The 233,559-nt window shown below is 38.6% G+C and overlaps 4 protein-coding genes across 8 annotated transcripts; 2 read left to right on the top strand and 2 right to left on the bottom strand.

Annotated features, from left to right (window-relative positions):
* The first annotated feature begins 19,854 nt into the window (after positions 1-19,854).
* ADORA2B (adenosine A2b receptor) lies at positions 19,855-41,653 on the top strand. The gene is made up of 2 exons (XM_084239079.1): positions 19,855-20,293; positions 40,947-41,653. The coding sequence occupies exons 1-2, from the start codon at positions 19,911-19,913 to the stop codon at positions 41,602-41,604; spliced, it is 1,041 nt and encodes a 346-aa protein (XP_084095205.1). The 5' UTR covers positions 19,855-19,910; the 3' UTR covers positions 41,605-41,653.
* Positions 41,654-43,391: 1,738 nt separating this feature from the next.
* ZSWIM7 (zinc finger SWIM-type containing 7) lies at positions 43,392-57,361 on the bottom strand (the record flags this gene model as incomplete). Its single annotated transcript, XM_084238394.1, has 5 exons — positions 43,392-43,508; positions 44,678-44,782; positions 49,557-49,659; positions 53,857-53,878; positions 57,271-57,361. The coding sequence occupies 5 exons, from the start codon at positions 57,359-57,361 to the stop codon at positions 43,392-43,394; spliced, it is 438 nt and encodes a 145-aa protein (XP_084094520.1).
* Positions 57,362-57,614: 253 nt separating this feature from the next.
* On the top strand, positions 57,615-79,633 carry TTC19 (tetratricopeptide repeat domain 19; the record flags this gene model as incomplete). The annotated part of the gene is made up of 10 exons (XM_084236661.1): positions 57,615-57,798; positions 57,884-58,011; positions 59,820-59,930; positions 60,385-60,423; positions 61,164-61,220; positions 61,552-61,613; positions 64,225-64,319; positions 77,255-77,409; positions 78,813-78,975; positions 79,503-79,633. 10 exons carry the CDS (start codon positions 57,615-57,617, stop codon positions 79,631-79,633), a joined length of 1,125 nt encoding a protein of 374 aa, XP_084092787.1.
* A 4,044-nt stretch (positions 79,634-83,677) lies between these two features.
* NCOR1 (nuclear receptor corepressor 1) lies at positions 83,678-212,447 on the bottom strand (the record flags this gene model as incomplete). Of its 5 annotated transcripts, none has more annotated exons than XM_084238642.1 (45): positions 83,678-83,865; positions 84,796-84,972; positions 86,914-87,135; positions 87,604-87,657; positions 92,257-92,399; positions 95,520-95,660; positions 97,925-98,148; positions 98,298-98,455; positions 98,897-99,025; positions 102,149-102,285; positions 102,514-102,679; positions 105,365-105,508; positions 105,779-105,928; positions 106,408-106,617; positions 109,106-109,333; positions 112,655-113,015; positions 113,349-113,605; positions 114,031-114,114; positions 115,383-115,523; positions 117,533-117,701; positions 120,197-120,297; positions 120,687-120,788; positions 120,889-121,009; positions 125,496-125,656; positions 130,949-131,144; positions 135,039-135,168; positions 137,960-138,512; positions 145,310-145,436; positions 151,023-151,162; positions 152,657-152,719; positions 155,431-155,648; positions 159,426-159,550; positions 166,015-166,116; positions 168,624-168,678; positions 169,184-169,362; positions 172,033-172,123; positions 173,071-173,243; positions 175,634-175,700; positions 178,109-178,161; positions 178,718-178,774; positions 184,011-184,124; positions 192,403-192,585; positions 198,517-198,709; positions 201,728-201,864; positions 212,340-212,447. In XM_084238642.1, the coding sequence occupies 45 exons, from the start codon at positions 212,445-212,447 to the stop codon at positions 83,678-83,680; spliced, it is 7,032 nt and encodes a 2,343-aa protein (XP_084094768.1). The 5 variants fall into 5 exon arrangements, with proteins under 5 accessions (XP_084094768.1, XP_084094766.1, XP_084094767.1 ...); XM_084238640.1 differs by having other exon boundaries at positions 101,792-102,285; positions 106,408-106,614; XM_084238641.1 differs by having other exon boundaries at positions 101,792-102,285; positions 137,960-138,464.
* Between the last annotated feature and the right edge of the window lie 21,112 nt (positions 212,448-233,559).

Genomic DNA, 233,559 nt, shown 5'->3' with positions numbered 1-233,559 from the left:
ACTGCTGAGGGGAGCAGCGGGCGAGACAGGAGAGGTCTGCCACGCCATGTGGGTATCCCCCTGGCCATACTGAAATCAAACCCGCACTGCAGAGGCTGCGGACAACTTCACAGCGCTACACTCAAAATGCTGCGCCACCGGGGAGACCTGGAACCTCTAGTTCTTATCCCTAACTTGCCTTTCCTACAGCATTGTAATCAATCTGCAGTGGCTATTGTAACAAATGGCTGAAAACATAGTGGCTGCAAACAATATAGGTGTATGATCTTTCAGTTCTGAAGTTCAGAAGCCCAAGATGAGTCTCACTGGACTAAAATTGAGGTGTCAGTAGGGCAGTGTTCCTTTCTGGAGGCGCTCTGGGAGCATTTCCTTGCTTTTTTCATATTCTTAAGGTCACCCACGTTCCTTCGCTCATGACCCCATCCTCTGTCTTCAAAGTCAAAGCCAGAAATGTTGGGTCTCTCTGACCTTCTGCAGTCACATTCCCTCTGGCTCTCTGATTTAAGAACCCAAGTAATTAGATTAGGCCATTTTCCTCTATCTCACTCTTAATCCCACCATTCCTCTCGCCATGTAAGGTCACATATTCACACAAATCTTCAGCTTGGACATCTTTGGGGACCATTATTCTACCCACACAGTCATCTTTTCTATGGCCTCCCATTAGTAATTGGTGGAATCTTTTTTTTTTAATTTCCTAGTTAAAATTACCAACTAAAGAGTCACATTGGGCTGTCATTGGACCTCCTCACCAGCTTCTTTGGACACTTTTTTTCATGTCAAATACTTTTGTGGGTCACTAGCTAGTCAGTGGTTAGCTGTGACCATGACTGGTCAGTGGGGGTGGGTGTCATATGGATCTGTGTACCAGGGCCATCCCCTTCAAGAACACGCCAGCCCTCTTGCAGACAAGATCTGGCTCTCTCCAAAGGCTATGACTGGGGAGGCCGCATGCTGGCATCTTTCCTGGGATGGGAATCAGGCTTCCACACATTTATGGGTGACAGAGCTTGTGCTCCAGTTGCTGGAAACCCAGCATCAGTGAGGGGCTGAGAAAGTCCCACATCCAAAGAGCTTGGGACACTATTAAATCAGGAATACACTAGGTCATTTACATAGAAGGAAACTGTGCCACAGAAAGGTGAGGCAATTTGCCCAAGATAACTGGATAAGCTTGGAGAAGACAAATCAAGAATGGACCCAAGCAGTGTGGCCCCAAAGCCTATACTTGTAGCCATCGCTCGGTACTCTGCTCTCTGCCACCTGTCTCAGGAAAAGCACACTGGGTAATGCAATTTAACACACTTGCTGTGATTTTTTATTTGAAAAAAAACTAAATCCTGCTAATTAAGATTAGAAATAAGTTCTGCATCTAGACTGACCTCAAATGCATCTTAGCCAAAAGGGCATTTTTGCATATATTTCTTTATCTAATCACAGACTGAACAAGTTACAACATTTATGTTCAGAGCATCTATATTCAAAGGCAAGTCGAAAACCTTCCCAGAACCAACCTCCAACCCCCTAAGTTTCCATCCCATTGGTCAAAATGGTGTCACATCACCCCCATCCAACCAATCACTGACAAAAAAGAAGGAGATGCTCTTCCTTCCCTGACTTGCCCTGGGGTATGGGAGGGGCCTATCTTCCCTGGCAAAGGTCATCCCATTCCTAAGCAAAACTGGGGTTCTGTTAGCCTGGAATATTGAGGGGCATTGATTGGGCAACCAGTGACATTTGCCACAAAGTGCCAAAATCACTGTACCAAGAATCCTACTTGGTGAGGAAAGTGATACCTTTTCATTGCACTTCAGGCATCTCCAGATCCCCAAGGAATGAATTCTTCAGAGTTCTGAGGAGCTTGCTGCATGGAAAAGGTAAGTGCAAGTAATGGGAGCATCAACCATGTGTGACGCCCCCCATCCCCATGCCAGGTGCTGGCCTAAGCCTGTACAGGAATGTCTTCCCTTCTCACCTATGCCCAGATTATGGGTTCACTTTCAGGGGACACAGAGGGGCCAAGCTACATGCTTCCCCTAGGCTGTACCTGGCTGGGCTGCAGTGTTGATACCAGATCCATCTGAGGCCTGTTGACATACTCACCCCCAGGCTCCTTGAGCTCAGCTTGCTGGCCAAGCCCTGCTAACCTCACAGATGGTGAAAGTGAGTGGTATTCAACGCCAGCTGGGAGTGGCTCTTCCAACCAAGGAACTTGAGCTGGGTGACAGCTGGAGCGGCCTGCCTTGGGCTACAGCTCTGTGCTAAGGCCTGATGGCAGCTTGCCCAGTTGGCTCCAAACTAAATCCCCCAACTCCAACTCTATTATCCAACAGAACACATAGTCAGCTGTTACAGGCAGGCGGTTGGAAAATGCTAGAGCTTTGCTTTATGTTCATTCTTCTGTAAAATGATTGTGAAGAAATATAACAAGGCCCTAATTCTGTAAGTGTAGATAATTAGCGTAGTATTAGAATTAACTAAGGAATTTGCTAAAATTGGACTTCACTAGAAGCTGGTGCCAACTCGGGTATGCCTTTATTTGGGAATTACTTTGCTCATTTTCACAGGAATTGGAAAGAAAGTGGCACTTGGATGTGGGTGGGCTCTAGCTGCCTTCCAGCATCCATCTCTGAGCTCATATACTGGATTCTTTCCAGGTCTTCTTGGTTGCTTGTCCCTGAGTCCAGGAAAAGAATAGGGAAGATCTGCTTGATCAGATGTGGAGTGAGCACTGTCATGGCCTCATTGGCCCCTCCAGTGCCCCACCTCACAGGAGGCCTCCATATGTCACAGCCAATGGTTAGTCCTCAGTTCTAATCCAGCTCTACTCTCACCACACTGCGCCCCACCCAGCACCTCCCCTCCCTCAAGGAGCTCCTCCTGGGCTGCTCCTCCTTATTCTCCTTTGTGGGCCACTTAAATTCTGCCTCTTTAGGCCCTTAAATAGTCAGATTGAACCTTTCCTCAGGTGGGGACCCCATCCTAATCTCCTAGTGCATATACTATTCTGCTTTTGGGACCTGAAGCCTAGGGCATATCAGGGCTGCCAGTTTTCAAATAAATTCCTTCTGCCAGAACCTTGATAAAGGCTTGGGGCACCCTAGTCTGTTAATAGGATCATCAAATACAATATAAGACACCAAATTAAGTTTGCCTCTCAGATAAGTAATGAATAAGTTTTTATAGTCCTGGGTGTCAAACTACCCTGGTCAGCCTACTTTCTCATTTGCTCCTTCAGGCAGTCTGCTGACAGTCATGGGCAGGCAGTTGGCAGCATACCTGGCTGGGGGCACCTGTTCCCAGGTCATGCTGAGACCTCAAGGAAGGCCAGGCTGCTTATAGGAGCCTCTCTTAATCAACTTTTGAACCCTAAGTGAGCCAAACCGTGCAGGCCAGATGGTGCCCATGTCTGCCACTGGCATCCATTCTGGATTCCTTCTTGGTCTTGAGTGCAAAGATGATTTTCTTCTCTGTTCCCTGGGTGGCTAATGCAGGTGCTAGGCTAGGCCTGATGTAGCTGTGAAGCCATGAAGCATGGCTCTCCCATCAGATGGCTGTGGCAGGTCTCTGGAGGTGTATTGTTTTAAAAGCACTGCATGGAGCCAGTTTTCACCCAAACTGTCTAACCAAAACCTTCGAAGATGCACCTCCAATCCCATATGGTCAGTCATCTCCACCTGTCAGACTCCAGCTTACGTTAGGGTCACCTTTAATAAGACTGCCTTCAAGAAGCATTGCCTCATCCCCAATTAAATTGTGTTCCTCCACACCCCCTCCCAATACCCTCCAAACCCTTTTCCTCCAGGACCTTGTCAGATAGAGAACTATCCAACCATGGGGGTTAATGCCTATTCCCATCGCCCATAACATAAAACCTGCCCCACAGCAGAGACCTATCTCCTGGGTCCACTGCTTTGACCTGAAACCCCCTTTTCAGCATGAACTAGGAGCCCACTGGCTGGCATTTTGGAGGGGTAGTAAGTACAGCTATGGAGGTGGGGGGATGGGAAGGGAAGGGACTACCTTGTGGGACAGTGGGAGGGGGCCTCAGGAGGAGGCTGGCTGGCATCTGGATGTAGGTATATTAAGGAAAAGACCCACTCTCTCCAGACACATTTTGTAAACTTCTTTCTCTCTGGAGGAATTGGTGACTTTATCTGGACAAGAGCTAGTGTACTAGAGTGCCAGGAATATTTTCAATTAGTATGAGCTTGAAATCTTTTAGACCAGAGTTTTTAACATTTTCCTGGGACCATTCCACCCAGCAGCCCCTCGGGGGCCTCAGAACACAGTTTGCAGTTGTGCACTACACGTCTTTTTTGAGGTCTTTTATTTTGAAGGTCTAAAATTTGTATTTGAAGTCTTAGAAAATGTTAAGAATTCTACATTCCATTCATGACATATCCATGATAGTTCTATATAAAAATGAGGACTCCTCCCCAAAAAATTCTTTGAATAAAATTGACATGCCAGGAAGGCTCATCATTCATAGTAAGGGGATGGCTCCTGGTCTTGAGAACACACAGGTAGGGGATGTGAATCAGCTGGAGAAGCACCTCATAGGGCCAAAAAGGTGAATCATAATGTGTGACAGTGGGCACAGGGGCATAGAAAATCAGATGTGGTGCAGTAACTCACCTCCTCAGAGCACCTTTCAGCCTGTCTTTGAAAAGGTTCTGTCTCTGGAATTGTTTATACACAGCAGTATGGGAAATCAGTGCTGGATTCCCAGAACATTTGCTGGTCTTGATCCTCCCAGGTTGAGTCAGCTGGAACCCATGGAATCCACATGAATTTCATTGTCCAAGTTCCTATGCCTAGGTTTCTCCCTTGCTTCAGACAGTCTGCAGACAATGGAAACCTGTTTGCCAGCAAAGAGCAGACAAATGGATCCTGGAGGGGGTTGGCTAATCTATATCAGGCCTGGCTCCCAAAGTCTTCTGGTCCTGTTTACAGTTTAAAGCAACAGGCAACTTTCCCTCAACTTGCAGTCTCTAAGCTTGTCCTGTAACAGCAGAGATGAGGATGGGGTCTGCTGTCAGAAAATGGCTTTGAAAGATGTTACTCTTCTTCCTACTTCTCTTCCTCCTCCTCATCATCTCCTTTGAAACTGAAAATCTCCTACCACAAAACTAGAAGCTGTGACACTCATTTCCTATAATTGGGCAAATGTTATTGTTAAAGTGACAGTTGTTATGAATATACATGCTCAGTACAGAAAATACCAAAAAGTACAAAAAATGATTTAAAATCTCTAGGTATCATGCCAAACATGAATTACCAAAATTAATATCCTTTTCTGTATTTAATTGGTGCACTCATATATCATGCAGGATAAGGTTAAGCTGCAAGGAACAAAAATCTGAAAAATACTGTCTTAGGTCAGAAACTTACTAATATTTCACCAAAAAGGAGCCCGGAGGTAGGAAGACTAGTCTGTCGGAGTCACAAAATCCTCAGGGACCCAGAAACTCTGACTTCTCTGAAGGTATCTATCAGTGACATTTGTCCTCATGATCTAGCATGGCTTAGAGGTCCGGACATCACAAATATATTTCAGGTGACAAGACAGAGAAAGGTGAACATGATCCCTGTCCCTTTTAAGTCTTTCTAGAGGATCCAACTAACATCTCTGAGGAGTGAACTTGGTCCATGGCAGCACCTAACTATAAAGGAAGCTGGGGAATATCATCTTTTAAGTGAACAGCCATGATATTGGCTAAAATTTGGAGTTCTATTACTAAAATGAAGGGGAGGAGTCAATATTATGTAGGTACCCGGAAGTCTCTGTGACAATTTATATATTTTCCTACTTTAACTTTTGATTCTTTGACTTGATTCCCAAAATTGTTTTCACTTGGCTTAGATATTTAAAAAATTAATGATAAGTTACACAGTGAAAAGTCCCCCATCTCCTAAGTCTCCCTTCCCTTTCCCACACCCCTGCTACATCATCACTTTAGTGTTTCAGAGAGTCTTATGTATATACAAGCAAATTTGAATGTTATTATATCTTCCAGCACTTTTTAACCCAAAAGGTGGCATGCTATGTATATTCTCTGCATCTTTGTTTTGCTTGGTTTTTGTTATATTTTCTGTTGGCAGTGTATCTTGGAGAAGTTTTCTCATCCTTCCATAGGAAGTATTTTCACTTTTTTTCTGCTGCCTGGGATACCAGGCAGCAGAATACCAGATGTTCTGCTGGTATTTAAGGGGGTGGCATAATTAATCTAGTCCCGTATGGGGGTGACCAAATGATCTGTCATCTGGACTGACTGAGAGTGAAAGTGGTGTCTACTATTAATCACACCGGCGCAAAGGTATAAACTGTTGCAAGTGAACTGGGACTTAGGGTCACCCCTGGATGATGACCATCAGGGTTGTCTCCTGTCTTTTGCACTTACAACAATGCCATTATTTCTTAAGTGAGTTTTTTATTGAGGTAACATTAGTTTATAACATTATGTAATTTTTCCAGTGTACATAATTATAATTTGACATCTTTTATTACATCACGATCCCCACCAATGCATCCATTGACTCACTCTCTGTAACCAACAATCCGTTTTCTGTATCTAAGAGTTTGCTTTTGTTTTTGTTCAACACACAAGTGAAATCATACAGTATTTGTCTTTCTCCATCTGACTTACTTAACATAAAATACCCTTAAGATTCATCCATGTTGTCAGAATGGCAAGATTTCTTTTTTTTTTTATGTCTGAATATTGTTCTATTGTATGTGTGTATATACATCTTCTGTATCTATTCATCTGCTGTTTCCAAACCTTGGCTGTTATAAATAATGCTGGACAATGCTGTAATTATAAATGTTCACCTGCACTGACAGGTTCTTCTGCCTAAGTTTCGAATGTCTAATTGCTGGATCAAAGAGTTATGCATTGGCGCTTTGGATAGAATCTACCAAATTGCTTCTGTGAGAATTGGACTCACTTGTTCTCTCATCGGTAATATGTGTGGTGTCTTTTTCCCCACAGCTTGACCAACAGAGAGTGTTATCAGACTTTTGGGTTTTTTCCAATCTGATAGGTGAGAAGTGGTATCTGAATTTGGTTTTAGTTTGCCTTTTGTTATGAATGAGGCCAAAAAGCATTAAAATCCTAATTGTGTTGCTTTTTCTGTGAATTGCTTGTTCATATCCTTTGTGCAGATTTCTTATTGACTGTTTAGAAATATCACTTGGAGTTTTTTTATATATTAGAAAGAAGATGTCTTTGATTTGAGAAGCAAATTGTTTCCCCAGCTGGTGGTTTGTCTTTCATGGTGGTTGGTTTTTGCCTTGCAAAGGTTTATTTTATTTCTTTTTTTTTAATATTTTATTTTATGCCTTTGGATTTTGGATCAAAGCTAGAGAGCCCTTCCCTATCCTAAGGTTATGACAGAGTGCTTCAATATTTTATTTTTTCTTTTAGAACTTTCTGTGTTGTGTTTTAAATCCTTGGTACTTAGGAGATTTATTGTGGAGTACAAGAGGGATATGACTTTATATGCATATAATATGCATTTTTTTCCATAGCAATACAACCTTATAGTTAAAATGTCAAATCACATTTATGCAGCCTCCTGTTCCAGCCCTGCCCCACAACTTTGTTTGCTCTTTTCCAGTCTTTCCAAAGTTTATTTTGATATTTCCCCCATGTTTATAAATAGTAATTTTTGGATTTTAACTGTACTCTATGGTCCTGTTTAATGAATAAGTCTTACCTTCACCCCCAGATCCTTAGAACCCATGTGCCAGTGAAGTCTCAGTACTGACATGACTGTTCCCTGGCAGCTGGTGGAAGGATAATACCATGTTCTATTTCTCTCCTTTGAAAAAATGTTTAAGCTTTTCGTTTTTCAATAGGTAACCTGAGTTAGTAATTGTAACATCCCACCCTCTTTAAAAAGTAGAAAAGGTGCAGATTTTGAGTGAAGCATGGAAGGGAGGAACTCCTTATTTTTTTTCCCAAAGCATTTTTTTCCCTAACTACTTACATAATCTTATCATTTGAAACAGCTGGTCACATCTGACTCTGAATAAGTGATTTGTTTTCTTTACTCCAGTTCTTTGAGTCTAGCATATCTGAGCAACCCTAAGACTCATCTACAAGTTTTCTATGTGGCTCTTCTGGGTCAGGTACTGGGGATACAGTAGTGAAGATGACAACTTGGAAGCTCACTCTATGGTCGGAGGGGCAAATGAGAAACAGAAGAATACATAAGGTGACAGGTATGATAAACACTAAGAAGAAAAAACAGACCTGGGTTTGAAAACAGTGTGCTGGGGAGGGCAGGTGCTATTCTAGGAAGGATGGTCAGAGAAAGCCTCTGTTACATTAGTGGCTTACACTTTCATCCCCAGGTCCCTTGAACCCAATACCTGAAAGAAAAGGTAGGAAAGGGAGCCATATGAAAACAGAAGGGCGCGCTAAACGACGTAGGGCAGCAGCATGTGCAAAGGCCTGTGAGGTAAGTACGGGAAAAGCTTCAGGCTTTTCCGCCCTCCCACTGCGCATGCGCACTTGACCGAACGCCGAGGCGTGCGTGGAACGCGTGGCGTGGCGCAGCGTGGCGTGGCGTGGCGCGGCGTGGCCTGGCGTGGCGTGGCGCGGCGCGGTACCAAGGATGGAGGAGTGGAGTGGAGCGGATGGAGGAGCGCGGCGGAGAGTGGCAGAGCGCGTCGGAGTACCGCGACTGCGAAACTGAGAGCATGAAACACGACCAGGGCTGCTAGAACCGGTAATGACCCTACCAGGTGTGGGTTGGTGTGCTGCAGGCCCTAGAGTAGGAATATGATACTTGTGTTGGGATGGGGGATCAATAGGAAACCAGTTCCTGGGATCCTCTGACACTAGGCAGTGGGAAGAGCAGAGAACTCAGCTGGAGCCAGAAAACCCGCTGGGTGGTGGAGGGCCAGGCAGGGCTGTGACGTCTGCAGGAGAAGCCAGTGTTTCAGAAAGAGGAAGTGATTGACTGACGAAAGCCCCTGAGAGACTAAGATGATTACTGAGACTTGACAAGATTTGGCAAGATATGAGGTCTGCTGACTTGACTTGGGGTGGGGCCCAAGACTGTGGAGGAGCTCACAGAGAAGGTGAGAGAAGGAAGTGGAGGCCATGGAAAACCTTGCTTTGAAGGAGCCTGCTGCAAGAGAAATAGACAAATAAATGGAGAGATGGTTAGAAGGGATGTGGGATGAGGGAGGGTTTCATTTTCTTCTTTTTTTGAAGTTGATCACAGTCTATTTTTTTTAAAGATTTATTTATTCGTGCATACAAGAACTGGGGTACAGGCCAGATGTGCGTGAGGGTGAGCAGATTCACCAGAGACAGTGCAGGCAACAGAGCAGACACACTGACTGAAATACACTGCTGAGGAGAGCAGTGAACGAGACAGGAGAGGTCTGCTGCGCCATGTGGATATCTCCTCAGCCAGGATCAAACCGCCGCTGCGGAGGCTGCGAACAGCTTCACGGCACTGTGCTCAACCACCTGCGCCACCAGGGAGGCCCTTCATTTTCTTTTTAAAGAATAGAAAGACAGGCACTTTTGCCTGTTTGTGAGGGATGAGCCCTTTGAGGCATAGGAGGTGTGGGTGCAGAGAGACAGGGAGAAATGGCTGGAACAGATTCCTGAAGGGAGAGGCCCCTAAGGTGGGCAAGGCCATGCACGGAGGGGCAGAGTGAGTTATTTCACACCGTGCTCAGAGGCTGATGTAGGATGGTAGGAGCCCTAGCAATGGCTGTATGCTGATCCCGGTGGACATATGGTGTCTTTATTTTCACAGCTGTGCAAGCACCTGGGCTGGATGGGGGCTGACAGACAGGTATCACAGAGCAAATTGGCTTTAAAGAGAGGCAGTGGTGGGAGAAGGGAAGCCTAAACAGAATTTCTGGAGATGATACAGTCGCTCCAAGTGGCTCTAAAGCAGGCTGATCAGGGTTGTTCAGGCCAGCCAGAGTGAAAGAATATGGCTGGGAAACAGAGGCAAGAGGGAAGACATTGTTGGAGCTACCAGTGGCGCACTGGGTGAGGGAATGACAGTGGGGGAATGTATGTTAGACCCTGGGCAACGTGGTCTCGAGGATAAGCAGGTGACTGCAGTGCAAAAGGGCAGCCAGTGGTGTTGGCTCAAGCTTGCTTTAAAATGCTTTCTTATTATGGAAGGAAAGGAGAGAAAATGTTGCAGAAGAATGAGGAGGGGAGATCTGAGTCCTCTGGGACATAGGGTATGGGAGAGAAAAATCACACACACACCCCTCAGTGGAAAGAACTACAGTGGAAGTGGGGTGGAGATGGGGTGGGGAGTGTTCTCATTCAGGCTGAGAGGATAACAGGACTTCTAGAGATGAGGTAAAGATTTGAGGCATTTTCTGTGACATTATGAGTGGCCTAGTAAAAATCTGGGGATCAGAAGGGAAGCACATTTGGGTCAGATTAAGGAATATATTGAGCCATATGGGGATCATAACTGTGTGACATATGGGGCAGGATGGAGGGTCCTGCATGAACCTTTAGTGTCAGGAGCACTTTCCTGAGGTGTCCATCAGGTGAGCCCAGGAGCTCTGGGATGCCCCAAGAGGAGCTGGGGCTGTAACGTGTCATCAAGGAAAATGCTTCCTGAAACGCTGTTCTCTGCTGGCTCGTGGGGTGCTGGCCTGGTTATGGGGCCTTTTTGTGTGGAGGTGGCCAAAGAGCATTGTGCTCATATCTCGCCGTCCTGCCTTAAAGGTCACCGCCCCCTCCCACAACTCCAGAAACTGTACACAGAGGGTGGAAGCCACCAGCAACCCACACAAGGTGTATTATTCATCCTCACAAAGGAGGAAGTCCTGTCACAGGCTCCAACATGGATGAACCTGGGGACACATTGTTACATGAATGAAGCCAGTCATCAGAGGACAAACACTGTGTGACTCCATTTTGAGTTTTCTGGAGTAGCTGAATCCACGGGGATGGAGGTAGAAGGGTGGTTGTCAGGGGCCAGGGGAGGGAAACAGGCAGCTTGTATAAATGGGGACAGAGCTGCAGTTTGGAAGGATGGAAACCTTCTGGGGGGATGGTGGTGCTGGTTGTACATCAATGTGAACGTGCCTAGTGCCACTGACTGTACACTGAAAAATGGGTAAAGTGATTTTTTAAAGTCAACTTGGGGGAACTGAGGCTAGCCTATGGCCTACCTGTCACATAGGGGCCAGACTTGTCTCCTGACCCCAGCATTCCGCCAGGGGCTATGACCAGCAAGGAGGAATCAGGGTGGGTGGTGACTGAAGGTGAGCAGCACCCCCTGGGGTGGCCCTGCTGGCTGGTGCCCTTCAGCTAGAACTTTTGCTTACTCATTTGCCACTCTCAGCTCTCACATAGACATTTGAATGCCAAAGGTGGTGATTTGCATGGGGTGGAGCAGGGCACAGGGCTCTCAGCTCAGCTCCCTGCTCAGCAATGAGCCAAAATGCTCACACACAGCAGGCGTTATGGTTATTTCCCTGACCTCAATCTCAAATGCCAGAACTCAAAACTATCATTAAAATGGTCAGATTTTTTTTCATCTAGAGAAAATGGTGTCTGCTAACCTCCATAATATTCACCTAAGTGTGTTTTCAGCATTTTCTGGGGGCTTGGCAAGGAAGTCTGAGCTCCCAGAGAAGGATAGGACCAAGAAAATTCTGAACAAGACTGATGAGAGTAGGACCCTGCCTGATATCAAAATTCTCCAGAAAGATGCAGTGCTCTTTGAAAGCTTAGTGCCAGCAACAAAAGAGAGAAAAAAAATAGATTCATGAATCAGAATGGAGCCCAGAAATGGTACTTAGAATGGGGGCTTGGGATCTGAGCAAGGAGACATCCCCCCTACTGGGAGATAACAGAGGGGTCACTATGTGGGTGTAGGTGGCTGGGTATAGGGGTGGGGACTCTTGTCTCTGGTGTAGGGGGAGAAAAGGCAGATTTTATTCTGTGAGATACAAAACCTAGAAGCCATAATGAAAGAAATAGAATGATACCCTTAACCACATAAAATGAAAAGCTTCTATATGACAAAAGACAGCATAAACAAAATGAAAAGATTAAAGATTGGGCCTCTCCAGTGGTGCAGTGCGTTGAGCGCAGTGCTGTGAGGCTGTCCGCAGCCTCTGTAGTGCGGGTTCGATTCCCGGCCCGGCCAAGGAGATGCCCACATGGCGTAGCAGACCTCTCCTGTCTCACCTGCTACTCCCTTAAGCAGTGTCTTCGGTCTGTTTGCCTGTTCTGTTCCCCTCTCTGTCTCTGGTGAATTATCTCACCCTCTTGCGCCTCTGGCCTGTACCCCAGTTCTTGTATAAATAAAATAAATCTTAAAAAAAATAGATAAAAGATTAAAAATAGAGCGGGAGGGGAAACAGGCTGGGAGAAAAACATACTGGGAAAAAATATTTTCAATATGTAGCAAGCAATATACAATATTCACTCCTTATTAGCTGACATACAAAGAGCTCCTAAAAGTGAATAAGACAAATCTGTAGTCAAAATGTGTGCACACACTGAGGAAATGCAAATGGCCAAAAGACACGTGAAAAAATGTTCAACATCCCTGATAATCAGGGAAATGCAAATCAAAACCACACTGAGATACCACCTTACACCAGTAAGAATGGCACATATCAAAAAAACAAGCAACAACAAATGTTGGCGAGGATGCGGTGAAAAAGGAACTCTCCTACATTGCTGGTGGGAGTGCAAACTGGTCCAACCACTATGGAAGGCTGTCTGGAGGTTCTTCAATCTACTAAAAATGGAGCTACTATACGATCTGGCAATTCCACTACTAAGAATCTACCCAAAAGACACAAAAACAGTGTTTCAAAAGAGCACCTGTACACCTATGTTTACTGCAGCACTATTTACAACAGGTAAAACCTGGAAACAGCCCAAATGCCCAAAAATAGATGACTGGATCAAGAAGATGTGGTATATATACACAATGGAATATTATTTAGCAATCAAAAAAGATAAACTCATGCCATTTGCAGCAACGTGGAGCGAGCTAGAAGGAATTATGCTCAGTGAAATAAGCCAGAAGGAAAAAGAAAAATATTGGATGGTTTCACTTATAACAGGAATAGTGGGGAACCAAATAGGACATCAGTGTAAAGAAATAATAATTACTGTACAAACCACAACAAAGCAAAAACAGAAATTGTAAACCAGAGACATTCTGCAGGGGAGGAGGAGGGAGAGGGGTAAGAGGGAGGGAGGGAGGAGCACAGGGGACTGAGGTGAAGGTGCACAGGTGCCTTGGGGAAGGAAATTCTATGGGGACTCAATCTGAGGGGGTGGGGGGAGGCAAATATTGTCTAAAATAATTTAAAAAAGTGATAAATGTTAAAAAAATTAAAAAAAACAATGTGTGCACAGGGAACTCTTGGCAGGGATGGGGGTGGGGGATGCAAGGTATTAGCAAAAATTAAGAGATATTGCTTCACTGGAAAGCAAGGCAATGCAAAGAAAAGCTATTTATCTGGTTGGAAGAAATAATATGATAATGATAAGGGTTTTGACAAAATTATGCAGAAATGGGTGTCCTCACACCCATTTCTGGTGTTGAAGGCTAAGTGAGCAATATCTTCCCATAGAGTGGTTTGTTTGGCAGTGTTACTAAGTTAAATGATAACACATAAAACTGCTAAACACAGAAACCTTTTGACAGAGTTCCCACTTCTGGAAACTTACCCATCAAAGGACTCACAAGAGCTACAGCAAAAATTACAGGAGTAGAATAGAATTCCGTGGATAGAAGGGTGTTACAGGGCAACCGCAATGTGAAATGGGTTGCCTGACTGTAGGTCCACATCCCCACACTTAAAAGGAACTTAGAATGAGACTCAGCTGCAGGCACACAAAAGGGTTAATAAATGGTTTATTTTCAAAAAAGGGAAATGAAGAAAGGAATAACTCAGGGGGCAAAGAGATAAATTGGTGAATGTGTCCTACCAGTTCCGCTGAGCTAGGACCCAATAGCATGCTGAAAACCAGCGAAAAACCCAAAATCCTCCCAAGGCCCACATGTCTGGTACTAGGCCTGGCTGCTTAACTCCACCCTCAGTTCCCAGCAATCCTCCCTCCAGTGGTGATGACATGGGATTTGTAGTCTTTGATGTCTTGGACCTCTTTGGTCTGGGCTGGAGGTGGGGGTCTATAAAACCTGTGTTTGTGAAGTTCATTCAGGACATCCTTTCACCCCAACAGTGGGGGAAAAAAACTGTCGTGTGTCCAAATATATGGAATACTGGGCATCCACAAGAAAGACTATTTACAAGATAGAGTTGTTAAAATTTTTCTAGACATTGGAAACAGAACAAGTCTACTTTGTTTTATTTAAATCTATGTATATCTAAATGTATACTCTCCCGTCACTAACTCAGGCTTGGGTACCTTTTTCACATTCCAACAGATTGTCATCCCTGCATCTGTGATTCCAAAATGTGTGGCATTATGTTTGTGTAAGCACAGAAAAATATCTGGGATAATACTCATAACTTTGAAGGGAGGGTAGATTGAGGAGGCTAGGGAGAGGCACTTTTACTATGGTAAACATTTCTGAGTTCAGTTCTATACTGTGAGTACGTGCCATTTTTGCTCTATTTCATCCTAAGTTCCCAGAAGGTTAGTTTTCACTCCCCCCCCCAACAACCTTTATTCTTTTTTTTTTAAAGACTTATTTTTATTTATTCATTTATTTATTTATACAAGCAGTGGGTACAGTCAGAAGCGCAGGAGGGTGAGAGAATTCACCAGAGCCAGAGCGGGGAGTAGAGCAGGCAGAAGGACCGAAGTACACTGCTGAGGGGAGCAGCGGGCGGCAGGAGAGGTCTGCGCGCCATGTGGGACCCTCCTCCAGTGGCCGGGGAGCAGCCGGGGATCGAACCGGCGCTGCAGAGGCTGCGGGAAGCTTCGTAACCCAGCGCTCAACCGCTGCGCCACCGGGGAGGCCCCCAACAACCTTTATTCTTAAGGGGATCACTGTTTTTGATTTTTTTTCATTTTCCCTGGAATCCAAACCAAGGGAACAAAGGTCAGAGGTGAGATGATGGCCCCCGTCCAGCAGGGAGCTCTGTCCTGGGGAGTAGATTATGGGGTTCCAACCATCCTTCTCTCCCCCATGAGGTTCCCAATGAATGGATAGGTCAAGAACTAAGGTTTCCTTGACCTACATATTTGTGTAGCTGTGAATTCTGTAAGATGCTTTGCTGCGAGTTCCAGAAAGCATCACAGCAGTAACTTCAGACTTAAAGGTATTTATAGTGTTATCAAACAAGAAGTCCAGAGAAAATTGTTTTTGTGGTTGATTAGGAAGAGTCAAAGATATGATTAGGGACATAAGATCTTTCCACTTTTGTTCCCCATCCCTCCAAAGTGTTGGTGTTCACTCTAGATTTGTCATCTCGTGGTTGCATGATGGCTGCCATAGTTCTAGATAACATTTCTTCATACAGCAGTGTTCAATGTAGAAAGAAAAGGAGATGCCAAGCTGAGTGCATAATTCCCCTTATATCTTACTCGCCAAAGTTGGTCATATGCCTACCCCTTAGGCTGGCAAAAGGGAATGTGATTGGCATGGAGGCATGATGATTTATCCTCTGGGATGTGCATGTTACTGCCATCCTGGGGTACTGTTTGCAACCCAGAAAGGGGGATTACTGTTGGGGAGCCAAAGAGTACATTGCCACAAACTCCTAAGTCTTGGCACCGAGCACATGGCCTGAGGTAATGTCCCATATTTCTCATGGGAACAGTGCAATGAGTTATAAATGTAGAGTGACTAACTCATATATGTGATGAAGACCTCATTAAGGGAGTCTAAAATGTTTCCTGATAATTTCTTCAGTCTCCTCAAATGATGTGTTTTTGCCAACCATACTGGTGAAAAATGGCATTTTGCACCTGAGGTCTCTGAAATCAGCTCATTTCAAAGAAAGGAATTGCAGATGTCTCCAGAGATAGGCCACCAGGACCTGAGCTTGCAGCTTAAGCATTTGGTGGAAAATAGAACAAGCTTCCCAGAAAAGAAACTGAAGGTGCCAAAGGTTCACAGGTGGCAGGAGAGAAAAGCCATCAGCCTGCATGGTACCTGGAAGCAAAACTTCAGCATCATTCCCACGCCTTCCTTGAAAGAAAGGCATCTGGGTTGTGGGGGAATGTACTGGGCTGAACCATGAGCAAGAGCAGCAGAATTCTGCATAATCTTGGGGCCACACAGACAGGAAAAGAGGAGAGAAATCAGTCCAGATTCAATTTCCACGTTACCTGGCTGGGCACTTTTCCTCTGGAGCCTAGCATTTCAACCTCTTTCCTTCACTAAGGGCTCACCCAAAGGACAACCCTTTACCCCAATCCAGACATCCTACCCAGAACACTTTCATGTGTGATGTACCAATATCATTAAAGGCCATCAGCACTGGAAGTAGCATGTATAAGAAAGACTTTCCAGTGCCTTTTCCTTCACTGAGGATCCAATGTCAAATATGGTATGGACATAGCCAAGAGGAGCAGCCGGAATGCACACAGACCTGGTTGAAGACCCAGCGGTGCCACCCATCAGTTGTGTGTGGTGGCTCTTAAATAAACCCATAGGTCTTTCAGCCTTTGCAGAAAAGCTCACTGTGTTTTTTGGGGAGCACTTTCAATGCTCCAGCAGATAGCTTAAAATTCTGCTTCAACTTTATTTCTTGATTATACAGAGCCCCCCCAAACAGCCCAGAGTAAGAGATGATGCACTTTGCAGGGCTTTCCTGAGCATATGCACATGCATATTACTTTTTATACTTACAGGAATATGTCAGAGTTTTTCAATTTTCCTTATGGACATCTTACTTTCTGATTTTTCTTTTTACATCTTTGGCCAGTGTCTTGGTAGCCTCCACTGGTATTGCCACCTCAGTCATCTGCACTTAACTTTTCCCTTCCCTCCTTACAAATACATTGCATCTCCGCACTGCTATTTCCTCAACAATGTTTTATCATAATAATCCTATAATGAAAGATGGAAGAGCAGAAAAAACAGCCTGGGTCTGTTAGATACACTTAGTGCACTTAGATTCACTTAGGTGCACTTAGGAGCATCTAAGTGATGCACCTAACCTGGAATCATCCAGATGCCACCTGGCTTCTGCTGTGGCACCTAGGCAAGATGGGGCAAGTGTGGGGAGATGGGAGGATGGCCTGGGCAGCCTGGAAAAGGTCTACAGAAGGTAATCGGTTAACAGAATGTAGCCTTCCATTTTCACCAATTACAGACCTACTCTGGTTTCTAGGACTCTAGACTGAATTTATCCAAATGTTCCTATCATTCCAATAATTTTGTATTGTTATCCTGTCTCATGCATAAGAAACTGTGGCTTAGGAGGATTAAATAACTCATCCGAGGGCATTCTCAGAGTTGGCAATGAACCTGGTTCTCTCTTGTTGAGGCCTGAACTCTCTTCACTGCACCCCAGTGACTTTTAAAACAACCCCCATGACTTTGTTCAGACTTGCTCTTGAGGACCCTTCCTCCTTGGGTGACTTGGGCAACTTTTCCTGAAGGATGTTGGACTCAGGAAAGTAGAAATGGGGATTCCAGGCATAGAAAATGTTGGCGCTGAGTCCACATCCAGGAGGCTGCGGGGTATGCAGGAAGCACTCACAGCAACCAGCTGGCCTCCCTCCTGCTGCCTCCTCTGCTGCTGCCAACTCTCCCTCACTGCTGCCAGATAATTCTATCCTTCCCTGCTCAAAGACTTCCAAGTCTCCAGTGCTCCGAGCCTCCATCAGAATGATCCAACAGTCCATCCAGACAGTGGGAGGCTTCCCTGGTTAAGCCAGTCTTCCTTCTCTACCCTCCTGGGCATAGTTGTCCCCAGCAAACCCCTTGCCCACACCTCTGCCCAGCATGACTCCCCTTCCCAGCTACCTCCCCATTGCCAAGTTTGTCCTACTCTGCAAAAGCCACCTCCCCAGGAATACTCCCTTAACTCACTCCAGTGAACCCCAAGGAAGTGCTCTTGGATAGTTCCTTGATCTAAGTTTCTGGTTTATTCATCTATGTGGTAACAATAGCTTGTGACAAGTGCAATGGAAACATGGGTGGTAGAGAAAGTGACATCAGAACTCAGATAGCCAGTGAATAGAATTTGTGGGCTCTCTGATAATTTTAACATCATTTTTGCATTATAGAAGTAACCAAACTTCAAGGAAAAACATATAGAGAAAAATCCCCTATTTATAACATCACCCAGCCAGGACATCTACTGGAAATGCTTTTGGAGAAACTGTTGCCCTTGTTATATGGTACATCTTGGTCATGTCTTCATTGATTGTTGTTAATTGGCTGGAGGCTGAGGGCTTTACATTGCAGCTATAATTGGATAGTTTTTAAAATATATTCAGAGGTGCAACCATCACCACGTGTAAAATATTTTCATCATCCCTAAAAGAAATCCTCTGCCCATTAGCTGTCACCTCCATGTTTTTTGCTTGATATTATTTTACAAGCATCTGTTCCTGGTGTCTGGCAATGTTAATTACTTTATCTGATGACTGCTAGCAAAGGATGTTGGTAGGGAAATGTTGCATGTCAGGTGTGTTCTAGAATGAGGGTGCTGCCGATGATTGTAAAAGCTTGATGGAATTGGAAGTGAGGGAGGAGTAAAGGAGAGAGGTGGGAGGGAGCTGTCTGTGAGGAGGGACTGGCCTAGGACATAGCTTTGGGGGTGAAGAGAAGCAAAGCCCTGAAGCAGAATCAGTGGCAATTTAGATGTGGGGTGGATAAAGGAGGAGGAGCACACTTCTTGGGGATGGAGGGGTGAGTAGTAATGTCAGTAACTTAGGGGAGGGCACAGGTTTGGGGGAGAGTTGAAACAGTTTGATTTTGAACTTGCGGAATTGGGGGCCCCAGATATTCCTGGTGGAGTCCAGCAGTGGCTGGGGGTGCTCAGGTCTGGTTTTCAAGAGGATCTTGGGGCTGGAGGGGAAAGGTTTAGGAGTTAAGGGTGTAAAGGTCACATGTGAGGCCTTGAGCCTGAGCCATTTCAGAGTGACCATGAAACATAAACATGGCCTGAGGAACACTGGCATTTTAGGGGGTTAGGGAGGAAGTGAGGGCCAAGGTGAATGTAGAGAAGGCAGAATTGGATCCACCTGGACATTGGTCGCGGGTGGAAGAGCAGGTGAGGGTGAGGTGGCTGGCGCCCAGGGCAGGGGTGGGGTGGTGCAGAGCTGCAGCATCCCGGAAAGATTCTAGCCTGGGGTGGGGGGGGGCACCGGATAGGTCAGGTGGGAATGTGTGGCTGGAAACAGCCTTCGAGCTCGGTTCCTTCCCTCCCACTCTTGGCGCCAAGGCGTCCAGTTTGCTTGGGGAGCCCTGCGTGCCCAATGGAGTACCCAGGGTTCGGGAGGGGGAGTTCCCAAAGGTTTCAGGTGCTCAAGTCTCCTCGCCCGGTGGTGGAGTGGGCGGTGGAGCGGCGGAATGGGGTAGGGAGTGCCGTTGAGGTGGGCTCCGTGAGACCAACGGGTGCCCAAGGCAAAGCCGAAATCCAGTCCCAGGAGCTGCTGGGAGAAAAGTGCGACCACTCGGGACACACCCACGGAGTTGGAGCATGAGGGAAAGTTGGGGAACTAGTCCTCGTCAGACGCCATCAGCCCGAGAACCTTTCGTGGTGCGACGCCAGCGCCCCGCCAGGCACCTACCAGACCGCCGCGGCTGGGGGCGGGGGCGGGCACCGCCCGGGCTGGAGAGAAGGGGCGGTGCTCCGAGGGAGCTCCGAGAGCGGCGGGCGCGCGGGCCCATGGGCGCGGCGGCCTCCCCGTGGTCCCGCCCCCGTGAGCCCGAGCAGGAGCGCACGAGTCTGGCGGGTCAGACGGGCGGCTGGCGGACCGCGCGGTCGGGGCGCTCCGGCCATGCCCGGCGGGGCCCACGCGGCTGCCCGGTGCCCCGCCAACCCGGCCGTGGTGCTGACACCGGGGGACTGGGTGTACGTGGCGCTGGAGCTGGCCATCGCCGCGCTGTCGGTGGCGGGCAACGTGCTGGTGTGCGCCGCGGTGGGCACGTCGAGCACGCTGCAGACGCCCACCAACTACTTCCTGGTGTCCCTGGCGGCGGCCGACGTGGCGGTGGGGTTGTTCGCCATCCCGTTTGCCATCATCATCAGCCTGGGCATCAACATTGAATTCTACGGTTGCCTCTTCCTTGCCTGCTTCGTGCTGGTGCTCACGCAGAGCTCCATCTTCAGCCTTTTGGCCGTGGCGGTCGACAGGTACCTGGCCATCTGCGTCCCGCTCAGGTGAGGCGCGCGGCTTCCCTCCACCCCGGGTCCTCGCCACAGACCTGTAAAGGACCTCCTGCAGGGGGAGGTCCCCGCCCTAGGGACCCCCGACGGGTCAGGCTGCTGAGGCGCAGGGCGCTTTGAGTTAGGTGCCCAGCTTGGGGGGCTCCGGCCATCCCCAGAGACTCTCTCAGTGCCGCCGGGCGGGACCCCGGTGGCATCTACACCCCAGGGCGTGCGGATGAGAGCTTGTCTCTACCGACTTCTCTACCGAGGGACAGTTTTAGGGGGTTCTGAGAGTGCGGTCCTCGGGGGCTGGGCAAAGCATCCTGGAAAATCCCAGGAAAGCACCATCCCAAGGGCGGGTGGAGGACGGACGGGGTGCAGGAAGTTTGGTGATCCTCGCTCCCCCTCTGCAGGAGAACTGCTTCCTCCTACCGGGCTCACCCGGGGCGTACCCAGAGAGTAGTTGAGGATCTGCAGCGGCCAAACTGGGTCCTGTGAATGCTGGGTGTCCGGGAGACGGAGAGGTTCCAGGGCGACTTTGGACGCTGGGACTAAACGCTGTGCGAATGGACACTACTCAGGATCCAACTGGGGCGCACGTCCCCTGGGGGCGCGGGGGACCTTTGGGGAACGCTACTGACATTTATTCCTGTCTGCTTTATGGTGACTCACATCACCCCTATATGCTTTTTATTAAAAGTGTTAATGTACTTCCTGCAGCTTTAGAACTTCATTCCTTTTGTGTAACCTTGTTTATCCTCCACTGTCCTGTCCCAGCAGGCTGGGAAGTGCCACCAAGAATTCAGAAAACTGGAGAAATTATTTGCCTTCTCATTCTCCCACATTAGGAAATGATGGGTTCAGGGGTTGGAGCCACCCACGGGAGTGTAACTTCAATTTTGGTGAGTTAAAAGTTGAGAGCTTGAGAGTAGGACGATCAAGGAGCTTTGGGGCTTATTGAAAGTATTTACTCTATCTTTGTGCATAGGCCTTTTGGCATTTCTGACTTGGGTGGGCTTGGGATCTCTTTGGGGTTGGAGTTGAGACAGGGAAACTGAGTTACAGGAGTAGGAGGGAAGGAAAGGAATTCTTTGATAGAGTGTCCATTCTGTGAGGCAGTTTATATTAAACTTAGATCATTTGATCCTTGCAGTAATTCCAGAGAGTGGGTACTGTTTCCTGTATCTTACAGATGAAGGGATGGTGCCTCAGGGAGATTAGAGTCTTGTTTAGGATGGTGCATCAGGACCGAGTGTCAAAGTGGGGACTTGAACTTAGAGGTGGCAGCACATTCCCACTGTGCCATCATGCCATCTGGAGGACTGGGTATGATATCAGTGTTTGTGAGGCAGGCAGAAAGTGTATTCTCATTTCTGGAAGTATATCGTGCCTGTAGTCAACTGGTGGTTGTAGGTGTTTGTGGGACTGCGAGAATGCCTCCAGAGCCTTTTTAGCAGGCAGACATGTTGAGCCTGGTCCCTGTGGGTTGTGTCCTGGGTTCCAAAAGGAACAGGAACCTCCTGCTTGGCCAGGCTGTGAGTCTGATCTGCATGTCTGGGCCTTTCCACGTGCTGCTGCCCTTGGCTTCTGACCAGGAGGCCTCATGCATCCCATTTGGTGGTACAAAGCTCAAGGATTTCCAAGATTTGGGGCGATGTTTTTCTTCTTATGTGGCCGTTCCTGATTCTTGGTCCTCATATTGGTTACTTGATGGTCTTTGGGACTTTGCAGGACAGTCATAACCCCTCGGCCTGAGTTGCACATGGAAGGCTTGTTCCTGGCAGAGATCAGAGAGACCCCAGCTTAGTGGGAGTTACTGGGAAAAGCCCCAGTGCTCTATGAGCAGGAAGTTCCATGAAAGTTTAAATCTGTTAGTTCTTGTCCTGGTTTGTGCTGGGTGGGTCTTGACAAAAAAATAGGTGTGAGGGGCCTCCCCGGTGGCGCAGCGGTTGAGCTCTGGGTTGTGAAGCTGCCCGCAGCCTCTGCAGCGCCGGTTCGATCCCCGGCTGCTCCCCGGCCACCGGAGGAGGGTCCCACATGGCGTGCAGACCTCTCCTGCCGCCCGCTGCTCCCCTCAGCAGTGTACTTCGGTCCTTCTGCCTGTTCTGTTCCCTGCTCTGGCTCTGGTGAATTCTCTCACCCTCCGGTGCGTCTGACTGTACCCAGTGCTTGTATAAATAAATAAATCTTTAAAAAAAAAAAGTTCTAAAAAATAAAAAAATAAAAAAAAAATAGGTGTGAGTACCTTAAGGGGAAAGATATGTAAATCATAGGCTCCTAATTTCTCCTTTGCTTTTGCTAAAGGGAGGAGAAAAAGATGTAGGTGTTTGAGAGGGAAGAGCATATAGCAGTGTGACCTGTCCTGGACACCAGCCTCCACCTTTGTGGGCTGGAAAGGTGACCCTGGTTGTCCTGATGCCTGGAGGAGGTGGGGGGCTTCTTCTCTCACTGTGTCAGCACTTCCTGCTTCTGGAGAATATGGCCACCTCTGAGCTGGCTAAAATGCAGATCACAGGGCCAACTAGGCCCTCCTGAAAAAGACTCTCTGGGGTGGAGTGTGTGTGGAATTCTAGTATCAGTATCTTCTAGTATCTGGAACTTCTGACTCAACCGAAGTTTGAGAATTCTGCTACAGTCAGGGGATCCTGAGGCTTCCCCTCACTTTATTGATACCGGCTGGAGACCATTATTGGAATCATGCAACTCCAGGTGGGAGTAAAGTTGTAAGTGCCCTGTTTGGGAGGAGGAGTCTCTCCGGTAAAGGCAAGCAGCAGTAACAAACGAAGGTGAGACCCGGGGAGTGAGGGCCAAAGCTTAGGCATGCCTCTTACCCTGGGCAAAACAGATCTTGGATTTGCCCTTGGTTCCACCCAATTCACAGGTGCATCGGGCTTGGACATGTGTTCCCCAAGGCTCGGAGTGCTAGGCAAGTGTGGTCACTGGTGAGTCGCTTGCTCCAGGCTGCAGAGACCGCTGCCCTCACCAGCCACCCAATCAAAGCATTTATTAACATGAGGAAAGATTACAGTGTAGGAGGAAAGAGGAGCCTCGAGGTGATGCTAGGCACGAAAATGACAACTTTGCCCAGACTTGAAAAGGAGGAGTGTCTGTTGACATCAGGCACTGGCCTTGGCCCCTCTGAGTGAGTGTTAGCCACAAACAGAAGAAAGCCTGCTTCTTCTAAGAAGCATAGCTGGGTGTGGGGCTCCAGGGCTGTCAGAGGAGGGGATGTGCAGAGGTGGGGGTGTGCATGCCAGGGTGTGCAGTGGGCGTGTCTGCCAACTGCTGCTCCTTGGGTCTCACTTCACTCTCGGGCTGTTTCTGCAGGGACACTTCCTCCTCCCAATCTAATCCTGTTCCCCTGCGTGCCACACCCCCAGCTCAGCTCCCTGTAGCTGTGACAAACCCAGGTCTCCTATAGGACTCAGTTTCCCTGATGCTGTGGTTTTGCATCTCCCGGGAAAACACTCTTTCAGCTCCACTGGAAAAACAGCTGGTGTTTGGCCTGTGGGTTGGTTGAGATGGCAGAATAGAAGGGTAGGATTTGTCTGAATGGTCATGGATTCTGACCCTGTCACCTGCCCAGCCTCTTTTGCCACATGTGACAAAGTGCCTTACATGTCAAATCTGTGAGGTAGATATCGAAGACTTCTTAGCAAGACTTTGTGCCTTGGGTGAAAATTGACCTCCATGTAGTTCCTTTAGCTGATTGGACACTAAAATGGGAATTGGCAGGGGATTCTGAATGTTTTTTCATAAACTTTTTTTTTCTTAATTGGGCTATAGTTCTCATGCCATAAAATTCACATTTACTGTTGTTTTGAAACATAGTAGGGAAAGGTGGTTTTCCATCTTGTCCCTACCCATCCAGCTCTTCTAAGGGCTTCTGTCCTTGGGTTTGCCCCTCTTCCGCGTTAGTGTTCTCTTTCATTCCAGATCATTCCACTGTAGTGGGTTGTGGGGGCTTCCCCAAAAGATAGGTCCATGTTCTAATCCTTGGAACCTATGAAAATTACCTTATATGGTAAAAGAATGAGTATTCCCTTATATGGATCTTTAGAGGAGGAGCTTATCTTGGGTTATCTGGTGGCCCCTAAATTCAATCACATACTTATAAATTGACATGCAGAGAGAAAGAAGGAAGCCGTGTGAGGGCGGAGGCAGAGACTGGAGTCAGGATTGCTGGGGTAGCCACCAGGAGCTGGAAGGAGCATGGAACAGTTTTTCCCCTAGTGCCTCTGGAGGGATAGTGGCCCTTCCTGCTGACACCAGGTTTCAGGTTTTTGGCCTCTAGAACTGTGAGAGGTAAATATTTTGAGCTATCAAGTTTGTGGTACTTTGGTATAACAGCCCCAGGAAACCAACTGCTTTTATATGAATATGCTTAGATTAACTCCCCCTTGACTGCATACCCTCACTGCTGACTGGTCCATTCTTTTGTTTCCCTCCACAGTAAACTTCAATAAGTGATCCAGTGTCATGGCCTCCACTCCCCTCATTACCATGGGGCCACTGAATCACTCCTGTCAGGTCACCCCTATGATACCCCTCTTTTGGTCATATCTAATGTTTACTTCTTAGACCTCATCACAGTCATCCTCAACAGCCCTTGACCAGCCTCCTGCTGGCCACCACGGAGACCCCATCTCATCTACTCCTACTCCCCTAAAAACCATTCTTCACCCAGCTGCCAGACAGAATGATTTGAAACCAAAGTCAGATCTTATCATTGCCGTGCTTAAAGCATTCACTGGCCATGGAGTTTAATCTGAATATCCCTTCCACTCCCACTTAAAGGCCCTGCGTTACCTGTCCAAAGCACCTCTCTTTACCTCACCACAAACCAGTCTTTGACTGCCTTTCCTCACTTCTCCCCCTCTGAAGATGCTTCTTTCAGCGACTGTATTTATTTATCAGTCAATCTATCTTAAATTATGTCTTTACTTGGTTATGGTCTTTTTCTGCCTGGAGCATGAACTCTATGAAGGAAGGGCTTGTCTTACATTCTTCGGATGGGGTAGGGACCTACATTTTGGATTAAGTCATGAATGACCAGGGGAAGAATATGCACTACAGTGTATGAACAGTGTGGGGCGACTGTGCAAAAAAAGACACGGGGAGGGCGAGTCCAAGATGGCAGATCCGAGTAATGGGCAGTGTGCTCTCTGGTGAAATGTCAGGAAAAAGATGGTCTGATAAGTTTTAATGAAGAATAGAGGGGGAAGCCATCTCTGAAAGAATCCTTGACAGGCCTGAGGGAACAGGGCACAGAAGTGCTCAGAGGGGCTGTGGGCCAGGGCTGGCCAAGGACAGGGCTGTGTACACTGGGGTGCGGCCACAGGTCCTGCTTCATGCCTCTCAGAACTAGAGAAAAAGTCAGTTGGGTCTCAGGAAGTGGGACTGGGGTGTTACTCTGTTGTCATTTACCCTTCATTGTTAGCAGACACTCCTTTCTTTAAAACCAGCAACAGGTGCTGCCTTGGCTCTTGTCTGATTCAATGTCAATAAGCATTGATAGGAACCTTCCACCCTGCTGATGTCTTTTCCTGGACTGCTTAGGTCTCTGCTAGGCACACAGGTGCCCACATAGAGGCAGCAGTCTGGTCTGACCAGTGAGACCCTCAGGAACTCTTTCAGAACCAGATCAGAATCGGGTTGATCCAATCTGGAGGGTCCCTTTAGTGGGTGTAGAGTCCAGCTGGCTGGATGCCCACCCAGGAGCACCTGGGAGCCTCAAAGCAGAGAGGAGATGGACGTGAGTCCCTGAGCCCTCAGGGTTGTAGATGGGAGCACAGGGCTGAAGGTTTGGGAAGGAGGGCCTGCTGGGAGTTGACCCAGAGGGCAATAGCTCCAAGTGGCCAGAAGCTCCTCTGCAGACCAGGCCATAGCCTGCACTGCTCTGTGTGCCTGGAGGGGTGGCAAACCTGCCCCAGCAGCACTGGCAGGGAGAGTGCCTCACTTTGTGCCTCAGCAGTATTGCCACAGAATTCTGAAAAGCAGGGACGGGGTGCCTTTGATCATCTAGAGAATGAGTGCATGTAAAGGGACAAAAATGAACATGACAGATGATCTGCGCTCCCTCTCTGTGGCCTCATGGTATTGGCAAGACCATTACTCTGTGGACCCAATCTCTGTATCTCACACTCTTTTTTTTTTTTTTTCCCCTAAAGATTTATTTATTTATTTATACAAGCACTGGGTACAGTCAGAAGCACAGGAGGGTGAGAGAATTCACCAGAGCCAGAGCGGGGAGCAGAGCAGGCAGAAGGACCAAAGCACACTGCTGAGGGGAGCAGCGGGCGGCAGCAGAGGTCTGTGCGCCGTGTGGGACCCTCTCCTGCGGCCAGGGATTGAACCGGTGCTGCAGAGACTGCGGGCAGCTTTGCAACCCAGCGCTCAACCGCTGCGCCACCAGGGAGGTCCTATATCTCACACTCTTGATATGGTAGCTTGTGATCACAGCGTGGGTGTAAGATGCTGGCGGAGATGGGCGGCCTGGACCTGTGAGTTTTTGCTATTGTGAGCAGAAGCTGTTCTTCAGAAGCCTTTTCTCTGTGCTAGACGTACCTCATTTCTTTTGATCTTTACACCCTTATGGTTACCTTCCTCACTTCGCAGATGAGGAAGCCAAGCTCAGAGGTATGATCAACCCAGGGTCACATAGAAACTGAGGCAGAATAAGTCTGTCTTCCCAGGAACCCTTACCTAGCATGTGAACAGCTTAAGAGAAAGTCTCCATGCCCTGAGGCCACTCCAGAACACCCCCTTACTTACTGGAAAGTGGTCCTTTCCAGTGCTGAATGAAGGAGGTTCCCAGCAAATAAGGGCTGATTTGAGCCCTTTAGGTTTACATGCGACCAAGACAACTGCAGCTGAATAGTATCATGGACTTGTGAAGAAAAAGAAAGCTACTTCCTGACAAATGCTCATGAAATGTTACTGTCACCAGCTTCTCAGGCCTGGAGAGGATCCCTTCCTGCCTCTTTCCTCAGATGGGGGAACTGAGGCTCCTCCTTTCTAATGCTTCAGATTCCTACTGACCTTCAGGAACTGGCCTTCAGACTTGATGAGTCTCCCCTTAAGACATTAACAGGATGTGCTGTACATCTCTGAGGCCTACAGGCTGGAGACACCACTGTTGGTCTCAGGAACAAAAGGCAAATAGCAAATGTAGGGCCTCCCCTGGTGGTGCAGTGGTTGAGCACTGGGCTGCGAAGCTGCCCGCAGCCTCTGCAACGCCGGTTCGATCCCCGGCTACCGGCGAGGGTCCCACATGGTGCGCAGACCTCTCCTGCCGCCCACTACTCCCCTCAGCAGTGTATTTCATTGGTCTGCCTGTTCTGTTCCCCGCCCTGGCTCTGGTGAATTCTCTCACCCTCCTGCGCTTCTGACTGTACCCAGTGCTTGTATAAATAAATAAAATAAATCTTTAAAAAAAAATAGCAAATGTACTTTTGAAAGAATTCAAGTTGAGAACTGGCTGGTGCATGGCCTTCTGAACTCAGACTGGCTGCTGAAGGTGAAATGCTTGATTCTTTGTGGGTGATAGTGGGATGAAAGAACATTTTCAGCTGAGGTGGAGCCTGGGGGTGTTGGGAGAGGGGGGAGTTCCCACAGTGACAATCACAGCCCTTAGGGCTTGGAGACTGGCAGATCGAGGAGGCCTGGAGGCTTGAGAGGGAGTTTAGGTTTTGTCCTCAAAGTGCTGATAAGGTCATGAAGGAGGTTTTTCCTCCCAATTCTCTTCTTTTGTGTTAGATCTCAACCTCAGTGCACAGAAGTAAACTTTAAAAAGTCCAGAAAGGCCCAAAAGGGAAAGTAAAGTCTCCCCTGCCTGGGCCCACAGCCCCTCTGTGGGGAGGCAGACCATCTTCATCGCGGGGCATTTCTTCTGAGGATGCTTTGTTGCCCCTCTGGGTCTTGGGCCGCCTTCCTTACACAGAATCCTTTGACTGTACCACATAACAGAAGGGCTCCAAGTGGCTTGCACTAGCCCTGCCCCTGCTTCATTTAGTTTTTGTTACATTTTTCCTGTGGTTCATACTTCTGCTGCTATGGCTAATCCCATTAATTGTAGATCATTTCTGTTAACTGACAAAAAAAAAAAAAATGAGGAAAAGTATGCCGCCACCATCCCTTCCACATCTGTCCTGCTGCTTTCTGTCATATGTGCCATTACTTTTAGCACAGTCCCCACGTCATAGAGGCTTTTCTTTCGAAAGATAATTCATGTCATTGTAAAAAAAAAAATTGAAACTGTGTGCAAGAGAATACTGTGGAAAGTAGGTCACCCGTCTCTCATCTTTGCTTTCACATTCTCCTATCACAGGCAACCACCATTTTTTGTTTCTTCTACACAGATTATGTATTGAACCTATTTATTTTGTATGGTTACTCTTACATTGTCAGGGTTTGTACCACAGATATTCTCTATACTAGTTTCCTGAACTTTGCAGAGGGCTTCTGAACATTCAAAACCCATCAATGGCATTTGTAATGTCTTACTTGTTCATTTCTTGTCCTGCCTAGATCGTACGAGTGTAATTAGAATAGGAAAAGCACTCCTGTCTCTGGACCTGTGCTTCTGATGACCAGGCCACATAGATTCTATTTTTAGGTGCTATTCTTTGCTCAAAAAATCATGCTGTATTTTAGTCTGCTTCATATTGGCATCCTGAATTTCCCATCTGGAAATTAAGAGAAAGTTAGAGGAAGAAACATGCCTTCTCATATTCTCGCAGTGATTCAGCTGCTTACTCATTGTCATTAGCATCCTAAGGTGCCTTGTCAGTGAGCCATGCAGCTGCTGGGTGGCGCTCCTCCTCTGCACGCCTAGGGCCTCTTTGCCATCTCTTGCTTTCCAGGCTGACTTCCCTTTCTGGAATTCTAGGCCTGGTGGTTTGTTACACATTCTTAGGTCACTTTTCCAGACCACCAGAGGTAAGCTCTCTGAGTTCTCGTATGCCCAAGATGCTTTACGGCTTTCACACAATCAGTAGCTTGCCTGCATATAGTACAGAGGTTGAGGGCATTGCTCTCACACCCAGTGTTGTTCAAGAAGTCTTGATGTGTCTGTGATCCTTATTTGTGACTTCTATTTCAAACTCTTAAGTCTTTGTCATTGTTTGCCTTCACTTGATGTTCTGAAATTTCACATGGATGGGTCTAAATATTGACTTGCAACTTTTCTCTTTCATTAAGGGTGGCACTTTATTTTATTTTATTTTTTAAAAGATTTATTTATTTATTTATACAAGCACTGAGTACAGTCAGAAGCGCGGGAGGGTGAGAGAATTCACCAGAGCCAGAGGGGAGAGCAGAGCAGGCAGACTGACAAAGTATACTGCTGAGGGGACCAGCGGGCGTGACAGGAGGGGTCTCCCGTGCCATGTGGGACCCTCGCCGGCTGGCCGGGATCGAACTGACTGGCCGGGATCGAACCGGCACTGCAGAGGCTGCGGACAGCTTCACAGTGTGGCACTCAACCGCCTGCGCCACCAGGGGAGGCCCTTAAGTAAGGCTTTCTGAGGAGTGATAGTTAGGTGGGACCTAGAAGGCCAATAGAATTTTAATCAGCAGTTTGATATGGTCAAGTTTGATTTTCAAATCGTCACTGGTGAACAGCAGGGAGCCGAGGGTGGAGGAGAGAAGAATATATAAGGCAGCCATTGTTTGTTGAGTGAGAAGAAAGAAAGCCTGACTAGGGCAGAGGTCAAGGAGATGGAGGTAGAGTCTAGAGATAGTTGAGACGTGTACAGTCTAAATGTCTGCGCCAGGGAGGTGTCTGAGGTCACCCAGGGGTCTGGCAGTTTAGAGCAGAGGGATGACAGGTAAAGCCACAGAGCCAATGAAAAGAACAGGCTGGGAAAGAGTGCAGGGAACCACAGATGGGCCCTATGAGCACAATCAGTGAACCAGGCCTAGAGACATGACTAGTTAGCACCAGTGGGCATGAGATCTGCAATGCCTGGTCGGCCTATACAACTGCTGAGTATATGGATTGCCGCTCTATACTGAGGGCTATGCTAGTGGCTGAAGGACAGGACCCTAGGGGACAGGCTCAAGAGTACTTGCTGACTCGGTTGGACATTAAAGGGAGAGGGAAGTGTCCAGGGTGACTCCCAGATTTCCAGACAGCTGAGTGGTGCCAAAGCTAGGGATGCATTGGGAAAGTGTTGCATAGTTCCTGTGGATATGTTCAAGGTGTCTACAGGTTGAGCCGTATAGTAAGTGGTTGAGTCAGGAGTTTAGGGAGTTGGGGGCTAGTTGGTCCTTCTACTGTCCTGGACCCTCCTCCTTCCAACACTGTTCATTACTGCAGCCCGCCTGTTGAGCAGCCGCCCCTCTGCAGCAGCCTTCCCTTCACTGAAGTCCCTTTCCTGTCTCTTTCCTTTCCTTTTCTTTCCTTGCCCTTCCCTTTCCTTGTCCCTTTGCTGTCCCTTTCCCTTCCCTGCCCTTTCCTGGTTCCTTTCCTGTCCCTTCCCTGCACCTTCCCTGTCCCTTTCCTTGTCCCTTTCCTGTTCCTTTCCTTTTTTCCTGTCCCTTTCCCATCCCTTTCCCATCTTTCCCCCTTCTTTTTTCCCTTCCATTTAAAAGGACAGGTTTACTAGGAAAAGCAGGAGAAAGAAAGAGAGGCACCTGCGTAGTCACAGGTGGGCAGGAGAGCTGCCTCCACTCTTTGCTCCACTGCTGATTTCAACACCACTGCTATGTGTGTGTGTGTGAGAGAGAGAGAGAGAGAGAAAGGGAGAGAGAGAGATGTAGAGAATCACAAAGCTTTATGGAAGGATATTTACAGAATCAGTTGCACTCTTTTTTTTTTTAAGATTTATTTATTTATGTATACAAGAACTGGGGTATAAACCAGAGGTGCAGAGGTGAGAGGATTCACCAGAGACAGAGTGGGGACCAGAACAGGTGGATCTACTGAAATACACTGCTGAGGGGAGCAGCAGGGTGAGGCCGGAGAAGTCTGCTGCGCCATGTGGGCCAGCCCCCTGGCCGGGGGTCGAACTCTTGCTACAGAGGCTGCCCCAATAGCCTGATAGTGCTGTGTTTTTAACCCCTGCGCCACCAGGGAGACCCCAGGTTCACTCTAACACCCTCTTTCCAGTCACTTCTCTTTGGTCTCATCTCCACATATACCCTGTTAGCTTTTTTTTTTCTAAGATTTATTTATTTATGCATACAAGAGCTGGGGTACAGGCCGGAGGTGCAGGGGGGTGGTGTGAGAGGATTCACCAGAGACAGAGTGGGGAACAGAACAGGCAGATTGACCAAAATACACTGCTGAGGGGAGCAGCGGGTGAGTCAGGAGAGGTCTGCTGCACCATGTGGGTTGCTCCCTGGCCAGCTGGGGGGACTGGAACTCATACTGCAGAGGCTGTGGACAGCTTCATAGGTTGTGTCTTAACCCCTTGAACCACCAGGGAAGCCCTGTGGCTTCTTAATCTGGTCTCTCTGCATTGACTTGTCCTTTTAGCCCATTCTTCACATTGCTGCAATCTTTCTAAAATGAAAGTCCGATCATATTAGGGCAAAATTCTGACTCTGACTCTAGTCCTTTCTCCTTCAGCTTTATCCTGTTCCTCTCATTGTTTCCCATTCTGGCTTCTCAGGAACCCTCTCACTTCCTAGAACTTACTGAGGTCAGGCTTTTGCAAATGCAATCCTCTCTGACTGGAATAGTCTTTAAATGTTGACGCTTGATTTCTTGCCTCAATCAGTTATTACTATATAAAATGGTAATTTTCTTATTCTTTCAATCTTTATTAAGTAGGCATTCTTCAATAAAGGAGAACTTTACCTTTTTCCTGTTCTTGCTTATAAAAAAAAAGCATGGCCTTACGGAATTTTATTTTCATTCAATGAAATAATCCATTTATAATCCATTGTGAATTTTGATGTTCAAATTTAGCAGCCCATTCAAGTTTACTTCTGTTTGAGCATTTCCATCACTGCTATGAGCGCTTCCTCACTCTGGCACAGAAAGGCTTTTCAGACTGACGTTGAACTTTGCGGCTTTGGAATCAGTCATTTCTCCAGGGAGATCTTGTTTCCTTTCAGTGGAAAATAGTATTTAGAAATCAAGGTCTGTGTAGGTGTGCCCATTGCTACTGGAGTGTCATTTCTTGCAGAACCTCAACAATGAACTGAGCCAGATTTGTTTTTTTTCAAATAAGGAGTTGAAATCTGGCCTACCATAGAATGCCATCTAATTAATGAATAGGAATGAGTAATGATGATTTGCTTATTCAAATAAGCAAACAGTAACCATCACCGTAATAACTGGTTCAGGCAAGAATCATCAAGAGATGGTAAAACTCACAGTGAAAGTTTGATGAGGTGCATGATCTATACAAAATATCTACTAGAAGAGGCTTACCAGCTGCAAAGGGAAAAACAGTTACAGTAGGGAAACCTGGTAGACTCCAGTTTATACAGGTGCTCCAGTCAACACCAGCACTGCTGGGGACCACCAGGTGTACCTGCTGATGGTCTCTTCTTTATGGCTGTGTACACCCCAGCCTTGGGAAGACTGTTTTGGAGGCAAGGACAGAGTATCTTTTCTCTTTTGATCTGATGTTAGGCAGTGAATGGCCCTTTAACTCAGGGATCTTCGTGCAAAGGAGATGAGACTCTGAAGCCCAGCAGCCTTGGACTATCTCTGGGTCCTACCCCATGTGTGAAACCAATATGTGAGAATTACGGAAAAAAAAAAAAAAAATCTCTGAAAGGCACTCTGGCCCTGCCCCCATCTTCAGTCTCAATGGGATGAATCACTGTCAGACCACCCCGGACTGCCAGCCAGCTGGTGGGCAGTGCTCACAACTCTCTTTCTCCTGCCTCCTACGTTCTTCCTGCACTGCTCTGGGTGACCGTGAAGAACAGGTGGCTCTCTACAGGTGGACAGGGCTTAGCTCAAGCCCCAGCCAGGTACATCACTGGGATTCAGACATGTCTGAACTTGGAGTACACGAAAACCTGTCAGAAGCCAGAGCAGCTGAGAACCCTGGCTCCCTCACAAGGCTCAGCCTGTAGATTTGCCCTGGTGACCATGCACCGCTATCTAGTGGGTAGGCAGGCGCTGACCTTTCCTCAGATTAGCCTGCAGGCTAGAGCTAGAGCACCTTAAGCTGTGGAGACCCGGCAGATTGCTCTCAGTACATTTACCACAAATGGTGAGCCTTTCCACTCACAGACCTGAATTTCATATAAATAGAATCAAACAGTATCTACTATTTTTTTGAATGTACGAATGGTTTTATTTGTTCCTTAAATGTTTGAAAGAATTCAGTTCTAAAGTCATTTGGGTCTTAAGTTTTCTTTGTGGGAAGCTTTTTAGTTATGAATTCTATTTAATGGATACTGTGCTACTCAAAGCTATTTCCTCCTCAGTCCATGAAAAGTTTTTTTTTTTATTATTGAAAATAGTTTTTATTATTTTACTCTCTCTCTCTCTCTATATATATATATGTATTGTGAAATATATATATTTCACACCGCACCCACCACTAAAGTTCTGGTACCATTTACCACTGTCATATTTTTCAAAGCCCTGTTAGTTTGGTTCCATGAGAAATCTGAAAAATGGGAAGCAACTACTCAGCATAAATATTTAAGTATTTCCCTCAGGCAGGTCTTGTGATCTATGAGTTGGAGTTGTAGAAATGTTTATATACCCCATTTCTTGCTTTTTTTAGAGCTACCAAGTGAGTGTTAAACATATATATATATGATTAAGAAGTCAGAGTTCTGTTCTCTTTTTATAAATTCAGGCTTTTATTCAGCATTTGCTGTGCCAAGGTTTTAGGTATTTTGTATACAACAGTGAACTAGATAGTCTCTGCCATTGAGGCATTCATGATTCAGTGGGAGACAGAAAATGTACCTATATGGGAGGGGTTCCTGTGGAAATCATGGGTGAAACCCAGTAGTGTGCGTCAGTGTAAACTGGTTACTCCCGGTGTCAATTTCTGTAATGTGAACACTTAGTGCGTGTGAGAGAGGTGAGGGAGGGCATTGCTCTGGTTTATCTAGGATTTTGCCTAGGCAAAGGGAGCTGAAATAGTGAAGCAACAGCATTATAGTCTTCACCAGGAAAGGCAAAAACCTTCCGTTTGAATGCAGTGCAGTAGAAGCCCAGCTGGACTCCCAGGAACAAGGGAAGTAGACCCTGTCTGTTCCTCGGCCTCCTTCTTCAGAAAGCCAAGCCATATCAGCCTCTTGGTCTTGGTTGTGGCAGCCCGCACTGCTTACCATGCCCAGCTTAATAATAGCTCTTGGCTCAGACCTCCTCTTTCATCTGCATTGTCTCAGCACCTAACAGCCTTGCTCTAGTTAAAGTTTTGCCAGGATTTCCGTTAGACTTTTTGTCTTGCCTTTTTAATATTCACCTAGCAGCCTCTAGCACTGCTGAATTGCCTGCCTGTGGGTCCCAGTTATATTTGTTAGTTGCAAAACTGGGTTTTCAGTGGTCTGTCCTAGTCCCCTTTTCACAGAAGTGCTGTTATATGTGTGAACATGGGAAGTTCCAGCAATGTATGTATTGCTTTATTGAATGTACACTTTTTTTATTTTTTACTTTACAGTGGTGCAAAAGCAAATACATTCTGTAGAAACCTTACTTCAAATTTTGAATTTTGGTCTTTTCCGTGGCTAGTGATATGCCGTATGATACACTCTGGATCCTAGGCAGCTCCCAGGAAGACATGTGATCATGAAGGTGAATAACCAATACTTTACCGTGGACTCTGTTACCAGTGTTTTGGACTTACCCCCATCCTAAGTCAAGGAAGATCTATGTTTACAGAGGGATGAAACTTGTAAGCTGGACAGAATAGAAAGAATTAAGTCCCTAAACAAGTAAACAATTTTAAGAAGCAGTGACAGAACTCTATATAAGTTGGCATTTACAAAGTACTTTTGTACACAATCTACCAATGTTAAATGTCTCAGCAGCCACATGGACCTGGATTCTGCAGTCACTGTTATCCCCACTTTTTTGATGGCGAGCTCAAGACTCACTCTAGCCCCTGGACGGATTGGCCAGGCTCAATACCCCTGCCCAGAATAGTTGCCCTTTGGAAATCTACTGAATTAAAAGCATGCTGAGTGCTGAAAACTCTAATTTTCTAAGGCAGCCTGGCCTGAGTCCTGAGCTGAGGGCTGCTGAGCCAGAGGAAGAACAGACTCTGCTCTAGAAATAGGCCGGCACTGTGCTGCAGAACTTGGCCATTCCCTTTTACTACGTTATATAACCCCAGTGTCCAAACTCTGCCTTTTTGTTGATTTCCCTCCATGTGATTTTTTTTTCTATCAGTCTTCTTCGCTAATGAGCCCCTTATGTAGAGAATGGGTGGATCACAACACAGTTCTGTGCACAGCAGTGGGGCCTAGCCTCTTCCCAGAGCATGGACTTTCCCAGAATAGCCCTTTTGTATGGGCCTGCAAAGTCTGGAATTGTTCCTGCTTGCCTTGAATAATAATGCTGCCTGTGTTTCCTTTATTCCTTCCTACATTGCCTGTTACTTCTGCACTTGGAGCATAAGTCCCCCTTCCTTGGCCTTACTGTTGGGCTTAGTGTCCTGGATAGTAAAAAAGTGACTGCCATAGGGGCAGTTGTATGAAAGGACATGGCCTGTGTCTAATACAGCTGGAAGTGGGGATGAGAACCTGGCAGGAGGTCACCAGAACCTTCAGTAGGTCCTAGACACCCCAGGAGTCACCCCTTTCAGCAGCCTGCTCAGTACAGGAACATCTACCTACTTTCTAGAGCATCGCTGACTGCCTCTCACTCTCCCAGGTCCAGGCATGTAGCTCATGGACAGTGACTGTTCTGCCATTACTGGAGCTACAGCTCCAGTGCTAAAAGTGCTTCTGTCTTTTCTCCTAAGGGGTGCAGTTGTGAGCCCAAACTTGTGGTTGTTTTCTCTAACAGAATATAAAGAACACGTGTCTTGCTACCTCTTGAGGACAGCCTACCACGGGGGCAGAAGAGGCCTTTGCCTTCAAGTCTCTGGTTCCCATGTGGCTGGCTGCAGTCCCTGGAACTGCCAAACAACTCTGGCAAGGCTACAGATATCGGGATATCGGGGAGGGGGTGGGGGGGGTGGGGGGGTGGAGGAAAGGCAGCTGACTCTAGGCGACTGTACTGTGATGAGCCATGTTTGGGTGGCCAGGCAGAGTAGGGAGCTGGGATTTGTGAAGTGAATGCTGGAGGTCTGTAGATGCCTAAGCAGGGAATTGACTACTTTTAGGTCTAATTAGATTGGGTTTCAGTCTTGACTGCAATTTAGGGGCAGCAGGCCAATAATTTAACCTCTCTGAGTTTGTTCCCCATCTATAAACTGGAGATGGCAGCTCTAGCCTCCTGAGGCATGGTGTGAGTGAGATGCATATGCTGTGTAGCTTAGGCCTCCTCGAGTGGGTGCTTCTGGGGTGCAGATTCTGTTACTGGTGTGTTCTGTACAGCAGGTGTAAGGATCTGGGGCCTACAGGTATATGTCTTTGAAACTTGGTGTTTGTTGAAGTGGCTCAAAAATTGCTAGAATGGGAAGCTTGTTCTTCAACTGCCTGGTCAAGCCTGCACCTTACCAACAACGAAAGCTGCACCCCCTCAAAACCACAAAGGCTAGTTTGTATTTTTTCTAGCAAGCTCCCTTTTCCCAGAGACAACACAAGTGTCAGCCTTTATCACACTTGTCTGAGTTGATAGCAGCTCACAAAGGGTATTCTGATGCCATCTTCCTACCACCTGCCCTTGCAGCACTGGCCCTGTCCTTTCTCCCGCTCAGCCGGGGAAATTCTCTTCTCATGCACCCTGGATCCCACAGCTTCTCAGCCCCAACCTTAGCCGAGAAGATTCTTAGCTTCTTTTATAATCTTGCCTTTTTTTTTAATGCATCCTCTAATCTTCATTTTCATTGAAATACTAACACCCACCTTCTCTTGATCTTATTTCCTTGCAATCCACTCTTCACTTACTAAATTCTAGGAATCATCCTTGCTAATCTATCTTCTGATAGCCAGTCCATCTTTAAGACCTGTTGGCCTACCTCCAAAGTGTGTAACTTTGTGCACAATTTTTGCGATCACCCTGTCCAAGACAACATTTTCTCTTGAATTAACTATTAAAAGTTTGCTAACTGGGGCCTCCCCCCGGTGGTGCAGCGGTTGAGCGCTGGGTTGCGAAGCTGCCCCCAGCCTCTGCAGCACCGGTTCAATCCCCTGCCACTGGGCGAGGGCCCCACATGGCGCTCAGACCCCTCCTGCAGCGCCTGCTGCTCCCCTCAGCAGTGTACTTCGTCAGTCTGTCTGTTCTGCTCCTGCTCTGGCTCTGGTGAATTCTCTCACCCTCCCGTGCCTCTGACTGTACCCAGTGCTTGTACAAGTAAATAAATAAACAAACAAACAAATAAAAAATAATAAAAGAACTTTGGTAATTAAAAAAAAAAAAGTAAGTTTGCTAACTGATCTCTCTGGCTTTCTTCTTGCTCCCCTAAGAGTCAGTCTCCATAATGTGAGCTGTATAAAACATCCCCCTGCTTAGACGCTTTCAATAGCTTCCCATTGCATTTTGAATACAATCCAAATTCCTTCCCATGGCTTAGGAGCTGGCCCTGGCCTCATCTTAGGTCATCATGTTTACTTTTGCTTCCTCAGAAAAGTAAAATTTTCTCCTGTCTGAAATTCTTAGCATATTCTGTTCTCACTGGCTGGAATGCTTTTCTCTCCGTGTTTCAAATTTTTTAGTCCTTCTTAATCTTTAGCTTTCTGCTTGAGAAGGGCCTTCGCTGACAGACTATAATCTAATGTCTTCCTGTTTTTCTTATCTGCCTGCTATTCATTTTGGTTCACCAAACTCATTCTGATTCATAGTTACATATTTGTGTGTTTACTTATTTCCTGTCTCTTCCATTATCTTATAATCCCTGAGGGATGTGATTATGTTGTCAGTGCCTAGCAGAGTGCATGTTACAAAGGAAGAAATCTTTGAATGAAATAATGAACCAATAAATGGTAAAGAAAAGGGGAGGGGGAGTTTCACAAAGCTGTGACCAGCTGCTGCCCTCATGTAATCAGTTGCTTTATATTATCTAGGATAATTTGGCATAAAAGTATTGATAGTACAGGATCCAATAGCTTTGAGAAGTCAGATGTGGGTAGATTCTGTGTTGTTTTAAACTCTAGTGGGAAGCCCCCCCTCCGTGTGAGCCCACCATGTGCAGAGTACTTTGTGTCTAATATTGTTTTTAAAAAAATCAAGTAAAATAAGCAGCAACATAATGTGGTACAAAGAACACAGGCTAGAAAATCCTGACTTTGCCTTTGGTCTTTGAGTCTTTCATTACTCAAAGACTGTATCTCTGTCTCCTTATATGAAAAATAAGTGAAGTTGGACTAGAAGAGATAAAAGTTCGTTCCAGTTAGTTTGACTCAACTTTGGCTGCAGGTACACAGTGGCTCAAGCAACTATTTAATTATCTCTTGACACCAAACTATGGAGCCATTATATTTCTGGGGTTGCTTTAGTGATTCAGATATAATCAAGGACCTAGGCGCTTTGCTTTTTTTTGTCTTCAAATTTGTCACTCATGGTCAGCAGCTGGCTGCTGCAGCTCTAGGCACCACAGCCTCCCATAAGAATATCAAAAGTAAAAAGGGCTGGGCATAGGAAAGAGCTCTCTCTCCTCAAGGATCTCTTTCCTTTTATCAAGAAGTAAAACCCTTCCTGGAAGTCTGCTAGTAGACTTGCACCACTGGCCAGAAGCACCTCACATATCCTCTCCAGACTATTACCAGCAAGAGGATGGAAACATGGCCTTTGTTTTAGTTTGGCCAGCAATAATTCAGACCCCAGGGCTGGCCTGTCAGGCAGGTTGCCTCCTGGATCTGAAGTCTTGTGACTCGAAGTGCTTGGTGCTTAATCCTGCTTATCCTGCAGGGACTAATTGTATTCTTCATGCCTCTGATGGAGCAATGGACATGAATAACATTTTTTTTACATTCCTGAATGAGCAAAGAAGTAGAAAGAGAATAGATGGATTTATTAGCCAAGAAGTATTCAGTGAGCAACTGAGTCTACCAGGTGATCTGCCGTAAAGGCCCCACAATTTAGTTGTCTCTTGGTGAGAGCTGCCATAAGAGGCAGCAGAAAAGATTAGGTATTACTGTCAATTATGAGGCACAAGATCTCAATTAACTCCCTCAGCAAACTGTCCCAATTCTGTCCCACATCATAGCACCAAGAATTCCTAATAAGTAGAATGTTTTAAAGTTATTTGATAAATCAGGTAACAAATGAAGAAAATAGTCTAATGGCCATATTAAGAATTTAGTACGTGCCATTGGGATATCAGTGCAAAGGATCATGGTCCCAGTCCTTAAGAGGTTGATGTTCTAGTTGACGGAAAGCACATGTAACAGATAAACAAGCTCTATGACAGGTATGGGGCAGAGGATGGGAGTGACCTCTGGCCAAGAGGTAATCAGGGAAGGAGGTGACTCTTGAAACAGGGAAAGGAAAACTGTTTTTTCTGATGTTGCAAGAAGCATGAGCCAGTAGGGAGCCCCTGGGCAGGAATGGCAGGGACAGGGTATGTGAGGCTGAGACCTGGAGCACCCTATGGGCCATGTTGAAAAGTATACACTTTATCCTGCAGGCAAAGGAAACTGGACGTCTTAATGTGTCATATTATTTCCCAGTTTTCCTCCCAGGTGTTACAGAAAGATTTTATGCCATACATTACATTGGATATGTGTTATATGGACCAGTTATTAATGGCAAAGTTTATGGTCTTACTATAAACCATATATGGATGTTTATACAGCAGAATGTCTATAATGCATATTGTGAGTTCTAGTTACTTAAGTTTCAATGATTTAAAAATGACTGAAATTTGTTCGCTGTTACTAAGTTATTTTCCAGCTTTTAATCAACTCTGTTGCTAGGAGGGACAGTAGGAACTTTGCCAGACTCTCGATCTCTGTTTTACAGAGGTATTCTGGGATGATTCTTCCCATACTCAGAGGTAAACTTGGTGGTATTTGTGGGAGACGAGGGTTCTTGCTCAGAGCCACCAGCTCAGAATGCTGACTCCTTCAGGCTCTGATCTCACTTCTTTTTGTTCAAGTGTCACCTTATTAATGAAACCTTCCTTAACTGACCTCTTTAAAGTTAGTCCTTGCTAGTCCTGGTCTCCCTTACTCTGCGTTTTCTTCATTCCACACTGCTCCTCCTAATATATAATCTACTACCCTATGTTTGTTATTACCTGTCTCTCCCTGCTAGAATACAGTTCCCTTAAAGGCAGGGATCTCCGTGTTCTATTCAATCTGGCCTATCTCAACCACCGAGAACAGTGTCTTAGAGAAGAGGAAGCACCCTGTAAGTCTTCTCCACTTGTTCCCATTGGCTATGATTTGTCACTCAACAGAGGTGATTCCTAAGTCAAGAGTGAAGACCTTATTGAGCTTGATAGAGCAAAGCTGTTCATATTTGTTGACATGTTCTTAGTGTTGAAGGTAAAAGTATGGTGCCCTTTGAGGGCAAGCCTTAGACCCTGTTAGGGCCATAGACTATGGAAAACCAGGTGGGGTCTTCAACTTTGGCTGCAGAGGACTGTAATTTGATAATGATAATTGATGATGTTCTTTCGAACAGGTATAAGAGTTTGGTCACTGGGACCCGAGCAAGAAGAGTCATTGCTGTCCTCTGGGTCCTTGCCTTTGGCATTGGATTGACTCCGTTCCTGGGATGGAATGAAAAAGACCAAAACTGCACACAATCTTTGAATGGAACCACGAATGAAATCTGCTGCTGTAAGGGATGTTTCTTTGAGTGTGTGGTCCCCATGAGCTACATGGTATATTTCAATTTCTTTGGGTGTGTCCTACCCCCACTTCTCATAATGCTGGTAATCTACATCAAGATCTTCACTGTGGCCTGCAAGCAGCTACAGCGCACTGAGCTGATGGACCACTCGAGGACCACCCTCCAGCGGGAGATCCATGCAGCCAAGTCCCTGGCCATGATTGTTGGGATTTTTGCTATGTGCTGGCTACCAGTACATGCCATCAACTGTATAACTCATTTTCAACTCGCACATCCTAGTGATAAACCCAAGTGGACAATAAACATGGCTATTCTCCTATCACATGCCAACTCAGTTGTCAATCCCATTGTCTATGCCTACCGGAACCGAGACTTTCGCTATACTTTTCACAAAATCATCTCCAGATATGTTGTCTGTCAGACAGATGTCCTCAAGAATGGGAGTGGGCAGGCGGGCACACAGCCTGCTCTTGATATGGGTCGATGACCGAGGCTCTGGCCTTTTTGAGAAGGCACAAATTTACAACAAACAAAAGGAAAGGACATAACTGGCTGATTCTCATTGTGAAAGACAATTAAACCTCACAAGCTTATGGGCTGCATCTTTTGAGCACTTCTCTGGAATTACCACTTATCTAATTAATATGTACATGTTAACAGTAGGCTCCAAGAGTTGACAAATGTATTTATGGTTCTATCTGGCTGCTCTTACTGTGTGGATGATATTGACGGCTTGAATAGATTGTAAAAGACTTTTTTTTTTTTAAAGAGTCTCATACTTTCATGGCAGCAAATGATTGAAACTATTTTACTGTGAAACACTGTGAACTATTATTATACAAATATTTTTAACTTAGAAGCAATGGAAAAATAAAAGTTGAACATACTAAATATATATGGCTGTTCCTATAAAGGTGACAAGGAAAATTAAAAGTATACTTCTTCAATCAAGAAACTTGTTGTTTTTATACAGAAATGACTCAAAGTTCTTAAGTGAAATATCATCAGATAATGGGAAGAAAAAACTTGAGAAACAAGACCCCTTCTCTAGAAGATTCCTTTTCCCGTTCCTCCTGTTAGAGTTAGGTGGTGAATTTTTCTACTTTTCTCTCAAACTCAAGTTTGGCCAAGTTGCTGGAAACCAAAGTGAAATTTTTACTAAGTAAAATTATGTAACTGTATACACATATAGGTGAAATAAAGTCCAGGTTTCCCAAGTAGTAGAGAAATCTTGATAAATTTTATTTGCCAACCACAGAACACTGCAATATCTGTGGCCTTTTCACACAGCTCTTACTTGCACCTCATATTTCTGGAGCACAGGGTTGGAGACTTCTTGGGCTGTAAAATCACTTGTTTCATATGTGTGCTCATTGCTTCAGTTTCTTCTGCAATATCCCAGCAAGGACGCTGCACGTTTAAGAAAGTCGTACAGAGACAGGGAATTTTATCCTTGTAAGATCTTATTGTGGCTATGGACAGCTTCACCTATTAAGAGGTTCTTGTCTGTGCTGAAATCTATCTCATTTTCATCTATCATTGCTCCTTTGATCTCTCTTGGGGTACAACTGAGAACCCTTTATCTTGCTTCTAACTCCTCCTGATATCTTTTTCCTTTTCTTCTTCAGACTAGAAATCCCTAATAGTAGCCTTAGTTTCCTTCTAGGACATGATTTTTTTGTCTGTCTCTTCATTTGGCTTGTTATAAAGCTCAGAAATACATGTAGAACAAAACCAGTACTTCCCTTGTTCTAGATACTGCTTTTCTAAAAATACAGCATACTTGAACTATTTTGGCGCCAATACCACAGATATCTGAAGCTTACTGAAACCACAAACCCTAAGTCTTTTTATACTTGCTGCTTTTAGTAACATCTGTGTTCTCATCTCTTACTGCTAGAATAATTTTATGGACCCAGGGAAAAGAACTACACTTACTGATCTAAATTTTATCTCAGTTTTATCTATCATTCCAACTTCTTAAAAACTGGTAGTCACTTGAGTACTTAAGAACCTAACTAATTGTGCATACGACACGATTCTAGACTTTGATTGGGTCTAAAATGTTTGATTCTATTAAGGAAAGTGTTTACCCAAGGAGCACAGAGGTTGGTTCAGATTTTTCAGGAGGAGACATATAGGGCTTTAAACCCTACACATCCTGGTTCCAAGATACAGTTCCTTCTCTCTCAAAGACCTGTTTCACCCTTCTCCCATGTGAGCCATTGCTGGTTAAATGCATTTCTTGATGGAACTTGTTTTAAAACATGATGTTCATGCTTCTTGTTTCTTCTCCATCAATAATATGTCAGTCAGTTGCTTGTCAGAGACACTTAGCTGTTGACAGGTCTGCATAACTTGACTAAGATAAACTGCCAAGAGATGCTTGCACTAGAATACAAAACATACAGATTCCTTAGAGACAGGCAGAGCCAGGCTGGCCAAGACCTCTCACTACCATTGCATTTAGTGGGGTGCACAAATTATGAGCCTTTAACTCATTGCCTAAAATCTGAAGATAAAGATAATGAGACAGGTGTATTCTCTCTAGAAATTAGAGGGGACAAACTTTTACTTTGGTGCTTTGGGAAAGTTTTGATCTAGATGATGTTTTTCTAGAGTAAAACAATACAGGCTCTTCCTTTCAGTCCTAAATTATCTTTTGTCCTTACCTCCAGAAACCTCTTAATAGCAATGGCTAACATTCCTTGAGGTACTATATGGCTAACTGCTTCTCACAGATCATCTTATTTAAACCTGACAGCTACCTCATAAGGACAGGTTTATCGGTTTTAACCATGTACTCAAGAGTCTACTGTCTGCTGTAGGGGGTGCGGTGGAGGTGAGGGGAGGAGAGTTGTGACGGAGCCCTCATATATACTGGCCTGGACACATTATGGGAGATAATTTGTGTTGGACCTTATATCACAGAACATACAGATCTAGGTCTGTAAGAGGCCCTCATTTAATTTTGTCATTTTACAGGTGAAATTGAATTATGGCACATCATCTATGAACGTGGTCTTTCATACAAAGGGATGCACAACTTGCTACCCAGTTCTCAAGATGTTTATGAGGTTAACTGTAGAAGATAGGGGTAGAATGGAATGGATGCTCTAACTTCTTTCTTTGGCAAGACTTAAGAAATAGCTACTTACTCTCAAGTGGGTAATGCTTTCTCCTTTGGAGTAGGAGTTGTTTGGGTATATCTTGTTCCTACTGGATGCTCTGGAATCCTGTGACATTGCCAAGGTATCAAAGGGCCTTGTGTCCCTTGTGAAGGTCAAGCATGGCTAAATGCCAGGCTGTCTTATAGAATGGGAAATAACTCATGGCTGGAGTTAGGGATATGCAAAGTTGCCAATATCCAATTTAGTTCATATTTTTATTGGGTAACCTAATTCCCCACACCAACTTTTGGGATTACCTGTTGCCCTCGCCAAAGCTTCATCCATGAATTTTTAAATAAATTCACATTTTGTGCAACTCTAAAACACAGTAAGGGCTAACGATTTCTCTCCTAATTCAACTGCAATGGGAAGAGTCTTCCCTGTTCTCACCAGTAGGCTGTCACTCTTCTGTAGCACTGAGAAGGCAAATGCAGGACATGAACAGTAATGACAAGAAGCCAAACATGTGTATGTTTTACCAGAACTTCCAAGTACCTAGAAAGAAAAGGACAGATGGGATCAGACTGCAAAGGTATGCTGGAAAACCACTTTCTTGCCGTTATCTGATACAGTGAGTTGCCCCGCTAACTGCACTGGGAAGAACTGCAGTGATATTTTAACAAAGGGGGAAACTTGACTTCCCTGTGTGCAGACTTCTCCCTCCTCAATGTTTTGCCCTCAAGGACTTCATACAATGAAACTGAAGAGTTTCATATGATTTAAACCATCAACACAAGCCGTTGTGTTTCTCTGCTAAAGAGATAGAGGGCAAAGCACCACACTTTATTGTGGTATTTCTTAATCTTTGGTATTTCACAACATGTATGTAAATTTCTAAAGCTTCCACCACACACCTAAAGAGAATATGAAAAGTATAGAGTGAGCCATGGGGCAGAAAGATAGGTCTTCAGAAGAAAGTGGGAAAAGGCTTTTGAAAAGCGTTTGAGAGTAGGAGAGTAAAACAAGAATATTGCAAAAGGGATGACTCAGCTATTCAGGATGCAGGTCTCAGAAAGAGGCAAGCCCGGATATGCCTATTCATCTAGCAGGATGGATGGAGGACATAGATAAATGAAAGGTTGGTAAAAAGGCCCAGTCTAAGAACAAACAGCCTGTTGGCAGTCAAGGGACAAAAAGGAGGTATTTAGGGGAAATTATGATGTGTCAGTAGTGTGATTAGACAAACAAGTGCAGAAATCACTTGTTTAAATTTCTTTGCCACCAAGCAGGCAAATACAAAAATGTCGAGGGCTTCATTCCCTGCAGTTAATTTCCAAACTGGAAGAGTAAGATTAATATCCAAGGGAAGTTGAAATATCCCAAGGGTTATTTTATAATAAACTGCCACTTAGGAATTTGCTTCAGGGCTTTCAAATTAGTCTTAGGCTCTAAGATGATAATCTAAATGAAAAGGCCAGAATTTTTTTTTTTTTTTTTAATTCAACACTCCCTGGAGTCTTTCTCTCCCACAAGAATAAAGCAACAGGTAAGGCACTGACTATACAATAGCAAGTTCAAGCATTGTACTTCTGTTTTTTAAACTCAATGTGAATACTGGTGGATTTTTTTTACCAAGTGAGCAAAGTTGCTTGGGGTTTGTTAGATTACCAGGAATGGCCAGTGGCCGGATAAAAAGATACCTACTGTACCCATTAAAATTTTTAGCACCAGTTACAAATTAGATATTTTAAAAAATCCCATCTCAGAGACTTAGTTGTGGCAGACTTGTTCTTCTCTCCTTCCCAGCCCAAAACCTTTCCTGCTACCATGCTCTGCCACATCCCCAGTCAGACCAAGAAGCACTCTAGCTTGATCCCCCTCTGTTGGAGCCAGAGGTAGGAGAGCAGTGCTGTATGTTATGCATCTGGCTCTGTTCAATCCAATGTCAGCTGGGACAGAAAGAATAACCCAGAACCCTGGAATAAAGTGGATCCCAATGAGTAACACAAGTACTGCTCAGTGAATGTAGATTATAGCAAACAGAAGAAATAAGGTCCAGACTTCTACATGAAATATTTCACTATAAAGCTGCTTAAAATGAAGGTCTTCCAGAAGCCATCTGTACAATTCTCTACTTAGAGAGGAAACACTGCCCCTCTAAATGCACGAAATTATGGTGGTGTACTGTGTTGGGGTTTACACTGATTAATAAATATCTGAAAATTGGAAAAAAGTAATCAGAAAATAAAAAAATCACATATTACATATTTCCAGTCTTGAAGCAGTTGACTATTGATTTAAATATTTCACCTATACCAGCTGAAGAATTTCTTGCATTTGGAAAACTTAAACTGAAGGGACAGCATAAAGCAGACTTTGTCCACTTAATCCTGGAAGAAAATCCACCAATATCCAGCAGTGACATGAAGAATCCCTGGGTCTCCAAACTAGTACCAATGAATAAAATTCAGATTTCTTCTTCAGTTATCTTCTGTAATTTTTCTCTCTAGATTTAAATTTAAAAGGAATGAGTCTCTGGAATTCTACATTAACTTGAAGGGTCCACTGGTTTCCTCTCACAGTGGATTTCCAGTCCATGAGACTACTCTGTGGACTATGTTGAATAAATGTCTAATGACTTAGAGATGGGGACAAGTTCTGCATTGCCCGATCCTTTCAAAGGCTGAAAGTTACTAAAAGTAAAATGTTCAACTACCTGAGGCAGTAAATATTGTACAGAGATAGTAGATTCTGAATTTCCTTCTTCCTTATCTAGCAGTGGGCAGCTAATGAACCTAATAATCAGGCAAAAATATGAGTGAGAAATGTTTAGAATTGGAAATTTACCTTAGGGATCTAATTCAGTTCCTTCATCCTTCAATGGAAAAATGACCTCCTCTTAACAGGAATTGCTCCTAGTTCTCCTACTCATAGTCTGGAATGTTTATCCCCAGGAGAGAGCTTTTTAAAAAAGAAACATGCAAGAAAGAGGATACTCAGACCCATGACTACACTTGTATAAACCTCACTTGGAGGAAGTCTGCTTTGGTTTCAATTAGGTTCTGAGGATGATCCGCTTAGATCATCATTCATTCATGAGAAGTTTTATCTTAGGACTGTTCTGAGCCTCCTAGGATCCACCAGAGTGGTTAACTGTACTATCTTTTTGTTCCTCATGTTTGGTGCCCCTCTCTGAAAGAAGATTATATACATGCCTGCCTTGTGAAATACACACTGGCTATGACCTGCTTTAGCCAGTAAAATGTGAGTAGCCAAGTAGAAACAAAAAATGGGCCTGTACCATGTCCTCCTTTCTCTGCTATGAGATCCACAATGTTCTAGAGAGGAGCTGCTTCACCTTCTGGGATCCCTGAGTGAAGATGTTTTGAAACAAGAGTTGTGATTGACTCTTAATAGATACATTGTATAAATGAAAATTTTGTTTCCATAAGCCTTTGAAATTTTGGGTCGCTGTTACCACAGCATAATTCAGCCTCATTTAACTGATATATCCCTTTAAAAAAATATTTAATTTTATTTATGCATATTAGAACTAGAGTGTAGGCCAGAGGTGCTGGGGTGGCACGGGATAGGTGTGTGTGAGAGGATTCACCAGAGACAGAGTGGGGAGCAGAACAGGTGGATCTACTGAAATACACTGCTGAGGGGAGCAGCAGGCTAGACAGGAGAGAGCTGCTGCACCATGTAGGGTAGCTCCCTGGCTGGGGATTGAAATGCTGCAGTGGCTGCCAATAGCTTCATAGTGCTGAGACTTAACCCCTTGGGCCACTAGGGAGACCCATCTTCCCTCTTCTTAAGTGAACCAAAAAAGTTTATAAAAAGCAACTCAGGTAACTTTAGAATAAATTACCATTACACCTGGAGGACAGTAAGAATATTAGACTGACCTATAATAAGACAACTAGCTGAGTATCAAAGCAGTGGCTGACTCAACTTTATCATCTCACATCAACTGCTGTATTAAGCCAAATCCTTATTATATTACTACAATGAAACCATTAAGATTAATTTGAAGGTGCTTATAAGATTTCTGCACCCTCATTTAATTCAAAGTCCAAGCTGTCAGTCACAATTTTAGAGAATTAGCTTTTTTATGATGAAAAAAGTAATATATAAGATATGAATGATGAAAATTAAAAGTCATGGCAATCGAGAGGAACAAAACATCAATAATTAAAATATTTCAAACAAAATCTTTAATATTTTAACGAATAACTAAATCACAGAACTACAGACAGAAGTCAGCTTGCACAGGTAAAGTGTTAGTTATGTTGATAATGGAACCGAGACAGAAAAATCTAAGACATCGGAAAACTCAAATGGTCCCTCTCTTTCAGGGTATTTTAACCACATAAAACTCCAAAATACAAACATTAGAGAATGGAAACACCTCAGGTACAATGATTTAGTAGTTCTGACTATCAATCACCATGAGAAAATACTAATAAGCAGCCTATTTTAAATAAAAAAAATCCAAAAGTTTTAACTGTAGCACTCAGTACTTACTAATACATTTTGCTTAATGAAGATGCTCATGAAGATTCTGTCAGGTCAGTTAAGCTATAATGGGGAAGGGCAATCTAATTCACTAAGCACAGGTTTAATGGGGGTGAGACTGGGAGTTTAGCCTACTATTTATATAGAGGAGGAGTGTGGGATAGCATTTAACAAATCCCAGTTGCCAGATATGACTGTTAATTTACTTTTCTGTATCTTAGTTTCCTGCAAAATACTTTGCTGGGCTTTTGGTGAGAATTATCAAGAACACATGAAAGTATTCGGAGTCTGGTAAGAAGCTGTTACTTTACAAATCTGCCTATTTTAAGCTATAGAGGGCAAAATTATGGTTCAAGGAGAGTATATGCATTCAGTGCAGTTTGACCCTTAGTATTTCCTGACAACAGTTTTGAAAGATCACTTCTGATAGATGAATTGAGCATGTAGAAGAATCTCAAACATGCACTTTGGCTTTTGCTTGTAAGCAAGAGTGAATGAGCATGGGGGAAGATACCAATACATTTATGGGGGCGGGGAGACATGCCTCTATTATCAAACCACAGGAAAGCAAAAATTCATTATGCTCTATTAAGCCTGAGAAAAAAGTCTCTCCACATCATTGCTGGTTCCATAAGTGCTACTAGGTAGAGTCAATAGTCATATATTATTTTAATTACTATTAATGTTACTAAATGGGGTCAAAAACTTTTCAGCAGTTCAGGAAATACTTAAAGCTAAGCACCAGCTTCCATAGATTTATGAAGACATTTTACCTAAGTGGTTTTTGTCAAGATCATCTCTAGATTTCTACCTGGTAAACATTCCTCCCGCTGGGTGAAGAGATTAAGGTGATGGCCTTTCGATCAACTAGGTCCAAGGCTTGGATTGCTGATGAGCCAAAGATAAATTTCAGCCTGGGAAACAGAAAGGCTTCAGATTAGACTTCCTGACTTCAGATTAGACACCTCAATAACTTGATCACCATCTTCAGCATTTTTAAAAAATTCATTTTAATTTGGAAGATAGTAATATAGCAACAACCTCATGTACTCAACTTCCCAAAATAAATATTAACATGTTGTTTACAAATAAAGAAGCCCTCTTATACTTCATAGTGCTGCTTCCTAGTCTCATCTTCCCTTCACCTCAGAGGCAACTACATGCCTTTGTTGGTTTTCTTCCTGTTATTGTTTTTATACTTTACTATACACAGTACAGTATGTGTGGTATATATATAGTACTTACACACTTTTACATACATATATACACACACGTGTCTAAATATATATATATACAGCACCGTTTTGTACATTTTCGACAAATACAAAAGGAATATTGCAGGCTTTTTTTTTTTTTTTTAAATTTTTTCTAGAGGCATGTCTTATTTATTTATTTATTTATTATTTGTTTGTTTGTTTGGTTTATACATGCACTGGGTACAGTCAGAAGCGCGGGAGGGTGAGAGAATTCACCAGAGCCAGAGCGGGGAGCAGAGCAGGCAGAAGGACCGAAGTACACTGCTGAGGGGAGCAGCGGGCGGCAGGAGAGGGCACCATGTGGGACCCTCCTCCGGTGGCCGGGGAGCAGCCGGGGATCGAACCGGCTGCAGAGGCTGCAGGCAGCTTTGCAACCCAGCGCTCAACCGCTGCGCCACCGGGGGGGCCCTATTGCAGGCTTTTTTTAAAACAAAAGCTCTTTTATTTTAATATTTTTTTGCATAAAAGAATTGGGGTGTAGGCCGAAGCTGCAGTGGGTAAGAGGATTCACCAGAGACAGAGTAGGGAGCAGAACAGGCAGATTTACTGAAATACACTGCTATGGGGAGCAGCAGGTGAGATAGGAGAGGTCTGCTGCACCATGTGGGTCAACTCCCTGGCCAGGGATCGAACTCACACTGTAGCAATAATAGCACTGCCACTTAACACACAGACCACCAGGGAAGGCCATATAGGCTTTTTCGGTAACTTGTTTTCCTTCAAAAATGATGCATGTTATGGAGTTGGAAGGGATCATGCTCAGCAAAATAAGCCAGAAAGAAAAAGAAAAATACCGGATGGTCTTACTCATAGAAGGAATCTAGAAAACCTAAATAAGGGACCAGGAAAAAGAATATAAGAAAGAAAAAATCAAAATCAACAAACAACCATAAACCAGAGACACACTTGGGGGGTGGGGCAGGGAAAGGATGAATTGGGGCCAAAATAAGGGGGGTGCAATTGTATGGGGATATAAAAATTTTAAAAAATGATGTATGTTGACATAAATGTATTTTTAAATTTAACATCCATATAATATTCCATTGTATGTATGTATTTCGGTTTATTTCTTAAATACCCTGTTGATGGGCATTCTGATTTTTTCATTTTATACTAGTATAAAAAATACTCAATTATCCCCATACATGTCCCTTAGTGCACAAAAGACATTTCTTCCTGGTTACATATGAAAAGTAGAATTGTATAGAATATGTGTGTTTTTCAGCTTTAAAAGGTGTTGCCAATAGCTTTTGAAACTGGAACTAGCACTCTCATCAGCACGTGGGAGTTCTGTTTTCTCCACATCCTTGCCAACATCATCTTAACCAGACATTTTCATGTTTAACCATCTGATGGTGTTAAATTTGTATTTTTTTTAAAATGAGTAATAGAGATTATTCAGCTGTTAAATGATACATCAGGAAAAAATTGCTATGTGAGAAAATTCTTACGTTGTAATGTTAGAGGAGAAAGGCTGGGCATAAAATTATTTAGAAACCCTCAATGATGCTAAAAGTTTTTCAAGAAAATCTACAATTATCTCAAAATAAAATAATTAAAAGATCATTAGCCAAAATGTAACAGGGATTATCACTAGGTAGTATAATTGTTGATGATTTTTTTCCTTTATTTTCCAAAAAAAATTTTTTTTTTAGTATGGATTATGTTTACAAACTGGAAAATAAAATGGCTAGGTTGAATTAAAAGTAAAAAATTAGGGGCCTCCCTGGTGACACAAGGGGTTAAGCTCCTCACTATTAAGCAATCTGCAGCCTCTGCAGCACGAGTTCAATCCCCAGCCAGGGAGCAACCCACATGGCGCAGCAGACCTCTCCTGCCTTGCCCGTTGCTCCCCTCAGCAGTGTGTTTCAGTCAGTCTGTCTGTTCTGTTCCCCACACTGTCTCTGGTGAATCCTCTCAAACCCCACATCTCTGGCCTGTACCCCAGGTTTTGTATGCATAAATAAATCTTTTAAAAAATTTGTTTTTTAAACCTCCACATGATTTTACACAAAATAAGAGGGCAGAACTCTGTTAAGATTTCATAGTTAAAATGTTCACTTCTTCATTTTTCTTTTTTTTTTTTTAAAGATTTATTTATTTATACAAGCACTGGGTATAGTCAGAAGCATAGGAGGGTGAGAGAATTCACCAGAGCCAGAGTGGAGAGCAGAGCAGGCAGACTGACAAAGTACACTGCTGAGGGGAGAAGCAGGTGGCAGGGGAGGTCTGACACGCCATGTGGGATCCTCGCCCAGTGGCTGGGGATCGAACCGGCGCTGCAGAGGCTGCGGGCAGCTTTGCAACCCAGCGCTCAACCGCTGCGCCACCAGGGGGGTCCCACATTCTAAACAAACTAGTCCCTCCATTTTCTCAACAAACTATTAAGAGAATGAGAAGAGTATTTGAAATTTTTAGATTAGATAAATGAAAACTGTATGGACAAAGAAATAAGTTTTGTTGATAAACTTTTATGAGAAACAGAGCTAATTTTAAAATATGGACCTAATAAGAATCTTTTCAAAGTTACTGTGAACACCTCTTGAATGAAGCATTTTTCTCTGTAGCACTCTTAATGATTACAAATAATTCTACTGTAGAGATGAATTATTTTTACTTTGGATAATCAGGATTTACTAGATGGTTTCCAAGTATTTTATTTTGCTATCGCAAATAATAAAAGGAAAATATGCTTACTGAAAATCTTTATGATCATCCATGACTACTTCCTTGGGATACTTTCTTCTAAGTGGAACTTTTGGGTCAAAGAGCATGTATGTTTTAATGTTCCTATTGCCTGTTGCCAGATTACCTTCCAATTTTTATTCCTACCAGTAGGGTATCCTTTTACCCCATGTTCTTTTCAATATCTGGAACATCATTGCTGCTTTTTTTGGGGTAGCCAGTTTAGAGAAGGAAAATCAGCTCTTTAAGTTGTATTTTTATGCTAACTAGTAACATTTATCTTTTTCCCAAAGTTTTGGTATTTTGCACTGGTTTTATTATATGCCCATTTTCTTTGTTTTGAAAGTTTTTTTGCCTAAAAATGTAAAAAATTTAAGAAATAGATTCTCTAAATTCCAATTTCTTCCTTGCCCCTAAGATAAACAATGATATAAGTAGCTATCTATCTTTATGGACTTTAAATATAAGTATATATATGCAATTTACTGTTACTTATTCCTAGGTAGTTTTCACTGGTTGTTGCTATTGGAAATGTAATTATATCTTTGAACTTTGTGTATAAAGGAAAACTATTCGTAATTTCTGTGTTTTTAAAAAATAACTTTATTCTCTATGTTTTAAAAAAGTAGTTATATCATTTACAAATAACATTCCTTACAGATCTGTATGCTTCTTTTTAATGTGCTAGTAGTATAACAGCTACAACATCTGAAATGATGCTAAACATAAGACAGTACAGGGATGTCTTGTATGATCAAATATGGTGTTGGCTATTCACCTGAGACAGATTTTTAACAATCATGCCATTGTTCCTAGTTTAGTAAGAATATTTTTAAAAATGAAGAGTTGATGTTGAGGACTTGGTTCTTAAAATACATTAATGGTTAAAAATAAAATACAAGGCCTCCCGGTGGCCTAGGGGTTAAGTCTCAGCGCTATGACTGCTACATTCTGAGTTCAATCCCTGGCCAGGGAGCTAACCCATATCTGCATAGCAGACCTCTCCTGTCTCACCCACTGCTCTTAGCAGTGTATTTCAGTAAATTTACCTGTTCTGCTCCCTACTCTGTCTCTGATGACTCCTCTCACTCCCCAGCATGTCTGACCTACACCCCAGTTCTTCTACACAAAATAACTAACTAAATCAAATACAATAGATTTTATACTTACGATAATAGATACTCATCAGGAACTGTAAAATAGGAATGGAGAGAAAATTAATCATGCTAATTAAACCAGGGGTCACAGACATAAAAATCTTAAAATGACTTTAACTTAAAAAGCTTTAGTGTAAGATGGTGAATTGAACCTTTGAGTTTAATTTATTCCTTCCAATACTCTGCTAAACAATAAAAAGATTTTTAAATTTTTTTTAAAGATTTATTTATACAAGAACTGGGGTACAGTCAGAGGCGTGGAAGGGTGAGAGAATTCACCAGAGACAGAGTGGGGAGCAGAAAAGCAGAACAGGCAGGCGGACCAAAGACACTGTTGAGGGGAGCAGCGGGCGAGACAGGAAGAGGTCCACCGCGCCATGTGGGAATCTCTCTGGCCGGCTGGGAATTGAACCCGCACTGCAGAGACTGAGGACAGCTTCATACAGTGGCCCTCAACCCACTGTGCCACTGGGGAGGCCCAAGAGATTTTTTTTTTAAAGCATAAATTTCAAAGAATGAAGAGGGCAGAAACAACAGCTAAGATGTGTTAGAAAATAATGTGCAAGACCTGAGAAAAGCGAACCCCAAGCAGGCAGTGGGGAAAACAAGCAGCAATGTGATATACACTCCGTAATCTACTCTCCAACTCCCAGAGCCCTGTGAGAAACTGGTGGTGCCAGAGAGCTCCAGAAGTGGGGATGTAATGGGGACTAAAATAAGACTCTTTGAAAGTGAGTTTAAGGAGCAGTAGGATGCCTATTCACCTCCCTAGTTTTACATGACTGCTCCTCCCTCACTTTGGCAAAATAGTAGGTTTACTTTCTGGAGAGGTTCAATATCTGAACTGGGGGCAAATAGTAGACAAAGATAAGGATATATCACCTTGAAAACAGGTGAACTCTTTTCCTTAGCATGGCTTCCATAATGCAGGCAATCAGGTTTTCCCTCTCTAGGCTGGAGATTGAAGTTTTCCCTAGGTAATTCCACCAGCCCAAGAATACCATTAAAAAGATTTTCCCAATGGTCTAGTGAGATTATGGTGAAATTTACAGGCCAGAAGCCCTTCTAACAACACAAAGCTTCAGATAAAATTTTAATCTCCCACTCTTAAACATGACCAGACAACAAAAGGAAAGACAGAACAAAAGGAAGGTAATTAGAGAAAAAACTACAGAAAGAAAATTTCAAACACCTATTATTAATATCAGAGAAAATATAAGTCAGTGTAACCATAAACAGGCACAAATGATCATAATGAACCTTCAAGGAGAAAAATTGTAAATTAAAAAGAGCAGAAATGAAAACTTCAATAGAAAATCTGGATGATACAGTTGAAGAAAGTTCTCCAAAAGTAAAGAAAGTAGAAAGGATGGAGAAAAGGATATAGGAGAATACACCTGAGGGGGTGGGGAAAGCAAATATTGTTTAAAAATGAACAATGATGTAAAAAATAAAAAAAATTAAAAAAAAAAGATTATTAAACAAAAAGTGAGGATCATAAAAAAGAATATAGGAGAAAAGGTAAGTCAGTCAGAGGAACTATAAAATATTCAGTGATAAAATATAAGGAATGCCATAAAGAAATGAGAAAACAGGAGCAAACACACCAATCAAATAATTCAAAATTTCCTAGAATAGGACATGAACTAGTAGCTTGAAGACCTATAGTATCCACACAACACAATGAAATGTAAAACAGAAAAACACCTTATCAGAAGATTCAGAATACTTGTTTTATAGAGATCATTCAAATTTCTAGTACAGGTCACATGCCAGAAGCCAGAATGTAGTGCAACAATGCTTTCAGGAGTCTGAAGAAATTTTATTTCCAACATATAATTCAATACCTAGTCAAACTATCAATTAAATGTAAGGGTAGGAAAAACTTTTTCAGACATGTAAAACCTCAAAAAGTACACCTCATGCATTCTTCTTCAGGAAGTAGAGTATGTGCTGTATAAAATTAGGTAGTGAATAGAGAAAAAGAATGTAGAATATACTGAACACAAGGCTCAACATAGATAAAGGGGATTTCCAGGATTATAATAGTGAAAGGAGATCTTGGTGTTCAGTCCCAAGTCAAAAGGCTGTAGGAGAGATTTCTTCAGGAAAATAAAATTGATAAAAACTTTCATCTGAACATCTTGAGCTAGAACACTATAATAAAGAGGTTGAGGTTGAATGAGGAATAAATACACAGGAAGTGAAATTACAAACAAAATCAACATAGTTAAAATTCTACGGAAAGCAAAAAGTTATGCAGAAAAGGAAAGGTAATCATAGCTTCCTACCTGGCTCAAGTATGACTAGTTTTCATATTATCACAAAAGTGTAAACTCAGCATCTTGACCTAAGAAGAATGTATGGCCGTCTAGAACAAAGATTTTGAAATAGAAAACCTTACGGCTGAAAAGAAACACAAATCAATGGCATTGGCCCCTGTGTCTGAGTTCATGAGCATCAGGGGCACCTATTGGTTCTCCTTCAAGATTTTTTGGATTAATCCATTGGAACACAGATCCTACTTCTGGCAACCACTGTCTGAGTCGATTAACAGGTTGGTTTTTTGTCCATCCTTTTAATGATCAAACGTGCTTGAATACCAGGCTGGCCTAATTTTAACATATACACTGAAGTCTGGGTCAGTTTAAACTGAAATGAGAAAGCAAAAACTGGTTTACATTTCTAGGTCCTTTAAAAACAGTAACATGAGATAAACCAATTTAAAGTGCTGTCCTTTTAAAGCAAAAGCCATCCAAGTGACTAAAACAGTGACAATTTTGAAGCCTGTCCTCATATTTATTAAATGGCCATTTTTATTTTCGTTAAATAGTTCTGACTAGTTGATATATTTTTATTTGTAATTATCTTAATACTAGGCTGTGACCCTATCTTGCAATCAGCTCAGGGACTTTGGGAAACCCAGTCGCAGAGCACCCTCTGCTGGTCAGAGAAAAAAAGTTACTTTCACCATATCCGGGCTTATTCGTCACTGCGTATACATTGTTTGTGGCCCTTGCACAGTTGCTGAACACAGAGTAAGAGAGGGTAGTTTTAAAATTAACACAGGTTTTCAGAAAAAGACTAAAGCAAATCTAATAATTCAACAACTGGCCTTTCTTTAAGTCCTGTCCCTTTCACCCTCAGTTCAGGGCCCCTCCTCGGGAGCCCGCTGGCAGCGCTCGGAATGTTTCCCACTGGCCGGCTCGCGCCCTGACCCAACAAATCCACTTTTGCTTTCCTTTCCTTTCTTTTAAGAGTAGCAGGTTTGGAGATGGAAACACGTGGGAAGAGGGCAAAGACAGGCCCCCGCGAAGAGTGCGGGCGCGGGCCCCCAATCCGCGCCCCCAGGCCCAGGCCCCACTCGTCGCCCTTCGGCCGGGGGGCGCAGCACCCCCCGCGCAGCTAAGCCCCCGCCGGCCCGTACTTCGCGCGCTCTCCTGCACCGCCGCCGCCATCTCGCGCAGCAGCGCCTCCACGACCGTCGGCAAGGTGACCGCCGACGAGGCGGCGGCCATGGCTGCACACAGATCGCAGCCTCCTCGGAGCGCAGACCGGGCCCGCGCAGCAGATCGGTGGCGATTTCCCGCCGTCAGTCGGTAGCTGAGCGGCGCTCAGTGACGTAGGCGTGCGCCGTCGCCCCTCCGGGTGGCAACGAAGACGCAAACGCCTACGTCAGGGGGCCGACCAATCCGGCGGGCGCTCGGTGCCGGGGGCGGGACGCCCCGCGATCCCGCGGGGCCTGCAGTGCGCAGAGGACGCCGCCGGAGCATGTACCGGCTCCTGAGCTCGACCGTGGGCCGCGGCCTCCTGCGGGCCGCCGGGCGGCGGTGCCAGACCTGCCCCGCGCGCCTGATGCCGGAGCCGGCAGGAGGCCGGGCGCCCGAGGCGGAGGCGCCACCAGCCCGAGTCCTGCCGCCCGCCCGGCGCCCGGGCCTGCTGCCGCTGCTGGCAGGTGAGGGGCGCGGGCCGGGCGGGGCCGGCCGGGCGGGGCAAGGGGCGCGGGCCGGGCCGGGTGACCACAGAGCCCCTTCCCTCAGCGCTTGCCTGGTTCTCGAGGCCCGCTGCGGCAGAAGAGGAGGAGCGGCAGGGAGCGGGCGGGGCCGCCGCGGAGGACGCGGCGGACGAGACCGAGGCCGAGATCATCCAGCTGCTGAAACGAGCCAAGGTGAGGCTCGTGCGCATAACTCTCCCATTTGTAGAAAATTAGGTGGAGGCTCCGAGGTAAAATTGCCCAGAATTAGATGGGTCATTAGAAGGCGAGGGGGAATTGGGATCCATCCAGACTTGTCAGACTCACGCCTGCAGTAAAACTGCTGCAGTCTCGAGTGCAGGTGAAGGTGGCATCACAGGCATCGCTCTTTATCCAAACAAAATTAGCGGAAATATATTGTAGTTATTTTTATCAGTGAGCCAGTCAAGCTGAAAACACTGGCATAAAAAATTTTGCACTTATGCAGCACCCTGTAAATGTAATTAAGGGTTGATTTCTGGAGTTTGGTTAACGTCTTTCTAAATTCTTCCCTTTCTTTACCTTTCCCCCATATTTTTTTTCCTTTCCTCTCCAGGCTATCTGATCTCTTCCATGGGGCCAACTACTACCTCAATGTCTAAAGTTACATTCCTGTATTTAAGACCAATAAGCTCCACTTTGAGGCCCCACCTACCTCAGACTAACACACCCCAGTTGTTTTTGATCGTAGCTTAATGAACTTGTATGTCCATTATTAGTGTCAGGTGTACAAGGTAATTTGCCCTTTGTATAGAATACAAAGATCACTACAGTGAGTCTGTTTGCTCTCTATTCTTAGCAGTTTTTCAAATTTGCGATGCAATATTGTTGCCTATGAACCCCATGCTACAGTCTCCTGACATGGTTTTGTTTGTTTCTGTGGAAGTTGATTGACATACAACATTTATATTAGTTTCAGGTGTACAACTTCCAGACCTAAATGCTTGGTCTTAAGTGTCTCCTAATTTATACTTTCCTCATCTTTACTACCAGTTTTTTCAGCCTGGAAACCCCATAGTAATTCATAAAACTTATGGTATCATACCCCTGTCTCCCAGTACACTTAATGTCCAGCAAAAAGTCCTTTTGTTGTCTCTTGTGCTATCACTGTAGCCACACTGCCACATCCTATACTACCTAAAAGTCTTGCCTGGCTTATTCCCTTCCTCCTCCCTCACTTTCCCCTCCCTCCCCCCTATTCTCCATGCAGCAGCAAGAGTGATTTTTTTAGAAATATAAATCAGAGCATGTCACAGCCTTCAGAACAAACTTTGAATGACTTCCCACCGCATTTGTGATCAACTTGAACTTGCTACTACAGCCTGTAAGCACCTACATGATAAAAACTAATCTAATGTAACCACTCGTTTAGCAGTATACCTCTTCCCTTCACAGCTGTTTTTTTATGAAGAACCTTCCTCTTTAGTGTTTTGGACCTTTTCTCACTCTGTATCCTGTTTGGGTCATTTTCCTCCACCGTTCCTTAATTGTTGACTCATCCTTTCTACCTCAGTTTCTCTAAAGACTTCTCTGATTTGCATTTAGAGGAGACCCCTTGTTCCTTCCATTGATTTTTCTTCATAGCTCTTATCAGTAGCTGTAATTAAGCTGATTTGTCCTGCAGGGTCACTCCCAGCTTGCAGGAAAAGAGAAAGAGAATAGAGGGCAAGCGGCTTCATTATAAAATGTGACATAAAAATTGCTAATGTTCCTGCTGCCTGCATCTGTTGGCCAAACTTCCTCATATAACCTCACATTCCTGCGAGGGAGGCTTGCCTGCCTCTCTGTTACCACTGTAGACATAGTGCCTGGTGCATAATAGGGTTTCAGTAAATATTTGATGAATGAATGATTTCTTTCTATGTGTTGGCATGTATAGCCATCTCCACTGTCATCTGGCTGAGCATATGCATATGTTTTCTTTACATTTCATTTTCTGTTATTTTCTTGTTTTCTTTTTTCAGTTGAGCATCATGAAAGATGAGCCTGAAGAAGCTGAGCATATTTTGCATGACGCTCTTCGTCTTGCCTATCAGAGTGATAACAAGAAAGCCATCACTTACACTTATGATTTGGTAACTCTTCTAACCAATCTGAGTCACTGATGATGGTGGGTGGCAAAAGAAGGGATATTAGCTTCCCTCATTTATATTTCTGAAGTTCAGAATGTACTAAAGCTCTACTGTTCTGTTTTTTCTAAGTTTACTTTTGGTTTCCATCTTTATTACCCTTGGGAGTCATTTATAAGAGGCCCCAATCTTAAAGCAAAAAGAAACAAATATCATTAGCATTTTTTCTTCAATAATTAGTGGATCTAGATTTGGTTTGTCATCAGCAAAGTACATGAAAGTATATACTCTTACACTGTTGCTGTCCTTAGTTTCTAGGAGATGAGTTAGTGACATACTTTTCTCTCTGAACTATTTTTTTATTTAGAGGGGCAAAAGGAAAGGGAAGTTATGGTCTAAAGATTTTGAAATAAGTAGAAACAGTACCCTAAACTGAGAAACAATTTTTATTTGATTTCAGATGGCCAACTTAGCATTTATACGGGGTCAGCTTGAAAATGTAAGTAAATCATTTTATGTAATATAAGTAAATCTTAAATTTGTGAAGGACAAAAGAAGCCTCAAGGCAACTGTATAGTAAGGGTCATAGGCTAAGCTGCTGTAATGGAGACCCCCAGAAATAGTGATTCAGACAGGAAGGAGGTTTGTTTCTCTTCAAAGCATTAGCCCAGAGATAAACACTTTAGTGGGGAAGGGATACTTCTGCTCCATGAAGTGATCTAGAAGTCCAGGTGCTGTCTAAGACATGGCCTTATCTGCATGTATGAGCTGGCTTATGTCCAGCTTAATGAAAGGAGGAAAAACAGGATGGAGGGCAAGCAGCTTTCTTATAAACTATGACTTAAAAATTGTTCACATTCCCTCCACCTGCAGTCTCTTCACCAGAATTTCATCATGTGACCACATCTAGCTGCAGAGGAAGCTGACCTGTTAAAAATGGAGGAGAGATCTGTAACTAAAAAAGATGGAGAGGAAAGTGAATGTTAGGGAACAGTTTGCAGTCTGCCATAGTGAGTTTGAATTAGAAGGTAATTTCTGAAGTGGGTTTCGACTCACTCAGGGTAATTTTTAAGAGGATGTGGTGTCTTGGCAGTTTAGTAATTTTCCTATCGTAAGGATACTTTTACTTTTGTGTGTGTTGTAGTTTATAAGGAATGATGCATCAGACTAGTACTTAGAATCCAGGATCACTTAGATAGTGGGGCCAAAGTAAAAGAAATTTTTTTCCTTATCTTTTAGGCAGAAAAACTTTTTAAAGCAACAATGAGTTACCTGCTTGGAGGTGGTATGCAACAGGTAAATATTTGCTTAGGATTGGACCCTAACTGAAGCAGACTTTTCAAAATAGTCTTGCTATTTTGAAGAAACCATTTTGTTGATACTATACCCAGTCCCCAATATATGTGTTGTCCAGAAAAGGTAAAATATGTCCCTCTCTACCCCTCACATCAGTCTTTCATTCACGCAAAAGCATGGTGGCTGAGAAATTCCACAGTTGCCAAATTCCTCTAAAAGGATAAATATTTTGGTGTTTAGGCCAAAGTCACTCAAAGTTGATTTGAAATATTCCATGAGGAAATTTTACTTGTTATTGTTATCAGTTTCCTTTTTTTTCTTTTTCTAACAGGAGGACAATGCAATAATTGAAATCTCTCTAAAGTTGGCTAGTATCTATGCTGCTCAGAATAGGTAAGTATAGTTAGAATTTAGGTGTGGCAGCAGTGAGAGATTGGGGATGTGGGAGAAAACTGTGATCCTGGGATGGCAAATAATCTTCTTTGGCATATTAATCAACTGTGTCTCCAAAGAATTTGGTGTCACACTCAAATGTTTTCTGTTCTTCATCTTTGAAATCTTCAGCCTTCTCATGTTTTGCCCCTGCTGTTTCCATTAGCCAGCTGAAAGGGGCACAGAGGTCTCACAACTCTGGTTGCACCATGACAACACTAACCAAGTTTTCCAAGTCATTTGGGAAGGGAAGGTACAGTTAGAACTTTAGCTCTTGTCTGAAGAGGAGATAAACTGTAAAAACTGTTGGGGATAATATTCTTTGAAAAAAACCTCTGATACTTGTATCAGCAAAGCAGGAAGTGAGATATCAAAACAGTGAGAGTTGCTATAGGAGTGTCTCAGTGACTGTTTCAGTGGGCAGTGTTTTTGTTTTTTTGTTTTTTTTTTTTTTAGGATTTTTTTTTTTTTTTTAAGATTTATTTATTTATACAAGCACTGGGTACAGTCAGAAGCGTGGGAGGGTGAGAGAATTCACCAGAGCCAGAGCAGGGAGCAGAGCAGGCAGAAGGACCAAGGTACACTGCTGAGGTGAGCAGCGGGCGGCAGGAGAGCTCTGTGTGCCATGCGGGACCCTCCTCCAGTGGCTGGGGAGCAGCTGGGGGTCGAACCAGCGCTGCAGAGGCTGTGGGCAGCTTCGCAACCCAGCGCTTAACCACTGCACCACCAGGGAGGCCCTGGGCAGTGTTTATTTAAAGCATGTAGAAATGATCGCGTAGCTAGGTTATAGGCCAGGGAAGTATCTAGGATTAGAAAAGAGATCTTTGGATAATTAGGACTGGAAAGCAATGTTAACTTAGAAATATTAGATGAGTCTAAATTCCTATAAATTAGAAAAAGTTTCCCAACTGCACAGGGACTGTTTAGAAAATAATTTACATGTGTATCAAAGGTCAGGAACACTGATGAGTAGGCTTGGTGCCATTCTTTCTGGGTGGAGTTCAAAGAAGAAATGTGTAGGATGTAAACAGAGAACAGCTCTGGAGAGTTGTGTTGGGGTGAATTTAAGGAACGATCTAAGGCTAACTTTTCTAAGGATTTCGGTTGTTGCAGAAGTTGGGTATCAGCATTTTGGAATGACATCATGCTTGGTGCCATGTAAGGAGTGCCCACAGAGTCCAGGGGACCTGGCACTGGTCCCTCTGCCCAAGGCAACAGCTCTTTCATTAGCAGCATCTGTTTAGTCTTCCTGCATTTTGGTTGGTCACTAGGCTAGAGCCTTTGAGGGGCTTTGAATTAAGGTCTTTTGAGGAGTTTGGCTTGTGCTGGGGAGCATTGCAGCTTTGATCAATCTTCTTGGGAAGAGGAGCAAAAAGGGACAGGTGTTGATGGGATATAAACTCCTAGGGTAAGAAGAACCCTTAAGTTAATAAACTCTGGCAAGTAAGTCGTTCATTGTCCTGGAGAGGTGAAAGCTTGTATAGTGATCACTAATAATCAATCTGTAAGTTACTGTGTTCTCCCCTTAAAAGTGTTTCTGTTTTTATTTTGTTTTATAGAGAAGTATAAGACCAGAAGTGATATGACTGGATTGTGAGTCTTACAAAGGCTAATGTGAATTAGCGGGGCGTGTTTATAGACATTTTGCTCTCACTGGAGCATCTTTGGACATTTTAACCCTAATCCATGTTCTGGATGGCAAGGTCCCTCCAGCCAAGGTTTGGGTCTGAGACTAAAAGGGGAGCTTCTGTTCTTTTAACAACAGTAAAACAATGGGGTCATCTTATCTTCCCTGGCAGAGAACAACGAGAAGAGTAGAGATGAGCTTTGTAGTGCCACTTCTGGTTTAAAAGAAGAAAAAAAAAAAAAAAGGCACAAAATAAAACTAGAGTTCACCTGGAAGAGCAAAATTCAAAATGGAGTTTCTGCACGGAGAAGGAATTTCTCATGTTCCCGTGCATCTCTTTATAGAAACCAGCAGTTTCTATAGCTAACTCTGTCCAAAGTCAGTCTGCCTGCTTGGGTGTCCTTTATAGGTGACTATAGAACTGGGCTAAATGCCTTCCAGTGCCATAGCTAGAAGTTCATTTCTATAAAAGAAATGTTCGTCAAAGAGCTACAGCTTAGAAGAAGAATTAAGCTAATAAACGTTTTCAAACACGGTATGAGGTCAGTAGGTAGAATCCTTACTATGGGGTTTAATAAGCCTTTAACCTTGCTTGGTTCATACTGGTAGTAGATTAGATTCGTACCATTATTAGGATGAGATTTTTCATAAATGGAGAAAAAGACTTACTTGAAACTCTGTTAGTGAGAGGGTGGTGAAAACTGATAATTAAGTCAGTTACTGAAACTGCAGCCAGATTCCTGGCTTTTATGTCTAAAATTACATGACTGAAAAAAAATTATTTTTTGAGAAATGACAGATTGACATTCCTTAGAGACCAAACAAAATTCCGTCTTCCTATTTTGCACTTACCTTTTATAATACTCAAACCCAAGCTAGGAAAATGAGGGTAAAGAAGCAGTTTGTAAGAAGGTGAACAACTGATTGCTAATCTTTGCTTTACAGACAAGAATTTGCTCTTGCTGGCTATGAATTCTGCATTTCAACTCTTGAGGGAAAAATTGAAAGAGAAAAGGAATTAGCAGAAGACATTATGTCAGGTAGGGAAACCTGACTCTTTTCTGGAAATTGAATTTTTGCTGCAAGAGAGAGGTTATGTGAATTATGAAGAGAGAGGTTATATGAATTATGAAAGGGAAAGTTACCCATTTTGGAAGTTAAGTGACTTCCTAAGATCTCAGAAAAGGGTTTGGAATAAGATGTTTTGTTTAAACCACCATTTGAAAAGTCCCTTGGTAACATGTTCATAATTTATCTATTAATTTTTAATTTTTTGCTACCTGGAAAATGAAGATCAGAAAAGGAAGGTGTTTTTATCTTTCGGTTTGACTACCAGTCAAAATGCTAATTTCCAAATACACCAAATTACGAAAGACAAAGAGAAGCTCATGTTTTTTGCATCCTCATTATGCTGGGAACAGAATGGGATGGGCAGCAAGCTCTAACTCTTTACCATTGGATTGCTTAATATGGTTTGAGGTTTTTGAAATTTTCAGTTTTAACATTCATTCAGTAACTCACTTCAAGAGCCAAGAGCTAGATAGATGCTTACGATATAGCAGTCAATTCTATTGTCCCTAAATATGCCTTGAAAGAGTTTTCTGTACTCGTCTCCCAATTTCCTCTTGAACATAATTAATTTTCTTATCACTACACTGAAGACTTATCAAGATCACCAGTTCTCAACATTTGTGTTTCCTGATAACATTTTTTGCACCTTTTACCCAGGTGCTGTTGCTTATTGAGAACACTTACTCACATGGCCTCCCAGTGAGGCCAGTGAGGTTGACCCAGACACCTCATTAGTCAACCCCCTTTCCTCATACCCTGGGAAATAACATTTAGTCCCAAACCTTTATTTTTTTTAAATTTATTATTTGTCAGTTGCTTATGTGTCCTCAGCCCCCCTCCACCACAGCTCCCGTGACAATGCCCTAATCCCCTAATCTCATGCTTTCAGTGCACATGTGAACTGCAGACCAATCAGTAAGGCTGTTACCTGACATCTTGACATGAATGTCTACTGTTCATCTTTTACCTAATATGTGCAGAATGAATCTTGTGATTCATATTTTTTCTAAAATATATAGATAAAATGTAGGTATACAAAGGGTTGAATGATTGATACCAAAATATAGAAGGATTATCTCTGATTGGTAGATTTATAGGAATTTGTTTTGTTTTTTCCTGAATATTTTATGACTTATAAGGTTTTCTTTTTAAAATTCCTTTCTAACATTACGTGGTACAAAATGTCAAAGAATATAACAATTTAAAAACAGCATTTCCTTGTTCCACTTTTTAGTTAGGCATTTTCAACTTAATTTCTTCTACTAGTTTTCTCTGTACTTCTAAAATTATTATTGTTGAGTTGTTATTTCCAGAATATGTTGACTTACAGAAAAGTGAAAAGAGCGCAATTTTTGGTTAGTTGTCTTGATTACATAATTACATTTTCTTTTGCATGCATCCTTGGTTTCTTCAGGAGTTTAGCGTTTTGGTTGTTTTAATGTGTGTGAAAAGTTCTTCTTTTAACCACTATGCTTGGCTTTCTTCAATTCCTAAGATTTTGTGGGGGCCATGTGAACAAATTGACCTGCTTGTTTCTCACTGGCAAACATGCCAGTTTGTAGACATTCACTCATTTCATGTGCTTAGTCACTTGCCACTCTTTCCTCTGCTTTTCATCTCCCTTCTACTTCTTGTAACTTTGTCTTTTTCATCCTTTAACTTTGATTTCAGTGGTGTTTGGTAGGTAAAGGAGATAATGCTTGTGTTTAGACCAGAACTGTAATTGTGCGCAGTATTCCAGTCTTCTGTCACTAGGCTTAAGGTGGTAGTATCCAGATGTTTCTTTAGGATAGATTCTTGGCACTGAAATTCCAGGTCAAAGTAGCACATTTTCAGGTTGAATATTGTGAAATTGCCCTTGAAAATAACCCAAACCGGTTGTATTAATTTACATTTTCTGGTTGTGCTAGTCAATTTGCTTTGTGAGTTTGGTCAGATTATTTAATCCCTACATGCTTTTTTTTTTTTAAAGATTTATTTATGCATATAAGAGCTGGGGTGTAGGCCAGAGATGCAGGGGTAGGGGGTGAGAGGATTCACCAGAGACAGAGGGGGGAGCAGAACAGGTGGATCTACTGAAATCCACTACTGAGGGGAGCAGCAGGCAAGACAGGAGAGAGAGGTCTGCTGCGCCATGTGGGTTAGCTCACTGGCTGGGGTGGAACTTATGTTGCAGTGGCTGCTGATAGCTTGATAGCCCTAAGACTTTATCCCCTGCACCACCAGGGAGGCCCTAATCCCTACATGTTTGATTCACTGAGTGGGATTAGGAGAATATTCCTTTATAGGATTATAGGGTTGAATAAATTTGCTTTTTAAAAATTTTTAGTAAATACTGAGTAGGTGTTGGGCAGGTGGTGTTTTAGGATTTGAGTAGAGGTAAGTGAAGCAAAAGTCCCTTCTAGAGTTTAATACTTAGAAAAGTATTTTTCGCCTTTGAAAATGTGTTTGTCTATCTTTCCTCTGAATTATCTTCTTTTATTTCTAAAACTGAGCATTTAACTTATTTTTTACATATATGCAATTTATTTTGGTAGATATTGGTAACTCTTCTTAAAGATAATTTGAGTTAAATGTTAATATGGATCGCAGAGAAGCTTCTTTTGCAAAATTTCTTCCCATTTTTTTTCACTCACCTATCATAATAATATATCTTTTTGTCCATTCCTGAAGTGCTGTGAAGACTGAAATTTTAGATTTGCATTATATTTACAAATTAGTTTGGGGTATCTGTCATCTGAATAAATTACATTCGATTGCAAATTTTAGGAAATTTCAACTAAATGAGATTAAATGGTAGGGCATTTATTATCTCATGTAACTGGCAGTTCAGGAAAATGGAACAGGCTGTTGAGTTAGTTAAGTTGTTCATTGAAATCCTGAATAAGGGCTTCCCCTAGTGGCACAGCGGTTGAGCGCTGGGCTGCGAAGCTGCCCAAAGCCTCAGCAGCGCAGGTTTGATCCCCGGCCACCAGTGAGGGTCCCACATGGTGCGCAGACCTCTCCTGCCACCCGCTGCTCCCTTCAGCAGTGTATTTCGGTCCATCTGCCTGTTCTGCTCCCTGCTCTGGCTCTGGTGAATTCTCTTACCCTCCCGCGCTTCTGATTGTACCCAGTGCTTGTATAAATAAATAAATAATTTTTTTTTAAAAAAAAAAGAAATTTTGAATAAGAGTCTTTCCATCCCTCCTCAATGTCATTATCAGTGTGTTGACTTTCTCTTCCTGCTCCCATTGTTATTGCAAAGTGACTATACTGGTTCCCCAGAATCTCATTCAGAAATGGCAGTGTCCAGAGGAAAAGGAGATGATGTTTTTCTTAGGATCAAGGTAATCTTTCCTAGAGGCCAAGTAAATTTATTCTTACTTTCATTGACTGGAATTGGGTTATATGCCATTTCTAACCCAGTCCTTGCAAGAGAAATGGAATTACAGGGCCTCCCTGGTGCTCTAGGGGGTAAGTCTCAGCATATCACCACTATGGCCTGAGTTTGATCCCGGACCATGTAGGGCACGCAGCAGACTTCTCCAGTCTCGCCTTCTGCTCCCCTTAGCAGTGTATTTCAGTAAATCCACCTGCTCCCACTTTGCTCCCCACTTTTTCTTTGGTAAATCCTCTCACTCCCTCCCGCCACACCTCTGGCTTATACCCCAGTTCTTCTGTGCAAAAGTAAATTAAAAAAGAAGTGAATTACCATGATTGGCTAAAACTCACCAGGATTCATTCCTGACAGAGGATGAATCCCTTTTGAGTCCCTTGGCTTGAATAATTTGAGAAGAGTAGAGATACTGGGGCAAACAGCAGATCTGCTAGGAAAAGAAGGTACTCACTAGTAGCTTAGAAGTTAATTTCAATATTGAGTCTTCCCTTTGAAGAACATGGTATGGGTCTTACAGACTTTTGCTTATAGATTTTTTTTCACATGGGCGTGGCTACTATTCTGTGGTTTATACTGCTGGAAATATTTAATGCTGATGTTTTATTTAGATCTTTGTATTTATTTTATGTGAGGTTCATAGTTTGTTTCCTGTGCTTGTCATGGCAAGATTGTATTATGTGATAAATTGGATGTGTTCTGTGTTTTCTGTTCTGGCACAGGTATAGGTTATTACATGGTTGATCTATTCTTTGAAAGTTGTGGAATCTATAAAACCATATGGGCTAGATCTAGATCACCTTGAGAGCTGATTTTATGGCAACCTTTTTTTTTCTTCCTTAATCATTACACATACACTCAGCTTTCTTCCAATTTACTGATTTAATTTCAGTACCAAGAACAGTGCCAGGCACACCAAATTAATCTGTTGAATAAGTGAATGTACGTAGGTCAAAGGATTTCGGAGATCTTTATTTTCCTGGAAGAAACTGTGTTTTTTATTTTTTTTAAAGATTGATTTATTTATGCATACAGGAGCTGGGGTGCAGGCCAAAGAAGTGGCGGGGGTGGGGGGGAGGGTGTGTGTGCGAGCATTCACCAGAGACAGAGTGGGAAGAGAACAGGCAGACTGACTGAAATACACTGCGGAGGGGAGCACTGGGGAGACAGGAGAGGTCTGCTGCGCCATATGGGTTGCTCCCTGGCTGGCCTGGGATGGAACTCATGCTGCTGAGGCTGTGGATTGCTTCATAGTGCGGTGCTTTAACCCCTTGCACCACCAGGGAGGCCCTGGAAGAAACTTTCTAATGGAATTATATTTTGAAAGTATAATAAACAATACTCTCTTATGTATCTGAAATCATCATGTTCCTTTCCCACATTTTAATTTTATAGATTTCTTCTCTTTATAAATTTGATTCTTTTCATCCTCCTCTCCTTAAGCTGTAAGTTTTGTTCATTTTTACATTTAAAAAAATCAAATCTTTTTGTAAAGTTGAAGTATTTTTGGTAACATAATTGATTAGATTTCATGAGTGATTGAAGTGTGGCACCTAAGTTTACATCCTGGCTCTTCCACTTACTAGCAGTGTGGCTGGAGGCAAGTTACTTTTCCGTTTCCTCACCAGTAAAATAACAGTTGAAACCACCCTCTAGAGTTAATGGAATTAAATGCTCTAGGACCATGGTAGTACGCATTAAGCATTTTGTAAAGAATTTGCTAGAATGAGATATATTTATTAACCTAATTTATTAAGTGGTTTTAACTAGTCTATATTTCGCTTACCACTGACAGTTTATGACGGCCCTCCCTAACTGTTGTATTCAGTTTCTCCTTGATTTGCCAATTTTGTTGATCTTTTCAAAGAGCTAACATTTGCTTTCCTTTTCTGTTTTTTGTATTCTGTATTTCATTTATTTCCACTCTGATCTTTATTATATTTCCTGATAGCTTTGGGTTTTATTTTTCTTTTCTAGTTTAAGTGGAAGATAAGGTTATTGCCTTAAGATCTTTCTTCTTTTCTAATATAGGCATTTACAATTGTATTTCAACTTTTGTAGCTTTAGCTATATTCTATATTTTTTGACTTGTGTTTCATTCATCTCAAATTATTTTTTAATTTTTCTTACGATTTCTTTGCTCTTTTTGATATTTTGGAGTGTGTTGATTAGTTTCCATATATTTGTGAATTTCCCAAACTTCCTTCTGTTGGTGATTTCTAAGTTCTTTCCTTTTTGGTTGGAGAACATGTTTGTAATGAATTCACTTCTTTAAATGAATTGTTTTATAGTCCAGCATGTGGTTTTTATCCTAAGTGTTTTAGGTCTAGTTAGCTTGTAGTGGTATTTAAATCTTCTATATCCTGCTAATTTTGTCTAGTTGTTCTAGACAGAATTTTGGTTTCGACCTTTATCCTTTGTACATATTTCCATGTTTAAAGAATCCTTGATATATATCTTTATTGTTAGCCCTTCATCAGAAAAATGATTCATTTTGCCCTAAGATATGTCACATATCTTAGTATTAAAGATTTTCTACTGTATATTATCCAGACTTTTCCTGAGTTATTTTATTTTCAGTATGGCCTTTGTAGAAGGCTGTTTTTAAGTTTTTTAAATAACCTAATTGAGTATCATTGTCTTGTGATAGAAAATCTTAAAACCTGTTTTAAAAAGTATTAAATAGGGCCTCCCCTGGTGGCGCAGGTGGTTGAACGCCGCACTGTGTGAAGCTGTCCGTGGCCTCTGCTGCCCTGGTTTGATTCTGGCCGGCGGGCAAGAGTCCTACATGGCACAGCAGGCCTCTACTGTCTTGCCTGCTGCTCCCCTCAGCAGTGTATTTCGTCAGTCTGCCTGTTCTGTTCCCCGCTCTGTCTCTGGTGAATCCTCTTACCCTCTTGCACATCTGGCCTATACCCCGGTTCTTGTATAAATAAATCAATCTTTTTTAAAAAAGTTTTAAATAATTTTTTTTTGGTTTAAATTTTGCATTGTTGTTTCCAGTCCTTGGAGATTTTTCTTCATTAATCTCTTTATATTTTAGAAAGAAGACATATGGTTTTCTTAATTTTGTTAGGTATAACTTAAAACATTTCTTTGAAACACATTTGGAAAAAATTATTTGTTTTCAATTTCTTTTGTAAGATAAGATGCATCCAGTTTAGCATTCTTCTGCCTTTCCCTTTCTTCATTTATTCTCTCTGATCTGGAATTTCAGACCTCAGAATTTATTATAGAGGATACTAAAACCATCCCCTCTACTTAGGAGGGGAGTGTGGTGATAGGAGCTTACCAGGAAGGAGGCCATCATTAGCTAAAGCCATTGGAAGTGAAAAAAGAGCAAGAAACCTCAACTACAGCATCTAGTTTTTGTTCCTCTTCAAGAAACCAACCAAGCAGAACTGGTACACTATCTTCTTTATAGATAGCCTGTCTTCTCTTGTCTGATTGCTTTGTAGGAATCAAGTTTTATCAGTTAGGGATTTGTCTCTTGAGTTTTGCCTGATCTGTGGTGAAGTTCGGTAAGATCCAATTCTCTTGAGCTTCTATAGTATATCTTTGCTTCTGTTTGTCCTGCTCTGGCCTTTTATTCAGTTATGACATTTATCTGTGTGTTGCCCCCCCCCCCTTTTTCCTCTGTTCTTTTATATTTATCTATCACTCCTTCCTCAATGGTCTTATTTGGGGAGTTTCTCCAGTATAATAATCCATGTTGCTAACTTACTATTCAGAAGTTAGTATTGTGCTTTTTTTCCTGAGTGGTTTTTTTTTTAATTTCAAGCAGAAGAGTGTAGAGACCCTAACAAATGCCTGAATACCTTTCCCTTGCTTGGTCAAATCTAAGTATTTTACTGTATGTGCTTCAAAACTGTTTTTATAAATTTAAGACTTGTGTACCCCTGCTGTGTAATTATCCTGAATTTAGTTTTGATTTCTGTCATTCATATGTGTATTTATTACACAATAAACGACAAACAGGGATTTTTAAAAACTATATGAATGAGATATTACACAATTGTTTGTAGTTTTTCTTCATATGTTGGGATTTATTCACGTTGATACTTAAAACATCAGTTTTCCTGGCACAAAAGCACTGGTTGCTTGTCAAACCACAGGTCTACTGGGTTGCATCTGTTCAGAAGGGGTGACTTCCTCTCAGCAATCCACTGGGGTGAGACAGAGAGGTGAAGCCTCTTTTCATCCTTACAAGGAACGACACAGGCTAATGGTGTCCCTGATTATCAGTGCAAGTATTCTGTATCTGTCAATGTAGTCCACATTCTGGTCTCTTTCAGTCCCACTGAAATCCCTCATATTGCTAACATACCCCAGAGAGCTTGACTCTCTGATTGTCAGGACTTGCAGTTACTTCCAGTTTTTGCTATTACATGGTGTGATGATAACATAGTTCCCCTGTTGAAGAGGAAAGTTGTATTACTGTGTAAAAAATTACTCACTGAATATTCTTCAATCTATGTCTTTTGTGTACACATACACAATTTATTTCCTATGGTTAATTCAATTGCTTATTGACTGTTTTAACAGTTTACTTTTTTTCAGATTGATTTATTTATGTATACAGGAACTGGGTGTAGGCCAGAAGTATGAGGGTGAGAGGATTCACCAGAGACAGAGTGGGGAGCAGAACAGGTGGATGTACTGAAATACACTGCTGAGGGGAGCAGAGGGTGAGATAGGAGAGGTCTGCTGTGCCATGTGGGTAGCTCCCTGGCAGGGGTGGAATTCATGCTGCAGTGTCTGGTGATAGCTTCATAGTGCTGAGAGTTAAACCCTTGTGCCACCAGGGTGGCCCAACAAGTTATATTTTCACTAGCAATTATTAGTGTTCTTGTTGCTCTGTATCTTTGCTTTAGTTAGACTTAAAGTTTTTGATGATCTGATGGGTTTGAAATGGGAGTTTCCTGTGTTTCAGTGTGTTTTTCTCTGATTACTAGTGACGTCGGACAACTTTTCATGAATTGATTGGCCATTCAGATTTCCTGCTTTGAATATTGTCTGTATACTTTGCTTATATTTTTTGAAGGTTTTTTCCCTTAAGATTTGCCTTGAACATCTTAAATTCTGTAGGTTACATCTTTTTGTGGCTTTGTCTTATCACTTTAGGACATGACAGAAGTCAAAACATAACTATAAGAGAATCTATTTTCTGTTAGTTTGTGTTTTTTGTGCTTTAGTAAAGTTTCTCATTCTTTTAAGGACAGAAAGATACTCTTACATAGATGTTTGGCTTTTTTTTACATTTAGTCTTCAATTTACTAGCATTTGTTTTTAATATGATATGAGTTATCAATGTAATTTTTTTAAAAGATTTATTTATTTACACAAGAACCAGTGTACAGGCCAGATGCTTGGGAGGGTGAGAGGATTCACGAGAGAGGGGAGGCAGAACAGGCAGACTGCCGAAATACACTGCTGAGGGGAGCAGTGGGCGAGACAGGAGAGGTCTGCCACGCATGTGGGACTCTCGCCGGCTGGCCAGGATAGAACCGGCACTACAGAGGCTGTGGATAGCTTCACAGCACCGCGCTCAACCGCCAGCGCCACCAGGGGAGGCCCATCAGTGTAATTTCTTATCCCTCATGGACAGCCAGGTGCTCAGAACTGTTTCATTAATCTATCATTTTCTCACTAATTTGTAATGACCATGCTTAAGTTCTCATAGATGATATATGAAGTGCTGCGTTGAATTTTATAATTAAAATTAATTTCTTTAATTTCATTATATCTTTACCACAGTTTCATACTTGTATGTTTTTAATTGTTCATTCAGCTGTTCAGTAAAGAAATGCTTATTGAATGCCTGTTGTATGCCAGACACAGTACTAGACACTAAGATAACCGCTATAAATAGTTGCTGCCTCATGGAGCTAAATTTCTAGTGGAGAAAAAACATGTAATATATACTGTCTAGTAAATTGTTATGTCCAGAGATGATTAAGTGCGATGTATTTGAGGGAATACTTTGGGGCAGTATGCTATTTTATAGGGCTTAGGGAAGGCCTAATTGATAAGAAACCCATAGAATGGGAGGGAATAAGCCAAGTGACAGTGTCTGAGAGAGGGAAATTATATAAAGATGGACCTGTGACTGCAAGGCTCTGACGTGGAGCATACTTGATGAATTGGGCTGTTGGAAAAGTCATGATGGTTTTTTTGTTTTGTTTTGTTTTGTTAAGCTTGCTTTCTTTCATGCATACAAGAACTGGAGTGTAGGCCAGAGGTGTGGGGCTGAGAGGATTCACCAGAACAGGCAGGTCGACTGAAATACACTGCTGAGGGGAGCAGCATGCGAGACAGGAGAGGTCTGCTGCGCCATGTGGGTAGCTCCATGGCTGACTGGGGATCAAACTGCTGCTACAGTGGCTGGCGATAGTTTTATGGGACTGTGTCTTTGCTCCTTGCCACCAGGGAGGCCCTGTAGTTTTTGTTTTTCAAGCAAAAATGCTTCATGACTTTCCCAACAACGCAGTACATATTGATAAGATTCTTGAAGGCCTCCCTTTTTATTGTCTGCTTATTCTCATTTATGATAAACTTTCATGTTTACTTTTCAGCAGGGTTTTATGTAAAATGAGACTCCAGAATGGTTTTTGTTTCTTCCAGGTACTTAGGCCCAAGCCTAAATGAATGGTGTAAATTTAGTACAGCATGTAGCACCAATCTGTGACTGCAAATTTCCTTGGTAGTCATTTTTCCCATCTAGATGCCAGACTTGGCCACTTATACTTTCTTGTGTCTTGGGGTGTGGGGGGCATGGTTGGAAAGAGCAGGGTAAAGGGTATGTGGAGACATGACATAAATATTCTAATTCATCCTTTTCTCGAGGTTGTATCCTATAACCAGGACAAGCATCCTTGCTTTTAAGTTTCAGATCTAGTTCTCTGTTTCTGCATTAGTTGAAGGCCTCAATTCTGGATTATTATAATATGCTGGACTTTTGCTCTGCTAACGCGCACACTTTTCCACTTTGGGTTTTAGCTTACTCCTAATTTATGACCCTTAAGATGTTCTCTTAGCTCAGCTGTGCATGTAAAGGGATATTTGTTACAAGGCTTGAAGCAGAAAGGTTTTCAGATTATCAACTACATTACTGGACCCAAAAGCCTTCGTTCAGATTCTGCTTTACTCCTTCCACTTCCTGATCTGCTAGAGTTAGTGCCTAGCTAATGAGATACAGCTTAACAGAAGTTTTAGGACCTTCCTGGAACATGGCTGGTAAATATTTGAAGTCTGAAAAGACCTTTGTAGACTTTCCTAGTTATTTGGTGGGGGGCAATGGGGAGTCTAGAAGAGCTCATGGGGTAGATGCCAGTACTCAAAATTCCCTAAATTAGATGCTTTTTCTTATAAATGTGTAAAGTTGTTTCAATACTTAATCAGATTCCTTTTTATTCTACTTTATGCAAGCCTAATTTGATATACTGATAAATATACTGAAATATTATCATATTCTTGGGTTAAATGCTATTTGGTGATACCTTTGGGGCATTTGAAAATTGTATTTATGAGAATTTGGAGTAAAAATTTCTGTAATCTTGTTTGCTACATGGACTGATTTAGATAGCTCATCTTTTTCTCAGATTAGAAATACTTGAAGAATTTATGATTAAAACTTGAAGAGATAAATATGCCCCCTCAGATAAAAACAATCCTTTAGGGGTAAGCTTTGTATAAACATGATTCATTTTTCAGCTTTTATTAGGCTGATTTCTAGCAATTTTTATATTTATTTGAGAACTTTTTAAAACATTATCACTTAGAAAAGGGATTCTTCTTTGGTTATTAAAACTGAAATTTTCTCTTGGCTGTATCCTGAAGGATCTATTTTTTTTTTTAAAGATTTATTTTTATTTGTACAAGAAATGGGGTACAGTCCAGAGACAGAGTAGGCACAGAACAGAGACACGGACCAAAAACACTGCTGAGGGGAGCAGTGGGCGAGACAGGAGAGGTCTGCCGTGCCATGTGGGTATCTTCCTGGCCAGCCGGGAATAGAACCCGTGCTGCAAAGGCTGCAAACAGTTTCACAGCACTGCGTTCAACCCGCTGCGCCACTGGGGAGGCCCTGTATTCTGAAGGGTTTATTTTATTTTTGAAGATTTTTATTTATACAAGAACTAGGGTACAGGCCAGGTGTGCAGGAGGGTGAGAGGACTCACCCAGAAGCAGAGTGGGGAACAGAACAGGCAGACTGACGAAATACACTGCTGAGGGGAGCAGTGGGCGAAACAGGAGAGGTCTGCCACGCCATGTAGAATTCTTGCCGGCTGGCCAGGATCGAACCCACACTGCAGAGGCTGCAGACAGCCTCACAGTGTGGCACTCAACTGCCTGCGCCACCAGGGTGGCCCTGTATCCTGAAGGTTTTATTTATTTTATTTATTTATTTTTTTTATTTTTTAATAGAGGCATGTTTTATTTATTTATTTGTTTGTTTGTTTTGTTTATACATGCACTGGGTACAGTCAGAAGCGCGGGAGGGTGAGAGAATTCACCAGAGGCAGAGCGGGGAGCAGAACAGGCAGAAGGACCAAAGTACACTGCTGAGGGGAGCAGCGGGCTGCAGGAGAGGTCTGCGCGCCATGTGGGACCCTCCGCTGGTGGCCGGGGAGCAGCCGGGTATCGAACCGGCGCCGCTGAGGCCTCGGGCAGCTTGGCAACCCAGCGCTCAACCGCTGCGCCACCGGGGAGGCCCTATCCTGAAGGTTTTAATAAAGAATCTTTTTCTCCCATAGGCCTATTTTTAGAGAAGTGGTTTTTTGTTTTTGTTAAATCCTTTATGGTCAAAGTGCTATGAATTTAAAATTATTTTTAAAATAATGAAAAAACAGCTAGAATTTTACTTTCATTAATCTTTCTTAAAAAGCTTTACTGTCTTCCATTCCAATTAATTTCCATTACTGGTATCAGTGATAATTTTTTACTAGGATTACTTGTCACTTCATTCTTGTGCTTTTGAGTTATAGGTAATGAATGTGTTTTGTAATTATAAAACATAAAAGAGCATTGTTTTAAGGTATAGAAATAGTCATAGTAACACAAATCCCCAAAAATACTTTTTGGCATTTTTAGAACATACAACTTCCTGAATTGGAATAATTACACATGTTCTGTGACATTTTGGGTATATGGTAAACATTTGTCTTTAAATGTTCGCAAATTTTAGTATTTCTGCGGTATTGTAAATCTTCTGTTACAAATTCTTCTTGGACTTTTGTTTGAAGGGGATAAATTAGCATTCATTTTTAACTGTGCCACTCAATAAATTAGGTGGGGGAAAGTTCCAGGATTCTAGCTAGTTTGGTCATGTCATTTAATTGGAAATTAATCCACTTAAATTGTCACCTTTATGTAACCGCTTGAGGTTAGTAATACCTTTTACATGAACCATTCAGTGGATTTTATACTATTTAAATATTTGAGGGGCTTGGTAATGAAAAATGATTAGGGCTTCACTTTCTTTATTGTACTTGTTATATCCCAGCACTGCTTTTATTTTCTTCATAGTGGATGAGAAAGCCAATACCCACCTTCTCCTCGGCATGTGCTTAGATGCCTATGCTCGATACCTTCTGTTTTCCAAGCAGCCATCACAGGCACAAAGGATGTACGAGAAAGCTTTACAGATTTCTGAAGAAATACTAGGAGAAAGACACCCACAGGTAAGGGAGGAAGACATTAAGAAGAATTATAAAACAAAGGTTTAAAAATTTATTTATGGATGAGAAATGCCACACTCCATAGAAAATGATGAATAGCAGATAGTCCTGAATGTGTCCTCTTATCTTGTGCCCCCCAGTCCATCTATTTTCCTACCATTTCGCTTGTACCCCCTAACTATTTGTTTCAAAAGGATTGAGACTGGTTAATTTCCAGTTTGCCAAAACATTTTGCAAAAGTCATAGGTTAAACATTAGAGCAGCCTTTCTTAAAGGCAGGTCTAATGAGGCACCAGCTTTGGGGGACTTTATAGATTCAGTATTTTGGAATACTAAGTCTTTTTGAGGAATAGGTTAACCCTTGAAAGATCCTTGCCTTCCTCACCCATAGGGAAGATGCCAAGGGGGGTTGGAGGAAGAGGCAGGAAGGAGGGACTACATTAAAAAAAGAAAAATTAAAGGGGCCTCCCCGGTGGCGCAGTGGTTGAGCTCTGGGTTGCGAAGCTACCCGCAGCCTTTGCAGTGGCGGTTCGATCCCCGGCTGCTGGGCGAGGGTCCCACATGGTGCGCAGACCTCTCCTGCTGCCCGCTACTCCCCTCAGCAGTGTATTTCGTCAGTCTGCCTGTTCTGCTCTCCGCCCTGGCTCTGGTGAATTCTCTCACCCTCCTGCGCTTCTGACTGTACCCCAGTGCTTGTATAAATAAATAAATCTTTAAAAAAAAAAATAAAAACCAGTGACAGAATTTAAGCATACCTTGCAAAGTTTTCTATGAGACCATTTGTTAAACATTGAATTAATTTCATTTCTTTGTATTTCAAGTTCTGCAAGAGGTAAAAAGTGGATTGTTTTGCTGTATGAATGCTTAGTACCCCCAAACTAGGACACAAAATTTTAATTGGACTGAACAGGACTTGGGTAGATGAGCAAGGCAAATTAATAAGAGTCGTTAAGAAAAAACAATTTGGATTATGAATTATTTACAAGAAAAGAATTTAGAACTTTATAATGATAGAGTCCCCTTACTGGAAAACAGATGACAAATGGAATTCATATCACTAGATAGGGGTTGTCGTTCCAAGATTGCTGAACTTTAAGCAACAAGATCATTATGGTGTCTTTTTGCTGTTATTTTTCACTTGGTGCTTGTAATTTGATAATTAGTTCAGTTAATAAGTAATATCCTGTTCCCTGGTTTCTAGATTGGCATTACTTTGCGGTCTAATGGATGTGCACTGTACAATATGAATGATAAATTCACATAATTTGTTAAAAGGCTGCTGTTCCTTACTTGTCTGTGGAGTAAGATGAAATGATTGACTATATTGAGTTTGTCAAACCTAAAATTAACAGTAAATCTCTGTAGGTGTGTTTAAGAAAATGATTCGTTTTTTCTTTTGTGTGTAGACTATCGTGCTGATGAGTGATCTGGCTACTACCTTGGATGCACAGGGCCGCTTTGATGAGGCCTGTGTTTATGTGCAGAAAGCATCTGATCTGGCAAGACAGATAGAACATCCTGAGCTACACATGCTGCTCAGTAATCTAGCTGCAATTCTAATGCACAGAGGTAGGAAGCAATGGAAACTTGGTGACTTGCTTTAAAGAGAAATGCCATTGGGTTTAACGAGGGCAAGGGGAAGGCTGCTTCTGAACTGAAGACTGGCTGAATGAGAATAGAAAAAAGATATACCATTGTATTAAACTTACTTTAACTTACACAGCCCTGCACTAGCCTGCTGAACCACAAGCTAGAGAAAACTTTGTGATGATAGTACCTTTTTTCTTGTGCTCTACATTTCTAAATGTTTTCACATGAACAGTTTAACTTGCTCTCTCACAGTGCACTCATAAAGCTGGTAAGACACAGAATATCAGATATACTTGGCTAATGGAATGGGGCCCTTGGGTCTGTCAGAAAGCACAGTTAGGAAATCCCATGGTACTCCCTGGGTTGGAGCTCTATACTTTGGGCTGGCCTGTCACGTGGGGATGGAATAAGGCAGCACCGGCTGTATCATCACTAGTGCTTTCTCTTTAGAGCCACTTTGACAACCTACGTTTTTCTTATTCTTCCTTTTCTTTGGGTTATTTTAGAACGATATGCACAAGCAAAGGAGATCTACCAGGAAGCACTGAAGCAAGCAGAGCTGAAAAGAGATGAGGTTTCTATACAGCACATCAGGGAAGAGTTGGCTGAGCTGTCAAGAAAAAGTACTTTAACTTAATTATGTCAAACTGTAAATCCCTTTTTGTTGAGGGGTAGTTCCAGTAATAGCTATTCTAGTGTCAGTGGCACCCAAATCAATGGCTTAAATCTTTTGTCTTTAATGTTCTAGTTTCTTCACCTGAGACATGTGAAGGAAAAATTGTATACACTGCCACTTTTAAAGGAAAGACAACTTCCACTCCCAACTGATTTTGACTTCTAAGGACAAATTTGTCAAGTGATGCTTTTCATTTGTGACACATGATTCCACGCTGTTTGTGCTGATCTAAGATATATAGATCTCTATAGATTAAGATGAGCCAGTTTTCCTCTGGAGTGGGTGTGTGGTAATTCATCCAGGTTTCTACCATGAGATTTGGTCCACTGATTTGCTACCCTTTTTTCTCTTATTTTTTCAATATCTGGAAGACCAGAGCTACCTGTCTCATGACAAAGGGGGATTATGGTGAGTTACTTTTCTTATAATTATTTAATGAAGCCCACTTTGGGATTTAATGCATAAGGAAGAAAAGTGGTATCTTACTTGCCTCCAGCATAAAATTTTAAGTGAAAATTACACACTTGCAAGTACAGCACCCATTTGATTTAAAAGTCACCTGTATGTTATTGTACATATATGGTTATATACAACTGAGATGTAATAACCTCTAGTTGTCTGAGCATTCAACTTCCTTTGCAGTCTAGGGACAGTAACAGTCAACTGAGGAGCTCTTTATAGAATCATGCACCCAGATTCAACTCCAAACCTTCTGACTTAGGGGCAGGGCCCTACAATTATATTTAGTGCTTCTCTAGTAAGTCTGATGTGTACTTGGTTCAGAAGAATTATTGACCTGGATCCTAGTTCTTGCTTTTTGAGTTTGGGTCTCAATAGCCTCATCTGTAAAGTTAGGAACAAATGGGAGGAGTTACTTGGTCAGGTGACTTTAAATGAATACACTGCCTCAAGGAATATAAATACAAGACACATAAGTGGATGTTCTTACCTCAGCAGTCTTACAACTTTTCTAGATACTGTGAAGGAACACTGTTATTGTTGATACACCTTTAGGGACGTTAAGTGGGACTGATATGTACATACTGGAAGAACCCTTTCATAATAAACTAGAGACTATAACAACATTGTATGTATTCCGTAGTGTTTTGAGTTTCTCATAAAAAGAAAGTTTACAGAAAAGTTAATGGAAATAAGTCTGAAGGTCCAGACGCTCAGGGATTGATTAGACTAAAACTATAATTTTATATATTGCAGATGTAAATTACTTTGTCTAAGTTCATCTATTTACCATGAAGCTAATTTCTTTAATGAAGTCTAACTTAAAATGAAGCTATAAATCAAATTTAGTGCAACCCAAACCCATTCTTAATTTACTTTTTAAAAATTGTCAATTACTCACCTTTTGCATTGAGAATGTTTTCACCTTTTCACAATTGCAGGAGCTACTGAAAGTTAGATCTTTCACTCCAGGTTTAGGAATTTTTGATCCTTCACAATAATTCATTTCATGGTCCCAGTGATAGAAAAACTAGTTTTCAGAAAGCAGTCTCTCTTCATGAGGGTGTTCTCATTAAAGTTCATTTGCACTGTCTTTAAATTAAAGCAAGATACAAAGCAGGAGGACTGATCCCCTTTACACATCTGAATTCAAACTGAACTGTTAAAAAGTAAATTTATGAATGATGTCACTAGTTTTAAGTGGATAGTTTTAAAAATATTGATAGAAACTCAGCATACCCAAAGAATCATAAAACTTCCTGTCATAAATATGCACTGGAAATTTGACTGTCAGAGTACTCCTGTGAATAGTTAGGAAGACCTTAATTTAGTTTTTTGTACTAAAAACATCATGCATAACGATGTACCTTCGGAACACTGCAGTCTCAGCCTGCAAAGAGGATTATGCCTTGATTTACAGCCAACTTCAAGTCATCACTGTCAGCGCTGTGACTGCCATTTCAGTCTTGGAAAGGTGGACAGCTACCCCACCCAGATGATTGTTCTCCATAGGTAAGCCATGTGAGAATTCTGTCTTTCCATTCTTCTGAGCTAGGAAATGATAGCGGATTTCATCTCTATTCTGAAACCTCTTCTCCAGGTGACGGTAGATGAAGACACACATACATTGTGATGGGGTGAATGATTTACAGCCGTTCACCTTGGGATCCTTACATGGGAATGCAAAACCAACAAGTTAGGCTCTCATCTGACACTGTCTCAACTGTTATAACTTGACGTAGCTTAAGACCCTCCAAGTTACAGAAAAATACTACCGTTATTGCGCCTGGGTCATTTGACGATGTAAATTATTAACAAACTGAAATACACCAGTACCTGAAAACAGTTTTCTACTGAAATGTTTTTAAGTAGAACATTTAGTTAATACCAACTTTCCAAGTAGTAGGACTCTGACCCCTAAGCCTGATTTAAAGTTTACTTGGAGGGACCATAAGTGCAGAAAAGTGGAGTAGTAACACAACTAAAGGCTTTAACTTTAGACAAGATGATAGTTCACAGTTAATAACTGACAGAGGCAGGCGAAGTATTGAGCCAGTGTCCTCATCCATAAAATAGGGTTAAACGCCAATGCTACAGGGTGATGTGTGAGTCTCAAACACAAATGAAATACTTGTTACAAAGGAATGGATAATCATAGAGCTGCTTTCTTTTGGAGGCTTGAGTACTTTTTTTAAAGTTTTAAGTCTACACAGCAGTCAATTTTATCATTTGAGAAACATTAATTTCTCCCCTTGATAATCATCAGTGGCATTCTCTCCAAATCATTAATTATATATTGTGGAAGGGTGCTTCAAGGCAATGCTAATGTGTGAAAGACCCTAAAAATTCAGCAAGCAACTGTTAAAGATAAACGGATCCTTTTGTACCATAATTATTTTAAATTGTGTTTTAAATTACCTGCTCCTTGAGATTCAGTGAGACAAAAACAGCCCATAAACTTGCTCACACAGAATAATGGCACATAGAAAGGACCACGTGTTCACCATGAGAGTGCAGGATGCAGCACAAAGCAAATCTAAAAGACTAAAAATTCTATACACACATATCCTAACTCAACCAGTAATATAATATATTGCGTTTTTCTTTGAAACCTGTGACACCAAGAGTCTTTAAGTCACAAATAACCTATTGTTGCTGTGGACAGGGTAGTCAGATTTATTTCAAAACAAAAGCTTTGTTGGGCTGCATCAAATGCAGGAGAAAAGGAATACTTGGGCATGGTTCAGTTACCAGTGTGCATAACAGTGAGGTATGCCTCAAATAAGCCTTTAAAACTTTAGAAACGATCTATAACATACCCATGCAGTAATATTTTTTTCAGTGCTACTAATTAAAAAAAAAAGTAAAGCCTGCACTGGAAATTTACAATATGGCAGAATTTGTTTCTCCTACCTTTGACCCTAATATGTTAATTTACAGATAGTGCTCACAGGGTCTATGTTAAAATCTAAACATTTCCACAAGATCTTAAACATCACCAGGAAGCTGAATTGAGAAGAAACAAAATTGCATAAAAGTACAAATGCCCGTGACAGCCAACATTATGTAACTGGGCTGTGTGAGGTTGTTTAGAAGGCAAGGGTTAAAAAGACGAAAAGATCTTTAAAAATTTATCCCCAAAGTTGATGTGCTGATTTGAACATAAGTACACCAGATACTACAGCAAGGGGAAACACTGCAAAAAAAAGTAATCTATTTACAGAAGAGTGATTTAAAGACATTATGGTTTTCTTTACAAACAGATATAAGAACAGGAATTGTCCACTTTTTAAAAACTCTACATTTCTCTATTATTATAATCCACTGAATTGCCTGTGTCAAAGGCAGCTCCCCACCCCCACCCCCATTTGACTCTCCAAATAAATTTCCATCATTTCTTCATCCGTGGTCCAGGCTCTCCTGAAAAGTCTCTGGGCACATGTCATGGAGACAAGTTTTTTGACTTGCAATTAAAAATAAAACCACCAATAACTAGAAATCCCACCCCTGTACCCTGGCACCATCAAGACCCCTGTTCTGTGCAGTTCAATCATCACTGTCCGACAGCGTCTCGTATTGTGCTGAGAGCAATGGGGCAGGCTCTCGCTCCCAAATCCTGTTCTGTTGGTGAGGAGCTGCTGGGTTCACAGAAGAGGGGGCACATGCGATTGGTGTTGGTGGTGTACTGCTGAGCATCCGCATAGTCAGAGGATTATAAGGAAATTGAGTTGAGCCTGATAAAAGAAAAATTAGGTTTACATTGTCATGAGCTTTTTTGCTATTTCACCCAATCCAGCTTTTACAGGATGGAGGAGACAGGATTACTAAAACGGTCATGTGACACTAAGAGCAGAAACAGCATTTCATCAAGTTAATCGCATGAATGATACAATAATTCTTCCCCTAAGAGAATTTGATAAACAATCAAATTTTCAAACTAATATCTATTTTTCATGTGGCATGAGAAGTTTATAAAGTAAAAACCTTAAATTATACTGATAAAATATTCACAGGAAACTATTTCTAAGTGGAAATAGCACATTTCAAATTTTTCACTGATGTGTATATTTAATCCCTAAGGAAAGTACAGCTTTAAGATCCCTAAAATCAACAAATTCATAGCAAACATCCCAGTTTTATTTTAATAGAGAAAAGTCTGTTCCTTTGTAAGACTTACCATTATCATAGTAGGTTTAAGAAGAAAAACAGCTTACAAACAGGCACAAAATGGAAAGGTTAGTAAATATTATTTTTCATCAGTTTGTACAGACATAGTGAGCTACAAAAATATGGTTTTAAAAAATATTTCTTCCCACTTCTTTCTCTGGGAATGGCTAAAGTTCTTGAAGCTCCCATTTACATTGGGGTACAGTTCATGAAAACAGAAACCACAGACTCACTTTGCACATAGCAAATATTGGCTACCAGCATAATACAGAAGCAAGGGGAGGGGATGACATGTTTTTCTATCTCTCTCTCTTGGCAGTCTTAAAGTTTCTGAGGTTATATGCATTCAATTGCTGTTCTGGAAGTGGAACATATAATCGATAACAGTAATGGAAATATAGTTTTCTAAACAAAGTTTCTGGTTTTTAGAAATACTAACTAAGGCGTAGATCAAAAATGAGACTTTATTTTTAACAATAAGACCGTAAGTTCCTTACCTGTTGAAGAGGGCCTATCTTCCCAGGCCCATCCTGGTGTCTGCCTGTGGTAATCCCCTTCAGAATGTACAGAGGAGACTGAAGAGGGCCTTTCAGTTCCTAAGTAGCCTTGCCCAGGGATAGGAGATTTAGATTTCCTGCTATTTGATTTGCTGATCAGCTTTGGTTTGCAAACTCCTGAAAGTGAAAGTTAAAATAAATTACTATTGATATACAGTAATTATGTCCTCAACCCCACCAAAATGTTAATGATTATATATGGTAACTGAAAAGGCAGAATGGTAAACATGAAGAATCCAGATCCTAGTAGCCAATGTAGTTTTTGAAAAATGCTATTTAAAAGAAAACCAGAACTTGTGGCAACCAATACCAAAAAAGGAGTATGTCCTTAAGCCCTAACCTTAAAAATGTGTAACCAAAGAATAAAATTTCTTTTAACATTGGTGTTTTCCCTTGCCTTGGAGCACAGAAACTACTTACAAATTAAAAAGTCTTATTAAATCCTAGCTAATAAGACACCTCCCTGCCATCCTCCAATTTAACAGAGTAGTTAAAGGGAAAAAACTAGCACTACAGGACCCAGCAGAGGCTTGCCAAGACTTGGTGGCCCTTTCTATTTATCCAGTCCGTTTAGTTGGTGAACTCAGCATAAATTCATAGGTGTGGGATGTCCCTGTCTATAAGGTAGCTTTAAAAAGAAGAGATCAGAATCCAGGTCACCAACAAACTTTTTCCCCCCCAACAGAATTATTACACCTCTGCACCAAGATTTCCAGGGGGGGGAAAAGTGGGTAGAAAGCAACATCTAGCCCTTGAACTATCTGGAAAGAGAAGAAATGCAAATCCCTAATGATAAAATAAAGACCAAGGTGGAAATAACTTCATATACTGAAGAAAAACTTAAAAAAATACAAAGTCAGCTTAGATAAGAATAGAAATCAAAAGAATAGAAATCCAGTTAAGAAAGAGATTTTAAAAAAAAAGGCTTACAAGACAAAATACAACAAGGGCCACAATAAACACAATGAAAAGGGAATTCGTAAAAGGAAAAAGTTTTGAGATAGACAGTAAAAGCAACATAAAGAGCAAGATGACTAAAATAATTAGAAGGTAGTAGATACAGAGGACAAAGACTATCAAGCAAAAAAGTAATTGTTGAGAACTGAAACAATGTGGGGACGGGGGCAGAGGGTAGGTTGGTGTAATGGTCTCTACAGGTTTGAGAAAAGCAGGTTTCAAGAACATAACCTGCCAGGCTCGTGTTTCAAATATAAAGACAAGACTTTCTCATTCATGAAAGATCTTAAAATATAATACCCCTTTTAATCCAATGCAGTAAGAAACCTTACCAAAAAAGAAGCGCTGTAATAAGTAGATTATACAACCAGGATAACTGTCATTTCCTAACAGTCATCAACATTATAATCTTAAGATACACACATTTAAAATTAATGCAGTGCTAGGTTAATGTAGAAAGAAGATAATGTTGTGCTTTAGATCAGGAAATGCCATATATATGTTAAAAAAAATACATAAAGACTTTTAATCTCATTCTTAGTCACAGTGAGATAGTTTGCTTGGTGATTACAGAGAAAAACAAACCTAAACTAAAGCTGAAATATTAGTTTACAAAAGATTAAGAAAAAACTATATATACACACATGAAAAACTTGGTGTCACGGTACTTTATATGTTTGCTTTTAAATGGATGTATAAAATGATCTCGTTCTAATAACCCGTTTTTACCTGTGTAATGATGCTTATCAAATAACACTAGCTTTCAGGTGATGTGGTCATAGGGTTTTTGTTTTCTAATTCTTCTATGGCTTACACTGAGCCTGTCATTTTTTAAATAGAATAATAGGTCACTTTCGTTCCAAAGTAGAGTATGAAATTGTACTTGTGTTACAATTACAGTGTATGACTAGAGATAAAGATGATGCAAACAAAAATAAAATGACAGCTGGAAGATGACATTATGGGTAAAACTAAAGTCCTCAGATGTCACTTTCAGCATAAAGGTCTTTTAAGTAAAATCTCTTATTGATGCATTAGAACTTGGGAAACTGGTTTTTTCTTCAGAAAGACAACAGAAGAGCATTAAAATGAAAACTTTACCTGAATGAGGTGATGGGTCCCCTTCCTCTCTCCGTGTCTCACTACTGGTCACAACTGAGGTGTTGGCACCACCAGGCACTACTCCCACAGGTTGGGACATGACAACTCCATGATCCTCAACTTTGTCATCAAAGTTTCCCATGAGAGCCTTCCTGATAATGTCTTCAAGACCAAGATTACTGGCAGGATCGGCAAAAGAATGACCTCTAGAGCTAACTGAGCCTGAAAGAAAACCACAGCATTTCTGCTTATTTCTGTCAGGAAACAGGTGTACAGACTACATACAGGCCTTCAGGCTACTACATACACATAGTACCTCGCAAGTCACCTAAAACATTACCAAGAGCTCACACAGAGGGCACCTTAAGTCTACCACTATCAACTCAAGAACCTTTTTTTTTTTTTTTTAAGTAAATGAATCCATCATCCATTTGTGTTATTCAATAGTTCCTAGTTTTTATACTGCTCTTTTGATAGTTTTGATAGTCGTTCGCATATCTTTTCAACAAGTATTTAATCTCAATTCATTTTTTACTGCTATTATCTCCTCCCTGGCTAAATGATGAACATTTTTCACTTTCACATACTGGAGCAGTTTCCTGGCTAACAGTTAGTACTCAATATATATTTGCTGGAATGACTGCTATTATACCATTTTCTTTTTGGTCAATAATGTATTTTGAATCTTACCTGAGGTAGTGACTGCTGGCAGATTAAAGATCTCAGTTCCTGGCTGGGCAGCTGCTGTATTAAAACAAACATTCACATTAACTGAAATGTGATAATCATGTTCACATCAAAATAGAGAAAGTCTCAAAAAATAATCCTATAGTGAATTTAACCTTTTTATTTTTACTATCTCAACCTTATTTTTCACCACTTGAGGTAAAGATAAAATGAAAGAAACATTTTTTAGAAGAAGGAAAAAAAATTAGGTGAAGTAGGAAAATCAGAACAGGGGTAATATAATATAACCCAGGAGGGAAAGACTGCTTTGCTTGAGAAATACAAACAGGAGAAAGTTGCCCCCAGAATAAGAATTCATGCTCGCTAAAAAAGAAAACCTGTTAAGATGAACCCTGCAAATATCAAAGTTTGAGGCAGCCTGAAATTAGATCCAGGGAATGATACTTGAATGCATAGTATGAAAATGACCATGTACTGCACTACCATGGTTGCATGTAATCTATTTTTTTAAATTTATTTATTTATGCATACAAGAACTGGGGTACAGGCCAGATGTGTGGGGGTGAGAAGATTCACCAGAGACAGAGTGAAGAACAGAACAGGCAGATGGACTGAAACACACTGCTGAGGGGAGCAGCGGGACTAGACAGGAGAGGTCTGCTGTGCCATGTGGATAGCTCCCTGGCAGGCTGGGGGGAGACTCGTGCTGCAGTGGCTGCGGATAGCTTCACAGTGCTGTGCTTAACCCCTTGCACCACCAAGGAGGCCCATAATCTATTCTTATATTACTACATGATAAGACAAAGACTGCTTCATTCTTTTCATTCTTGCTGACTTTTAAGTTGTAACTGGCAATTTGAGTGACAACACCTGGGAAAACCTACGAGCTACCTAGAAAGCACTGTGCCAGAAACAGAAGGAATTTGGAGTATTTTCATTACTTCTTCCAACTTGATGCTAAGAATTTTAAAGAGAAAGAAGAATTTAGGAAGTAAGTGGGTGGGGCTAACCCAACAATGCCCCAGAGAATGTGGAGTTTTGGGTAAAACAGAAGGATGGACTCATCTAGGGATGAGACCTGTCTGTAAAGATGGGAGCACATGTGCCTACAAATGCTCTCCAACAGGGAGACTTTAAACTGGTGGCAAGTTTAAACTTTAAAATCTCTATGAAGAACTATAAAATGATTATGGATTGTGGCCTCCTTAATTACTGATCAGATAACAGTAATGATCAACTAAACCTGAAGTAACACAAAGTATAAAAATACCTTTAATAGTTATCACAAGTTTGTTAAATAGGACTCATTTATTTTACAAACACTTAAGCAGTTATTTGGGTGAACCATAATAAAATCGCATTGATCAAAAATGGTCAGGTGAAGACCGTTTCATACAGTTTAACCAGGACAGTACTAAGGTACTGTACTTAAAATGCACTGCTTCCTTTACCTATGGAGCTTACAGTTCAGTGTGGTACTTTCTGAGAATATCAAATCAGAATCAAATGGGTAGCTTAGTAGAAGTACCAATTTCTAGATTCTTGGGGGCCTATAGTAGATGTATTTAACAAGAACTCCAGGTGACTGTATATTAAAGTTTGAGGACCCCTGGTTTAAAACAGATAGGCAAACTTAAGAGCAAGATAATAAGAAATGAGGAGAAAGGAAGACAAGTATTTGACAACTATTTTGGGGGCAGACTTGACAGGAGGAAGTAGCACCATCAGGAGATAAAAGAGGAAGAGGGATGATTGCCAAGAAAGTGATTAGTGGGGCCACTGTAGAGGTAAACGTGGTGAGGAAGGAGGGATAGATTTCTGTGTAATGTATAGGTGTGGACTATCTCACTTTAGACATTTAAAAGAGCCAACAGGGTATTCAAGAAGGAAGGACATGTGCAAAGATACATACATGGAACTTAGTAGAAAAAGCTGAACTCCAGATATGAATGTGAGAGTTTTTGGCAGTTTAAACTTCCGGACTGCATGAAATGACTCAGATTATTACAGTGCCTGAAATGAAAAGGGCTAGAAAGCGATCTTTGGGGGAAAGCCAACATTTAAGGTCTAGGCAAAGCAAGACTGATTTTCTAAGGAAACAAGAAATGGCCGAAGAAGTGGAGTGACAGACACAGGAAAAATTATCTGAAAGCCCAGAAAGAAAGTATTCCTGGAAGAGGAGAGTGGCTCATGAGTGTCAATGACTGTAGGAAATTCAAATAAAATGCGTTTTAAAGAATGAAGGTTTGTGAATTAATAAAGTCAGTGATGTCCTTGATGGGAACATTGAGTTGAAGCAAAGCTGCCCTGGTTGCCTGATGGCTTTCTCAGTTCCACCTCCCAGTGAGGTCTGAATGGGATCCCAGAGCCCACTAATTCCGTAATATAGTCCCTTAATTGTTCCTTTCTTCAGTAAAGAACCATTCTCATAATAAAAAAACCCCAAATTTTGTTAATACTTGCCTTAAAACATCTTCTGTTAAACAAGTTAGAAACTTGTTTCATACATTATACCCTTTTAGAGAGTCAAGACCATCTATTATACTGAAAGCATCAAACATCATGCTCTGATCAAGAAATTATTGAATTAATGAATGAGAGCTACTGCATAAGAACAATGGAACCCCATTACTTAAGAGAAGAAAACTATAAGGTAGGTAGGCTTCTTAAATTCACATGTGGCATTTCCCTGTCATACAATTTTCCCCCTAAAAAAGTCAAAACAGAGAAGGTGAGTATAAACCATATATAGGGTGAAACCGTTCTTAAAGACTGGCTGCTCTAAAAATTCCATGTCCCTATATGTTCTAACAGATTCATCTCTGGATTCTAAGAGAATATGAAAATGACAGCCTTACACCAATTATTGGTAACATCTGAGGATCTGTAAATAATAAAATCATTGAAGACTGGACAGAAAAATACTACAGCATTTTTAAAAAGAAGAGAGGATTTATAATTGCCCATTTTTGCTTTGGAGAGGGATCGGAGGGAGGGCGGAGCACAAGGGACTGAGGTGATGATGCACGGGTGCATTGGTGTAGGAAACAATATGGGGACTACACCTGAGGGGGTGGGGGAAGCAAATATTGTTTAAAAATAAACAGTGATGTAAAAAATTAACATTAAAAAGAAGAGAGGATGTGTGTAAGCCCAATGGCAATTCTGGTCAGCATTCTAATATTTATCTTTTAGCTGATTTGTTCCCACTTAAAAAGATAATCTAGTAATTCAGAGCTAGGTTAAGTTCACAAACAATAAATGACAGTGGGCTCATCCTTTTTTTTTTTTTTTTTTTTTGCTGCTCAACATTCATTAATCACAGTGTCCCTAATTCAAAGACACATCAATCTGGCAGTTAAATAGCCTACAATTTATTTTCTTTTGACAGGGTCAGGCGACTAATAATACACCATAGATGACAAAAATAAAGCAAACTGTGGTAATCCCAGTTTTCTGCAAGCATCCAACACAGTCTCTCTGTTTCACTGGATATACTTGAGGGAAAGATGCATGAGTAAGACTGGGTGATAATAGGAGTGAATAAGCTGGACATCAGTGCGAGAGGGGTTCCATTAAGCATGCATATCAACCGAAAGGAAAGGCTTGGATGTCAGAGAGCTTATCTTACTGTATATTTACCAGTAATCTGGGTGCTGACACTGAGTACAGAGCTATGAAAAATCAGTATATCATTAGAAGCATGGACTTTGGAGTTAGAGCCACATTACTTAGCTAGCTCTGTAACTTGCAACGATTATTAAACCTCTCTGAATCTCAGTTGCCTCATCTGCAAACGAGAGAATTATGCTATGTGGTGTGTCTGTTGTTAAGATTTATGCATTCATATCTGTGTGTTTAGAATAGTAAGTGCTACATATAACTGCTACCATTAGTAACGATATATTTTTAGATGGTGGATTTATCAGATCTGGACTTGAATGTCTGAACTGATATCCAGAAAAGACATAGGAATAGTAGTTGTAATGGTACAAGCACAGACTGCTTATCCTCCACTTGGAACCAGTAACTACAAAACTACAGAAGGTAAAGATACAGATCAAGAGCAGCACATGAAAAGAGACCTTGGCATGGATAGTCTTATTTAATAAGTGCACTATGATTTGGTGCACTATGCCAGTGTAGGTTGCAAAAATAAATCCTAATAACAATCTTAGACATACAGAATTGACCACTATGCAGAACCTACTGAAAGATTAAATGTTTTTAGTGGAAAGCAACTGGGATGACAGGAGTTCATCCACCATGTGATACACAACTGATGAAACGGGACATAGAGACAATAAACTTGAAACACATGACCTGTCTTTAGATATCTGAAGAGAGCTCATGCAGAGAGGGCCCAAATCAATTAAACTAAAACAAGTAAAACTGGAGTTAATCCAGTGCCACACATCAGAAAAAGTTTTCCTAGACCCAACATTTGTTCAAAGAGAAAATGGACAGCTTCAGCAAGTAGTAGGTTCCCACTCCCTAATTAGGAAATCTTCATGTACTGGCAGATATTTCAGAAGGAACTCAGATATGGTTGGACAGATGCCTAGTGCCACCTTCAAACTCAAGGATTACATGACAGGTAACACTGGAGATAATATTAATGCATGTTTTATTTGGGGTGAAGGTAATCCCACTTACCCATATCAGAGTCACCTCCACCAGAGGAGTTCAACTTACGAAAAATCTCCTGCTTCTTTGATTTAACCATGGGTGATGTGTTTTCAAGCTTGGTGAAGAATGAAGGCAAGTAGCTTATACTCCCCGGTGAGCGGGAATCATTCCTGTTAGGAAACATTTATGTCTGTTATCACCATGTACTCCTGACCCTGTCATTGGTAATAAAGTCGGAGAATATCTGGAAAACTACCACTTCCCTATTTTGATTATCCCTACAGAATGATAAGTGACCATAAGCTGGTTAATGTGTCATTTGAGGACACAAATACTTTATCACTCAAGCTGAATCATAAAATTAGGGTTGGAATGGAGATAATCTAGAGCAGATTCTTAATAAGGAATGAACAAGCAGCAAATGGATGTTAATGGGAAAACTCACAGTTTATCCTGATGCTGGCTGTTAAGAGCACAAGCACTGATAGAATTATGGTTTCCACATAAACTGTACTGGCAGATATTTGACTAGCAGAATTACTCTGAAGTACAGTAAAATTCTAGTAGCTCAAATGCCTACAAGATAGCAAGATTCACACTTATGCAATGAATAACTGGACTTAAAATAGCCATGATGCATAAAATGAAACTGCCCATTTGTCAGAATAACTTCAAGCTTCCTACCACATGAGCCGAGTTTCAAATAAAGGGTTCTTTGTTTTATTGGCAGCTTTCTATACTAACAAATTTTAACAAACACATTTCCCCTATAGCTCAAGACCACTGAGAATCTAGCTAGAGCCAGAGATGATGATGATAAACATATGGAAGACTACTGATAATCTAATAGCTTAATCTGGCCACGTGGATTCATTCATGACTCAACAAATCAGTAAGACCTTGGTGTCCGACCTCAAACTCAAGAACTTAGCAGAAAACATGCATGCGTATAATTAAATTTAACATCGCTCCCTCCCCAAATATGGATTTTCCTCCTCATTTCATTGTAAGGTACCAACATCTCTTTGGTTGCCTATGAATATACACAATAACAACTTAAAACTTAGTTAAGATATGCACTAACAGCTTGTAGTGAGATACATCTTGGTTTAAAACTGGACTATCCTTCTTAGTATCAGTATGACTATGGTCAAATGATGTATCACCTCTCAGAGCATGAAGGAAGGGTGTTCCACATCAAGAAAACAGCTTGAGTATGTACTGAAAGGAATTCAGGGAACAATAATTGATAAGGACAGACAATAAATTGTAAGGGTGAAGTTGCAGAAAGTGAAGATGAGCAGCGTGAATCTAGTCATGAAGGAATGCAAATGCCATGCTACTGACTTGCTACTGATCCTTTATGAGTTTTAGACAAATCACTGGTGGAAATGGATTGGGGACGACTAAACCAAAGGCATCTAATCCAAAGGAGATAAAAATCCAGTGATTCATAGGGTTAGGAACAAAAAGTATGTGAAGTAGTTCAGCACAGGTGTTCGTTACTTCCCTTTCACATGCAGGCAACAATTCCTGGTACATAGCAAATGGATGGGTCCGCACAGATAAAAGTTTTTAACAAATATCTAGAACAAATTAATTTCAAGGATGACGAATATTTTTTTCAATCTATTTAAAGATTACAGTTTTTCAGTTTGGTATTGGAACAAAAACAGATACACAGACCAATGGAACCGGATAGAGAGCCCAGAAATAAAGCTGCACTTATATGAACAACTAATCTTTGACAAAGGAACAAAGAATATGCAATGGAACATGAACAGGTTGTTCAATAAATGGTTACTGGGAAAACTAGACCTCCACATGTGAAAAAATGAAACTAGACCACTACCTCTCACCGTGTACAAAAATCAACTCAAAATGGATAAAAGAACTGGACATAAGACCTGAAACCATAAAATATATAGAAGAAAATATTGGTAAAACATGCCAAGACATACATCTCAGAAACATCCTTAAAGACTCATTACCCAAAGCAGGGATAGTGAAGGCAAAGATAAACACCTGGGATTACATCAAACTGAAAAGCTTCTGTACAGCAAAAGAGACATTAACCAAAACAGACACCCCACTGATTGGGAAAAATCTTTGCACTCCATTCAAGTGATAAGGGACTGATCACAAAGATAAACAAAGAACTCACAGGGCTCAACAAAAACAAAATAAACAATCCAGTCAAGAAATGGGCAGAAGAACTCAAAAGACATTTCTCCAAAGAGGAAATGCAAATGGCCAACAGGCATATGAAAAAATGTTCAACATCCCTTATCATCAGGGAAATGCAAATCAAAACCACACTGAGATACCACCTTACACCAGTAAGAATGGCACATATCAAAAAAACAACAACAAACGTTGGCAAGGATGTGGTGAAAAAGGAACTCTCCTACATTGCTGGTGGGAGTGCAAACTGGCCCAACCATTGTGGAAAGCTGTCTGGAGGTTCCTCAGTCTACTAAAAATGGAGCTACCATATGACCTGGCAATTCCACTGCTAGGGATCTACGCAACGGACACAAAAACATTGATTCAAAAGAGCACCTGTACCCCTATGTTTATTGCAGCACTATTTACAATAGGTAAAACCTGGAAACAACCCAAATGCCCAAAAATAGATGACTGGATCAAGAAGGTGTGGTATATATACACAATGGAATATTATTCAGCAATCAAAAAAGATAAACTCATGCCATTCGCAGCAATGTGGATGGAGCTAGAAGGAATTATGCTCAGTGAAATAAGCCAGAAGGAAAAAGAAAAATATCAATGGTTTCACTTATAGCAGGAATATAGGGGAACCAAATAAGACACCAGTGTAAAAAAATAACAACAGTACAAAACACAACAAAGCAAAAGCAGACAATTATAAACCAGAGACATCCTGCAGGGGAGGAGGAGGGAGAGGGGTGAGAGGGAGGGAGGGAGGAGCACAGGGGACTGTGGGATGGTGCATGGGTGCCTTGGGGAAGGAAATTCTATGGGGACTCAATCTGAGGGGGTGGGGGGAAGCAAATATTGTCTAAAATTTTTTTTAAATGATGTTAAAATAAAAAATAAATTAAAAAAATGCAACAATAAGCAAAAAAAAAAAAAAATCAGGTTTTTTCATTACTATCTACTGGCATTCAGTCCCTAAGAAACTAAACTAAATGATCCTCTTGGATTCCTATTCTGAGATAACCGGAGGAGAAAAGGGACTGAATTAACAAAAACTGACAGGCAGCAAGTGCGCACATGGAACTGTGTGGCAGGAGGGGCTCACGCCTTACCTCTGTTCTGCAGCTTCGGCTCCTCTCTGAGACAGCAGCAGCACGCTGTCCTGTTTCTCATGCACAGCTGGCACCTGTGGTGGGGATATGGGCTCATAGGGCTCCGAGGAGACGTGACTTCTCTCAGGGGATTTTCCAGGCCTAATAGCATACATACAAAATATTAGATTGTGCTCCTAGGGTTCACTTGCAAATTATCCTAAACAGAAATTGGCTAAATCATTATTTCATTCAGGGGAAGGAATCAAAGTTGCAAATTAAGATCAGAAAGAATTGCATCAGGTATTCACAATATACCCAGTTATCAAAAAATATTCTGTCATTGTTTCATCTGTGCCTGCCCAGCAGATCTGGGAGCCTCATCACAGACAGGCAGCAGGGAAGGCTCCTCAAGAGGTCACTGTGTGCTCTAGCATCTGGTCCCACCATCTTACCCTTGGCAGCCCTGCCACATTAAAAGCCTTCAAGGATTTTAATGCTGACTTTGAGTCACGACTCACCACGTTTTTCCCATTAAGTTACAAATAAAGGACTTGAGTACTAAACTGGAACCTGAGGAGTTCAGGCAAGTCAAGATAGGCTTGAGTTGTACCATTTAGGAATGAGCAGTTCTCTGCAATTTAATATTTTTCCTCTAGATACTATCTTGGTAAGGATAATGTGAGATAAACACATTCGACCAAAAATAGTTTTGACTTAGCAACTATACATAACCTTAAATATTTGCTTTCATTACTATTACTATATATGAACATATATGGGGAGGGTGATTAATATATTTCCTTTCCCAGTCAACACCATCCAGTTCTGAGGTGGCCATTTTTCTTTTAGTTCTCTGGTGTTGCCTCTAAAACTCTAATCTTTATTTCTTGACTTATTAAACTTAAAACAGTCTAGCAACTCCCTTCCATGACAGATGAAGAAACATGACTCTTTCTATGCTGTTGCCTACTTAATATTAATCTTTAGTTTGTCTATTTTAACTTTACATATTTCACTTTTAATTAAAAATAAAATAAAATGAGCATATAAACCCTTTTCCTTGCCCCCTTCCCAGTATCTGTTAACCATTTTTATGTGATTTACATTCTGTTCTAGAATTATAGAATAACTACTGTGTTTTGTTCATAGATTGAGATCACTATATTACATGAACACTTTAAGCTATAATGCCATGCCAGGTAATTTAACTAAATCCAATGAAAGACATACAATATTCTTCAATTAATGCACAGATGTAGTAATGTGTAAAGTATAAGTGAAAAAGACTAATGCATTTCCTTTTCATAAATGACAGCAATTACTCAAAATCTGCTAAAAAGTATTTTGTATCAGGAATGGGCCATGCCTCTGCTGTCCAACTTTTGTACTTCTAATTGAATTTTCTTTTTTCTTTTTTGGTTAAAAGAGAATAAACATGTTTTCATCTTATTTCTTTAGAGCATCTAGCTCCTTGAATTGGTTATGTCTGATATTCTTCAGATAATCCAGTTTGGGAGTGGGGCAGATGGGGATAAAAATCAAAACTGGCTATGTGTTGATTACCAAAGCTGGCGTTGGACACACAGAGGCATATGATACTGTTCTCTCTACTCCTGTAAACATCTGAAAAATACACGTCTTTTTTTTTTTTTTTTTTTTTAATGAAGAACATACGGCTTCTTATATTATTACCTTGCATCAGTTCTTTGCAAACTTTGAGGGGTTGGCAGGTAGAGAATCAACTCAACTATAAGCTTCTCTATTTCATGCCCTCAATTACGGTTTCCCCTACTCTACTTCATCCATCCATTGTGTCTTCAGGTGTTTGCCAGAATCTTTGACCAGCCAGTATCCTAGTCTTGCTCTAAGCATTTTAATAAATTTTATGAATGTTTGTGCTGCTTTTCTATATAATTTAATATGTGCTAATGATTAGTCTCCCACCTTGAACCAAAAACCCTGCCTCTATTTTTTAAAATCCACATACAGAACATCAGATAAGAATACAGTCTTTACCACATGCCCTGCCACATAGAAGGGGTTTCTTCTTGTGCTGCCTCTATTAGTCTCACTTTACTATTTAACATCACTTTCCTAAACAGCTAGTGCTGGTGGTTCAATAGAAATCAATGAGAGGGAAAAAACATTTTTATGATTCTGAATAACCACTCAAAATTGTATTTATACCAAATTATACATTTTTTTCTGTCTATGAAAACCCACAAACAGGATGTAGCAATCAACTTTTGAGTACACATTAATGAATGCTCAGAGTAAGAACTTTCCAAGAATAATATACAGAAAAATAGTATGCAGAGAAATGGCAAATAAACTCAAGGTATGAAAATTGAATATCCTATCTTATAAATTCAAATTGTTTTACTATTGGGAAATCTACATATGGTTTGAGAGAAAGACCATACCTTCCCCTAGATTTGTCGACAAGATTTTCTGGAGAGACTCTTGAACCTGGTCTTTGATGGTGGACAGTTTGTGACTGAGATTCTGGGCTATAACGATTTGATGTTTTATTCCTCACAGGTGTAGACACCAAAGCAGATGGTGAATTCTGGAATGTAGAAGTGGGAGGCTGCTGGGGAGGCTGTGAGGATACTTGATTTCTAGCAAAATCTTGTGTGATAATTTGCTGTGAATGAGAAAAATAAGTGGTTAAATCCACTGAGTACTTGCAAAAATGAAGCATGAAAAAAATCTAGATGTCTTTATTGTGATTCTATGAAGTGTGCTTTCTGCATCATTAAAAAAAGAAAAAACTAAGAATAAAGAAAAACTTACACAGATGTGATCAGCAAGTGTGATGAGTCGATGTGTTCTGGGCACTTGCCCCACCCCCTCTGCCTGGGATGATGGAGGCAGCTGCTGTTGTGGAGATGGCGATTCCTGCTGTGGTCGATAGTGATGCAATGGTCCTTCGTACTGTCTGGTGGCATCATCTGAGAGAAGACAGATAAATAAATGTCTCTTTCCAGAGATGTCCCCAACTTTCACTTATTAAAGATTAAATGTAATCTAGGAGAACACACAAAAGGAATGTTAAATATCCCTAAATACAGGATTCATCTATCTTAATTCTGAAGATATTTATTCACTGATAAAAATCAAAGTGCTAATATAGAATAAAATATAATGTTTAAGGTGGCAATATAATTTATATCAACTACTTTTTGTATCATTATAAATAAGAGTAATCAATAATAGCTTAGAAGTAGTTTTTCATTAGTGCAATTGTACATGTTTCTAAATCAGAATCATAGGGTTGTTCTAAAACAAAACTAACAAAACAAGTTAATTATTTAATACAGTCAGGACAGAGAACTGAAAACATGATAAATGCCATTACAAAAACATGCAAACTGGTGGCTAAAATGACGTACTTTCTGCTGGATTTGCTTTAACTTCTGGTTGATAGGCCTGTAGTTTTTCCTGAGGTGGTGGTGCAGGTGAACTAGCAGGGCTTATCACCTCAATTGCATCACCAGTTGTTTCATACCGGTGAGAAGATACTTTAAGAAAAGAAAAGAGTTTTATTTTAAAATTAATCCCATGAAAAATTTCAAAAGGCTAAGATCTTCAAACCTATTTGCATAGTTTCATTTTTTAGTCTCAGAAATATTCAATGGTACCCCGGGTAAATAAAAATAAATTCAATTGGACTGATAGCAAAAGGCCCACAGGCACTTCATCTGTGTTCCTAATCACAATAGGATATAGTTTTCTGAAATTTGGGGGCTCTATGACCTTTTGATAAGACAGAATAGAGAACAGCTTTGTGACATTCTCCTAGGAGCTGGAAAAGAAAATCACCAGGAAAGCCTTCATTAGAAGAAATTTAAGCAAATAAGAGAGTAAATCTCAACAATTCATTATTTCAAAAAATATCAATTCTGGAGTCAGCTTTAAGAAAAACTTTGAGGCTATAGAGATGCTTTGCTACCATGATGATTTTAAATCTGTATGTACATTAAGCAACATTAATACTTTCTCAAATAACAAGTATTGCTGACAAAAATGAAATTATATTTTAGCATCATGCTACATTGTGAAAATAAACAGAAATAGGAAGAAATGGGCAAGGGAAGCAAATTCACTCTATTGGCAGAAAAGAAGGTTGCACAAGGAAATAGTTTCTAGCAGTAGAGGTGCAGGCAGCTTTTGCCAATCCTATGCTGGCCTTGGCACTGAGAATGGGGAAGAGGCAGATGTAACCACCTGCTCAGGAACCTTCTGGCTTTACAATGCCCTTTGCATTTACAGGCTGCACCAAAGAATCTGAGAAAACTGTCAGTGGTCCACAGAGTATATAACACCGCCTAGATTAGAAAGTGTGATCAACTGATAGATCCTGGACACAAGTATAGAAGGTGGGACTGAACTCTTTCACCAACCATTCCTCTGGAACTCAGCTAAACAGCCTTTCCCCCCTACCATCCACCAAGTTAATGGAAATAGCAGTTACTTAGATTCTCATACATTCAGGAGGACAGAAATCTGATAATTGGGATGGAAATAATCTTTTTGGAGGGAACTAAAACCAGAAATTGAAATAAGCCACTATATTCAAAGCAACTTATGCTAATTTGCTACTTTTTTATCCATCGGTACATCTTTTGTGTCATCACTTCGTATACCAGACATCATAAATCTGCCTGTTAAATTCAACATACAGGGCCTCCCCGGTGGCGCAGCGGTTGAGCGCTGGGTTGCGAAGCTGCCCGCAGCCTCTGCAGCACCGGGCTGCTCCCCGGCCACTGGAGGAGGGTCCCACATGGCGCGCAGACCTCTCCTGTCGCCCGCTGCTCCCCTCAGCGGTGTGCTTCGGTCCTTCTGCCTGCTCTGCAACCCGCTCTGGCTCTGGTGAATTCTCTCACCCTCCCATGCTTCTGACTGTACCCAGTGCTTGTATAAATAAATAAAAATAAATCTTAAAACAAGTCTTTAAAAAAAAAAAATTCAACATACAACCAATAGAAAGTCTAATACTAACTTGTGTTCACAATGCTCTTGAAATCAATTCTATGGAAAGGTGAAAACCACACTGAATAACCATCAATATCCAATGGGCTTTTCACACAAGTAATTTACCCGGTAATAAATAACGAACCACATTCAGAAACATGAACACTCAGAAAAGACTAGGCTTGCTATTTTGAGATCTTCTGAAAGTGAATTCCCGGAGCAAGGTTTTAGTTAAGTTTGTGATGCAATCTGTAGTGTTATCTATAGGTTAGGGGATTTTGCTACAGCATTCATTAAGCTACAGGTTGGGTCAGCAGCTGTGCTGGTGACTTCCCTTCAAAGGCATATTCATATAAATATGATCTTTCTCAGCTAGCAATTTTCCTAGTGCATAATACATATTTCATGGATTTTCCTAATCCCAGGCCAAATGGAAGTCCTGACTACACAACAGAAGCTGCCTCCTTTTCTTCAAAAACCCTCACCAATGGGTTAGGTTTTTACTGAAACAAATTATGATTAGGCAAAGGGATGCTCAGGGATAAAAAGAATTGCATGTTGCAGGCTGGCTGGACAAGAAATCACTTTTTCATTATAATTATTCAATTTTATTAATGAAAACAGAGGTGACAACATGTGATTAAATTACTTCAGATATTAGTAGATACTTGTTTAAATACCTATTTGTTCCTTTGGGAATACTACATAGAATTTAGGCAATAATTAAAAATAAATTTAAAGTAACTTCTGGCATTTATACTGTATATAGATTTGTGAATTCCTAGACTTAGGGTGGATGTCACAGTGACTGACTAGACTTGATCAAAATCCAATTCATAAGAAAGGTGTGATGCAAAAACAAATTACGAATAATAGCAGTCTCACTTTTTAAAAATCTGTATTTTTGAAAAAGGACATAAGGGGTTTGGGGGTAACCTTAGGTGGTTATTGAACCACATTCCAAAAAACACTTTGAGAAGTCAGGCCTTAGTAGTACAGAGCTTGATGATATTTCTGTCACCTTTCAAATGCCTGAAAATGTTAATGAGCCTTGTCCTCTATCTGCATTCCAACTTTAACTCTACAAGGGCATAGTTTTCCCAAGGAAAATACATTGATAAACTCTGGTATTTCAATAATCATAAAAATAGTAGAAGAGACATTTTTGTACTATTAACCCACAAATCCTCTTCTATTAACATTTACTATCATGATTAGGATTTTTTTTATACCATATAGTTCTGCTTTACCTAAAGAATAAAGTAATTCTTTACTTGGATATCACATTGCGAAACTCAGATTGAGATACATACAGCTACTAGAAGAGTCTGAACTTTGAGAGCCACGTTCCCTTGCATCCTTGTCCGAGGCAATTTGCCGGGTGATGATCACGTCTATGAAGTTAGCTGCTGTAATGGTAGTCTTCCCTCGGGTCCTTAGCTCTTCCTCATATCTGGATTTTGGAGGAGGCCCTTTATCTTTCCCAGCCTCAGAATAAACTACTGAAGAATGAGGCTGGGGCTTGCCACTTGGAAAGGCTGAAGAAGTGTACAGACACTGAACAGATCTCTTGTCCACCTCCATGGTTTTCTGCTCTAGCTGCTGTTGTTCACTAACTGCTGCTGACCTGCTTCTCAAATTTTCTTCTAACCTGGCAGCTTCATGCTTACTCTCTTTTGTTTTGGAAACATCCATCTGGGGGGCAGAAGCTGCAGCATCCACAAGAGCAGCCAGGGCATCCGCAGCAGTGTTGTAACGGGAGGCTGGCAGGCCTTGACTTATTGAAGGGCCCCCAGCAGGCAACGGCCTGTAAATAAAACCAAATCATAACTCTGTGAAGGGGGGGTTCTTTATTGGGATGGGGTAAGGAGTGGTGGGGAGATGAAAAGGACAAACTGCAAAAAAACAAAACCAAAAAAAGTTGAGCAGGTATAAAATCATTACTAGACTATTACAGTCATGAATTTAAAACTGTATACAGGAGACTGGCTTTTTTTTTTTTTTTTTTTAGACAAAATGTATATAAGACACTTACATGATACGTAGCTGAGCACTTGGATCCAAAGGGGTGATTACACTGGTTCCATTGGTTCCCTGGAAAACACTGGGTCTTTGCTGCAATATGGTCTCCTGAGCTCTTACTGAAGGGGATGGGGAGCGAACATAACCATGACTGCCAGGTCTGCCGGGTTGTTCTGAGCCTGCAAGGGCCAAGGAAAAAAAGGAGCTAAAGACAGCAACATTTAGGGATTAATTTCCCAATAATCCTAAATAGGAAAATGAGATCAGCAACTTGACATCCCACTTTGTGGCCATTTAGTAATATGTTCTAAAAAAGTTTTATAAAAATGCAATAAAACCACTCTGATAATTTAAAACAAAAACATTAGCTATTACTGTCATTTCCATTGTTTGTGCCATGATTCTAGAAACAAAAGTAACACCAATAATGAAGTACTAATATAAGTCAGAAATTTCATCTCAGATTTTTTCCTCAAATTCTGGTGTGCTTATCATTTCCAAATCAAACTTGGTATAATAATGAAAATAATATGCTATGGCAGGGCCTCCCCGGTGGCGCAGCAGTTGAGCTGGGCGAAGCTGCCCACTAGCCTCTGCAGCGCCGGTTCGATCCCCGGCTGCTGGCGAGGGTCCCACATGGGGCGCAGACCTCTCCTGCCACCTGCTGCTCCCCTCAGCAGTGTACTTTGGTCCTTCTGCCTGTTCTGCTCCCCGCTCTGGCTCTGGTGAATTCTCTCACCCTCCCGCGCTTCTGACTGTACCCAGTGCTTGCATAAATAAATAAATAAATATTTAAAAAAATATATGCTATGGCAATGCTAAGATTCAAAGTTGTTTCATTCCATCAGTTGTTCCAGCTCCATTCCTTTACTGCACTCCATAGCTGTTTTTCTCAGCACACTCTTTTGAGATGAAGGCATTCCCACTGTCTTCCACAAAAGCTTAGTTTCATTAACTATACTTCTTCAATATTTGAGATGTTTTTGGTCACTTAATCTTCTTTCTTCTATAACAAAGTCACAACTTGAACTTGACTTGGTCAAAGTTAATTTACTATGATGATCTCAAATTCTCACATTCCCTCTCTAATCATTTTCTTCTCCACAGCCTCTTGTTCTATGTCCTCACTCCTAAGTTGTTCTTTGCCCTAATAAGAGCTAGCAGTTCCATCACATACCCTTATCTCCAAAGCAGGACCACCTAGGGCAGCCTTTCCAGCAATTTTCTCTCTCTTGACCATACATCAGCTTATATGAATTGTTTCTAGAGTGCATATTCCTAGAAGTATAACTATTTAAATTTCTGTATCTCCTAAAAGGCTATCTCGATTTACACTGCCACTGAAGAAACACTGTATTCGCTAACACGCTAACAGAATATTAAATCAATTTTGTGAATGCCCGATGGAGGAAAATGGTATTGTCTTAATTATACATGCTGTTCATAAGTGGGATCACAATCATTTTTAAAATCTGGTTCCCACCAAAGTTGTACATCACTCATACTCAGTTTATCTCCTATGAACATAGGAATATGATGACCTCCTTACAATGTGCCCTTGTGTTGTGCATCTACCTCTCCGACCATGTCTCTAGTTCCTTTTGCCACCATCTGTAACATCTAAGAATTGATCTACTCTCTTCACACACTTGCCCCTTGGAAATCTCATTCAAGCCAGAATTTCATCTCATACAGATGTCTCCCAAGTCACCATTTCAAGTTCTGCCATTTCTCTTAACTGTAAGATTTATATATCTGACAAAATGGACATGGTAAATGGTTTGAATCATTGATGAAAACAATATAAAAAAACAAGTATACCAGGGATGAGGACAGATGTTTCAAAGACATATCAAATTAAGCATATCCAAATAAAAATCATCTCTTTGTCCTTACTATCCCTGCTCTATCTCAGATGATGACCAATTTTGTTTCCATTTCTTCTCCATTCCCCACATCTAGTTATAGTTAAGTCCTTTTGATTTTACCTTAACAATACTCTTTCAAGCAGGACCTTTCTGCCATTCCAGTGTCAACATATCTCAGGTTGTCACTGGCATGCACAGGAAATAGTGACATGGTCTTACTATCCTGCTACCGACCCTGCCCGCTGTCAGGGTACCAACCTACCTCATGCTCCCTGGTACAGATGCCCCTCTGATCATGTTATCTGCCTCCTAAACTAAAAGGCAACACTTTACTTGTAATTCAAAATGCCACACAAACTTCCAAATGTATTTTCCATTTCTCTGGTGCAATAACATGAGTCTTCATATCAGTGAACTTCTGCTTGGGCTTCTTTCAGTTTTAATGATTTCTGCATTAAGCATATTTAGGCCCAACTGCAGCCAACCACAGTAGCCAAATCAAAACACTAACTTCACCATGGAAACCATGTTACTACTTAAGACTGGTTTCTATAGTATTTTTTACCTGTATTTCACTTATGGCATGTAATTAATTTTTGTCTTATAATTCTTATAAAATCATGGTGGCATACCCTAAATATGAAGCACAGTGTTCCATCATACTAGATTACCAAGATACATCTAAAAAATGAATAACGGGCCTCCTCAGTGGCGCAGCAGGTTGAGCGCAGCGCTGTGAAGCTGTCCACAGCCTCTGCAGCGTGGGTTTGATTCCCAGCCGGCCAGGGAGATATCCATCTGGCGTGGCAGACCTCTCCTGTCTTGCCTACTGCTCCCCTCAGCAGTGTATTTCAGTCAATCTGCCTGTTCTGCTCCCCGCTCTGTTTCTGGTGAATCCTCTCACCCTCCGGCACCTCTGACTGTACCCCAGTTCTTGTATAAATAAATAAATCTTTAAACAAAAAAATAAAAAATGAATAAAGCCATGGCACTCACCTGGCCGAAGGTAGAGGTCTGAGGATGCTGCAGCAATGCGTTCCCGCTCCCTCTCCCGCTCCTTCTCCCGTTCCCGTTCCCGCTCCCGCTCCCTTTCACGTTCTCTTTCAGCACTGGCAGCTGCTGCCAGGTGTGTTGAATGTCCTGTAAAAGACAAATATGTATCTGCAACTTAAAGATGAAAATGCTCCAAATTTCAGATGTAGGAAGTTTTTTCATTAAGAGTGTTATATGACAAGTGGAGCATAAAACAAGCTTTTAGGCAGGATCTAGTGACAGATGGCATATAGGAATTATTACTGTTAAATAAAGAACAGCATACCAAATAGAAAAGACTGCCTGTATCAATGGTTATGCTATTAACACTGGAGCACACTGTTCATATCAGAGAGATGTATGACTGCAGACTCTTACCTGGAGACATAGAAGCAGAGTTGTATGGCCTGGGAGGGAAAGCAATCTGTGTACCAGGAATATAAGTGATTCTGTCCATGGGAGGAGTACTTGTTCCCCCTGGATGAGGCACTAAAATTGCTGGAGGCATATTGGTCAGATCAATGATTCCTGCTCAAAAAAACAAATGCAATAAAATAAAGTTAAATTTAAGCACTATTATAAATACACGACTACAAATGGCTTTTTAATCTCTATAACCTAATGATAACTTGTGTAGAGTATAAATAAAAAAAGATAATCATTACTTTGTAAATCTTTCTCTAAATCCTTCTAGGGAAGGATAGGAAATACTAAAGCTCATACTAGCAACCTAAATTATGGACAGATTAAAGAGAGACAGCAATTTGATAAAACACTGATTATAAATATCTGACACACTGATTTGGTGTAGTATTATAGTATTTACCAAGACACCCTTGTCTCAATACATTACAATGCTTGCCCTCAAGGGATAAAGGCTATATAGACAAGGCTATGGCAGCCTTCTCTTTCTTTCTACCATTTATTCAACAAATATTTATTTAGTACCTAAGAAATTTTGGATATACATAATAAATCTATGAAATCTGAACTACAAAGATACATACCTCTTGTTGCTGGATATGGGAGGCCCAGCTGCTGCTCCCGTGGAGAGAGCCCTCTGGCCACATCTGGGCGCAAGTTCACCTGCATTTGCTGAGAGGTAATGTAATCATTTAGGATTGTCTGCCTTGTGTTCTCCATTGCATAAAGCTGATACTGACTTGGGTAACCTGGAGTTGGTGAAAGCTGTCTCTGAAACAGGTAAGCAGCAGCTGCTAATTGAGAGAATGAAAGAAAGGCATTTAGTCTGAGTAAAATTCACTTGCTAAATATCACTGATATAAAGAGTAAGGGAAAACACCATCTGCTAAACTAATGTACACATGCAACTTTTATTTAGTGTGGGGAGGGGTGCTACAGAGATTAGGGTGGATTCATCACAGACCTTGATATATCAGCAATGTGATTATAAACATTCTAATGTCAGACGTAATAGAAAGGGGGAAAAGAAACTAGACAAAATGGTTATTAACATTTCTAACAATAGAACAGCAGCTTTAAAATTGCCAATAGTTTCACTTTCTGTCTTTGCCATGTAACTATTATATATTCACCTGAAATCTCCAAACACTGTGTTTGAAAATAAAATCATTTTTGTAGTAATGATCATTCAACACATCCAAATGGAAAACATGTGAATACATATTGTGACAAATAGTGCCTTTACTTTCCTGGTGGTAAAAATGATTAGTATATAAGCATTTGATGAATGCTCTATAAAGGGAAAGGAGATGAGCAAACTTTTTGTATAAGAGCCAGATGGTAGATATGTTAGGCTTTGCGGATCATACAGCAATTCCAAGTCTGTCATGGTAGGGTGAAGGCAGGCACAGATAGACCCTCAACAAATCGGTGTGGCCTAGATGTAATGAAACTTTACAGAAACAGGCAGCAGCAGAATTTCACTCCCAAGTCAAAAGTTGGCCACTGCAAAAAGCTCATAATACAAGATGCTGGGAAAAGGGAGATATGGTCAAAAATAGGAAATAAAGTTTTTAGCCTCAAAACATGTATAATCCAGCTGAGGCTCAAAAATGACAAGCAAATGAAACTTCTATAAATTAAGAAAGAATGATGGTAAACACTGAAGTATAATTTGATCTGAGTGAACTAAGATATTTATTACATATTCTCCCTAGAAAAACAAATTGACAAGTTTCCTGGAATGTTTTCTTCTCCATCTAGAACTCCCAGCCAAGTGAGTCTGAGAGCCAACTCTGAGTACCTCTGGGTACTTCTAGTTCTGAGAGACAGTCTGATGAACTAGGCACCTCTAAAACTTATTCTTTTTATTTTTTAATTTTTAAAAAATATTTATCTTGTAGAAGAACTGGGGTGTAGGCCAGAGGTGCAGAGGGTGAAGGAATTCACCAGAGAGAGTGGGGAGCAGGCAGAATTACTGAAATACACTGCTAAGGAGAGCAGCAGGCTATACAGGAGAGGTCTGCTGCACCATATGTGGGTTAGGTCTCTGGCCGGGTATCAAACTCAGGCTGTAGTGGTGATAGCGCTGAATCTTAACCCCTTAGGCCACCAGGGACGTACTAAAACTTAATATTCTTAAGTGACAAATAATTTGAAGGCACTAACATAGTTTTTAGATAAAATGTTTTCTATAAGCACCTTGCTAATATGAAATGTAAATAACCCTTAGAAAACAGCTTTCTAATTTGGCATGCTTATAATGAAATGTTTCCCTCAGGACCATGGTGAATACAAGTGTTCTGTATCCCAACTTTAGCTTGAAGGATGTAATAAGCCAGCAGATCAGGATGGAGAAGAGGTATGGAAAGAAAACATGACATTTGAGTGGGTTTAATGTGCAAGAGAAGTAGGGACTAGGATGTGGAAGGACAGGCAGAGCCAGCACAGCAGGTGGTCACAAGAGCCCAGCAGAGACCCCACCAATCTGCTGACAGCTCTGCTCTCTCCCTTTCCAGAGCACACTGCCCTGCGGCCCTGCAGGCGTGCTGCCATGCACCCAGTACAAGCTGCTCTCTGGTAAACCCATGTACTTCTGCAACATCAGGCTCTATTTACCCAGAATCGGTAGTTGTTTCAAAAGTTTCTTCCAGAAGTAACTCTGTAATAGTTACTAATGAAATAGTCTATAAATCAATAAAAGAAGAATGAAGAGTGGTTTCTTTGAAAACTAAGGTAACTGCTTCGGAAGAAAGTTGTTGTATCAGGCTGGACTATACAATTTTAAGAGTAGGAAAAAATCTAAAAGGATTTTAGATTAAATTGCTTCAAGGTATCTTCAAATTCTAGCTTCACTTAAATACCCAAACCTAAAAATGTATTATTTAAATAAAAAAGGACATGGTGAGCTTTAATTTGTGGATCTTGGTCTTAGGTCAGAATACCAGTAAATGAATGTCATTGTTGTAAATTGAAATATTTAAGGTATGTCTGTTTCATTGAAAAATTCTTCACATCAACCCACTTTTTCAATTACTTTAATTAAATGCTATCAGATTAGAGGGCTTTTCATCTATTATTTTCAGTTGGTAAGTAATTTGTTTCTTGATTTAAGTTGGTAACATAGGCGTGTGCAGTTTGTGAAAAATCACTGTACTGTATGCTAATGATATGTGCAATTGTCTACATATTGTATTTTAATGAATAGAAAATAGAAATATAATAAGTTTTTAAAAGTTACACAGGTATATTATTCTTTGCCTAATTAATCACTCTTCTTACCAGGATCCAGAGCCCTGTGAAACGGCATGGCTGGGTCCAAATGTGTGGGAAGATGGCTCCGATAAACCTCTCCTGCAGTGCTTCCCCTGTGATGGGGATCAAAAGGGCTATGGCTTACTACAGGGTCCACCCCAGGTACTGGAGACTTCGCTGGTATACTCTCCCTTTGGGTAGGGGTTAGTGTTGATTTTCTTTCATGATTGGTGGACTTGCTAGAGGAAATGGTAACTGGAAAAAAAGAGCCAACACCACAAATTCTTAAGAAAATTTGCTAAGAATGATAATATACTTATCTCAAATATTCAAATATAGGCTATTCACACATTTTGATCTTCTCTTTCCACTAAACATTTAACATTCAAGCTTACAAGATACGCAAGTCTGAAAAATTAGCAGGAAATTTTTGAGATTTGGCGATTACCACCTATGGATTGTAGAACACAGAATTTACCACCCAATGTTAAAATTAAAAATAAAGTTCAAAACTCCTCCTTAAACCCTAGTATAATTCCCCCCAATGTTGTCAAAAATGGCAAAGTTTCATCTTTTTTTGTAGTTCAATAGTATTCCATTGCATGCCTTATCTTCATTCATTCATCAATGGACACTTAAGTTGTTTCTGTATCTTGGCTACTGTAATAATGCTGCAGTGAACATAAGGGTGCACAAATCTTTACAAATTATTATTTTCATATATTTTTGATAAATAGCAAGAAGTAGCTGGATCTTATGATATTCTTAATTTTTAAGATTTTATTTTTTATTATTTTTAAAAATATATCTTTTTTTAATTGTAACAATGGTTTACAACACTGTATGATTTAAGGTATAGGTTTACAACTCTCCAGATGTTTGTTATCACCCCATGCTTGCCACCAAAGTACCCATAAATCCTCCACCATAGTCCACTGAGCCCCTCCCCCACTATACCCCTCTAGTAGCTTCAATTCTACAGTTAGATTTCTAGATTTTACTTTAGTTTAGTCTGTGTCTTTGTTTTGTTTCTTTATATTCCATGAGTTAAAACCATTTGGTATTTGTCTTTCTCCTGATTTATTTTATTTAGCATAATCCCTACCAGCTCCATTCATGTTGTCACAAATGATAAGCTTTCATCTTCTTTTATAGCTCAGTAAAATTCCCTTGCGTATATACACCAAATCTTCATAATCCACTCATCTATTATTAAGCACAAAGGTTGTTTCTATAACTTGGCTATTGTAAATAGTGCTGCAACAAACATGGGAGTGTATATATCCCTTCAAATTAGTGTTTTATATTCTTCAGATGGACACCGAGGAGTGGAACTGTTGGATTATATGGCAGATCTATTTTTAATATTTTGAGAAATCTCCATAATGTTTTCTTTTTAAAGATTTTTTTTATTTATTTATGCATAAAAGAACTGGGGTCTAGGTCAGAGGTGTGGACGTGGGGGAGTGAGAGGATTCACAGAGACAGAGTGGGGAGCAGAACAGGCAGATCTACTGAAATATACTGCTGAGGGGAGCAGCGGGCAAGACAGGAGAGGTCTGCTGCACCATATGTGGGTTAGCTCCCTGGCCAGGGATTGAACTCATGCCATAGTGGCTGGTGATAGTTTGACACACTGGTGATAGCTAAGGCTTTAACCCCTGCACTACCAGAGAGGCCCTCTATAATGTTTTCCATTGGGGTTGTAACAGTCCACAAGCCCACCAACAATGTACAAGGATTTTTCTAAGTAAAATAAGTCAAATGGAGAAAGACAAATACTTATTTCATTCATATGAGGAATATGAAGAATCAACAAATTTTTACAGATTGGTGATGATCATGATGTAAATACAGATGTTGAATTTTAAAGCTGTACAGCACAAACTTACATAATGTTATAAACCAATGTACCTCACTAAATATTTTAAAATTCTATTTTTTTTTTTATTTTTTATACAAGCACTGGGTACAGTCAGAAGTGCGGGAGGGTGAGAGGATTCACCAGAGCCAGAGCAGGGAACAGAACAGGCAGACCGATGAAGTACACTGCTGAGGGGAGCAGCGGGTGGCAGGAGAGTTCTGAGTGCCATGTGGGACCCTCGCCGGCGGCCAGGGATCAAACCGATGCTGCAGAGGCTTTAGGGCAGCTTCACAGCCCAGCACTCAACCGCTGCGCCACCGGGGAGGCCCTATTTTAAAATCCTATTGTAAATGATTTTGTTTCCTATTTTATTTTAACATCCTCGATGCTTTGGGTCTCACATGTAGCAAATCTTAATTTATTCTCTTTACCTTCATTACCCAGACTTCCTGCTGTCTGTTAGTCATACTTATACCATTTTTCCTTGCTCTGTACTTCAGCAGACTTTCTCATTATGTCACTGACATCAATCTCTTCCCTATGCCAGTCTCTTCTAAATGATGTTATTCAGAGAAGTCAGATTATCATACCAATGTCTATCACATCCAACTATTTATTGGTCTCAACTGTTTTAAACTGTGGTAAATTACAACAGAACATAAAATTTACCAACTGAGTCATTTTAAAGGGTACAGTTCAGTGGTATTTCAGTACATTCACAATGTGGTACAATGGACACCACTATTTCATTAATATTTTGATAATGTCAACTTTGCCATGATAGAAAAATCTGCCTATTAAAACAAGAAATCACACTGGCTTGTAACATCTTTCCAAACCCCAATCTGTTCATACATGGAGTGCCTTTCCCCTGTGCAGAGCACTTTTCTTTTAAAACGAGAGTCCAAAGGCTTTGGATTCATGACCCTATTCATAAGTAGACACTTTCCTTTTTCTCCTTCCTCCTTGCTACTTCTCTTCCACCACCAAAAACACCATTTTACAGCCCCCACAATGTGGAGTCCAGGAACCTGCATATGAGCCCTTAGTAAATATGTATTATAAAATAATTTAAGATTTAAAATTCAAGCCTAAGTAGTCTTGCTTCAGAGTCTAAACTTCCAACCATCACACCACTACTGCTGCTTAAAAAACAAGTCAAAACTGACTTCCAGGAAACATTATAGGATTAGCTGAAAAGCCACTCTAATGGTTATCTGAGGGCCTCCCTGGTGGCACATGGGGTTAAGAGGCAACCTATGAAGCTGTCCGCAGCCTCTGCGGCCTCTGCAGCCTCTGCAGCACGACTTCCATCCCCCAGCAGACCAAGGAGCAGCAGACCTCTCCTGTCTTGCCCGCTATTCCCCTCAGCAGTGCACTTCAGTCAATCTGCCTATTCTGTTTCCTGCTCTGTCTCTCACCCCACACACACACACCTCTAGCCTGTACCCCAGCTCTTATATGCATATAAATAAATCTTTAAAAAAAAATAGTTATTTGAGAGCATTTCTAAACTCCACTATACTCTTTATTTAATTTAAATATTAGGCATTTAACCTATAATTATGCTTGTTTTTAATTTGGTGGCCGCCCACAGACCAAGCATAACCTAAAAATCTTGTGACAAAAAAGCTAACACTTAGACATTTAACACTTGCCAGAAGCAATAGGGCACAGTAAAACTACCAGACAAGGATATGAGAGTATCATACCATCAGAAGCTCTGCTCATCATTGGTGAACCTCTGGACATGGTGTTTGGATAACTCACAGGTGTCCGCCGTGCACCAGTATCATCATAAATCCCTGGGCTCAGCTGTGCTTTGGGAGCTTCATGAAGTGTTGACCTAAGAACGGAGGGGCCAGAGCTTACCACCGATGTATGCCGGGAACGCACTGGCTCGCCTGCTTTGACATCCTCGTATTTTCCCCGTTCAACTACTTTTATGTTCTCTGGTACAATTTCCAATGGAGGCATTCCACGGGGTAGTTTGCTAGGCCCAGTGATTAAGGATTTGACATTGTGTTTGATGGCAGATTGACCTGAGTTGCTGTCAAACTTTATTGGTGTACCCTAAAGGGAAAGAAACAAATATTATATCTAAATATTTTTCCATCTCAAGTCTATGTTTGGCTCATGGCAATTCTAGTTTGCTGTAGTAGTCTTTCCTGCCTGTGTGGATGTCTTAATCACAAGCCTACCAATCCTGATTTACATACCTTCCACCTTCTACACTCCATGCTATGGACACAAGAAACACTAAAGATAGAGCACAGATAAAGGTTTCATGCTTACTTCTAAGAGAACTGAGATCATAAGAAGTACTTATAAAGTAACTTTTAAAAAAATACCCAGAAATACTACAATCTGAAGTGAAATGCTGACAAAAAGAGCCATGATAGTTACCTGGGAGATGGAACCCTCAATTATTGGCCTTGCACTCTGGACTACTTCTGGAGTTTTTCGACTTTCCTGAGTTAAAATATCTTGCCGTGGAATCTCATGAATGGAACGCCCCATCTCTTTGATAGTGGTTATGCCATCGTAAGGTTTTCCTTTGGTAATGGCACCTTCGAATGCCCGTATTGGAGGACTCTCCCTCTTAATCTGTTTGGGATACTTAAGGCCATCTTCAAAGCTGTCAGTTGTTGCTCTTGGTGTGCCTTTAAAAAGAATTCAAGAAACATTAATAGTTGTGGTTGCATAGCAATGCAATTGAACAATACACTTAAAATCATTAAAAGATTCATGTCCTGTCATCTTGCAGTTCCTAATCAATTTTCTGTTTACAACAATGCTCAAATAAGTAAGTCTTCATCAGTCGTTATTTTCTTAGGGTCACTCAAGATTAATACATCATTAATCACAATCACAGAATGTTTCTGGCACACTAAAGATGAAGTACATTGAAATATTAGGTAGCTATCCATATTCAAATAATGCTTTTTGCTCAGAGATGAAAGAGCTAAAAGCAAGACTTAAAATATCTAATATTTAAAAAAAGAAACTATCTTGAAAAACAGACTTTACAAACTACTTTGTTAGTGAGACAGTAATAAATAAAAGCCAAAACAAGCAAAAAATTTACCCTGCATTATGGAACCTGACAGCACAGTCCTTTCTTTGAGATCAGAATGAGGGCTCCCCCTGGGTAATGCTCGGCATATTAATCCTTTAAAAACAAGAAAGCAATTTAAGTATTAAACATATGTACACGTATGTCAGTTCACACATACTTAATACTGTCCCTAGAGTATGTATTTTTCATAAAAGCTCTATGAAAAAAGTGGTATTTTAAACTTGTAAACTATTCAAGATTAGCATGAAAACAAATAAAAGTTGGAAGAAGCCATCATGACATGGTATCATTCTTTCCTTTTTAAAAGCTTCCCTTAGTAGAAAATGGTCACAGAATACATCCATTAATTGTAGATCATATCAAAATCTAAAACCACAATGTTTCCTTACTAAGGCAAGAGAAAATGTAGAGGGATTGGACATCATGATTTAGCTCTGAAATGTATCTGTGAAATTTATCTGTGAGATTTCCATATCTGTGAAATATGGAAATCTTGAAAATAAGAAAAGTATTTTAAATGAAACATGCAAAGCAAAATGAAAGGATGCAAATAACCTCTTAAGAAGTTTCACATTATACTGATGATAAATGTGAATCAAGGAATGGAATAAACACATGCATTTATCATAATGTAAAGGAAAAGTGAGATTTTTGTTTGTTTTTTTTTTTAATACAGACAAAACCCAGCTATGAGAAAAGTGAACAGGATTTCTAACATAGAGGAGTCCTTACCCTGCCTTTAGCATTTCATCTAGATTAAAATTAGTCTGGTTAAAGTTGATGATTTAAAGAAAGTGAGTCATTAACAAAACAAAACCAAGCTATCATTTACTGAGCACCTATCACAAAGTCAGCATGAGGCTGGACAACTGTCTCTAATCATGTTAGATGAGCAGAGAGGAAGATTTTCTTCCACAATTACAAAGGAAGAAACAGAGGAGTCACCAAGAAAGGGTGAAGCTGGGAATTCAAATACATGCCTTTGCTCTATCCATCATATAACTTCATCTGTCACACAATACAAAGTTCTTATAATGAACTTTACATTTTTAAACTAATTTCACTCGAACAGGAATAATCTACAAATTACATGAGCATTCTAATAGTTACCCATGATATGACCAATTATGTTTACTATTTACTTTTGCCCACAGAACATTTGATTTATACAGACATGAATGTAAATTTAAACTTTCATTAACATAAATTTCAGGTAGAAATGGCGAAATTAAATACATCCTAAAACAACACTGAAAACTTAACTACACAAAATAAAATATCTCTAAATAATATCTCATGAAACATTCTACCCTCTACACTTGATCTTAGCCAAAAGGCCGAGAAGCGATAAAACATTCTACCCTCTAATGGTGCTGATACAGGGGACTCTCTCAATGATAATCCTTGCTTTATATTTCCTTCCACTGACTCATAGCTTCTTTTCAAACTGATTTCATGGGCTGTTCTTGGACTTCTTGTCCCTTCTCGGGCATTCTTTATATCTGCAAAATATATAAACAAGAATTGCTCAGGGTCCAAGATCTATAATACAAGTAAGTTATCTTAATTCATTGTCTACTTGTAAAAGTAATATAAAAAGTAGATTTAAGCAATAATATATATCAGTGTAGATATTTACAAAAATGTTTTCATTCATTCAAATATATCTATTGTATGCCAGGCACAAGCTTGCAGATAAGGTTAACAAATTAAGTCACTTCCCTCATGAAATTGACCCCCTAATGACAGATACAGATAAATAAGCAATTATTATTCAGAATTAAATAGTACTATAAGAGAAATATGCTGTGAGAATGCTGGAAAGGAAACCTACCACTTAAAGTTTAGATAAGGCTGCCCTGAAAAAGTAATGTTTAAGCTGAGAATTGAAGGATAAGTAAGAACTTCTTAAGTTAAAGGATGGAGAGCTGGTATAGGTGAGCACAAAGACCCAAAGCTAAGAGGAGTATGGTACATAGGGGAACTTAAGCTCAGTAAATGGCCAATGAGTACAGTGGAGCTGGGAGGAAAGGAGGTGTGGTGAGGGAGGGAAACTCAAAGGGCTGGGGGAGGGGGGGAGGGAAGGGCCTCCCTGGTGGCCCAGGGATTAAAGACAGTGCTATCAAGCTATTGCCAGCCACTATAGCACAAATTCGATTCCTGGCCAAGGAGCAACCTACATGGCACAGCAGACCTCTCCTGTCTCGCCTGCTACTCTCCTCAGCAGTGTATTTTAGTCAATCTGCCTGTTCTGCTCCCCACTCTCTCTGGTAAATCCTCCACCCTTTCCCCCCACTCCCTGGCCAGTACCTCTGGCTTACACCCCAGTGCTTGCATACATAAATAAATAAATCTTTAAAAAAGAAAAAAAGTGGGAAGGGAAAAATCTAAAGAGATGCACTGGAAGTATGGGTGGGGGTGATGAAACCAAGGTAAGGCATCATAATTATCTTAAAGGCAATAAAGAGCCAAGAAAGAAGTTACATGATGTACAATTTCAAATATGGGTAAGAGTGATGGCAGGGAGATTAGTCAAGTAACTACCGATTTATCCAGATGAAAGGTGATGGTGGCAAAAGGGAATATAGAGAAATGGACAGACACCAAAGACTTGAGAAAATAGAACAGGAACAATTTAGTGATTGATTGACAAACTGGATGCAGAAAGAGAAGTCAATTATGACACCCAGATTTCTGGCGTAGGCAATGTACATTAATTTCTTTCCCCAGGGAAAAAAAAAGTAAAGCAGTATGCACTTGAACTGTTAAAACAAGAAAGAAGGAAGGAAACAGGAAAGTTATTATGTATTCTGCATCAGGCACTATGTGCTCACATACTTTATTCCTTTGTATTCGAAGAAAAAGATAAATCATGACTAATGACTGCTTGGATCACAAAAACAGTAGCAAATGAGAACTCAGATCTAGTCTATAACTTGGCCTTTATACCATAACTGCGCCATTTTTATAAAATAATAGTACAGGGAAAATATAACACATCTAAAGAAAATGTTTACATATAGACAGACATTAAAATAATTAAATTTAAGACATTAATTTAGAACATTAAATTAAATTAAATTAGTTAAATTTAAGGAGAACTTAAGTTCAATATTCTTCCCAGAATTATCAGACTATTATTTCTTCATTAATTCCTAGCATATAAAATAGGAATTCCTTCAAAATAAAAGTGATTCTACTAAAGTTAAACGAAGATTCTTCACTTAAGCTAGTCAACTGACCTCAGTTGATATTAGTTACCATTTCTAGGACACCAACCATGGTATCTGCACTGTTAACCACTTTTCATTGACTCTCAGTACATTTCTCATGAAAGTCTCACAAAACCGTACATTTCTCACAAAAGTTATTATTAACCCCTTTAACAGAGAGGAAATGTGGCCTCAGGGAAAAAAACTAATTTCTTCTAACAAGTATGGTGAGAAACGGCAGCTGTGTTTTTTAGTCACATATTACAGTACTGGCTTCAGTGTTTAAATGCAATACTTACTATCATATGATAAGATATGTCCACTTTTGCCTTCATAAATAACATGGCCTTTGGAAGCAGCTTCCTCTCTGCCTTTCTCAGGGCTGCTTTCTTCAATGGGAATTCTTGAAATAGAACCCTTTATCAATGCCTCAGTTGGTATGCCAGCCTGGGACAGAGCTGGGGTACCCTGCCATCAAATTAAACACAAGCACCAAGAAAGTCAAATCATGTCTGTTTAGACAAAAGGCAAGATACTCAGAAATTGTAACCTAGCATACTGAGAATCAGATAATCCTTATCTTCAAAGAAGAAAGGACAAGCACATGAGAGGAAACCAGAGATTACATTTTATGAACAAAGAAATGGTGCAACTTTGTCCTTGGACCCCACCATATAAAACTCCTTAAAATGCTAGTAGTTATATGAGGTGAACTATTGATAGCTTTCTTCCCTATCTTGATGTCAAACTATGAGGGCACTTAACGCTCAGAAAAAAAGTGTAACACAAATTCATACAAATTTAGTAATAAGGCTTTTTCAAAGTTTCTAAAGAAGACAAAGTTTTAAATTTAGAGTATCACAACGTTCATATTGTGGTAAAAGAAAAATAGAACTTTCAATTATGAAACTATGTATTATATCAGAACCTTGATCATCAGTAAGATGAGAAGATAAACTTGGCCTCCATTTTGTTACATGGACTGAGTCTAGGTCATGTTGTCTAAACATCTGCCTTCATTATTCCTCTTCTCGGTTATCTATGGTCAGGATTCTTTTCACTCTTCCTTTAAAAGCAGTGAAGCATTTCTTCAAAAGGGAAATCATTCAAGGAACTTTATAGAACATTTTGTAAAAGTGAGCTGCTTGGGTTGAAATGGGATTGGGAAGGCCAGACCTAGTCCACTCAAACATTTAGTGTCTCTAAAACTCTAATGAGGATAATCTGAAACTACACATTTGTAAGCAGGAAGAATGATGAGAACAATACATTTACTCATCTAGCTGTTAAAGTGAGCCCATTAGAAAACATCTGAAAATTGTTAGCACCCACTTTGCAAATGCTCATGTCATATAGACAGACTGATTTCAAAATAAATAAAATCTAGCCTCTGGGCCTCCCCGGTGGCGCAGCGGTTGAGCACTGGGTTGCAAAGCTGCCCCGCAGCCTCTGCAGCGCCAGTTCGAGCCCCGGCTGCTCCCCGGCCACTGGAGGAGGGTCCCACATGGCGCGCAGACCTCTCCTGCCGCCCGCTGCTCCCCTCAGCAGTGTACTTCGGTCCTTCTGCCTGCTCTGCTCCCCGCTCTGGCTCTGGTGAATTCTCTCGCCCTCCCGCGCTTCTGACTGTACCCAGTGCTTGTATAAATAAATAAATAAATGTTTAAAAAAAAAAAATCTAGCCTCATTTGATCTAGTTCATACTGTCTTCTTATCCAGATTCTGAATGCAGGAGCAAAAATGAAGAAAAGATAATATGCACATGGCATTTAGTTTTCTTCTATCTATATTAAAGTGTTCACTTATTCTAAAAACTAATTTCAACAGAACATGTACTTTGGTTAAATGTGGAAAAAGACATTTGAAGTATTAGAACATATTTTTCTAGATTACTACATGCCATATATTCCATAAACCATGCATAGAGAGGAATCACCAGGGAATCTTGTTAAAAACATAGATTCTGATTCAGTAGGTCTCAAGTAGGCACTGAAATTTCTGCATCGTTCTTACAAGTTACCAGGTGATGTGTTGCTCCAACACATACCACACTTAGTTAGCAAGGTCCCAGGGTATGGCTCTCAAACAGGCATGTAGCACATAATCACTGGAGCACTGGGAAACAGATTGCTAGATCCTGTCCCCACTAGTGTGACTTCAGTAAGTCTGGGGTGGGGCCTCAGCATCTCTATGTCAAGACGCTTCCCAGCTGATGCTTCTGATTTGGGGCTACACTTTGATAACCACTGTCCCAGGGAACACAAAAAGGATTAGAATAGAAAATTTGTGACAGGTACTGAGGAAACAGAAAACTTGTGACAGCTAAAAATGTACAAAATCACAGGATTCTGATTTCCTAAAATAGAACTTTTGTTTGCCAGATCTACATTAGTAGTCTAAGGACTACTTTACATTTCAAATTAAAATTGTATCTGAGTAAAAGAAAAACGTTCTATTATCAAAATTGGTGATTTAGTTAGCCTAAAATTAGAAGATACTTGATTTTTGGTGCTTTTGTGAATACCATCATATCTCTAAGATTAGCATTAGTTTCTAACAAGACAACATATAATCCGAGATTATGCTCCTTTTCGCAAAGGCGACTACAACAAATAATTTATAATAATTTTCTTCTCAATTTCTGTTTAAGTTGAATACATGGTAAAAGCTTTGTCAGGAAGAAAGTGAGAACTGCATCAATTAGAACTTGTTTTTTTCTGCCAGTTTGCAAACAAGTGACTTTTTCAAATGAACCACAGTATGGATAAGATAGGTTGTGATCAAAATTATCATATTAAAATATCTTTCTGCAGATGGTTCATGAACCTGAGGTATATCATCACTGAAACCCAGTCACATGACTCAGACTATGAACAACTTAATCACAAAACTGTATTCCTGGAATAGCTGAAGCTCTGAAGACTTTACTTCTGTTGTTCAATATACATGGGATGACTGGAATTCACCTGGGTGATAGAGCCCCTCAGGGATGGGATACTATCCACTGAAATTTTGCTGGTTGGAGTTCCCCGAGTTATACTTCCTTCTTGAATGGCTCCTGTGGTACCTGAACAAAAACAAAATCATTAGCAAACCATATTCCCTACTTCTGCAAAAAAAAAAAAAAAAGAAAGAAAGAAAGAAAAAGAAAAGAAAAAGAAAGAAATTAGCCTCTACTTGAAAGAGGGATGGGAAGATAACAGAAGCACAAACAGGAACAGGAAAAAAAGGAGCTCATATTATAGACATACACTTTTAAAGTGATATTGTAAGTATTAAAGAAGACTGTTGAAGCATAGAATTTCAAAGCTTTGACTCTTTTTTCAAAAAGAAAACATAAATTTAGATTTTAAATGCTCTAACTTGAAAGTCCATCACTAAAACATTTAAATGGCTGACTTAACAAATTTGCTGAGGTTAAATGTTCAATATTTTTTGCCAAAGAGCATATTTTACCTCTGACCACACCTTCATGTTGGGCCCTGACCAGTAAACCTTCAGGTTGTGAGTTTTGGCTTCGGGGTGAAAATTCTTCCTGCTTAATGTAGGGCACGGTAGCTATGAACCAAAATAAGAGAAATGAGAAGAGATCAAATGCTGAATTATTGACTATCATACTACAATTGCAGGAACATTACAGACATATTAACTCACTGACCTGATTTGGCAGATTCCTGCTGCCGTGGGAGTCCAAGTGAGATAGAGCCTACTGAGGGCTTAGCTGTTTCTTGAGCATAGGAAGCCTGATTATGGGAAGTCAAGTAAGTGCCAGGTGTTCCCTAAAAAGTTTTAAAAGACTAAAGTCAACACTGCCTTTTCATAAGTCAAACATAAAGTTAATGTTCACATTTTGTTTATAAAAATTTTCACCGATGGCACCCAAAATTAAAAATAATTAAAATTTTTAATAATTTTTATGGGAATAAGACATACCTTCTGAAATTACATGTAGATATTTCATATAGATATTTACTATAAACAAGTTATGTAAATAAAGCACTTAACTCAAAATGTAACCTACTATTAACATCTGTTCTTCTTAAAAATGCTACAGGAGGGCATCTTGGTGGCGCAAGCAGTTAAGATGCAGCTTCTGCAGCTACCCGCAGCCTCTGCAGCAGGAGTTCAATCCCTGGGCCGGCCAGGGAGCAACCCATATGGCGCAGCAGACCTCTCCTGACTCACCCACTGCTCTCCTCAGCAGTGTACTTCAGTCAACCTGCCTACTCTGTTCTCTGCTCTGTCTCTGGTGAATCCTCTCACCATCCACCTGCCTGCCCCACACACCTCCTGTATGACAGCTCTTGTATGCATAAATAAATCTTAAAAAAAAAAATGCTACAGGATAGTGACATCAGTGAAAATGGCTGAGCAAGAATTTCCAAAATGTCTCCTCCATAGAAGCAACCAAAAAACCTGAAAAATTTGCAAGAATCAATTTTTTTTAAGAACTCTGGCAATTAGGGTGCTCCCCGGTGGTGCAGAGGGTTGAGCGCAGCACTGTGAAGCTGTCTGCAGCCTCCACAGCACTGGTACGATTCCCTGCAGGCCAGGGAGATTCCCACATGGCGAGGCAGACCTCTCCTGTCTCGCCTACGGCTCCCCTCAGCAGTGTATTTCAGTCCTTCTGCCTGTTCTGCTCCCTGCTTTGTCTCTGCTGGATTCTCTCACCCTCCCGAGCCTCTGGCCTGTACCCCAGTGCTTGTATAAATAAATAAATTAAAAAAAAAAAAAACTCTGGAAATTAACCAAAGGCTTACAGAAATCTGGGAGAATTTATTCAAGAAAAATAGCAGAATTAACTAAGAACAATGAGCTTGGTAGCATTATAACTTGCTCTGATTCCCATATTCTATGGTAGTTTGAAAATCAACAACCCAATCATGTAAAAAAACAGTAGCCTGGAAGTAATCAGAGAAAAAGAACAAGGTTGAAATCACCTTAAAAGCCTCATTCACAGTTAACTGTCAATATTTTATGTGTCTGGTGATTTTCCAGGAGACCCATTTATTTGCAAAGCGGTATTCATTTAACCCATTTGGGGTGAGGAAGGAGGTACATGCTTGTAAAAAAAAAAAAACAATTAGAGTCAATTAACTTCTCCATGGTCTTAAGTCAGTAGATAACCTTAGAGCAAACAGATTAACCAAAATTCTTAAAAGGAAACATTAAGGAATGAGATGTGTGCAGCGGATGTGACAAGTTCCAACATAGTCTTAGGAATCGAGATGTCTACATGCATGTGCAAGGATGTGCCTATGCCTGTGAAAGACACAAGAGGGCCCTAAGCTCTCACCTCTGGCTGACCACATGGCTTTGTATAAGCAGGAAGGGAAGAATAAGACAATTGTCAACTATCCTGCTGATGCCCCAACAGGCAAGAGAGGACCTAGCAAAAAGTGGGAAACTTAACTGGTTCTAGGCCTTTATAGAAATTTGTACAATCATTACTGACCACTAAGTAAACAGAACAATGACTTTAGAGGCCAACATGACAAAGAATACAGACTTCACTGAATTAGTTTAGGAAAGTCACTAAGGAAATAAACAAAACAAATAGCAACAAGCCCTAGGAAGAAAACAAAATCTGAATTCCAGAGTTGCACATTATTTAAAATGTCCAGTTTTCAACCAAAAATTACAAGAAATGCAAACAAAAAAAAAATATGACTCACACATGGGGGAAGAGAGGGTAAATATCCCTGAACTTTGGACCCACCAAAAGGACTTTAAATCAGCTATTTTATATATATTCAAAGAACTGCAGGGAACCGTAACTAAAGAATTCAAGGAAAATATGGAAAAGATGTCTCACTAGAGACATGCCACCAAAGAGAAAGAAACCATTAAAAAATACCATAAAGAAATTCTAAAATTCAAAAGCCCAAGAAGTAGAGAGAAAAAACAACTCTCAGCAAACTAATAATATAAAGAAACACATTCAATTTGAGGAAAGGTATAGATGAAAAGTCTAGAGTTAGCATGCCTATCAGTGAAATCCTGAATGCCTCCCCACTAAGATCAGCAACAAAGAATCATATCCTTAATTCATCATTTCTATAAAACCTATATTAAAAGTTCTATCCAAACCAGCTCAATGAAACAAGAAAAAGGAAAGGCATAAAGATTAGAAAACAAAAAGTAAAACTTCATTTGCAAATGACATGCATCCATAGAAAATCCTAAGAATTTTGCTCCTCCCACCTCCCAAAAAAAGCAAAACAAAAAAATCTACTAGAATAGGTATGAAATACTGCAGGAGGGAAATCAAATGTAAAAATGAACTATTTCTATATATTAGCAAGAAATGGAAAAAGAAAAATTTGAAAATAGTATGTATGAAAATATAAAATACATTAAAAATTATTAATTGAAGATAAATCTAACAAAATGTATAAAAATCACTACAGAAAAAAATACAAAACACAACTGAAAGAAATTAAAGACCTAAATAAAAGGGAAGATAAGTATATTAATGCATGAGAAGATTCAATATTCTTATGGTGTTCAATCCTGTACCAAATTAATCTACAGATTTAATGCAATTCCATGAAAATCCCACAATTTTTGTAGACATTAACTGATTATATAATATGTAAATACAAAAGAAATAAAATAGCCAAAAACTTCTTGAAAAATAAAAGCATTACAAGACTTTTAGTAATATTACATGATTTCAAGATTTATTACAAAGCTGTAGTAATCAAGATGGTGGCATCTATAAAAGGATAGGCAAGTACATCAATGAACAGAAGAGTCCAGAAATTGACTAAACTAGTCAAACCACTTTTGACAAAAAGACTAAAGCAATCAAGTAAGAGAAAGAAGATATTTTTCAAAGACTGTTACTGAACTGGAAATCCAAATGGAAAAATAAATATCCATTCTGATCTCACACTGAATACAAAAGCTTGACATAGGTCACAGACTTAATATAAAAGCCTAAACTATAAAACTTCCAGAAGAAAATAGAGATGAATATATGCACAACTTGGAGCAAACAACTATTTCTTAGAGAAAAAGAACATATATGAACATCATCAAAATTTAAAACTTCTCATCAAAGCACATCAGTAAGAATATAAAACATGAGTCATAAATAGAAAAAATATTTTGAAGACACATATTCCACAGAGAACTTTCATTCACAATATAGAGAGAACTTTTGGAACCTAACAACAAAGACTCAATAAAAACAGATAATAATTCAGTCACTTCAGAGTGAGATGTACAAACAGCAAGTATATTCAACATCATTTGTTGCCAAAGAAGTGCATAATAAAATCTCAATGAAGTATTACTATACACCCACTACTATGACTAAAATTAAAGACTGATAACAGCAAAAGACTGAAACAATGCTGGTGGCAGTGTAAAATTGTAGAACCACTCAGGAAAAGTATAAGGAAAAACATACATACACCAGGGAATTCCAGTGGAATACCAGTAATTCCACACCAGGGAATTATGTAAGAGAATAAAAACAGGGCCTCCCCGGTGGCGCAGCAGGTTGAGTGAAGCACTGTCAAGCTGTCCGCAGCCTCTACAGTGCTGGTTCGATTCCCGTCTGACCAGGGTGATTCCCAAAGGCATGGCAGACCTCTCCTGTCTCGCCCACTGCTCCCCTCAGCAGTGTATTTCAGTCCTTCTGCCTATTCTGCTACCTGCTCTGTCCCTGGTGAATTCTCTCACCTTCTCACACCTCTGGCCTCTACCCTAGTTCTTGTATAAATAAATAAATCTTAAAAAAAAAAAAAACAACCTATGTCCACAAACGGCCTACAAAAATTTTCATAGCAACTTTATTCATAGTAGCCCAAAATTAAAAACAGCTCAGGTTTCTAACAAGAAAATGGATAAACTGGTAAGTTCATACAAGGGAATATTATTTTGCAATAAAAAGGAAGAAACTACTGACTAAAAAACCTGGGTTAATCCCTAAGACCATTATGCTGAATTAAAGAAGACAAACACAGGCGTACACACTGTGCAATTTCTTTTCTATGAAATTTATAGAAAAGGCAAAATCTGTGACAACAGAAAGTGAACAACTGCTTTCAGCTGTGGGAGGGAGAGGAGGCTGTCTAGGAAGGGGTATGAGAAAACTATCTGGCATGCAGGGAAAACTTTCATAACCTGACAGGAGTGTGGTCACTGGTTGTACACATTAGTCAAAACTGATTGACTGAGCCACTGTAAGCTAAGATCAGATCACAGTTTTTTAAAAAAGTAATTCACCAGAAAAATTACTAGAAGTCATTTTACCTGTGAGATGGAGCCTCCGAGTATAAAAGAAGGTTTTTCTGAAGCCACTGTGGTTTTGGATGATGGGATGAGAGGCGGAGGTGGCCTAGTTGGTCGAGTTGTTGGAAGGCGAACTCCTTCAGGGAGATTAGTTATCACTTGATGTGGAGCAGGCTGGAGGACTTTAAAAAGGAAGGGAAAAAAAAAAGGTTTAAAATTGTCCATTTAATCTGCAACATTCTACCTCTCAGTCACTCTTGAATTTTCAAAGTCACAAAGTATAAATGCAAGATGAAGGCGAAGATGAGTACTCCTATTTTAAATGTCTCTTTCACTCGAATTAAACTTGTATACACATTCAGGAACAAATGGTATTTGTGAGGATGAAATACTTAACTCCCTGTCAAACCAGAGATTTCAAGCTAATATTCACCTATTTCTGCTTAGCATATGCAAACAATAGTCTTTAATAATTTTTTCTTTCTCCATCATTCCTCGGACTTCACAATGGAGGTAAGAAAAAAGGCAAAGGTATAGCTGATGTTACAACTTTGTAGAATATACAGACATGATTGCAACCAGTCACACATCCTCGTTGGATCTTGCATAATTTGATAAATATTTACTGATTCTGGCTCTCACAAACACTTGAATATCAAGGGCAGGAAAAGGGAATCCCAAGATCTTTACAAAGTTCATGTACTCTAAAAGAAAATGTAGTCAATGTCACAGTATTCAAGTATGAACACAAACTTCCCAGGGGCCCAGTGAAGCTCAACTGAATACAACTGATGATGGAATGCAGAGAAACAAGAACATAATTTTGAAATAGCAAGATCATGTCCTGGAAGAGCAGTTCATTAAACCACCCAGGTCTAATATCTGTAGGTAGATGGCCAGCAGCCACTGCACAGAGGAACAATATTTACCTGGCGGGACACTATAGCGGGCTGTACTCATATCAGGCTGTGGAGCGGCTTTACTGACTTCTCTTGGAGAGAGCCTACACGGTGATGCTGACCTTGCTGCAGTATTGAGCATCTGTGCTTCCTGTTCTAGAGCACGTCTGACCTCAGCATAAGGCATATAGGCGACTGATTTTCCTATGAAAGTTAAAGTTATCAAAATAAGGGAAGAACCCCAAATTAAAATAGTGTGAAAGGACCAAGCCCACACCATCCAGGGCTAGATCCAAATATATACTAATATCAAGGTCTAAAATTCCCTGGGGAGGAATCCACCCGCAGAGAGGTTACGAAACCCTGTAAGACTAAATCTTCTGTGTATGCATCATCACTATGACCTATAACCTAATAAAATCCTCAAGTTAAATTTTCCTTTTAAAGGACAAAGAACTTTTCTTTCCTCTCATTAGGAGAATCAAGTGTTTTCATATGCAATAAGATCACAATAGGCAAACATCAGATTATTGAGCCATTTTGTAATTCAAGTCTGGCCTGAGACAGATGTCAGATCTCTAAGGATTTCAACCATTATAATTAGCCTGTTAAAGTTCGCTACTTAATATGATAATTACAATCAAGATACATAAGAAGCCTTTCCAAAGATGCAGATTAAAATAATCTAAAAAACCTCAACAAGCTTATACAATTATGAATTTTACTGCACTAATGCTAATGAAAATTACTCCACATAACTTACAACAAAAGCATTTAAAACTTTTAAGTATTTAAAGGGCATGTCACATTAAGACTTAAAGAATTCTACAAATACTGTTTCCTTTTTTAAATAAAATTGCCATATTGAAGTAATTTTAGAAAATCACAAAGTGAAAATCATCTGCAACCCTAATTAACCCTCACTTAGATTTGTGACATTTCAATGGTTTGTTCGAACAAATTCCCAGTTTATTATCCCTTTGCTTACCAGATCTTATCCCTTTATTCTTCCAAATAAATCTACACTTAAAGTCATTTTGACTACTTCCTCAAAACATAGTCATTTGGATTTTCATTGGACTTACACTGAATTTATGAATATAAATTTTATAAGTTTTTTATAATACTGAATTTATATTTTATAATAATGACTTTACTAATTGAGGAAACTAGTGATTATTATAGATATATAAAATGTGACTTTCTGTATATTGAGTTTTTTGAGAAACTTAACCAACTTTCCTTTTACCTCTTATAATTGTTAATTCTTTTAGGCTTTCTAGGTAATCTTGTCCTATGAATAATAATTTGTCTTCTCCCTTAAAATACCTAACCTCGTGAGTCCCCTTTTCCTTATTGCATGGCTGTAATAATGGGCACCCTGATCATTCCTATCCACAGATAGGATGAACTCTACCATTCAATTATTACGTGGAAGGTTTTTAACTGGTTTCAAATAGGGATTCATTATCTCAAGGATTATGAAGTTATTTTGTTTAGTAAAATGTTTCTAAAAACCAGGAAACAATTATAGTAATATCTGCTCTGTGTGCAAAATTATCTCATTTAGTTCTCATGACTAATAATATTATTAACATTTTACAGATGAGGCAATTGAGGTTCAGAAGAATCACATTTAATATGACCACAGGGATTTTTTTTTTTTAATAATAGCAATTCCTGGCCCCCGAACTCTAGATCACAATGCAATAATGTCTCCCTCAAGAGCTAAGAGTTGAATTTCACGATGACTGTGCTTTCTCTCTCACATCAATACAATTAATTAGATTATTAAGTGTCCTAATCCTCTGCAAACAGATTCAGGAAATAAACCAACTTCAAAGGAAAATCGTACTTCCTTTCTAGATAATTTAACATTTATAGTGTATTATAAGTTCACTGTCTGATTGTTTCACCATTTCCAGTAAGTTTATAATTATATAGAAAAATTCACTTTTCATACTAATGTTAAGAAAAAAAGGGGGAGAAAATTTAGATGGTTCTAAATATAGCTACTTGGATCACTACGTACCTAGAGTCAGAAAAACAAAAAAAAATATAAACTAGATTCAGTTACATAAAGGAATTCTTATTTTGACTGTACAGATTATTATAACCTGCATTAGTTCAATTCTACATTTATCTCTAACAGTGTATGAGTTCCTTCACTGTAGGAAAAAGGCATAAAAGTAAAGCAGAGGCCAACTTTTGTAAATGTTAATGTAACATGAAGACAATTCTCCCCTAAGATTTTTTTCAAGATTTTCTACACATGCAAAGACTTTAGGCCATTTACAAAGGGCTTATCTACAATAATTATTTGTACCATTGACATTAAGAAGAGATGAATACAATCAAACAGTTGCAAAACTTAGGTGCTGCCTTTTGCTTTCTAAAAGAGACCAGGAAGGAACAAGCCAAAACCATGGTCTTAATTCAGGTGGACAATAGCAGTTTGGTGAGGTTTTATAGGTAAATTCACATTCTCACTATTTTTAACATTCTAAAACTATTTTATGACATTACCTTTAAAACATTCATTTCAAACATTCTATAGACAAGCAACTGAACTGCAATATATAAAATGTTATTCAGGAAGACTATGCTAATACAATGAGCAATAAATTTAGGAGACTTTAGGCACTTGTTAAGTAAACTACTGGATGAACATACTAAGCAGATTAGTAAAAACAGTAATTAACCTTGGGATAAAATGTAATCAGTTCTTCTAGTTTTCAGTCACCCTGAACCAAACTGGTATCACATCATCTTGCTGTCAAATTATTAAAAATATAATTAAAATTTGATTTCAAGACCACTTCTTTATGATTAAGAGCAGAGATACCAATCAAATCTAACCACATGGATTAATGTGATTGAACACAGAGAAGTGAAGAAGTGAAGTTTGGAATCTTGGATTCTGGAGTTCTAGATTGACTCAGTCTCTCCAATTCTATTTTTTAAAGTAGATCAAGAAAAGATATTGAGGTCCCAAGATAACTGTACAATATTCATATTAAAATGATCCAAATGCTGTTAACTAAATAACATTAAGTTTTAGCATCAGATTAGCAAACACCATTTAAGTAATTTTTCTGGGTTTTAATTCTTCCTCACAAAATTTACTCTGAATCATTTATGTAAGGAGTAAATTAACAGAATTTTAAATTATTCTAATTTTTCATTCTTGTAATGACAGACTGGCTCATCATTAGAATGCGCAAAAGCAGCACTTTTCCCAAGTCCATTTGTGTTCCGTAGTTCATGTAACTGATCTCTTCAACATGTAATGACACATTGTGTCAACTGCTACATTAGGTATTAAAAATTCTCTAGATGCAATATACTGAAAGCCCAAAAACTGCCATTTCTTTTCCTACTATCAGTCAAGAAATACCATTTAGCAGCTGTTACAAACTCATCCTTGGTGAGGATTATCACTCTAGTTCACACGTTTACTAGAATAAAATGTATACTTAAAACACTAACAATCTTATATTTAAAAATCTAAAGTAACAGATTCACTACATCAAGTAACAACTATATAAGTCTCTGGCGTACAGAGGAATCAGGACAGGGAATCAGCAGAATCAGTGAAGAACCAGAGTTACTGTTTATATTATATAGACCTTAGATGCACAGTGTTCTAAAGCTTGTAACTCTTTGAGATACTACAAAGAGTCTTCTGTGTCATTATTAAAAGAACTAAACCATAAACATTCTAAGCATGTCAGGGCATGTAGTCCATGAGTTGACTTTAAGGAAAACACATGTGAATTTCTAAAAATGCCAGAATTTATTAAAATTTAGAAACCACTCCCTTTCTCCTTTTTAAAAGAAACTAAGTGTATCATGTACCAATTCAAATCTGTCACTTGACATAACAGTACCTTCCTAGTATCTCTTATACTATGTATACACTAATATGTTAATTATTATGTGCTATATACATTAATTATATTATACATATATACACATGAAATAATGCTCAGCTGCCTGATAACTTGCTGGGATTACAACTGTAAAAAAAAATAAACATTCAGTATTGTTTTATATGTATGTATATACATTGCATTTTACAGATAAGAAAACTAAAGCTCCAAGAGGCTAAATGTCTTGCCCATGGCCGCAGAGCTGGTAATGTTGGGGTGAGTATTATGACTGGGTCTGACTGGCACTATACACTACACAAAGTTGTCTTCTGTAATAGCAGAGAAAGAGAATATTACCCTCTTATAGATGATTTGCTTGAAGGACAGGATAACAATTCTCACTTACTCTGAAAACTCAGATGGATGCAGCATAAAGCATGGCTTTTAATTGTCTCCCAGCATAAAGATGAAGATCAGAAAATTCATATTAATAAGCGTTCTACTAAAAACATTACTACCATCCTGTAGTAGTCAAAATTAATATTCCTTGATTTTTCAACTGAGATCAATTTAAAGCAATTTTATTTGTTCAAGACAGGTTTAATGATAGGCTGACAAATTACAAAGTACAAAGGACACTATACTTTAGAGTATAATTTTATTTCTCTTCAAGAAAGTTCTTTGTGGTGACAGTACTACCTACCTTCCCACTCTCTGTTTGGACTCTTGGAAGCGCCACATGGACTTGTAGAACTTCTACATTCCAAATCTATCTGTTCTTGCCTCTGCCGCTGTTCCTCCAGGAGTGCTGATTCATGCATTGCTTTAATGTGTCGTTGGTAGAGGGCATAGCCGCTCACTGGGGTTCCAATTGGTATATTACATGGGGTGCAGGAAACCTATACGAAGAAAAGAATTCCGAATATGCCAATGACCAACATAGCAATAAATACTACCTGTTGCCAAGTAGTGCTTATTGCTTGTAATATTACTGTTTTAAGTGATCTTTACCATTTTTTAAACAAAGTAATCGTAAAGTGTAATGCTTGAACTGACAGTTACTTTAAAAAAACAAACACTAAAAATCACAAAAGTTGGGCCTCCCCAGGGGCGCAGCAGTGGGTTACGAAGCTGCCCGCAGCCTCTGCAGCGCCGGTTCAATCCCTGGCCGCCGGGCGAGGGTCCCACATGGCACACAGACCTCTCCTGCCACAGGCTGATCCCCTCAGCAGTGTATTTCGTAGGTCTGCCTGTTCTGCTCCCGTGCTTCTGACTGTACCCAGTGCTTGTATAAATAAATAATCTTTGAAAAAAAAAAAAATGAACAATGACGTAAAAAAAAATTAAAAAAAAAATCACAAAAGTTGCATTTAAAAAAATCAAAACCAGGAATTAAAATGCATTTGTCTGCTTCTAACATAAGATGGTCAAATTCCTGGTGGCTAGTTTGAGTGTCCACTTTCCAATGTCCTCTCACCAGGTAACCACACCCACTTCTGTGGATTTAAATACCATTCATATGATAATAGATCATGCATTTCTATTTTTAAGACTTTTCTTTAAGTTTTCTCCAAGTTCCACACTCATAAAGTTACCTACCTAACAACTCCATTTGCATGTCTCAAAGAAACGCAACATAGTCAAAAGTGTACTGTTTGTTTTCTAAACTCAGTGCTTCTCTTTCAGTGCTCTCTATCTGAGAAAATGGAAACTCAATTCAGCAGCTTAACCTAGAAAACTAGCAGTCATCCTACTAATCAATCTCCTCTCCTCCCACAACTAATTCATTGACATATTCTTTTAGGATGGAAATTAAATGTTATTTCTTCAGACAGGCCACCCCCAATCATCCAGTAAAATATGGTGACTCCCTCTCTGATTCCCTTGTTACTACAGCCTGTTCCATTTCTTTCACAGTACACAGCACTTACCACTATTTGCAATTATATGTTTATTTTCTCTCCCACATCATGAAGGACAAGCCCCTACCACAATCAATTATGTCACAAATAAAAAACAGTCCTGGGAAGAGTAAAGAGCTGACATTTTAAAACTGTTATCTAAAAATTTCATGTTTTTACATTACTGTAAGTGGATTTTTTCCCTAAACCTTATAAAACCAAATGAAATATTTTGGTCCAACCAAAATATTATTTCCTATGTGAAGTCTTCCTCAAGTATCTCATTATGAAGGAAGCTCTCTTTCCTCTGAAATACCTTTGGAATATATGTTTTTTAAGATTTATTTATTTGTACAAGAACTGGGGCACAGACCAGAGGCGCAGGAGGTGAGAGGACCCACCAGAGACAGAGCAGGGAACAGAGCAGGCAGATAGACTGAAGTACACTGCTGAGGGGAGTAGCGGGTGATCCAGGAGAGGTCCAGTGCACCATGTGGGTCGCTCCCTGGCTGGCTGGGGATCGAACTTGCGGCGCAGAGGCTGCGGACAGCTCCACAGCCACAGCACTGCGCTTAGCCCCCTGCGCCACCAGGGAAGCCCTGGAATATTTTTTAACCAACAGAGCATCACACTTTAATCATGAATTTTTTCTATGCCTTATTATCAAGACCAGTCTCTTAAGTCTTGTTTTGTTTATTAAGGTAACATTAGCTTACAACACTATATATGATTTAGGGGCATAGGTTCACACTTCAGATGTATGTTACCAAATCAGCCTCACCATCAAAGCACCTACAGTCCTTTATCCCAGGCTACAGGACCCTTACCGCTTGTTGCCACCTCCTCTCTCCCACCCCCTCTATCCTTATCTTTGCAGTCACACTTCTAGGGTTTGTTTTAGTTTAGTTTTGTCAGTTCCTTTGTGGTGGGTTTTTTTTTTTTCCTTTATATATATCACATAAGAGTAAAATTATCCAGTGTTTGTCTTTCTCCTGACTTATTTCACTTAGCATAATCTCCTCCAGTTCCATTCATATTGTCACAAATGGCAAGATTTCATTTTTCTTTTTATAGCTGAATAGTATTCCATTGTGTATGCATACAACATCTTCTTACTCCACTGCTCAGTGAATAAGCATTTAGGTTGCTTCCATAGTGCTACAGTGAACACAGAAGTATGTACACATGTTTGAATTAGTGATTTTATATTCTTCAGGTAGATATCTAGTAGAATGGATTAGATAGCATATCTACTTTTGATATTTTGAAGACCCTACATATTGTTTTCCATAGGAGCTAGACCAGAGTGCATTTCCACCAACAATGTCGAGGGTTTCTTTATTCTCCATCCTCATCAACATTTGTTGTTTCCAGATTTTGGGATACAGGCCATTCTCATTGAAGTGAGCAATCTCTAAATCTAGAAGACTGTGATAATATAAATACTGCCCACAACATTAAAAATGTGTCTTGAACTGGGCAGACAATAAATGTCCATTTGAATAAGTCAATGAATGGACAAATACATTTATTAATCATTCCCTTAACGCTTACCAATTATGTGAGGCAGAAAAGAAATTCATACCCTCTGAAATAAAGCAAAAGCTGGAATTACAACTAAGTGAAAGAGCAATACCCCAAACTGGAATTCAGTATCAAAAGTAAGTCAAATTTTCAGACACTATTAATGTATAGTGTAAAAAATTAGATTTGAGGGCCTCCCCGGTGGCACAGCAGTTGAGCGCTGGGTTGCAAAGCTGCCCGCAGCCTCTGCAGCGCCAGTTAGATCCCCGGCTGCTCCCTGGCCACTGGAGGAGGGCCCCACATGGCGCGCAGACCTCTCCTGCCGCCCGCTGCTCCCCTCAGCAGTGTACTTCGGTCCTTCTGCCTGCTCTACTCCCCGCTCTGGCTCTGGTGAATTCTCTCACCCTCTCGTGCTTCTGCTGTACCCAGTGCTTGTATAAATAAATAAATAAATCTTTAAAAAAAATTAATTTGAAATTGTATACCAAAGTTAGCTATAATCTCTAAGTCTAAATATTCAACCTTATTATATTATTTATTCTACTCAAATCTTAGCACGAACAAGCTAAATAAAAATGGAACACTAACATTTATGGTTAAAGAATTTTTTTTCCTGAATTGGAAATGACCATTTCAATCAATCATCACAATGAATCCATCTGGAAAAACAACATACTATGTATATAAATGTCAGTTATGTAAAAGGGTTCTTCCACAAAGTCAGATTCAGGACTTCTGCCCTCCACATACCCTTGTACTTCCTAACTCAAGCCCAACTCAAGCCCAACTCAAGAGGATATTAGAGAAAACAAGGTACTAAAATCAAGTACCAATCATAGCAGCACTATTCACAACACCAAAAGATAGAGGCAACCCAAAAGTTCATCAACAGATGAAGGGATATAACAAAATGCAACAACTTACGTATGACTGGATATTGTCAGTCTTAAAAAGGATATTCTGACATAGGCTACAACATAGGGATGATCCCTACGTACATTATATGGAGTGAAATAAGTCAGTCACAAAAAGGCAAATCCATTATCATTCCACTTACATAATCTAAAGTAGGCAAATTCACAGAAACAGAAAGTAGAATGGTGGTTACTAAGGTTGGGGGGACTGGGGAAAAGAGAAGTCATGGTATAATTGGTATAGTGTTCAATTTTGCAAGATGAAAGACTTCTGGAGACTGGTTCACAACAATGTGAGTACACTTAACATTAGTAAACTATAAACAAAATGGTTAAGATGGTAAATTTTATATCTATTTGACATTTTTTAAAATGAACTCATTAAAGAAATAAAGAAATAAGTTTCCAATTTTTTTTTTTAATCTTACTTTTCTTACTCATATTTATAACTTACCATTGGTGGGATAACAGCTGCTCTATGCTGAAGCTGTGGCAGGTCCAATGGATTTGGTTTTATTGGGGATGAGACCAGTATAGATCCAGTAGGGTTTAATAATGAAGGCTTTGACTCAATAGGAAACATTCTGTAATAGGCAATAAAGAAGATAATACATTTTTAGTTAAGACATTAAAGGTGCAATCACCATGATTCCTTCTAGGTTAATATGAACACATACACATGCCACATCAACCTTCTAAGATATCTTAAAAGTAAAGAAAAGGCAATCTATAATGCTAGTTTTCCAGCTAAAGAAACCTAATACTGATTTATAGGTTGAAATTTATCTGAATTGAATCATCTAAAACTATCAAAGTGAACAAAAGCCATCAAAAAATGATCACTAACATAGGTTACAAAACCTAACCACTAACACAGGTTACAACATAGTTTCCAGTTATGGGATGCTTTGCTAGGATCACAACACATTTTTTAAAACATTTGGATAAGCTATGACAACCTTCAAATTTAGAATTTCACCCCAAATTTTAGACTCCTGGTTATTCAAGAAAAATGAAAACTGTTCTTGCAAAACCATCATTCCTACCCACATATATACATGCTAGACTGGCATGTAAAATGAGCTCATGTTTCTCTGTTTGCTAGCACACCTGCTTTCTTATACTCTATCTGCTTCACTCATATTCAGTACTTGCACTTGAGCTTAGGACACCCAACACATGAACTGAAAAAATTATATATATATTGGTGTAATACATTTCTGGCTTATTGTCAGTTATTGGTGGAATATGAGTATTTACAAATTATAAATTAATAAGAATTTAGAATGTATTGTAAAAGAAAATGAGTTAAATTTTACATAAAAATGTTGATTTTAAAGATGTAGAAAACTGAAATTTCTATTTCGATAGTTTGGAAGTAATGTTGGCATTAGAGTGTCATTTATAAACCACCATATATTTACACAAAGAATTTTTGAATTTCAAGGCCAATGACATGTTCATTTTTTAGGATGCTCCTCCTGTGAGATTATTGACATCCTAATTTCCTTCATTTAGTTATCAAAACACAGAATAGCCCTAATTTCAGATGAGATATTTCATTAAAGAATGTTTAAAAAGGGGGGCCTCCCTGGTGGCGCAAGGGGTTAAGACGCAACCTATGAAGCTGTCCACAGCCACTGTAGCAAGAGTTCGATCCCCGCCCGGGGAGTTACCCACATGGTGCAGCGGACCTCTCCTGACTTGCCCACTGCTCCCCTCAGCAGCGTATTTCAGTCAATCTGCCTGTTCTGTTCTCAAATCTGTCTTTGGTGAATCCTCTCACCCCCACACCTCTGGCCTGTACCTCAGTTCTTATATGCATAAATAAATCTTTGAGGAAAAAAAACACAAAAAAGAATGTTTAAAAAGGAACTACACAACCAGAATCCACTTACATTTACTCCCGTTAAAGTCTGGGACCTTTAAAATAAAATCTACATTTTTGTGAGATGAGGGGAAAGAGAGCGACCTAGTTAGCTGAATTTCCTGGAAAATCCAATGGTTAAGTAGAATCCCTACTTCAATTCTGGTTGATGGAAAATCTACCATATGGACAAATCACAATGATACCAGGACTGACTACTAAAGTTGAGCTTTAAATATAATTCTGCTATCTGATGAGTAACTTATTATTTACCTCTTATTAAAAAGGAGGAGAAAGGCAGGATGAATTAGGTTTCTGATTAAATGATGTCTCAATCTAATTTATTTCTAGAATATCATTTTCATTTTTTATTTATTTTTTTTTTTTTAAAGAGGCATGTTTTATTTATTTGTTCTTTTTTTTTTTTTTGTTTATACATGCACTGGGTACAGTCAGAAGCGCGGGAGGGCGAGAGAATTCACCAGAGCCAGAGCGGGGAGCAGAGCAGGCAGAAGGACTGAAGTACACTGCTGAGGGGAGCAGCGGGCGGCAGGAGAGGTCTGCGCGCCATGTGGGACCCTCCTCTGGTGGCCGGGGAGCAGCCGGGGATCGAACCGGCGCCGCAGAGGCCGCGGGCAGCTTCGCAACCCAGCGCTCAATCGCTGCGCCACCGGGGAGGCCCTCATTTTCATTTTTTAAGATGCTCTTTTGAGATTACTGACATCCTAATTTTCCTTCATTTATAAATAGTTATCAAAACACAGATCTAATTTCAGATGAGATACTTCATTATATAGATGAATTTAGCATTCTACTGTTTCTAGATAATCCCATTTCTTTCAAGAAAAAGGAACCTGGGACATTAAATCTGTTAAGTAAAATAGTACTGGATATTCCTATAAAATATTTATAGTTTTACTCTGTAATTTTTCTAATATTTTAAATTATAAATGTAAACAATCTAAAGTTTTAACTGATAAAAAGTAGTCATTATAATTAACAGTAACTTGTACTCAGATTATGCTTTCTAAAATACTTCCAATACACTTAATATGTTTCTCCTCTCAGCATTTTCTGACACCTAATACATAAGTAGAGTAGGTCTTATTTTGAGGCTGGGCTTAGAGCAAACAAAGTGGGAGCTGATGTCTCTCATCTCTACCTTCACCACCGCATCACACAGCTTCCACTTGCCAAGAACAGCAATCACCGGTGGCCTATTTCACAACTTTATTAGCTGAGATTCCCCCCTTTTCTTTTATCATATAGAATGCGGGTAACAATTGTAGAAAAGAATTATAATGTTTCACTAAAAAATAATAATCACACAATTGTTCTTGATTATATAAACAAATGAAAAAGCATATAACCCAATTTAACCAACATATAGAATACCTTTAACTTGTCAATATTTATACAGGAGTAATTTCTGCAAGGGTACCATTCTATGACTCAGTGCACAAACAAAGAAATAAAGAATAGGATTACATTGATGGAGTGAGTCTTACCGCTGCCTCTCTGGTTCTCCATCCACATCTTCGTCAGCACTGCAGGTGGCACTGGAATCATTGTCTGACTGGGGTTCAGTCCTTTGGACATTTATTTGTTGAGTCACAACCAAATCTTCATCTCTAGGCTCTGTAGTCTCACTACCTCTCTCCAGGTCTCTTTCTTTGGTATCACCTTCAACTTTAGAGGGGTTGTTTTCTGGCACCCTCATTTCAACATCTACGGATTCTGCTTTGGTAGTTGTGGGGAGATCAAGAACCGAAGTCACTTCAGCACCGCTTTCCTGATGTTCAACATCCATCGGCTCTGCTGTCTCAACACTGATGCTGTCATTCGCCTGGGTCTCCACACTTTCATTTTCAGCTGGTTTTGTAGTTGGAACTGCTGAAGAGGGAGATGCACCGGGCGCAGTTTCAGTGGTAGACACCAGCTCGGCCACAGGTTCAGTATTTCCTCTAGAAGTAGCATTTTCAGTGCTATCTTCGCTGGGCTTGACAGCTTCAACTGGTGAAGGAGAAGGAGCACTTTCTGTATCAGAACTATTTTCAGCACCTTAAAGATAATGATACAGCATAAAAATCTGATAATGAACATGTTTCAGATGGTGACAGAGCCATGATTCAAAGTAGCTGTTCAGGATGAATTAGAATCCTTTGATGATCTCAATGAAGTATTATAGCCATTGGGAAAACTAAAGTTTGCTACAGAGTATGAAAAAGAAAGATCAAATTGTCTTGACCTTCTGAAATTGAAAGCGTAAAAGCGTCTAATGACTAAAAAAAAAACTTAACATGGAATTTGGAAGACTAAGAAAGATGGAAAAACAAAACTAAACAAAAACCATTCCCATAAATGGTAACATTCTGGTCTATTTCTACCAGCCTGTTTCTGTGAATTTCTTTTTACCCAGGAGAATGGATACTCTAGAACAGCACTGTCCAACAGGAACATAATGAGAATTACAGCTGTAGTTTAAATTTTTCTGGTAATCACATTAAGAAAGTAAAAAGAGCTAAGTAAGTAAAATTAACAATATGTTGAAAATACTAACAATTTTAACATGTAATCAATATTAAACTAGTAATGTTTTACCTTTTTTGGTATTAAGCCTTTAAAATCTGATTATTTTACATTTTCAGCACATCTCAATTTATACTAGATGCATTTCAAGAGCTCATAAGCTACATGTGTCTAGTGGTGACTACAACCTAAAAGCAAAGCTGTTGAAAAAATTTGTACAGATTTTTTAATTTAATTTTATAGTAGTGGCCTTTATCTACTTCACTGGTATCATTTTATAAATATATTTATCTTTACTGAGCTATCTCAAAAAGAACCACAAATTGAGTATGTCCTACACTAGACTTGGACTCAACACTCCCAAATTAACTTCTTTTCTAGTGTTGTTAACCAAATAAATAAATCAGAAACTTAGGAGTTCTCTTTTAAACCTCTTTACATTTTACCCCCAAATCCTGCCTAGATGTCTCACAGATTTTTCTCTAAAAATATTCCTTAAGGGTGGGCCTCCCCGGTGGCGCAGCGGTTGAGCGCTGGCTTGCGAAGCTGCCCGCGGCCTCTGCGGCGCCGGTTCGATCCCCAGCTGCTCCCCGGCCACCAGAGGAGGGTCCCACATGGTGCGCAGACCTCTCCTGCCGCCCGCTGCTCCCCTCAGCAGTGTACTTCGGTCCTTCTGCCTGCTCTGCTCCCCGCTCTGGTTCTAGTGAATTCTCTCACCCTCCCGCGCTTCTGACTGTATCCAGTACTTGTATAAATAAATAAATAAATAAATAAATATTTAAAAAAAAAAAAATATTCCTTGAGGGGTCTCCCCAGTGGCGCAGCAGGTTGAGCACAGCACTGTGAAGCTATCCACAGCCTCTGCAGCGCGGGTTCGATTCCCAGCTGGCCAGGGAGATACCCATATGGCGCAGTGACCACTCCTGTCTCGCCCCCTGCTCCCCTCAGCAGTTTATTTCAGTCGTCTGCCTGTTCTGTTCCCCGCTCTGTCTCTGGTGAATTCTCTCACCCCTCCCCCATTCCTCTGGCCTGTACCCCAGTTTTTGTATAAAAAATCTTTTTTAAAAAATATTCCTTGAGGGCCTCCTCGGTGGCGCAGCGGTTGAGCGCTGGGTTGCGAAGCTGCCCGCAGCCTCTGCAGCGCTGGTTCGATCCCTGGCTGCTCCCCGGCCACCGGAGGAGGGTCCTCCCACATGGCGTGCAGACCTCTCCTGCCGCCCGCTGCTCCCCTCAGCAGTGTACTTCGGTCCTTTTGCCTGCTCTGCTCCCCGCTCTGGCTCTGGTGAATTCTCTCTCCCGTGCTTCTGACTGTACCCAGTGCTTGTATAAATAAATAAATCTTAAAAAACAAACAAACAAAAAAAATTTCTTGAATATATCCAGTTCTATTCAATTTTAAAACTGCCAGTCTAACCCAAAATAAACTGTACCTACCTTCTACTTCAGGCCATTCTCTACAACAATGTCAATGTGATCTTTGAAAAAGCAGAATTTTACCATAACTCACTTATACACTCTCCCTTCTGCCCCTCCCTCTTAAAACGTTTCAATGGAATCTCATTACACTTGTGACAAAGCTCCAAAATTTATAGTATGGCACTGTTACAGGGCCTGGTAAGCCCCTGCCAGTCCTTCAAGTTTTAGTCTGCATTCTACAATCTGGTTTCCATGATCACTGACCTGTTTTAAGTTTTATGAACACACCGTGTGTCTCTTACCACAGTGACTATTCAACTTACACCTACTGAAAGGCACTTTTACTTCATTTAGTTATCAGATCAGTTGTCACATGTTTAAAAATGCCTTCTATCGTTTTCTTAGCATATTTTAATTTTGCTACTATGGCTCTTAGAGCACATATACCAGTTTCAGTTACAATTTTACATTTATTCATAAATATTTGATTTCTGAATGTTTCTTCCACTAGGCTATAAATAGTATCAGGGCAGAGATCAAAGTCCAAGAGACAAGCACTGTGCATGAAACACAACAAATTCACATATTGGCTGAGTATAAAGGGAATGAAAGGTTGTGAATATGTCTAAATTTATTTAACCTTTCCTTTATTACTGGATCCTTGGACTACTTCCAACTTGCCACTGTTAGAAATAGCATACAGAGATGTTCACTGCAGCATAAGGTCTTTAAACTATTTTCTTAAAGTAGACTATGACACAACATATAAACCTAAAATTTATTTACATATACATATATAATGCATGCACATAAAATACATACACATCTAGTGAGAATCCCAATAGTTTATAAAAAAATTTCTTAAATTTATAATTTACATAAAATAATTATGTCCCTGAGAAAATTTTGAAAAGTACTAGAGTGAAAGAATACTTGCCTCGCCAGATAATTCATATTTACTATAAAGTCCATGTATAACAACATATTTAAAACTGTCACAGTGACAGAAAAAAATGAATCAATTGTACAGCTGACAATGGCAAGAAACAGATACTAAATTAAATGGAAAGTTAACATATATAAGTTTATATTTTACTATATAAACTATCTCTCCCAGAAATGCCTATCTGAAAAGAAAATGTGAACATTACCATACAGAAAAAAATCATTCCAGATGGAAAAAAGATTTTAAAAGCTTTTAGAAGATAATTTGAGGCAAGATATATATAACCTCAGGAAGCATATAGAAATTACCTTAAGTACAACAGAAAATTGAAGCTATAAATATATCACTTACATATAAAATAAAGTAACAACTTAAATTACCATATAGGAAAAAATGTTTTTAATGCATAATATATTAAAACACTACAAAGACATTCATTCATTCAAATATATAATACCTACAGCACAGGGAGCTATTTGAGTACGGGTGACACAGCTTAGAAGGAACACAAGTTGTATGTGTTCAAAAATATATATATACACACATATGTGAATATATTTTTATATATATAAATATATATAAATATTAGAAGGGCAACACAACCAAAAAATATTAACAATGGTTTAATGATTTTTTACTAATCTGCCCTTTCTAAACTTTTTATAATAGTTTTTTAATCAAATGATATATTTTAATAACAGCATGACTATGTGTACAAAAACTATTAACTCCTGGGATGTAATATATAGCATGGTGACTATAGTTAGTAATACTGTATTGTATAGTTAATAATACTCAGTTGTGAGAAGCAAAGATCTTAAAAGTTTGTATTACAAGAAAAAATTCTGTTAACTAGACTTATTATGATGAACACTTAGTAATGAACATAAATATCGAATCATTATGTTATACACCTGGAAGTAATATATAATGTCATGGCAATAATATGTAATAAACAAACAAATGAACAGAATGAGCAAGCAGAAAAGTACAGGCAGAATGGTCACAGGGGTATACAGATCAGTTCATGTGGGGTCTCATAAGTCACAGTAAGGCCTCTGGCTTTTATTCTGATGAGATGGGTAAGTATCACTGGATTTTGAAGAGAAATATATCTGATTTATATTATATAAGGATTACTCTCACCATTGTGTGAAGGGGGAAAAAATACAATAGCAAAAAAGACAGCAAGGACACTAATCGGGAGTGCTGCAATGGAGATGACAACTCGGAACCAAGGTAGCATCAATGGAGTCAGGGAGACATGATAAGACTCTAATAGTGCCTCTAAAGGAAAGCTGACAAGTTCTGCTGATAGACTGTGTGGGGTATATGAGAGAGTTACTAAAGCGTCACTTATTTACTTAGGGAAAGAACAGAAGGTAAAGTAGGTAGCTTTGGATGTGGTTTGCAGTGGCTCTTAGGTATCCAAATAGAAATGTTAAGTAGGCAGTTAGATGCATGAGTCGTCAAGTTCAGATGAAATTTCAAGTCTCCAAAATGAAATCAAAACAAAAGAAAACAAAAACTCAGAACAGCACCTCGCAAGTATTGAGTTCTTATTATAAAAGATGAAACCAAATGTTAAAAGGCTAATAAAAAGCCTCATTTCATCTTCACTTCTATTCATCTCGTGATGGAAAGCCTCAAAATCAAAGGCAAATCAACAAGTCATTTATATTCAAACTATTGGAAGCCATGTTAGTGACTGTGCAATAGACAGTATCATTTGACTTAAGTGCTTTTTCAATTATTTTTTTTCTTCCAAGACAAAAAAGAACAAGGATATTTCTAAGGCATGTTTCACCAAGCAATAGCCAAATATAATTGTCTTTTCCTAAAAAAAAAAAAATTTTTTTTAGTTCCTTAAAGAATAACTTAGGAGAAAATAAGAACAAATCCAAATTTTGGTAGTTCTGGTTGTTCTGATTTACTCTTCTAACTGTGAAGACAGTCACACAGTCAAATATGTATTTTAGGAAAAGAGACATACAGGGACTCTTCCTTTCAGCAGTTGCCTTCATTTTCCCACATGTCATACAATAAAGAGTGAACCTTGTCTCCTTAAGTTTACCAATAAGTGTGAATCATAGGTCATGCAAACTGTATTGCACTGCCTTTTCTTTGACATTTTCCAAATGAAATCAAAAGGAAATGAAGAGAGGCCTCACAACTCTAGTGACAAGCTCATTTCCTACAAGGAGAAAATTATTCCAGATGTCACGACACAACCACATGTATGATTTGGGCATGATATAACTATGGCACTCTACACTTGATTAGATGGAAACATTATAGTAAGATATATGACAACTTGAAAAAAGTTTCACACAAAAGATAAAACTAACAGGAAGAAAACAGAAGGAAAAGTCAGTTTTGGATAATTTGTTAGCCCATGAATGGACAGGATTCTCGTTCTGAAAGAGAGAGCACTTACAATAATTATGTTTAGGTCTTGTGAATTGAACTGTGTATACAGCACCTCCCACCCCCACTTCATAGGTTGAAGCCCTAACTTCCAATGGGAACTATATTTGGCAATAGGGCCTTCAGATAATTAAGATTAAATGAAGTCATAAAGGTGAGGCCCTAATCCAAAAGTACGAGTGTGCTTATAAGAAAATAAAGAGACACCAGGAGGAAAAGACGTGAGGACAAACTGATACAGTGGCCATCTGCAAATCAGGAATAGAGATTCACCAGAAACCAACCAGCCCAGCATCTTGATCTTGAACTTCCAAGTCTCCAAAACCATGAGAAAATAAATTTCTGTTTTAATCACCTAGTTTGTGGTATTTTCTTGTGGTAACCTAGCAGACCAATATAGCCTTCACATACAATTATGTATATGAAGCTCCAGGCTTCATATACATAAATTTATGTATATAGGCATATTAGCTACAAGCTACAAAACCATTAAAATTGACATTCTTGTAAGTACAATAAACAAACCATCCTGCCTCCCAGTCTTTGCAGCACCTTAGGGTGAGCTTGTTCCAATATTAATTTTATTCTTGTAACACTGGTTTATTTTTCACAACACCTCAAAGAAAAAAGTTTACTTACCGTTCAAAGTCAAAACCCATTTCAAGACAAATTTTAGTTTTAAAAGTCAACAACACGTAGAAAAAAATAAAGCAAAAATCTAGAACTTCCTAAACTTAAAATATAAGAACCTATAAAGGAAGACATAAACAGTTCTAATTATATACAAAGTTTAAACTCTGGTAATTTAAAGATAAAACATGAACAAAATGGAGAAAATATCTGCATATACAAAACATGAACATGCTCAATACATAATAGATAAAATGTTAATAAAAGCATTGTGAGGATTCACACTTCAGAAGTGGTTAACTTACAAAAGAATTCCACAGAAACTTTAACAGTAATATAAATTGAAATTAATTAGGTACTTATTTTTCTTTAACAAAAATTCAAAATACTTTTTCAACAGACTATCATTAATTATTTCAAGTGACAAAAAGAATTTTATATCTTCTCCTAAGCTTCTTGAGTTGATTTTCTTTCCCTACAAATGGTTCCGGAGCATTCATTATTTTTTATGAAAACACAGATATGACAAAGATTTTTATCAAAAATGAAATAAATCAAAATCAATGCAGTAACATAAAGAGAGGAATGTAAGTGATGATGCCAACTGAACAAATAAATGTGGCACTGATACAGATGCACACATTTTATTGATATTGACACTAATGTCTGAAGTGGAACAACCATTTAAAAGATCTCATGATTGTAGCACCTGGCCCATCTCAGCTGCTACATAAATGATTATCTGTTGATTGATTAAATATATTCCACTCACGGTTAAAGACTCCATGCCATAAGAACACTGATATACTATTTCTTTAATGAAACAACTGCTAAGTAGTCAAATGACTAAGATAAAAATTACACATTGGAGCTAGCTGAAGTCTCAACTAAATCTAGGATTTTGAGATACCTTCACTGTCTTCTGGATTTTCTTCTTCATTAGAGGCTTCAATATCTTCATCCTCCTGAGCAGAAACAGTAGAAGCTACACTTTCACACTGAGACACATCTCGCTCTTCACGAGGCTTTCGTGATGTCTAAAAGAATAGGAAATATTAAATTTGTTACCGATTTAAATAACTAAAAGAAAAAGACAAATCTTTTTATATCTAAAATAATAGAACACTATACACATACACTAAACAAAAAGGCTGCATGCTTGAAAACTGCTCTGGTTAAACTGCGGTTATCTCTAGGTCACAACTAACTGCCATCTTGGTTTTCATTGCTTTCATTAAACCAACCAAAAGTTATACCTGAACCACTTTTGGAACTACTTGTCATTATGCATGTACAAATACCAAAAATCACAAAACTCTTGCTCTCCTTCCACACCCAAAAAAATGTACTTTTCTAATAAACATATATATTTTCCTAGCAAAAATAACATACATTGAAATGTGGGGGGAAAAAAACCCAGAAAATTATGTTAAGAAAAATAGTGATTGCTCATAATTTCCCACCAAGGGAGTCCTAATATACCGGTACTTTCTTTTTTAGTCTTTTATATGCATTTACAAGTACACAAGTAAACAAAACCAGTAAGTCTCTATGAAATTATATATTATACATGATTTAACCAAATAGTCATGAACTGAACATATTCATAAATCATAAACTATTTAAATCCATTATTTTTATTAACAGGTCCATAAAAACACTGTATCAATATAATTTTTAATTCACCTATTATAAGGCATTTAGTTAATATTTAACTTTTGGTATTGCAAATAATGCTGTAAGAACTCTTGTAGCACTGGCTTCACTTTTCACTAGCATTAATAATGTTATTTTAAGGGACCAAGAAAAAGACTAATTATAATAAAGTAAAGATCAAAATCAACAAGCAACTATAAACCAAAGACACACAACGGGGGGGGGGGGGGTAAGGGAGGGAGTAGGAGTAAAACAAGTGGTGGGGATTGTATGGGGACTATAACCAAGATGAAAATACATACATTGTGCAAAATGAAAAATGTCAAAAATATATAAAATTTAAAAAATAATTTAAAAAAAGAATAATGTTATTTTATAAGCAACAACTCATCTTTGGGGTTACCAATCATCATCAATGTTACTGAATTTTACTATTAATGAGGGTAAATTTTTTTTCTTTAATAGGATTTTACATTCTGCAAACTATGTTTATGAAATTGCTCACTTATCTAATGCAGTGACATCTGTAAGGGTATATGTGTACATATTTAAAAGGCATTAGCCATTTGTTATAATCTTATGTGGCTAAATATATATAGGTCTCCTGTGTTTACAGAGCCAAGAATCTCAATCCTGACAGTTCTCTGCTTTTTATAGAGCCCAGACTTCAGCAGTCAAACTCTCACAATGAGATTTCTCTTAAAGTAAAATAATTATAATCCCAACTGTAAAAAACTACCAATATTTTTATTCTTATTTGTAATATTTAGATATGAATATGCTATTTTGAATTCAACCTAAAGCATTTTTTAAATCAACAGAAACAATTATTTTCTGATGTCAGAGTCATAGAACTAGGTGATAGTTTAAAGGTTAAAAAAATCCATTTTTATGTTACTAGCAGGAATGCCAGGGAAGAATTCCTGACAATGGCTATGCTTTTAACATTCAGAAGAACCCTGTAATATTTTTAAGCATTAAATAATAGCTATCATATAGATTTTTTCTGTGCCCAATCTATATCCCTCCTTTGCCAATACTAACCCATGCTGTTTGGTACTTTCACAGAAAATTACAGTAAAGACAAGTTTTTACCAGTATTACACAACATTCCTCCCTTCATATGCAACAGTCTACTATATATCCAAGCATTTTCTTCTCTATATGATAGTTTTCACAAATTTTTAACTATTTAAACATACAGAAATCTTCCAATGAATTTTAATAGACATTTTGCCATGTTTTCTTGAGGTTTTTTAAAAAACAAATACTCTAGATAAACAATTGAAGCCTAGGGCCTACCTGGTGGCCCAAGGGGTTAAGATGCAACCTATGAAGTTATCTGCAGCCACTGCAGCACAAGATTGACCCCCCCCCGGCCAGAGAGCTACCCACATGGCATAGCAGACCTCTCCTGACTCGCCCACTGCTCCCTTCAGCAGTGTTATTTCAATCAATCTGCCTGTTCTGTTCCCCACTCTGTCTCTGGTGAATCCTCTCATCCCCAACACCTCTGGCCTGTACCCCAGTTCTTGTATGCATAAATAAATAATTAAAAAAAACAATTAAAGCTTAAAGTTTCTATTATTTCAGTTGTAATTTAAATGATTAGAACAGAAAGTTTTAAAGTCGTGATGGTTAATTTTATATGTCAACTTGGCTAAGTCACAATATCCAGATATTTGATCAAACATTATCCCAGCTATTTCTGTGTAGTCAGTTTTCAGATGTGATTAACATTTAAGTCAATGGACTCATCAGCAGAGCAGATTATCCTCCATAATGTGGAAGGAGTGAGGCTCATCCAATCAACTGGACGTCTTAGAATAAAGATTGACAACTCTCTACAGCCCACCCAATACACACACCCCACAAAGAAGGAATTTGGCCAGCAGACTCCACCTGCAACTCTACACTGAGTCTCCAGACTGTCAGACCCCTTCAGATTTGGGCCTCCAACATCACAAGAATCAAATTCTTAAATCTTAACTATCTACCCAGAACCTCCCTAGTCCCCCCACACACACCCGGTTGGTTCTGTTTCTCTGGAGAACCCGGAATTATACAATCTTTATTTTTTAAAAACAGCATCAGATTCACTCTTTACTCTTTTACAAAAACACTTTGATGTTTGGTGAGGCTGAGTCTTTGTCACATGCTTTGTTATTGTAGCTGCTTGCTTTCCTTTGTTTTCATTGCTAAAGCACATTTTTAACTCTCACATTCTTATTTTTAACTGTTACATTCTTATTTTTAACTAAAAGCTCTTTGTATATAACTTTTTAAGTCAATGTTATACTTCAAATCCTCTTATTCCTAAGTGCAAATCTAAGCAAGCATAAATATCTCCTCTTATTACCCAATCTTTAATGATTGTCAAACTATTTGGCCTAAGGACACAATATATATTAGAGACCCTAAGGAATTTTTGTTCAATGAGGGTTTTATATCTCTATAGATAGATATTTACTATGTTAGAAATTAAAACTGAAAAAGTTAAAATATTTAATTCATTTAAAAACAGTAATAAGGGCCTCCCCTGGTGGCGCAGCAGTTGAGCGCTGGGCTGCGAAGCTGCCCGCAGCCTCTGCAGCGCCAGTTCAATCCCCGGCCACCAGCAAGGGTCCCACATGGCGCGACAGACCTCTCCTGCCATGCCCGCTGCTCCCCTCGGCAGTGTATTTCGTCACTCTGCCTGTTCTGTTCCCTGCTCTGGCTCTGGTGAATTCTCTCACCCTCCCACGCTTCTGACTGTACCCAGTGCTTGTATAAATAAATAAATCTCTAAAAAAATAATCACTTTAAAAATAAATAAATAAAAACAGTAATAACATGCTGACATAAAGGACATATTTTTAATAAAAAATAACTTCAAAAAAAACCAGCAAAACAGTCACACTGTGTTACATTTTTAGAAATCTTTTTAGTGTCTAATAGAAAACAGCACAATTTTCAAATGTGCTTCCTCTACATGTAATCTAATCTGTGGAGATAATACAGTTTGGGTAGAAGTATATGAAAAAATCTGGTCTGACAGAGAACTGTAGTTAGAAAAGGGACTCATAATTTTAATAGACTTTTCAGATGACCATGGATATTATTCCTTGACCTTGTATCAAAACTCAGCAACCAGTTATTTAAAATTAGATGCTATATGAAATATAAAACCATATTAACAAACTTAAAATCTAAAACCCTCACACAGTTTTTATATTCTGTTAAAATTCATTCCTCTATCTTGAACTCTGGTGTATTAAAAAATACTCCTGACTCTTTTGTCCATACATGACATCCATAGGGACACCATGAATTGGTCATCTGGAAAATAAGTTACACAGATTTTTTAAATATGCACACATTTTATTACATAATATCAAAACATCATGAGTTATTATTACCATTGATATCATCAGAAGTCTAAATATTGGGAAGATTTTAAGCTCATCATAAAGAATCTATTTTCCAAAATTCTCATTTTTACTTCGAAGTTCAAAACTTCTAAGTGGCAACAGATACTACTGTGTTTTTTTGGGGTTTTTTTTTTTGAAAGACAGGCTCACTTTATTTCAGAAAATGTCTGCCAAAACATCCAAGTCTAAAAAATCAGTTTGCCTGTCATTCTTTCAGTGTAGGATGGTATTTCACGAAAAGATGGAGGTCAGCTTGGAACTCAAGATAATTGCAAAAGTGCTTGAAAGAACCACCATACTTGGTGTACAGCAGAAGGGCTTTAGGCAGACTTTGCACTTGGTCACATATATGATGAAATATACTCAAGGATTAAGATATAGTAAAGCTAACTCTTTTTTTTTTTTAAAGATTTATTTTTATTTATTTATACAAGCACTGGGTACAGTCAGAAGCGCAGGAGGGTGAGAGTATTCATCAGAGCCAGAGCGGGGAGCAGAGCAGGCAGACTTAAGTGCACTGCAGAGGGGAGCAGCGAGCAGGAGGATAGGTCTGCGCGCCATGTGGGAACCTCCTCCAGTGGCCGGGGAGCAGCTGGGGATTGAACCGGTGCTGCAGAGGCTGCGGGCAGCTTTTCAACCCAGCACTCAACCGCTGCGCCACCGGGGAGGCCCAGTAAAGCTAAATCTTGCTTCATTAAGGACATTCTTAAATGAAACTGGCATTAAAAAAAAAAAAAAAAAAAAAAACCTGCACCTGAAGATGAAGAACAAATTCACAGTTAGCAAAATGGTACCCCACTATGATTCATGCTTGGAGATGAAGAATATATTAGGTAGTTAGCACAGTGGGAACCTACTATGATTCATGCTAAGGCATTTAGCACTTTCAGCCAATATTGCTTTGACATCATCAATGCAAATGTCAATGCGGTGGGAAAAAGTAAAGGACATTTTCATAAAAATAGTTTTAACCTCTTTTAATCATGGACTTTTAGAATATTGGAACTCCCATGTTAAACACTTTTCAACAATCTTAAACTTTCTGGCTTTTAATATTTATCCCAAGGAATCTTTCTGAAAACAAAAATCTTTTTAATATAACAAATCAACTTATTCAACATGTACAATAGAATTGATTGTATTTTTCAAAACCAGTCTACATTAATTCAAAGTCACTGGATTCCCATTATTCAAGTAAAAACTGCACTCCTTGGTCAGTAAACAGAGAACTAGTCAACCTGTGCAAAGAAACAAGCACACCCTTTATAGGAAAATACAATTAATAAAAAAATACAACAATGTTTCTCTCAAAACCAATCTTTTCAATTTCATCTACCCCTCCCCCCAAAAAATACACTTAATAACAGCTCTCCTGCCTTCCTGTGACTATCCAGTCATTTCTTTTCACAAACCTTTTCCCTTTGCAAAGCAGTTCTCTTCCCACCTGTGTCTATGCAAGTGTCTCTTTTTTCTTTTTCCTTTTCCTAATAATCCTGTCTTTAAAATGTTAAAAAAACAAAAACCTATAAATAGGTTCACCATCTCTCATATACTCACTTTCTGCTTATGCTGCTGCAAGAGGTTGTCAAGATTGTGCCGCCGTTTATAGTTAAAGTAGAAATTTTTACATTGAGCTTCACTCTTTGTTCCCACCATTTTGGCAATTGCTGCCCAGTTACGACCATGTTCTACTAAACCTGTATTTTGAAAACAGACCAAACATTAATTGTATAGTCACCTGATAAGCAAACAAGAGGAAAAATAAAATCAATTACTGTATTCACAATCATTAACACTGTGCTCTCAATAATTTACTGATATACTAAAATACTTACAGAAATACTTACTGATATACAAACTCACTGACAGTTCTATTTGCCACCCAAATTTAAAAAATACTTATCAATGGAAAAGTTCAATCTTATCTTTATTGTGTATCTCTCAGCAGGCCAGTGTTGGATACACAGTAATAGGTCAAACACTTTTTAAATTGAGTGATAAACTACATCTATCTTTGGAGACAATGTATCACAACAACTTAATAAAGTAATCAATATGTCATTAACACAAAGTAAATATATATATGTATATATAACTCTGTAAAATGCATGTCTATTTGCAATCAAGCAATTTTACACTTCTTTAACCAAAAAATGCATGTATGCACACACATATGTAAGTACAAGGAATACGGGTATATAAATTCATAAACACAGAGAGAGATATATACAAAAACTATACTTTAGATACAAGTGCACACAGGTAGGAATGTTCACTACCAGTTTAACATTTTGGAGGAAGACATCCGTTTTTCAAGGTTAATACAAGTAGCTCCCTATCAATGACAGAGATGGAGTATTACTTCCAAATCCTTTCTAATATATGAATAAGAAATGAAGAGTAGTGTCTAAACACTGTTTAAGTGACTTAACAGTCACATGCAGGTATAGCTGCCGAAAAAAAGATTATAATACAGTTAACATCTACTTATCCAATCACCATGACATTTTTATGACCAGATGAGAAAAAATGTGAATCTTAAAAAGTTATTCATGTAATCATGGTAAATAATAAATTTGCTAGTCATGGCAAATTAACTTCAAATAAAAATAATTTGAAGACAGAACACTTTCAACTGCCATAGTTTTGGCAAAGTTGACTTATTTGATACTTAAATGTATTATTCTCCACCTACTAAATAAAAATAAATCTAAAATATGTCACTAAAAGGTCAAGATATTTACAAAAATTTTTCTTTAGAACTACAAGGTAAATATTTAACACCCCTCCACTAATTTTACTTTAAAAGATAAATTTTTAATTTATAAATCAATTATATTAGAAATTTTACTTCAATTTCAAAATAAACAACATTAATAAACAACAACAGAGAAATACAAGATTCATAAAGTTCCAGAGTAACTTTATGTAGGCTATATATATACACATAGGATAGAAGAGCCTATATTCTCAAAGTGACATTCAAAATAAAAAGGGGTCTCTTAAGGCATACTGGAATAACTTATAGGGGAACACATCATCAAAAAGAACTCTTAAATTTACTTCTAAAATTCAATTTACCACTGTGGAAGAATGTATTTTTTTACAATTTAAAAAAAAAAAACAACAGCTCCATCTCATTCATCACTAATAACCCTATACAAATGTAAAGAAGCTGAACTATCATTTACCTTTTTTAGCAACTTCCATTTCTTCTTCTGTCCATCGAGAGGTTTCTACAGGCTCCGTAGAAACTGAAATAAAGAGAAAGAATCCAGTAAGGCAGGGGAAAACTAAGTTAAATTCTTCCTTCATAGATTATATGGTACCAGTCATAAAATCTTTAACCTATTTATCTGAGGCAAAGCCTGTAAAAAACACTTCATGAAAAAAAACTATGGGAACAGGATATTAACCTCCTTCCCCAGCAAACTAAAAGGGTAAATTCAACAATTCTCAGTGTTATGATCTTTTTCAAGGATCCTTAAATACCCACCTATGTCTACATGTTGGAATAGCTTGAGTATTTTCTAAGAAGTCCCTCTTAGGGTTCCATTCCTCCTAGATACGCACACTTCTCTCCCATTTTCTGAACCCCCATCTCCTCCTAACTCCTAAAAATGTTTATGTTCATAAGGGCTGATATGCACAGATGGATCAATACTGAACACTACTGGGCCTGAAATGAGCTCCTACTATACTCCCCTTCTTAATTAATAGTAAGACCATCACCAAGTCACTTGAATTATCAACAAGATGCTTCATTTTTTTTTTTAAATAGAGGCATGTTTTTTATTTATTTATTTGTTTGTTTGTTTTGTTTATACATGCACTGGGTACAGTCAGAAGCACGGGAGGGCGAGAGAATTCACCAGAGCCAGAGCAGGGAGCAGAGCAGGCAGAAGGACCGAAGTACACTGCTGAGGGGAGCAGCGGGCGGCAGGAGAGGTCTGCGCGCCATGTGGGACCCTCCTCCGGTGGCCGGGGAGCAGCCGGGGATCGAGCTGGCGCCGCAGAGGCCGCGGGCAGCTTCGCAACCCAGCGCTCAACCGCTGCGCCACCGGGGAGGCCCAAGATGCTTCATTTTTTAATTCTTTCTCTCATTTACCACCCACTCCCAATAATGTGTATCAATTCTAATCTGAATCTACCCTCTACTTGCCTGGACCCTTCCAAATGATCCCTCTCTCTCTCCAGCCTTTACTCTCTCTTACCTGACCTCCACAACTGTTACCACAGTTGTCCTTCCAAAACACCAATCTAATCATAGCTTTCTTCTATTTAAAAACCTTTGCAGGCTCCCTACTTGTAAGCAAAGTAGGATATAGTTATAACAAAGCCCATCATGATCTGCCCCCATCCTCTTGTCCAGTTATTTCCCTCACATCATTATTGCCATTCCTAGAACTTATATTTTCTTTCATAATTCACATTATGATAAAATTGGTGTCAGTGAACAGCAATGGTGGTACCCATTAACATAATCCTTTTATAAACTAATGAGATAATATTTAGCAACAGAGGGGAGAAATCTTCCCTTGTCTAAGAATTTATTCCTACAAAAAATTATTTAACAGGAAGAAAATGATATGTGAATTAAAAAATTATTTTTTTTATTATAATGCTAGCTACACTAGTTTAAAAGGAGGAGAGGGACAGCCTATTCATTCAGCAATAGGGAAGGGTTCAAAACATGATGCTCAGGAACACCATGCCAACATTACACAGTCATCAAAAACTCAAAATGAAGATTACTTGGAAACTAGAAAATACATATGATATATATAAAGTTAAAACATCAGAAAACTAAGTATTTACAACTGAGTAAAAGAAAAGAAAAATAGCTACATTAGGATAGTAATAATGGGGCTGATGTTTTTTCCAAAAGAATTTGATATAAAAATCATACTATTTTGGGCCTCCCTGGTGGCACAGGTGGTTGAGCGCAGCTCTGTGAAGCTGTCCACAGCCTCTGTGGTGCCAGTTCAATTCCTGCTGACCGCAGAGATACCCACATGGCACAGCAGACCTCTCCTATCTCAACTACTGCTCCCCTCAGCAGTGTATTTTGGTCATTCTGCCCGTTCTGCTCCCTGCTCTGTCTCTGGTGAGTCCTCTCACCCTCTCTGTACCCCAGTTCTTGTATAAATAAATCTTTTTTAAAAAAATCATTTAAAAAAAATCATACTAGGGCCTCCCCTGGTGGCGCAGCGGTTGAGCGCTGGGCTGAGAAGCTGCCTGCAGCCTCTACAGCTCCTGTTCGATCCCCGGCCATCGGTGAGGGTCCCACATGGCGCGACAGACCTCTCCTGCAGCGCCTGCTGCTCCCCTCAGCAGTGTACTTCATCAGTCTGCCTGTTCTGCTCCCCACTCTGGCTCTGGTGAATTCTCTCACCTTCCCGTGCTTCCTACTATGTCCAGTGCTTATATAAATAAATAAATATATCTTTTAAAAAAAATCATACTCTTTTGATATGAAAGGTCATGTAACAGGGTGGTCCCCAGGAAAGGGGGAGGTTCCCTGCCCCACCCAAGGGAGGGTGGAGCTGAGCAGGAAGAGGAGAAGCTGCAGAAGAGACTGAGGAAGGAAGGAGCAGGATGGAGCCAGAAGGAGACCTGGAGGAGGCGCATGGAGCCTAGAGACACGTAAAGAAACTGCGCTTGTCTTTTGGTCGTGGACTGGGTGACACAAATGTGGGTGAGACCTGTGGGGAGGTGACAATGGCAGCTTTTATCTTGATGTTGATTTTGCTCTTTTCCTTCCGGGCTTGTCCGGTTGTTTGTGACCCTTTTCTGTGGTTCCCCACTGGAAGATGCTTTAGACTTGTAGCAGGCTTTGGGGCCTTTACTATTTTGCATTATTTCTAGGTTGTCAACATTAGAGAGATTCCTCCGGCTCTCTCCTAATACTGAAACAGAATTCCAACAAAACCACAGCCTGTTCCCTCCAATCTCATCCACTCACTAGGTTCTGGTGGTGGTGGCAAAGGTGGTGGGGGGTCTTCAGTGGCTGCGGCAGCTGCAGCACTGGCCGCTGCAGCTTCATTTGTCATGGACCTGGTTATCCGGCCCTTTCGGCGGCCCTGACTATTGGCCGTCTTTCGTCCCCGTGGTGTAGCCTGTTCTCTCTCCTCAGTTTCTTCTACTGTACCTTCTGTCTTGTCCTTTTCCTTGGTGTTTTCTCTGGAAACAAAAGTGAATAAAGATTTTGTGTAATTTAAAAGTATACGAAGATTCTAGCTTTGAAAATTCTTTAAATAGAAACTGAATAAAACTACCCAATCTGTTAGTTCAATCAAAATTTACAAAAAATCTTGTCATGTCCCAATTTTGAAGAACTCTGAATGACTCAAATTATTTCACAAAAGTCTGTTGTATATATTAATGGACTCTTATCTGAACAAAGTTCAAATTAAGTGATCTGAGAGCCAGAATATTCTATGAGGAAGTAACAAATACAGCAGAAAACCCATTAGATCCTCTCTGCAATCCAGAGGCAGTAGGGTATATTAAAAGGCAGGAGAATGGATTTCTTGACTTGCATTGACATATATTTTCTCCTCAGTGAAATGAAGAAGCTCAACAGATGGTCTCCAAGGCAGATGCCTTATGTAGTAATGATCTACAGTATCGTTTTTATTGAAATCAGGTTCAACATTCTAATTCTGGTACTAATTACATGCAAACAGGGCAATCTGACCTAATAATTAGAAGAATAACCTCTGGAGCCAGGTCTGTGTTACTGTGATTTACTAGGCCATGAGAACCTTGGACAAGCTGCCTTACCTTCCTGAGTATCAGTTTTCTCTTCTGCAAAATGAGGATAATAATATATTTTTAGGGCTGTTGCAAGGCTTAAAGGAGCTAATTTATACAAAATGCTCAGAACAGTGACTGGGACATGAAATCATACGTGTATGCTATGATTAAGGTTAAACCTCCCTTAGGTCTAAAGTATTTATCATAGTCTCGGGCACTTAGGGAAAACCCAACAGATGGTAGTTACCACTAATAGTAATAGTATTACAAATAATACTGGAAGACCATTCTCTGTACTACTTATCCCCTAGCATATTTATAATCAAGGTGCTTAATGTACATTTCTGTGTATGAATACATAGCTGGTAATAGTCAAAGACTCAATTATTCTTGCTTCTTGGAAGGTATTTTTTTTTTTCTCAAATTTTACTTACAAGTAAAAGACCTGTTATGGTTCACTTACCACGTTACACGTTTGTCCCCAAAATAAGAAGAAAAAAAAAAAAAAACCAAGAATTTTCCTCCCTTCAGTCCTGAAGTACCCTTGAAGTTATTAAGTAGTTCTCTCCCTTCACTTCTCTGTTCTCTTACCAAAGAGAATAGTTTCCTATTAAAGATGTTTAGTCAGAATTCAAATGATTTATAAACAACAAAATCAAATAATCTTTTCTCAATTCTCATCACATTAATCTTTCTGCTGCAACTTACATTGTGGACAGCTCTTTTTATAGCCTTCTCAACTTAGCTTTTTTTAGGATTTCACACTTTCCTAACACCCATACTGCTATTCTGGCTCTCCTTCTGGGAATTGACTTTTTTCTCTCATCTTTTAATACAGAAATTTACTAAGGCTCTACCCAGGCCTTAGAGCTCTGTGAGGCTACCTATTTACCTCTATGAGGTTATGAACTCTACTGGGATGACTTCAAATCTTTACCTCTACACTCATTCTCCATTTCCTAAGAACCAGACTTATCTTCCCAAATACCCGCTGGAATAGTCAATTGGATTTCTCATCAACACAAATGCAACAAATACAAAATATATTCATCCTCATACCCTTGCTTCTTGCTCCACCTCATTTTCTAAGTAGTACTACCATGTTCCTAGTCACTCACGCTTACAGTCTGAAATCATCTCTAGCTTGCTCCCTTTCCTTCCTTGCTATATATTATTTAATAACAAGTTTCATCTCAGTAATATTTTTCCTACAAATTCTATCACGTCTATTTCTTCTATACTATATTATTCAGTGCCTTAGTATCCTAATCTATCCTTTATAACAGACTCCCTGACTCTTAAATCTCTAACTCATAGATTCTATACTGCTAATAAAGCAATTTTCTCACAGAAGAACTTTGGCAATAAACCATCCATTCTAACCCCATACTATACTCAAGAAGACACCCTGAGCTTCCTGAAAGAAAACTATATTTTCATTTTTATTAAGTCACATAATCTAACCCAATTTGCGTCTACTTTTCTTTTTCAGGCACCTATGTTCTAGTGTAATAAAGCCATTATCTGACCTGACATTTCTCAAAACAGCATTCTGTCGGAGCCTCCGCAGCGGTTGAGCGCTGGGCTGTGAAGCTGCCCGCAGACTCTGCAGCGCTGGTTCGATCCCCAGCCGCCAGAGGGTCCCATATGGCACATAGACATCTCCTGCCGCACCCGCTGCTCCCCTCAGCAGTGTACTTCATCAGTCTGCCTGTTCTGTTCCTTGCTCTGGCTCTGGTGAATTCTCTCACCCTCCCGCGCTTCTGACTGTACTCAGTGCTTGTATAAATAAATTAATTAATTTTTAAAAACCCAGCATATCTGTTCATGAAGTTTCCAGTGTTCTGCCACTAACATTAACCACTAGTTCCTGCATAAAATGCTCCAAGTTATACAGAATCAACCTTGACCTCTTCTCAATCTCCCAACATACTTTATTGGTTCTGCTCATTTCTTTCAAATTTTTTCTTGTCTTAAAGGGTATTTGTGCCTTGCTTAATTTCTCCCATAAACTCACCAACTACTGAGAATAGTACATATATTATCTATTTTGCATCCTCTACAAAACTCATAGTTCACATCAGTACTGAATGACTGCTAAATGAATTAGATATAATAACTCCATATGAGTAGAACCACTGACCACATGGGAGTATAAATACCTGAACATCTGAAAGAAAAAAAAAAAAATCTTTTACAATAAGTATCTTCCTGAAATACTTAGAATGCCATGAGTATCCAAATCTTTAAGAACTATGGCAAATGTTTCAGTTGCCACAAAGCTAGATAAACCTTCAAACTTTCCAAGACGACTGCAGAAACAACACAAGGATAATTACATACTCTATGATTCTATTTATATGACATTCTAGATAAGTAAAACAGATTGGTAGTTGCCAGACATTGTAATGGGGAGAAGAAAACTACAAAGGAACCTTCTGGGATGATAGAAACATTCTACATCACAACAGTGGAAATGGTTACATGAGTACATATAACTTATCTGAATGTATTAACATATACATTTAATACTGGTAAATTTTATTTGACATAAACTATGCCTCAACAAAGCTGATCTTTGGAGGGAAAACAATCAATGCAGCTGCTAAGGCCCCTACCCTACTCTGCCCCAATATGCACACAAAGACATAAATAGTAGCTGTGTCTGAGAGGCAGAATCAGGTCAATTCATTATATTTTGTGTTCTTTTCCTGATTTTCTATATTGAACAAAATTACTTTTATAACCAGGAAAAAAAAAAAACAACAAAAACCACAAACTAGGAACTCTATTTTATATTATAAATAAAATCAATAAAACTGGAATATCAGGCATTATATAAAAAATCATTTGTCAGCATATTTACACAGATGTATAATCCTGAGATTCAAAAACAAATCTGGAGGTATCTTCCAAATCAAAGATTAAATTATACTCTGTATCTCTTAGTGATAATTGTTTATTATTATAGTTTATCCTGTCTGAAAATTAATATCCCATGTCTGGCAAGTAAGTTCACTAATCCAAAAGCTATATTTACTAGAATATTCAAATCCTTAGTTATATCAATTAACTATGAGAGAGTCAAAGCACATATTCCATTGACTCTTTTTTTTTAATGTTATAACACCAGTAGTTTCAAACTCCTTTTTTTAAAAAAACTAATATTTAATTATTCATATTGAACTCTATTTAACTCACTTAGAGTCTTCCTTCTCATCCTTATCTTCTTCATCTTTTTTTTCCTCTTCTTTTTTTTCTGTTTTTTCTGCTTTATCTTCTTCTTTTTCTTCTACTTTTTCTTCTTGTGAGGGTCGGGCAATTTGCTGCTAGAAGGAACCAACATTAGCAAAACTCAAAGGTAAAAGAAATAGCTCCTCAAGTTGTGATGATGAATTATAATATGGGAAAAATCTTTTAATGATTAATGTATTAATCAAGTATAGTGTAACTAGAGGCCATGTATTAGTCTAATGTTATTTACTGTTTATATGTATGGCTTAAGAAGTCACACACATACACATAAAAATTCTCAGTTTGGACCCATCAGAAATGAAAATGTTAAGATTTCACTTAGAAATCTGAAATCTCAAATTGGTTCTCTCTTTTATTATTTAATGATCACTTCAAATGTTTTCAAAATACTTTACCATTTTTCACAAAACCTGTGATACATTTCTTTCTCTTTTGGAGTTATAGATTGACTTCTCAAATACTCCCTAATAATGCACAGATCTCATCACATGGGACATTATCCTTGCTATTATTTTTAGGATCTCAAAATGCATCTCAATGACTTTTATAGCAATATGATATTCTGCACTTGAAATACTTTAAGGTCATGCCCATTAAATTCCCCACAAGTGAAGCAGTGTCCTCATCACTCAGTGGGCACTACCTCACCTCCAAGATTCTGATATCAGAACATCTTCTCTCCATCACCACCACCCACGCCTCTATCATCCTACATTTTCACTGTTGCCAATCTTGCTTTACGTCCTCATCTTGAACTTTTATCCCTTTATTCTATGAAATTTTCACAGTCCATCAACATCTATTCCACTGTGACCTTTTGATAAATCATTTTAATACCATGATTCTTTTTCTCACTTTATCTGACCGTCCCAATTTCTCATCCTTCCTAGCTCCCAGTTTCCTTTTCTTTTGAGTATTTATTATTACTACAGAAAACTAAGAAATCGAGAAGATTTTCAAATGTACACTCTCCAGCCATGACAAGGCATGCTTTATAATTGGAAGTTTTAACTTCATTCAGTCTGATTACTAGTATACCACAGTAGTCACAAGAACCAATTCAAATGCCAATAACCTCACCCTACATACTTCCACAACTATAGCACCCATCTGTCATTCTGAATCAACAAGATCACATACCAACAACAAACTTGGCTCTTTGCTTTGCAAGTGAACTGCGTAACCCAGAAAATGGTTTAAAGTCCTAAGAAATGATGGGAAAGTATCAACTCAGTTGAAGGTATGAGATTTACTATTTCTTTATACTTGGACAATACATTTAATCTTATTTCCCTAATACTTTTCTACTTCTAATGTAGAAACACTGAGGTAAGTATGTAATCCCAAACATTCCCTGCTGTTTCAAATCCAGGCAACAGCTGACTTCGAGTTCTTCCCTAGTGAGACGACCAAGAAGCAGTTGGAGCACCTGCTTAAGCCAGTCAATGGGAAGGAAAGAGCAGAACAGCTCTGGAACAGAACCTCTTACTCATCTCCCAGTGGCACTCACACTGACTAGGTAGCATCCAGGGGAGAAAGGGGCAGGGAGGCTAGAGAGTGCAGTCAGCAGCAATCAGAGTGTAATTGCTTTTATTTAAAGCATGTCTGTATCAAAAAGTGCCAATCCCCATCTTCTAGGATGGAGGTTACTAATTTATGTACCTCAACCCTGTTAGCAGGACTTATGGATTAGAAGTTGAGTAGAACAAAGGAAATTCTTCTAAAGGTACACTACTAGACATAGGCATTCCCAAGATAGCTTTTTATCAGGTTCCTCCCTTCTGAAGCCTTACATTTGAGTCAAAAAAAAAAAAAAAAGTTTTATTCTGTTAGGGAGTTTCTCATAACATGAAACATTTCATAATGATAAATGAAGGACAGGGTTAATTTCAGCAGGATCCTTTATGACAAGATCAATAATAGTTTCTGCTTATATTTATTAGTACTGTATCTAAATGTATATCTAACACACACATTCTGCTTATATTTGTTAAAATGCACAAATCTTTAGTGACAAATTAATTTCCATTCAGCAGACAATGATGCTGGTAATAAATGATATGACTAAATTTTTAAAGAATAAGCAGCTATGGTTAACTTAAAATGTACAGAGGGCAGAAAGAATGAAGAACTATTCAGCCACTGGGTGTTTTTGGTTAAAAAGCACTTCAGGCAACAGAAGTCTCTCCTGCCTATCTTATCAAAATTTATTAATAAGTAATGTCTTTAAACCACTTGAATTTGAGACTACTTACTTTCCTGAAGAGTAAAAGCTGTCAATCACCAAAAAATACCATCATGAAGGCAACAGAGGTAACAACTGCTACCATTTGGGAGGCACTCTCCTATGTGCCTGACACCACACTCCAAGGATTTTACACATATAAGTATCTCTCATGTTCACTCTGCAAGATGAATTTTACTGCCCCTACTCTCACCGTTCTGGAAACCAAGGTTCACCAAGTGAAGGAATAACATTTAGGGATACAAAGATACAAAAAGGCAAAGCATTCTTGGTTCTAAAGTTCTTTCCATTATATTCAATTTTTTAATCCTCCTAAAACATTCTTTCTACCTAGTGTCTACCAGTTTAGTCAGAAACTCTTGCAACTTCAAAGTTACTGTAATTACATAACCATATGCTTTCTAAATACTTTGGGGAATAAAAACTGATATATTTAAAGGAGAAGATGCTCTCAACATAAAAAAGCACAAATTCTTATGAAAAATAATCAAATACTTGGAAATGAAGAATGTGGTTTCAAAACAATGACTTGCTTTATTGTAGACTGCTAGCAGATATTATAGTAGTACTATCTAATAGTGACAGGTTTATTATTGTAAGCTTATGCTGGGGAAAAAAGAACAAATGCTAACAAAAATGTACACAGAATCAAATTACTTCTTGGCATGTTATTTCTAATTGTAGCTCCCAGCTTCTAATGCTGAAGAGTAGTTTTTAGCTTCCAATCTTTGAGGTGTATTCATGGCTTGAACTAAAATTTATAAATAACCACACTCACTCTCATAATGTGACACTAATGAGTTGAACTATAAAATTAGTTTGGGCAGTAACAGAATTTTGAAAGAAGAGTTAAGACTTTTGTCAACAACAATCTTTGAACGCAATTTCAAAAAAATATGATTATCTGTCCCATTTCCCTATGATTAAAACTCATTTTCAGAGTAAGAAATAAGCAGTACCATTTATGGGAACAAATTAAAAGTCACAAATTTAGAGTATCTCAGTCAACAGTATATATCTGAATAAAACTTACTCTCCATGAGTAAGAGATTGGAGGGGAAGTAAATAAATTAAAATTGAAAGTACTGAACATAAACTTCAGAAGAACCCTACAAAGTCTTGAAATGAATACGCCATAATCCCTCTAGATTACTTGGGTAAGTCCTACTGATTCAAACTTGATTGGATAATAAAGCAGTAAAGTGATTTTCAAATTAGTTGGATCTCTATATCTACCAGGGTAAAATCCAAAGGGTTGACACACAGATTTAAAAATTCTTAACTTGTAACTAAACTCTTTAAGTCTTTAGGAAATTTCTTCTATACAGCAAATTCTTTATCTTCCAGCCAGATCTTTTCCCTAAATGCTACTTACATATCTAACTACCCATTTTACATCTCCATTTAGACATCTAAGAGGTGTCTGAAATTCAGCATATCCCAATTTGCAAGTTAATTCTGTCTCTCCTTCAGTCATGCCTATCACCAGCCAAATAAATAACTCCACCAGCCAAAACTTCAGTTATCTTTGATGACTGTTCTTGATTCCTGCCAACTACCCCCCAATCAATTCATCAACAAAACCAGTTAGTCTTACCTTCAAAACCATACACAGAAATTGACCATTTCTTCCTACCTGCCCCACTACAGCCTAGGCCAAGCCAATGGGATTATTAAAATAACCTCCTAACTGGTTGTTTCACTGGGAATTTGGGAAAGGAGGAAGTTAAATGATGCCCATCAACTTTAAAACGAAGTAAGATCCTTTTGCTCTGAGAAACAACCAGATAAATACAAAATCAGATTAAAAAACTCAAGGTAATAACTTAAAAGTTAATGTGGGGCCTCCCCTGGTGGTGCATGTGGTTGAGCGCAGCGCTGTGAAGCTGTCCGCAGCCTCTGCAGTGCCGGTTCAATCCCGGCCAGCCAGCGAGGGTCCTACATGGTGCAGCAGACCTCTCCTGTCGCGCTTGCTGCTCCCCTCAGCAGTGTATTTCGTCAGTCAGCCTGTTCTGTTCCCTACTCTGTCTCTGGTGAATTCTCTCACCCTCCCGTGACTCTGGCCTGTACCCTGGCTCTTGTATAAATAAATAAATAAAAGCTTTAAAAAAATATAAAAAAATAAACAAATAAACATAAAAGCTAATGTGGTCAGGACTAGATTGTTGGCAACTGAATTTACCTGGTGGCTGGCATACTAAGGATCAGGTGAAGATGAGCATGCATATGGAAAACCTCACTTCTATAAATATACTCTGGGACATGCTAACAGTGGTAGTGCATGAAATGTTCAGAAGAAAACACTAACATGACTGGAAATTAGCAAGGGCAAATATGCCAAAAAGAGGAGTGAAATGGTGTCCCAGATAACATTTGTACAGAAAAGCAATGTTTCAGAGTAACAGATACTCCCTGTCACACCAAACATCCCATTAAAGCTCTCTTCTCTGCCATCACAAGCAGCAGATTGCTAATCTGGCAAAGGTGAAGTATAATAGGTTATCCTCTAGTATCATCTGGCATTGAAAAATGTTTAAGATAAACAATTTCTAAAAATAAAAGTTGTAAATATGGTTTTGTAATTAGGAATAAAGCTATTATTAAAAATTTATAATTGAAACTTGTTCAAAATATTAACAGGTTCTAACATCTATAGTTAAACAACCTTGACTCTATTTTCTCTCTGGGAAGCAGAGGAAAAGGTCCTGGATCCTTTGGTGGAAGGATCCTTACTACCAACATTCAATTTTCTCCCCTTCAGTTAGCAAATCTTTATGGACTGTTACAATCATCTCTTTGTCTCTAGAGGATCATTTCCATCAGCGTATCAGCATGCTCTTTTTCTCCCTTCTGATCCTCATAAGCCCACCACCCAATGCTCTTTTCTCTTTTCTAACCAAATCATACACACAAGGGCACACTTGTACTATTGCCACTTACTCGCTTCAGCTCATTATAATCTTATTTCTGGTCTCCTCACCAATGTACTGAAAGCGCATGTTAGGTCACTTCAGCTTATGCAATCACTAATAGCATTTTACAAAATTGACTCATGAAACACCTCCTATACATTTTTTGACCAGGAAATACTGTTTCTTAAGACAACGTCATCAAATCATGTGAGACAGTAATGTTCTGTAGGAAATAATGACCCAGAAAACACAAAAAAGGGTTAAGACTATGAATAATGATAGAAGTATGTCAAAGAACCTGTATTTGGTGGCCAAGACACCTCAGGGAAGAAAGGAAGGCTGTGTGGGAAAACCAAAAGAGCTTAGGGAATGCTAATAAGCTGTCATCAGCTTTCAGAGTCCATGCATGCAATTCCATATTGACTTACATCTGGGTATGGAATGGAATGGGCAATGGCATTACACAGCATCCTCTGGGAAAACATACTTGAACTATGACAGCTGCTGATAAGCTATTTTGGGGGAAAACAACTTTGAAAGCACTGAAATGCAACTGCGAAAACATACTGTATTGTGTTTAAAAGCTATTCTTTTAGGTCAAGTGTTTTTAAAAATTAAACTAAATTCCAAAAATGAAGTTAATCTTAAACAAAATTAGACCCCAGATACTTCAGTAAACAATCCCCTTATTTCTCTCCCTTATCCTACATGACTCCTTCTTGGATAAATGGACTGGTAATGATGGCATATTAAGGTCTTAAGGGTATCACATTTAATCACATTATTATTGTTAACATTGAAAAGCACAATTTAGGTGACAGAAGTGTAAAACTTTTCTCATTAATTTTACTACACTAGAAAAAATATAGCCATAATAGAAGCTATAAAGCATTATATATAAAAAGTTCAAAATAATCATAACAAGTTCGTAATACCCTAATTAATGTAATAGAAATGGCAATCCCTAAAGTACACATTAAGTACAAAGCTCCTTTTTATTTTTAATATCCAAAAGGGCAGGTTTATTATAAAAGGGAGAGAAGATAAAAGACACTTGCATAAACAAAAGGGAGAGAAAGGGCATCCCCGAAAGGGACAGGTTTGCTAAGAGAGAGGCCTGCATGGTCACTGACAGGCGGCCTTAAAGAGAGCTGCCTCTGCTATAGGAAGTCAGTGCAGTACTGCCAGTGCCTGGTACAGGTCACGGGCAGGCAGAAGGACTGCTGCCCTGCGGAGGGACAGAAAGTTGGCAAAAATAAGCACCAGCACAGGCACAGGTGGACAGAAGGACTGCTGCCCAAAGCTCCTATTATATCACTTTTCATTTTCATATCCTTACCAATCCTGAAATAACTTTCCATACAATAATGAAACACACCTGGTTTCTTCCTCGGCGTTTTCCGTAATTCCTTCTCACTAAGGCTTTATAATTCTCATTTTTCTTGGTTAAATAATAATATAAAACACAATCAGGGACACTCTGTAAAGAAAAACATTTTATTGAGGATCCAATGAAACAAAAAAATTTAAAAACCATGTTATCGCTTTCAAGGAAAATTTCTGGTAAAAATTTTTTTTCTAGTATAAATTTAAGAGAAATGCATATGGTAAGCATTTTATGGCATATCTAGGCTCAAAAATAAATACATTACATCTACTATATTAATGGATGATTATAGCTGTCCTAATCCAAATTATGTAAAAGATACATTCAGTAACCAGTAACTAGATTTCCTGACTCTATACACATAAATATTTCAAAATGTCTCTTCAAATATTTTGCTCAAAACACTAAATCCATTGTGAAAAAAATTCAGGGAAAATCAGTATTGTGATATTTTAATAAGAAATTTAATGAGGCTCAAAAGCACTGTTTTCAGAGAAATATAATTATCAGGTCATTTTTTATTTACATGAAAACTAGTCTGAGTTCTATACTTAAGATGTGCTAACATATAACTGTAATATATTAGTCACATGAAGGTCCTTTCTCTATTAAGCCCTTTGCAAAAAAAATAAACAAAAACTATTCTAACTACTTCTATGTATTAGAGTACAAAAATTTCAAAACAAAACCAAAAGTATTTCCCCAAAAAATCAGGATCAAAACATGGACATCCATTGTCACCACTACTATTCAACATAGTATTGAAAGGCCAAGCCAGAGCAATTAGACAAGAAAAAGACATAACAGGAATCCAAGCCAGAAAAAAAGTGAAGCTATCACTATTTGCAGATGACATATATAGAAAATCCAAAAGACTTCACAAAAAAACTAGAAATAATAAATGAATATAGTAAAGTGGCAGAACACAAAACCAACACACAAAAATCAGCTGCATTCACATACACTTAACAATGAATTAGAAGACAGTTGATGAAACAATTCCATTTAAAGTTGTCCATAAAAAAATGAAAAACCTAGGAATAAATTTAACAAATGAAGCAAATGAATTATCCAATAAAACCTGTTAAGATGCTATATAAGGAAGCAAAAGAAGACAAAGAAATGGAAAGATATCCTGTGCTCATGGATTGGAAAAATATACATCATTAAAATGGCCACAATACCTAAAGCAATTTACAGATTCAATGCAATACCTATCAAAATCTCAGTGACATTCTTCAAAGAAACAGAACATCAATCACAAAATTTGTATGGAACCACAAAGGTCCCAAATCGCCAAAGCAATCCTGAGAGAAAAGAAGAAAATGAAGGTATCATGGCCCTGACTTCAAAGTGATATTGATCAAAACTCTATGGTATTGGAATAAAGCCAGAAATACAGACCAAAGGCACATTACAGAGCCCAGAAATAAACCCACACAAATATGGATAGTTAATCTTTGACTTAGGAACCATGATCATATACTGGAAAAAAGAAAGCCTCTTTCAATGGCACTGGGAACACTACATATTGAGGCCATAAAATACATTAAAACAAAACATAGGTGACACACTCCTGAACAAAAATAAACAAATGGTAAAATATCAAACTAAAAATGTTCCTGAAAAGAAATCACAAAAATAAAAAAGCAACCTATAGACTAGAGAAAATATTTGCAAGCCACATATCTGACAAGAGGGTAATCCCAAAATAATTAAAGAATTCATGCAATTCACAACAAAAACAGCCCAACCATAAAATGGGGAAAGACCTAAACAAACAGTTCTCCAAAGAAAACAGTCAGATGGCCCTACAGGCACATAAAAAAATGCAAATCAAAACCATAGTAAGATATCACTTCACCTGTGTGAAAATGGCTTAGATCAAAAAGACTAGAAACAATGTGAGTAAAGATTGAAAAAGGAACACTCATCCATTGTTGGTGGGAATGTAATTTGGTGTAGCCTCTATGGTAAATGGTGTGAGATCGAACAAAAAACCTAAAAACTGAAATACTATATGATCCAGCAATAACCAAAACATTAATGTGAAAAGATTTATGTACTACCATGTTCATTACAGCATTATTCACAATAGTCAAGACATGGAACCAATCTAAAAGCCCATCAAGAGATGACTGGATAAAAAAATTGTGAAATATATACTCATGGTAATACTATTCAGTTATTAAAAGAGATGAAACAGTGCCCTTTGGGACAAAAGGGATGGATGTTGTGATTATGCTAAATAAGTCAGAAAGTGAAAGAAAATCATCGATGGTCCCACTCATTTGTGGAACATAAAAAAATAAACCAGCAAAACAAGAATAGTTCTTAGAGTATATTAATAAATATACTGGAAAACAGAAAATGGGGGAGAGGGAGAGAATACAGGGGAGAGGAGATGACAGGGTTGTGAAACTGGAGCTTTGGTAGAGTGTGGCACATTTACATATGGAGGTATGAAGTTGTACTCCCAAAAATAGTTATGTAAACTAGTGACAAGTCAATAAAACTAAAAAAGAGAAAGCTGCAGAAGAAAGAGAATTTCAAGCAGAAACTCTGATAAATCCATAAACATTCTGAATGCAATTTCTTACCTTCCTTTCCAAGTAGGATGCAATCAGTCCAAAGTTTTTTGGATGCTGGATAAACCTGAATTTAAAACAACAACAAAAAAATAATTTAAAACCTTATTAAGAAGTAAAAAGAAAAATCTGTGAATAGAAATATTATACACAGACTAATTCCCAATGATTTCTAAATGTCACCGAGGAACAACTGCAGAATCATTGGAGGTTTGTTAAGGGCAGATTCCGAGCACCTTCACCAGAGACTAGCTGGAATGGTGGATGGTAGAGCACAGAAATCTGCACTGTCCAAAGAGCTCCCTCACATGAACTGGACATCCACTCAAGTTTGGGTACCACTCTTGACCATGATTCTATAAATCCCAGTTCTTATCTGTTACCTATATTGCCACCTATAAGCTTATGGAAAGGTCATATCAAATCTGTATTCCATACTTTTGACAGTATCCTATCAAATGCCAAAACAAGGCTAAGTTTTGGGGTAAGCAATTCAATTTATAAGTAAATGCCACTACTTCATGCTGACTTATATAAGCTTCTATGAGAACATAATTTAAAATTTAAATTACTTGTCCTTAAAGATTTCCTTCTCGTGGTCAGTCCAAACATTCATAAACTGCCTATCTTTATAAACCTTCATGGGATCTTCCATAAGTCCATTCATGTTAATGAATTTGACCCGTCTCTGTTCCGCATCAAACATCATAGGTGGGATCACAGAGAGCTGCCGCATTTGTTTCTCATTATTCTGCAAACAAAGAAATAGAATTTCTTAGACAGATATTTGAAGAGGGCCCACAGACCAACTGTCTTAATATACACTAAAATAGCAAATATGGAGCCTCCCTGGTGGTGCAGGGGTTAAAGACAGCGCTATCAAGCTAGCACCAGCCACTGCCAGCCAGCCAGGGAGCAATCCACATGGCATAGCAGACCTCTCCTGTCTTGCTCATTGCTCCCCTCAGCAGTGTATATCAGTACATCTGCCCCCCACCCTTGCTGGTGAATCCTCTCATTCCCCTGCACTTCTGGCTTACACCCCAGTTCTTGTATGCATAAATCAATCTTAAAAAAAAAATTAAAAAGCAACTTTGTAGCTAAATGACAATAGTAATATATAACAAAACATCTAACATATAGTAATTACTCATATATCAAGTAAATATCTATTTTTTAAAAGATTTACTTATCCATGCATACAAGAACCGGGGTACAGGCCAGATGTGTGGCAGGGTGAGAGGATTCACCAGGGACAGAGCGGGAAAAAGAACAGGTAGACTGACTGAAATACACTACTGAGGGGAGCAGCGGGCGAGACAGGAGAGGTCTGCTATGCCATGTGGGTATCTCCCTGGTCGGATGGGATCGAACCGGTGCTGCAGAGGCTGTGGACAGCTTCACAGAGCTGCGCTCAACAGCCTGCGCCACCAGGGAGGCCCTCAAATAACTATCTATTGAATGAATTAAGATGGACAGAATATGCATGTATTTAATAATCCACTACAATTTGAGAAAAACTCACTACTTAACTGAAGCTGATACTTTAGATAATGGAATTTTAGAACTAAAAGACACAAAGTAATGTCAAGACCATTGAAGCCGTGACTTTAAAAAAGTATATAGGGGCCTCTCTGGTGGTGCAAGGGGTTAAGACGCAACCTATGAAGCTATCTGCAGCCACTGTAGCATGAGTTTGATCCCTGGCCAGGGAGCTACCCACATAACATAGCAGACCTCTCCTGACTCGCCCGCTGCTCCCCTCAGCAGTGTATTTTAGTCAATCTGCCTGTTCTGTTCCCTACTCTGTCTCTGGTGAATCCTCTCACCCCCCACCCATGTCTGGCCTGTACCCCAGTTTTTGTATGCATAAATAATTCTTTAAGTATATAATTAAATGCTACAAAGGATTAACATTTTAGAAAAATAGGCAAATTTTAAATTAACTAAACTCACTTTTGCATTAAATATTTCTTGCTAACATATTCTTTCCATTAAAAATTTAACACTATTAGCTTTAGAATTTCAACTAGAACTTTATTTCATCTATGTAATTAATTTTTCCCTAAGCTTGATTTAGGAAGCTTGTAAACACAAACTTGCATGCATTTTTTTTTTACCAAAATTACAAGCATTTAATCAAATATAAGGCTAGGCTTTTTCCTAAAACTCTTCCTCAGAGTAGTAGATATGGACTTACAGACAAGTTTTTACAAAGTCTTTAATTTTAAGGAGTACTCTCAATCCTCCTGAACACCAAAGTCTGGTTTAGACAAACACTAGCTTGAAATCACATCAACTGACACTAGTTTTGGATGCTTAGAGATGCCCCTTAATGGAATGAGCCAAAAAGCAAGCAAAGAAATTTAACAGAGTTTTAGTATTCATTGCATGGATTATGATCACAAATTCTGAATTATATAGCAATATAATAAATGTCTGTGATTATTACTTAAGGGGGTCACCACATTCAAATGAGATCTTCGAAATTTAGAGATTTTTAAAACATCATATTATAAAATCAAAACTGGCAAAATCCAATAGATAGTGAATGGCGTTGAGACCAATCTTAAGAAATAGTTTGAACATAGCTAAAAAGATTCAGTGTTAGGGACTGAAATTTATTCTTTTATTAATACTAATTTCTCTCTCCCAAGCTCATCTTGGTAGAAACCACCTTTGGAGTTCCCACCAGCACCTCAGATCCACAACTGAACATACAAACAACTGCAAAATACATGTTCCCTTTGCTATTTTATGCAATGTCACCACTAGCTCAGTCCTCTAAAGAAGAAACCAGGCAAACATTGACATTTCTCTTCTTTCTCATCCAGTTAATCCATTCACCTTGTCTTCTCCACTGAACTTTCTATTAACCTCTCTTCTACATCCCTACCACTATTGCCCTGACTCAAGTCCTTATTTTCACCCTAACAAGCTCCTTACTTCTTCAAAGGCCTTCCTGTTACCAAAGCCATCTCTGTGAAATCTTTGTAAAATGCAAATATGATCATGTGACTGCCTTGTTTAAAATTTTCAATGGTTGGTTGCAGTCCTTGGAACAATCCAAACTCTTTATATTCCCTTGCTTATATAAAAATAAACCCTCCCTGGTGTCGCAGGGGTTAAAATCTTAGGGCTATCAAGCTATCGCCATCCACTGCAGCGTGAGTTCCATCCCTGGCCAGAGAGCTACCCCAGGGCACAGCAGACCTCTCCTATCTATATCAGTAGAACCACCTGTTCTGCTCCCCACTCTGTCTCTGGTGAATCCTCTCATCCCCCACACCTCTAGCCTTTACCCCAGTTCTTATATGCATAAATAAATCTTTTTTAAAAAACCCTTAGTTCCTAGGATATGAGGCTAAAATGCCTGAATAAATAATAAATTAACTTGAATTAAATCAGTTAATTTTCTTACCTCCTGCTCAGAAAGCCCATCAATAATTTCAGAAATTTCATGCTCACTCCTAGCAATGGTGGCTGAAAGACCAGCTCCCCTCTGCCCAACTCTAAATATGAAAGAGAAATTATAAATATATTTAAGTCTTTAGTAAAGGAGCATACCAATTAAATTATTCTTATAAACATTTTTCTGAATGGAACTTTTTTACCAAACTAGATGTCAGGAAAAACTAAACAAAACAACTGAAAATGCTATTGAGTAGATACTTTTCAGCAATATACTTTTATTATTTATTATTAGTTATTATTTAAATGCTGAGTTAAAAGTTACATGTCAAAATTTAAATGGCATAAGTACTTATATGAAATTTCTAGAAAACCACTTAATAGTGCCATTTCCATTTCAAATAAAGCAGCCTTTTGTCTGCCTTCCAGAGAATAAGGTTGCAGGCTTAGAAAAACATAAACCTTTTTAAACAGAAGGGGAAAAACATAACTATTATCCTCTCACAAAAATCTTAACAGTGATTAAAAGGGCTTATAGGACTCTTACATGAGAGAGTGGAGAAGAAAACTAAGGCTTTTAAAACTAAAACTGAAGAAAACTAAAGCTTTTGAAATGCTTATGAATGACAGAGTGGAGAAGAAAACTAAAGCTGTTCTCTAAAAGTAAAAACAAATCAAAAACTATCTACTAACATCAAAGGATTTCTTAACTAGCAATCAATTTAGTACTGTTTAATTATTTGGTGATGAAAAACTAAAAGATATTGAGGTCTATTTTTATTAATTATAATTTCCAAAGAAATAGATACTTTTCAAGAATTAAAGAATTAATTTTGAAATGTTCACTTAAATTTAGATTCAACAGTATGATTAAATCTAAAAGTACTAAATTCACAAAAATAGTATTTGTTGATTGATAATCAAATTTTACATTCAAAATAAAAATTCCTTATGAATTGTCTTAATCTTCAGGTAATAAAAAGTATTGTGAAAGAGCAAGTGTGACTGAAAAGAAAACTGCATAGTCATTAAATATCAAACTATTTACCGTTGAAATCTTTCTTGCTGTTCTCTTTGCTTTCGAATTTCTGGAAACTGCTTTTCATAGTACTCCCTTGTTTTGCTTTCTTTAGCTTTCCTCCGAGGATTATTTTCTATTCTGTCCACTTTTTTCTCCCATGCCTCCATGAGCTGATCATAACGTTGGCAGATTTTTTGTTCCTATTAAATACCCGTGCAAATCAATAATTAAACTAAAACGTGATTTTGACAAACCTAATAAAGTATAATAGTCAAGTCAAGTCAGAAGTACATTTGGCTTATGACTCAATTGTGAATGAAAAGCTGTCCTTTATCTTAAAAGGAGCTCCTGTTTCCTATGAAAGATCAACATACAGAGTATATTTTAGCTGGGATCTTTTAGTTCACCTTAAGACTATACAAAGTAATTAATTAATGAACTACTACTAGCAACTGACAATCATTGTTTTTCTGATAACAATGTCATTATTCAAAAAAATGGAAAATTAAAAATAGAAACATGTAAATAGTTTATATTCCAATCACCTATAGGGAACAGTACTAACATTTTGTTGTTACTTTTCAAACTATCAGAGAAAACACACTTTAACAGTTGGGGTTTCAGTTACTTGCAATTTTTTTGCTATAATAAGTAATGCTATATAAACAAACATTTTTGACAGTGTGAGAAAGGCAGAAACTGATTGTATTTTATGATTGAAAAGAAGTCCAGTTAAAACACATTAAACGTAATTAACATCTTTAGAGAAGTCAATCAAGTATGATCCTATTTTTTAAATACATATGAAAAATACAGAAGAACCCCTCCACATGTACACAGAACTGTGTACATAGCTAATGACACACAGAAAATGGTGTGGAAGGACTAATGAAAGACTGTTAACATTGGTCATCTCAGAAATTGGCATTAGAGAAGAGAGCAGTATCTTCCTCACACTCAATACCAACCCTCTACCCCTTACTTCCTAATCATTCTTTTCAACTCCTATATGTTTTTTATATCTTTCACTTTTTCTCCATCTCTACAGTTACATCCTCAGTCCAGGTCAATATCACCCTTACCTAGATTAAACTAACTCCTAAATGTCTCCCAAGCATTCTCAATGTTGTGGCCAGATACAAATTCTTAAAATACAAATGTGAACATTTCACTTCCTTAAACACTTAAGAGACTCTTGGAATCCAATTCAAAGTCTCCTATGTGGCTTACAGGGTTATGGTACCTCCAGGTCCTGACTTCCTTCCGTAGCCTCATCATCTCTCACTATACTCCCAAGTCAATCTAAACTAAGTGTCTTTGAACCAGTCACACTCCCTACACCTCCTAGTCCTTCACTTATGCTACTACTTCTGTCTGTTCAATTTTCCTGACAATTAGTTTTCCTGGGCAAGTGTCCCTTCATGATTCACGTATGCATAATTACTATCCCTCTTACAGCGTTCACAATCCTTTGCCACACTATGCATCAATACTGTAACTACCTGATGATTGATGTGCCCTCATACCCATACCTTAGGCTTTCTAAAGGCTAAAACCATATGGTTATCTTGCTCACCTTTGTAGAAGAATACATGGTACAGGGTAAACAGCCAATAAATGATCATTAAACAAATTGTTAAACACTTAAACTTTATAGACAAATATTCTGTGAAGCCCAAAAACAAAATCTGTGCTTCTGTGTTTACATGACCAGACAGCAAATTTAGCAATTACCACAATTACAACACAATCAAAGAACAGGAAAAAATACTTCAGCTACTTTCTTATTTAATATTTGTCTGTTATTTGCACACACACACAAAATTTTAAAATGTCAAGACCAGCAATTTAAGATGTCTGAAGGACTAGACCAGCAAGTTAAGACAACAGAAGTTGTATATACCAAATAAAAATTGCTGATTCAAACTTCATTAAATTGTCAAATCATTAAATATAAGGTACAAAGTTCACTTCTGATGTGAATAACATCATTTACTTACTAAATAAGTGAATTTAAATGAATCAACAGTTTGTCTAAAATTAGTATGAACATTTTATGAAAATAAGAACACTGGCATTAAATTTTTTGTAACTTAATTCTCAAGAAGATTATCACCATAAAACTTCTGGACTGCAAATTATACAATAAAATGAAAAACTATTTGAATTTAAAAAGACTGAACTTTAGCTGACCCAGTTTCTAAAAGAAAGAACAGTAATGTCTAATCAGCACAACCATAACTTACCCACATTTGTTTGAGGGCTAAGGAGACTAAATGTAGATTATCCTATTTTTCATATTTTTAACTACTCACCATTTTCTTTTTTTTTTTGGTGGGGGGGGAACAAGATGAAAATGTTATCGATAGATGACCAAAGAAATTAATTTGACAATGGAATTAAATATGAATTGTGATATAAAAATATTGCCAAAAGTTGATTTATATTTAAGTCACATCTAGTTACTTTCTAAATAAGCCACTTTTCAAAAATTTAATCTCATTAATTCTCATTAATGTGAAAGTGAATGTCTATACAAGTGGGGATGGGAAAGTTGTACAAATTTCAGTTAACAAGGATAGGACCTCACCCTTTGTTTTCTTGCATGATTTCTTCTTTTAAAAAATAAAATGAGTTTTTTCCTCATCACCTGGTTTCTAGAAGAGAAAAATATGGTTGTATGACATTAAGAAAATGCACAACGCATTCACTTTTCGCTTTTCAAAGACACTGGAAAACAAGCAAAGATCACTTAAGAATATGTGGTGTAATCAAAATTAATTTTAATTTTTCAATCTGCAAAATAAAAATTTTGCAATAATTAGAACTGACTAAAATTCCTCCTGTTCTATAGCAAGACTTTAAAAGTTAATTTTCAATTATTACCTTCAATAAAAAGAAATCTTATCTTCAATTTGTAATTACAGTTACTGATTCTTCTTAAGAACACTGGTAATATAAACTTCATTGGAGGAGGGGTGGTAGGTGAGAAGGAAGTTTTTAAAGGTACCTCACCACCTTAGATATGATGCTGACCTCCCTTGTATGAGAATGTATAGCAATATATTTAGAGAGGGGACTTCTGCTATAAACAGAAGATTCTCTTCAGTCACGAAAATGACAATCCATTCTAGGAAGTAATGGAGGGCAAAGTGACAAAACAGGAAGATTTCTCTTACAGCAATATAACAGTTTCAATTTTTAAACTTTAAACATTGTTATTTCAAAAAACAATGACATGCAGGTTAAATATAAATATTTAGACCCCACCTACTTCCAGAACAGATTTCAAGCTGATTATTCAAATATAAATACAAAGCCAAGGCAAGTAGAAGTAATTTTTTGGATTATCTGCCACTCAGGACTAACAGTGACACTGACTCCATTCAAATAAGCATGAACAATCAGGAGCTAGCTATACAGAAAAGTAGCCAAGAGATTAAAAGAATTATTAAAATGCACATTTGCTATTATTTCATACAAAGCAAATGATGGTGATGAAAGAATAGCTACTGAACGATTCATATGGATGCATGCAGCAGAATAAAGGTGTTTCAAAAGGTGATACAGAGTGGAAGTGTTACCATATATTCAGTTAACTGTAATTGCAGTTATGTGTTACTTAAAGGCAAATGACAATCAATAAATATTTTAAGCTTCCTAAGAATAACAGTGAAGAAGTCAGCCAGTCTGTACTAAGTATAGGACAGTATACTAGCAAGCACTGTAGTAGACAGTAGAGATAGCAGGAAATAAATCAGACACATCTGCTCTCCAGCTAATATGGGGGTGGGGGGGGGGGAGAAACAGAACACAAACATAACTAAAGCTTTGTGAAGAAAAAAAAATCATTAAAAGTAGTCGATTAGATTTTATCTGCTATTCTTATTTTTAAAAATTTTAAAACAGCTAAACAGTTCCAAAACAAGGTATATTTTAGAATAGTTTTGCCTAACCTACTTCTAAGGGTTGTCAAGACCATAGTACAGTCTCACAGAAAAATTCTAAGTATATGACTTTTACTATGAACCACACTTAACAAAAGTTAAACTTATTCAAATTTCAATTTTTCATGCATACTACCATGCAAATTATATTTGCCACCAGTTCTGCAAAGTAGTTAACCAATGTAATGCACATACCCTTAGTAAGAAATTTTTGAAAAGAAAAAAAAAATATATATATATATATAGCAATGTGCTCATTAGTAACTATACCAGTAAATAATTATAATGTTCTGGTTGTACTTAATAAAACATATAAAGTAGAAATATCACATTTTTGTTACAACTAAGAATAATTCACCTAAAATTCTCTTAAACTATGATAATTTAAAAAAAAAGATGTCTATCTGGCTTCCTCTCTTCAATCAGCTCAATAAATTAGGTTCTTTTCACTTATTATTTCAAAATCTGCATCCATAAAGGCCTGGTATCTAGGATGAGCAAGGCTAAGCAAACTACATTTTGGAGCAGTCTCCTCACCCACGTGAGGTGACTTGAGCGCTTCCAAGGCACCAGGACATTAAATGGCAGAAGGGTCTACAAATACCGTCATTAGCAAGATCATGGAAGGGATTTCCCTAGAATAGGATTTTGAATAATGATAAAATGATCCGTGGCACTTCTACTTTGCAATGGCAGATGTGGCTTGGTGGGGGACGGTGTCATCACTAGTCTTAAATGAAAAAGCTTCATTATCTTACTTCATCATGCGCCTTGCAGGTACTCCACTGAAAAAAAGACAAAACAGGAGGCAAAAAATTCAAGCCTCAAGGTAAGCCATTTCAATGTTAAGTATCCACCTTTTTTACTAGCAGATTATAAAACCAGCTAGTTTTATGCAATAAATTTTATTTCATTTTTTGGCCTCGGAAATTCAAAGCTGTCACCCCAACCCCCAAGAAGCCAGAGGAAGATAACATACAGTAAAACGACAGCAAATTACACAAATCTAAAACACACTTACACTATATTATAATAATATGTCAGCAAATAACATATAACAATCTCTTTATAGAATGTATGGTCTTTAACTGAAGATCTCCAAGATGATAAATACTTACGTCTTGATGTTTTCATGGTACACCTTGGTGTCTGACGGCTGGTTATAGAGTGGCTATAAAATAAATTGAACATTTATATACAAAGTGTTACATATATGTCTATGAAGGAACAAAGCAACAATTTGTATTTTAATGTAAGCCCAGGTAAAGTACTAATGAGGCTATTTAATACATGCCCTACCAAAACCCCGGATGTGAGTTCCATGAATAACTGTTTAACCTATGTCCTCATAAAGCCATGCCTTTAAGTATTGATGGTTTCTAAATCCACAATAAATACAGTCATTCATATATTTTTAATTTAAAAGGCAAAGGAATATTAAGTACCATCTCATCGTAACAGTGTGACTTCAAAGGGCTTTTTATTTCTGTTATTTCTTTTTCCTTCTATCCAGGACTGATTAAGCAGTTGCTCAAGCAAAACCATGCTTAGGACAATGCTTCTACAAAGGTAAATAAGTTTGTGCACATTTATTTTCAATTTTACCAAAAACTTTCTGCCCATCTACATCCCTCTCATTCCAGAGTAAATATATTGCATCCCATCTTACCTCAAGAGAAACTACTACCAAAAAAGCACTGTAAATGAAAAAAGAAATTCTTACTTACCAGTTCAACTTTTGGGCCAAGGCCTTCAAATATTTTATGAGCTTCTTCTGCTTTTTTCTAGAATAAAGACATTATTGTGCTGTATAACTGAAAATTACATTACTCAAAATCAAAATCACTACCTATTTGACAATATTTACCTAAACATTACTCTACAGTTGACCTTAATCTTTATTTCCAAATACTCCTCTTTCATGTAATAGGCTAAAATATGCTCTAATTTTATTTTTATAGTTTTCCTCACCAAAGTAAGTCAAAGCTTAACATTTGTATTGAAAGCAATACCTCAAGAATTGATAAATTCTTAAAATTAAAAATTAAGATTCTAGGTGTAACACTGCATACCCTGAAACTTATATGACGCTATAAACCAGTATTACCTTAATAAAAATTTATTAAAATAAAGATTCTAGGGAGGAGGAATAGAGATCTATTTAAAATTAATCTAATTCCAAATGCTTTAATTCATAATTTTAATGAAAATTTAAAACCATAAAAATCATAAAGTTGCTAATCTTTAGTCAGACAAATTTTTCTCTTTGAAGAAAAACTGAAAGTGAACTTATTTTCTAGTTACAATAAAACCTTAGTAATAGCCAAAAATAAAGGAAACAATTAGCTTGAATTACTCAAAAGCATTTGGTGGCATGTAAATGCTGAATTACATATTTTTAGATGCCATTTTTAAAAGTAAATTAATCTACAACAAGGTACTGTCTAACAGAAACCTTCCCTTAATAGACAAATGTACACTAGAATTATATGGCTAGGAAATGTGTCCATGGTTCTCACATTTTCAGTAGTAACAATCACTCACTGACTGCTGCAGCAACTCCCTCCTCAATGCGTTTGTAGCTGCAAAGCTCTCCAGAGCTTTTGATGTGACACACAAAGGGGAATATCAATCAGCAGTCCCCAAGTGTAAAGACAGACAATCCCTTAAATAAACATTCTCCCTTCCATCTTACTTATCAATCACAACCAAATATTTATTTAGTGTATATTATGTGAAAAGAATGGTTTAATTAGCATAGGAAGCACAAAAATAGTATAAAACAATTTCCACACTCCAAAAATCTTAAAATGTTAAGATGAGAATATATCAAAATGTCAAATACAAAACTATAAAAATCCATTAAATTTGCATAGTACATTTACTTCTACAGATAGTTTTAAGACAAGGTTTATTAACCTTGGTACTACTTTTTGTTCCAGGCAATTCTTTGTTCTGAGGGCTGTTCTCCACATTGTAAGATATTTAGCAGGGTACTTTGACCTCTATCCACTAAATGCCAGTGGTCCTCCAATATTCCCCCAAGTTACTTCAAATACAAAGGTCTCCAATTGAAGGGGGAAAAAACTGTTCTAAGGTACCTATTAAGCCCAAGACGCCAAAATGTAATTAGACAAAACTCAAATTTATCAGTGTGGGCATATACTAAATAACACAAATATTTTCACAGATGATAAATTTTAAAATCTCTCTAGACCACGAACAAGAAATGTTAACCAAAAGTCACTAGTATTCAAATTACTTAAAGGCAATCTATATATATTATAGAGTCTACATCAAGAAAAGGCAAAGTAGAACTGTACACAAATAATAGAGACAAGCATGTGAAACTGTATTATCAAAAATATTTACCAGAATTCTATTAATACACTTTTAAAAGGGCAATTAATTTTTAAAGATTTATTTTTATTTATTCATGCATACAAGAACTGGGGCATAGGCCAGAGGTGTGGGGTGAGAGGATTCACCAGAGACAGTGGGGAGCAAAACAGGCAGATATATTGAAATACACTGCTGAGGGCAGCGGCGAGCAAGACAAGAGATGTCTGCCTTGCCATATGTGGGTTAGCTCCCTGGCCACAGATGGAACTAGTGCTTCAGTGGCTGGTGATAGCTTGATAGCGCTGAGACTAACCCCGTACCACCAGGAGGCCCAAAACAGAGCAATTTTAAAGACTGATGTTTAAGATGTTTGCAGATCCAAAGATTTAGGTTTTGCAAAGCTTTATTAAATATTTGACTACATGTTTAACTGCTAAGAACAAATTAACCTATCAACAGTTTAACAGAAAAAAAGTTTAAAACCCTCACATTTCCAAATTATAATTTGTATTCTAAATCTACAGACAGAAATAATTCATTCCTCACTCATATGCTGATTATGTTCTATGTGCCAGGTACTTGCTAGATATCAAAAAACAATGAGTAAGTTACCCTTCCTGGTGCAGAAGGATAAGGGGTCTTGAAAAGATTCATATAGAAAAATGATACTTAAGCTGGATCTTGAAGTACAAGCGCCCTGGACATAGAAAGACAAAACACTAAACCACCTGAAGGCAGAAGCAACATCATGGGGCAAAAGTACTAAGAATTTCAAGGGAACATTTAAAACGTATTCTGGTAAGATATCACTAAGAAAGGAATATCAGGCCAAGACCAGGCAGGTAGCCACATAAGCACAGATCAAAAATTGGGGGTATTTGTAGAAAATAGTATATCATCAAAAGGTTTTACTTGGAAAAACAGATAAGGGGACTCAAATATGAAGGATGGTTGAGAAGAAAAAAAAATGACTGAAGGAAAGAAACTCAATCGTCTGTGTGAGAGATGATGGTTCAAATTAAGCAATTTGGAAAGGAAGAAGAGAGGAACAGTTAACCAGATATTTAGGGGGGTAAGACTAATGCACTTCACTGAATAACTAAATTCAGAGTGGCAAAGAAAGAGAAATTCCCAGGACACATGCATGGCAACCAGAGATCGGTGGCTCTAAGTACACTCTCCATAGTCAACCTCTTCTTTCTTCTTGGGTCACATTATATTGCAAATCATTCAATCAAAATATACATGTGTTTTTGAAAATTACACACAATCCCTCTTCTGTGTATTATAATTCTAAAAATTATTTTTAAAGCCTCATCCGGGAAAGGTAACAGCAAACTGAACTTTAAATATAGTGCAAGAACAGAGTCTGTTTAGAGACTAAAAGACTCTTAGCCTGAAGTTTAAATAAGATGCAAAGCAATTTTTCTCTCAGGAAGTCAGCTCTAAAATTAACCATTACTTTTGGGTAGTTTTCTTTCCACCCACTAATTTTCTAAATAAAAGAAACATGTCTTATAGAAGATAATGGCTCATGTCTCTTTAGCCACATTAGGCTTAATTCCTAGCCAATGTAGACTGCTGCCAAACAAGAAACAAGAGGGAGATGCACTCTTGTCATCACCCATCTCTCTTTGCCTACAGTGGCAGAACAGATAAGGTCACTCATAAAAGAAAGCTAAAGAGGAGGTGAAGACCTGACAAAAGGCAGCATGGTAAGGCAGGAAAACCACTGAGGAGTCAATAGTAAGAAAGCCTGTGCTCCAGGTCCAGCTGTGCTGCCATCTCCACCCTTCCAGGAACCTTTGTAACAATGCTATGACTCATAAGCACAGTCACAGCAGATGATAGCAAGGCATACAAAAGGAATATTTTTTTAAGATGATTTCTACAGTTACTGTGAGTTACTATAAACCTAACATTTAGACAGATTTCAAATAAAGTTGTTTTCCTATTCTTTACAGAATGAAGAATATATAAATTCTAAAGTGAACAGAAGTCTGAAATGGGTTTTCAGTTTTGTTGATGGATACAGAGGAACATTTACTATACTAATTAATGAAAACATACATACAAAAATTAAACACAAACTAAATCCACTGATAACTTGTTCAATAATTTTCAGCCCTCATATCCTAGTGAGGCAACCAAAGAACTTACTAATACTGGAACTACTTATTAGGTTTGTGAGACAAGGTTAATTAAGAAGTCCAATCAATTAATAAAAACTACCAAATTCAATTTATTTGAAAATTAACTCAACATGAAGAAGTCAACATTATGTAAGATTCTTTTCCACTATTATATTAACTCTAATCCAGATTTACTTTAGCCCTGAGTTCACAAATTGGCCATGAAGCCAATCAGCCCACAAAATTGTTGTTCTATAGAGTATTTTGTAAAGCCAGAGAGTTCACATAAGGAGAACCCTATGTTCCTAGTTTCTCTTAAACAAAAGAGCATCCCCCTCCCCAATCTTGGGCCATATCCCTGAGTCACCCACCAAGCCACTGCCCATCTAGGCATACCATGAGGCAGTCCTTGTCACTACTTTCCCTTATTGCCCTGTATCCTAACTGAACTTCTTTTCATAAGAAATGTGCTGTTAATCCAATAAACTGGACTACTTTTGAGTACAGCCAAGAAAAAATATAACTGTCCATATTTTTATCTACCTGTGACAAAAACTATAACTTTCAATTATCTATCTATATAAATACATGTATATCTAAGTACAAGATCACTTCTATAAATATTTAATGACTAATTCATGGTTGTATTTCTTAGGGCCAATTTTCTTTAGGCTCTGAGCTATCATAAAGTTAGAGGTAGCTGTCTGATGACTCCACTCACTGCAAAGCAAATAAACTGAATTACCAATCCCAACTTCTAACTTATGACCATTTTTATCTATCAGGCATACTCCCTTCCATAATATTTATGAGCTTATTTTTCTTTTTTGGATTGGGGAACACTGGAAGCCCACTGTCAAGCAGCTCTTTTAGAAGTTTTCTGGACTTTATTTTTACCTGAAATCACTTTCCCTTTAACTATTCATTCCTGAGTTACATTCTGGCCAAAAACTAGCCTCAACATCACAAAATTATTCATAGAATTGAGGCCTGGCTTTCCTAAATCCATGTACACTTTTAATTAAGAATATGAAAGAAATTATTTTAATAAAAACAAGAAAACAAAGTCTACTTAAAGGTCAACTATGATTCAAACAATAGTCAAGCCATCAATTCTAAAGCTGATAATGGAAGTCACTTCCATATCCAATGACCCAACTCTAGTAGATTATTAATGATATTTGCCATTAAATGCCCCTTATGAAGTGAGAAAGTACAGAATGGCTGTTTCGTATTATGTGCTACTAAACTTGTTTGCCAGTGTTTGCATAAATAGGAGAGAGATTCAGCTGATAAAATTATGTTCTCATCAAATAATATTTATAGAACATGTAAAATGAAATGTTAACTAATTTAGACACAATTATAAACTTTTCTCAATCTATAAGGAAGAAAACACCAGGTTCAGTCAAAGTTTAAAAACATTGAAAATTCTAACAGTAATCAGGCTTGAATACAATTTAACACCACTACAGAACACTGATAACTAGAAAAAGCAGTCAAGTAGCCTTAAAGGCTTATATCATGAGAAATGGCATGAGCTTACCCGATTTTCATCATAAATAATTTGGACAATACTGCGATGCTTCTGCTCCACAGGAGGAGGGGACACAGGCTTCTCAGGCTCAGGGGGTTTAGCTGCCTCTTCTTCAAGCTGTTGCTAAGAGACCCGGAAAGGAAGAGTCAGGCATCTGCTGCACGTCACCCCCACCAGTAATTAATCGCCAGAGATAACACATGCTACTGAGCCATGATTTGCTGATTCTATAGGGTAATCATTTAATCTACTGGCGTTTAATAGACCCAAGGGGACTAACAAATCCAATCAGATTTATTTTGACTAATAACTACAAACATAAATCACCATTAGGTAAATGTGTAGATCTTATATATTTTCATCCTGATAAATCTGAAGCAAAATAATAAAAGAAATTAAAACACATAAAGATACCTCTATCATCACAATGACTTTCTGTAGCACTGGAAAAAAAAAACCACTTCTATTTTTATAGCTACACACAGTATGTGTTAATGTCTGATGGGGAAAGCACAGTAGAATAACATTTAAGAGTTAATCATTAACTCAGACCAGCTCTCTCACCCCCTCAGCCAATGTCTATATTTTGTAGTCAAGAAGAACTATCAAAAAACACAAAAATATTTACTTCTTGTGTGTGCAATATAAAGCAGAAAGCTATCTCTATTATTCTGCCTGAGTTTGAGCCTTAGGATCACCTTTAACAATGGTATGATCCTAAGACCTCTTCTAGGTGATTAGCTACAAGTAGCTAAACCACTTGTATATAAAATAGAGATATTAATCCTACCTATCATACAGTTTTTTGAGAGGATGAAAAGACTAAAAATATGTCAGGCATATTACAACCATACCCTCAGTATATACTACCTACAAGTATTACTGAAATAAGCAGATTTAAAGGTCTACCCACTGCTTTTTTTTTTTTCAGTACCTCAACTAGTGACATATTTAGGTGTAAATGCTCAACAAATAGTCACATGAAAATGGTATAAGTTCACTAAGATAATAAAAAAGACATTAGGTTAAAATCTTAAGTATAATAAAGGCCTAGAAGAAAAAAATGATCTGTACTACTAAGACTGATCGTCTAGGTTCCTGGCAATATAAGTCAGACTACATCCAAAAGAAAGGATAAAAATCCTCCAAGAAAAGCTTAGAGGACCATTTCCACTTTGGAACTGAAAGTACCTTTGCAATCTGCTATATGTGTAAGTAAAAGAAAGACAGTTGGGAGTTGTGAGATCATTTCTATGGGAAAAGGTTCTTCAACCATGTCCTTTTTTTCCTGCTCAGAGGGCCCTCCCCTCTTTCTCTATACGTGAAAGGTATGCCCAAGCTTTTGGAAATCATATTTTGTTCTTAGTACCAAAGCAGTCCTGGGACAAAGCCATTGTAACAAAGTTAAAAACAAAAATAAAAATTTCCCTTAACTATTTTGCTCTTTTAACACTAACTTATCAAAAATGTTTACAAATTTTAAAATAAATTTAGTTGGAAATTTTATTAAAATATAAAAAATACGAATCAACACAAAACAAACACAAAAATTTTAATACTGTGCTCCTATCCAGCTACAGTATTTTTTTATTTGCTGAAGTTGTCGTTCATATTCTTCAGTAAAATGTATGGTACTATAAATCTCAAAAGTGTCACATATTTCAATATTTTTAATATTGTAATAGGTTACAAACCATTATTTGCTACATGCCACATATTACACAATACTTTTATTATCTAATCTCATACAACAAATGTATAATTTAGTGTTAGAAGTATTGTTAACAATTTGTAAGTAAAAGTAAAGAAACTAAAGGAGGCAAAAAACAACCCAGCAGAATCAGAAAAATTAAACAGGGATTGACATATTTTTTAAAAAGAACTATCATTTAAAATGGCCAGGCAGATTTAAAAATGAGCCCAAAAAATGATAAAAACTTAAGTATCAAAACCAAAGCTACATTTGACTGCAGATTAAATATAACTGAAAAGAGAACTACAAACTGAAAGACAAAACTGAAGAAACTTCACAATGAGGCCCAAAGAAGAAAAAAATAGGAAAGAAAGCAATTAAGAGACATGAAGGACAAGAATGGTAAGATGTTACATCTATCTGGAAGTTCAAAAGACTATAACAAAGGCACTATAGGAAAGAGTTTTATAAAAAAGAAAGAGAATGGCTTAGAATTTTCCAGAACTAATGAAAAACTCTAACAACACATTCAGGAAGCCCAGTGACTCTCAAGCTGTATAGATTAAAATAAATACATCTAAATATATCACAGTAAAAATAACAGAATCCAAAGAAAAAAGATATTAAAAGCAGTCAGACAGAAAAGTCAGATTATTTACAAAAGAATAAAAATTAGACAAGGGTCGATTCCTTAACAATGGCATCCAGAAAAAAGAGTGCTGAGAGAAAATAATCACATACCAAATAAAAATATCTTTCAATAATATGCATAATGACAACATTTAAAAACCAAACAAATACTGAATTGCCAAATAACAGATCCTCACCAGAGGAAATTTTCATTGGACATTCTTCAAGCATCCTCCAAATCTGCATTGCAAAAAGGAATTCTGGGCAAATAAGATGACAGCTATGTGGGTAAACCTAAATGAACACTGCCTATATAAAATAATAAAACAAGAACTAAAATAAAAGCCAAAAGTAGCATAGAAGTAAAAATTAAGAAGTTCTGCGTCCTCATACTACTTAAGAAGGTGGTTAAGATACTAATTAGTTTTAAGCTTCAAGATAAATAGATATAAAATTTCTAGAGAACCACTAAACCTAAAGAGATAGCATATAAAATCCAAACTAGTAGGACAGGAGAAAATGGAGTAAGACAATCAATCCAAAATAAAAGCTGGAAAAAACAGATAATACCAACAGTAGCATAAAAAATGACAAAGTCCTTTGACCCTAAACTGTTAAAGCAAATTTAGTGATTTATAAAAAATAGATAATATATCATGCCTAAGTTAGGTTAGACCTAGAAATGCACAGGTGTTTTAACATTAGAAAAATAAGTAATGTAGTTTGCTGTATTAATATATTAAAGGAGAAGTGATAGCAAATATGCAGAAAAACCACCATAAAAAATTTAACATCCAAAAAAAAAAATCACTTTCTTTTAAGAATGGGTTTATAGCTCTCTTTTATTTAAAGATCATATATAAAGAGTAGTATGTACTAGGTAAATAAAGCACAGGTAGAAAATTATATGCTTTCTATTAAATAACCTACTAGAATTGACTGAGCATTTGCTATATGCTTAGTTTTTTTAGGAAGTTTATATATAAAATATGACCACAAATATGAAGTCAGTCTTCATATAGAACTGGGAGTGGTACCTCTGATAACTTTTGAGAGAATTGCTAAACAGCATCGCCATTATAAGCTCCAACTAGATGGATTTTTTGGGTTTTGTTCCCTGTGGCTCCTTCCTTCCCCTTCCCCCAACTTTTGGCAGTATCAGGAGTTTCAAGCTGAGGGAGTCATATATCTAAAAATTTTCTTTATGTCCTTAATTCACAGTTACTATATTAAGGATCACAAAGGCAACTGAGATTTAGGTTCAGTTTTTCTTTTCTTTCTTTTTATTTTTTTAAAGATTTATTTATTTATGCATACAAGAGCCTGGGTTACAGGCCAGAGATAAGGGGGTGAGAGGATTCACCAGAGACAGAGAGCGGAACAGAACAGGCAGACCGACTGAAATACACTGCTGGGGGGAGCAGCGGGAGAGACAGGAGAGGTCTGCCTCACCAAGTGGTTTGCTCCCTGGCCAGCCAGGGATTGAACTCACACTGCAGAGTCAGCTGACTGCTTCACAGTGGGGTGCTTAACCCCTTGTGCCACCAGGGAGGCCCTAGGTTCAATTTTTCAATGAATTGTGAATTATTGATGCCCAATTTTGATCTGACCCATTGAAAATTTATTGTCAAAATGTTCAAGTCTAATCTCTCTAGGATAAAGATCAGCTGACAAATTCTGAGAACTTGGTATGAGTATTTATGAAAAAGTACTTATTTAGAATTTATAAAGAAGTGAACATGGCTCTTCCAACAATCTAGTCAAAGACATTCTCTTATTGTCCCTATTTTACAGAAGCTCCTTGAAGCTCAAGCAGAGTTTTTTGTGCAAGTGAGGTAACAGAGTTAGCAAGAAGCAGAACCAGAAGCAAACCCTTAAAAAAACAAACAAAACCAACATCCTTTAATGATGAAAACTCTTAACACACTAAGAATTGAAGGGCATTTCCCAACCTAATGAAGGCTGTCTATAAAAACTGATAATAATTAGTAATAAAAAGTAAAAAGTAAGTAGTCCTTTAGAAGAAACAAGGATAATCACTTTCAATGCTGTATTACAAACGTTACCAGAGCAATAAGATAATGGAAAAGGTTTAAGAACTGGGATGGGGGCCTCCCTGGTGGTGCAGCGGTTAAGTGCTGGGCTGCGAAGCTGCCTGAAGCCTCTGCAGCTGGGTTCAATCCCCGGCCACCAGCGAGGGTCCCACATGGCACGCAGACCTCTCCAGCCACGCCCACTGCTCCCGTCAGCAGTGTATTTCGTCGATCTGCCTGTTCTGTTCCCTTCTCTGGCTCTGGTGAATTCTCTCACCCTCCCGCGCTTCTGACTGTACCCAGTGCTTTTATAAATAAATAATTAAATCTTAAAAAAAAAAAAACACAGGGAGGCCGCTGGTCTATTAAAAAAAAAAAAAATCAACTGCAATAAAGATATTAACGATAGCATCAAAAATGGAAAGTACCCAGTGTTGAATCTAACAAAAGGCATATAAAATATTAAAGGACAGAAAGTAATAAAACATCAAAAACCTCCTAAATGAACTAATACACTATATTCAAGGATTGGAAAACTCAGTATCATAAAGGTATCATTCTCTTCAAATTGATCTTTATAATCTGTATGATTACAATAAAAATTACAGAAAGACATTTTAGAAAACAGAAAATGTTGTATTTATAACATGCCTATAGAAGTGGGGTTTGCCTTACAAGAAAAAAGGATTATAAAACTCTAATACTTATGAGAATATCTATTGCATTGTGGCATCAATATCCCTAATAGACAAACAACAAGTCCAGAAATGAATACATATGTATGATGCAAACTTGAATTAGAATAGAGCTAAAATAACAGGACAACTGGAGAAGATGAACTTTTCAATTAATTATCTATACAGGAAAAAAATTAATTTTGACCCTATACTATTTGACTCTAGAGTATCTATATTAGATTTCTAATATAAAACCTGAAGAAATTCTGTTCACCAGAAAACATTAAACTCTAAATGTGAGTTTTAAAACTACAGAAAACATAGGTATAAATCTTTATGACCTTGGATTATGCAATGGTTGCTTAGATATGACATCAAAAGCACAAATTGTGAAAGAAAAATAAAATGGACTGCAAGACAATTAAAAACTTGTGACCTAGCTGTGATTCCATCATGCAAGGTTGTTCTCTGGAACAGTAATCCTTTATCTCTGACCATGTTCTCTCCCAACTAAGTGAGTGCCACCACCCCATGAAGATTCAATGGGCATAGACATGAACTCCCCAAGGCCCCCAAACTATCTTTTTAGTTATGAACAACAAAATAATCACTTTAAAGCAGATAATGATGAAAATGAGCACCATTTATCTTTAAGAACACTGTAGGTTCTGGTGCAAAAAATGAATTGCAAACTGTTAAGACAGAGGCAATGACTTAAGAAAGCAGTGCAATTCAAGTAACACTAGTAACTCTGAAAATCTGTTCTGGTCAGCCACTGTTTTCCTTTCAGGTTTCCTATGGTCTATGATGTGATTGAGGGTCTGTGAATATAAGTGAACAGGACTTAGAAGCTAAGGAAGAAGTTGGAGAGTTAGAAGATGAGGAGGAGAATGTGAAACTCTTTAGTTTTCCTAGAAAGAGATATACCCCTGGAAGTGGTAGCAAGAGTTCACAGAAAAAAGTAAAATATGCAGATAAAGATGATAATGAAGCTGAGGAAAAAGCTCCCAAAAAAGAAATCTCTACACATTACTCCAGAAAAAAAAAAGAGGAAACAACTCGTAAAACACTGAGAGAGCCTTGTTCACTAGAAGACAGTAAAGCAAAAACACAGGCCATATCCAGAAAGATGCATTGAACAGTCCTGGCACTACAGATAAATTTAAATTACTCTCAAAAATGAAGAGAGAGTAAAAGGAGACTAAAATAGTGTATACTATTAGCAATCCAGACTGATGGCCTCTATTTTAATCTCAATCCCCTTTCCTAATTTGCCACCAACTGACATTCCTTTCCAAGCTAGAAGCAAGTTCACTCTGGATTTCCTAAAGCACTTTAACTGCTGTGACTCAGTAAACCTTATACTTTGCTTTCCATTGCTTGCCATTTCACTCACTTCTGTGAAGGTATTTTAATCACTTTTGTATCTTCCTAGTTGCTCAATATATATTTGAATGAATCAAGTAAGAAAACAAAAAACTTCTGTATAGCAAAGACACTATCAGGAAAGTAAAAAGACAACCCACAGAATAGAAAATATACCTGCAAACGTTTAAATATCCAGAATATAGAAAGAACTCTTACAACTCAACAATAAAAAGACAAATAACCCAACCAAAAAATGGGCAAAGGATCTGAATGGACATTTCTCTCAGGAAAATATAGGCATGCCTTTATTTTCCTTGTTTTACTGCCTTTCACAGATAATGCATTTTATATAAGACCCTCCAACCAGCAAAAAAATATTGACTTGCTGAAGTCTCTAATAATAGCATTTTTTTTAACAATAAAGTATTTTTTAAGATATGTACATTGATTTTATAGACATAATGCCATTGCACTTAACAGACCAGGTATAGTGTAAATATATTTTATATGCACTGGGAAACCAAAACACTCCTGGCTTGCTTTATTGTGATATTTGCTTTATTATGGTGGTGTGGAAATGAATCCACAATATTTCCAAGATATGTCTGAATATAAAATGGCCAACAAGCACATGAAAAGATATTTAACATCATTAGTCATTAAGGAAATGGAAACCAAAATAACAAATGCTGACAAGGGTAAGGAGCAAATAGTACATATACTGCTGGTAGAAACATAACGAAAACAGTTTGGTAGTTCCTCAAAACTTCAAACAGAGAATTACAATATGAACCAGTGGCACTCCACTCTTAGGTATATATCCAAGAGAACTAAAAAAAATGACCCTACAAAAATATGTGAATATCAGTAGCAGCATTATTCATAATAGCCAAAATGTGAAACAACTCAAATGTCCATCAACCAGTGAACAGATAAACAAAACAATATATTCATGCAAGGGAATTTTATTTAGCCATAAAAAGGAGTAAAGTGCTGATACAAGATATAACATAGATGAATCCTGAAAACATAGTAATGAGAAACAAAAGGTTACACACAAAATGCCATTTATCTGAGAAAGCCCAGAATATGCAGTCCATAGAAACAGAGAACAGTGACTGCCAAGGATGGGGGGAGAAAAAGAGTAACTGCTAACAGATATGAGGGTTCTTTTTCAAGTGATAAAAATGTTCTGAAATTATGTAGTGGTGATAGTTATACTACTTTAAGAATACATTAAAAGTCACCGAATTGTACATTTTAAAAAGATGAGTATGATGGCATGTGAATTTTTTTAGCTCAGTTAAAAAAAAAATCCTCCCCACACCAAAAAAAAAAAAAAAAAAAAAAAAGGCAAGGCACAATTAGAAGTTATCTCCTGTATCTATAACAACAGATTTTAGTAAATACAAAAAATAGGAAGATGACAAAGTACCAATAATCTATATGAACACCAATAATCCATAAATAAAAAGCAAGCTCTGTCTCATTCCTAATCAGGGAAATGCATATTAAAAACACATTAATAGTTCACATTCAACTGGAAAAAAATAATCAGTACAGGCAAGGACATGCACCAACTGGAACTTGTATATACTGCCAGTAAGACTGTAAAATGGTACTGTTATCTTAGCAAATTTAGCATCATCTAGTACAATGGAATAGCATACCCTTGGGCCTACCAATGCTATTCCTAGGTACATGTCCTAGAAAATCTGTCTACATGTAAACCAAAAACACAGTACCATTATATGAAATAGCAACAAACCAGAAATAACACAGATCAAAAATGGAATAGACAAACAAGTTTTGCTATCAATAATCAGACAATACGGCAGGAAAAATGAATGAAACTAAGGAAATTAATAGCTCCCCAAAAAACCCTAAAAATTCACAGAATACATAGGCATGAGTCTTTTTATATACGGAAAATTTAATATACTTTCTTTAGGGAAACATGCATTGTTAGAATACAGAAAGCAACAAATTCAAACACTTACTTGTTTCTTTTTCAGTTTAAGGATCTGTTGTTCTACTTTTGCAATTTCTCGATCTACACGATCCATACTCTGTATTAACTCTTCCTTTGAAAGTTTTGAAGGTGAAGCATTTTGATCATCTCCACATGGCTGCCCAGAGATTGGAGAAGATGGAGCTTCATGTTTGCCTCCAAATGCTGGATCCTTAAGAGAAGAAAAATCAAGAACAATTTATTCCTCACTTATTTTCAGTGTTTCCCTTAAAAAGTCTAATTTGAAAACAGAGCAGACAGGTCATATTCTATTTCTCCTCTATATAGCAGTCCTATGATAGCAGTTTTTTTTTTTCTCTCTCTCTCTCCCTCACACACACACACACACACACACACACACACACACTCACACACACACACTCTCTCTCTCTCTCCACTGATGTTTATACCACTTTTATAGCTTAAATGTATGATTCACTATTTTGTAGATCCTAAAAGTTATACATGAATAAGGTGGCTAAGTGGCTGGTCTGCCTTTAGTTAATGCTATTGAGAAAGTAGAGACTTTCTGAAGAAATAATAATGCAACCATGACAAAGAAAACCTTGTCTCAGATACTTCCTTGTAATGGCTTTTCAAAAGCTCAACATCTAAGGAAATAGTATGAACTCCGGGTAAAATAATACAAATTTCTGGGAAATAGTATAAACTACAAGTATGCCTATCCCACTCAACAGGGTCAAAAGTTCCTATCAAAAAGTTTTCAGGCTTTCCATAAGCCAATACTGAGGTATAGAAGTCAGAAAAACGACCACGGAAACTTTTGTTGCTCCAGACCTACCCTCCTAAAGGGCAAACAAGCCTGCCTATATTACAATATTGGTTTAGTCAATTATATCATCTCATTCCACCTCCAAATTATCAGATAACAGTAACAGAATGAACGTCTTCCTCCACCCAAAATCTAACAGCGCGCACGCGCGCACACGTCCTAATGATTTCCAGTCTGAGGTAAAGATAGAATAGAGCAAAACAAATGAATCTTAAACTAAGGTATTGCTTTTCTTTAGACTAAAAGAAGCGCAGTGGAGGCCTCCCTGGTGGCACAGCGGATTGAGCACAGTGCTGTGAAGCTGTCCGCAGCCTCTGTAGCATGGGTTCAATTCCTGGCCAGGCAGGAAGATTCCCACATGGCACAGCAGACCTCTCCTATCTGCTCCCGTTGCTCCCCTCAGCAATGCTTTTGGTCTGTCTGCCTGTTCTGTTCCCCACTCTGTCTCTGGTGAATTCTCTCACCCTCCCACGCCTCTGGCCTATACCCCAGCTATTGTATAAATAAAAAATGAATCTTTTTAAAAAAAAGTAAAGAAAAAATTTTTTTTTACTTTTTTTTTAAAGATTTATTTATTTATTTATACAAGCACTGGGTACAGTCAGAAGCGCGGGAGGGTGAGAGAATTCACCAGAGCCAGAGCAGGGAGCAGAGCAGGCAGAAGGACCGAAGTACACTGCTGAGGGGAGCAGCGGGCGGCAGGAGAGGTCTGCGCGCCATGTGGGACCCTCCTCCGGTGGCTGGGGAGCAGCCAGGGATCGAACCGGCGCTGCAGAGGCTGCTGGCAGCTTCACAACCCAGCGCTCAACCACTGCGCCACCAGGGAGGCCCAAGAAAATTTTTAAAAAGAAGCCCAGGGCCTCCCCGGTGGCACAGTGGGTTGAACACCACGCTATGAAGCTGTCCGCAGCCTCTGCAGCACCAGTTCAATCCTGGCCAGCCAGCGAGAATCCCACATGGTGGCGCAGACCTCTCCTGTCTCAACCGCTGCTCCCTCAGCAGTGTCTTCAGTCCATCTGCCTGTTCTGCTCCCCGCTCTGTCTCTGGTGAATTCTCTCATACTCCCGCGCCTCTGACAGTACCCCAGTTCTTGTATAAATAAATCTTTTTTTTAAAAACAGCCCAAAATGAGCATAGTTCATAAGACTATGGAGCGCCAACATACATTAAATAATGATTAAGAACTGTGAGAGTAGTTTTAACCAAAGTGTACCACCATACCTGGGTGGATAGTTGTTCTAAAACACCCTGAAACAGAAATTTCAGATAAAACAGAATACGTATGCATAGTCCCCAAAAATCTTACATTTTATAACAGTACATGCTAAATATAAGACTTTTGGGGAAAATAGGATTATGGATATTACTTAAGACCTGTATAACTTTGTATGCAGAGCATTTATAAAAACAATAACAATTCTAATAGAATAATATAGTTAAAGCTCCCCTATCATTTGCATTCAGCCTATCATCAATCTTAGGCAATCTTAAGCCCTGTAGTTTATATTCATGCTTCCTTTGTAAAGGCATAAATCCTTGAGATCATTTGTTTCCAATAGAAAAAAGTATGTTTCATCAAAATAAGGAATCAAATTCAAGTACAACCATTTTATCCACCTTTGAAATTAAAAAATACAGAAGAAAATGTCTTCACAGTTCCTTTCAACACTTGAATCTTCACTAGTTTGTTCAATTCTAAAAGCAGAACAGTTCTTGAATTCACTAAGCTGGGTAGTACTACTTGCACTAAATGAAGACTAAATACAGAATTTTCAAATCGTCTTAATGTCTTCATACATTGAAAACATTCTTTCATTTATTATGAGACAGCTTGATTCTGACAGCTTTGAAACATTAACGTGCAGGGAAAAACAATTTGTGAACCACCAGGACTTCCATGTCATATTAATATTATGTTCCTACCATATGCATAAAAGCTAATTTGTGTTACAGAGCACATATAATAGCAAAATAGATTAAAATTTGATTCAGCAGATTTTAAAAACACTCCTCAGGTAATATGATGCATGCCTAAGATCTATTATTGCAAATCAGCATTTTCCTTTCTGGTTAAATATTTAGCAAAAAAAAAAATTCCTTTAGTGCCACCATTAAGAAAAGCACTAGGTAAAAGAATAGTGAACAAATATATATGATGGACGCATTCCAACAGCTATTTTGGAGGAAGAGTTAAGATTCCTTCCTACCTCACATCTTATATTACAATAAAAGTCACGTAACAGCAAACATTTACATAGACTAAATAGTAAATCACAAGAAGCCTCAAACAAACACACACAAAAAGTATCACATTATCTTGGGTTAAGGAAAGTCAATAGCAAAATATTTAAAAAAAAAAAAAAGACTGCTGGAATAAAGTAACACAATCTCAAAATAATAACATCCAAAGGCAAATGAAAAATCATTTGTAAAACATAACATAAACAACTCAATATAAAATAGAAAACACACCAACAGAAAATTGGGTGACAGGAAAAAACAATTCACAAAACAGGAAAAGAAGATCAATTTTTAAAAAATTTCATTTTATTAACAAGCAAATAAAAGCAAATTAAAAATTATGCAATTAACAATAATTTTTAAAACAGTAAATATGTGGTGTCAGCAAAGGTTCAAAGGAACCAGGTATCCTTTATAGGCAACTGAAAGGAATATTTGTCATTCTGACTTGTTTTACTACACATAATTCCCTCAAATTCCTCCATTTGGCTGTAAATAGCTGCATGTCATTTACATTTTGCTGGGGAGGCCCAGCAAAATATTTCTTATAAACTCATTGACTATAATACAGATATTTCACATAGTAGGGTGGATCTCAAAAATTTCCAGAGCTTAACTAATTTTTTTGTGGCTAAATAAATAGTATTCCATAATATGAATACATCTTTTTGATCCAATCACTTATCGATGGACATTTATTTAGGCTGCTCCCATGTCCTAACTACTGTGAATAGTGCTGCGATAAAAAATGTAGAGCACCATAGGGCCTCCCTGGTGGCACAAGGGATTAAGCCACAACCTATCCCTAGTCAAGGAGGTGACCCACATGGTGCAGCAGACCTCTCCTGCCTCACCCACTGCTCCCCTCAGCAGTGCATTTCAGTACATCTGCCTGTTCTGCTCCTCACTCTGTCTCTGGTGAAACCTCTCACCCACTGCATCTCTGGCCTGCACCCCAGCTCTTGCATGCATAAATAAATAAATCTTGGAAAATAAAAAAAAAAAAAACAACAACAACAACAATGGAGAGCCTACAGTTTTTCCCACTGATAGTTTCATGTTCTTTGGATAAAAGCCCCAGATGAGGATTGATGGGTCATACTGTATTTCCATTTTTAGTTTTTAAAGATGAATCAATAGGGGCCTTCCTGGTGGCACAAGGGGTTAAGCACTGCACTATGAAGCAACCTGAAGCCTCTGCAGCATGAGTTCAATGCCCGGCCGGCCAGGGAGCAACCCACATGGTGCGGCAAACCTCTCCTGTCTCTCCTGCTGCTCCCCTCAACAGTGTATTTCACTCAGTTTGCCTGTTCTGTTCCCCACTCTGTCTCTGGTGAATCCTCTCATCCCACCCCCCAGTTCTTGTATGCATAAATAAATAAATCTTCAAAAAAAAAAAGATGAATAAATGACCTTTTAAAAGATCCCTTTCTGCTTAAAAAAATCTATATTATAAATTATATCTGTAGTAATTTATTCAGCCTTAGAAGAAAACCTTTATTCACTACACTTTTTCATTTTCTTTTTTGAGATAGCAAAATATTTCTTATACAAGAGCTGGGGTACATGCCATAGGCACGGGAGGGTGAGAGGATTCACCAGAGACAGAGTGGGGAACAGAACAGGCAGACTGACTGAAATACACTGCTGAGGGGAGCAGCAGGCGAGACCGCCATGTGGATATCTGGCTGGCTGGCTGGGAATTGAACCAGCGCTGCAGAGGCTGCAGACAGCTTCACAGCGCCACGCTCAACCTGCTGTGCCACAGGGGAGGCCCAGCAAAATATTTCTTATAAACTCATTGACTACAATATAGATATTTCACATAGTAGGGTGGGTCTCAAAAATTTCCAGAGCTTAACTAATTTCTAGCTTACAAAGAACTTTCACCACTTAATTTGTTATTTGGAAAAATTTCAAATTTACATAAAATCTGAATTAATAGTATAATGGATACTCATTTATCCTTTTACCTAGATTCACTAGTTGTTAACATTTTGTTGTATGTGCTTTCTCTCCTTACATATGCACACACATCTAGGCTTTATTTTTGGCTAAATTATTTGAAAATAAATTGCAAACATATTCACTATCTTTTAAATTAATTTGCACTACATAAAATTTCAAAAAGTGTATGAATACTAATTCATCTGCTATCAGGGTAGGAAAGGTCATTAGGCATAAAGGTAAATTAACTTTGTGGGAAAGAGGCTTGGTAACAAAGACTGGGGGAAATATTAACATGACAATAAAAGGGTTAACACTTTACTGTTTAAAAATGTTTTCCAGGGCCTCCCAGGTGGGGTGGCTCAGCAGTTGAGCACTGGGTTGCAAAGCTGCCCGCAGCATCTGTGGCACTGGTTGGAGCGCAGACCTCTCCTGCGGCCCGCTGCTCCCCTCAGCAGTGTACCTCAGTCCTTCTGCCTGCTCTGCTCCCAGCTCTGGCTCTGGTGAATTCTCTCACCCTCCTGCACTTCTGACTGTACCCAGTGCTTGTATAAATAAATAAAAATAAATCTTTAAAAAAAAAAAAAGTTTTCCATATCTGCTTATTCTTTCTAAAACAAATGTTTACTCTGTACCTAAGTGCCAAGCACTTCCTAATCTGCATGCTTAATGATAAGCAAAACAGACATTAAAAAGATAAACACAATTACAAAACAAAGGCATGATCATGAATGTGCAATTGTAAGAATTACATGTACAGTTAAACCTTACCTAAAATGTGATTCTCCCATGTAGCAAGTCAATAAATGGCAACTGAATATAAATACTTATTTAAAATAGTCCAGGCAAGCCAGCACACAATGTATATGTATTACTCAACAGCAATTTTTCTTTACAGCAGTCTCAGATTTTCATTCACCAAAAAATGAAACGTACAGACTTTAAAAGTCTAGAGCACTAAATCTGTGGTTTTAATTTTGTTTTACAAAATTTTTACTTCCGCATAGTTCTAACCTTTAAAGACTGAAATAATTGGACTTTCTTTTAAGGGGTTGTGCTTGAATGTGGCTAAATAAACATTAGAAACCAACAACTCCACAGCGTGAGAGAACAAATATTTACCTTCTTAGCATCTACAGAAGACCTCAACCCTTCTGGCAAGGTATGCACTAAAGGTAAGACCGCAGCACTGACACGTTGGAAATGGGAATCAGAAACCTGCTCCAGACGCGGTCGCTTGGATTCCAGTGAATCATGATCCACTGGGGATGGGCCTGGGTGAAACTGTTCATATCCAGTTCTCCTTTCTTGAGGCCTAATACACACAAAGAAAATAAACACTTGAAAAAATTTAAGTGATGTACAACTCCCTGCTAACATCCTGGCTGGACTTGGAAATAAATTAGTTAAAGTTACTTCCAAAGCCAAGTCCCTGCCCTCACTTCCCCATCCCAGAAAAATATATACCTCATTAAGGAGTACTATCAAACTTCTAGTTCTAACAGAAAGTTTCTTTGGGGGAGGCAAAACTGGGATGACTTTAAAAAAAACAATCTAGAAGGGAAAGAAAGTATCTCAATTTGCAGAATATTCAAAATTGCTGAAGAATATCCATTAAATAAGAATTTTAAACCTACATCATAATAGTTGAATTCAAGACAATCTAGGCTACAAGAGTCATCATTATTTAACCAATAATAAAACAGAGAATAACATATCTCCCAGCAATTGCTACATAGAAAGAGAAATGACCTCAATGTGAAATATCGTTAGGACAAGGATGTTAAGCAGAAATCCAAAAGTTTTGAAAACATCATTCTGACCCCCCCCCCCAAAAAACACATTCTGTCTGGTTTGCCAAATACATAATAAGTATCTTGAAGGTCAGAAACTGTCTTTGATTTCTTTACATGACGCACTGCACAGAGTAGTAAATATGGATATTTATTAACTTCACTTTTCATTTTTCTAGCAAAGTATTTACAGAAACAACATTTTATTTTATGGCCAAGCTTTAAACTAATGTCTCACAAACGACACTTCTTTGAAAAGATATTCACTGCCCTTCATTTTTCAGGATAGAAGAGGTCAATAAAAATATTATACAATAAACTTTGAAATCTATTTTCATCATCTCTAAACTATCTCTAAATAGCTATAAAACAAATTAAAATTATTAAATAATATTTTTACTGTAATAAACTTACACTCTTCCATTTTACTTTTAAGGAATATAAGCTTCATTTAAGGAGAATATGCCATAAAGTTCAGAGCTATTCCAAATAGTGGTCCACAAAGATCCAGAGATTATAAGTAGTTACACAGGCTGTTTTCTGATGAAATCAAGAAAACATGTCCTTATCAATCAATAAAGTTCTTCCCTCACTTTACAGGCAACAACTTGGGTTTTTTTAAATGAACATTTTTTCCTGTCCTTTGAAACACATGTTCTCTTCATATGTTGGATGATTTTAATTTGTCCTCCATATTTATGAAATCCTGTCTAATTGCTTTAATCTTTGTCCTTCTCTTCTGTATTTACTCTGGTTATCTCAAGACCCTTTTCTATGACAAAGGTTTAAGTTTTTGTCACATCTATTTTATTCCTTGTTCCTTCTCATTTAATACATTTAAACTTAAAATGGAGGCTGCTTAGAGGCACTGAAATACTCAATATTTTATTTTTTTCAATTTTATTGTATTTTTTTAATACTCTATTAAGTTATTTCATAATACAAAGATCTCATGAGGCATGTTTTTGATTTTTATCTTCTTACACACACACACATATACACACACACACACGGGTCTTTGTTTTTGGCATACTGTATTATTTTCTTTAGTTTTCCTTTCCAGGTATTTGCTTTGAACTTGGTTTCCCTTACCCCTATTCACCCCCTCTTTTTTGCGTGGAATAGCGTGCTTGGGTTTTTCTTGCTCATCTCCACTCTGTCTAGTATGTATTTATCTACAGACGAAGGATTGAGTATGGTGTTCCATATGCTTTTCTACAACCTGAGAGAATAGGGAAATGAGGTGAAATAGGTACATTTGGGTAGCCATTGACAGCCTTTGCCAAGAGTCTTGGCCCACTCTGTCATCCAAACATGTAAAGCTGAGTGCTGGCTCATCACTTTGGAAAATGGCCCACCTTAATGAGCATTCCTGTAGCCAAAGGGAAACAAGAATGGCAAAATGGGAACTCCTAAGCAAACTACTCTTACCACCACCTCCATTTACATTTTCTCAAATTAGGTATTACTCACCAAAAAATCCTAGCATTTTATTGACCCTCTTTATTTGTTCAACACTGCTTCTTTGAGAGTAGAAATAGGGAACAGAAGGCCAAGTCATACAAGACACTTCTAATTCATTCCTTGAATGAATGACACATTTCCCAGTTTATGACAGTAGCTGTGTGCCTTTCCTTCTTTACAAAGGATGCGTTTTTAGCTTTTTTAAAAAAAAATAATTTTTTTAAAAAATTATATATTTTCTAGATATAGGGGTAAGAGTGATCTGAACTCTCTCCATAACCTTCACTAAGAAATGACATTTTAGAATAATTTCAAACATTTTATTATTTTGAGACTAAAACAGTAAACACTTAAAATAGAAAAAAGGTTCTTTATAAAATTAATGTAACAAGAAAGGAGATTTACTTAGGCAGCTGGATTTCAAAATAGACTAAGTGTGAGAATGGAATAAAAGATAGTAGAGTTGCTGAGGACACCAGGGAAAATGAACACCTATGAGATACAGAGCCAACATTACATGGTTAATTACTTACTTGCCTTGAAGACAATGCCATTATTATCATCATTTTTACTCCTGAGAAAACTAAGGTTTGAAGAATCTAATCAGTCATTTGCAAGTCTTGCTGCAAACGAAAACATCCAAGCAACTTGACAAAATGTCTGGGCCTAATCCCAGAGACTGATTTGATCAACCTGATGGGATTTAGGCATCAAGTTTTAAAAGCTCCCCAGATGGTTCTAATATGCAGCTTAAACTGAGAACACCAATTCACCCAGTGTGACCAAGGCTACACATAAGCTGACCATCATTCAAATATAGATCTACCTGACTTTCTAACACATAACATTAACTCTGAATCTTGGCAACACATTTTAAGAGTTTATTAATTATTGCCAAAACTACTCCAAAATCATCAACAAATATAAAAGAGCTCAAAGTACATATTATAAATATAAATGATCACTCACAGCTTGGTTAATAAAATGATAAAAATAAATCAAATGACATACTGGTGAGGTATATACATGCTTCACAATTACAGTTCTAGATTGAAACATAAAAGAAATCCCATTACCTGTCAGAACCTGGGTGAAATTCTGATAGCAAGGAAGGTCGTCTACGAAGCTGCTGTTGCTGCTGTTGCTGCTGCAAAAGCTGTGATGCCTGACTAACTTCAAGATGAGAAGAACGATAATCAGGGACTGCGAACTCCTAGTAGTAAAATAATCAATTAATTATTAACCAAAAAAGTGAAAAACATCATGAAAACAAACCAAGTGAAATGCAAAAAGGTAGTTGTGGCTCAGTAAGTTGGAAAGAAACAGCAATGATAAATTTCAATCCTCTAGTAATCTAATTCTTTCCCACAAACTTAAAATAATATTCATTATAATATTCAAAATGAAATTTATATTCAATGATGCTTGATTCATTCTTCTAATACCTAAAATTTTGTGTTCAACCTAGATTTGATTCATTCATTTTTTTTTTATGTTTTTATAAGGATCATTTTCTGCTCTACATGTCAGTTTTGGGTTTTTTTTTTTGTTTTAACTATGCAACAAAACCTTTACTAATATTCTGAACAGGCTTAGCCATTGCCAAAACTGGTAATTTCTAAACAAATTGGGGCAAAAAGTTATACTGCTAATGCCTTGCTAAGAGAAAATTTCTATTTAATATACAATGAAGATGGAACTTTTAATATATTTTCCTCTAAATGATACTAATACTGTCATAAAACAAAATATTACTCTCTTTTGTAGAGAAAGACAAAGTAATCATGATGTTATTTTTTTAAGTGAATCATTCATTACAAGTCTATTTGGATTATGAACTAAAATATTGATTTTTTTTAAAGATTTATTTATGCATACAAAAGCCAGAGTACGGGCCAGAGATATGGGGGTGGGGAGGTGTGAGGATTCACCAGAGACAGAGTGGGGAACAGAACAGGCAGACCGACTGAAATACACTGCTGAGGGGAGCAGCAGGCGAGTCAGGAGAGGTCTGATGTGCCATGTGGGTTGCTCCCTGGCCTGCCGGGGATCAAACTCATGCTGCAGAGGCTGTGGATTGCCTCATAGTGTGGTGTTTAACCCCTTGCACCACCAGGGAGGCCCCTCAAAAAAAATCTATTAATGCTAAATATCATATATAAAAACAGATTATCATAAACAGATTATCAAATGATCCAGCAATTTCACTCCTTAGCTACATTCCAATGATAATTAAAAGTAGATGCTCACAAATAAAAATTTATACAAATTGTCAAACAGTATTATTCACAAATAGCCAGAGAGCAGAAATAATCCAAATGTCCATGTACCTGTGAATGGATAAACAAAATGTGGTATATATGAGAGATGATTCAGTCATAAAGAGGAATGAAGTAATAGTGCATGTTAAAACACAGACAAACCTGGGGACTCCCTGGTGATGCAAGGGGTTTAGCACCACACTATGAGGCAATTTGCAGCCTCTACAGTACAAGTTCGATCCCCGGCTGGCCAGGGAGCAACCCACATGGCACAGCAGACCTCTCCTGACTTGCCTGCTGCTCCCTTCAGCAGTGTATTTCGGTCCATCTGCCTGTTCTATTCCCTACTCTGTCTCTGGTGAACACACACACACACACACACACACACACACACACACGCTCGCCCGCCCGCCCCCCCGCCCGCCCTGTATCTCTGGCCTGTACCCGGCTCTTGTATGCATAAATAAATAAATCTTAAAAAAAAAAACAACAGACAAACCTATAAATCATACAGCTAAGAAAAAATTTTAAAACACTAAAAAAGCTATACTACATGATTCTATTTACATGAACTGTCTTCAAGAAGCAAGTCAATAGAGACATAAAGCAAATTAATGGTTTCCAGGAACTGGAAAAACAGGGAATTGGGATTAACTACTATTGAATATGGGGTTTCATTCCGGGGGACAGAAAAGTCCTGGAGTTAGATAAAAGAAATGGTTGTCCAACATAGTGAATATACTAAAGTCACTATACTTTAAAATGGTGAGTTTAGTGTTCTATGAATTCCATGTCTAACAACAAGAAAAAGTTAAAAAGTTATAGATGAAAGTGAGCTGTCCAGACTGAAATATTGGGTAGGTAAGGTTCAGAACCCTTCACTAATGCAGAAGTATGTATAACTCCAAGCATTTAACTGCATTTGAGAGTATTTGCCTGCAGGCTAAACCCTTCACTATAAGCAGCTAGCAATAAAATATAATTTATAAATAATCTAAGACAACAACAAAATTGAAAACATAATCAAGAAGAACTTACAAAATAACTTTAAAAAAAAAGATAGAGGGTAACCAAAGCCTAAAAATTAAAGAAAGTAAATCCAAAAAAATATATAAAAGATTAATAAGAGATTAATAAGAACAGTTAAAAAGGACATAAGAATGAGTATTAATAGTCACAAAAAAGAATCAAAAACAAATTAAAAATTTGATCACTGAATTTAAAGAGTAGAACAGGCACCAGTAAAGGGCAAATGAAAAGCTAAGAGAAAACCGAAGAGAGTAAAGCACTAAAGAAAAAGAAATGGGAACCAGAATAATAATTTCCAACATCTATACATACAAATGAGAAAGCAATATTCTAGGAAATACTAGAATAGCATTTCTCAGAAATTAGAAGAGACTAAAGAGGGCCTAAGAGAAAGGGTGGATATATTTTAAAAATGAATCCACATTGGACACATCAAAATTTTAGAAAATCAAGACGAGAGCCAAAATTTTACAAGTCATAACAAATAAAAAATCTCTTCCCTACAGAGTAACAAGCATCATAACAAAAGCAGACTTTTCATCATTAACACTGCATAAAATGAAATAGACCAAAAAAAAAAAAAAAAAGAGAGAGAAAACAGATAAATAACATATTCTAAGTTCAGATGAAAACAACTCTGTATCTACAAATTCAACAACCAAATTGAACTCAAGTGTTTAGGACCACAAACTTTTCAGAATTGATGAATTCAGAAAAAACACTAACTACATGCTCTCTCTGAGAGAATTTCTAAATAATACCCAGCAAGTCAAATTAAGAGTAAGGAGTAAAATAAAACAGTGCATTTTAGCTTCCAGCTATGAACAGATAATACGGTTCAGAATTACATTCCCAAAGAAAACAGTTCAAAAATTCGACAAAATCTAGGAAAATTTTCAGATATTAGATATTGAACAGCACAGGACATGATTTTTGAGAGAAATGAAACAAAAGGAGTCCACGCCATAACCCAACCCCAGGCTTTCTACCTGGAGGTGAAATCCAAACAGTAAGTAACCCTGGGAGTACTCAAACAGTGCCCCACAATTGTGATTATTGAAAAGTAACTAAACAAGTTCTGAAAAGTCAGATGAATAGAATTTCTGGAGCAGACTTCCAGGGAGGAGAAAGTTACACATACAATGCTCTTATAATATTTAAATTTGGGTTCCCTTAAATCTGGCTGGACATCATACTACCGGTCTTTAAAGAATAGACTAAGGGTAATTTCTGATGAAAAAACAATTAGGAGGAAGTACAAGACAACTCCCAGAGCTTAAAAAGGAACAAAACATCAAATTTCAAGCTAGAAGGAAAAAACCTCATTGAATGCACAAGATATTAAGAAGATATCCCAGAAGAGACAAGTTTAGAAGTAGAAAATAAATTAGACATAGAATAAAAATTACCTCTGACTTGCCCTAAGAGTTTAAAGATAAGCCTCAAAACAAAGAAGGGAGGCATAATGAACTATGGTAGAGGGCTGAGGGTGCCCTGGGGTTGCATATGGTATGGTGACAAGCATCTGAGGAGGTGTCATCATTCATATGTAAAAGTACAGGTTTATTAAGAAAAGGAGGAAGAAAAAGAGGTACCTGACTAGTCACAGGCGAGCAGGAAAGCTGCCGGGATGGGTCATCATATGACTCTGAATCACATACAGTGTTGTGAATCAACATTACTTTAGTTAAAAAAAACCAGTAAGTCTCAAAGGTAGTTTAATTGCCTACCAAAAAGAATCCAATATTCTTTTTTTAAATTTTATTTTTATATTCCCCATACAATTGCAACCCTCTTATTTTAACCCCAATCCCACTTTTCCCACCCCCACCCCCCATAGTGTGTCTCTGGTTCATACTTGTTTGTTCATTTTGATTTTTTGTTTCCAATAGTTATTCTTTTTCCTGGTCCCTTATTTAGGTTTTCTAGATTCCTGCTATAAGTGAGACCATCCGGTATTTTTTTTTTTCTTTCTGGCTTATTTCCTGAGCATGATCCCTTCCCGCTCCATCTATGTTGTTGCAAATTGTATGTGTTTATTTTTTTTGGCTGAGTAATATTCCATTGTGTATATGTACCACATCTTCTTGATCCAGTCATCTATTTTTGGGCATTTGGGTTCTTTCCAAAGCTTAGCTATTGTAAATAGTGCTGCTATAAACATATGAGTGCAGGTGCTCTTTGGAATTAATGTTTCTGTGTCCTTTGGGTGAATACCTAGGAGTGGAATTGCTGGATCATATGGAAGCTCTCTTTTTAGTAGGTTGAGGAATCTCCACACAGCTCTCCATAGTGGTTGGACCAGTTTGTACTCCCACCACCAGTGCAAGAGAGTTCCTTTTTTGCCACATCCTCGCCAACATTTGTTGTTGCTAGTTTTTTTTAATATGTGCCATTCTCACTGGTGTGAGATGGTATCTCATTGTAGTTTTGATTTGCATTTCCCTGATTGCAAGTGATGTTGAACATTTTTTCATATGCCTGTTGGCCATTTGTATTTCCTTTTTGGAGAAGTTTCTTTTTAGCTCTTCTGCCCATTTTTTGACTGGATTATTTTCTTTGTTTTTCTTGAGTCTCGTCAGCTCTTTGCAGATTTTTGTGATCAGTCCTTAATCATTAGTGTTGGGTGCAAAAATTTTCTCCCAGTGGGTGGGGTTTCTCTTTGTTTTGGTTACTGTCTCTTTTGCTGTGCAGAAGTTCTTTAATTTGATGTTGTCCCAGCTGTATCTTTGCCTTCACTCTCACTGCTTTGGGTAATGTATCTGTAAAGATGTCTTTGAAGTGCATGTCATGTAGTGTTTCACCTCTATTTCCTTCTATATATTTTATGGTTTCAGGTCTTATGTCTAGTTCTTTAACCCATTTTGAGTTGGTTTTTGTGCATGGTGTGAGGTAGCAGTCAAGTTTCATTATTTTGCATGTAGCAACTCAGTTTTCCCAGCACCATTTATTGAACAAACTTTCTTTGCTCCAGTGCATATTCTTTGCTCCTTTGTCAAAGATTAGTTGACCATAAATCTGTGGGTTTATTTCTGAGTTTTCTATTCAGTTCCACTGGTCCATGTGTCTGTTCTGGGTCCAATACCATGCAGTTTTGATTATTATGGCTTTGTAGTATAGTTTGAAATCTGGGGGAGTGATGCATCCATTCCCTTCTTTTTTTTCAGGAGAGTTTTGGCTATTTGGGGGTTTTGGTGGCTCCATATGAATTTCATCAATATTTTTTCTATTTCTTTGAAGAATGACATTGAAATTTTAATTGGAATAGCACTGAATCTGCAGATTGCTTTTGGTAGGATGGCCATTTTGATAATGTTAATTCTTCCGATCCATGAGCAGGGGATATCTTTCCATTTCTTTGTGTCTACTTCTATTTCTTTTAACAGTGTTTTATAGTTTTCTTTGTATAGGTCCTTTACTTCCTTTGTTAGGTTTATTCCCAGGTATTTGATATTTTTTTGTTTGTTTCAATAATAAAAGGAATGGTTTTCTTGATTTTTTTCTTCAGATTTATTGTTTGTGTATAGGAAGTCTACTGATTTTTGTGCGTTGATTTTGTATCCTGCCACTTTACTAAACTGATTGATTAATTAGTTTTTCTGTGGAGTTTTTGGGGTTCTCTAAGTATATTATCATATCGTCTGCAAATAGCGATAGTTTGACTTCTTCCTTGCCTATTTAGAATCCAACATTCTTTAAAGAATACAACACACTCCCTGGTGGCACAAGGGGTTAAGCACCACACTGTGAAGCAATCCGCAGCCTCTGCAGCACAAGTTCAATCCCCAGCCGGGCAGGGAGCAACCCACATGGTGCAGCAGACCTCTCCTGTCGTGCCCGCTGTTTCCGTCAGCAGTGTATTTCAGTCAGTCTGCCTGTTCTGTTTCCCACTCTGTCTCTGGTGAATCCTCTCAACCCCTGCATCTCTGGCCTATACCCAGCTCTTGTATGCACAAAAAATTAAAATATATATATATATACGCCAAAAGCCAGCACTGAAAAGCATAAAATTTCAGTGTTCATATTCCAATCAATACTGAAAAATCGAGTGTCTGCAACAAAACTTCACTGGATGAAATAACAGAAGGCTGAAAACTGCAAAAGAAAAGATCATTGAACAGGATCTTTTATGCATTAAATGCATAAACACACAAGCAGAAAATGAACAGAGGTCCAGTGATATACAGTATAACGCAAAATACGAATAGTTGGTGTCTCAGAAGGAAACCAGTTGGAAACAAAAACATATCTGAATAATTGCCCAAATTTCTTGAAAGGTATAAATTCCCAGAGGCAGGAAGCTAAGTGAACGTTAAGAGACAACGGCATAAACATTCAAAGAGCACAAGAAAGTCATACCATAATCAAACAGCAGAATAGTGATAAAGAAAAAAATCTTTCACGTAATGGGGGTAGAGGGAAGGATACATTTACACATATATGCATATGTCTGTGTGTGAAAGTGTGTGTGTACATATTTAAAAGAATAAGAATGACAAAAGAAACCTCACAAGCAAGAATACAACGAATGATAATTTTAAGAGAGTTGAAAGAAAACAACTATCAATCTAGAATTCTGTGTCCAGTGAAAATATTTGTCAAGGTGAACTAGAAAGTCAGATAAATTCTGTTAAACATTTCAGGTAAATGAAAGTTGGGAGAATTCACTGCAAAAAGGCCTGCATTGAGAGAAATACGGTTATTGAAGCAAAAAGAAAATGACATCAAAAGGAAACCTGAATATATACAAAGGAATGAAAGGGGTCAGAAATGGTGTATATGTGGGCAATTACGGAAAGAAGAAAGAAATGAGTAGAAATCAGTGGGAAAAAAAAGTAAAAATGAATGAAACCAAAGCTAGTTCTTCAAAAAAAAAAAAAAAATCTAATCAATTGATAAATCTCTAGATAGACTGATAAAAAAAGCGGGGAGGGAAGCATCATCAACATGAAGAATGGCATCACAAAGACATCAAAACAAATAAAGGAATAATATGATAACTTATGTCCATAATTTTAAGTCCTTGAACAAAATTTACCCAAACTGACTCAGAAAAAATAAACTGAATTATAAGTACTGCAGAAATCAAGTTCACTATCTTTAAACACAGAAAATTATATACCCCATTTCACTGATAAATGAAAACATATGAAGAAAAAAAAAAAAACCATACATACAAAGTTTAAGAAAATACCAAAAAAGGAACACTTTCAAGGTAACACGCTTAATGGTTAAAAAAAACAAAAAAAAAACAAAAAAACCCTGAATATCTTCCTCTTAAGAGCAGAAACAAGGTAAGGTTGTCCCTCCTCACCTCCTGATTCCAGGCAGTGCAATAAGGAGAAAAGGCACCCAGTTTGGAAAGGTAGAAGCAAAACTGTTTTTATTCTCAGATTAGATAATTATACACATAGAAAATCCTGTAAAATCTACTAGAAAGGCAACCAGAATAAATAAGGTTGCAGAATGCAAAAACCAACATACATAGCATCAATGAGCAACTGAAAACTAAAATTCAAAAAGCAACATTTACAATGCATCAAAAACTATGAAATATTTAGGAACATCTGACAAACGATGTATAAGGCCCATGTATTAAAATCTACAAAACAGGGCCTCCCTGGTGGTGCAAGAGGTTAAGACATAACTTATGAAGCTGTCCACAGCCACTGCAGCATGAGTTTGAATCTCCTGCCAGCCAGGAAGCAAGCCACATGGCGCAGCAGACCTCTCCTGACTCTGCCTGTTCTGTTCCCCACTCTGTATCCGGTGAATCCCCTCCCCACCCCCTCCACACCTCTGGCCTGTACCCCAGCTCTTGTATGCATAAATAAATCTCAAAAAAAAATCTACAAAATATAACTGAGAAAAATTAATGACGATCTAAATAAATGAAAAGATATAGCATATTCATGGATGAGGAGATTCCAAGTCAATTCTTATTAGCCTCTAGATTCAAAACAATCCAATCAAAATTCCCAGCAAGCCTTTGCATAGAAACTGATAAACTCTAAAATATATATAGAAAAGCTAAGGATGTAGAATATTCGAAATAATTCAGGAAAAAATACTATTTAATATCAATGTATAAAGCTACCATAATAATCAAGACAGTATGAAGTGCTTTATTAAAAGTTTAATGTTAGTTTACACAGAAAACCAGATAAAGGTAAGACAGACAAAATAATTCAGTAAAGGGGCCTCCCTGGTGGCGCAGGGGTTAAAGTCTCAGCACTATCAAGCTATCACCAGCCACTGCACATGACTTCCATCCCCTGCCAGGGCACTAACCCACATGGTGCAGCAGACCTCTCCTGTCTTGCTCTTTGCTCCCCTGAGCAGCATACTTCAGCAGATCTGCCTGTTCTGCTCCCTACTCTTGTCTGGTGAATCCTCTCACCCCCAGCACCTCTGGCCTACATACCTGTTCTTACACACATATAGAGAGAAATGGACCTACACATATGTAGTCAATTAACTTTCAATGCAAGTACCAAAACAATTGAAGGTGGGGAAAAAAATATTTGCAATATAAATGATTTCTAGAATAAATGAATACCCATATGTGAAACAGTGGAACTCAACCTTTACCTCATACTAGAAACAAAATTTAATTCAAAACAGGTCATCGACCAAAATATATAACCTATAATTAGAAAATTTAGAGAAGAAAACATAGGACAAAATCTTACTGATGTAGATTTTGGCAAAAATTTCTTAAATATCACACAAAAAGAAATACAAAGGATAAAAATAAGTTAATTGGAATTGATACAAATTTAAAGTACTTTTCAAAGGAAACTGCTAACAAAATAAGACAGTGCTTCTTTATATAATCTGCATACATCAAACACAAAAACACAATTGCTAAGTAATTTATTTGTAATAAAACATGTGAAGAGGTAACTGGATAAAATGGTATATCCATACCCAGTCATAATAAGAAATAAACCACTGACACATTAGAACTTTTGAGGTAAATCTCAAAAGTATTAAGGGATGCAAAGAAAGCCATAGACAAGAGTTCATATGAAACTCAAGACAAAATCTTTAACAGAAAGCACATCAGCGGTTTCCTGGAAGCTTAAGTTGGTGGAAAATGGAAGAGGACTGACCTGAATGGGGTACAAGGGAACTTTTGGAGGTAACAGAAATGTTCTATAGCTTCATTTTGGTGGTGGTTTGATAGATATAAATCTGTCAAAATGTACACATATAATTTTTACTGTATATAAACCAAGTCTCAAAGTCGAATTTTTTTTAAAAGATAAGGATCCTTGATCTATAGCTTTTTATTTTACTTATTTATGCATACAAGAACTGGGGTGTAGACCAGAGGTACAGGGGTGGTGAGAGTATTCATCAGAGACAGAATGGGGAGCAGAATAGGCAGATCTACTGATCAGATCTACTGATCTACTGCTGAGGGGAGCAGTGGGCAAGACAGGAGTGGTCTGCCTCACCATGTGGCCAGGGAGCAAACCCAGGCTGAAGTAGTAATAGCAAGATAGTGTTGACTTAACCCTTACACCACCAGGAGGCCCTCAAATTGGATTTTCTTAAAAAGTAACAGTAATCTAGAAAATTAGTAACTAGATAAATAGCATTAGAGGAGGGAGAACACTCAACCAAAATATAACACCAAATCATGATAAAAATTCTCAACCTAGGAATAGAGAGCAACATCTTCAACCAAAAATGGTATCTAAAAAAAGTAAAACTAATATTATACTTAATAGTGAAAGACTGTGTATTTCCCTAAACAAAACAAAGAAAGGATGTCCATTCTCACTCTGTAATCATGACTACATTTCAAAGGAGTCCCCATTAATATCCAGAAGTACTCAACTGTATTTTGAGGTAAATCTGCTTTCTTTTTCTCTGAGATGATCATTTCATCCATTCCCTTACTTTTTTTCTTAACACCTCTTGCACCTTTGTCCTTGTCCTCCTCTGAACTGAAAATGTCACCTCGTTTTATTTTTCACAAGGTAAATGAATTATGCAAACTCATCTTCTTGCTGTCAAATCTTTCAAGAAGGTTCAAGCCCAATCCTGGCCATCCTTCAAGACAGGCCAAGTTATCTGGCCAGCTTATTACTCAACCAGAACTTGGAAGATAAACATAGATCTTAATGTAGAAACTCTAAGGAACTATTATTTTTCTGTCATCAACTCCTATAATCAAAAACAAGACATACGGCCATCCCCTGGAAATATGACATAAAGCCACAGTAAGAACATAGATAATGAATCCCCAAACTTTAAGAAATGGTTCTTGCCATTAAAAAAAAAACACATAAAAATTACATTTGATTTCACTAATAAATGTATTAAATAGGAAATAAAGAAAAACACAGAACACACATTTACAATCTGTATGGTATTTGTTCCTTACCTGCTGGTGACGGGTGCTGGGGAAAGTATATTGAACAGAATGGGGAGGATAACGACTTTGTTCTGTGCTGAATGCTCCTTGGTTGGGAGGATAACCTGAACTTGACATTATCAGTAAAGAAATCCTCACCAGGATGTGAGATCAAGTCCAACAAACAATCATGTTTCTAGGAAACCACCTAAACAGGATGGGAAAGAATAGAATTGATAAGAACTAAAGCACCAGGTGGATTTCTAATAAATTTAACTATAACTACATAAATAAAACCACAATTACCAGTAAAAGCTTTTTCTCATTTATTAATATAAATTACTGAGGTTAGAAAAATATTACTGGCTCTTTTCATTTACACTTTAAAAAGAGTTTCTTTCTTTTCCAATTAAGTTTATTGAGGTAATACTGGTTTACAACACTGCATTTGTTTTAGGGGTTACAGGTTCAACTTCTACCATTGTTTATCTTCACACCATGCCAACTACCAAAGCCCTAATAGTCCTCCACCATGCCCCACTAGGCCCCCCTCCCTCCACAGCTAGTAGGCGACCATCCTCCCCATTTGTTGCCTCAGTTTTGTAGTCAGATGGCAAGGGTTCTTCAGTTTATCACAAATATCAGAAATTATGTAAAGTAAAAATATGTACAGGTAGCCTTGCTTTTCAAAGTTCATGTTAAGCCACTTCATTTTTAGGAAAAATCTAAGATTTTGCTAAACAAAAGATGTCTGAAGAGTATTTTGTTTTTACTATATAACGCAAAAATAAGGTTCAGCTTTGGTTTTGCTGCAGCTGTTCAAGAGGCAGCATGCACTCCAAGCAGTGAAGGTAAAACTGCCATGTTCCTACCCTGTGAGCTCCTTTATGCAGGCTATGTATTATACCATTTCTGCTTTTACTACATGTTAGTGTTATTTCAGGTTTTATGTATTATTTGGTGTGACTTGGTAGGCTATTTTGGGGTTCTGGGAATGAAAAAATTTTTCTATATAAATTAATGGCAAGTGCATCTTTGCTATATACCATTTCAACTTATTAAAAGGTTTTGCAGGCATGCTCTACTTTTGGATAGATGAGTAAATTTCTATATAAAAATCTCAGCATGGGAACTGACAAAAAGCAACTGCCCAGTAAATGTCTTCCTTCTACAAAAAAAAATTACATATTACAAAAACAAAAATCCATGAGTATAAATCATAGGACTTTGAAAACGTCAACTGTTAAAAAGAATTCAAGATTATATGAAAGGTAAACATATATACAGGGGAAATGTCTGCATTAAATAATTCTGCTGCCAAGTGACACCCTAAAAAGGTACTGGGAATGGGAAAGCATTCAAAGAATAACAAATTGAGCCTATTATTTCAAGGAAAAGAGTCATCAGAATTTGTGAAAATTAGAATTTTGGAAAAACTTGTATCTGCCAACCTGAACTTAATAGTTACCCCACATTTAAATTTTTTTTCTGGCAAGACTGGTGATATTAGGCAAGTGTGACTTCCTGGTATCACATAATAAAATGTGTCAACATTTGTAATAGCTGCATAACTCAAAGGATCAATCTCTTACAAACAATAACCAAAACAGAAAGTTATAAAATTATACATGACTGAAACATATAGTTAAGGTACAAGACAAATATTTAATGTAGCAGAATATGGAAATTTCATTGATATGCTTTCAGATTCTACGTGGCAACTAACCATTTACCACTTGTCTAATTTTGGCATGGTATCAAAGAATAGTCACAATTATCTAAAAAGACTATTAAAATATTCCCTCCTTTTTCCAACTACTTATCTGTATGAGGTTAGTTTTTCTTCATCACTTCAATCAAAACAACATATTGCAAGGTTAAATGCAGAAGACATGAGGATCAAGCTATATTCTCTTCATTCACATATTAAACAGATTAGCAAAATGTAAAACAATGCCTTTCTTCTCATTAAATTGTCTTATTTGAAAAGAATACTTTTAAAAATGTTTATATTAACATGTCATGAGTTTATATTATTTTAAATGAATAGCTCTAAAATTTCCCTATTTTAATATTTAATATGGTAACAATGTATATATATAACCCACACAAGCAAAAAACACTCTGAAATATTAAATAACTTTTAAGTGTAAAGGAGTTTTGAGAAAAAAAGTTTGATGACTACTGACTGGCCTAGCGAGGTATTGCATCTTTAGATTGACTAGATTAGTGTCCTAGAGAGGCTGGTCACACCCAGGTCCAAGCACACACACTCCTAGAATATCTGCCCATAATTAAGGTATGACACACCAAGGTTACATGAAGTACACTATCCTAACTGGACCAGAGATAACCAACTAAATCCTTCTCTACACATTTGGAACTCAGCTATAGGAAAAGAGCCACAAAGTAGCCAGAGCAGGAGTTAAGGTAAAAAGCCAAAGCATAGGTCAGAAATCACAGGGAAGCAGAGAATGCCAGTCTGGAAACAGGGTATACATGTAGAGAGCAGCAGAGGCAAGGTACCTTTTGCAGCCACCTGAGACACAGCAGGAACTGCTTTAGCTCCCAAATATTTGTTCCAGGGTCAGTACCCATGAGAAGCCACTATACAGTTTTCCTTGTCCTTAGATATGTATTAAAATATATACACAGCCTTACGCTAAGTCCTCCTTTACTTAGTATGTGTGGAGTAGGTTTTTATTTCTTATACTCATAAAATTTCAAGTCCCAAAATAACTATAAAAACTTTGGAAACAACTGAAATATTATGCCCATCAACTGATGAATAAATAAAATGTGGACAGCCATGCAAAGGTATATTATTTAGATGTAAAAAAGAATATTAAAGGCCTCCCCTGGTGGCGCAGTGGTTGAGCACTGGGCTGCGAAGCTGCCCGCAGCCTCTGCAGCACTGGTTAGATCCCCGGCCACCGGGCGAGGGTCCCACATGGCGTGACAGACCTCTCCTGCCGCCCGCTGCTCCCCTCAGCAGTGTACTTCGTCAGTCTGCCTGTTCTGTTCCCCACTCTGGCTCTGGTGAATTCTCTCTCACCCTCCCGCGCTTCTGACTGTACCCAGTGCTTGTATAAATAAATAAATCTTTAAAAAAAAAAAGAATATTAAGTACTGATACATAACTTGAACAAACCCTGAAAACATTATGCTAAGTAAAAGAAACAGACCTTTTAAGTCCACATATTATACGATTCCTTTCATGTAAAAGTCCAGAATATGTAAATCTATAGTAATAGAAAGCAGATTAGTGGTTGATTAAAGACGGTGGAGTGGAGATGGAGGAATAAACAGGTTATAGCTAAAGTGTATAGGGTTTCTTTTGTTTTTCGTTTTCTTAAAGATTTATTTGTTTATTTACACTAGAACCGGGGTACAGGCCACATGCGCGGGAGGGTGAGAGGATTCACCAGAGACAGAGTGGGGAACAGAACAGGCAGATGGACCGAAATACACTGCTGAGGGGAGCAGCGGGTGAGACAGGAAGTCTGCCTCACCATGTGGGACCCTCACCGGCTGGATGGGATCGAATTGGCGTTACAGAGGCTGCGGACAGCTTCACAGCGTGGTGCTCAACCGCCTGCGTCATCAGGGGAGGCCCTCTTTTGGTTTTTATTGTAGTGAAATATATAACATAAAAGTTACCACTGTAATCATTTTTTAAGTATAAATTTCTGTAGCATTAAACACACTCACATTGTGTGTAACCATCACCACCATCCATCTCCAGAGGATTTTTCATCTTGCCCAACTGAAACTCTATATCCATCAAACACTAACTCCTCATTCCCCCTCCTCCCAGCCCCCAGCAACTACAATTTTAGTTTCTAGCTCTATGAATTCAATCCAAGCACCTCATAAATGGAATCATACAATATTTGTCCTTTTGTGACTATTTCACTTAGCATAACATCTTCAAGGTTTATGCATGTGGTAGCATATATCAAAATTACCTTCCCTTTTAAGGCTGAGTAATATTCCATCATTTGGGGATTTCTTTTTGAGGTTAATAAAAATGTTCTAAAATTGTCGTGACATTTGTACAACTCTAAGAATATACTAAAAGCCAATGAATTGTACACTTTAAATGGATGAATTGTGTGGTACTTTCATGAATTGTAACTCAATGAAGCTACTTTAAAAAAAAAAATACCAAGACAATAAAAAAAAAAAAACTATACAAACTAACCACAAGTTTTTAAAGCGGCTGTGTTGCAAAGTTAACATATTTCATGGATTCTAAAACCCACATGTGTTCAGATTTTTAAAATTCAGAAATTATATACATCTTATAATCAATGGCATTTTATGGATTAACTAGTGGCACTTTCTCTATAATCTTAGAGGTAAATAACATTTTGTAAGCAAAGATTTCTTTTTTGCTGAAATGCAGTATTAGAGAGTAGCAGCTTCCAATAAATCTTTGGTTTCTACCCTACATTCTCCCATGGAAAACTCATGTTACAGAAATTACTACTTTCTCTTTCATTTGTTCCTTGAGTCTTATAACAAGGCAAGAAAGTTAAGGACACAAATATTCTCAAAGCTATTCCTAATCTGAGGTCCTCTAAAAGGCCAGGTAAGGGCCTCCCTGGTGGCCCAGGCAGTTGAGCGCAGTGCTGGGAAGCTGTCCACAGCCTCTGCAGCACCAGTTTGATCCCGGCTGGCGGGCGAGAACCCCACACGGCACAGCAGACCTCTCCTGTCTAGCCCGCTGCGCCCATCAGCAGTCTGCCTGTTCTGTTCCCCACTCTGTCTCTGGCAGTTCCTCTCACCCTCCCGCACATTTGGCCTGTACCCCGGTTCTTGTATAAATAAATAAATCTTTAAAAAATAAAAAATAAAAAAAGGCCAGATAACATGTGCAATATTTTCAAAATAGCTAACAGAAATATATAATTGCTAAAGAAGGACATCCTAAGACAACCACAAGTGCACAAATAAGATTGGTATCTTGGATTTATAAAATATTTCTCCCATATAGCAATTACACCTTTAAAAACCAAGCTACAAACTAGAAAAAGTACAAACAGCAAAAGTTTTACATGCAAGGGCCTCCCCTGGTGGCGCAGGCGGTTGAGCGACGCGCTGTGAAGCTGTCCGCAGCCTTTGCAGCACCAGTTCGATACCGGCCAGCCCGTGAGGGTCCCACATGGCATGGCAGACCACTCCTGTCTTGCCCGCTGTTCCCACCAGCAGTGTATTTCGTCAGTCTGCCTGTTCTGTTCCCTGCTCTGTCTCTGATGAATTCTCTCAACCTCCCACGCATCTGGTCTGTACCGTGGTTCTTGTATAAAATAAATAAATAAATCTTTTTTAAAAAGTTTTTTTACCTGCAAAATATAGATGTGTAAGTTAATAAAGTAACAGAAAAATAAAGCATAATAGGGACATGGAATTAACAAAATTAAAAGAAATCACATCAACATGATCAATAATCACAGAAAAACAATAAAAAAATCACTTTTCCCTTGAAAACAATTCCACTTCTAGAAATTCACTTAAATATTCAATATAGAAATACCTAAAGATGAATACCTGAAAATGTTTCTCAAGGAAGTGTTCTATATCTCTAATACGGTAGCTTCAAAAATTGTTTTCCAGAAAGTTCAGCTAACCTAAGTGCCCAACAACCAATAAATGGATAGAGATGTAGTATATAGACATAAGGAATACTACTTAGCTGTAACAAAAGATTAAATCTTGCTTTTTTAACAACCTGGATGGACCCTGAAGGGATTTTGCTGAGATATGTCAGATGAAAGATAATACTGTTATCACTCCAATGTTGAAGGAAAAGGAAAAGAAAAAAGAAAATAAAACAAAAATAAACCCTTAAGTTTTAACTACAGAATGATGGTTACCACAGGGGGTTGAGGGATGGATAAAGCATGTAAAATGGGTGAATTATATGGTGGTGGATGGAAACTAAATTAAGCATAAACTTGTACATCTGAAACTTATGTTATAATGTCACCTCAGTAACAACAACAAAAAGTAGACTAAAAAATCAGCAATATATAAATTAAAATGTTAAAGTTTAACTAGGGAAATTTTACTTAAGAGTATACTACCAGGGCCTCCCCAGTGGCGCAGTGGTTGAGCTCTGGGTTGCGAAGCTGCCCGCAGCCTCTGCAGCGCCGGTTCGATCCCCGGCTGCTCCCCGGCCACCGGAGGAGGGTCCCACATGGCGCGCAGACCTCTCCTGCCGCCCGCTGCTCCCCTCAGCAGTGTACTTCGGTCCCTCTGCCTGCTCTGCTCCCCACTCTGGCTCTGGTGAATTCTCTCACCCTCCCACGCTTCTGACTGTACCCAGTGCATGTATAAACAAAAAAAACAAACAAACAAATAAATAAATAAAACATGCCTCTATTAAAAAATAAAATAAAATAAATAATAAAAAAAATTAAAAAAAAGAGTATACTACCAGAAGTTGATATAAATGACAATGCTTTGTTTAGAAAAGTATGATTTGTGTCTACCATTACTATTCAATAACTCATGTTTGTCCCATCTTCACAGGATTTTAAGACCAAAGCAGAAGTGTCATATATTCAACAAATACTGATCACTACACATTGGTATAATAACACTGTTCTAATCTTTGGCATGGAATGATCAAGACATGTTATCTTAATATGACAATACAGACAATACAAAAATAATCACACACAGCAAAATTATAAGGTAAAAAAATAAAACAGGATGGGAGAAAAAGAGAAAGACATTTCTGATGAGGTGATCACAGAAAGCCAATCTCAGCTAAGATGATCCCATGCCCTTATGTCCTTAAACAGGCCCAACTTACCCCTATTGTTCCAGTGCAATTGTTAGTTATGTTCCATTTTATTCTTAAAACTGTCACAGTTAGGACAATTAATTACATTCTTATATGATTTTTAAGCCAAAGTTTGGAAGATGAGAAGAGCTAGTACCCTCAAAGAGGCAAGAACATTTCAGGAAGAACTACAGAAGACCTAAGGCAAAAATCAGAGAACCCAAGGAGAGTAAATTCTAATATTAATCCCTTTTCCACCTTTATGCTATAAGAATGGATTATTTGTTTTGTCTTTCTAAAGACCTTCTCTACTCCAAATTTTAAAAACATTCTACCTCTCTTAAACTTCTTAATGTTTTATTTTTTGATTTTTTTTTATATCTAGCTCCTTAACCACATGCAAAAAATTTTTGTCTAAAACATGTTATGGTTAGCTGTTTTTTCTGAATTGATTTTATAATCCTTAGTTGGCAATTACACCAACTAAATCTTATTGAGCATATGTATCTTTCCACACTAATCTGAAATATTGTCCTTATTACAACTAGGTCATTTCATTGTATTCCCTAGGGAAACTCATACTTATATACAAAAGGATATTTACTGTAGCGATGCAATAAACACACCTGAAAATGACCTAAACTCCTGTCAGAAGAATAAGATACATCATATGATAAAATACTGTACAGCAGTTACAATAACTTAGAGCTACTTGTTTCAATCATATAAACCTCAAGAAAAGTAAAGCGGAAAGTAATTTACAAAATGAGACTAATGTATATTAGAAACACAGAAAATACTATATATTATTTAAATACATACAAAATAAAAGCACAGACCATGTAACATTCTCTGGGATAACAGTTACATCTAAGGAAGGAAGGAAAGAATTGAGGAAAGAGATACAATCTGGGGCAGGTTGAGCACTGCACTGTGAAGCTGTCCGCAGCCTTTGCAGTGCGGGTTTGATTCCTGGCAAGCCGGGGAGATTCCCACATGGAGTGGCAGACCTCTCCTGCCTCGCCCACTGCTCCCCTCAGTAGTGTCTTCGGTCTGTCTGCCTGTTCTGCTCCCCACTCTCTCTGGTGAATTCGCTCACCCTCCCATGCCTCTGACCTACACCCCAGTTCTTGTATAAATAAATCTTTTTTAAAAAAAAAAAGAGAGATATAATCTGTAACACTTTCTTCAAACAAAAAATGAAGCAAGTATGATAAAATATTAAAATTTTCTTAAACACAGATGGTAAATTCATGAACATCTGTTATGTTACTCTGCATGTTTCTATGGGTCTGAAATAGTTCATAAGGAAAAAAAGGTCATCTTTATTATAAAGTATATCTCCACTTGTCCATGAATCTAGACTCACCTATTTGATTGTTCGTTCACCTTTGCCAATACAAATCCCTATCCATTATGAGGTTTTTGTATCTGGTAGGGCAATTTTCCCCTTGCTAGGCATGGTTGTGATTGTTGCTTCTAATTTCAAAACCTTCAAAGATATTCTAGCACATATCCTCTTTCACAAGAATATCAGAATCAGCTGTCAGGCCCCATAAAAAAACCCTGAGTGAGAACATATATTGAATTCTAAACTGTCACAAGGGAGAACAGATAACTTTACACTATTTGGTATTAGCAAGCTAAAACATGATGATACCTAATTATGTTTTAGGATGTAAACTGTGTATGTGCACACACACACACACATAAAATTAAGATGGGAATTCTTTGCATATACATGATGGGAATATTATATATGATATATAATATACATGATGGGAATATTATATATACATGATAAAAATCTATGTATAGACTATATATAATTCCCATCTTAATTAGCTATATAAATCTTTAAATTTCCATGAGACTTCTTACATATTTATATATATGCACACGTGTATATATTCTCATACTTTAATATAGGAATTTAGATATATAATCAAAATTTACATTATATGTGTATATTCTAATCATTTAAGATTTTATAATCCTTAGTAAAATTTTGGTTTTCTTTGTTTCGGTCATTTAGAGGGATTTTGAATGACAACAAATTCAAAAGAATTCAGGGTGTCAATCTGACCAAATTTCCCCATTTTAATCAACAAGATTCCAAAAATAAAATTTCCTAGAGAATTGTTATTCAATTCAACCTTAAAACAAAACTTAGAACTTTTTAAATTCTATTTGGTGGTATATAATACACGACTATTTAAAAAAAAATACCATCCTTATTACTCATTTCACTTTTTGTTATAGAAGTTAAGGGGAGAATCAGAGACCGAACCAGTTGTCTCCCTCACCTGCTTTCCTGTCTGCTCCCTCCCACAGCCCAGAATTCAGAAAACCTAACAATTGGAAGGTTTTGAAATTACCCAACACTGACTTTACAGATCAGGAATTTAAGGGCAGAGAAATCCAATATCACAAAATTGTCAGAGGTGAAAAGGAGGGGAGAAGGAGTTATTTTTTTGTGATATCTTGCAGCCTTCTCAACAAGTAGTGGACTCTGGTACTGAGAAACTGAGATGCTGCACATTGGCACCACCTGGGGAGTGTTCCTTCCATATGCCTCACTTGCAAGTGTTTTGTTTTTAGAAGTATGCACTGCATTTAAGAGATTTTAAAAAGTACCACAGAATACCACAGAAGACTCTTCTCACCCTTGTCCCCCAGCTGCTAAAACCCAGTTGCCGTCGGAGAAGGCAACCAAAGTTATTAGTTTCTAGAGTATCCTTTAGAAATATCCCTCCCTCTCCTCTCTCCCTCCCCACCCTCTCTCTCTCTCTCTGTAGTGGCAAGTCCACAGGCAGACATACAAAGAGGCAGGTAACAAGCAACCTGCACCCCCACAAATCTTTACACTCTCTTCTCTGTCACACATTGTCTCTTGGTCTTGCCTCTTCTGTAGTCCCGCCATTTGTCCTCTCATAGCTGTCCTCCCATAGCAGTCCTTGGGGGACGCCATCCTTATAGCCCTGCCCTCTAGGCTCAGGTGTGTATACTTAAGCATGCCCACACCATAAACCAGGTGGCCACAATCAGGCACTCCTGCCCTGCGCCCACGCTCCCAAGCGCCTTCTGCATTAACACCATCAAGGCTGCAAGTGATAGCCACAGAGGCTAGTGGCGCTGCAAAACGCCTGATTAATTTCATTTACCCGCCCCCGCCACAAACACACTTTTCCTCTACATGAATGTTATAAACACTGTTTTCTTTTTTTTTTTAAACTTTTTTTTTAATAGAGGAATGTTTTATTTATTTGTTTGTTTGTTTTGTTTATACATGCACTTGGTACAGTCAGAAGCGCGGGAGGGTGAGAGAATTCACCAGAGCCAGAGCGGGGAGCAGAGCAGGCAGAAGGACCGAAGTACACTGCTGAGGGGAGCAGCTGGCGGCAGGAGAGGTCTGCGCGCCATGCGGGACCCTCCTCCTGTGGCGGGGAGCAGCCGGGGAGCAGCCGGGGATCGAACTTGCGCAGCAGAGGCCGTGGGCAGCTTCGCAACCCAGCGCTCAACCGCTGCGCCACCGGGGAGGCCCATAAACACTGTTTTCTATCTTTGTTTTTCTTACTTAACAATACCTTGGCAGTCTTTCTTATGAGTTCATAAAGAGCTTCATCATTCTCTATTACTATAGAATATTTCACTGCATGAATGCTCATGGATATCTTATAAAAAGGTTTTTAAAAAATTCTGATCTGCACCCCTAAGAAATGCTCATGTGACCTATCTCTGAACTCTCCTGCAAACTCAAATTTTCTTCAACAATGACCTACCTGATGAGAATTCTATTTAGCATAGCTGTGTTGCTGTCATTGATTTGATTTTCAGTAATGACAACTCCTGAGTTCAACACCTGCAGTCATTATCATTCAAATATTAGTCAAATAATTTGTCCACTTTCCTATTTTTCAGGAATCCTTCATAATATCCTAATTTTATGAGTGATTTTAGTGGTTAACTTGAATTACCTCAAAAAATAGGTTTATTTACAAGTACTACCATACTTGTAAATAGGGAGGTAATGAAACATCACCAAAATCAAAGCACAGACCTTACAGACATGCAAGTTCATGAGTCAAAGCAGGCCCTACCTCTGGGTATGACAACTGTTGCTTGGAGACCACTTGAACTCCTTCCTCAAAACATCAATGAGACTAAACAACTGTGTTCAGACCTTTTTGTTTTTTAACCAGTATGCTCTTTCCTCAAACATCTTACATGGAGGTCAAATGTATAAAATGTGCAAAGGAGAAACATTTTGATTCAGTGAGAATGGGGGATCTAGAACATCTCTTTTCAGTCTCTGGATCCTGCCTCCCACCCTCACTCCAAACCAGGCTCACCATGATACCTCCACATGACACTTTACAGTTTGAAAACAAGTGAAATGAACAATCTGGTTGAACATAAAGGATGAAGAAGAGAGCACCTTAAGTGACAATATCAAATTTTAAATTCAGTTCTTAGCACCACAACTCATTAACTCAGGGTTAGTAAATAGTTGACTCAACAAATGTAAAACATTTCTGTGAAATGTTTAAGAAACCTGTTCAAGGTTCTATGAGTAAACCCTTCATGTCACAAACACATAATCATATTTCAGGATGGGAAAAAATAAAACTAGATGTAAGTGTTATAAGTGAAAACAGCACATTTTATCTAAATTTTACATGTAAAACCAAAACAATGCCCCTATATTTAGCAAATAGGCAATAAATACAGGAAAATGAAACCGGTCCATTTAAGTCCCTGTTTGAATTTTCCAATATAAAAGAAATAAAGGTGTGCACACATGCACACACTAACTCCCTCTCTCTCTGACTCAACAGGAAATTTATCTTGCAATAATAAAAACAATCCTCTTACCCACCCCCACCACCCCCACCAGCAAATCCAATCCCCTCTCAAGAACTCCTGGCTTTTAGTGTACAGTCTCTGCACAGCCAAAATGTACTTGGGTAGGGTTTCAAGGTGGCCTAAGTTATCTTGGAAAAAATGCTAAAAATATACTTCACTGTGGCAGGATTTGCAGATACCTCTTTAGATGAACAAGAATGACTCCACCAAGGGTCACAACAGAGCTTGAAGCCCACATTTCACCAGAGCAGAAAGAGGACTCTACAAAATACACAATTCAATTTTCTTTTAAATGATCAAATAATAAAACCATATGGTGCAAATGTATGAAATACGGAAATGGCCTATGGCATTGCAGATACTGAAATATTAGTTATTAAACTGAGGGGAAACAGGTCACACTACTTTTCACAAAGCAGCTGGGCTTTATTCCAATTCTAAATGTATGCTAGGCTAGGAGAGGCTAGGAAGGACCACCCCTAGGGGTATGCCAACAACTTTTGGACTCGTTAGCCTGACAGTAATTTAAAAAGTGCCAACTTCCTGAGCCTACCTCAGAGTACAGCTTTCCAGGAGAGAAGACTAGAAATCATCTAAGAGAATTCTGTAATTTATCCAAAAGCAGAGTAGTACTAAGCTTGAATAAATTTTCTCCTATAAAATAAACTAAAGCATTCTTCCCTTTTAAAAAAGAAAAGCTATAATGGGGGACTACCATTAACATTATGAAATCTTACTTAGATGTTAGATGAAAGGATGCTTTAAAAATCTGTCCCATCCAATAAAGTATGATATTAAAAGAAAAACATTAATAAAGGCATAATCGCTTGCTTAATTATTCAATAAATAATTCCTGATTTTTTTAAGATTTATTTATTTATGCATACAAGAACTGGGGTACAGGCCAAAGATGCGGGGGGTGAGAGGATTCACCAGAGACTGAGTGGGGAACAGAACAGGCAGACTAACTGAAATACACTGCTGAGGGAGCAGTGGATGAGTCAGGAGAGGTCTGCTGTGCCATGTGGGTCACATCCCTGGTTTGATTCCCTCCCGGGGAATCAAACTCATTCTGCAGTGGCTGCACACAACTTCCTAGGTTGCGTCTTAACCCCTTGCACCACCAGGGAGGCCCCAATAATTCTTGATTTAAAAAAATACTGTTTTGTCTCCTCATGAAGTAAGAAAGGAGAAATTTCCCAAAACAGCAGTACTAGATAACAACGCAACTGAGAAGTTTGTGGTAAACTTGCACTCTATTGAACTGATCCTCTGAATTGAGCAATATTCACTCCTTCCACTATAAGAATAAATATATTTCAAAGCCAAAATGAACAACTATTTGCTAGCTCTCTCCTCCATTAACACATAAAAAAGAACAGCATGTTGAGATTAGGAAAATTTTTAACTTTAGATGCTTGGCCAGAATTAATAGATATGACAACACCTAAGGAAAATAATAAAAAGTCACCATTTAGAGAGCCCTTGCTATGTACTCCACAGTACAGTAAGAGCTTGGTGTCATGAGATCCCTAAAACACTAGTTTCATTATGATTCTTAATTAAGGCTTTAGAGAGGCTAAGTAACATACCCGAGGTAATTTTTTTTTTTAACTCAGATCTTAAAGATCATGTTCTACTGCCTCCCCTTTGACCCACTAACAGAGACTGTTAAAGGTTATGAAGCAAAACAAAACAGGCTAATGAACAGACTATTTCTACCATGTATACCAATATAAAATGGGGTGGGAGGATGGGGGAAATGACTTAAAATTTACAAACAAAACCACTAGACCTTGTAAGGGCGGGGTGGGTTGGTCTCTGTTTCATTCACATGGTTTCCCCAGCACCTAGCAGTGTGTAGCTCAATAACAAACAATCCAACACCAAGTCCCAGTCTTCCTTCCCCAACTTCCAACCCCAATTCTCTTTGCTTCTCAATTACCATTATTACCATCCTCATCTCTTGCTGCAAGAAACTTCTAATTAGACTTTCCAGTTCAATACTTTTTCCATTCAAAAAAACTAATGTTCTTTTAAAGCCATAAATCAGAACATGTCAAATAAAATCCCAGCTATTACACTATGACCCACAGGCCCTACCTTCCTGATCCGGCCTGCTTCTTCTCTGGATTGCTCATTGGGTCCCAGCAATAAGAACTTCCTTCTAGTTCTCTCACCTAGACACCAAACCATTCTTTGTCTCAGATCTTTGTTCTTCTTTATTCTCTGCCTGAAATGCTCTTATTGGCTTATGCACATGGCTGGCTCCTATATAGTATAAGTTCAATTGGCATCTCCTCAGAAAGGCCTATCCCAGCTCCCTATAAAGTAATGCTCCCACCAGTAACTCTCAATCACATCACCCTTTTTGTTCCATAATAGTGTTGGGGTGGGGGGGGAGAGGATGTCCTGAACAAACTCCACAGACACTGGTTTTACAGACTCCACCCCTACCCCAGACCAAAGGGATCCAAGACACCAAGGACTTCAAATCTCATAACATCATCAACAGCGAAGGGAGGATTGCTGGGAACTAATGGTGGAATTAAGCAGCTAGGCTTGGTATATAACCAGACATGTGGGCCTTGGGGTGCTTTTTGAGTTTTTCACAGGTTTTCAGCATGCTACTGAGGACCCAGTTCAGCAGAACTGGTAGGACACATACACCAATTTATCTCTCTTTCTCTCTCTCCCTGAGTTACTTATTTTCTTCATTTCCCCTTTTTGTAAATAAACCCTTTATTAACTTTTTTGTGTGTGCCTGCAATTGAGTCTCATTATAAGCACATGGGTGAGGACCCACAGTCAGGCAATCCATTTCACATTGGGGTTGCCCTATAACAATAGGACTATCAATCTGAAATGGAACAGTTTGTTTTACTTAAACTCTGTCTTCTCCCACTAGAATGTAAACTCCCTGTTTGATGATCAGTCACACTCATTGAACAAAAGAAATAAGTTTGCAACACTTATTTGAAGAAAAGTTTGAAAATCTACTGAGGAATATAAAAGTCAATTTTGAACAAAAGGCTGCAAAGTACATAAAGTTATCCAACTTCCCAAAATTAACCTATAAATTCAACATTCCCAATCAATAGTCAGTAGAACCAATAAAAATTGTAGCAAGAATTCATTTTTAACTTCACAGAATGATTCTAAAGTTCAACCAGAAGAACACATAGACCAGAACTGTCAAAGTCCAAAAACAAATAGTGAATACTTGATTAAGAATAGTTCCAACACATTTAGTAAGTGAAAAAAATTTCAAGTATAATCACTGGGACAAAATATGGATTATTCACTAAATGGGACAACACAAACAGTTATTTGGAGAGAAAAACATGCACACACATATCGCTCCAAAATACATCTCTCACTTTCTGTATCAGAAATAAATTCCTGGTAGGTCAAAAAATACATTTGAAAAAGGAAAGAATTCATAAAAGTATTAAAGTCTGGGAACTACTTTGTTTTAAAAAATACAAAAAGGTACACAGTCAAGAGTTTTACTCTCACTCTTGTACCTCAGTCACTCAGTTCTTTCCATAACAAGCAAAGTTACCAATTTCTTGGGTACTGCTTCAGATCTATCCTATGATATACAAATATACATGTGCACATTATTTTTCCTCCTTAAAACAAGCATACTAAATATTCCTCACAGCTTTTTTCATTTTAATAAATGAGTAAATATTTTAAATTTTGGACTAAGGAGGTCTTTCTAAGTAAAGCATAACACCCAGGAGCCATATATAAACTAGTAACAAAGATAGCTAATAGCCAATGAGTATTTACTACATTCTAGGCACTATGCTAAATGTTATTTACATTATTTCCAGTCTACAAATAAGAGAAAGTAAATGTAGAGCAGTTAAGTAATGTGCCCAAGGTCACACAGCCAGCATAACACTAGGACAGATATGTATTAACAGAACAAAAGAATACACGGTGGTGGGGGGAGTGCTTCGTAGGATTCATTCATGTCAAGTAAGTGAATTCCCTAATATGTAAAAAGCTCTTCAAATATATCTGGAAAAACCAATAATTCTCACCAAAAAATACCCAAAGAACAAAAGTAGGCAATGTGCTAAAGAACTATAACTCCATGCTTAAAAAATGTTTAGCCTCAACAGTGACTGATAAAAGGTCAATTAGAATTACTTTCTTTCCACTTCTTAAATTGTCAAAATGTTTCAATTTATGATATCCAGTGCTGGCCAGACTATGGGGCATACCCATAATTTCGGCTCACTATCTAGGATTCCAGACTACAAAGCTGCTTGCACAAGTACACAAAAAAAATACACACAAATAACTATGGTTTTGTTGTTGGACAAAACACTAGTAGCCATAAAATGTTTGTTCAAATTATGGTATTTTCAGATAATGGAATTTTATATAGGAGCCATATATAAACTAGTAACAAAGACAGCTAATAGCCAGCTAATAGCACTCCCCCCATCACCATGTATTCTTTTGTTCTGTTAATACATATCTGTCCTAGTATTATGCTGGCTGTGTGACCTTGGGCACATTACTTAACTGTTCTACGTTTACTTTCTCTTATTTGTAGACTGGAAATAATGTAAATAACATTATAGACGTAGCTCTAAAAATACAAACATGGAACAGTAATAAACCAAGGAGCAACATAGTATCATCTCATATTACAAAAAAATCACACAAAGATCTGAGAGAATAGGCAACAAAGCATACTATATCTGGGAAGTGGTGTTTTCAATTTCCTTATACGCTTCTATAAAATAATATGCTATTTATAATGAATGAAAGAAAAGATTTTAAAATAACATATTCTCCTTCACTCATTAAAATGATATTGTGTGGGCCTCCCTGGTGGTGCAGCAGTTGAGCGCTGGGTTGCGAAGCTGCCCGCAGTCTCTGCAGCACCAGTTCAATTCCCGGCTGCTGGCCAAGGGGCCCACATGGCGTGCAGACCTCTCCTGCCCTCCGCTGCTCCCCTCAGCAGTGTACTTCGTCACTCTGCCTGTTCTGGTGAATTCTCCCACCCTCCTGTGCCTCTGACTGTATCCAGCCCTTGTACAAATAAATAAATAAATCTTAAAAAAAAAAAAAAAGGTATTGTGTGAATAATAAAGTAACTTCTTCCACCTCTCCTTTTTCCTCCCTTCTCTTTCTCCCTCTCCCACCTCCCACCTCCACCCCTGCCACAGAGAAAGAGAGAGAGAGAGAGAGAGAGAGAAATATTTCACCCTACATCTGGTATATTTACACTGTGTGTATTTTAGGCTATAGCTCCTAGAAAGCACAAGTTTTGGTTTCATTCCAAATACATTAAAAGTCATTATAATTCAGAACTGAATTAAAAGAACTTAATCAAAAGTAATACAAAGTAAACATCTCTGAATAGGCGTTCAAAGACACTACCATTACAACTTAAAGCAAACATTTCAAAATTATACAAATCTATACACTATTCCCAAGGGAAATGAAGTGCCTAAAACCCATTACTCTGAACTATGCATGACAGCAAAAATGTCAGTTAAATAGACAAGTATGTGGGGAAAGGTGATCTGTAACCACAAAGGTGACTCTCATACCAAATCTAAGAGTCAAATTCTGTTTTTAAAAGAAATCAATCTCTAAATATTCTGGTTTGATATGAGTGTATTAATATGTAACAAAAGTTTAAAAAAAAAGAAAAAGAAAAACCCCAGTCCCTATTTTATTCCTCAAGTACACATAGTGGGGGTAGAGGGGTCAAAATAATTTGGTAATCTTCAGCTTTCCTTTGTTTCTGACTAATATAGTTAAATATTTAATTTTTTTATTAAAAAAAATTAGTCAGTACTTCCATCAAAGGGGATCCAAAATTCAATAATAATCCTCTACCAACCAATTATTCTACATAGCTAATTCAATTTTTTTCTAGCACTGAAACTGCTGCTCCAAATTCCCTCTATATATATTAACACATTTTTGTTCTAGCATCATCTGGAAATACAAATACTCTAAGATGAATCAATCTTTTAACCTCTCTTCCTCCCTTAAATCCCAGTAAACTGACATTTTTTTAAAGAAATGCTATGATAAATCACCGATTGCAAACATTTTATATCAGTGACATTGGTGAATTTCTACTTGCATTTTAATTTCCATAAACTATTCAGCATCCAGTTCCCCACATATGTATCTGTCAGCTTCTACAACAGCACCAAACAACTCTAGCTGCTAGGCTCTTTTTCATGCATTCAACAAAATATCTGCTACACACTTCCTGGGCAAGAAGTATTATACTAAGAGTGGGGGCAGGAGAAGGATTAAAAATTAACTGAGATACATGCCTACAATGGGCACATGGAATAGTAGAGACTAAAGGGGCATGTATATAAATAACTCTGATGTTTTAATAGACACATAAGTAAAGCATGTATTTCCAGAATGAAAAATACACATTTTTGGAGGAAAGAGTAGGAGGAGACTTCCTGAAAGAAAAGATATGTGATCAAACCCTCAAAAAATAGGCAGAATTTAGATGTGGTAGAGTTTGAGAAAGTAAGGCAGGGAAAGAATATTCCAGAAAAGAGCACTGTAAAAGAAAAAATAACCCTTCTTAATGCAACACATTATTATGCAACACATTTAACAGACCAAATGAAATAAAGAAATATGTCATGCTCCAGTATTCACATGAAGATACGACAATTTAAAAATAATGTCTTTGAGGGCCTCCCCAGTGGCGCAGTGGTTGAGCGCTGGGTTGCGAAGCTGCCCGCAGCCTATGCAGTGCCGGTTCGATCCCCGGCTGCTCCCCGGCCACCAGAGGAGGGTCCCACATGGCGCGCAGACCTCTCCTGCCGCCCGCTGCTCCCCTCAGCAGTGTACTTCGGTCCTTCTGCCTGTTCTGCTCCCCGCTCTAGCTCTGGTGAATTCTCTCACCCTCCCGCGCTTCTGACTGTACCCAGTGCATGTATAAACAAACAAACAAACAAAATAAATAAACAAACAAAATAAATAAATAAATAAAGCATGCCTCTATAAAAAAAAAATATATAAAAATAATGTCTTTGGGCCTCCCGGGTGGTGCAGCGGTTGAGCGCTGTGTTGCGAAGCTCCCGGCGGCCTCTGTGGCGCCGGTTCGATCCCCGGCTGCTCCCCGACCACCGGAGGAGGGTCCCACATGGCGCGCAGACCTCTCCTGCCGCCCGCTGCTCCCCTCAGCAGTGTACTTCGGTCCTTCTGCCTGTTCTGCTCCCCGCTCTGGCTCTGGTGAATTCTCTCACCCTCCTGTACTGACTGTACCCAGTGCATGTATAAACAAACATACAAATAAAAAAAAAAAATAAACAAATAAATAAATTAAAAAATCCATGCCTCTTTAAAATAAATAAATAAATAAATAAATAAATAAATAAAAATAATGTCTTTTCTTTCAAAATAGTTAATTATGGTATGTATACTTACAAAGCAATAAGATACAGTTCATGATCATGCTATTTATGTAAGCTTTTATTTAACAATCAAAGTACCTCATAATTAAAAAAAAAATTCCAGGGCCTCCCTGCTGGCTCAAGGGGTTAAGTCTCAGCACTATGAAGCTATCTGCAGCCACTGCAGCAAGAGTTAGATCCCCCTGGCCAGGGAGCTAACCCACGTGGTGCAGCAGACCTCTCCAGTCTAGCCCACCTGCTGCTCCCCTCAGCAATGTATTTCAGTGGATCAGCCTGTTCTGCACCCCACTCTGTCTCTGGTGAACACTCCCCCCACAAACACCTCTGGCCTACACCTCCTCTTGTATGCATAAATAAATAAAATGAATCTAAAAAAACTTCCAAAAGTTTGAGTGATGTAAACAATAACTAATTTGTAAAATAATTTCACCTGTTTGGGAATCAGAGATACCTAACCACTGGCATAACAGAATTTCCATCACTGAAATAATTAAATTCTGTAAGATGTCACTAGATCCATATAACCTCAGTTTTAAGATATTCCTCACAGCACATTAAAGATAAGCAAAGTAAAAAACCAAAAAATGTTAAGCAAACTATTTTCAGTGACCACAGTACTGATGTGGATCAATACTAATTTGTTCAAACTATATTTTAATTCATAAATTTAATATTAAGAAGTATCTTAAATTCAATACCTAAGTTAAATAAGTGATCTCTCATTCCCCATCCACCCCACTTTTTGTTTTAAGTAATTGTCAATTATCACATTGAACCATGTAATGCTGTATATATGGTATGATGGAATGACCACTAGAATGGATGTCAAAAAATTTGATTCTGCTACTGCCCAATTACAACAATTTAGGCAGATCACTTCACTTCTGTGACCTTCAGTTTATTCACCAGTAAAACAAACAAGACTAGATAATCTACATGACTCTACATCCTATAAATCTGTAAGTTAGTAGCATCTTATTTTAATCAATGCAGATGTTTTTGAGATCACTTTAAAGTAAAAGTAGTAGTACACAAATTAAAGAATCAAACTGAAGAACTCCACAGAAACATTGGCATGGTGTTTGTTATATGGTGTTACCTTCAAATGCAAAAAGGACCCTTCAAAAAAAAATCTGAAAACTATTCAAGTAATATTCAAGTAAATATATCTGAAAACTATTCAAGTAATATACAAACTTCTTGCATAGAAAAAAATGGTAGAAGAACAGTAACCATGTTCAAGAAAAACCACCACCAGAAGAACACTAAAATAAAAACCAGATGCTCCATACACAGTTATTGCTACATGACAGAAGCTTTTCAATACTCCTAAATCCTTACAGAAAAAGAAACAAAAGGCTTTCTTAACCATCCTTGTAAAACTTTTTGCATCCTCAAATATGAAAAGGACCAAACAGCAGGCAATCTATAGATGGAGTCATTCATATCTGCTCAACTTTATACCTTTCAAGCCTTTAGTAATATGCCCTGAACATAATGGCAGTTGACACTGGTTGAACAGTGAATAAACTAAAATACATGAATTTCTATCTAACAAATAAGTCATACATAATAAATTCTGGTCAACGTTTACTACTTCTTTGTATTGCATTTTAGTAAAATTCAATATTTGAAGTAGAACAGATGGAAATAAATGAATATGTGAGATCCCTATCATCCCCAGGCATAAGAATTTGAAATTGCAATTAAGACAGATGAGAAAACACAATTAAAACTATTCAATAAATAACAAAATACACACAAAATTGAGTAACTGCTTGACATTTACCTACAAAAAAATCCCTGGCCTATTCAAAGGCCTTTGCTTTCTACTGTAGACAGCAATGGCAAGAAAATCTTACCAGTTCACAAGATAAAAAAAAAAGTTTCAAAATACTTGATAATCTAAATTGCCTTGTAAAACAAACTTAATTTAAAAAAAAAAACAAACACAAGTTAACCAAGTATTTTGTGCTTTTTTAAAAATGAGTGCAGGCCAAATACTTAAGTTTTACTATATGATTAAATCTAGTAAGATACCCAGTTAAAAAGAGGTATTCCTCCAGAGGACATGGAGAGAATCACAGCTACATAGATATATCACAGCAGATAACAGGTGCATTCTGATAAGTTGTAACATGAATTAATTTTTCTAATT

The sequence above is a fragment of the Talpa europaea genome (assembly GCF_964194135.1).
Source record: "Talpa europaea genome assembly, chromosome: 7".
Taxonomy (NCBI): domain Eukaryota; kingdom Metazoa; phylum Chordata; class Mammalia; order Eulipotyphla; family Talpidae; genus Talpa; species Talpa europaea.
This window is presented reverse-complemented; position numbering and strand designations above follow the sequence as displayed.

What these genes read in the sequence shown, in the direction of transcription:
- ADORA2B (XM_084239079.1), top strand. Translation starts at nt 19,911, where the DNA reads ATGCCCGGCGGGGCCCACGCGGCTGCCCGGTGCCCCGCCAACCCGGCC. An exon ending in GCCATCTGCGTCCCGCTCAG is followed by an intron (nt 20,294 to 40,946) that starts GTGAGGCGCGCG and finishes TCTTTCGAACAG; the next exon opens with GTATAAGAGTTTGGTCACTG.